The 288,358-nt window shown below is 42.0% G+C and overlaps 6 protein-coding genes and 1 long non-coding RNA gene across 15 annotated transcripts; 3 read left to right on the plus strand and 4 right to left on the minus strand.

Annotated features, from left to right (window-relative positions):
• Positions 1–1,512: 1,512 nt before the first annotated feature.
• LOC104689949 lies at positions 1,513–39,076 on the minus strand. Its single transcript, XR_751896.4, has 4 exons — positions 38,995–39,076; positions 16,299–16,384; positions 15,688–15,795; positions 1,513–4,739 (listed from the first exon to the last, which is right to left on the minus strand). It is a non-coding gene; the product is annotated as an uncharacterized LOC104689949 (long non-coding RNA).
• On the plus strand, positions 13,992–38,998 carry TMEM272 (transmembrane protein 272). Its single transcript, XM_039567209.1, has 5 exons — positions 13,992–14,246; positions 17,761–17,841; positions 25,013–25,072; positions 31,356–31,438; positions 34,612–38,998. The coding sequence occupies exons 2-5, from the start codon at positions 17,784–17,786 to the stop codon at positions 34,972–34,974; spliced, it is 564 nt and encodes a 187-aa protein (XP_039423143.1). The 5' UTR covers positions 13,992–14,246; positions 17,761–17,783; the 3' UTR covers positions 34,975–38,998.
• A 6,345-nt stretch (positions 39,077–45,421) lies between the features above and the next one.
• DHRS12 (dehydrogenase/reductase 12) lies at positions 45,422–75,269 on the plus strand. Of its 4 annotated transcripts, XM_010400389.3 has the most exons (12): positions 45,688–45,920; positions 46,552–46,685; positions 49,235–49,317; positions 50,677–50,724; positions 50,842–50,862; positions 55,684–55,776; positions 56,588–56,669; positions 67,476–67,537; positions 68,253–68,357; positions 68,912–69,002; positions 70,317–70,454; positions 73,001–75,269. In XM_010400389.3, the coding sequence occupies exons 1-12, from the start codon at positions 45,865–45,867 to the stop codon at positions 73,126–73,128; spliced, it is 1,041 nt and encodes a 346-aa protein (XP_010398691.1). In that variant the 5' UTR covers positions 45,688–45,864; the 3' UTR covers positions 73,129–75,269. The 4 variants fall into 4 exon arrangements, with proteins under 4 accessions (XP_019141900.2, XP_010398691.1, XP_010398692.1 ...); XM_019286355.3 differs by lacking the exons at positions 45,688–45,920; positions 50,677–50,724; positions 50,842–50,862 and adding an exon at positions 45,422–45,567; XM_010400390.3 differs by lacking the exons at positions 50,677–50,724; positions 50,842–50,862 and having other exon boundaries at positions 45,698–45,920.
• Positions 75,270–77,952: 2,683 nt separating this feature from the next.
• Positions 77,953–165,001, minus strand: WDFY2 (WD repeat and FYVE domain containing 2). Of its 2 annotated transcripts, none has more exons than XM_039567250.1 (12): positions 164,901–165,001; positions 112,632–112,699; positions 107,392–107,465; positions 100,544–100,598; positions 93,915–94,065; positions 91,518–91,630; positions 90,480–90,606; positions 88,498–88,603; positions 85,750–85,851; positions 84,964–85,094; positions 84,521–84,629; positions 77,953–83,886 (listed from the first exon to the last, which is right to left on the minus strand). In XM_039567250.1, the coding sequence occupies exons 1-12, from the start codon at positions 164,966–164,968 to the stop codon at positions 83,857–83,859; spliced, it is 1,134 nt and encodes a 377-aa protein (XP_039423184.1). In that variant the 5' UTR covers positions 164,969–165,001; the 3' UTR covers positions 77,953–83,856. The 2 variants fall into 2 exon arrangements, with proteins under 2 accessions (XP_039423184.1, XP_039423183.1); XM_039567249.1 differs by lacking the exon at positions 164,901–165,001 and adding an exon at positions 145,354–145,577 and having other exon boundaries at positions 81,494–83,886.
• INTS6 (integrator complex subunit 6) lies at positions 164,134–205,007 on the plus strand. 3 transcript variants are annotated; one of them, XM_039567232.1, is made up of 19 exons: positions 164,134–164,204; positions 164,525–164,684; positions 164,927–165,006; positions 165,726–165,875; positions 181,197–181,286; positions 189,064–189,247; positions 190,212–190,337; positions 191,168–191,322; positions 194,061–194,213; positions 194,353–194,485; positions 194,981–195,075; positions 195,468–195,578; positions 197,162–197,377; positions 197,487–197,613; positions 198,846–198,988; positions 199,635–199,869; positions 200,582–200,953; positions 201,403–201,496; positions 204,419–204,862. In XM_039567232.1, the coding sequence occupies exons 4-19, from the start codon at positions 165,756–165,758 to the stop codon at positions 204,510–204,512; spliced, it is 2,448 nt and encodes an 815-aa protein (XP_039423166.1). In that variant the 5' UTR covers positions 164,134–164,204; positions 164,525–164,684; positions 164,927–165,006; positions 165,726–165,755; the 3' UTR covers positions 204,513–204,862. The 3 variants fall into 3 exon arrangements, with proteins under 3 accessions (XP_039423166.1, XP_039423160.1, XP_039423172.1); XM_039567226.1 differs by lacking the exon at positions 164,134–164,204 and having other exon boundaries at positions 164,257–164,684; positions 204,419–205,007; XM_039567238.1 differs by lacking the exons at positions 164,134–164,204; positions 197,162–197,377 and having other exon boundaries at positions 164,257–164,684; positions 204,419–205,007.
• An 890-nt stretch (positions 205,008–205,897) lies between these two features.
• Positions 205,898–241,396, minus strand: SERPINE3 (serpin family E member 3). 3 transcript variants are annotated; one of them, XM_010400397.4, is made up of 9 exons: positions 225,755–226,033; positions 224,628–224,922; positions 218,832–219,059; positions 218,234–218,431; positions 213,626–213,824; positions 212,480–212,580; positions 210,329–210,415; positions 208,615–208,698; positions 205,898–206,580 (listed from the first exon to the last, which is right to left on the minus strand). In XM_010400397.4, exons 1-9 carry the CDS (start codon positions 225,878–225,880, stop codon positions 206,540–206,542), a joined length of 1,359 nt encoding a protein of 452 aa, XP_010398699.3. In that variant the 5' UTR covers positions 225,881–226,033; the 3' UTR covers positions 205,898–206,539. The 3 variants fall into 3 exon arrangements, 2 of the variants coding, with proteins under 2 accessions (XP_010398699.3, XP_019141915.3); XM_019286370.3 differs by lacking the exon at positions 205,898–206,580 and having other exon boundaries at positions 208,535–208,698; positions 225,755–226,034; XR_751898.4 differs by lacking the exons at positions 205,898–206,580; positions 208,615–208,698; positions 210,329–210,415; ... (4 more) ...; positions 224,628–224,922; positions 225,755–226,033 and adding exons at positions 232,876–233,472; positions 234,033–235,569; positions 239,887–241,396.
• A 6,479-nt stretch (positions 241,397–247,875) lies between these two features.
• Positions 247,876–287,643, minus strand: FAM124A (family with sequence similarity 124 member A). Its single transcript, XM_039567275.1, has 4 exons — positions 287,468–287,643; positions 276,669–276,700; positions 260,718–261,457; positions 247,876–250,727 (listed from the first exon to the last, which is right to left on the minus strand). The coding sequence occupies exons 1-4, from the start codon at positions 287,524–287,526 to the stop codon at positions 249,930–249,932; spliced, it is 1,629 nt and encodes a 542-aa protein (XP_039423209.1). The 5' UTR covers positions 287,527–287,643; the 3' UTR covers positions 247,876–249,929.
• Between the last annotated feature and the right edge of the window lie 715 nt (positions 287,644–288,358).

Consider the following 288,358-nt stretch of genomic DNA (forward strand, 5'->3'; position numbering starts at 1 on the left):
AGAGGCTCCTGTATCAGCACTGGCAATATGAGCTCAGCAGATGAACAATAATCCCAGTCCCTGTGTGCACCCTCTCCTGCTCTCACACACATTATTGTGGTTTGACACTGGCATGACACCAGGCACCCACGAGAGTCACTTGCTCAGCCTCCCCTGCTCGGCAGAGGAGAGAGGGAACAAAAAATTAACGAAGGCTTCATTAGTTGAGATAAGGACAGGGAGAAAAGACTTGAAGGGCAAAACAGGCTTAACTTAAAGCTACAGAGTGCATTTATTGCTAACAGAATCAGAGGAGGATAATGAGAAGTAAAATAAGCCCTTAGAACACCTTCCCACCCCCCAGCCTCTCCCTCCTTCCCACCAAGAGCGCAGGGACACAGGGCATGGGGGTTTGGTCAGTCCATCACCGAGATTTCCTTCCCCTGCTCCGGGAGAGGAGTCTTTCCCTGTGAGGCTGTGGGGTCCCTCCCACGGGAGACAGTTCTCCATGAACTTCCCTGGCGTGGGTCCACTCTCAGGAGCAGCAGCCGCACTGCCCCTGCTGCAGCGTGAGCCCCTCCCACGGGCACACAGCCCTCCCAAACTGCTGCAGAGTGGGGCTCTCTTCCACGGGGTGCAGCCTCCACGGGACAGGCTGCTCCAGCCTGCGAGCAGGGGCCCTCCCCTCCGCTGGGTCTCCCCACTGGATCACAGCCTCCTCCAGGCATCCACCCGCTCCAGCACGGGCCACCTCCGGTGGATCTCTGCATCCCCCCGTGATCCCCGTGGGCTGCAGGGGCCCAGCTGCTGCACCATGCTCTGCACCACGGCCTGCAGAGGCACCTCGGCTCCGGCCCCTGGAGCACCTCCTGCCCCTCCTTCTTTACCGACCTTGGTGGTGGCCGTGTTGTTTTCCCTCACATGTTCTCACCTCCTCCTCTTCTCTGATGAGAAGCAAAACTGTGTGTACTTTGTTTTGATTTTCTTCTTAAATCTGTCATCACAGAGGTACTACCAACCTCTCTCATTGGCCCAGTTTTGGCCAGCAGTATGTCCATCTTTCAGAGCCATCAGAGACTGGCTCTGCTGGACATCGTGGAAGCTTCAGGAGGTTCTCACAGGAGACGCCTCTGTGGCTCCCCCGCTACCAAAAACCAGGCCGTGCCAAACCAATACACACACAAATATACACAAACTGATAAATTTATTTCTCTCTTTGAGGGACTTACTGCCAGCTTTCCCTCCGGCTTTCATCTTTTCCCCCATACTGCTGATTTCTGTCATCCTTCCAACTTCTTCCCTGCCCTCTGTTCATGTCAGCAAGGCTGATGCCAAAACTTCTCTCAGACAGACACCGGATGAGGGAGGCTCACCCAAGAGGGTAAATGTTCCCGTCATGCTCCCGAGAGCAGTGGGAAATTAAATGTTCCACCAAACCTGGTGGAACAGCACAAGTCGTCTCATTAAGACTCAAGTGTTAACTCTGACCCTTGAATATTGGCGATCTGACTGCTACCATTGATCAGTGTCTTATTTAGCTGATATATACTGTACTGAGCCAGGTGAGCTGTTCTGAGCTCCAGAAGATGATCGCAGCTGTGAAGTTCCCACCTTCTTGTGGCTTTACCCACCCACACGTCCTGTTGACAGGCCAGGAAACCAGAGGTGTACCCCATTCCTTAGGCTGCAGAACCTCAAAAGAATGAATAATGTCCTGAAAGCATGAGTGCAATGGCTTTAAAGAAAATCACACCAAAACCCCTCGTCTGATTTATACCAAGGATGACAGATGTTATTTTAGAGCAATGGTTGAAATTCAGCACTACTTAAATAAAGTATCCACTTCAGTGTGCATGGCTTTCCACGTATTTCTGAGCCTAGCAGAAAAATTCATGCTTTTTCCCTGTGGAGATACCCTCTCTCAGGACCAAAGGCCTCCACCTGGATGGACATTTTATAATCCTTAAGGCTGTTTTATATTCCTGGAGGGCCTCTTTATCTTCTCCAGGAGAGCTGTTTTATCTGTCCACAGAGTTTCTTTTTCTTCCCATAGAATGCTGTCCTCCTCCAGAAGGGAGGTCTTTCTCCCAGAGGAGCTGATCTTCTTTCCAGAAATCCTTGTCCTGGGATTTCTCTAAGTCATTTCCCACCATGCTTCCCGGTGCTGCTGGTTTGGAGAGGGGTGAGGAGCTGTGCCAGGACCAGCCTTTTGCGCTGCAGTGCTCCCCGCATCCCAGATGAGCAGGTTCCCAACTGAGGGACAGACACCTCTGCCCTTTTCCCTCTGGTGCTTGAGGTACTCTCATCTCCCTGACCCTTGGCAGTCTCCTGCCCCTTCACAGACCCCAAAATATTTACAGCCTCCAAAATCACATGGAACTTGAACAATGAAGAGAAAACAAAAATCTAATTTTCCATTCACTATTCTACCTCAATTCTACAGCTAGGATTCAAGGGGCTTACTTATTTATCCTGTTTCATAAGATTTATTATGACTTTTTGCACAGTGCCTCCAGCTCCACAGAGGGAGTAGGTTGTGTTATAAATAAAAATCTACCCTTTGCAGCAATTTCAGCCTGGTTTCTTTGCAAGAAAAGACTTGCTCATGGAACCATGGCAGAGGAGCAGCAACCCAAGGCTGGGAGAGTAATTTCTTCTTCCTTCCTGCCCTTTCAGGGTTCAGCTGGAAAATTTCTTAGGAAAACAAATTTGACTCTGACATGGAGGAAGAGACCCAGGTGCCTAAACAGAAGCATCCAGTGCCATTTTTAACACTGAACCCCTCTGCAGGTGGTCTGTTAAAAGATAACACATAGAGACCTATGTCCTTTGGGAGCTGCAGGTGAAAGCTGAGGGAGATATCCCAACACATACTGGGCATGGGACACCCCGGTGTATGAGTGAGTCCCACCTCGGAGTCTGCCTCTAATTCATGTGGCTGAAGTTTCCTTTGGATCAGAGAAAATCAGGAAATAATTTTGCTTTTATGAGGCTTCCATCTCCTGAACATGCATGAAATGATACAAATAAGACTTTGAGAGCCTTTTCTCATGTGGTACAGTAAAAATACTGCCATTTGTTCTTTTACTGTGCTCCTGAGGCAGGCTTATAAAGATGTAATTAGAGTACATTTTTCAATTAAAATGTCATTATTATCTCACAGAAAATGAGTAAATGATATCATTTTGTTCCACAAGTCTGCCAACACTCTTTTGGTTGCTATCAAAATAATTTTTTGCAGACAAATTTAAGAGTGCAGAACTAATGGCTAACAAGTCTGATGCTAGCTTAGGTCTATTCTCTGACTAGAGAGAGGCCTTATGTGAACTGATGTAAAATGAATTTGAAGAAAATTATGTCTTTACTTGTTAAGACTCTTGTTACTCTTCTCTGCTACCATCTCTTACCATCAAAAGAAATAAAGCCCCAAAGCATTGTGTCATGCTGCTGGAAAAAGTAGCATTTTGAAAAGTCTAGAACAGAGACACGCGACACTTAGAGAAGTGCAGTCCTAAAGGCAGCTGGGTCTCTGGTACCCACTGGTGACTGTGATCCATTGTTCACCTACAGTGACAGAATTTCACCAAGTTTGGAACCATTGGTTTAAAGTCTAGGGATGGTGGGTGGAGCTGGAAGGAGTCACTAGGCTCCTGGCAGGCTATGAGCCAAAATGAGTACTTTGCTCCATATTCATGCTGGTTGCTTGTGAAGCATCACTAGCTCCCCTACTTAGGAAAACTGTCTGGAAGACACAAACATACAGTAAAATGTTAGACACATTCTCAGATTGTGTCGTTATGGTTGTATGACTAAATCTGGCAGCCAAGGGAAGTGCTGCTGTATATTGTGTTACTTGAACTAAAACAAACGATGGAGCTAAAGCTGAGCACGGATACAGCCAAGACCAGATGGTTTTCAAAAGAAAACCTGTGATCCTAAATCTACCTGAAAGCATGCTCTAGGAGAGTAGCCTGACTTTTAAATGGGTTGGTTCCACTAAAGTCATTGGGAAGAAGTGGTGGATGAGTGGATTAGAAAAATCAGGTCTGTCTTTAAGGTAGGTATTTTAACCTGGGTTTATGTTTCTAGTTTTTGAAATTTTGGTCATTTGAACACCTTCTCTGTGGAAATGTACAATATTTTAATTACTAATTATGTACATTTTAAATGCATTTAGTGCAGTTCAGCCTCTGATCCTGCAGGATCCTGCACTTTACTGACAGAAGTTGTCTCTATTTTTCTACTGAAATTGTCTTAAAATTTAGACAAGAGTGTTCAGTTTCTATTTGGCTGTAGAATGTTTCGCTGAGTCACAGTGACCTCTTTGTGAGACCTTGAGCCAAATTCACTTCACTAACCCAGATTCTTTGATGATAAAATCAACATCCAGTGAGTAACTGTGGACAGGCAGGAAGAATGAGATGTTTCAAGAGGACTGTAGGAGAAACCAAGATTAAAAACCATCATGACTGCTAGGAGATAACCCCTGGAAATCTGTTCCAGCTTTTTCTGTTTCAAGGTTTTTTCAAATGTCCCAGTACTTCAGTGAAAAGCAGCTTCTAGTAAAATACTTCCTTGTCTGAACTTCCAAACCCACTTTTTTTACATGGGAATAGACACAATTCTGTTCATTAAGAAAGTCTTTCTCTCTGGGACAGCCTCTCAGTCTTCTTCCCAGGTGAGATATTTTCTTCTTTGTAAATGGTAGTAGAAAAGTTTTTCCTTCTTCTCTCAGTTTGCTTCATCCCTTCCTCCAGGAGCTGTTTGATGGAAAGAATACTCTTTAGTCAAATACTTTCTGAATTTTTAGCAAAACATTGTTTTTCTAGACAAGTGGTTCTGGTGATGCAAGCACAGAAAACAGGACACTAAACACTGTGTGCAGTGGTGACATAGTGAATGAAACCTTTGGGTATAAATTTTTGACATTTGAGCACCTGCCATGAATATGTGAAGTTGCAGCAGCAGGATATAATATTTCTTTCTCTTCTGATTTTCTTCCATCCTCCTCACAAAGTAAATTCTGTTACCAAAGAAGACAAATACCCAACATATTTCAGCTTTCAACTCCTCATCCTTTGCCATTTCAACACAAATTTCCTGGTAATATATGGAGATGAATTTCACTCCAAAGTGCTTTCAACATCACTGCTACCAGTAATATCCTTCCTGGGAAGGACTAGATGGATAAAACTTTGCTCTCTGGCACAGTAAAATCTCCATGCTTTTCTTTTCAAGGATGAGGAGTGGGAAACTCTCAACACCTTTTCTTGTGAGGGAAGTGTAACTGGAACTTGGATATTTGGATGGATTCTGTGTATGGAGCATGTCTAGGACCCTTTTCACCTCTTGAATCCCACCACAGACCCCACTGGCTGTGTACAGAGCAGCTCTCCACTGTCCTTAATGTCAGCTGGGACATCCCAACAGCAACATTTCAGTGTTTGAAATTTGGATCTGATTCCCAGAGAGGAGCCCAGTAGCAGTGGACACGAGTGCATGTCATACCTAGATTATTAGATGCCACCCATTAGACGGCAACAGTTAAATTTGTCTTCATTTGCTGCTGTCTCAGAGAGAGCTCTGTGCAGGGAGGAGCTCTTTGGTGACACTGCCACTTCCAGCATGTACCAATGAGCAAGGACCTCAAAGTGGGTGGGTGGCTGCTCTGTCTCAGTGGTCCTTCATCCATCACTAAAACGGCAGCTGTCGCTTTCTGACCAACGTATGGAGCTGTCTGGAAAAACTTCCTCACCTGTCCCAAGGCTTTGATTTCTACCCATGTGGAGGTAAATTGTTCAAGGGAGCATCTGTGTTTCTGGAAAAGTTACTGTGCACAGGAGGGACCTTCTGTTGTTGCTCCAAGTGCTCAGGTATCTTCGGATTTGGGAAGTAGGTATTTTTAGAGAGAAAATGAGATGGCAGGAGTTACAGAATCCCAAAATATCTTCTCTGACTTTAGGCAAAACTCTGTATATGCCATATATGCCATATGTTTTGTGGAAGGAACTTCAGGCAGCTTCCAGTGGTGAATCAAGCCAAGTTTTGGTTACAAATCCATTTTTTAAGACTCAGGTTTAGCAAAAAGACCTCTTGAGTTCTCAGGTTCAGTGTCCTTCTTTCACAGTTGCTCCATCACTTCATCGCCTTACAAAAGCAGTAATATGATGCAGAGAGGCCTTTCCATGGCAGCCTTCTGACCCCTGCACACAACCTCTCCACACACACAGCTCCAGAAATAGTGAGAAATCATCTAAACAAACCTACCCCAAACACATCAATGCCAGAAAAAAAACCCCAACAACCAAACAACAAAAACAAACCAAAAGACAAGCCCCAAAGTAAGATCTTCAGTTGGTTAATTTAATGAATTTAAAGTTAAAGCAACTGTAGATGATCTGAAGTTTCAGACCACTTTGTTTCAGATCAAATAAAGAGCTTTTGCATCTGGTAGCCCTCTCAGCCTAGTAAAAGACATTTTCTATAGGTAATGAGAAGCTTTTTCCTACCCTTGCTTCTCTGATGGTTTAGAAATCAGATTCTATTTAATGGCAAATTTATACTCACTTGATCTAAATTTTTAAAATTATTATTTTGCATAAGCAATTCTTTATCCTTGGTATATTTACATAGATTAAGTCTATGCCCTTAGCCTTTGTTTTAGTAGCCTAAGTTAGCTGAACACTGTAGATTGAGCTGAAAAATCAGATTCACCATACCACTCTTTTTAAAATTTTTTCTTTCTTTCTTTCTTTCTTTCTTTCTTTCTTTCTTTCTTTCTTTCTTTCTTTCTTTCTTTCTTTCTTTCTTTCTTTCTTTCTTTCTTTCTTTCTTTCTTTCTTTCTTTCTTTCTTTCTTTCTTTCTTTCTTTCTTCTTTCTTTCTTTCTTTCTTTCTTTCTTTCTTTCTTTCTTTCTTTCTTTCTTTCTTTCTTTCTTTCTTTTTCTCTTTCTTTCTTTCCTTCTGCTGCCATAATTTTTAACAAAATATGCTAACATTTTTAGCAAATATAAATATTGGCATTTTCCTAATGCTAATTACATTAAAGTCATCAGTGTCAATTAAAATGACTCACCATGTTTTTATTAGTATTATTATTCATGAAATTAATCCACAGTGGTTCCACCAGCCTTGGCACTCAGGCTTCATGTTGCTTGTACAAAACAAGACAGTTATCATGCTGGAGAATTTAGCCAAAACAGAAGTTCAATAGAGGGAAAAAGTGCATCATCACCTCTATTTCACAGTTCAAAACCAAAGATCAGATAAGAAGTGCCTTCACAACTACCAAATTACCAATATGTGCTCATGCAAGGCTGAGCAGCAAAGACTCAGGTGCATTAAGGAAAAGCTGACTATATATTATAATTCATGTGTATCTGATGTTCTTGAATAGTAGATTTGCCAGGTCAGGTAAAGCATGGGCAAGCTTTCCTGGAAATTAAGTATTAAATCTTAGGCTGTAAGTAACCTGAACTAATCAGTGAACTGAGAGAAGAGATCACTAAAATTACCTGACCAGAGGGGACTGTCTTTGTGGAAGTCTTCCAAAGCAGTGGTTTGACTCTTAACCCCTCACAGGGGAACACAGAATGGCAAGATTAAAAAAACTAAACACCAAAAAACTAACATAATTTTTTTCTGTGAGGTCATACATACCTGTTACACAGAGGCACGATTTGAGCCAAGCAGATTCTGAAGAGAACACAGAGCAGCCCGTGGGACACAGCTGTGAGGAGAGCTCTGTGGCAGGCTCTGCTCTGGCAGCACTAATCCATTGCTCCTCATGCTACCCCTGTGAGTCTTACAGCTCGTTTCAGTCGAAGAGGACTTGGGGAAGTGCTGCCCCAAGGAGATAGTATGAAAACAAAAGCCACCTTGTGAACGGTGTTGCTGTCCGGTGTGCTCAATGCACGGGACACGGCGCTTCCCTGCTTCCCCCAAGGGCTGTGCCGGAGGCACTCGGAGCCCACCCAACGTGCAAGGGAACATGACTTAGTTTCAACATTGTCCCCACTTTTAAGTGGAGTTGGGGAATGCTAAGGTTGTGGACCGGGAGCTGCAGCCCCCCAGTCAGGTCTGGGAACTTGCTTGTGCATCTACACGCCACACGAACACCTCCACACCTCCTGCTTGGACACTTGGCCTCCCGGTTCTGTCCCAGCCTGTGAGCACAGTGCCATCTGGTGAGACATGTCTGCAGCCCAGACAGCGTCGCCTCTCATTCGCAAATCCCTTTGGATGGGGAAACCTAAAACTGGGCTTAAATGCCAGCACACCTCTGAGACATAATTTCATCAGGAGAAGCAACGATATGCCTGAATTTCACCAAAAATGGCTCATTTGCACGAGTCTGCTTGCTCAGGTATCAGCCAGAGGCTGAATTTACTATAGGCCCAAGGTGAGTTGGCTCCTAATCCTGCCTTCATCCACTGCAACTAGGTCTAAAATTGAGTCCTTTGGGACCTGAAGCCCAGGATATGAAGAGTCCTTGAACACACCCAAAGGGACCCCAAAACATTGGATGTGCTATGCCGTTGTATTTGTTTTATTGTATCAGCTGCCTGGAGAACTGCTCCCACAAAGCTCTCCTTTGCAGAGGAAGAGCAAAGGGAATCCCCTTTGGCTCTTGCTCAAGTAGAAACTGGCCTGGAGGGAAATGCTGCTGTTGAATAAGGTGACTTCTTCACAAAATGCTTAGGGCCTGCTCCAGATACCCTCTCTTCCAGCCATGAGATGTTCTGCACATGGCAACACATGGCTGTGAGAAGTCATGGACTTGGCTGCCACTAAAAGATCCTTCTCACAAGCATCCCATGAGCACAAACTCCCACCTTGGACCTCTCAGCTGCAGCCTGAGACCAGGCCTTGTGGGCAGGCAATGATGATCAGGAATCAGTGGGGTAATTTCTAGTTTATGGAGCTTGGAGGGGCTGCATAAAGCAATATTTTATCTTTCAAAGCAGAGATTTTAATGCATTACCTAGTTATACACATATAGAGAGGGGAGGATTGTTTCTCCCTTGTGTTAGGGGCAGCACACCCCGCCTCCCACCCCCATCACAACCCTACAGAAGAAAGAAACGCAAACTTAACCAACTCTTGTCATTCCTGTCTACACAGATCACAGGGATTACTTTAGGATCCAAACTGCAGATAACTAAATGAGGCTGTCAGCAATATGGGCATTTACATGCACTGCAGGTGTCCAGCCCCATATCACAGTGCAGATGGAGCCAGTGCAGGAACAAATAAATAAAGACTTCTAGACCTGTTTGAGGTGCCCTCAATTACCCACCTATCCAGGGCGAGCAGATATGAGACAAGACCTACATCCTTCTGTGTAGGCCAGGTGGGATGCACTTAGGGAACTAGATTGGACCATCCCTCTCTGCAGACCCTAATGGGAGCTCCTGGGTAGACACCTCTATTTGACTCTCAGCTGATCCATTAGTGAGAGTGAACAAAATCCTGCTTCTCAGTTCAGCTGCACAGCAAGCAGTTTTTGTTTCTCTTCCAGAAATCACATATTCAGAAAATGGCAGTGAAGGCTCCTCTCTCCTCACACGTCCATACTGCACTGAGCTCCATCCTACCTCATTTGTGGTCACTCGACTGTTCTGTGGCATTCCCGTTTTTTCTCGTTATCATTCACCATAATCACTCTACAACAAACACACAGTTCTGTTTCCCGTGAGTTAAGGCTACAAGTAGGGGTTGTGCTCCTCCCTTTTGGAAGGATTTTTCAGTTCTGTTGAGCAGATACTGTGTTAGGTATGGTTTATTATCCTCCAGCTGAGGAGGACAAACACACTGAAAGGTGGCAAAAGGCGTATTTCACGAGTGAGAAAATGAAATTAAAAAAATGAAAATGCACAATGTTACCTTCTGTTGTCAATGGAACAGCATTTTTTATTATGTCTGTATGCAATGGGAATATTAACTCTGATATGCGGAAGTGCAAATTAAACTGCTGATTTAGATTATCATATTTCAGGAATAGTAACCTTACAGGCTCCTTTTTTTGTTTGTTTGTTTTTCATTCCATGTAAAACCTCTGTGAGTTATAAGCCTTTTTTAACTATATCTTATAAGTGAGAGGTTTATGTTCCTGCTGTTATATTAAAGGAGGCGTTTTGCTGCTAGGAGAGTTCAGCATTTTATTCAGCTGTGGTAACTTCCCCTTATACTCTAGCATGAAGCACAATTAAGACAGAAATGTTCAGTAGCTTTATTATGCCCTTGTGTGAGGAGCTAATCTTCTTTTCCCCCACTTCATTTTTCAGGGATTCCCAAAGGGTTTTGCAAACTCTACACATTTGTCTGTCACACTCTGTAGTAGCATAAACAAAGAATACATGGACCTCAATAGGGGCTTTGGCTTTTACATTTTTAGTAATTCCACTTTCTCTTATTGCACGTTTCAAGAGTACTGGAATTTCTCAGTTAATACTCTGGGCTTGTGGGTAAATTTTGCTCACATTAATTTGGGCAATTCTTTACTTTGGTGGATAAGCAAGGGAACAGAGGACTGGAACTTTTAAAGAAACACATTTATTATTTAAAGGAAAATTTTCTTTACACAGAACAACACACAGGTTCACATCCTGAACTACCAGTGGGGACAGTCTCTGATGAATGCCATTCAATAAAAATGAAATAAAGCGCTTTTTTTTTATTTTGCTTTTTTTTTTTCTTTTTAAATTTTCCCTGTAGGAAACCAGCAAACATTCCTAAGGAACTAATTTCATTACTAACTTTTCAAGCACTGGAGTTTTGGTTTAGCCTGGCTTTCTATGGAAACACACCATGTGCATTCGTTGCCCTGCATTCTGCTGTCTGGTTGTTCCCTCTAAAAACTTGCAAATCTATTTGCCAATTTTGATTGAATTTTATAGAGTAAGTGATGACTCAGTGATAAGTGATACAAGCAAATGAGGTGAGGACAGCTGGCCAATTACCCTGCCTTGGATGGACAATGGCTATGGAGCCAGGGAACATCTCTTGTTACTTTCCTAGAATTATCCCCCAGCATCTAGGTTCACAGGTATCCCAAGCCACAACTGCTACTTGTGTGTCTTGTAATGTTTCCTCCAAACACAAGGCAAATCTCATCCTATTCTGCTTGTGTGATGCATATTTAAAGTAGAAAAAGAGACCCTCTGAATAACCTGACAGTGAAAGCTGCAACACGAGCAGTTACCCCTTACTAGACTTTATATTAAAGTTACATTCCCTGGAGGTTATCCAGCACACTTTGTCTTTTGCCTCTCTGTTCCTTAGCCCTCAATTACATTGTGATAAATGATTCTGAGTAAGGAAAAGTGTGAAGTAGACAGTCTGATATTTTCTCATTTTCTGCCTTACCTCCTGGGCATTGCCAAGTAAACTGCCATGGAGACCGGCACATAAACATCCCTTCCCCAAGACAGTCTTGTGGGAAGAAGCCAAGGAACTGAAACACCCACAGCAGCAGGCTTCACCTGGTGCTGTAATTTATAGTGACAGCCTCACAAAACATTTTCTCAGTGATGCACGTGAGAGGAAAGTGCCTGGTCTGATCTTGTGTGTGTCAGCAGGCTGAAGCATTTCACAGCTTCTGCTCTGCACCGAGCTCTGCACCGAGCTCTGCAGCTTCCAGATCATCCCAGGGGATGGAGATGGTCACCTCCTGGCTCTCAGAGCCCAGGGGACTTTGGGCTAGGCACACAGTGACTCAATGCATTGATAGCACTTCTAGTCTCAGTATCTTCCTAAGGCTGCCTTAAAATTTTCCTTCAAAAACACTGGAATCAAGCAGTTTAATGGCACTACTAAGTGTCACTGTCAACACTGGCTGCACTTGCCATAGGAACTCTTGGTCCCTATTATTTTTTTCTATGATCTTCTTGTGATGATTAATTGTTACAATTCCCAGGATTCCCACAGGTGATCATTAAAATGCTGGTAAGTTGGTATTGATGATTGGTTTCCACTGCAAAAGCAGAGTATTTCTCAGCAGATAAGTACACATTTTTGCCTTGAACAGTGAAAGAAATGTACACTGAATTTCTTTCCCATTGGCTGTTTATATTTCAATACACAAGGATAATTTATACAAGAAAATATAGCATTTGTGATTGCATCCAGCATTTATGAAAACAGTCAGACTCCTCCGATTTGAAAAGAAAAAAATATGTAGGAGATGGAGGACTATTTCCATGTTGATTTTGACTTCTGATTCATCAAGTTAGGAGAAGGCCCTGTGGCAAAAGTGCTCACCCTATATGTAGGGTGAAAATAAACTGAACATGGATACAAGCTGGAAAGGAGAGAGCATCTCTACATGGCCCTTTCCCTCTCCATGTTAACCATTAAGTACCCAGGAAAATTCATGGTGAGGTGCAACCACTTCCAAAAAGGCACCTGGTGAAAAAAACCCAAATGTGTATTATGTGGGGATGTAAAAGTGCCTCCTGGTCCGAGAGGGGGCTGTGTTTGAGGAGAGCATGCTCTCTTGTGCCTTCAGTGGCAGCATTACAGAGTCCCTTTGTTCAGCTCAGCCCAGGACCTCAGCAGTCACAAGGAGAGCAGCACACAAGCTGGAAGGCCCTGGGTTAGGAAGTGTGACCGTGTGGCATCACCTCAGCAGGCACAGGCAACCCACACTTGCCTCAGAACTTCATGGATGGTGAGAAAAAGCACCCCAAAAGTGGGCAGTGATGTTGGACATGACTGAAATCCTTGCTGATATCTCATGCCAGGTGCTGTCCTAGGAATAATTTCTGGAAGAGCAGCATTCTCTGCTGGAATAAGAAGCTTTATTTCATTGAAGGAAAGAAGAACCAGGAGTGCAGAAAGCCAGGCTGTCCAGTTTGGCCACTTGGACAGTGTGTCTCAGTCTCTTCCTGCTGTGCCTCTTCCAGCACAGGTGGAGAGAACCTGAGTCTTCCAGAATTGTCTCCCTGCTCCCTTCCCTGTCTATACAGAGTGCATGGCTGCCTTGTCTAAGTGCTCCAATAAACCCCTGCTCAGTGCTAAGGATAAAGGCCACAGCCTCACTTTCTGCTTCACTGCCAAACTTCCTCCACCAAAATTTTCACCCTGCAAGGCTATGGCAGTCAGGCAGTCACACCCCCATGAAGTCAGGGCTTTTTCCAACATATTGGACCTTGCTGCAGGGAAAAGCACGGAGAGTCTAAGAACCAGCCTGTGGCTGTGTTTGTGCATGTGCTGACCCAGCAGCATGCAAAGTTACCCATCAAACACCATCATTTTCCTTACCTTAGCTGACCCAGTGTGGACATTTTCTTAATGCAAAACATGTAGCAGTGGGAGTTGTGTTGGTGATGAACTGTGCAAACCTGGCAGCTGAAGGCAGGATTGTTCCTTCTGAGCTGGAGCAGGCACTTTGGCAGCTCCCTGCTGATGACTAATGCAGCAGGTAACCTTTTCTTTCTTGTGGGGCCTTTCTGAACGGACTCCAAGTACAAATCAATCTTTATTAATGCTGTCAGTCCTCCTGCAGAGGTGCTCTCCCTCAAACCCACTTTTTCTTGTACAGAAACAAGGGCTTTCCAGAAGATTATCCATACCTATAATTACACCTGATATGCCAGATTGTCACCTGCTGATGGGAAGGTGACCTAGCAAGTAACCACCTAACAAATAGACCTCTGCCAGGGTGTCACAAGACATATAAACGAGCCAGCAGCTAAGGTGATATATGTGGCACTTTGCAAAGAGCTCTATCAGCTGCATTGATGGGAGGGGGGAAATTTCCTGAAGAATGAACCAAGTACTTGCCACTCTCTACTGATTTCTCAATAATTTTTTTTTTCTCTAAAATAAAAGACTTAGTGAAATAAATTTGTCTTTTTTTTTTTTTTTTTTTCCTCCTGTACAGTCACAGTTGTGTGGGGTCCTTTGCTTCCCCCTGCTGTCACCCTGAAACGGCACAGGGTGGGCTGTGGCTCCAGCTAGCCGTGGGAGTGGGGGAACTAATGAGGATGGGCTCCGCCGGCAAGCGCTCCCGCATCCCACAGCTCCCACGGTGCTGCCGTCGAGAGCTGTGAGAGCGGGAGGCCAGGAGGAGTAAAAGCCACCAAGCTCCCCCCGCTCCGTGCCTCGCCGCCCACGGGCAGCGTCCCAGGGAGCCGAGCAGAGCTCTGGGGTCCCAGCGGAGAGAGCTCTCCCAGCTGGTTTCCACTGAAGGCTGGATTTTGCCATTTCTCTGCCCCATCTCCCACACGCGCAGGTGAAAGGATTTGGCACGCACAGCACTCTCAGGTAAGAGGGGTTCGCTGGGAAGTGGACAATGTGCTGGCATAAAAGCCAGTGTGGGGCTTTGTGATTTGTTAGGAGCCGGATCTGGAAGAGGACTTTGCTCTGAATATTTCAGAAAAATAAAAAGAAACCATTCCCTCTAGCAGTCCTTAGCGAAGAGCCCTTGCTCCAGAGGGGTTTGCTGGCCCATGTACACCTCCCGTGTCCCAGCAGGGACCCTCTGGCAGTCAGCAGCCATCGAGTGGGAACTGGGGTCTTAGGAAGCCCCAGCAATTCTGCCTGCTGTGTCCACCAGCGCAGAGTGGGGCACCTGCAGCTGGGAGAGAGAAGGGCTCTGTTTGAAAAGTCTGAGCACCATAGCACAAGTGTGGACATGGCTCTCGTTTGGACTGACACATGGTGGGGCCAGCCTGACCTGTCTTTTGGCTTTGCTGTAGGTCAGGCAAGCACCAGTCAGTCAGTGCTCACCTTCTCTTGACTCCTATTAACCTAAACATTTAGGATGAGAATTAATGACCAGAAAAATAGTTTAAAGCTAAAACTAGATGAAATAACCAGGGAAACAGGGTGGAGGGTCTGTGCTATAGAGACTTATCACTGCTGCTTGTGACAAGGAACTGAGTTACAACAGGAGGCAGCAATGTGGGACACAGCTGTGTTCCGGGTGGGCAAACCTGGCTGCCAACCACCAGCAGTGAGGGCACTCACTGAGGAGTATTGGACAGCCTGGAAGAGGCACAGGGGTGCTGTGGCTCTACTGTGGCTCAGTTGCAACCTGCCGCCCTGAAAAGCAGCTGTATGGAGAGGCTCCAGCTTCCTGCAAGGGGCTCAGAGACTTGTCCCTGCTGCTTGCTGGCCCTCCTAACCCAAGGGCAGGTCCCTTTACACTGGGGAAACAAACTCAGGGAAGGACTGACGGGAGGAGGTCCAGAAGTTGGCTTTGGTCTTTACCTTTTTTTCCTAGTTGTGGCTGAGTTTTATGTTTTGCATGACTTTCCCAACTCACTATCAAACTGGGAGCAGGCACAGTGGGGCAGGACACCTTCCTGCCTTTGTATGCCACCAGTCTTCATGCTGCACCAATTTCAGCTTCCAGTGAGTTTCAGCGACAATTTCCCGGTTTCAGCTGGGAAACAAAACTGTTCTGCAGCTGCCTGGCTGCTGAATTGCACTTTAGCACCCTCATGCATTGGCACAAAAGAAAATAATTCATCCTTAACACCCACAGCGGCTTCTGCAGAATTACCGAAGGTCTGGGGGAAAGGGGAAACACTTCTTTATCTGGCAAATAGAATGACTTCTCTGAGGGATTTGTCAATCCTGAAGAAGTCCAAGCCAACGTCTGAGGAAGGACTGAGACCATTACCTGGTAGTTACGCGTGCTGTGTTCTTGTGTGAACACGCTTTGTGCGCAGCCATCATGAAATTGCTTTCTTTATCTCACCTGTTCGGACTGCACACACAGAGCTCTGACTCAAGGTCACTTCTGGGCTCCGTCACTAGGTGGTGACACACTTCCAGATACCGAGTCCTCCTTCAGTTTGTCTTCTTTCTTTTAGCGTAAAAGAGCAGTAAATAAAGACAAAACGTCTGTTTTCCCCTCTGCTTATGCAAATACAGCATTCTCAGCCACAATAAATTCTGCTTAAGATAATTTGACATTCAAGTGATTTTTAATATGGCATTGGATTGATTAATGTTGTTTCTGTAAGAATTACTGCTATAAAAGTAATTTTAGTCATAAACATTTACATAAAAACTAATATTCCTGATCTCTGCATAATTTAGAACATCTTTGCCAGCAGCCATTGCCATATTCAAAATGAATGCCTGTTTTTGCACTTTCTAGGAATAAACTGGCACTGAAAGTTTTAAAGTTAATATATCATTTGGTTGTGAAAACGACCACTTTCCTTTCCTCCTTTCTATTTTCCCTGAGCATGCAACGGTGCTTATTTTTTTCCTTAAAATTCTCATCAACAGCTGTAGCCCAAAAGTACAATATTTGCTCTGCTGAAGAAGGTTTGGTGGCTGGTATGAGACACATGCACTCACCAGAGGTCTGACACTTATATGTTATTTCCATTCCAGTCCATCGTTCAGTACTGATGGAGATGTCCTCTGGGATATGAAGATGAGGGCTGGAAAAGGAGAGTTAATTTCATGAGATGTCTGATGTGTGAGGCACACTAGAAACTTGGATGTGTATGTTGGTGGCTGGCTGCTACCTTCAAGGGTTACTGACCTGGTGGGATGTCTGTGAATGCCTCGGTCCCTGACTCTTTCTTGGTCACTCACCCACAGGCAAAATCACACCTGCCTCTCTTACTGCCAGGAGATAGAATCTGCAATGCCACTGTGCAAGGAGAAAACCCCATCCCTTTCCCCATGGCAGCAGAGGGTCCTGTCTGGGCTTGGAGACAGCCACCTCTGTTCAGCCATGACTAGTAGGGCTCGGACAGGCTTTGGAGGGGGTTATGGACATGTACCAGCTGGTTGAACAAGTCTGTCTTTATCTTCAACACATGCCTGGGACCCTTTTGTCCCTAGAAGGCTCTGGGCCAAGCTGGACACATCATTGCACAAAAAAGCCCTAGGGTGGATTCCATGTCAACTCAGAACATGATGAGGCTAAGCTTAAAACATTGCTCTTTAACCATTAGGAAATCTAGAGGCTATTTTGAGGTACATGCAGGAATGCAGCTTCCCTTATCCTGGCCTTTTCCACACACACCTTCTTCTGTCACACAGCTGCTGGTGGTGGCACACTTGTAGTGACCCTGGCCAGAAGCTGAGGCTTAGAGCATGTGTGTGTGCGTGTGTGTGTGTGTGTGAGAGAGAGAGAGAGCTTTCCACACTCCCATTGATGCTGGATGCTACTTAACTGTCTGGTGCTGTCTGAGGCCCGACCTTGGATGCTTGCTCATCACTCACCCCACCTCATAAAAATTCTTCTTTGCAAGGAGCTACTTTCTAATCCAGCTGCTTTGCTGTCAAAGGCATGTGTTTCTGGGCTCCCTGTGGTTTGCAGTTTTTATTCTATATCCTTCTTCAGAATCCTTCTTGATCTTAAAACTATTTTCATCCTCTCTCCTCCTTTTCTTCTTTAATTCATTTTTACTCACTAGTTAATTCTTGCTGAGGTTTGTGTAGCGAACCCCACCTGTTTCACTCGGTTTTCTCATAACAGTTAAATACACCTTGGTCTGCCCCAACCCCAATATAGATAAAGATAGAACATTTCATAGTTTTTTCAGGAAAATGGCATTAATACTTCTCCCCCAGCCTCCCTGTGACCCCAGAGCTCGAGCATCATCACCAGCAGGCAAGCCTGGAGCTGTTGGAAGGCATACCTTCCTCTGGGTATGCCACGCTGCTAGCTGCTGGCTGCATTTGTGCATGCTTGGAGTTTTTGAGGGTAGTGAAAGGCTGCCAGCATGTGTAAGTACTCTGAGTCAAGATACTTAGTAAGGTAAAGACACTTCTCACAGCCATATGAATTTCTCTGTCTCCACAGACACTCCCCAAAGGCTCATCACAATGGCTGCCGGCCTGGAGAAAGCCTGCCACCGGTGCATATCTAAAATTGCCAGCAATGGTAAGGCAGTTCTGGTAGCAATCACCTTATGTATTTAAGCAGCCTTGTTGCTAAGCCAGGTATATAAAGGAGTCACAATGGTGCCAAGTCCCACCTGAATCTTCCACTGAAGTTTCCTTTCCTAGACAATTTACAGTGCTGATGGAGTGTGCAATAGTAACTCTACCCGAACAGCAGCTGCCTGCTGCAGTATTTGATGTATAGCAACCAGCACAAAACTTCAAACAAATACAAACACCACCATGTACCTAAATATGGGCTGCAAGACATAGCCTAAGCAAAATAATGTGTTTGCCTCCTCTTTGAAGTGTTACCTTACACATAGTACAGCAGAAGCATCCACAGGGAAAATCACCTGGTAAAGAGCAGCACAGCCAACCTGGGAACAAACTCTCCTAGGAGAAATTCCTGCCAAGAAAAACTGCTGCCAGCCTGTGTGGTGGCACAGGAACACAAGTCTGGGGATGGAATATGGTCAGGAATATCCCCCCTTTCACCCAGTGAGATTTGGGACAGGGTATTCTTCCCTCTGCTTCCCTGCTGCCTGGGACAAGGGCCACTGCAGGCAGGGGTATCCCCCATTAAAAGCCCCTTGCTGTGGGTTGGAAGCACCAGTTCTCTGTACAGAGGTTCTTTTGCATGACAGCCTGGGCTAGCTCAGGTTTTAAAGCAACTGGTTCTTCCCACCCAGGGTGGAGGACACAGAGGGCTGTAATGAGCTGACAGCTGGTTGAACAGGCTGGTTCTTGCTCTCTGAGGAGCAACGCAGCAGAAAGTTGACCTGGGCTGAGGCTGTGCATGCTCCACAGAGGCACAGGAGAAATCCACTTCAGAGGTGGGGTTTTGTAAGATCAGGGAAGTAGTGTCCTCGGCAGGAGGTTAAAATCCATGGATTCTAAAGCAGCTTACTCCCACTGACTGCATCTCCTTTTCCCTCTGAGTTGCAAGTGCCTTTTGCTTTCACTTCTAGGCAGTTGCAATTGCTAATTCCACTCAAACACAAGAAGTGGCAAACCCCTTGGCCACTCATCATAATTGATACTTTACCCACACTAATTCCTGCACTTGCCAGTCTAGGGTGTTGCCTTGGGGTCTTCTATATCCCTGATCTTTGCTTTGCTTGAAAGGTTCTCAAAGTTCAGAATGAACTTTTATTAACGATTAAACCCCTCAAGTCCTTGCTCCCTTATAAGCTAGCAGAGAAAATCAGGCCAAAGAGACAGGAAGCTCAGTCCAGGCCTCCCTGCAGAAACTTGGCACAGGTAGAGAAGGAGAGGACATTTTCTGTCCCACTTTTTCATGCTCATCATTGCTCCAGGAGAAAGGAGGGCTGGGGAGTGATGAAAAACAAAGGGTGAAGAGCATGTGGCAGCCTCATTACATCCTGACAAGTGCCTGGGAGTGGAATTGGGACCCAGCTGGTCCCTGTGGGATCCCTCACATCCTGCAGAAAGGACATGCAGGGGCGATCTAGACCCATTGGTGAATATCGCAATTTAAAAAGTGGTATTTTCTCTGATTTTTGTTCCTAGTCGTTACAAGCAAAACGTCACCATTCCCTGGTATTAAATTACCACTGGAACTTCAATGATGACAGAGAAAAAAATCAATCCTTCTGAAATTTTTTTTGAAAGATTGGGATTAGTTCTGATCTCACCTATGCTCTTCTACAACAGAAGCACCCTCTTGGGTACCTGAAAAGTTACCCATGAGTAAGGCAACTCAGAAATACCATTCCAGAAAAGTATCTTCAAGTTTTCAGCATGCTCAAGTTCAAAATCGGCTCAGCTTTAGTTATGGATCAGCTACTGCATCGAAAATTCATTTTCTGTTCATTAAAATGCAAGACCTCATGAAGTGCAATGATGCTTAATTTCACTTTTTCTCATCATCCTGTATATATTTTTCAAAGAGCTTTTCAGCACAAACCCACACTTGTACCTATGGTCTGCTGGTATTTAAATAACTCCCAAGAGCCAACCCACCTGTGGAGCATGGTTTCATTCTTGGTGTAGCAATTTAAGTTCAGTCTTCAATTAACTGACCAAAATAAAAAAGGCTAATCCCTGGGTCTGCTGCAATGAAAACTGAATGGGTCTATATGTAATGCCTAAATATTGTTTTTTAAGCACTTCTGGAAATCATTCACAAGGGGCGAAATCCCGAATCTAGACCATGGCATAACTGTAGTTTAGTATCCAGAGGCATAATATAAAATTCAGAAAAGACCCTCTGCAATATTGCTCAACCTCCAAAGCACCTACACCTAGGACTTAAATTTTAGGTGATGTGATGCTGATATCTGGGTACCAAACTTCTATTTCACAGTAATTCAACCTTGCCTAAGCAAAGAGTGATGGAACACAGCAAACAGCTGGTGGCCCTGAGCTTGGATTTGGTCAGTTTTCTCACATTTCCCCTGCCTCGTATGGTGGCTTTGCACTGGAACTAGAGACCTCCATGGGAATGGCAGTTCCTTACCCTGAATCCTGCATCTTCTGAGTATCCACTTTGGTCAAGGGATTAAATCACCCCAGGGATGGGATTCCTGCCATTTACTCCCAGAGATTATTCCATCAATATATTTCCTTGCTATGGAATTTAGTCTCATGAACAGACCAGTTTTTGGTTTTGCTCAGGTTCATCTCATGTCTGTACTCTTTGGATGACTCACAGGTCTGTTTTTGAGCGCTCAAACCTTGCTGTTATTTTCTCTCATTTTGTGATGGCTGGCCAAGCTAAACGGATTTAATTCCTTTCCATCATGTTACTTCCTTCAAGTCTTTTCTGCATATCCCACCAGAGACAGTGACATTTTCCTGTGACTCGAAAGCACAGGACAGCCAGTATCCACAGCTGCCAAAACCATGGGCAGACTCATCCCTGGTCTGTAAAACACATGATCTTACTGGGGCTGGTTGCTCAGAAAGATCCATCGAGACTTTCTTTGCCACCATGACACCCTCACAGGCTGCATTCTTTCTTTTCTCCAAGTGCCTATCAGTACTGCAGGGGATGCCTGCAGATACCATGACGGAATAAAACATGGGTGAAAACACCTGCCCCCCATCTGCACTCCAGCCTGTTACACCACCCGGGCTGCAATGCAGCACACTGTGACACTGCTTGCTAAGCTACTGCTCTACCATCTGCATCTGCCTCAGGGCATCAGCAGGCCAGAGGCCCTGCCAACTGAATTTGACCCAAATTTCCTAACACCCAGACTGCTGGGAGTTAGTCCTCTTTAGAGCAGCATTCCCACAGGGTGTCCAAAGGGCATACTGTGAGTTTACACACAGAGTTTTGCTCCTCAGCTTGTTCATGTAGATAAATCCTGGGGTAAGTGCAGAATTTGTTTGGAAGTTGGTAGCATCTCATTTAAAAGAAAAAAAATTCCTTTTTTATCCAGAACCTGACAAGCTACAGAACAAATAGCACTTGGGAGTGATGGTAATGTAACCAACACTTCTTTTATTACTCTATTATCAGAGAGCTTGTCACTCTACTAAGAAGCTTGCACTGTAGCTGTATTAGCACACTACTAAGACAAGTAGGTAGGTTGAGAGTTATATTCATAAATCACTTCTGAAAATTCTGTGAAGACTCTTACCAGAAAAGAAAGACACTTTTCTCTCTCTTTAAAGTAAATAGGGACAGCCTGAGCTGATCTGAAACTTCCAAGTGCTTGGAAAACTCGTGGCAGCAAAATAAAGTCTTTGAGGAGCCCACAGGTGAATTTGTGTCCCTCCAATACTGCCTCCAGATCCCAAGGAAATGCCAGAGGACATCAGGCTGTGTGCCCTGAGGCCAGGCACGTTAGTGGGGACAGTCAACAAGGGAGTGGCAGAGGACTGGGAGGAGGAGAGCTGCAGTGCAGGGGCTGGCTGTGGAGGATGCAAAGGCTCAGGCATCAGACAGAAGAGAGACCATGGCATACAACCAAAATGTCAACAGTGATTTCAAGTGCGTTTACTTCTGTGGGGAGACCCTGGAGAGAGGAACTCAGCTAACCAGCAGATTTGTATCAGCTGACTGTACTGCTGGGCAGGAGACACAAAACCTGCACCCACTGATCTGATTTTTGTGACCACAGATTTCAAGGAATGTGCAAGATACTCAGCCACTTGTTCTCTTCTTCCTCTGTTGTGATCCCAGACATGAGCTCTTCCCTTCATCCATTTCCCGGCACGTTAGGATTCCCACAGCAGGACTTCACCAGTGCCGCAGCAGGGGCTGCCCTGCTGATACAGAGCAGTGACTTCTCCTGCCTGATGCCCTGGCACCAGCTTGACGGAGCAGATATCCTTTCGAGCCCTGTCTGGAAACACTTCCCTCACTGTGTTGTGTTTTTAGAGACTACCGGCCCTTTTTTGCTACTTGTTCCAGGAATGGGGCCAGCGGCTTCTCTGACCAGCCTGTGAGGCGATATCGCCGACATAAAAATACCACAAGCCCCACATGTGGACCTGCCTACACAGCAGCGTCCTCTCTGCTGAGCTGTGCTACCCTGCGGCAAATACCATTTTCTGGAGCAATTTGTCTTCGGACCAGAACGGGGCAGCACAGCCCAGACAAATCCAGGCAGAGAATGCGTGTATCCCAACTGAGCAGCATTTCTGTGAAACCCCCACACATTTAGGGAAAATCAGTCTTTCGTGCTGCTAGCGACACTGAGAGTGGCTGCAGAGCCCTGCCAGTTGTGTAGGCAATTGTTGAAGAGTCTCACTTTGTTAAACATGGATCTGGAAGCCTTCCCAGACTACGCATCTGCCCCTCCAATTCGAGACCTAAGAGGCTGTAGCTGAATGGGGAGATAATGAGTAAATACATTCCCAGCGACTGCCTTGGGAGCAGAATTAATGAACCATTATCTTTTTCTCTTGAGCTCTGAGTGGTCTCTACCTCCCATTTCTCCCCTCCAAAATCGGGCCATTGGGTAGATGTCAGACACAAACAAATACGGACACCTGTGTGCCAGATGTGCAGCCTCACATGCACACGAGTCCCCTGAGCCTTTTCTAGAGCTTACTGCAGCGTCCCTCCCCGGGGTCAGGCAGAGCACGCGCTGCACAATTAACAAATTACATGATGCCTCCTCCTCCTCCCGGGCTCCTGAGCACTTCCCGTGCAGCAAGGGCAGGGACAAGAGACAGCTACGAACCACAGGCAGAGGGGTGACATCGCTCCGAGGGCTGCGCTGCAATGACAGGACTCGTGGCAACACCAGGCAATGCCCGCAGGCCTGAACTGCACCCCTTTGGGCACCAGATAAATGTGTTACCCCGTCTGTGGGCACTGTTTGCCCACAAATGATGTTGGAAGCCCAACTCGGCTATAATACCATCACTTCTTAATATGAAAGAATAGCCTAGATAACATAACAGCAAGAGGAGCTAGCACAAAATGTGACGTGTGGTGAAAAGGGAGGCTCTAGGGTGAGTTGTTCTAATGAGAGGCTGTCAGTGGTTGAAAGAGCTTAGTCAAGTGTAGGACACTATTCAAACAGAGGAAGAATTTCTGTACTGTGCAGCATTCAAGAGATAGGAGTCTGAGCAAAAACGACAGAGAGAGAGAGAGAGAGACCGGCCGACAGGGAAAGGAGGAGGGGGCTACACAAAGGAACAGAAGTGCTTTCTTCAGCTCGAAATAACCTCAGTCTCTCCCAATTCATAGAGATAACAAACATGGTACTTCTGAGAAAGATGTCTCTCAAGCGCTGAAGTGTAAGATCCTGGTCCTTTGCGGAGAAAACGCGAGCAGTCTGTGGGGGATGGTGTGTTCCCATGAAAAGTGTCTGCGAGTCAGAAAGCCTGGTGGATCTGCTCTGAATTTTGATGCTGCTGCTATGTCCTCTCTCTGTTTCTCCTTCTGTAAAGTGGAGGCAATGATGCTGCCCTTTTTCTCTCAGGCAGCCTGAGGGTGATATTTTGGCAGTGCTGCAGAATTTCCCGGAGTGGCACTGTCTGCAGGGTGCTGGCTGTGTCCCTGCTCCTGCACGGCCAGGAGGACACCATGTGCCTTGCAGAGGTTGCAGTTCTCTGGCATGGGGAACTGTGTGACACAGTTTGCCCAGCGAAAGGGCAGCTCCCAAACCAACCCCAAATACTTGCTCCAAGATGTTTTTCACAAGCCTCCATGGAGACATCCTACTCCCTTTCATATCCATGCTCTTCTCAGCCCCTCTGCAATCTATGCCCACCTGCCCTTTGGCATCTTTAGGCACCCACTTGCAGCCTGAGCCATTTCTGGAGGGGCTCTGCAGGGACACTTGCCACAGAATGTCCTCATTATATTTTACTCTCATTTGGCAATGCAGCATTTCACTTTAATGTTGCCAAGGGTTCATGATCAAGCACACAGGTGACAGCTCTTGTAAGACAGGCTGCTCACACTGTTCTTGACACTCACCCTCACTCACCTCTTGACACTTGTCCTTCACCTTCCGTGAAGGTAAGCATTCATCCTCTGCAGCACCAGGCTGTGCTGGGAAAATATCTGGGCTCAGATACACCAGCAGCTCTCTAGGGAGTAAGCAAGCACCTCAGGTCCACTCACCTGCAGGGACAGTCTATGTGCATCCCTAAGAGCATCCTTCCATGCAGTTTAAGCTGATTTATCCCAAAGACAAATCCCATTCCTTGCAGCAGGGCTGCCGCCTTTGTGCTCATGAGCTAAGCTGGGTCAGGGAGTTAGACCAGCCAGAAGCCATTCACATCTGTAATAAAGACAGTTTATTTAGCTATCAGTGAAAACTAAGTGGAATGGCATTAAAACTGCTATTTGCTTAGCAAACAGATATGGCTCATCAGTTGCCATGGATTAGCTGATGCAAAATTACTTGTTACTGCACAGACGCCTGGCAGTGCCTCTGAAGAGGATGCAGGATAAGGCAGCAGTGACTGACTCCTTGCCCTTGCAATAAGACAAGCTGCAAGTAGTAGCTGCAAAAGCAGTTTGTGTCTCTCACTGCACCCTGGAAGTGATAAAATGTGCTGGTCCCATCACCACAAATATTGCACTACAGATGTGATATTCCCACCCCATCAAATGCACTGCATTTCTTCCTACACAATTGTTTGAAAACAGAGCATCTGTAAAGAACTGGATGGAAATGCTGGTCTCTAAATTTAAAGTAGCCCAAATAACTCTGCCTTTCTTTTCTCCTTCACAGCATGCTTTATATTTGGGCTTCTCGCTTTCCTTGCCTTACCACTGTCCATGACTTTTATAGGTAAGTTGACTACTTAAGCAATTTGAAAACAGGAACTTCCTGGCACTGTGTGGCAGGGTAACACATCTGGTGGAAGAAAGGAGCTGTAAAATTCAGAGTTTCCAACTGTTAAACCTCTGACTTGGTACAGAATCCCAGCCCACACTCTATATGAGGGAGGAAGGAGTACTTGAATTCTGACCCTGTTTATCTCAAGAGCCCCTCCAATGTGTTTTACCTCAAAACTCAGCTTAGTCTGGGGGAGGAAGTTCAGAATCTGACACGTGAGAAGATTTCATTAATCAGGATCCCTCTGTATTAAATACACTGCAAAAAATTGTAGAAGCATAATGCTGGAAAGGAAAAAGAGATGCTGTAGGCTGCTATTTCTCCATCTTTTTGAAAGTCAGACCTGGTTTTTGGCTGATCCGTCTCTGTATAACCCCTTGAAAGCTGGATTTGTGAGTAGCATTTCAAGATCAAATATTTAAGAAAGGAAAATCCTTTGAGCTGCAGAATTTTATACATTTTTAAACTGCATAAGGCCCCTCTTTTCTTAAGCATCACCTTTCCCTTTCCATTAACATAGATTTTTATTTTTTCTTTAACATTTCATTGCTCCCTTTGGGTCTTTCAAATCCTCCATATGGGTTGTGAACCCCACTTGAGAAACATCAGTAGAGACACCAGTCCACCTCTGCTTTCAGACAGGCTTGCATGCTCACAGCATCCCTGACAGATGTCTGACTTGCCCTTGCTCAAGGAAATTCCATGGCTTCCCGAGGAGGCTATTTCAACATTTTATTGCTCTCAAAGACAAAGTATTTTTCCCCATATCCAACCTAAATCTTCCCTATGGCAAATTAAACAGATTACAGCCTGTCCTGCCCACTGTGGTCACAAAACAGATTGGTCACTGTCCTACTCAAGAGATCCTTTGAACTGTTTGAAGGCTGCTATTATAACCCTGCTCCATCTTCTCTTTTTTTTCCTCAGAGGTCTTAAAAACCTAATTCTTTCATCCTGACCTCACAGGTCACTGTTTCTGTAGCTTTTTTTTTTTTTTCATTTTTCCTTCCCACCTTTGGCCTCTGGCCAATGTAAGTATTTTTCCTTATAAAAAAAAGAAAGATGTAACACAGGCCTCCAGCTGAGACCTGAGGAATGAGCAGCGCAGAGTAATTAGCTCCTCTGTTTAACATGCAGGATTTCTGCAAACACACCTCAAAATGAAACATGGTCTCCCTGCACCAACCCATTTCCTCCAATTTAGTTTGTGGTGCATTGTAAGCCCAGATGGTTTTTGGCAGTGCTGCTCCCTATCAGACATATCTCATTTCTTACTTACATTGAAGTTTCCTCCCCGACATGCAGTGTTCAGCTCTATGAGTTTTCATCTCGTAGGGTTTGAATGTCTTTTTCCAGTGTATCCAGATCACTTTGAATTCAAAGTCCTCAACAGCCCTTGTCTTTGAGAAGCTGCTTATCTTGTGCCTCATTATTCATGAAAGATGGTCCAAATGAACTCTACATGCAGATGCTGTGGGCAAGATGCGTCCCACTTAGACTTGGACTGTGTGTATCCACAGCCAGGCTGAGCTCCGTGTGTTGTCCTTGCAGGCTGTTAAGGGAAATGGATGTTCCTGACAGTGAAAGTTCCACATCCTCTCTTTGGTGTCTGCCTTGAGATTAGGTGACTTTTAAGGCAGCTGGGACACCTGGCCCGTTGGCATGGATGGTTATCCAAACCCACATAAGTGTTCAGCTAAAGGTTGGTGCTATTCCCTTTATCTGGGGCCTTCAAAGCACCGCTGATGACTATGGTGGGATTCCAATTAGGATGTCCTAATTAGGAATTAGGGGGTTCTAATAAGGGATTAAGGAGCAGTTAGGAAGTAGGGAAATGGACCAAACTGTTACATCTCAACACTTCAGCTCTTATAACTATCCATGACTTAAGATTGCTATTTATCCCTTAAGAAGATCCTAGCTTTAGCTTTTCCCCAGGCTGAAGATGCCTGAACTGTGAAATAGGGATGGGAAAGTATAATTCAAAATGTGGCACGGCTTCCATGCATATTGACATCCTGCCTCCTGGAAATGAATCCAGGGCTGGAATCTGACCACTTATAAATATAATTTCCCAGGAATATATCATAATACCTTTAAGATCAGTAGACAGTGGAAAGTATAGGGTAAGATATTAGCCTGGAGCTCTGGATATCTCCTCCATCAGATACAGAGCCCTTTTTTCCCCCACAATTTACTGAAATTAAGAGATAATGTCACTGTAATATAGTGTTGTCAGAGGATATTGGTTTCCTGCAGCTCCATATCAGCAAAGGCATTTTTAGGAAAATGAAATGTCGAGGAAAATGCTGATATTTATTATCCAAGAAAAACCCTATGATTTTCTGATAATATTCTGTTACCATGATTTCAGAAAAAAAACTTGCTGATGTGCCTCCAGTCATTTTGGCTCTTGCTTCCTGCAGAGGAAAACTGTGAGATATAATACTTGTTAAAACTCAGAGATGAGTAACAGGCAGCCCTGGTAATAATTACACGCTAACATTATACACTCTAAGAATTTGATAATGCTGTAAATTACAGTATAATTCAAGATACATGAAAAGGACTCAGCATATTTTCCAAGCTGCAGACTTGTGACATCATTTAAGCCATAGATTGTTTAGCAGCTTTTTCATTTTTACTGGCAGAGGTGATCCCTTTTTTCACTTAACACTCCAAAGACATAGAGATTTATTTTAATTTTTTTTTTTTTGGTTTCCAGGACAGTGAAGGATTACTCTCAACAATGCATTCTTGTATGTTGTCCAGAGTACCTTTATATACAGAATTCCCCAAGGGCAGCTAAATCACATTTGAAAGCTGATGACATGGTTTTTTCAATAAACAGTCTAAATTGCCCCCTGTTCAAATTTAACCCAGTACTACTTCTTACACTCATAACTACACCAAATATTTCCTCAAATCTCTAATGCTCCTGAGAGTTGTCTGAAGCCTATTCTCCATGCCTTTACATAGGAACCAGTCTCGTGCTTTAGCAGTTGTTCAACACAATCTTTCCTTGTATTTCAGTCCTTCAGCCAGTCCTCTGATTTGCTGATAAGCTTTCTGATAAAATGGTGCCGAAAAGCAATTACTTTGAGATAAATTCTCTGCAGCACCTAGATCCAAGTGTAAGGCCCACAGTCAGGGCTTGACTGAGGTCTGTGCTAAGTGATGATAGCTGCAGCCATCCACAAGGAACACCTGAAAATGGCCTGGCATATTGTGTTCTCCACCTCCCATTAGAATAAAAGTCATGGACAGGGCACCAAACACCAGATCAGCCTTGCTGTACAGCAGCCCTCCTTTCCTATGGGGTGCACTTCAGCTGTTTTCAGCTGAGAAGAATAAAGCAGCTAAAAAGAGGCCAATGATGTACTGATTTTCTTTTGTCCTGGCCTCTCATCTCATGGATAATCGTGTCACAAGGACACTTGGTTGGTAGCAATCCACTGTGGGCCATGCCAGAGCACTGCCCCAAATGGTGCCTGTAGAGATGCTCATGTCCTGTTTGCTCACAAGTGCTCTCTCCACTTGCTGGACTCTGTGTCCTGGATCACGCTGGAGTGTTGTTCTGTGGCAGCCAAGAGGTAAAATGTGCAAGTACCTCTGCTTTCCCAAGCCTCCCACCTCCTTTTTCCCTTTGGACACTGTGCAGGCTGTGTCTGATCTTGCAAAGATCTTTGGTCCATTCATTTGGACTCCTGTGCTGGTCTGTGCTGTGGTCAGGTTCAATTGCTTTTCACTCTGAACCACAGATGGCTCTGGCTTGCAGGCAGTACTACAGTAGAAGCAGAGCTTTGATCTCTCATGGTCCATATATTTCATCTCTAGCAGTGGAAGGAGAACATATCTGTTGCTTATGGGAAAGAAGAGCTAGCACTGATGCTTTCCTACTAGTTTTGGTGTTCCCAGATAAATCAAACACATGCTGTGTGAGAACTGATTGGCACATTCACTGATTTCACTGTAACAAATACCAGTGCCCATCTGTCAACTGTGGGTCCGTATTTTCTATTCACACCTTGGGGTGTATTTTTAAAGTTACTACTGTATCACCCGCTTTGACCTACTCTTTCGCTGTCGTATCTGTCTGCAGTGTTCTTCCAAAACCTACAGAGTGCCACTGTCTGTCATTCAAATCCTTCCCAAGACTGACTGATGTCATGCTATGTATATGAAAGGACTCCATAATAGATTTGTCTGGGAAAGGGAATCATAGCTCCATGAGAAAAAAAAAAAAGGCATTTTTTCCTTAATTTTTTTTTATTCCCTCAAATAGAAATCTCAGTAACACATTGGAAATAGAAATTGACTAGGTTCCTAAACTGAAATATATTCCCAGTGATCCCTGGCCAGCTGCTTTTGTGGCAGGCTATTAGATGGCCAAGGACTCTGGAAGCCCTGGCAGCAGTTTTCTGATGAACATGATGTAATTTGTGACAATTTCCCTGCTGCCCACTCCTGTAAAGCTGGGAGTCTGAGCAGGTCTCAGCATTACATAGTGGCAAAATGGACAACAACTTACAGCTTTGTAATAAGAACGAAACAGGAGAGAGTCGAAATCTGTTTAAGTGCACCTTTTTTCATTTCTATAGAGGTTGGTAATATATACTTCATATAAAAGAGTGCGCTGAACTCCACAGACTTGACACACAGGGGATTACAAAACTGCAGATCACAAAACCCTGCCCCATGTCCTGTGACTGAAGTCAGACCTGTAGCAAGCAACCACAATCCAGAACCCCTGTATTATGCTATGCAAAGAGTGCAGGAGAGGTTCAGGCCATCAGCAAAGTTCTGGACCAGCAATAGCAGTGGACTCGGTGGGCAAATTGATGAGCTGAAGAGGATTACAGCTATAGAAAAGGAAAAACAAAACACCACCCAAAACCCCCCGAAACAACAAAAAACCACCAAACCAAAACCACTGGTACTTCTTTCCTAATTCCTCCTATTCAGTGTAGTTTTGAAAATGGAGGCAAGACATTCCACCTGAGATGTTTAGCACTAAGACCAGCACATTCCTTTCAGTATCCTGCAACTAGGTAACCCAAATTTTTCAGAGAAAAGTCAGAATATCTCCTTGAAAACTATTTATACAGCAAGAAGAAAACAGAAAATCCTTTCTACCCTCTGCAACCGATCAGTCAAAGTTCCATATTCTGAAATATGGGATCAATACCAATAAAATTATAGCATAATGAGCTGTTTAAAATTTCTGAAGATGCCATTGGGTAAGAGCCTTGGGCGGGGGATTCATCCCAGCCAACTTATAGGTACCTACAGCTGGCTGTCTAGATTCCTTGTGTGGCCATGGAGAGACAGAAGCACTTTCAGGGACCAACTCACCCCACCCATTTCAAATGCCTATCTTGGGATAAATGAATTTTACAAGTGCCTATTTCTCCCTATTGACAGAGTCAATACAGAGTCTAGAAAACTAGTTCACATATGGATGCCTGCATTGCAGACATCTATATTTGGACAGATGACTTTCACTGCCACAGACCTGTATCACAAGCTTCAGTCTCTATTACCAGCAACATCCTCACACAGCCATACATTCTCTTCCCTAAAACTTATCCAGCTTTCCCTTTCTTGCAGTAGATTTGAGGGTTGCCAGGATCCCCAGCTCCATAACAACCAATGCTTTTATCCTCCAGCAACCCAAACAGCTTGGAAACTTGAGTTTTGACAGTTCCCTATCAGCTGCCTGGAATGCTAAAATGGTTCCAGGTGCTCCCACGGGTATTGGCTCCCAAGCTTCCAGGCATCTGACTCAGGAACATGCCACATTCATAGGAACTAATGAGCAGGAAAATCCTGGGGAAGCTTACCAGAATTTCTTCTTTTCATAGTTTTGATTTTCAGTGAATTTTCTACCACTGATGAAAATTTCCTGTCCAGCTCAGTCAATGGTTCATTTAACAAAGAGCTGTGGCTGAAGCTAATGACCTCTATATGTGGCTCCAAACAGTAATGCCAGAAAATAGTAATGCTGGTTTTGACTTTGCTCTCTCTCTTCCTTCTCCTGCCTTTTGCTTGTTCATGGCCCTCACTCCTGTAGTGGAAGGTGCAAACCCCTTTTAATTCAGCCCCCATTTCAACAGACACCAGATACAAGTCTTGGGTGTAAGCACTACACTTCACTTACAGCATCTATAGTTTTCACTGTACAGCTTGTTGCAAAATCTGATCACTTGAGATAACATTCATTTTTGCCATTCAGGAATGAAGTTTTTGGAAGATTGCCCAGTTCAGCCACTGATTCCCTTATATCTCTTGGTGGGTGGCGTGATTGGCAGCTTAAAGGTAATGTGCCTTCTGTGGGTGAAAAATATTTTGTGTGACTTGACTTTGACTTGCTAGTTAAGACATAGTGATAGCTCCAGACAGCCACATGCACCCAGTACTGGAGAGCTAGCAGGATTGGACTGTGCTTGTTCCAGCACTAAAAGCACCCATCAGTCAAGTGAGATGCTAATGAGCTCAGCATTGTCCCACACACTGTGGTGTGACTTTCTCCTGCATCACAGCATCTGTGCTACCATCCCTACTGAGGGAAATGACTACTTAACATGAATGCTTGTGGTAAATGGGGTCCTTTTTTCCACAAGAAATCCTCCAAGCATGTAAAATCTTTCTCCATTATTTTCATACAGAGAGGACAAAAAATTATTCTCTGTGCTTTGAGAATACTACAAAACTACTTGTGTTTGTACATAGTCCTTCACAAGTACAATTTACTCCCACTCTGACCTGGCCAGAAGTAAATGACTGCAGCAGAATCACTTCCTTCCAGAGTAAATATATCCCTGCAAAACAGAAGGGCTTATTAATCTAGATGCAGCATTTTCTAACCAAAACTACCTGTCTTCTAGTGGACTGTGCTCACTTGTATCTTTGCTGAGGCAGAGTCTGGCAGCTTGACAAGTAGACACACCCTCATACCTGTGATAAACCCTGGTCACTATAAAGATATAACTCTACATAACTCTAAAGGTTCCCCCTGTTCTGACAGTCCCTTTGCATATGGTGTTAACTCGCTGCTAGGGAGCATGAAGAGCCTTGCCACAACATTTCTAGCCTCTTTTCTTTGCCAGGACCAAAAGAAAGGGGAAAAAATACTCCTCTAAAGGTCTCTGCATCCACTGCACTCTTTCACAGTGGTAACCCAAGCAAACCACAGTACATCACTGGCCTATGAATCATGCCCTCCGAGGACCTTTGGTCAGTGAATAAGAAAATGGGGAAAAAAAGAAAGTCCTTAATCTTGTTACAAGGAATTTGCCATGTTGTGAGTTCTACTGGCAAGTGCTTAGTCATTCGATCACACCAGTGGACTTATCTGTATAATCAAAGGTTCATTTAATAATAGTTTAGAAAAGATTAGAACAGAACTGAAAGGAAATTTTGAGGCTAGTGGATTGAAGCTTTCATTAAAAATGTTGACTGGTTCTTAGCTATTTCTGGTTTAAAGTCAGTTTTTCTCACTATAAATAAAATGGCAAATGGATCAGTTAATATTCATGCTGACATCAAATAATGGTTTGAATTTTACTTCAGTTGACAGCAGGACTGCTTATTTTGCAGTTTGGCAATGCATTTAGTTAGAACTTGATTAGCTTCACTCACGGGTCATCTCAGCCCTTGGTCTGTAGCCATTTTCGAGTCTCTCGCCCATCTGAACTCTGCCCTCTGTTATGCTCACTGGGCTGCACTGACTTCATCAAGCAGTGCACTCACTTGAGCTCTGAAAGTTAAAAGGTCAGAGAATGGGTGCAGGATGAAGTCTGAATGGATGCTGTCCTGTGATGGACATTATCTAATGGCAAGTCATTCTAGCCCATATCTGTGCAGTCTGTAGTCTCCTCATCTATTTCTTTACCATCTCCAGTCTTTTAAAAAGCAGTGGTGACTGTTCACCGAGGCAACTGAACCATTCTAGAGCACCCAGAGAGGCCTGTTGAATTCATGCCATGCTGCTCCATAAATGTCTATTCAGCAGCTCATAACAATGTGAGTGACTGCCAGCAATTTCTTCAATCACAGCTTGGCAAGGCAATATCCATAAGAATTAAATGCACTTTCCGTGAACTACTTAGATGCAGTTGAGATTCATAAATCTCCCAGGGAGGTTTCTCTGACTGCCTCAAACCCAATACTCATCTGCCATTTAACCCCATTCCCATTGCTGAGCTTGATGGAACGTGAGTGAGTACAGGCAGCTGCCTGCGTGCTGAGCTGAAAGCTAAATGGGCTGCAGCAGGCTTCAGGTCCAGCAACAGGTACCCCCATGCAGAAACCTCAGACCCACTGGCCAGGTAGGTTTATCCTTCCTGTGTCCCACGAGTCTGTGTAAAATAAATGTTCATTTGAGAAGGTGGTTTGAGCAAGCCTGTCAGTTTGTGTGCTCAGCTGCATGTGAGACATCAGTGGAAACACCATTTTTTTGCCTATGTTGGTGCTGGAACTTTAAACTGTGTTTCTCAAAAACTGGTAACAACATCTGGGCTAGAAAACCAGTTGGTTTTGTGAATAAATATTTAATCATTTATATATAATCAAGCAGTTTAAGAGGGAAGAGTTAGAGAAAGCTCTGGATTCTCTTGCTGAGCTTTTCCTATTCAAAATGGGGCACATGGACTAAAATCTGAACCAGGCAAAACATGTACCCAAACAGGTTCTCCTTGGCCAGTGTTCTGGAGAAAGAAGAGTGTAAAATGAGGGGTGGTCTCCTTTTTCACTTCAAGCAGAAAAATGAGCCCAGAATATAACTCTGTGAAAGAGAACATGACTGAGAAGCCCAGTCAATCTACCCGTGTTCTTTGTATTGCCAAGACTAAATGAGAAATCCAAGCACCACTGATGAGTCTTTCTGCATTTGCTTGTATACCAGACCTTCCTAACCACCTGGCATCATGGTATTCCACCTATTTCTCTGCTAGTTTTGACTGAAGGCAGGAATGGAGCTATCTTGGAAAATGACACTTAATTGAAGAAAATTTGACAACAGTACACTGCAGGCATCTAAAGCAATTTCTTTAAGGTGTAAGTCATAGTCTATATGCTTCATAATTTGATATAAGCTGATTCAACTTTATAACCATGGAAAAATAGAGTTAGAAGAGACAAATCTACCCACTACAAGGCAGGAACTACACTACTTAAGTCATTTAGCAGTTACTCTAATCTGTTCTTAAAAGTCTCCAGTGTGGGAGCTGCTGCCATCTCCCTACACAATCTGTTCTCAAGCCTTTCCATCAGCAATTTTTTTCCAGAATATGGCCCCACTGGTGAATAAACTATAAGAAAAAATGCATTATTGTCCAGCAGTACCTGCCTCATTTGTGGCTACTTAGCTTTCTCTTACACCATTTTCCCACACCAAATTTTATTTGGCCCAAAGACTGGCCGTGGCCAGAAGGTGCTCGGACTCTCTGCAGCCACTTTACTTACTCCCTTTTCTCCCCCAATGCCTCCAGGTGACTCTCCTGCTGTACGACTCAACCAAGATGAGGCAGCTGCTTTCCAAGTCTGTTGTGATTGATGACGATGATGACGACGAGTATCCCTGGAGGCAGAATGCTCACAAGTACTACATCCATCTAACCCTCAGCCTTTTCCTCTTTCTCTGGTTCATTCTTGGGAACTACTGGGTTTTTTCTGTGTATCTGCCAAATTTCATCCCCCCTTTTCATCAGCCTCAGGATTACTGTGACAAAACCCTGTACATTTTTGCTGTTGGTGTTCTCATTATTAGCCACACCGTTCTGTTTCTCCTTATCTTTTGTAGCTGCTGCATATACTGTTTTTCCAGGCAAAGATTCTCTTCTGAGGAAGACTAAATGCTACATAAAGAAATCCCCAGATGTTTGGGAAAGTGTGTACAACAAAGAACAGGCAATAATTCACCCTTGCGTACATCTTTGTTGTATGATATATATGTGTGATAGCAGTCAACTTCAAGAGGAAATTATAAAATACAGTGCTGTCTGGAAATAGCTATGCTGGAATACAGCATAGTCTACATAAAAATGATGCTGCAGGTGCCAGGGTGTACTCCTGCTAACTTTTACATCCCTTTTTCCACTCTGGATGTTTTATCAGGAGCGAGCTCTTGCAGATGGCAAACTCCTCTAAAACCAGCTCCCCCTTAAGTTGTATATAGCACAGTACATCTTTGCCTATAAAAGTAGCCATGCTGTCCTCTTCACTGGGATCTGAACATCTCCCCATAGTCTTTCTGAGGTTTGTTATTGTCCCTGCATTATAGAGGAGGGAGCTGAGACAAAGGGTTGTATTCAGACCACTTTGCATAGTGCATGGACTCTGACAGTAACTGAGATGCTCACCAGAGAGCTATCCAGGCCACTGTCAGACTGGCCAGTAAGTAGCTATGATAGCAATACAAGCATGTATAAAAGGCAGCCTGAATATGGCCCTTGGGTCTCTTCTGAACTTGGACTAGGAAGCATCTGTATCTAACTTTGTGGCTTAACCAGACAGCGTGAATACATCCGTAGATGTCCAATACATCCAAACTGAGCCAAGGCTGCTTTGCAAGTCTTTGGCAGAACAAGGAACTGAGCTACTGAGTGTCAGATCGGTGCTTCAGCCAGGGCTCAGCATTTCCCAGTCAGGGGACACACTTTTTGTATGGCAGTAATTTGTCAGTACCACACTAACACAAAGATGACTATCAAACCATTGCGATCAACCTCATAGAAAAACTGATGGTGGTACTTTGTTATTTTAAATATAAAACACAACTATAAGACATGGGCAGGGATGTGAGGATTTCAGGTGAAGGTGTTCATTACAGCAGTTCTCTTGTTATGGTGTGAGTGTACATTTGATTTGTTCACCTTGGTGCTGTACCTGTGGAAATCTGTACTTAATGGACAGATGTAATGCAAACAGCTTTTCAGTCAGCAGCAGCAGCAGCTTTAAAAGCAGCAGCATGCACAGAGACAATTTTTTTGTGACATGTAATGGAACAAGCCCAGAAGTGATCCTGGTAGATTGTTTTTTCGTGTGTTGATGAATGCAGTGTAAAAGTGCTCTTTCTGCTTTTGCATTATTATTTTGCATTTCTGTTAATGTGGTCAAAATGGAGGGGCTCCCCTCTAGCTGAGCATGAGGGTGGCCCAAGGCACAGGAAAAAGATGTGTGTTTTGTGTATTTTTTCTGTTAAAACCCATGCAGCTAAATTCTGTGTTTTAGAGAAACCCAAAAGGGTTATAAAATGCCTGTGAAAGGGTGAGATATGTAAAAGAGCTCAACAATATGCCACAGCTGAACAGGGTCTGCTCAACCATCCTTCCTGGGACTGAGGCTGAAAGCAGTGTAACATCTGTGGGAACCACCTGTCTTCAAACACAAACATTTATCTCACCAGCTATTGTATAGACAACTAAGCCTGCATTTGGTGCACGAGGATTTTAATTCAGGCCCCAGATTTAAGAATTGTTTATTTCCAGAAAACTAATCTTAGAAAGAAGGATAGGATAAAGGTAGGACAGTATAGGATAGGATAGGATAGGGGAAAGGTAGGATAAAGGTGAAACAATCTGACATGATGGCAGCATCAGTGTAGCATTCCCCTGCTCTGCGGCATCCATTCAGGAAAGGTCACAGCTAGGCTGCTCCTGTTCAGAAATCCATGGAATAGGTATTACTAACACTGCTGGCTGACTTAGGCCATGCACAGTTGTATGTAGGGAGATGTGACCAGTGGAAATCCTTCCTTTTATTTGTGGGCCTCAGATTGGATCTGGGAGAAATCACTGGCTCTGTTTCCCAAAGAGCTGCTCCACCACGTGCTCTCCACTGCCTCTCTAATGATACCTCACTTTTCTGAAACATAACTGCTGCCAATGGTGAAATACTAGAATTCCTCTTTCCCACCCCAAACACTTCAGTAGCTCAGCCCTTGGGCTCCTGGATTTCAGGGTTCAGTTCTGAACGGATCTATAGGATTTTACATTCAGTGGAGAGCATCTTTCATTTGTTAAGAACCCAAGGTGTTTAAGAAATTGCCTTTCAGAAGGCATAATTCCATCCATCACTCAAATACAACAAAGCAGCTGTTTGTCATTACACAGGAACTTAACCCAGAAGCTTGGAACAGGCATAAAACCAGAAAATTATACTCAGTTGATAATGCAAAAGAAATTTAACAAGAAAGTAGCTCCACCCACAAGACTCCAGTATAAATTTCCCTGTTCTTGCAAAATGCTGCTAAATCATTCTTAATCACCAAGAATTAAGGGCTAATACTCCTGATTTAAGTCTGAATTGATTCCAGTGACCTCACAGCAAGTGATGATGTGCTCCTATCTGAGCACATAGGAGGTGATTTTAGCTCAGAACAGAGGAGAAGAGACATTTCTAAGTGATGTTGCCTTGTGTTTGCTATGTGCTTTCAAGAGTGTGGTTACAGTAGCTCAGCAGATGTGCAATGATTTGCCAAACTTCAGCCACACAACAGTAAACCTGAAGCCTATGCCTCATTCACAGGAGGCTAGGACTGACTGATTCTCTAGTCTGACATGGAGGATTAATTCTTCAAATTTGAGAACCCATTGACATTTTGGGAAAGTGCTGCCCAGTCACTGTGCTAGTATTCAGTACCTGGTTGGTACAAACACAAAATTATAGAGGAGGTATTAACAAGGCAAAAGACATCTGTGAAATATTTTGAAGTTATACAAAGTAAACAAAATACTTTGCTATCACCAAGAAAGAAAAATTCTGCATTGATAGTATTAACCTTTACCTTGTGTACATCAATATGCTATGGCACATGCAAGTGAGAATATCAACACCTCAAAAACTGTTGGAGCCATCCATTCTGTGCCCAGAGGGATCTAAGCATGCCTTCTTTCACTGCTAATGCCTCCTTCAGCAGATGGGACTCTTGCAGGGGTGGAGCAGGGACACCAGGTTTGGGGCATGTGATTAGATACACCAAAGTCACAGTGGCTCTTCTGACCCACCAGCAGCTGCATAGTTCCTCTCAAGTTGCCCCAGTGGCTAAATGAAGCACTCAAACCTAAATTAAAGCAGTTTAATTGAAGGCACTTTATCTCACTTAGGGGTAAGCTAGGAACATGTGCACGGACCACAGCACCTTAACTTGCAAGCAGCAACTGTTTGAACTGCCACAAACTGATGGTGTCCCCAACATATGCTCAGTCTCTGCACAAGTAGGTGTGCCTCCTCAGCAAACAGCTGTGGGGGAATTAAGTCATTACAGCCCAAAGGTCAAGCGGCTGAAAATACAGTCTACACCTTAAAATGTTTAATTTGAATTTTGCCACCAGGCTAAAATTACAAATTGAAAATGTTCATTTTTTTCCCACAGTAATATAAATGTCTTCTGAAAAATTGAACAAAATGCATGCACCTTTAAGCTAATTATTATGAACTCAGAATGTTGACTACAATGCAGGAAACCAGCTCAGTTTCAGTTAAATCATCTCCCCTTCTTGAGAAGGCAAGGTCTAGTTCCAGTATTTAAAGGAAAAAATACACATTATTTCAAAGGATTAGATAGCCTCCTCACTGCTAGTTGTGAGTACTGCAGAAATCAAATAATATGAAGAACCAAAGACAATTCTGTGTGCACACACTGACTCTACACACATACATATAAGTGCACTGACAGCAGCCATGAAATAAGTTACACATTACAGCTTATTGTCCACGGTGCATTTGTCCTCTCACTACTCCACCTTCTTCAGCAATGGGCATAAGATTCCAAAGCTCTAGAGAGTAGCTTTCCACAGCTATTTTAGAAGCAGCAGACAGACAAGCAATGTTTTGTTCCTTCACTCTGAATGTTGAACACAGACAGCTCCTACCTGCTGGCCCAAAGAAGAGAGAAAAAAAGAGCATCAGACATATCACAGACCTCATCTTCTCAGGACTGGAAACCGGAACGCTGTGCTGTCAGAGAAGATGATCTCTCTCACAGAGCACTTGCTCTGAGCTTTATGAGGTCCCAAGACATCAGATTTTAAAACTATAAGGTAACTGTGCAGAAAAAAAATAACCTAGAATAGCTTCTGCTTCTTTATGCCAAGAGCTGTTTCAAATGTCCCAGATCCTGAAATAGGAACAGTTGGTGTAAAAGATCCTAAATGCTTTGACTTTACAGGCAAAGGGCTACAAAGATTAAACTGGTGATAACTCATATAGTTTACAACATTCTAAACTAGACCAGTTTCTGTAAGTTATCTTGAATTTAATCTCAGATAATTAATTTTCTCCAAATTCTAGTTGATAGGACTTTGCATCACAATGAGGACCCTTGCACGTTCTACATATAATACAGAAAGGATTGTTACGTCAGGACTGCAACTTGAAACTGTTACTTCTTGGCATAGGTTTCTTCAGGTTCCCATTCACTACTGGATAGATGAAAGTCCCACAGGTATTAGCTGCAGGAGGAAACAGAAAACATTTTTAGAAAGTATAGTATTGAGGGAAAATAAAAAAGGCTGGCAAGTGCCATCTGATGTTGCACAGTACAAGGAAACTGCTGAAAAGAACAATGTCATATTGCAAGGTTTCTGAACAAATTGTATGAAATTCTGAGAAATCATGTATGTGTTTGTAACACTGAATTTCTACCAAATGTCTCATTTGAATAAAAATGAGTGTAAGTGCACAAGCCTATGTGACTGCAGTCTAAAAATTAAGGTACTTTACATTTAGCAGTCATGCTAATTATAATCAACCCTGCTGCAGTTTCACTGAGATGAATAGTTATATCAGAGACTGATTTCGCCCACAGATTTGAATCTCAGCCATACTGACTCTTCTGTATGATTAGTAATACTCAAGCAAAGGAAGAATCCATTATTCCCTTCCCCATGCTACAGTACAGCAGCTCAAATGTGAGACATGCAAACTGTGGGCCTGTAAATCAACACACAAGAAAGCTTTCCTTTTACAAGGTCCTCTTGATGCCCAGGTGAGTTAGGTACCTGCATGTGGAAGGGAGCCTACAAAAAAGATGGAGAGTGACTTTTTACAAGAACATGTAGTGTCAGGACAACGAGGAATGGCTTCAAACTGAAAGAGAGTAGGTTTAGGCTAGAGATTATGAGAAAATTCCTTACTGTAAGAGTAGTGAGGCACTGGAACAGGTTGCCCAGAGAAGTTGTGGGTGCCCCACCCCTGGAAGTGTTAAGGGCAAGTTGCAAAGAATATTGAACAACCTGGTCTAATGAAATGTGTCCCCGCCCACACCCCAGGGGCACTTGAACTGTATGATCTGTAAGGTCCCTCTCAGTCATATCTTATGGATTTGATTCTCAGTCCTTTGGAAAAAAAATTTAGCCTTTCAGTGCCAATATGAAATAAGTACACAGGATGCAAACAGTAGAGGAAAAAAATCCACTATGCACTCTTATTCACAAGCTGCTGTAGACAACACCTTTTTAACACTGTTTACTTTTGCTCTTTGTATTGCTAATGCAGCTTTGCATTAGCCAACAGGTGAAATAAGACTTTAAGTAAACAGGTCTGATGCTTATTTGCATGGGAAGGTTTGGCTCCATAGCTTTGCATGGATAAGTTTCACGTATCTGTGTAGGTTCTGTTACACAGCACAGAGACTGCTTGAAGACACAAAACTTCAGACTATTCCTTTGGCATGTGAACAAAACAGACAGCAACCATGTAGGCAGGTGTGTTTGTTTCTCTGCTTGGAGGATACATTATATTACATAACATCAGCAATTTGGTAACAACTGGGCTGGAATAAAACGCTAATAAGCAGTAAGATTTGCAGAAGAATAAAAAAAGTCAGACAAAAGAATGGAATGTAGCAGGACTCACCTGAGTCAATAAGCCTGTGAGCATTCCTGCCCAACAGCTGGTAGGAAGAACAGTAAGATCCAGTAGAAGAGCAGTAAGAAGAAAAATAGGTAGCTGAAGAAAATGCTAGTATTGATAGCTGCGTTACTGCCACAGCCTAGCAACAAACATGTATGCATTCAAGTATGTCTTTAGGCATCATAAAGACATAAAGAGTTTTTCAGTCATGGGAATCACAGAATTATCTTTTACTGACTAAAAAATTTATTCTCTAGGATGCCTATCAACTAAAATGTTTTGGTTTTATTATTTTTAAAATATCCTAAGCCATCCTATTATTTTAAAAACAATCATAAACACTTAAGCTTGCATAAGCTATTTGATATATATGACATTAACTAGGTTAGCAGCAGGTTTAGCTGCTGCTCCCAGCCAATTCTTTTCACTTTGGGAGGGCACTCAGCAGCCTCTCTCCTTGCCAGGACATGCCTGACCCTGGGAAGCCCTGCAGGCTACCAGAGCCCAGGGCCCTCAGCTGTTGATAAAGCAAACCTATACTTCTGATAAGGCACAGCACGAGATTCCTTTTACTGGCCCCTGAGCAATGAGTGATAGAGCTGATGACATACTGCCACACTTGTTCCTCAATAATATAAGGCTATTTGGTCTGGGGAAAGCCTGACTCTTCACTGGAAACAACACTGCTGATGACAGCAGTTGGCCAACTTGGTGATGACTTGGGTATACAACAAAGAAAATACCCTACTGTTCACCAAAACACAACACAGACCAGAACTTCAACCCCTCCCTGCATTCAGGATGAGCAGCTTTTGCTTCTCTCACCCTGCTACTACCACGAGCACTTCAGACATGTCCCTGAGACCTCAGAGACTTGATGTTCCCCTTCAACCACTCACCAAATCCTCTGCTTTGTCCACACAAGAGGACAAGTATCAACCACCTCTCCCCAGGCTGCTGACAGCTCTTGATTGCTATTACACTGACTGGGGCAGTGCGAGTTTCCAAAGCAGAGTTTTCAAGTGTTCTGCATCTAGAGCTGAGGCCAGCATGGTAAAAACAGGGTTAGGAGCAGCTCCCAGAGTAGTGGCTTGTACACAGTTGCACTTCCTTTGGAAACCTGGCCCCAATTATAGATGCTGAGCTTTCCTGCAAACCTGGCCATAAAGCCTGTGCCTGTTCCCACTGCAATCAGTGGCGACTGAATCAGTTCTGATTGATTTAAGTCTCTGAGCAGGCACAGAGACTTAATTAGAAAATTAGTAACTGCAAGGAAAGGAGAGAATGCACAACAGCCTGCCAGATCTCTGGAAGGAAGCAAGCAAAGGAGCCAGTTGTCCTTAAGACTGAGATTTTAGCCTCTCATTAAAAAAAAAAAAAAAAAAAAGATAATAAAAGAGATTGGCAAAATAGCCTTGAAGCTGTTTTAAACATCTTGTATAATATATAATTGCTTTTCAGCTCTTGAGTACTCTACTTTTAGATCTGTCCCCTGGGAAGAAAATATGAAACATGCTGAAACACACAGCCCTTAACAGCAATCAGCATTTTCAACTTTTCTTTGTGCTGGAAGTAATTAAAACTTTGTCTAAAACTCCTTGCTATTTGACAGGTACAAAGACAGATCAAGTCTAAGGTGTGTTTTTCATGTTAGTCCAGCTGAGTGCCAGAGAGATATTTTTCACCAGCTCTTGTGTTTTAAGAAAATTGAGATTCTCAACTCATTACTTCATGAAAAATCCTAATGTCTGGAGGCTCACAGCCACAACATTCCAGAATTTTTATGCGCTTGGAGGATTACCTGCAGTCGTGGAGGGCCTGCATAACAGGCTTGGAGGCTATTTGTACTCTGGTAAATGCATGCACCAGAATGCAGGACCACCAGTGCCAAGCCAAGCTGTGAAGTGTTAACCCTGGTGCAGCCTCATCTGCAGTGTTTGGGAATAAATTACCCTTTGAGCAAACTATTCCCCTAATGATATTTGAGCTTGTTTTGGACAGAAGTATCTGCATAATACCTACTGGGAGCCTGGGCATCAACAATTATTTGCCTAGTATGGGCATTAAGAGGATCAGGGCCTGGGAATATGCAATGGAGTATTTGCTAGCATAGATATAGGGTAAGAATTAACTTGGGTATGTTTTAACAGGGATAAACACTGAGATGTGTTTATTAGCCTGGGTGAAGCCATTTTGTTCTGTGCTCAGATGAGGGAAATACTAGGAGCTCAAGAGACTCTGGCTCTCCCACTTTCAGCTATATATGACACAAATATACCAGTTGCTGGCTGTGATAGGGGTCCGAGATGTAGGATGCCAATCCATGAGAAGAATTCTTTGTCTAAAAAAATCCCTCATGCTCAGAGCAGTGTCCTGTTGGAGTTAATTGCTAAGATACTAGCAGTCAAGAAAGAAACCAGAAGCTATAACTTTCCAAATTTCCAAAGCTCCAGAATGGGTTCTAATTCAGCTAACAAGATGCATCAACCTAGAATTCAGAACAAAAGGCAAGATATGCAGTCAGATCTTTTGAAGTGGGAAGAAATTTTGTGTGTGAGAATACTGAGATGCAGGCCCTTCATCAGCACCACCCAGCTCTTGGCAAAAGTACGTCTTGCCCTTCTCTTGCACACAACCCTTCATCACCATGATGGCTGGGCTACCAGAGAGCACTTACACAATCTCTACAGCCTCCTGCCTCTGGAACAACAGTACAAAAGCAAAACACCACAGGGGATGAAACGAGGCAACACGAACATCCAGGTGGTGTTAGGACAGTGTGCAAGTGTCCTGCTTTTGCTGTGACGGTTGGACTTGATGATCTTGGCGGTCTTTCCCAACCTTAATGATTGATTCTATGAAGCTGCTCAGACAGAGTGCTGTGACAGTTCCTTTCTGAATGCAAGCTTAACCCCTCAGTACAGAAAAAAGCAAGTGTTTCTAAGCAGAAATCTCTCAACTGAATGTGCTCAGGGATTGGTGCACTCTGGCAAGGGCATAATTTCTGGGCATTTACAAAATCTCCTTAAAATGCCATTTGTTAGAAGAGTACAGCTAATATCACAGTAGGGGTGTTGCAGTATTTGCATAATATTCTCTGAGAAAATTGTGTATGTACCAGGATGATACTGGTAGCCAACACTACATTCAGATATCTTCTGTAATCTCAACATGAGTAATATGCTGTAATTGCCCATTACTGCTTAACCCCCAAAATATTATGAGCTGGTCCCATTCTCTGCCTGCCAAAGTCTATTTTTGTGTTTGACTCACAGACAGCTTCTGCCAGGCATACTCACACTGGTTAGCACCTCAGGGCTGCACCATGCAGCATCATGCTGATCACAGTCCAAATGGTTGAGCCTGTGAGGAATTCTTTGTCTCTGCATGCACCCCATTTATTTTCAGAGGTTGGCAGACTGCAGGGACAAACTTCCCAATTTATGAGAACACAGGCTGAAACTACAAACAAAACACATCAGACCCATCATCCCATTTTGCCTGTACTAAGCCATAATCTCAGTTCCTAAGAAATAAATAGGGTAAACACAGAAATGACAAGGCAATAAAGCACGATCTGGCTTACTGCATTTACATTTTTTAATAGAGTCTTTCAATTGTTTTAAGAACAAGCATTTTTAAATTTCATGCAAAGGTATAACATGTAGTTGGACGGCCTCTGCATGGAAGAAAATATCACAGTGAAAATGTGTCTCTTTGCCCTCTAAATACTCTTATTTCACACGTAATATACAGTACAAGCAGACAGGGCCGAATTCAGAAGTTGTAACTTCATGGTAGGCAGTGCCTTTTGCATGAGCCTAATACTCACACATCGTGCTGAGAAAGTGGAAGACTTTAGTACAAGGCCTTTGCCAGGGCGAAGAGATTTAGAGATTTAGAAAAGGAAGCATCAGGCTATAATACAGCATCAAAAAAGAGAGAGTATTCCCATTTCTCCCCTATCTGTGCTTTTGAAATCAGGTAACTTAAGCTCTTGAAAACTTACATAGGGTTTGCAAAGGAGCTTCTCTGCATGTGGCCTTGCATACCCCATAAAATGCAGGAATTTATCCAACTTGCACACTGAACTAAGTGCATAGTCCTTTTGTGTACTTAAAAGTATAATTATGCCTATGATGACAACTTCCTTATGGCTAACATGGGCTGTCCAGATGTGCAAGTCTAAGTGCTTCTCTTGGGCTTCACAGGTTCAAAGAACATACCAGAGGAACTGAAAACCTTTTGAATTTCACTCCTCTTACTGCAACAGCCACTCATGTACCCTTTTCCTTACTGGAATACTTCACTCCATCAGTAGGAGCTAGGTATTTAATGGATTTGCTATGCAAAATGATACTTCATGTGGCACATCGTTGTTTATGTTTCTGTGGGAGCATCCCTTTGGCAGCTTTCCAGGGCACAGGATGCAGCCCCAGGTCCTGTAGCACTGCTCCCTGTTCCCAAAAGACAACACCCCGTTTGCAGCGCCAGCTTAGCTGGCAACCGCATCTGTCCCGAGCTGGTGTTCTGGGAAATTCTCCATCCTTCCTCTGCCACCACCTTCGCCAGGCCCAGCCGTCTGCAGCGAGGTAGGGGCTGGTTGCAGCCGTCCTTCATGGCTAATGAAGAAGGGGAGAAAACAGAAGGGATTAAGAAGAACCAGCCCACGAACTGCTGCTAAGCAGGAAGTCGGCACCACTGCTCCCCCTGTGTCACACTCGCCGCGCTGCCTCGCACCCTCCCTTAGCGCGGCCGGTCCACGGCGGTGACCGCGGCCGGGCCGAGCGAGGCCGCCTCTCAGCCCTTACCTAACGCGGGCACGGCCGCCTTATGTAAGGGCAGAGGCGGGGCCGGCACCGCTGCGGGGCGGCGGCGGCGGCAGCGCCATGTCCTGGTACCGTAACACCGTGTGGTTCGTGAAGGGGCTGCGGGAGTACACGAGGTACGGGCGGCGGCCGCCCGGGGCCCGGGAGGCGGCGTGGGGCGGGCGCAGCGCCCGAGCTGAGGCGCTCCTGTCTGTGCGCGGGTTCACCCGCGGCGAGGCCGTGTCCATCTGGTGTTCTATGGACGGCTGCCCGCCCCCGCCAAGGCGGGCAGATTCCCACCCCGCTCGGAGAGGGCTGCCCGGCCGCCCTGGGGCTCTGGCCGGGCCGGTCCCCGAGGGTCGAGGTGTGGGCTGGGTGGCTTGGGGCGGCCAAACGCCACCGCGAGTTGTGGCTTTCATTGCAAAACGTGGGAACAGCCTGCCCAGGGAAGTGATGCAGACGCCATCCCTGGAAGTGTTCAAAAAAACATCTGGATACGACACTTGAGGACATGGGTGTACGTGGTGGTGGTGCTGAGTTCATGGTTGGACTTGATCTTAAAGGCCTTTTTCCAACCTTAATGATTCTATGATACATCGCTGATTGCAGTGTCACTGGTGTTCATGGCCTGTCCCATGGGTACAGAGAGTAAACAGGGCAATTACTGTATGCTGAGCTGTGAGAGGAAAGTGCTTTTCAACCCACACATGTGTTTATTTTGGAAGGTTTCTCTTCTAGTTTCTCACAGGTGTCTTTTGATTTGTTCAGATCTGGCTACGAGTCTGCTTCCAGGCACTTCAACCCAGCTGATGTGGAGGTGGATGTGGCTGGAAGATCCTTCCTGGTCACTGGTGCAAACAGTGGCATTGGCAAGGCCACAGCCAAGGAGATAGCGAGGAGAGGTGAGCCGGGCTGCCCTGGAGCTCCCAGGAGGCTTACAGAGAAGATGGAAGGAAGCGGGTTGGCCTTCCAGCACACACACACCCCCCTGGGATGTGGGGTCATTTTACAGGGCTCTTAGTATGGGTTAGAGGTTTAAGCACAATCAGTGCGGTGAAAACTGGAATAAGGAAACCAAATTAGCAGAGAGGATCTGCAAATCGTTTTTCAAGTGCATGTTTACCAAAACTGTCTGTGTTATAGTGACATCTAAGGATGTTGGTGACGGATCAGTGTCTGTTTAAGGCTAATTCAGTATCAGTAGCAACTGGGCTGAATTTGAACTAAGGGTTTTGCAAATGTATCATATGACGAAAGAAAACAATTGTCTTTGCAAAAATGACATGGGAGAGCATAAAAAAAGCAATGTAGGTGCTCTTGATCTTGATGATAATACCCTGGAGTTTGTGCCCTTTGACTGGTTACGTGTAGTTGGTTTTTTTTATGTTGTTGTCTGTACGCAAGGACATGGTATGAACTGGACCTAGCTGCTGCTGAAGGATAAACTTAATCCCTTACAGAGTTGGCAAAATAATTCCTGTTGTGCAAGAGTGACAGGAGTTTTGGCACGTAGAGAAAGGGAGGAGCTTGTGGCTCTTTGCTCTCTTTGTGTGCTTAGGTTTCATAACTATGTTACGAAGGAAAGTGGCGACTCAGTTAAATTAAACTTGAATTTATTTTATTAAAAATAAAACTGTTAGCATCAAAGACTCTTTGGGTTAAAGATCTACATCAGTGCCAGCACGTGATTGTTTTCAGGTTCCCGCTACTGCTAATGTATATAATCACTTTATGTAAGTAGTGCTTTGTCAGGTGACTGGTTTGCTCACAAATGGATATCTCTACCAGGTTTTGCAAACTGGACAGCTGGCTGGATCTGTATGGGATTTGGTCACCATGTTTAGCAGAACAACCTTGGGCTCAGACTGCATGTCTGGTATGTTGTATGGGCATTGCTGTTCATATGAAGTTAAATGACTTCCTGGTCCCATCCTTGAACATCTCACTTTGAAACTCAGTGTCAGCTGTTGGGGCTCAGACTTCTAGTTGAATCTCTTCAAGGGCACCACAAGAAGAAAATAAGTAATTCAGACTCAGCAGAAGAATAATCAAGCTATGTTGGCTTTACCTCCAAGCACTCAGATCTTTCTAACTAATGATGATCTTTCTGACAATTTCTGTGTTCTGAGTTCAGCTTTTCTCTGAATTGGTGTCTTATGGGTATGCAGATTTGGGATTTCCTCTATGTCTTGTGAACTGCACTTCCAGCTTGATAGAGTCTTCTCCCAACTACTCTGACTATTCCCATGTGTTAAGTTCAAATAGTTTCAATCTTTACCATGTAAAATACATTTAAATTCCTTTCCTAGTGTATCTGTCATACCAAAACTTCCCCCCTGTCCTGGTGCTCAGTGGAAAAACCTCTCTTGTAGACAAAAGATTTTATTGTCAGACCCCAGACTGGGCTGTGCAGTGTGGGACTGTATCACCTCAAAGTAGACTTGGTGTTTTCCATTTGGGTTCTGGGCAGTAGAAGTGTGACCCAACAGAACTGTTTATCAGTGATTAATTATGTTTCTATTAGGGGTTAATTCCTTGAGCTTGCTAGTGGTGAACTGATAGCAATCCCTAGAACACCTTTAAAAACAGGCAAAGGTAAAGAGTATAGGTATTCCTATGACTGAAATTAACACATGACTTGTAACAATCAGAGAATATGAAGCAAAAAAAAAAAAGTTTGCCTAGCTCTACTTTAGTCTTGTTTTTGAAGACATTCTTTAATATGGCTAAGTGATGAGATTGTGTTATGTATCCAGGTCTCTGAGAAGAGCCTTGCCTTGTGTATTGCTTTCATGGAAAAGTTGGTTGACTCTAGAGGTCACCTTGTCCAGCATCTCATTTGGAGCAGGACTGTTGGCAACAGTAGATCAAACCAGTCACTGCTGTGTCTTGCTGCTTGATACCTACAATGATGCAAATTATGCATCCTCTTGGGACAGCCTGGTCTATTCAGAAGAAAACTACTGAAAATTATTTTTCTTAATAGGTGACCTGAGCCTCCCAAGCTGCAATTTGAGGCTATAGTCCTTGTCATATCTTTACTGCTGAGAATTCTGATATCTGGCACTTCTGTTTCCTTTTCACAGAGTGATTCTAGTCACTTGTGTTGTTCAAGCCCTTTACTGAACTTCCTAAGGCATTTATCAAAAAACTATCTATAATACAGATGCCTTAGCTTCAATTTCCAGTGTAGCTCTGGTATGTCACCCACTAAACATGATGTACAGACTTGACAGAAATGGTTTGAGCACAGTACTTAGAGTGCAGTGTCTTTTTCCATACGTGCAGCCTTGCATGATGACCCTGCCTGCCTTCACAGGAACCAGAGCCAAGCAAAAATATTCCATCTTTTTTCTGGTATCTAGTATCTCATCTAATTAAAATGCTGATGTTTCCCCCTAATACGGGTAGTAATTAAGTATCAAGTGCTTTTCTTGTCGCAATCCACCAGGTGGCACGGTTCATCTGGTTTGCCGAAATAAAGAACGGGCTGAAGTTGCCAAAGAGGAAATAGTGACAGAAACGGGCAATCAGGTGAGCTGGTTTTCAGTCTTTTGTTTACTCTTAGAAAGGTTGTTAATATTAAAGGCCCCGGGGGCCTTGAGATACTCTTCCAACATCTTGCTGTTGTGTTTTTAATAATATTTTCATACAGACATGGAAACATCTAGTAGTTTATAATTCAAATGGTTTGAAGTGATTTAACTTCATTAGGTGATGTATCTGTGATTAATAACATCATCAGCAGCATGCTGTTTTATTTAATGTTTGTTGTTGATTTGCTTTCTGATGTTCTACTTACTTACTATTCCTAACTATGTGCTGAGGCTTTTAAAAGTTAATGCATTGCAACACTTGCAACAACATTTATGAGTCTACAGCATTGGAGCTGAAGGTTTTATGTGTCTGAATAACATGCTCTTGATTTGCTAAGGTTGGCTGCTCTGTGAAGTGCTGTGTGTGGTCCTAATTCTGTGCTCTACATGCCTTTTCATCTCCTTTTCTTATATCTCTTCCTTTCCTCTGTTACACATTCTTTTTGTTTCTGTATGTATCACTCTGCAGTACACGCCTGTATCTGTCACTGTTGCTTTTCCTAATTGTTCAGGAGGGTGTGCTTATGGAGAAATTCACTAGTCATTATCTTTCTATCTTGGTGCCCTGGTTTTGGCTGGGATAGAGTTAATTTTCTTCATAGCAGTTCCTCTGGTGCTATGCTTTGGATTTGTGACCAAACCAGTGTTGACAACTCACGTTTTAGTTATTGCTGAATAGTGCTCACACAGCATCAAAGCCTTTTCTCATTCTCACACCGCCCCACCAGTGAGCAGGCTGGGGTGCACAAGAAGATGGGAGGGGTCACACTGGGACAGCTGACCAAAGGGACACCCCAGACCATGTGACATTGTGCTCAGCAGTAAAGGCTGAGAGGAAGAAGGAGTAAAGTGGGACATTCACGGTTATAGTGTTTGGCTTTCCAAATTACTGTTGCATGGGATGAAATCCTGCTTTCCTGGGGATTGCTAGATGCCTGCCTGACAATGGGAACTAGTGAATTAATTCCTTGTTTTACTTTGTTTGCACACACAGTTGTGCTTCACTTATTAATGGCTTTATCTCATCCCACAAGTTGCGCTGGTTTTGTCCTTGTGATTTTCTCCCCATTCCCACTGGAAGTGGAGTGAGTAAATAGGGTTGTATGGGGCTGAACTGCCTACCATGGTTAACCCACAGCTTTTGGATGGAGACCTAATCTTCATTTTAAATAATGACTTGACTCTTGTACACAGTATTTTGATTCCAGTAATGGTTTTTAATGTGGCTCAAAAATTTTGAAGACTTTTTTATGGTTAGAGATGTCATATTGACTAAATTTCTGCTCTTTGATTTCAGCTCCCTAGTGTGGCACAACCAGCATTACTCTTCAGTTCTTTAATGAAGGTGATTTAGATCAGTCCTTATGTAGAAATAAATACTTTCCAGCTGTCTACAGCTGTGTAATCCCATGGCTATAGTAAGACTGGTGATTATCTGTGTTACCTCCATCTCTAACTGCAGTCAGACAGCCTGGGAAGAGAGGTGAGTTTGACCTCTGAAGGTTCCTTCATGTTCTGTTTTCTGTCACCTGGTGAAAAAAACTTGAGGCAAATAATATTCTTCCTCTAAAGGCAGCATAATTACTGCATTCCCACTTTTTGGTGGGCTGCGAACCCATAGTTTCTGTAGTCATGAGAGAGTGTGAGGGCACTGCAGAACTTGTTTGTGACCCAGGGCACTCATGCAGAGAGCAGCTCTCAGTGAAGTGTTAGATGAGCTGTACAAGAGGCCCTGTGGGACACGTGACTGCACTGGGAAGAGCATTTTAATAAGGAGTCCATAAGAACATCCTTCTTTATAAGTGCTCATTCAGAAGCAATCCAGAGGGATAATAAAATGCTTTATCTGCAACTTGACAAGCTGTATCCAGACTGAACTTGCTCTTCCTGATAATTTGGATGGAGATCCTGTTATAGCATACACCAAAGATTTTTTCCATCTTCCACAGTACATGCTGGAGTTCAGTGCTGAAATGGAATTATTTGGCAGTCACCTGCCCCTAGATCTGGGAACTGGAAAGTTCTCCTAATCTGTTGAAATAGATCCAGTCACGGAGATTAGGTTTCACTTTGAAAATGGCTTTGCTACCTTCGAGGACCTTTATAGGTAACAGGCCTGAATATCCTTTTCCGGAGTCAGTGTGACAGTCTTCAGCAGATAAACGTTGATTTGGATCTTTTTCAGTCTCTGAAATCCCGTGTAATAGTGAACATCTGCCCAAAAAACTTTACTTCTTCTGTGCCAGTAGATAATGGTATTAGCTTTAAAAGCAGAAAGTTTTAAAGAGGTATCCAGCTTGAACCAGTAGAGCGGTGTTAAGTTTTTGGTCAGAAATAATTCACAGAGTGGGTATGGTTGGAAGGGACCACGGTGGGTCATCTGGTCCAATCTCCTTGATCAGGCAGAGTTATCCTAGAGCACGTTATTACAGTGAGAAAATTCTGACCCAAACTCAACTAAGGAGCTGAAATCAAATGGCTAGAGAGAAAGTCATGTGCTTTTTATCTTCAGGGAAGCAGAATTACAGGCAGGCAATAATGCCATATCATTTCTTCAGCTTCTTCACTTATCTCATTTGCTTGTATAATGATTATTTAAAGAAACAACTTGGAAAGAGAGGAGGCTCTTTAATGATTGTTTGTTGTTTTGCAAGAGAACACATCCTCTGCATAATTATTTTAAAACTGTCTTTTCCTGGCATACGTCATAAGACAATCTGTGGAGTGTCTTTGAGACTATGCTATCTAGGAGAAGAGTAGGAGTTGACGTGCCTTTGTATGCTGATAAATGCCACTGTGCTTGTACTATGTAGAACACAAATCTGCAGAAAGCAGAAGAATTGTCTGTAGCAAGCAGCAAAAGGTTTTCGATGTTTTGGAGGGAGGAATTATTTCTAGCTTTAGTGGTTTAGAAAATGATAACTTTGCTCAATGTTAAGCCTTATTTTTTTTAATTCTATTGCATCCACATTGCTGGCCATAGTATCGCAAAACATTGCAAGAGTGTTGTGACATGAAGTGACTGACAAGGATGTAGGAGTTAATGCAGCAGTTAGCATGGAAGGGGATGCAAAAGGCACCCAGCACTCTGAGACAGCTGGAGTGGGTGCAGTGATGCTCCTGAAAGCATGCTCTCCCACCCTGGCTGGAGCCACGTGGGAGTGGCACATAGGAGACCTGTCCAGACAGAGCTCCAGTGGGATAATGTGGCAGATGTTGGGTTGCAGGGAGTGACTGGTACTTTTCCCTGACCCTGGGGCAGCGGATGATGGTGGCTTCATCTGTTGGGTTCTGCTGTCCTCAGGGTGCTGAGCTGCCAGGTAAAGTGACAGCAGGAGGTGAGCAGGCTGCAGAACCATAGGGAATAGAAACAGGAGATTGGCAAGGTCTCTACAGAGAGTAGAAGAAAGGAGGGATGGCTGGAAGCTGCATTTGAATAAGTGGTGGATAGAGTCTCCTAAGATGGGGAGGAATGGAAGCTTGTGAACGCTGGCAACAGAAGGCAATTCCTTCTCTGCCTGCAGATGTGCATTTATAGGATAGGTATAGTGCCATGGTAACAGATGAGGAAGAGCAAGCTCTGTCAGGGGAGGTGTTGGAGACAGATGATCCTGAACAGTTGTTGACAGTGGGAGGAAGCTGTGGGTGATGATGGCTGAAGACTCCTTCCTGTGGGGGATGGAGACACCCATCTGCAGTCTTGGCTTGATGACTTGAGAGGTTTGTCACTTGCTGGGGACTCAGATGTAAGGTATTGCAGAGAGTCTGCTGAGGCTGGTCTGGACCTTAGACTAGTACCTCTTGTTGCCCAACCACATAGGCACCCATGACGTTGTGAGGGGTGACCTGGAATTCGCCAAGAGTGTTTACAGAGAGTCAAGGGCAAGTTGTGGTCTCCTAAATCCATACAGTGAAAGGGAAGGGCTTGGGTAGGAGCTTACATGCCCTGCAGGTCAACACCTGAATGTTCAGCTGGTGTCACTTTGGCCTTTGTCACTTTGACCTTTATGTACTTCTTGTACCTTCTCTGTTAGATGAGCTGAGCAGCAATGACAAATTGGAGCAAGAGTGTCTTTGCCAACAGGTTTGCTAAGCTTAGTGAGGAGGCTTTAAAGTGGTTCATTGGTTGGTAGTGACCAAAGCCGGGAGAGTCATGGGAACAGTGAGTATGTGTCATGGGGACTGCAAAATGGAGGAAGCTCTCACAGTTTTCATGAGAAAGCAGCATGTCTGGGAGCCCATTTCAGATGCCTGTTCATGAGTACACATAGCACAGGAAACACGGGAATCCATGCATGACTGCAGAGCTGTGGTCTCACTGGGATTAGAGAGAAATGGTTGGCATGACTCAAGCACTGGAGTGGATCTATACCTTTGCTCGTTGTACTGGTTTTGGCTGGAGTGGGGGTAATTTTCATCACAGTGGCTGGTATGGGACTGTGTTTTGGATTTGTGCTGAATACAGGGTTGATAATACAGAGATGCTTTTGTAGTTGCTGAAGAGGGCTTATATAGAGCCAAGGCCTTTTCTACTTTTTGTACTGCCACACTGGAAAACAAGTTGGGGTTGCACGGGAGGTTGTGAGGAGACACAGCCAGGACAGGTTGACAAACTGACCAGAGGGTTATTTCAGACCATATGACATCACGCTCAGTTTATGAAGCTGGGGGAAAGAAAAAGGAATGGGGAGATGTTTGGGGTGGTGGCTTCCCAAGTAACCATTATGTGTGATGGGGCCTTGCTCTCCAGGAGATGGCTGAACACCTGCCTGTCTGTGGGAAGCAGTCAATTAATTCCTTGTAAAAAGCCTAAAGGACCTGGTATTCCCAGGCAGTTTCCCATCCAAGTACTAACCAGGCCCAACCCTGATTAGTTTCTGAGATCAGACAAGGTTGGGTGTTCTCAGGGGGGTATGGCCATGGGCTTGGGGTTTTTTGCTTTTTTGTGTGGCTTTTGCTTTCCCTATTAATCTGTCTTTATCTCAACCCACATGTTCTCTATCTTTTACCCTTCTGATTCTCTCCCTGATCCCTTTGGTGAAATGACTCTGCCTGTGGACAAGAGGGGAGCAGTTCTCTCCTTAATTTTGACAAGGCCTTTTACATGGTTTGCCATGATATCCTTGTAGCCAGTTTGAAGAGAAGTGGTTTGAACTGGTGGGTGAAAAGGTAGATGGAAAACTCTGGAACATGTGGCTCCAAAAGTAACAATCAACAGTACAAAGCTGATCTGTTAATGATTTTTAGTGGCATCCCCCAGGAGTCAATACAGGGGCAAAACCTGATGGCATCTTTTTAACAGCACGCGTGACAGAATGAAGTGCAGCCTTTGCCTAGCTGGCTGGAAAGCAGATTGCAGAAAGGGACCTGGGAGTGACAAGTTGTCCCTCTGTGAGCAGTGCCCTGGGGCAGGGAAAGCCAATCATACCCCAGGCTGTACGAACATGAATCTAGCCAGCAGGCTGAGGGAAGTGCATCTTCCTCTCTATTAAGCCTTTGTGAAACCACAGCAGGAGTCCTGTGCCTGGATTTGCACTCCCCAGGAGGAGGAAGTCATCCATGTCCTGGAGTGAGTCCAACAGGGGGTGACTAGGGAGATGGGACATGTGATGTGCAAGGTGACTCTGAGAAGGCTGATTTTGCTCAGCGTTGAGAAGGCTGAGATGGGTCTGGCTGTATTCTACAGCCACATGATGGGAGTGTGTAGGGAAGGCACTGCCATGCCTCTCTTGGAGGTCTGCAGTGGGAGGACAAGAGGCAGCTGACACAGATTGGAACAGGGACAAAATTCTGAGTAGATAGTAGGAAAAATGTTTTCACCATGAGGGTGATCAAACACTGGAGGCTCAGACAGGCTGGTGAATCTCCATGTTTGCCAAACAGCCTCCAGAGGTCTCTTTCAATCTAGATTATTCTCTAATGCTGTGACTTGGAGCATTTCCGTGGAAAGTTCAGCCAAAGAGAGAGCTGCTAAATTGTTTAAAGTGAAATTTTGCAAGGTTTGCAGTATTTTTCTAGTTCTCTGCTATGCCTGGTGGTCTGTCACATATATTTATCTAAATAGGACTCTCTCTTAATAACTTTGGCATTAAAAATCTGTGTCTCAGAAGCAGTTGAAGCAATGACTAAGCATGTTTTAAGGACTAGAGTTAAATTTTGCAGTTGTGCATGTTAACCTGTATTAGTTGCGTTCTGGAGACAATATTTTTTTCATACTGCTTAAATACCTTTTCACCTAGACAGGCCTAAACAGGGTCTCTCTTCACTTTCCCTGTTGATTGTGACTTAGTTTCTTTTCCTTTAGAATATCTTCTTGCATATTGTGGATGTATCTAATCCCAAGGAAATATGGAAGTTTGCTGAAAAATTCCAAAATGAACATAAATTAAATGTGTTGGTAAGTTCGTATACTTAAATCATGTGTGTCTGTCTTGGGAGTGTGTAGCCTATGAATTTATCTGACAGGTCATGTAGACCTCACAGCTTGGCCCACAATTCTCCCCTTATTTTTCTCTAGATGTTTTTTTTTCAGGAGTCTCCGTGGTTTGCTTGCTCTTGTCCTTTCTCAGTTCACACAGATGTGCTACAAAAAAAGAGAAAAGCAGTAATTTTATAGCTGCATCTTTGGAGACACCACACATTTTCTCTTTGACTTCCATTACTAATAACATTGTCCTTCTTAAAGCTAGACCTTCTGAAAGACTAAACTTTTGCAAGAAGCCCAAAGACTAAAACTTAGCCAGGGGAGAGGAAACAGTTAATCATCATGGTTGGTAAGGGGCTCAGTACAGTTTCCCCTTTATTTAGCAGTGAAAATTTGCTCGAGGGGCTGTACTACAGCTGGGGCACCTGGAGCAGTTCCTTTGGTGCTTACTAGATGAGGAATGTCTGATAAAAATGGGGAAATAAGTTTTGAGGAGTGGCAGTGAACATGGAGGAAGGTGTGTAGGGGCAGATCTTTTTTTTTTGAAGTGGGAAAGAAAAGCCTGAGCTCCTTCTGGAAGGTAAGGCAGAGAAAGAAATGTGTCAGAGACTATGCTAGCTGCACACAGCTTACAAGCATGTTTTATTGAACAAATAAAAGCTACAGTGTGTAGCTTTGTGTTGCAGTGTCAGGAAACAGCAGATTAACATGGACTGCTCATATGTGTGGATTTCCTTGTAGATATTTGTGTAGATTGTTTTTGTTTAAAGGAGCTGTTTTACAGATCAACAATGCGGGATGTATGGTGAATAGCAGAGAATTAACTGAAGATGGACTTGAAAAAAACTTTGCAACAAACACTTTGGGTGAGTATTGAAGGTTTGGTTCTGGAACATACTTATTTTGCTTACAGAAGTGTGTTTTTATAACTGGGTTTGTGAGGTATGTATTCCTGCTCAAAGAGCGATCATAGCATTGCTATGCTAGGGAAGAAGCTGGAAAGGAAAAGGAGAAATATTACAGCTGTTTGGAGTGCCATTTTTTAATTTCTCTGTTTTTTTCAATTGTTCTGATATCAGCACCTTTATTTATCATAGCAGAAGTGGGCAGTTGCAGGTTGATTCTGAAATCTGCTAGGGAACTTTGTTCCAAGCATTGCTGCTGCTGATGTTCTTTGAAATAATTGTGTTTCTGGGGTTTGGATGGAGCTTGGAGCACATTCAGATGTTTATAGAGACGTTCAAATGTTTGAGTGGGCTTGCACAGCCCTGTTTGATGTGCCAGAGGCACTGTGTAGGAAGCCTGTGCCGTGTATGGTGCCCTGGATGCTCTCAAACATGTAATGTCTAGTCAAGGGATTGAGCAGTAGTGGGCAAGTCTTGGGCACTCCATGTGAAAGGGGCATTTTTTGTGAACTGTGGCAGTGGTGTAAGAGGGACAAATGATGGGAAACAAGTCAAGAGGGAAAGTGGAGATGTGGGAGGGCAGGAAAAATGGTGAGCAAAGTGGAAGGTTCCCCACAGAAGTCGTGGAAAAGAGGTGGGCAAACAGCCAGCCAGCAGAGAGAAGAGCTGAGACTGCTGATATCTGTAAGGCTGGAAGCTGCACCTCTTGCAAAGAGACACATGGTACTTGCATCCACCCAACAGTCCTGCTACTCTTCCCCCTCTGCCTCCCTGCAGGGTAGGTGGATTTCTCAAGAGACTGTCTTTAATGTATTCAAAAGTGACACATTAAGGAAGAACTGTGGTGCTTTGTTTCTGTATTTTCCTCCTGTTCATCAGTATCTGGAATGAGGAAGGGGAAAACCTAGTCTGTAAAGATAAGGCATTTATAGAACTAGCATAATCTAGAAACAATTGTTGGTTTTTATTCTTAGCCTTTTTCCTGTGTTGATTCCTTAAATGCTATTTATGTTTGAAAACTAACATTTTAGTATAAATGTCTTTTGCTTCACTATTACTGTACATACAGCTCATTTTTTCTGCAAGTCTGAATAGATTAAATTGACAATTAAATCAAGTATAAAGGCACAGATTCATTTGCTTCTGACTAATCTTTTGCTAACATACTTCTATTTCTCATGGCCAAAAAATTCAAGAAGAGTTTTATTTTGCCATGACATTTCCCCTGGCTGCACAAGTACAAGAACTTCTACCTTGAGGAATCTATTCACCATAAATTAGTTTAAATCCTCTTTTGGTCCTTCAGACTAAAACCCAGCAATGTGCAAAGGTACAGTTCTTCCAGGGAGAAGCAGAGTGAAACAAACACAACAATCTGAATGCAAATGCATGTTTTGGTTTAGTTTTAGGCATTGAGGATATTAACTGCTGAGGAACTGTACTAGTGCATCACTTGAATTATATTTTATCTCACAAGTAGAAGCAGCAAATTCTGCTTTTCCAGCTGTAAATCAGCCTTACTAGCAGTATACAACTGCACAGAGGAAGCTGAATTATGGTTGTAGCAAACTAGGAAAATGCCTGTATTATCTTTTGTGGATGTTACTTATAGATCTCCTTTATTCATTCGTGTATCACTTGCTACATGATTGCATAAGAAGTTTAGGGAGGTAAATCATCCTCTGTTGTCCGACTTTTTCAGAGTTCAGGCAAGGACTGGGTTGTTTGCTTAGACTGCTTCTCCCTAGATAAAAATAAGGATTAGATTTTGGATCTTTTAGAACAGAGTGGGACTTGGTTGAGCTGGAAGAAGCTGGCAGTGCAACAGGAAGCTTCTGTGCTTGCAGGCCAGACACACATGAAGGACCAAGGCTACAAACCACAGGCTTTTTTCTTCAAAGTCAGGGATAGGGTAATAAATCATAACATCTGGAGTTTTAGTAGGAGAAAGTTGTGTGGAGAAATACCAGTCAGAGTAGATGCTGTGTTATTTCCCTGAGTACTAGGTACCTTTGGGTGTGTTTTACTTGGGAGAAGTTATTTCTGTTTTAGTAACTCTGTGGTTATAGAGAGGAAAGCCTGGCTAAATTAGATATGGCTGGTACATAAGTTGGCTATAAACTGGAATGTGGTCTGAAAGAACAAACTAAGTTCTGTTCTTTGCCCCAGTAATGCTAAAGCCTGAAGGGTGACATGGGCTCAAGGCCCTTGTTTGGAAAATGTGCAGTTGTTCCTCACTTGACTGACAAGATAGAATAATACCAGTATCTTTTGCAGATCTTTACATGTAGGGTGTTCCTTCCATTTTTCTTTCACTATTTTTTTCCTACCCTGGCTCTTAGCTCTGTCTAGTAAAGGAATGTGTAGGTTGTAACTATCTAAGAAAGCAAGACTGAAATATAACATGCTTTAAATGCACAACACAGTTTTTGAATTCTGTACCTGATATCTGATTAACATTTATATAAGCTGTAAAGTTGCTCATTTAGGTGTCTGAAATGCTGTGGAGCTTTTAAATCTAGTCTAGGAATATTTTCCTCTCGACTGATCTCTTACTCCATTTTTGAGCATAATGGATGTCAGTGTTCAGTTCTAATTCATGATCTAACTTGTGGAACGTACTTTATATCCTGAACTTTTCTTGGGCATACGTGGGACAGAAATGACTGCATAAGTCCTCTTGTATGATTATGTACAAAAATAACACTGGTTAGAATAGAAAGAAAAATTCTCTTAATGTAAAACACAGCTGACTGGCTAATTGAGGATAGCAACTGAAATAAGAGGTGCATAGTCCTCTCTGTTGCTGTCAGAATATGCAGGTGGATGAAGTTCATGAAAATGTAAAATGCAGGTTGCTAGTTAAGGCTTTGTGTGGTTTGTTTAATATTCAAGTTCAAACTGTAAAGTGCTTTGAGCAGGTGGTGGCAGCTGCATCTGTGCTGGTGCCTGTAGCACGCTTAAAATGAGTCTGAGGCAAAAACGCTGTATGGCTTGTTGTGGTTCTGTTGTTGCTGTCAAATGAAACACCTTGCCTTTTTTCCCTGCTAGAGCCTCAAGAATTGTTGCCTGATTGCTGGAGCTCAGTGAATGTAGAGAGCAGAATAGCTGTGGAACATTTTGTAATGTGGGAGCACTGGCCAGGTACAAGTCTGAAGTAGCACTTTGCTGATTGAAACACACTTTCAGTACCAAATTGAGTGACTCGCTTGGGATAATGTGGGCAGATTGCCTGCAGACCTGCCGATCCTGATGGGCAGATTTTTTTCTCTGTCTTCTAGTTTGTGTGATGTTGCCCTTATATTTCTTCCTGTGGGCTGACCATGTACTCAGAGTTGTACCCAGGAGCTGGGCAGCAACAAGCAATCATTTCCTCTGATGAGACTTGCAGACTTCTGAGTCAAAACTTTTTAAATTTAATTTTATTTTACTTGTTTTAGTATAACTCCCAGCAAATACTATTAAAGGTGGTGGTATTCAGTCCTTTTGGAAAAAAACTTCAGCATTGATAAGCAAGTGGAGGCAAAAGCATCATGTTCTTATTGAAGCACTAGACACTTAGCTGAAGCAATCCTTTTTCCTCTATTTTATCACCTGCCTCACTTTACTTCACTCAACGTATCTTCCTGCTTAACATGGAAAAATGGCATACATGTTACTTTTTTATTGCTACTTACCAGCCAAGGGGATGCTAAAACACACTGAGAGATAAATAAGTGATGCTCTCAGTATGCATCTTTTCCTCAATCTAATGTGCTCTCATGTTTTAGTAATATATAGACATACACTTCTACTCTCTGTGCAGAAGGGTTAGAGCCAGAGGAAATAGGATGTTTTTCTGTCATAGTAACGCTATAGCCCATCTATGGCAAACTGCCTAACCTGGATAGGTGTTTGTCAATCTCTTCCCTATGTGTGACCTGTATCTAACTGGTGTTTCACAGAAGCCAGTGTAGCCTGGTGTGTTCTGAATTACTTGGAAGTCAAACAACTTGAATATCAGCTGTCAGTTTGCCATAAGTTCAATGCCTGATCTTTGGCAAGACAACCTCATCTGTGAAAAGGAGGCTGTGGTTCCAATTTTCTTTTCTAAAGAGCTTTGAGACTTATGGATGAGAGGTGGTATGTGAAAGGATAAAGCTGAATATAATTGCACATGCAGTAATGGTACTGAAGCCTAGTTCCCAGGAGGCAGAGGAACCCTTATTGAGATGAGCTTTGTCGTTTGAGGGAAATGTAAACCTTTGTTTTGTGTTTCATGTTCATTAACTCTTCCCATACGCTCTCAGTTTTTGCTAGTGCAGTGGAATTGGCCCTCAGAGACAGCACACTAAAATCTTCATTCCTGATCTCTTACTGAGGAAAAGAGACTCAGGGATGTCTCTTACTGGGAACTGCATAAACTCCAGGCTTGAAAAGATAATCAGGCCAAGGAAGAATGTCACTTTGTTTGTTGGGTGGTTTTGTTTGTTTGTTTCTGTGGTTTGTTTTTACTTGGACTCAAGAAAAGCAAGCTAGTTTAACCGATTTCTACCAGATGGATGAGCCATTGAAGTCTGCACAATAAAAGGGTGGTGTTTCGTTTTTTGGGGTTTTTTTTTGTTCCCACTTTTTTCACAGTCGAAATAACACTGTTCCTAATAATACTGCAGAGCTCAGACAGATGAAAAACTTCAGTGAGTATGGTGCTGGCTGCCTGCCCTTATCTGAATGTTAGCAGGGTAAAAACCTCAGCAGCAATGTGCCACTAATTGCCAGATAGAACGTCAAGCAAAAAACTTTCTGGAATCCACCAAGACACTGGGGTCCACAGTAATTGTATCATCAATTAATTTGATGTTATAAGCAGGTAGTGGCTTTACAATGGTACTTCTGCTGAAATCATAATTTTCTTAAAAATTGATTTATAAAATACAGATTTTAGGATCACATTAAATCTTAAAGCAAATCAGAGTATCTGTTTGTGTACTTTTATTTTATATGATACCCTGTTGATTTTCAATCTGAAATATGTGAATCCTAAGGAGTCTTCCAGGTTCTGGCAGACTGATCTATGCCAGTTCGGAAATCTGTGTGCACAGTGTTTCTTTATATTTTCTGTTGGGCTATCCTGTGTTTTGCTCAGTTTCATGTTTTAGTACAGAACGCCTTGCAATGTTCTGTGGGAAAGACCGTGTCTAATACGTGGTAGACTGCTGTCCCTTGCACTAGGACAGCTTTCATTTTGTTCATGTCGTGAGACCCACAGTGGAGTAACTGTTGCAACAACGTTCAGAGCTACCTTTCCACAAGGCCTAGTAATAGTGTCTTCCATGGAGTCCCCTCAGCTTCTGCATCAGGTCATGGGGAAAGGTAGCATAACTTGATTTAGGAGTTTATGAGGCAGACAGGCTGATTTTTGTAGTTCTTGGGCTTTTTTAAAATAAACAACTTACTATATGAATCAAATGTTTATCTCCACAATGGTGCCTTATTTTCTACACTTGTGTCATTAATATTTCACTCTGTGATTTTGAAACCACTGAATTAGTGTTTATCCAGGTTGACAGAGGAGTTCACTATAGGGAGTCAAAAATTGGAGTTGTTAGTTAGAGCACAATATCAGATTACTTGACTAAATTGAGGAGATCTCAGAGCAAGTGGAGCAATTACCAAACAGGGAATGTGCAGTGATTCAATATTTTTGGTGGGTTTTGTTTTTATATTTATCAAGGAAACACGAAACTTAAATATTAATGTGATCCACACTTGGGAGGGAGTATGCATGGACAAAGTGTGTTCTCATTAAATGCCATGTTCGTTACTTTCACTGGAATGACCGTGTTTAATGCATAGATTGGCAACCCACCCTGTCTACTTTACCATATGATACAGTTGGTTTAATGGTGTGTAATGGTGGAGTTGCTCTATATGAAACTTTTAATTACTCTCTATTATATGTGATTGCATATTATGTGAGATCACCTTCAAGATATAAAAGCTACAGAAGTTTTTCCAGAGAAAGCTAATGTTAAGAGACTGTTTATTTTAAAATAAATTGTACATCTATCCCAGGAGCCTTTTTAAGTAGAGAAAACATGGCCAGCCAGTACTGTCAAATGTCATTACACAGAACAGGGCTGTAGCTTGTCCAGTAGGTTTTGCAAGTCAACTCTTCACCTTGGCAGAGTTCAGTGAGGGCAAGATGAAATCCTTTGTATGGGTGTGACAGACTGGACTCACCTTTTTCTGCATTCCTGCTGCTTTTGAGCAAACTCCCAAATTCATCTTGCTGGACTCCTTTGTATCACAGCAAATACTTCTCTTCAAAGGGAAATGTTGTATACCATTTATTTCACTGTTTTTTTCCCCCCGTTACACCAGTGGGAGACAAGCTTTTGGGCCGTGTGGACAATGTACCTTCCAGTGACAGGAAATGGTAATGCACAAATCTGGCCCCTGTCACACAGTCCTACATGAAGGAAGTACCAGCTGTATATCCAGCAGATACCCAATACTTACTGCTTTCAGTGCAAGGCACAGCACTCTTGAACTTTGCCTTTCATGTACTTTTGTGTTAAACTATTAAATAAAAAAAGAAGCCTCAAAAAATCTGTACAGTTTGAACAGTGATAATTAAGCATTAATCACATTTGGTATTGTCGCGGGTTTGGTTTGTAACCGGGCAGAAACACCAATTTAGTGTAGTGGTTTGGTCCAAAATACTCATTACTGTTTATCTGCTGTGAGATAAGAATTAGGAGAAATGCAAAGCAGGCACCAAACTTGAAAGAATATAAAGAAGTTTATTAACAGACCTAAAAGAGGGAAAAAAAAAATTATACCACCTTAAGAACTCTCCTCCTCCCCCCACCTTCCTCCCTTCTCCCACTGACAATGTAAAAAGACAACCCTTAAGATGTTCAGTCTGTTTACCACTTCCATAATAACCTTGTTTAGTCCATTTAGAAAGAGAAGTCTCTTCTTGCTCATGCTATGAAAACATTATCACAACGAGACAGCTGCCCACTTCCAAATATTGTTCAGTCCATTTAGGAAGAGGAGTCTCTGCTCGCATGTGAGTCCCTTCCCCCGACTTGCAGCTTTTCCCGCAACTGCTTTCGAGGGTCCACTCTTGAAGTTTTTTGGGGTACAATTTTAAGGTTGAGCCATTCAGAAACAAAAACAGAGGCCCTTCTCCTTCCCTGGGAGCAAAGGGTCTTCATCATCTTCATCGTTAGGACTATCTCTGGGAGCATCTCTAGGAACTGAGGTTTCTCCTTTCCCATTTGGAGCAAAAGTCCTCATCTGGTCCATCTCTCCCTGTCCAAACTTCTCATGAAATTACAGCTGCGTCAGCATCTGCCTATCTCAGCGCAGGTGCTTCTGCTCACGAGTTGAACACTCCACCCCCCATATCTTCATGAAATTACAACAGGATACTCTGATATATCATAGCTTCACAACAGAATTTCAGCTTTAAGCATCTCCTCTCTCTCTTCCCTCAGGTTTTCAGCTCTTCACAGCAATAAAAGGGTTAATCTCACCTCGGCCTTGCAGCTTCGCAGCTGGAATGTTGAATTTTTCTTATCGCAGTGGAGAGGGGGGAGAGCCGAGCCGCTCCGGCTGCCCACGGCAAGGCAGTGGCAGGGGGGTTCCATGGCTGGAACAGGTCCATCGGCTCCAGGATGGCCGTGGCCCAGCCTGGCCTGGCCCAAGCAGGGCCTGGCCGGGCCCGCTGGCCCCCACACGGGGCCCGCAGCCACCTGTCCCAGTGCCAGAAACGAGAGAGAGCTTGGGGGGGAGTTTGCCTATTCTTAAATGTGGATCACAGAGGTGATCACAACTTTAAGTGGCTTAGAGAGTTGTCCATATTCAAACTGGCCACTGATAGGTTCTATCAGGTCCCAGAGGAAACTGTAAGCACCCCTTAGCAAGGACATCCCTTCCGGGACTATGCTTGCTAACCTATGACAGGTATGTTTTACCTTTTTAAACTAAGCTCCATGGGAGGAAGTTTCTCCTTTAACAGACAAAAATGTTTTTGCGTCAAGTAAATGTGTTAGAATGCTCAAGTACTCGCTTTGGAAAGGCTGATATCCAGTACATTGGTATTAATAATCAAGTATTGGCAAAAGGATATACTCTTTGGATGTAGCCTTGATTTCCTTAAGTAGGGGCAGAGATGAATGTAGTTTCTTCTACCAATTCAGTCTTGGTTTTCCTTGCAAAGTTTTTTTTTTACAAGAACAATTTCCTTCTTTTTTTTTTTTAAGGACTGTGGCAGGCAATGCCTTTATTTCCAGCTTCCCCCTTTTACTCAGAAGTTAATTTTTGTGTTAGTGCCTGCTGCAATACAGCTGTGCTGGACAAGGTACCTGCTGTGAGGTACACGGCTGTGCCAGGCCCTGCAGTGACCACACTGAGCATTCTCCCAAGCTGTTTGACACCATCAAACCACGGGCCAGCTTTCGCACTGATAAAAATGGGGACGTTTCAATTGATGATGATGTATTCTAACCAGCAATAAACCTTGTTAACAAAGTGTATCTGTTCTACAATTACCAATCTAAATTTCTTTTCCAGGCTGTTTTGCCTGACAGACCAGCCCAGGCAAATAAGAATGGATAATATCCAAGTATTTTTGTCAAAGGAATGAGGAGTTTGTGTTCAAACACTTATAATGGGGACAGTAGTTGGTGAAATATTTAGCAGTGGGAGAAATTAAATGCTTCAGCCTTACTGCCTGATGTGTCGTGTCTGTGTATGTTTCCAGATACTGTTGCTTACCATAGGAAGCTGTGATCAGAACTGCTCTGTTTGTGCTCTGTCTCAAAGCAAATGAGCAAGTGGTTTTTCAGGGCAAAAAGGTGGAATGCTCTGGCTTTATGGGATTTACTGAATTCTTAATAAACTTGAGGAAGAAAGGAGATGTGGGCTTTGCAGTTAGTCTGTGGTTCTAAATAAGCACATAAACTTCTGACAAGCTGCAATTGCTCTAAGCAGGATTTTTGGCATTGAACATTTCTCTTTTCCAGCTGGAAGACAAAACAAAACTCGGTTGTTAATGAGGCAACATTAGTGCATTCATCTTTGCAGCTCTTTAGAATTAACAAATCAACATGAAGTCCCTTAAAAGTGTAAATTAATCTGCAGGACGGTAAAATGCAGCATCCTCAGAGCTGGTGCATTGCAGCTCTGCCTTTAGGAGATGCAGCTTATTTAACCAAGACATGATGTTACTTTGCATTTTGAAGAATCCGCAGCCAAACAGCATTTAAACCAGGCTCTCAGCTTGTACTGAAGTGCTTTTTTTTTTTTTGGATTATTTTTTCCCACATCGCAGCAGTCTCCCCTGACAGTCAGCGGGAGTTCTTGTACCGATGATGTCATCGCTCAGTCTCCCCGCCACTACCAGGGGACACAGCCGGGCTCTCGTTATTCACTGGCAACTGCCTTTGCTCGCATTTTCTGCTGGAGACAGGCTGCTTTTACTCATCTGCTGTGCATTTGCTTTGTTTGATTTGCCAAGGTTTTAAATGTATTGTGTGTGTATGGACATAACCTCTGATTATATAGAGAAAGTGAAGACTGCTGTGACTGACAGGGGAACTGAACAGCTTGTTCACCAAGCATGTAACACGTTTGATTTTGGTACCATATTTATAAACATGCTGTATTAACTGGGTGATCTCATTGCCTGTGTGGAAGAGAGGTTGTAAAGACATGCTGAAGTCTTCATGCCTAGTGAAAAACATGGCCTCGGTGTCTAAAGGAAAAAAATGTGTTTATCACCGATAGAATTGTTGAACTAGAGACATTTGTGGAGACATGAGAGGGAAGAGGATGCAGAAACACTAGATTAAGTGGGGCTAGATTCATTTCAAATTAAATGGAATTTTTTAAAAATACATTTTAAGCAGAAAAAAAATCTCTGAAGAGATAAAACCAAAAAAAAATCTCTGTGTTGCACTCGGGTGAAACATCACTAGGTGTGTCTGTGTGTCTGAATCAGATGCACTGACAGTTGAGCAGTGTTTGGAATAACAAACTTTGCTGGTCATGGTAACAGCTGTAATGGAACACATTTGTGTGGTGTGTACCAGTCCTTGCTAAGCGAACCCGATTAAAGCAGGGAAGGACACGATTAAGTTTCCCCAAGTAATCTTAGCTCAGCCTTGGGCAGGCAACATTAATACTTCTTCCTGCAAGGATTCCTTATCTTCCATAATGATCATGCTGGGGATTTAACGGGTAGGTTTTGTGTGCAACACAAATCAAAAGTGTCAGTGTACTCTGAGTGATTTCATAGTGAGAAGGCAAAAACGGTCAAGTCTTAAGTGCATATGCAGTGCCCTAAGAACTGCAAGTATGAGGCACAGTTTCCTTCTCTTGTTCATGACCTGGCTTCTGTGTGTATATGCCTCACTCGGAGGGAAGCGGATTCCTGTTTCTTCACTGGTATCACCGTCCCCCACCCAAGGAATTCCATACCTGAGCCATTTTGCCTTCAGATTCGTGGCTGAAGGTAGTGAGCTGTTTTCTCTATAAGTACAAGAAACATAAAAGTCTGTAAAATAACCTATGCCTTTTGCTAAGTATATGGCAATCTGAACCACTACAAGTTGAGTTGGCACATTGTAGATGAAGCAGCAACAAAAAATCATTGTCAAATTCAGATCAGGTTTCAGAGATAAAGGAACTTAGGGTTTTGGGTTGTTATAGAGGGCGAAGAGAAAAAAAAGCTTTTTTTAAAAGGAAAAGTTAATGTTGGTGCCTGTGTTTTAGGAACATATATCATGACAACTGCCCTGCTGCCCCTCCTGGAAAAAGCAGCTGATGCCAGAGTGGTGAGTCTGTGATGCTGTTTAAAAAGGGTGTTTTACTATTTTTACCTTCAGGTTTGTGGCATTGTGTTAGCAATGCAGGATTACTTATAATGCTGTAAGGATCTCTAGAATCCTCTTGGATTTTGCTAACAACAACTTCCTCCTCTAAGGCAAAGCTCCTGCCTGCTGCTCTCAACCCTTCACTGGAAATCAGAGTAAAACACTTCATTTGGGAACTTACCCTCTTAGTTTCCTTAGGGCAAGTTAGCTCCTGCAGCAGAGTGCAAAATACCTACAACAGGAGTATAGTCTTAAAAGAGCTTTACAGATCTTGGTGTGAAATTAGACAGCAGGTACATTTTTAAAAAGGAAATTTCCCAAGTTTTGTATGGCTTCTGACTAGCTTCTGTAAATGCTAAACATACAAACTGCAAACAGTGCTATACTGCTATTTTCTTTCTCTCCATTACTTTTCAAAAGGAGGAAGCACAAAATTCCTGAAATGAATTAACATCACTTTGAATGAAAATCACTTCTTAAAAAAACTTACGTATCTTCCACCTCATCTCCAGGTATGCTCTACTCACGAGCATAGCATAATGCAAAGAGTATGCAGGGGAATCCTGCTCCATAGGGACTTCCATCTATGGCCTGAAGACTACATTGCATGCATGAGTGCATCTGTGGGGAGTTCCTGGTTTTGCTTTTCATTCGTTTTTCATTCATTTCATTACAGATAACTGTCTCTTCTGGGGGCATGCTAGTTCAAAAATTAAACGTATCTGACTTGCAGTCGGGAAATGGGCCATTTGATGGAACTATGGTGTATGCACAGAACAAGGTACAGTCCATGGGATTGAAAACAAAGCCCGGCTCTTCCTTGCTAGGCAGCTCATACCATCTGCTTTGCAAAAAGCCTGTTGTTCACTGTTGCTTTCTCATTGCATCCAACCCATATGGAGATGCACAGGCAATAATCTTCAGGAGTGTGATGGCATGCCCTTAGGGGTGCATACATCTTGCATGAAGGAGAGCGTGGCTAGACTTTCATTCGATATGAGAGAAGTCCCAAGGGGGAACACTGTCTTTAGCTGATGAACCCTGTCTGTCTCCTTAGTTCTTGCCCACAGTCTGCAGAAAGTAGACGTGGTCAGTAAAAGCACTGCAGCTGCTTAAAAAGTAAACTTGTGGCCAGGGTATGGATGGCAATGACTGTGGAAGTCTCTGCTGAAATTATCCAATAAATCCAGTCAGGATGAGAAGGGTATATTTCTGCTGTACATGAAATACCCTGGTATTTATGGCACATTTGATGTAGTTTATTTCCCTGGGAACTAATTTGGTGGACAGGCTGTTGAACTCGGTGCTAGTGTGGCTCTTACTGCTCTATCCTAGAGACAGCAAGTTGTCCTGACAGAACAGTGGGCAAAGGCTCACAGAAACATCCATTTCTCCGTAATGCACCCTGGCTGGGCAGACACTCCAGGTAACATCTGCCTCACACTCTGACAATATTTTTTTCTTTTCAGGATTAGTTTAAAAGCAAAGAGGAATGAAACTTCCTACTATATTTTTTCAACAGGTGCAGTAATTTCTTTTCTCTAAACTGCTGCTTGAAGTAGTTTTATATCCCCTTGGTGGCTCTATTCTGCGCAGTGTCTGCTAGCTGTGTATATCTAGAGAATAATAATGGGCAGTGAACCCTTCCAGCCCTGCACAAATGCACAGCAGAGACACATAGTTCTTTAAGGTAACCTCCAAGTTACATTTGTAGTGGGACTGTTAAACACACAGATGGAGCTTCTGCCTCTGTAAGTACCAGCATGCAGACATTGGGAATTTGTGAGGGCGTGTAGGAGAATGCACCACTGTGCAAGCCCTGTTCCTGTACTCTCCCCCTAAACGTTTACTGCTGTTGAGCAGCAGTTTGGCCATTCAGCCCTTTGTCAGAGCTGCAGCTGTTCTTCAGTGACTGTGCCTCAGCAGGTGGGCCAGCATCAGTCATGCAGTATGCATGTTGCATTCCCCAGTGTTACCAGCCCCCAGTGCCCAAGCTTGGGATGCAGAATAGCAGTTCCATCTCTAGGTGTCCTATAGGAATGCAGTTTCCAACATTTGCTTCTGACGACAGAAGCATTTACCCTGTCTACTTTATGCTTGAAAATAGCCCTTTCCAACTTAAAATTCTGGTATTTCTTTTTCTTTAAAATACATTTATTTTTGCACTTCCTTTGTGGATTTCAAACCTAATGAACCATAAAGTTATCCCACCTACAAGTTCAAAGACTCTCCAACCCCCAAAAATAAACACCTATAGTAGATGGGCCTACAGTCATCACCTATTGGACAAAATTAAATGAAAACAGAGTTTAGACAGGATGTGTGCAGTTTTTAAATACAGTGCTGAAACTGGTTTCCTAAAACTGGTGAGAAAATAGGAGCTAAATATCCCATTAAATATCTGGTTTTTGGAATTGGTGTTTCCCCTGAGTTTGTCATCTTTACAGTTCAGAATGGAATTGGCACGAGAAGCTCTTACAGATCCTGTCGTCAGTTTTGTCCCTGTAATTTGACCCAAACAAACAAGTGGTGGATCATCTGGCAGCTTAGTGCTATTCTCCCACAAACCATCCTACTCCCAGATAGGGGAAAATACTCATTTTCTTCCATAAGCTCCAGAGATACCTTCTCTCCTTCCTACACACAAAATGGCAATTTGAAGCTGTTCTGTTTTTTGGGGGTTTTTTGTATCAAAAAAGCCTTGCATGGCAGGCCACCATTCCACTGTTATCCTTTCCAGCCGTGAGGTCGTCCATGCCCGATTTCTACGAGAGGATGAGGAACTCGCTGCGCACGGAGGCCCAGGGAGCTGACACCGTCCTGTGGCTGGCAGTGTCAGCTGAAGCAACAAAGCTGCCCAGTGGCTTGTTCTTCCAGGGTAAGGAGGCAGTGTCTCTCACTGGAGATCCCTAGCCTGCCTGAGCTTAGGATCCCTGTCTGGCCTGGAAGGGGATGAAGGCTGCACCAGGCAGCTTGTTCAAAGGATAAAGCATTTCTCAAAGTCGTTTCAAGTCTAAAGGCTCGACTGAACGTTGTGCTTTTGTCCTCTGAAGTGGCTGATAGAGACTTCAAAGCATTTCTTTAGGGAGGGTTGGGGATTTTTGTAATGAAAATGGCTGCATGTGGGACTGTGCCAAGGGAAGGTGAATCACAGCAGTCAAACAGCATCTTTTATGATGCCAGGAAGTGAGCATCTTTCTCACAGAGCGCTGGGAGTTGGCTTTGCTATGACACGTTCTTCTTCCTACTGTTCCATGCTAGCTAAAACTGCCAATTCCCCCTTTCTCTAACACTGGGCAGACACTTGAGCACAGTGGCATTTTTGGCACTGTTAGCTTAGCGGATGGAAAAGTAGGACAGAGCCTTTCTTTTCTCCCAAGCAAATGACAGGCATCTTTGTAGGAGCAGCTGGAAGCAGGGATGCCTCAGTGGTGATGCAGGTCAGTCCAGAAAGAGAAAACTCAGGGTAATTGCTTACAGAAGCTCAGTACTTCTGTTGGATGTGGCACTCAAATCCTGATCCACTGAATTTCTGTATGCAGAATGCAGGAAGCTCAGACTTTTCCACATTTGGGTTGACTTTGTCCCTTCTGTCCCACAGACAGTCACACAGGGTTGGCTGACAGATACTTAAACGGACATTTTTCATGTCAGCATGTGGTCCATGTGGAAACCCCACATCCCAGCTGGTCAGCCGTCTTTGTAGAACCAGGCTTTGCCTTTCTCTTACTCCGATCACTTTCTTCTGGTCCTAAGGCTTCTGCTCAGTCATTCTTTCTGTTTCTTTCATAATTCCACCAGGCTCTTGCCTTTGGCCTTTGTCTACCCCCAGCTTTGGTAAACAGAGAACATGCTCTGGCTCTTTAGCTAAAGCTATTGACTTTTGAGAGCTTTGGTCCTGGCATGACTGCTCTTAAAGCTGCAGGAGAAGTTCTGAGTATGTGTCCTGTGCTTATCAAGTAGTGGTGAGGTAATTTATTTCTTGCTCCTACTGCCTTTTGGAAGCCACAGCTTAACATGGGCACTCTTCAGGCCCTTTCAGTAAAGGGTTTGGGGTGCAGGAGCACTTCACCACAAACCCCATGCTTCTGGTCCTGGACAGCAATTCCAAATCAGTCACAGTTTCCCTCCATTTTCTACATTCTCTTTTACTGTTCCTTCTGAGAACAAACCAAAGCCAGCTTTTTTTTTTCTGAGAAAGAAATAAAGGGAAGTGAGAACATGACTAGTACTACCAGAATTCTCTGCATCTGCTAAAATATATAAAAAATGTTTAACAGAGACCTGCTTTCCAAAGACTAGAAGCATCTTCTCTACGATGCTGAACTTGGCTTTCACACCTAGTTCCCAAACTTTAGCACAGGCTACTGCAAGCACTATGGCTAGGTGGGAAGCAGTTCATAATCAACAATGGAGAAGGGAATGTTCCTCTGCATGTTTCTCTCTCCTCAGTTTTCCATGAGCAGAAGCTATGTGGTGTGTGCAGTCAATTAAACACTTGCTCTTAAGAGAGCAAGTATCTCTGCTCTCCTGGGAAGCCCTGTGGCAGCCTGATAGGTTTTCAGGGAAATCTGCTGCCCAGGGTTGCAACAACTTGCTCTTTTTGTCTCAGCTGGCTGCTGTGGAAGTTGGGCTCACTGAACAGACTTAACAGTGCTGCACCAGTGCTCTGACTGTTGTTCCACACACTTCTGACAGCATTGTCATAAGGCTCCCAGGCTCTAGATACCATGTTTTTGGAGGGGAAAATCCCTTAGAGTGGATGGTGGTAACAGCTGTATTTACAAAGTGAGTGACAGGCATGAGATTTGGAAAACCAAGCAAAGCATCAAACTGAGCAAACTTGGATATGTGTCACTTATGGCGATTGAGCAATAAGCCCAAATTCCTTTGCATTTAGAATTTAACCATTATTTCCAAGGATGAAAGTAAGCATTTTAAGATTGAAAATAATCCTAACTACCAAGTCCCAGTTGGGGATCTGCACAGTACTAGAAACATTATCCAGGAGGCAAGAAAAAATGTTGTTTCAAGTGCAAAAGCATCCTCTGGCTGCAGCAACAAACTCCAGCTATTGCTCTTTGCCTGCAGTTGTTGCACTAGTGACAGGCATAACCTCACAAGGAAGCCTTCCTTTTCCTATACTGTCCCTAGCTGCAAATGGGTGCTTGCTCTACAGGTCATGCTGTGCTACAGTAAAATCACTCTAGTTCCAAAATACAAGTGGAATTAGTTTAATTTTTGGTTTAGAAGATATGCTTAACTAGCCTTATTTACAGGTACCTAGCAGGTAAGTTTCCTGGCTTCAGGACCATGAGGTGTGTTTGAGCAGTATAGAACCCATCAGGAAAACCTCTTTTCTGCTAGAAGAGAGTTAAATGTACCCATAAGGGTTGGTGTTTCTTTTCTTTTCTTTTCTTCCAGACAGGCAACCAGTCCCTACACACCTACCCCTGGCATACACCCACAGTCCCCCAGAGGATGAAGAGAAACTAATGCAGATGCTGGAAGAGTTCTCCCAGAAGTTTAAATCTGTTTCTCCAGGAACTTAGTGTCTCTGCTGACACAGTGTCACCACAAATCTTCTAATTACACAGTAACCTGCTGTTGAGGGGAAATAGGATTCCATAGGCCTGCTAAAAATGAATTGGGTTCACGTGTTTTCATTATGAGGTGGTAGAGTGGCACCTGTGTAATTTTTATTCTGCTGTCGAGTCTCTCCCATTGTGAATATGCAGCTGCTGCCTCAAAACACACTAAGGTTGTATCCTTTGGACTGGAAGAAAAATTGAGAGGCATTAAAATAAACCCCAAGACTTTGTAAAGTTACCTAGAAAAATTTAAAACACTTTGCATAGAGAAATGCAGAGGAGTGTACCTTCAGTAGCCTTTGTGAAGGACTTCAGGAAAGAAGTGGGAATGCTTTAAACAACTTTTAACTGCTGTATTTAACAGGTTGGTGGCTTCTTTCACTGCATGAAGGTGATTTGGCTCACACATGGTAACTGGGAATGCAGAAACTCTCACAGAGCCTGCTTAGTTTAAAGGGAATGATTCCTCACATCCTTCAGTTTCTATAAATTAGTGCTGGTATGCAGAAGTGATCTGCTTCCTCATGTTTAAACAGCAAGAATTTAGGAACACTGCCAAATGCCTTCCACATTACTTTATGGAGCCAGGGCTAAATATTATCCCATTTATGTCAAAATATCATGAAGTAGGAGGTTTCAACACAATACACCCAGACATGGCTGGATCCAGTGGAGAAATGGCTGCATGACTGTAGGCATGAAAAGAAACAACAACATGCTAAGCTGTACCTGCTTGCCATTTCTGTGAGAGATTAAAGGGAGTTTCTTTATCGTTATGAATGGATTAAGAGGGGAAGGGAACACTGGCAGGGCACAGGTTTTAGAGGAGAATCCACCTCCTGATGAGAGGATTTTGTCTGGATCTGTTTACTTCCAGACACAGAGGACAGGATTCATCTTACCTGATCTGTGGACATTTGAATTACTCACTGAGTTTCTCACTGTAAATTGGTAGAGGAAAAAATGGGCTTTTTCACAGCAATTTACTGGATCTAGTTTAAGAAACACCACCTACAGTGCTGCATCTTTCTAATAGTGCTGAAGACAATCAGCTCAGATTAAGATATTTTGGTGGGATTCATTCATCTTAATTATTTCAGATTTACTGCAAAGCCAAGACTATTGTTAACAAAGGTAACACCTTTCCTCCTGAACTGAGTGTGTTTATTAACCAACTGCCTCCAGATCTCGGCCTCGCTGCTGCACTGTTTCACATGTGGCTCACACCAGTGTGGTAGGACAAAGGACCTAAACACAAATATAACACAGATGTTCGTGAGCTCTGCAGTGACTGGGGGCTAAAGGCTGCTGATGGACAGAGGAGAATTCCTTATGTCTGCTTTATGTAATTTAGTTTCCTCCTGGCTGATGCTATTTCCTCATTATTCAAAGGCCTCCTATTAAATATCAGTTTGAGAAAAAACTGCTTTTTTCAGCCTATTGTCAATCTCCTTGGAAATAAAGACTTTGCTGTCAGAGGGGCCCTGAGAAAAATTTTCCTGTGATAAGCAGTGCTGAGTGAGACAAGTCAAGCTGTCACAGCTCCTCCTGAAGAGGCTGGGTCAGCATTCAAACTATTGCCTCATTTATAAACTTAACTCCTTCTTGCACTCCAGTGAAAGAAAACAACAGCAAGGCTTGTACAGAGGTTTATTTCCTGCAAGTCTGTGGTTCCAACTGTTAAATACAGTTACCCAAAACAAGAGCATGGCTGGAAGCCTATATAGTAACTACATTTCTTATAGCAATAGCTGCAAGGCTAATAAAAATATATGCATTATTTAATATTTACGTCAATTTGCTTCTCAGCTCTGCAGTACAGAAGAAAAGTTTGATGACTGGTATTTAAATAGTTCATAAAAGTAAAAAAAGTGCACTATCTATATATATTTAACACATTTTAGTCCACATTCTGCAGTAGTGTATTTGAATAGCCTATAATTTTCATTTTGCTTTAAAATCACAGCTTTAAAATGAAGCCAAAGTTAAGAAAACTGCTTTAATCAAAGTTTGGTCACAGTGTCAAAGAGCAACATGCTATGGTTTAAGAGCACTTGTGATTTAAAAAGAATTAAACCACAGGAGAAGCAATTAGAAACAAAGTCCAGAGTCTCACACACTTTGGTATTATGGTCCTGCTGACGCTTTATTTCAGCCCGATTCCACGACAGCAAACATGGCATGTGGCTGCAAGCCAGTGAGGGGATTTGCGTTAATGCAGTTCAGAATGACTCGTACCTTCATGTAAGGGAATACACTTACAGAATCACAGATTATGCTGAGTCAGAAGGGACCCACAAGGATCATTGAGTCCATCTCCTGGCCCTGCACAGGACACCCCAAGAGTCACACCCTGTGCCTGAGAGCATTGTCCAAACACTTCTTGAACCCTGTCAGGCTTGGTGCTGTGACCACTTCCCTGGGGAGCCTGTTCCAGTGCCCAGCCACCCTCTGGGTGAAGAACTTTTTTGTAGTATCCAACCTAAACCTCCCCTGACACAGCCTCAGGCCATTCCCTTGGGTCCTGTCACTGGTCACCACCTCCTCTTCCCCTCACAAGGAAGTTGTAACTGCAGTGAGGTCTCCCCTCAGTCTCCTTTTCCACTTTTAAAACTTAGAAGCAAAATAAAACCGGTATCCAGTCACAGATGACCAGAAAATGAAGGTGGCACAGGTCCTTGCTAAGCAGTGCATGCTGGAAACTTGAGAGCACACCTGGTTCATGGGAATGGAATGACAAGCATAGCAGCAGCTCTTGCCACCCTTTCCTGTCCATGCCCTGCCCAACACTTCTTGTGGCAGCCTTGAGGCTTCTACGACTCTGACCTCATTCTGATGGCTTCACATTTTTCTTCATTTTGTGAAGTCACCTAGTTGGGAAGGTTTTTTTCTCACGGATTTTGCACAGGAGTGTAGCACCACAGAGCTCATGTGGAGTCGGTCATTTCCCTACATCCTAATGGAAAGGCACAGCCCATCATCAGTGCAGTGGGACTGACTCATTGATGCAGAGGCCACTGCAACTTCTCATCTTGGATGAAAATTTTAGGAGGTCAATGTAACAAGTATCAAACAATTTTGTAAACTGCATTTCCTCTTTTCTGGGTCATCTTTATTCTTTGTTTAAAAAAACTCCAACAAACTAAATCAACCTGCTATTGATTAAAGGTGTAAAAAATTACTTGTTGTTTGCCTTTGAATGGGGGCTTTCCCATACCTCACTATTACCTCACTATTTTGGAGTAAATTACAAATACCAACTTGGCATTTGCAGTAACACATGCTCCAGCTTCTGTGTTCCACTCACTGGGAATAAGGTGTGAGTAGGGCCACTCCTTCCTGTTAAATAAGGCTCAGGTGGGATGTTGAACATGCACTGCCTGGGCTCAAAGAAGGGAGTTCTGCTATATCCTTCATTGAGCCTGGTAAGTCAGTCCTGCAAACCTCAATGTGAATAAATTTATTTGGTGGGGGACAGTCCCAGCCATTTCAATTGTCAGTACAAGTACTAATTTGTGTTTTCGTAATGACAGAGCCTTTCTAAAAGCCATGGCACTTGGAGCAGTACTAGTTTTCATTAAGTAGGGGTGAACTTGGGAAGTGGAGAGTGAACATGGAGTTATTCCTTCAGGGAACAACCTGATGGAACAAAGGAGGAGGGCAGCTATGAAGCAGTTTAATCTGTAAGTTCCTCTGTATGTTATTTTCTCACCCTCCCTGCAAAAATAAAGCACCCCATCTCGTGACACTGGATTATACTTATCTAAAATTAGTGCTGGTCAACATCCACCCGCTGTCATTTTAAACAGGCAGTTTCCACTCCAGCAGCACAAAGGTTCGCATCTTCCCTGGCTCAGCTCACAGTATTTCCCTTTTTCCTCAGGCTTCCATCTCTTGCTTTGTAGGGAGAGGTAGTTCCGGGCACATTCAGGCAGAGCCAGTGACTGATTACAGGAGATAATTTTGAAATGCAACTAAGAGGACTCAAAAACTCTGTATTCCTGCAGTCACCCAAAAAGTGCAGATCTAGACAATGAGAGAAAGAAGCCTTTGAAAAGGCACCGAGTCTGACGGGCAGCAAGTGCAACAAAACCACTTCTGGGACTAAAAGTGATCAAATCCAAGAACTTCAATTTGTGAAGTAGGTCAGTATTTATGTTCCTCTCTCTAGAGGGAGCCATCAGATAAACTTAAGGAAAAATGATGTATTCCTCTGAAGGAAGTTTGTTCTCTCTCAAAACAAAAGCTGATGTTCAGCTTTACGAAGAGACACAGTGTCAGCTTGGCCAAAGGTCTTCAGCAGGACAGGTTTCTACCCTGCTGCCAGGAGAAACAACTCAAACCTTTGCTGTACCAGCACTGCCAGTGCCATTTCACAGATAAAAATATTGTCCAAACAGAGGAAGAGTGGCAAAACTTGCACTTGTGCAAACTTCAGGGAGAGAGGTCCCAGGAGCTACCACTTTCTTAGATGGTTAAAAATCTTGAGCATCTTCTCTTTACTTTTCAGTTCAGAATCCATGATCCACAGGAAGCCTTGGAGTGATGCACAAAATTGTGCAATTCCCCCACTGCTCGGACACCATTTCCTTTGGGCTGCCCACCCATTGCCAAGGCACTCAGGGCAAGAATTTGTCCTGGCAAAGGATGTGTCTATACAATAGTTGTCAGTTTTATGACAATTCACAGAACAGGGAGGTGAATGAGTCCAGTCAAAACTCAATAAACCAAATTCCTCATTACACACATAGAGAAGGAAAAGAAATAGCCAAAAGCTGATAGAAATTAATTTAGTGGGGTTAAGATACCACAATTTATTCAGCTACATCAGAGACACTTATTTACATAATGGAACAGTACTGGGAAGTTTTACAATGAAAGTTAGAAAAGATGGTCAAATTGCTGAGCAGCATTCCTACAAAACACTGACCTGAACAAAAGCCAGTAAGATTATGTTTTTAAATAAAATCCCTCTAATCAAAAAGACAGCAAAGCCAACAAGATACTGGTCAGTATGACGAACTTAACTTACCAAGCAGAGTCAGAAGCAATGCTCAGCCTTTAGAAAGCTAAACCACAGCTAAAACTAGTGCTAATGACAAAGATGTAGCAAGTAAGTTTGGGTACTTGTTTATTTGTGAAAATTTCTCAATTACCTGGCCATGGCAACCCCACAGAATTTTCTTCAGACAGGACAAAATAGGGGTGTTAGCAATGGGTTTTTTGCATCTGAAGAAAGCCCTGACCTGTTATAAAATGTAAGTATAAAGGTGGTAAACCCTTGAATAAATTGAGTATTTAATGTCTAAAGAACCAATAACTGGAGAGAGGCAAAACTATCTTCATAAGGCCTGATACCTCTTCTGCACCATCTCAGTAGTGATGTGTCTCTTCCCCATCCTCTTAATGTCAAAGTGCTGATGCATTTAGTGCAGTTCTGAAAAAACTATTTGAGGTAGATAAATATTATTTGGCAATTAAACCAAAGAACAAGAAATGGAAGTCAAATCTTCATAGACTGGAACAATTATATGTTCCTTGTGGCTTCTGGATCTGGACCATGGCTGCTGGCTGGCTTACAGTGCTGGGATGGGGGATGGTTTGGCTTTATACAGTTCTGATGAATATTCATTTCTGTACTGTAGGTACTTTTTTTTGGGGGGGGGGGTTGGGGTGTTTTTTTGTTTGTTTGTTTATTTTTGTTTGTATGGTGATAACATTCTTTCTAGGTATCCCCTCTTTGCAAAGACTTTGTCAGGACTCTGATCTCTTGTTTTTATTTTGGTTTGAGTTCAATGTCCCTACTTGGCAGCAGTTTCAATTGAACTCAATCTTTCTCTTCTGAACTGTACAATGTGTCCTGCAGCAAACAAAATTTCAGTCATGGCCAAAGACTGGTCACAAGGGAAAATCCCCAAACTGGGAAAATGCAATTCAAAGTCACATTTGATCACATAAAGTTAATCTCAAATCCCAGAACTTCAGGTTATTAGCAAACTATGGACCACTGTTTTTCTTCTGAGGAGCAAAGATTTCCTGCCAACATTCACAAGATGCAATATTGAAGAGAAAAATCTCTGTCTTCCTCAATATTACGTAAGAGGTCATCACTGAAGGGACTCAGCACATCAATGCATCCTGAAAAAAGGATCAAGTTTGTTGTTACTGTTGCATACTTTTGCCACACATAGAAAAAAGTCTTCTAAGTCCTAATTGAAAACATCCCATGTGCTCAATGTGGTCTCCTGGAAAGGACACGGCCTGTAAAACCACACATTGTAGCCCTATTTCCTGTGTGCTACAAAACAGAATTTTGGTCGCTGCTACACAAATCCTGTTTGAAACAGTGAGGACAGATGTAGGTAATATTTGCCAATTTGTTAGTAACTAATTTGGTAGTAGTTTAGATTTTTCCCTCTCTAAGCAATAGAGTAGACACAGACATTAAGTGGATTTTGAATCACAGAATGGCTGCAGTGGCAAAGAACCTCCAAAGGTCATCTGATCCTGCTGAAGCAGGGTCACCTAGAGCTGGTTGCCTGGGGTCATGTCCAGTTGGGTTTTGAATATCTCCAAGGATGGAGAATGCACAAACTACCTGCCTGGCCCTTCTGTGCCCAGGCTCAGTCACCCTCACAGTAAAAACTGTTTCCTGATGTTCAGAGGAAATCTCCTGTGTTTCAGTTTGTGCCCATTGCCTCTGGCCCTGTCACTGGACACCAGTGCATTCTCTGTGGACCGTTCCTTCAGGCATTTACACACACTGATGAGATCCCTCTGAGCCTTCTTTTCTCCAGGGAGAACAGTCCCAGCTCTCCCAGATATGCTCCAGTACCTTCACCATCTCAGCAGCCCTTTGCTGGACTCCCTCCAGCAGTTTCATTTCTCTCTTGTACTGGGAAGCACAGAACCGGACACAGGAAAAAAAAGTTGAATATTCCTTTTTAACAATGATTTCCTCAGCAGGCATAAGGCAATTTTTTTCCCCATACAACTGTTTTGGATCATCCTTTTTGCACATCCGTCTGTCTACCTTCTTATCAGCAACTAACCCCATTCAAAGGGAACACATCCCTCCCTTCCCAGTACTGGAGATACTCATGGCACCCTCTCAGGCAAAGTGCCATAACCACTCCTGATGTACTAAGAGCCCACGTGCTGACATTCAGGTGATGGCCTCAAGTTCAGGAGGACAGAGTAGGGAGGTCACCTGGGCTTGGATGCAAAAAGCAGCTGCAGACAAGGGTGCTCACAGCTGAGCACACCAATGGCACTGTTCTGGATTATCCTCTGCCAGACTGGCTGACTTTTAGCCCTGTCACTACCCTGTTTCAACATCTAACCATGATGTTAAGTCTTCTTGTAGATGGGAGGACCATCAATGCTACATTGCAAGCAGATGCCCACATTCTTTTCCCTTCACTTAAATATTTTCAGCTTTAAAAGACTGAAGTTTGGGGCTCAGATTGCCCCACCCAGGACACAAGTGGCTCTAGCAAGCTGCTCAGGCACTGCGTATGTGACCGGCGCCTGCCCCATCACCTGCCTAAGCTCTGCAGACACTGCTCATTTAAAAGTCAAGAATAGCACCAGATGCTCTGGAGAACACTGCCTCTTCCCACAAGGAAACACCAGCTAAGGGAGAAATGACAGTCACCTTTTCTGATGTAAAGAGCAGAGGGAGGCCAGCACTGTTCGTGTGCCCCTTGTCACAGCAGGAGATATCACTAAAAGCTACTGCCCTTCAGCAGCCCCACGGAAAGTGGGCTGGGCTTTGAGTGTGTGTGTGTGTGGCACTGCAGTTTGCACCAGTATCAAAACACACCCTCCTCCCATCCTCCAATAATGCAATTAATGAAAATAGCTCAAATTTGTTATTCAGTAAGTAAAATGGAAACAAAAAGGACCAGGCAACAGGGATCCCTTTTCGTATAGATCTAGTAGACAGAAGAAACTGAGATTGCTACTCTAACAACAGAAGAGGAAGGCAGGCATTTTAACTCTCCCAGTGTCAAATCTTTCTTGTTTCATTTGGAAGGTAAAAGAATTACTGAATTAGAAACATCTATTTTCCCTTCATATCTCTACATTATGCTCTTAAGGGCATTGAAAAGGGACAAATTTCCCTTCCCCCGCAGCTTCACTTTCAGCTTACATAATTTTCTAAGCCCAGACCAGTTTGTCCTGAGACTGCAAGATAAGGAGATGTTTAGCTTAAATCCAGATAATCCTGCAGGTCGTTCAGTCAGAAAGAACAGCCAGGAAAATTTTGCAAAATGGTTTTGCATACCCCACATCCACACATAAGCAACATTGAAACCATGACTCCTTGCAAGACAATGGGGGAGTGGCCAAGAGTTTATTGCAGAACAGTCCAAACAAGTCATTCTCAAATTTAGCCTCCTTTGGAATCAGTTCTTCACCTGTTTGCACATTACATGTTCAGGACTAGGCGTTGGCCCAGAGGCAGATACTCAGCTTGCTGACTCCACCACTCCATCAGTGTGAGCAGTCCCAGACTTGGTGCCACTGCTGTCTCCTCAGGAACCAAGCACCTAACAGCAATTTAAATTCATTTTGGCGCGCCCGTGTTTCTGTCACCATGAAATGCACTCCCTGCACAGCACAGGTCAGGTCTTTGGCCAAAAGGCCCTGAGCCCAAAGGAACATGGAACACCATAGTCCAGCAAAGCTTTGTACGTATTCTCCAGCTGCAATGAAATACTGGCAGGCCACTTGCTCATCTTGCATAGCTTTGACAGCCAAGAACACTTCAGTCATCAGAAAACATGCACAAGGTGTAATGAAAATCATTCCAAGAGGAAACAAGCATCTAGTTTCCAGGAGAGAAAGTGAGAGGACTAAGAAAACAACTTTCAAGCTGGAAACATAATAGTGCTGTGTGAACTATGTTTGAAAATATGCTTTAAAATATGCTATCTAGAGGGGAACCAATAACAGGCTGTATGACCAGGAAACCCAATGTGGCATCATTTCAGAGAACATGACTGCAAAATGCTTCATCACAGTTTATAGAATGCTTAAAAAGAGAATTTTCCCTGAAAATACATAGCAGTCCTGTGACTTGCACACAGAAGTCCAATCACCCTTTACTGCAGCAGCTCACTGGACCAAAATTAATGCCATGGATTGAGTTAACCTTTTTTTTTTCCCCCCCACTCAAAAGTGAGTTGCTGCTGGGCAGACAAAGGAGAGGCTTTATTTTCTTTTGGCATTCTCACTCAAGAGAGAACACAAGGCTTCTCCAGGTAGCAATGTGTTCTGTAGTGGCAAACATCATGGCCTCCCCACTACAGAGGGAAAAATGTAAGTCCAAAACAGGGCAAGACTGAGCACCACCAGTGTGCTGTGTCACAGCAGCTACAACCACAAGGCCTGCTGAAACAGGAGATACAGGAAAGCCTTTGGTCTGGTCTGCAGTTCGATTCTCTACACCAGTTTCTTTGAAGTGCATGAGTAATACCATGCTAAAATGTAACATGGATTAATGGAATGGAGAGTTGGCTCTTCAGAGAAGGTCCCTTTGGAAAAAAGGGCTTTTTTGTTTATTCACCTTGACAATGTCATTCTAAAAAGGTAATTTTGGTCAATCCAGGTTTTTAAATACTGTTTATTTTTAAGAGAAACTGTGAAATATGACAACAGGACAATGGGCATCATTCAGCAATATCACTTTCGGGTCTATAGCGGAAATTAATAAAAACCATCAGCATTTTAAAAAATAAATATGACTAACAGAAGACAGGAAAAACAAAATTCATCTTCAACAACACAGACAGGTATAAATGCTGAAATGTTGCTGTGCAAGGTAGAGGTAGAGGTAGAGATAAACCAGACTTTTCAGATCTAGGCCAGTTTTAGATCTGCCCCCCTCCATGCACACACTCCCAAAAGTTCCTGTTGCCAATGATTTCATTTGAATCAGCCTGCCAGCCTCATCAAACTCAAACAAGTCTGTGTGCTCCTTGTAATGCTCTGAGCTGGAAAACTATTTCAGTTTTCTGTAGAAATCAGTTGCTGAGTAACCTGACCCCTGGTTCTGTGACTTGTGCAGCAAAGGAAGAGGCAGGAAGATTATACAAACCAATGAATGCTCTCAGGATGATGCCCACTAGGATAAGTAGACAGTAGAGCCCTTTTAGGAATTGCACTAGTCCATCAGCTCCTCAGTGATGCAACCAGAGACCGTGCCTGGAGTTCCTCCTCTGGAGAGAGCATGGTCCGCAGAAATATCCCAAACCAACAGGTACTGGCTGCAGGGAGAGCCGATGGCCTTACACAGTCTGTTGACACTGAAAACTCACAGAGGAGGACACAACCCAAGAACCCTCTGTACAAAGCAGCAAGTATCTGGACATAGTGAAATATAAAAACTAAAAATTGCACTGCACACAGATTTTTCCAAACAAACTCAAGACAACCAAAGTCAGATCGTACAAACCGTTAGTTAAAAAAATACCTTCTTGTATATTTTGAGAAGAAGTGGAAAGAGTCTTCGTGCAAATGTTCAGCCTGGATCAAGCAGAGGACATAAAGCTGTTGTAAACACATTAGTTCCTTTCTCATCTGCTGTATGCCCCCAGTGTTATCTATCTTCTGCAGTATAATTAGGGTTAGGAAATCCATTTCTTCTGTAAGTATCGCCTTTCAAGTTCCACTGATGTAACATCAAGACACTACTGGAGTCATATCCCACAGCTGTTAAATACAATAAAATATAACAACATAATGAATAATGGTAAAAGACAGTAAGATACAGTAAAAATAGAATCTTCAAAAATATTTTGCACCTCTTTTCTTCAGTTAAGAGGGGCTGCATGGTTAGAGGTGGATGCAACAAGTCTGAAGAAGTTTGATTTCATTTTCCAGCAGTGTCAGAGTGGTAGAGGTTGACCAAATGACATTCTGTATGTCACTAGGTTTCACCTGTATGAGCCAGGTTCATAGCTGGCCTTAAACCAAAAAAACTCCCACTCCATTACTAACTTCAGTGATCAGCACAGTCATAACACATTGTGAGGGTTTTGATTTTTTAAGTTACTCAAGCTGTTACAACTTAGTCATTATTTTAGCTATTTCTTTATCTAGCTACACTGAGATTTGGCATGCTGAAAATCAGTTGGTCTTCCTCAAGGGAAAGCTACAGTGAGCACTTGTTGCAGCCCCTTCAGGCAGTAACTTCATAGACCCAGACCTCCTTGCTCCTTACTGGGCTGAAATCCATCAGTGAGAAGTCTCTGGGTGGAAGAAGCCAGGTATGACATCCCTGCAGCCACATGGGAGAGGGAAAGGAAATGAAATACAGGAGCTAGAGCACATTTCTTGCTCTTACCTTAATAACCTTGTCTGTCCCCGAGGTCAGCAGCCACCCCCTGGTGGCATCGAAGTGTACGTGAACAATGTTGTGCTTACTGTCATGGAAAGTAGCTGTAGGCGCCCGCCTGAAGAAAGAAATCCAAAAGTCAGCAAGAATTCTAACTGCAGGATTTTCCCCCAAAATGTTTGCTATTGAGGAAAAAAGTATTTGACTGCTGCTGTAAGCCATTAATTCAGCAACCACTCTGTAAACTGCACTGAGACCTTTCTGGCAAGAAAGGAACAGGGATGGGAGGCTCTCTATCCCTCCTGGCTCCATCTCCTCCTTATCTTGCTGAGAAAGCCCAGGGACCACCATGCCAGGCTGCTCCCTCCTAGAGCCTTGCACCCACCCAGGCCCTTCCAGATACAGGAGTTTCTCCCCATTCCAGTGCAAGCTGGCTCAGTGTCCACACTTACTCCTCATCCGTTATGGAGTCGTGGCAGCTGTCACAGACCCTCACTTCAAACTCAAACCCCATCAGTGGGATGGAGGAGCGCTTGGAGCTGCATTTCCCGCACACGGCTTTCCCACACTTCCGGCAGTGATGCTGTAGGAGACAACATGCAGAAAGACATCTCAGGCTACAAACCCAGACCAGGTCACTGCTCAGGTCCACTGGCTCTACCATCTCACTCCAGCAAGACACGATGCAGCTCAGCTCTGTCCCAGACACCTCCTTTCTCAGGTTCCATGAGCACATGCAGCATTTTTACACCCCTTTAGTAACAGTCTGCAATCTGCAGCCCTCTCCTGATAGGCAGGAAAACACAGCAGCATGTTTCAAGCAGACCAGTAAGCCTTTCCCAGTACAGCCTGAGCAGTTATAGATGTTTATCCAATTTCATTGAAAACAGCTTTGGTTCCAGTACAATCTCCAAAAATCAGCTGTAAATTTCTTTCTGTAACATATTTGACTAACAGTGAGCAAAGTCCCACATGGCTAAAGTCATGAAAGGCCCCAATCTATTCAGCCCAAGGCCTATTCCATGCATTTGCTATTGGGATTGATTGGAAAAAAACCAGTCTGTTCCTTTCAGTCACAAAATCAAGCCTCAGAGGCGAACCCACTGTCCCACCCTGAGCACTTAGTGGAAGAACAAAGTGCAAGTTCTCAAAGCTTTAGGGGGAAAAGGTTGCCAGAATCTGTTATGAGAGAAAAGCCTAATGGCACCATGTTAACACACCAAGGGACATATACAAACCTGCCTGAGGCCTATTTTCTTACTGTCCCACATTTGCTTGAAGTTCCAGAAGAAAGGCTGGTCACATTTTTGACAGGAGTCACTATCCAGCCACTCCGGGGTCTGCAACACACACACATAAACACAAAGTGGAAGTGAGCAACAAGCAGAAAAATTTCCAATGGAGCCTAGAGGCAGGACAAAAAAGATGTGTTGTGGTGTGGCAATATGGCCAGCTAAGTTTGATTTAATATCTCCATTTTCACAAGATGCCCTTTTGACTGTTGTTGATGATGACAAGATGACATTTGTGCCCTGGGATGTCCTTTTTGGCTTAGCTTTGAAGGACATGGGAGGAACAGTTCTCACCCAAATCACGAAGAAGAATTTGATAATAAGACCACAGAAACAACCCAATTCTGGAATGAAACATATAAAAATATTTTGTTCTGTCCTGTCTGGACAGCATTTACCACCTGCTATTGCCTCTGGTGAGAGCTGGGGTCAATTAGTATTTCCAATAGCCAAGCAATTCTTATGAAGGGAAAGGAAAATTATGGGAAATGCTGATGTAGTTGGGGTTTTTCATATTCTTTCTTTCTTTAACACCCTAAGAGGAGTTCCTGCTGTCAGAGGTGCCTGTGCTACAAATCACACACAGGGATGAGAAAGATAGGATTCACCTGAACAACCCAAACCAAACCCAAACTCTTTTCCCTCATCAACCCGTGAGTTTAAATAAACACTAAATATTGTTTAATACTTTGTGAGGAAGTGCTATTAGCAAACTGCAGTTGTCTTCTCAGAGCCACTGGTTTCTCACATGCTGCAAATTAAAATGGCAAGAAACACAGCCAAGATTAAGAACTAAAAACAGTAGAAAAGTCAGGCAAAGGTAAGTTAAGGGCAGATGGAGACCCTCAGCTCCCAGGATAGCTTTGACCCCCAGCAATAAAGCAACCACCTGTTTCATATTCTTCTGCCAGTTATTCTGAAGGCAGTTCATTCTGCTGGGAAAAATCCTTGTCTTTTCTACCCAAAACAGTCTTTCTTTTTAATGCCTACAGATTTACATCTCTGTGTATAACTTTTCATCTCTTGGGCATTTGAACACTATAGACGAAGAAGACATTTTGCTTGTGACAAGTAACCACTTTGTAGTCAAACAGAAACACAGCTTATAGCATCATTCGGATGTCTTCTTACAGCTTTTTAAAAATTGAGTTGAAAATAAAGAATCAAGAGCTAAAATGGCTTAATTGACTCTAACACAATCTCAGTGATGTAGGAAAATCTGATAGCAACAAAATGAGTACTGAGCACACATCACATGGAGAAAATCCTTAAATAAGGGCAAAGATATGAAAGCCAAAATCCAAAAAAAGTAAGCTAGGACCCAAACTCAAGGTTTGATATCTCAAAGATTTGTGTTTTGTGGGTGGTTTAGCACCAAGAACACCCTATTGTGCTGCTGATAACAAGAACAAGCCCACATAGCCATAGTCTGGGAAACCTGTGCACCATTGGCACCTGCTGCTTGGCCTTTATTTAGCTAATAATATTTCTCCTCTGTTTTTCAAACCAGCGTTCTCACAGCATTGCTGCCTATTTTGTGACAAGCCAATCTTAACCCTTACTGTAGCCTTTTGAAGGCAGCAAATAAATAAAGGTTTTCATTTCTGGATGTTCGAGCTGCAGCAAAAAGGAAACATCTCTTGGGAAGGAGGAAACCACTCTGCTTTCGTTTCACTTTAGGAGCTGGTGACATTCTTGGCCCCTGGATTAGCAGTTAAAGAGAATCAACTGAAATGCTAAATCACATTAAAAGGGGAGCTCAGTTTCTTCCTATTTCTACTTCAGTAATTTTTTAAAATCAAGTTTTCCACTTAGCATTTCTCCTTCCTCAAGGGAGACACACTCAACCCATTCAGGCCACAACTCCTGAGAGCCAGCAAAGCTGGTGAAAGCCCATGCTGCCAAAAGCCTTGCTCTGACCTACCCCCTTCCAGGAAGAGGGCAGAGGTTTGCCGTGACTCATGGCACCAGGATTTGCCAGGCTGCTGAGCAGGGCTGGTGCCTGACTCAGCCAGCACAGAGCTCGCTCCCCCTCTCTGAATCAGAAATTGCCAAGCGGGGGCTGCTCCCACAGTGCCAAAGACCGGGGGAGCGTTTTTGCACCCGCTCACATTCGTTGGCCATGAAGCACAAAAGCAATTAGGAACTGTGGGTGAAATCTTACTGTCTGGATCAGCAAAGCCATCATTTACCCCACTTCTACGTGGTTACACCAGAGGGAAGCAAGACTGAGTAGCAAGTGAGATTGAAGCCCTTGTCAAGGGCTTCTTATCAAGGAAGAAAAATGCTAATTGTGTTTTTCCAGAGATGACCAAGAGACTTCTTGTTTTACTTTTTAAAAACCAAAATTAATTAATCAGTCCATCCATTTACATCTGAACTGATATTTCTCATGATATGCTGGGAAACACAGCAGAGCATCTCAATACCCTCCTTACAGGGTATCTTTCAGAGCAGTAATGTAAAGAGCAAGAGCCATTTAGCAGCCTATTTAATACGAATTTTCTGCCAGGCGATTTCCCCTGTACCATATTATCAAAGGCACAGCATAATTGCTGTATAACAACTGGAGCATGTCCAGAAACATTTTTAAAGCTTGGAATGATCTTGTTTAGGTTGAAAGCTGCACAATTTAGACAGGCCCCTTCTTCCCAGGACTGCTTCAGACCAAATTGACAAGAACTAAGCATCTACCTCCTGCCTCTCAACATCCATGTTCCAGACGACGATTCCTCCATCTGCACCACAGGAGATGAGCTGCCGAGTGTGGTGAGCATAGGAGAGAGACTGAACTTTATCACTGAAAAAGAAACAAGACAGTTAGCAATCAACCACCTGTGGCTACTGCACAAGTGAGCACAGAATATCCATACAGCAATACAAACCATTTATTTGCTCATATGTTTCCCTCCCCCACTCATGGCACATGGCATTTATCACATGCAATCAGTCTTTGCTGTCAGGCTGGGACCAGAATGAGAGTGTTGCTCATCTGGGCAGCATCCACAAAAGCAAAGACCTGTTCTGATAACTGGTTTTGCTGCTCCTGGGATAGGAGGTCCCAGCTGCACTGGGAAGCCTCAACAGGGTTGCAGCTTCTGAAGGCACATCTGGATGCATAAATGCAGCCCCTGGTAAGATACCTTCTCGTCAGAATGTCAGCAACAACTTTGTTTTGTAAATCTCTGCAACATCTAGAAGTGAATCACTGAGAAACTACTGAAGACTTTCTTTTGAGACTAACAAGCATAAAGAGTTTCAAAAATAATATAGGAATCACTAAATTGTTCCTAAGCCTTCTCACAGTAAGGTGGAAAGTTTAGGTGCTTCTGTTTCCTCTTTTAATGAAAATCAACATGGGAGAAACAATTCAACTTAAACCCCCAAAGATGGGCTCAGTCCTTCATAAAAGAAAGAAAGTCAGGCCTCATCTCAGGCTATTTACAACCTGGGAAACAAAGACTGTACAACATTGTTACGGAAAAAGCAAGGTTGTGAAGGCACAGTAACTGATCATACTGTGACTGGAAATCATCTACAACATTTGGTTTCCTTTGCTACCACCACTGGTCTTGTCTGCCAAAAGGACTTGCATGCTAACACATTTATTTGTGCCTATGGCTGCACCTGCAGAAGGGAAGGCATTCACGGGAGAGTTTGGGACAGCACTGCCACCCTTCACAGTGCCTGCCTGCCAACACCAGAGGCACCATCAGGATTCGCAGGACACTGTGTTGTACAGTTCCAGCTGACAGCTGTCACACAGATTAAGATCCAGAGGCTAACTTCATAATAGAACTAATTTCCACAGCAGTAAATCAAGCAGTGATGCATTAGCAGGCACCACTGGTAGGGTATGAGGGTGATCTGGGAATTTCAGCTAGAGCTCTGCAGTGCTCTGAAATCCCAGAGGCATCCCAATCACTCAGCAGAGTGCAGCATCACTCAAAAGAAATGCATGAATATGTAAGAAACTGTTAGCCCAAAACCACCACAAGATTTTGTCTCTCCAGGCCTGAGCCTGGCATGCAAGTCCCACACATATGCAGTCCCAGTACTCTGAAACCAACTTGTTGCATTGCCAAAGGTGAGGAGTCACGGCCTCTAGAGCCATTCTGATGTATAATCAGTGCCCAGCACGGGCTTACCCGCCTTCAAAGACGACTCTGGCTATGCAAATGTACTTGCAAAGACGATGCCTCTTTGCACTGAGGAGATGTGAAGGCTCCTATGGTTAAAGGTTAAAGCACATCACTTAGAATCCAGGCTGTAGTGAAGGAGCATGGAGGAAAAAGGGATTAATTGTCCAAGCCCGATGCTCCCTCTAGGGGAAGGAAAGACCTTGACACCTAAAACCCAAGAATTTCCCTGCGGCTGTTCTCATTTGAGGAGCCTCCTCTTTCCAGCAAAGGCACAGGCTCTGGCATAACACATTCAGGACTACAGACGTTGTGCTTTCCTTCACCACCCTCTGCAGACTCTTAAAACAGCCTGTGGCCCCAACACTGAAAAACTTACTATAAGCAAATTATTCCTGTTGTATACGGACCACAGGGTGTCACACATACAAGCTTGAGGCTTGTGAAGACTGTAACCTTTGGGCTGTTTGTTTCCAGATGTGGCTTCTGCCTTTAGCTTTTCTCCCATAAAAGCAGGAGGAAGGGCTTTGAACATACTTATGTCCTTGCAGCTCGATGGCTGTTCCTTTTCTTCCTCCAATATCCCACATTATAATGGAATGATCAGAACTGCCTGAGAATAAAACTCGCTGTATTGGGTCCCAACAGAGAGCAGTGACACCACCTGCAACAGGAGCACACACAACAGTCATTTTATTACAGAAAGTGGAAGACTGGAATGTAGCTAAATATAAAGATACAACAAAAAATATGGAGTGATTAAAATGCAGATCTCTTTAGCAAAGACTATGCAACCATGTACCTTTCATTGGAAAAATAACAGTCTAGAAAAACTACTGAAGCCCCATCCTGATCTTCTGTGGGCAGAGGGCTCCACTGCTGCTTGCATGGATGAATCCACTGAGCAGTAAAGCATGGTAGAACAATGGTCACAGTGGGAGCTACACAACTTTCCATCTCCATCATTTCCGGAAGATTAAAAGAGAAGCAAGTGTGGAATGCTATGGGCACCTTCTCAGTATCCTAGCTCAAGGATTGAACTACCTTGTGCTACCTTGAGCTATTAGCATTTAGTTAGAGAGGAGGGATATGAATAAAAAATGCTGAGGAACGAGAGCATTTCTTCTGTCAGAAGGTAGCATCATATCCAGGGTTGTTCTTTTCAAAGGGTGATGGGGCACAAGTCCCAGCAGTGAAACAAGCATTTAGCACCTCCAAGTTGTGCCTATTCCACTTGGGATAAAGTGTCTACCAATACAGATCTTACCTTTAGCAGCATTCTTTCTCCCTCCCAGAACTACCACAACTTGTTCAAGTCCCACTCTGCTTTAACTAGCAGCTACTGATTGTGGCATTTTCTGCAATAGATGTGTTCTGCTCAGAGCTCTGATCACTCTTGTTTTTACCAATACAGCTTCCCTGAACTGCTGGGACAGTTTAAGGTCTATGTCCCTTCCATGCTATACACTGACACAAGTCATCCTAGTGTATCACAGGACAGTCAAATCATCATGATGCTGAGCACAGATGAAGACCCTCCTGAGCACCTTCCTGGGTCTCCTCCTGAGGCCTTACCTGTGTGTCCCTTAAATGTGGTAACAAGGCTGCAGGACTCTTGCTCTAGTTTGAGTATGGTCACTTGCCCAGAATGGTCACCAACAAACACATGCCGGGTTTCCACATCAAATCTGAAGGATAAATGCTGAGGAAAACATGTTATTTACACAAGCTTTGCATTCCTTTCATGACTCACTAATTCTTTTAACATGAGTATACTGCAATCTTGTGAATAGTGCTCCAGTCTCAAGGAGGTATTCAGAGTGTACTTTTAGGCACCTGTTCATATCAATAAGGCTCATACCTGTTCATACTAATATGCAGTATCCCTGAGTGAGGAAAAGAGACTATTCGCGAGGACGCAATTCATGCTTTTGTTATGAAACACCATTTAAGTAGCTCTTTGCCATGAACATACGAGTTGTCTCCTCAGGCTCTGTAACTTAAGTGCTAGAGTTGGATGGTATCCACTCCCTCCCTTCCCAAAATTACACGAAATATTTATTACTAGTTTTCTGCTTGTACTGGGTTTGTGTGACAAGGCTTTGGTAGTGGAGGGTATATGGGGTGGCTTCTGTGAGAAGCTGCCAGAAGCTTCCCCTATGTCCAACAGAGCCAATGACAGCTGGCTCCAAAATGGACCTCCCAATAGGCTGAGCCCAGCAGTAACAGTGGCAGTGCCTCTGGGAGAGCAGAATTAATAAGGGGGTGAAAAATGCCCCAGCAACTTCACCTGGCAAAAGAGTGAGACTATGTGAGAGAAATGCAGACACCAAGGTCAGTGAAGGAGGAGTGGGAGAAGGTGCTCCAGGTGCTGGAGCTGAGATTCTCTTGCAGCCATGGTGCAGACCATGGTGAGGCAGGTTGTCCCCCTGCAGCCCTTCAAGATCCACAGTGGATCAGGTATCAACCTGCAGCCCATGGAGGAGCCCCACACTGGAGCAGGTTTGGTGGCAGGACTTGTGACCCTGTGGGTACCCATGCTGGAGCCATCTATTCCTAAAGAGCTGCATGCCGTGGAAGGAACCCACACTGGACTAGGGGAAGAGTGTGAGGAGTCCTCCCTCTGAGGAAGAAGGATCAGCAGAGACAACATGCAGTGAAACAGCTGCAACCCCCAGGAGACAGAGCAAATCGGGCACAAAGTTGAGGCCACACAGGAAGAAGAAAGGAGTGGGGGGAAGGTGCTTTTAAGATTTGGTTGTATTTCTCCTTACCCCATTGTGATTTCATTGGCCATTCAACCACCTACAGAAATCACCTAACTGGACAGATTCTGACCTCTTCATCCAATTTAATTCCACATTCAGAATCCATACTGGATGTTTAAGGAGTAACTGTTTTTAGTACTTTGTAAGAGCAGTGCTATTTAAGGAGTACTGATCTTAAGCACACAGGACACTGGAGAACAAAAAAACCTGAACCTGTTCCTCGTTATGCCAAATATTTTTGCAGTATTTGCCAGTGATTCTCCTTCCCACTGCTTCCACTGCCCTCCACCATCATAGTCAGATGACCCAAATTAAATTGTCCTCCAAAAATTTTAATCAGTCAAAATTGGCTGTTCTCTAGAGAGATTTAGGGAACACCGGGCAAATTCTTGCATCATGCTTTCAAAAGTATTTATCAATGAATTAAAAAGTAATTTCAGCCTTTCTGCCATTTAGATTGGCTGAATTACCAGATAATATAAAGCAAGTCCATCTTCAAACAATAATTTTGGGTCAGTATCACTTCTCATGAACTAGCAGAACACGCATCTATACCACATACACTGCAGGGCATTAAAAAGTCTGTTTATGCTAACCCCTGTTTTCAGCCTAAGAGCTCATCCTTTTCCATTTCCTTTTCCATTTCAAGAAACCTGAATTAATTTTTTTTTTATTGTCAGGCAGGTGGGGCAGCTCTAGGTGAATAAGCCACCTGAGTGCCATTTCTGGATCATTTACTCCTTAGTTAACCCAAATTCCCAATACACAGTGAGCAGTTCCAGAGTGAAGGACAAGTGCTTATTATTTTATATTAAAGTAATTTAATTTTTACCATGCTTACACACAGGCACTCTGACCTGATCACTAACCTACTTTTGCTACCATTAATTCTCTGAAGAAAGCATGCACTGCATGTTTAAATGAAGGCCCTATCCATATTTATTACAATAGCAGACCACAATAGGTTGCAGATTGCCCATTGTGGTGCTCAAAAATGCTTAGACCTAAATATGCCACTACGCATTAAGGAGACAAAGCAAGGAGAACTGACAGGTTTTTAAATTGGCTTTAAATAACAGTTTCTCTCACAAAGTACTGAATCCATACAGGGCACAAAATTTGGAGGACAACTAGACAAATAAACGAAAAAGGCTGTTTGAGTGCCAAAGAGCAGAAATAAAACTGAGAGCTCAGCAAAGGATACTGCAGGCCGCAGGCGCCTGCGCTGGTGCGGTACCCCCCCAGCCGCTGGCCACTCTCTGAACAGTGCCACGTGAAGTGTTTGTCTTGTCCGGTGCTCAACACCCACTCCATCTCCAGAACAAACAGAATCATGATGACCCTGCTTTGATGAGCTGAAAGTTAAGCAGACAGACATGTAAGCACATTGCAGAGAAGAACATGGGGGCAGACAACCACTGCAAATATCAACTGCACCCAACTCCTCCACTTGTGCTTCCCTACAGAAGCAGCTGGTGTTTAATAATGCTGTTGACATCAGCTTCCATGGAAGCTTCTAAGGTCCCTGCTCTGCATGTTCAGCGTTTGCATGAGAAAGAGTGGAAGCAAGACTTAATTCCTTCCATGCCTATTGCAGTAATTTATCTTCTACAGCAGCACAAGTCTTCCCTCCATCATTGTATTATCACTAACAAAGCTGCCACTGTGGAATGGACTTGGGGTTCCATTTAAACCTCTTTTGAGCTGTTGGTTTTGATAGCAGTGAAGATGCCTACACTGCTGCTCCTCTCACTGTGACGTTTTGGTGGATAAGGGGTGCGGTACCCCAGGAGAATGATGAGTTACAGCACAGGCACAACGCTGCACCAAAGGGAAGTTTCAGCATTAAAAGGTTACTGGAATAAAATTTAAAAAAAAAGAAAAATATCACAGCTGTGGTAGATGAATAAAACAGCTGAAGGAATAAATTTCTACTGTTACCAAAATAAAGCCATCAAAAGCTTTTCATTAAAACAAGGGAACACATGCTTGTACAGACATTTTTTTGTATGAATGACCAGTGGGCTTGGTGATGAAGTGCTGATTGAGCTGATATTCTAATAAAACAAGTGGCTGGAAAGACATACAGAACTATTCCCAGTTGTAACTTAATGGTGAATGCCACACTCCTCAATCTACCACCCTACTGCTTTATTACAGTTCTAAGACCCAGCAACATGTGTCACATAAAACAGACTGCTTTTATTTGTTTGTGTAAAAACTGACACAAAAAAAAGATTGAATATGTTTAGAAGCTTAAACACCACCCCCAAGGTCCATCTGAAATGCAGAGAAACTCCTCAGAACAGTATAGGAAAATTGCTGTCTGCCCCATACAAATGTACAGCACAGATGAAAGCTGTGTTCAAACTCTACAAGGGGGAATTACCTGTAGGAGAGAAGAGGAGGCTTCCAAGAGCCAACACCGGCCCTGATCCACTTTTTCAGACTGAGATTCCCTGAGCAGAAAAGTCAATAGATGTACTGACACAACTTGCCATAACTGTGACTGGTAGCTAAACCAGTTTACAGTGTCAGGTGTGAACTGTGCTCAGATGCTTTCACTCTTGCCCATAGAAGAGCTCAGATTTTGGCTGTCATTTCCACACACTTTTACATTCCAGATAAAAGGATGGGGACCATCCAGGAGTCACTTGAGCTTTTTCAAGTAGATCCCATTTCCTCTCCACCCTTGCTCTCTCTTTCTGGGAAGAAATTCAGTCACCCCCTGGCTGGCTCATGCTTATCTTTACCAGTCCATTGGTCTCTCTGGGAACATCTCCACTACCTGGTGGAGTGCTGCACTTAGAGTGACACAACTGCTGCCACAAGCATCTCATGGGCTCACATACATGTCCCAGGAGCTTGTGTGAACCATCGAGGCCACAGACACACCCACGCCCTTCCACAGGACGTGTAAAGCTGGCTGAGATCAGACTGCTCAAGACCTATCCAGGAATGTTTTCTCAGCACATGACAAATGCTGCTGCTAGTGACAGCTTCTTATGGTTTCAGCTGGTTTGAGGATAGCTGGCACGACCCAACTTTCCTAAATTGTCTTCTACCTCCTAAAACTTCTAAAAGACAGGGCTTGTAAATTTTGGTAGAAGTAGTGCCTGTGGATGCTGAGGCAGCTCTTTCTGGCAAGTAAGGAGTAGACATTAAAAAAGGGTACTTGCCAAGAGGTGGATGGGGTGTACATGACAGCTTTGCTTATCCTCTCTCCCCAAAAAGAGCTTTCAATTCAGCACTCTGCTGTCCACCTGCACATATCACCTGGTGCCACCACACACACACTGAGGCAGAAATATCTGAAACAAGTGAAAGTATACAGTGTAGATCATCTAAGTAAAGAAGCAAAGAGAAAACAAATGCAAATAGAAAGTCACCTGCTGTTAAGAGGGAATTTGACTCATGTAAGGCTTAAAGAAGCAAAATATCAGAAGATTGGAAGCTGATAGCAGAGCAAGGAAGTGGTCTGGGCCTTAGGATTAACACAGGTTCAGCATCTTGAAGCCTCAAACAAAAAGCTGGTTCTTCATCTACTGAAGATTTGATCACCATTTGTATGCAGAAAAAACGTGGAGCAAACAATTCCAAAGCTGCTCATTTGCAACAGCAGCAGGATGGAGATGGGGGGAGGGAGTGTGATTGTGGTCTCAGCACAGGAAAACTCTCAACAAGCACCCGGCAAGAGCAGATCTGTGTAAGCCAGAATGAGAAGGGAGCCATTTGTGGGGAAAGATCATGCTGTACAGAAGGGAGAGAAGCAGCAGAGAGGAGAAGGGCACAGGTCCATGTGCAGCTGGAGGATGGGAGGGAGCAGGGTGGCTGCTCTGCTCTATGGGAAAGCAGCAACGAGCACTGTGCAAAGAGCAGGCTGGAGAGAGGATGGAAAGGCTGTGTCCAGAGAAAAGAAGCTGCAGCCAGGAGGTGCACAGCAAGATGTCAGCACGGGAAATGGAGGGCCAGTCCTGTGTGTAAAGGCAAAGATCCAAGAAGCACGGCCAGTGCACGGCCACACAGTGCTGGGCAAGAAGCTGTGCTGAGGGGTCACAACAGTAAAAAGTATCAGCAAACACCAAAACAGAGGTAGAAATTGCCAGGAAGAAAAAAAAGCTTAGCATGAGCAAGAAAAGCACAAGTGAAGAGGCTGTGCTTAAGGGAAAGCAGAAGTAAGGGCATGACGTGAGCTGGCCTGAAAGCAGTGGGCCAGGTTGACACCCTTGAAAAAGGCAGGCTGCACAAAGCATGGGGCAGAAGTAGGTCTACAAATCTGGCTAGGCAGAAAAAGCATGTGTCAAATAAATAAATAAATAAATAAAACAAAACTCAAAACCAGGAGCTGTTATCTCATCCCGAGGGAGCACAGCAAGATGGTCCAGGTACAAGAAGCAGGGTGTGGAGAAGGCCATGCGGAATGGGAAGCAGCAACAGCCATATGGCTGGACTGGGCTGCAGGGGGCTGAAAGCCAAGGCTGCTGAGGGGAGGGGAGGGTTTCTTGCAGGAATGTGGGAGGAACTGCCCAGGGAGAGAGCAGAGGTTGTCTACACCATCAGCTGGTGGTAAGACTGAAGAAGAGGGGATGGTGATATGAAAATTAATTACCCAGAGCATCCCAAATGGCACTGTCCAAATGTTGCACTACTCCTCCTTATGCAAGGGAATGAGTCAGTGCCCACAGGAGGCCAATGCCACAAGACCCACCCCAGAGTCCTAACTAATCCTGTGTCACATCCCCCATCTCTGTTTTCAGATCCCTTTCAAGAAATAAGATTCCACAACTCCAGACACAGTGTTGCAGCAAAACCTCCACAGAGCACCTCCAGCCATGTACACTGCCAATGCCAGGCTCCATACACCACCAGACCTGGCAGCACACCCCTACCAAGACCACAGCACAGCCTATCCACGTGCTGTCATTCTCTGTCCTCAGAAGATCATTTGACCAACATATTCATGGCCTTTCAAGGCACAATTAATGTTCTTTAATCACTACAGCAGCCTCAGCTATTTGTAATACCTTGTTGTGGGAAATGATCAATAGCCCACCAGTGGGCAAGAGCACTGCTGACCATTTACGAAGCTAGCACACACAAAACCAGCCAGCATGACTCAGCTAAAGCCCCTTAGTAGGCTAAATAAAATTATTTACTCCCCCTAAAATACTTTAGAAGAACATAAAGGTCTTACTTGAAAACTTTAAGCGCAACCTTTTAAAAGCAAGACTTTTAACAAATGAACCTCTAGAAGGCCACCATACCCAACAAACCCACCTCTTCCTTTTAAATTATATTTTTATATTATATAATATAATTATATTATATAATTACATATTATATTATTATTATTATTATTATTATTATTATTATATTTTTCCTTGCCCAGGGTTTTACCAAGATCCTTATGCCAACCCCAAAACTCAGTATGGCCACTGTGAGGAAGGTGCACTGCAGGGATGAGACTGTGGAGGGAGTCCTACTGGACCATCCGAGGAAGATTCATCTCTGTTGGATTATGATATACCTACCCAAGAGACTACAATGCCCTTCCCTGCATATTCTCCCAGAAAACATGGTGAAAGCACAGCTCTTTCTTCCTTGCTGTGTCCCAGTTGGACTTTGGACCCTGTGAGGCCACCACTAAGCCCAGATCCAGTGCTCTGCTTGGAGGCAAATGTAGCAAGAGGAGCATGAAAGTGCCTAACACTGTGTGGACTGATGGAACCACAGGACCCTGTGACTGACAGCAGCTCACAGAGCACCTCACTTTTGCAATGTTTCCCCAGCACTCCAGACCTCCAGCATGGGTCCAGCCAAGCCCAGGCACCAGGCAGAGGGGGTGCTACATTCCTTCACCAACACCTGGTGTGAAGAATGGAGAATCCAGGAGGATGTCTCTTTGGAGGGGGTGGTGGGAGGCACTGTGCTGTGGAGCAGCAGGCAGCCCCAGGTCATTGGTGCCCTGAAAACAGTGGGAAATCTCTTTGGTTTTCTTTTTTTCTTTTTCCAGCCTTGCACTGTCAGAAAACTGTTCACTGCAACTGTGCAGGTGTGTGCAGTGAGACACTGGCACAAGCTGTCCAGAGAAGCTGTGGATGCCCCATTTCTGGAAGTGTTCAAGGCCAGGTTGGATGGGGCTTTGAAAACCCGGTCTAGTGGAAGGTGTCCCTGCCCAGGGCAGGGAGGTTGGAAGTTAATGATCTTCACGGCCCCTTTCAACACAATACATTCTATGATCCTATGAAAAACCTTCCCATGGTGAGACAGGTAGTCTAGGAAGAAGGTGACTAGTTAGGAGTGTGGTCAGTTGCACCACCTCTCCATTGATGTTAGTGAACACTCATTAGAATCCTTTGCTCTCTAATATTTGGGGAATCTGAGCTCTTGGGTTTCCCCCCAGGACAACCCATGGAGGTTCTCCATGGCATCTTCCTATCCTAAGGCCTCCTCTAATGTTTGCAGCACATCTGGCACATTGCAGGCCATGAGAACAGCTTTCATTTTCCTTTTTTTCTTTTCTTTTTTAATTTTATGAGAGTTTTTCCCCAGACCTTCAGTGGGCTGTCACAGTCAACTGGCTTTTCTGAAATACTGCCAAGAAATCCATTCCACTCATCCAAAATTTTCAGCATTTTCCCTGAAGAACTCATCAAGAAAGTTGTTCTCATGCATATGTTGTTCTGCATATACAGAAGAAAAGACCTCAGCTCACCCTGTTTAGTGCCACAATATTTAAATATGAAACTTGGCTGCATTAAACTTTGGTGACTGCAGAACAATCACAAATTTGGATACTTAACACCTGTACAGTCAGACTTCAGCAATCTTAAGATTCAGATATATATATATATATTATCATCATTGGATATTTTTTATTCCATTTTTACAAGCTAAGAAAAAATGCAGGCATTCTAGCTTAATTTTACAACACACCAGACATTCATGAAACAGCTGAAGTGAAACACTCACGTTAGCCATGCTCTGCAAAAATGAAGATTCTCTTCATACCTTAAAATTTAAATGTTACAAAGTGATCTCCAGAGCCTCCATTTAGAGATTTAAATTACCCTCTCAATCTTTCAAGGTATAAAACTCAAAATACATATATAAGTACATATTTTAAACTGTATGTGAGAAATCTCAAGCTAACATGTCAGAGGCTTCTGTACAGAAACATAATGCTTAGTATATAATATGATACTATATAATATCATACCACCTCTTAGTCTAACAGCAAAAAAGCCCCTATAACAATAAATTGTCACATGTATTTGTTACTTTTATAAGAACACCTGTCCAAAACAGTGTCCTTTAGAGGTCTGAAAAGGATAAATAGCTAGGTTTCTGAAAACATCACATTAGTGATGCCCAGACTCTAATTAGAAAAGGTATGGGCTAGCATTTCTTGACCTTTTCCTAGGGGAGATATTCACTGACAATCTTGTGGTTATTGGAACCGACAGTTACTGAAATATAACCAAACTAACCCCAAAAGTTTCAGCCTTAAAAGATGGGTTAGTTTCCTAAGTTGTTTCAGTAGATACACTGGATTACTGAAGACTGAAAACTAAAACTCCTATTTCCCCGAATGTGGACAGATTGCTGTCTACTGTGATATTCCAAAGGGACAATTAAAAGGATAAACAGAACATGAAACAGCTCTTTTAAAACAAAGCACATTATAGATCTATTGATAAACCAGCATTTATATTAGTTAAAAAAAAAAAAGTCTATCATTGCAAGGGAAACTTTTCCACTCACACTCCTTAAGAGAATATTAACAAAAATTAATGACAGTACAAGCCAATTAACACATATCGTGGTTCTTACCCTGGTAACTTTTCACTAGTGTCATCTTGTTGTAATCTTCTGATAAAATGAATTCCTGAGGGAGGGAAAGAAAAATCAAAAGAAACATGGCTTAGAGATGTAAAGTGTTTGAGACTGTTTACATTTGAATACTTTACCTAGGTAAGCTCTCCCTTCTTCACAATCACAGCCCTATCTATACTTTTAATAACTTTGAGTACCTAAAAACCTAAATTTTTTCACTTTTTAAAGCTGCCTAAGAAACAATATTATGAGTACTTCTGAATGGAATGGATATAAGAGGAACCATTAAAAAAGAAGTCAAAAAAGCTGACAGAAATGACTAGCTGTGAGCTGAGGTGCCACAAAATGAGGAACCTGAGACCTGGCAAACACCTGCTGCTCAGGACTGCCTGGGCAGAAACCCACATGTGTGCACAGCTATGTGTGCACACGTGTACATTTGTGTATACACACGTATCCATGTGTGTGCATACACTACACCCCAACCTGAACACTCAGAAAACTCAATATAAATATGTACGAGACCCTCCCAGTTACTCAGTCCAGGCTAGGTACCAAAAATACGTGATGGGAATGGAATGCATTTCAGGTTTCTGTTAAACAGCCTCTCAGTGCTTCAGGCAAACAGAAACCCAAACTTTTCTGTGTCCAGGCAAGAGCACACCTATGGGACAGGCTCTGCTGCCTTCGTGCTGCTGTTTAATTTCCAGTATGGCTTTTGCATGACGAAATGATGAGAATGGCAGCTAAGGGTCTGCATGGCAGCCTCAGTTCCTGGAAAAATCCCAGGTGGTTAAACTGACTGACCACCCAGGTGTTCCTGCATATTGTTTTGAAGAGGAGAGTTGCTCAAAACTGGGGAATCAGAATGGCCACAAGCAAACTCCTGCAACATCTCTCTGGAGGAAACACCCAAGCAAAGGTTAGGCTCTGTGGCCGCATCACATGAATTAGCTTTCACAGAGCTGTCAGGTATCTATGTGCATACATCACATACTCAGAGAAACAGAAAGTAAAAAATGAAGGAGTGTAAAAACACATCATATTAATAATTTATAGCAAACTACACAGAAACTCCCTGTGCTAATCTGCCTAGAGGACAGAAGAAGTAAAACCTAACTCATTTAACCTGAAATAGGATGGAAAACTAAAATAAACATTACAAATGCAAGATAAGCGAATTTGATAAACATACAATTGTGAAATGTTCTTGTGCACATGCCAAAAGCACTGGAGAAGACTGGACTTCAGGGGCCTACAGACTATGTTTAAGGCAAACCAATGTTTAATGCAAAAGAGCAAAAGACATTCTAACCCCCAACAAGCCAGTATTTCCCCCCAGTTTCCAAACCACAATTAAAAAAGAAGTCACCCTGCATTTTCTGCTGGGTCACTGCAGGTAATCTGCCTGGCCTTCAGCACCATAATTACCCAAACACATCATATCTTCTGCTTGTGGAGAGGTTACAGTACTCATCTGTGGAACATCTACATATCCCAGCTTCCAGAAAAACAACTGTGAGGCAGCTATGTATTCTGCTCTCTCTAGGTTTCTGTTCATAAATTTGTAATAAATATGTTCTCTTAAATTGCTCTACTTCATCTTCCTTTCCTTAATCTGCACCACCTCCCATTAGGTTTCCCTGGCAGCTAAGGACTACAGTGGGGGTGTTACTTAAACAGCAGTAAGAAATAAGTCATCTGGATTTCTATATAAGGGTCACCTTAACTCTACAAACCACAGAAAGTTAAAAATCTGCTATAGCTTTCCAGCTACCTAGAGGGGAACCTGTTTTCATCAACCACTGTCTGAAGAATACTAAATCACCACATGAAATGCTTTACTACAAAGCCTATTTGAAGCAGGACCCTTTGCTAGAATGCTTTCTGCTGTTGTTACCCAAAGAGAAATTGCTTTAATTGCTGCAACACATGATGGGAAGATATGTCTGCCTTTCCCACCAATTTGGCTGTCCTTGTCTTTGACTGCAGTGGCACACAGATGCTGGTGACTTCAGGTGGGATGTAGAGAGAGGATTGCATTCTCACTTCTATTTGCATTTTTCTCTTAACAAATTTCATGCGGTCATTCTGTTCTGAGACCCAAAGAGTCCCACAGTTTCAGTGGAAGACTGAAAAGGCTTTTGAATCTCTCCATTATAATACAATAAATCAAACGTGCAGTTTGTAAGATGTATCCAAATATTGATTACCACTGTATGCTTTAATACAAACCACAACTATGTACTATCAATACTCTGCTCCATCCAAAATAAAAACAAATATATTACAAGATAAACACAGTTTCAGATAACCTGGATATTGGATATAATTTTCTTCCTGAAGACTTCTTGCATATAATTTTCTTCTTTGAAAGTAGCTGATAATTTGTGATGCATTTTCTAATCTTTCTGCAGGTCTCCCCGCTCCCCTTTACACTCTCAGATGTTCTTCCATTGCACTTATTGCCCTCTCCCTCTTCAGGCCGAATGCGTTAGTTGCGTCACTAGACAGGTATGTTAGCACAGGGCACCTTGCTCAAGAAATTCATGCCCTATTGCACATACATTGTGTCATCTGCACTACAAAAACACCGACTACATCTCTTTAACATTGTTCCAGCAGAAGCTGGCTTTTTGTCCTTGCCTACGTAGATGTTTTGCTCCTCTCAGAGCTGCTGACACTCGATTCTCATTAGGCAGTTTCTTGCTCTCCTTAATGAGCTGGAAAAGCTGGGGTCACCTACACAGCTCAGTCAGTGCTTGTTAACAGAACAGAGGAAGATTTCTGAGTCCTCTCTGAGCCCTTTTGCACAGGAAGGACTGGGACATATCAGAGCACTCAAGATGACAAAACCAAACAGGCCTCCTTGTAGGGATTAAAAACAACTCTTCTGGCAAGATCACTCTTTATCCTTCAGAGGTTTTGGAGCTACTTTACTACCTTTTTTATCATACTTAAAATGTTAATGCTCAGTCTTGCCTATTTCAGGTAAGCTTATTATTACAACAGTGACTTGGTACCATGAAAGTCTTCACAAGGCACAAAGGAGAATTCTTGAAGACTGTCAAAATCTAGATGTCCACTGACGTACAAAGACTTGCAACTATTTCTTTGTGTAGCACACCTCCCTCACACTGAAACACATACACCCACCTGGAACTTCTCTTGAGCAAAAGACTTCTCTAAAACCTCATCCTAGAAATAGTATCAGCATCTTGTTCAAATAATTCAGAGTCCTTGGCCATGGGTCTGGGTGACATGGTCCAGGAACTAAGGAAGATCCATGCCTTCCCAGAGCTTCAGGTATATGTCAATGGCTGTATCACAAAATGGAGAACTCTCCTTAAGCAACTGAATCAATTTCTGAGTTAATAATTTTTATATATTAGTTACGCATTACCCATTCACAGCCTAGTTCCCACCCCGGGGAATTTACAGTCTGTTCTTTGATAGATGATGCCATTTTAACAACACACTACAAATCTCCTTATAGGCTTGACTTTATCCTGTTAACACAAGTGACCGACTGCGCTCTCAGGTCTTCCAGAGAACTACAAACATGCTTCAGAAATGGAAGAGAATGAAAACTCTTAAATCTTCTGTCAGACATTACATCTATATCTGTCAGGGGGAAAAAAATGTCATAAATAATGACAGCATTTTCACTTTATTTATTATATAATTTCATTTCATTTCTTGAGGGGAAAAAATACTAAACTCCCCATAACAGCAGAAGGGAAGGTTGTACATCAGCAGGTAGAGCCTGTCTCAGTCCCAGGAATTCAAAGTACTGTTTATGGTCAAACCTGTAGACAGCACTAAGATCAGATGAGGTGGAAGATGAATTTATCTTAGTAAGTACCATCCCCAAGGGAGAATTCTGAAGGGGTTATTCTGGGGCCCTGTTGTCCTCATGGCTCTGCTTAATGTAACAGCTTCATACAGACATAGGCATGGTCAGCAAAAAAAAGATCAATTTAATTCAACTTCAGCTACCTAAAAACTAAATCGCTCATTTCAATCTCCCCAGAAATGAAGAGAGAAATTTATGCCATTTCATAACGGTTTCTAGGAAAAGTAACATGGGCACATCCAAAGGCATCTCTCCTCTACTGGCTGCAGAACCTAATGATTAACTTTATCTAGGCAATGAGTTTTCACATGGCGAAATGAGGTGGAGACTCATCTTGGCAGTGGATTTCTCCTGTTTATTGCAAGTGGAAGACCTTTCTTCTGCTTCCTGTAGTATCTTGAGAGTCTTGCACCCAGAGCATTTTTCTCCACTTCAGAGCAAGGAATTAATGTCCAGGGTAAGGTCTTCTGGCTTCCAAAAGGGACCTCAAGCAGTCCCTAGGATGCCATCTCTTTTCAAAAAAAGGTCTGCAAAGTGTAAAAAAAGCAGATCACAAACTCTTTGTTTTACATTAGGTGCCACCACTCTTCAAGCAAGATGCTTATTCAAGATAATGGTGCTGCACAGATGTTTGTGCAGCCCTCATGTTGAGAAGTGACAAAAGGTTAAAAACAATCTCTTCCTCTCTGTAGAAGCAAAAGTTATCGCCTTGTTTCACAAAGAGAGGTGGCCATACAAGCTCACCTCAGGTGGCTTTGCTGGAACTTCTTTCTGTGCCAGGAGCGTTGCTGCCCATCCTTCTCATAATGCAGCATACACATTCCTGAGGTGCCACACTTATAACCAAAATCCAAACAACTTAAAAAAAATTCACATAGAATTAAAAAAAGGCATTTTCTTATCTCCATTTACACCTGAAAGTACTTCCTTGCACTGCAAAAAAAAATCATGACTATCAGCTCACAGCCCTTAGCAGGAATCCTTTCTTTTTACCCGAAGTGAAGGTGCAGAATAATTTTCAGGGTTTTATTGGTTTGGTTGGTTGGTTTTTTGTTTGGGTTTTTTTTTAGCCCTGCACCTAGCATACACAAGTGTGCTGGGCATTACAGAAGTGCTAATGTGGAGCAGCTGACTAATTCCCAAATATTTCAAGCTGCTCAAGCAAATTGCCTGTACTTTCCCTTTGAGGAAATTAAAATAAGGGTACTAAGGTCACCTTGCTGATTAAATTCTGTTATTTTGTGGCCAATGTGCCCTGCTTATGTATTCCTGTGCTAAACTAATCATCATAGCTGGGCCCAGGAAAGAAATTTTATCCTGTCCTCTAGAGGGTGGTTGTAACTCACGTTCAAGTACTTGGGGATGTTCTCTACACCCCAGTATTGCTGGGATTTGAAAATGGGGCTCCTGTTGCTCTTCCATTCCCACTTCCACCGCTTCTTGCAGCACATTACAATAGTGGCTTCTCTTACAAGTAAGTATTAGGTTTGCTACAGACAAAAACATGTCATCCTTTGTACAAGTTTGTGGCGTGCATTTCCCGCCACCACACAAATGCTTGCAGCTACAGAGGACTAAATCAAGTAACACAGACAAGCACTTCCCCCTTACTATATACTTGTATCCAGAAGACTGGGAAACGAAAAACCCAGCTTAGCAACAAATAGAATCTGCCTTAGAAGTGGCAATATATACCTATAAATACCCGAAGTCATATGTAGATTTATCACCTGCATATCTCATTTACCTTTTTTAGCTTCAGAATGGAAAATATTTGACCCCATTTACTCTGAAGCATCTTCTGACTCTTCAAAATAAAATGCCCCCAAGACAAAGACACATCTCCCATCATGCCAGAGTATTTAAATACCTTATTTACAGTTGCCTTCACATTCCTCAAAGGCCCAGTGAAAACAGTGAAAACAAAAGTGCCTAGTAGGACCGGCAAATTTCAGCTACTTCAGAGAGTGGGAAGGAGAGAATTTCAGAGGTGCAGAGAATTCTCTGGAATCTGTCCCATCTCGTAGATACAAAAGGAAAAATCTCCTACAGGCACACAAAAAAAATCTCTGCTACTAGCCATTAATAGCTTTATAGGTCAAAACCTTCACATCTTTAATGGAGCTTACAGGCAACAGCTAAAAGGGTCACACCCCCTTCCCAAACACCATACTGGCTTTAATGCAGACAGCTGCCCTTATGCCAGCCTGAAAACACTCATTCAGTTATAAGGCCCATAAGGCAGAGACAACAGCAGCAAAATTTGAAGTGAGGTAAAATGATCTTTAACTGGAAGAGGAATCTATTGATGAAGCATGGGTGAAAAATACCTCTGACCCATGACTCTTCCACTCTTCCAAAGTGATACAGCTTTTTATTCATCATCCCACAAGAAAAATCCAATTAATAAAGTCATCTGCTACCCTCTGTCACAGATCCAACAGACACACTCTTCTTTTAATATTCTACTTCCTTTCCACACATCTACCTCAGATGTTAATGAACCAAATCTCTCAGCAACTTCACTGCCAATTAGAAGCAACTCCTCTGAAGGGAGAGGAAAACAAAATGTGAACTCTGAAGTGTGGAAAAGCAGATAGATATGGAGCAGAAATCCACCTTCTGCCTCTAAGAAGATGATTTTTCCTCCTCTTAATTGCTGCTTTCAGAAAACTTTGGTATCATGTAATTAACAAGTCACTTAAATTTAATAAAACAACAGCTGTTTCTCTGTGTTATTTTTTAAGAAATATGCAAATTAAGACAGTTTGTTGACTTGCCTAATAAATACTGTAAACCCCACTCAATCTCTTTGTGGCAGCTGGAATAAAATTTTTAATCATCTAACATTTTCTACACTACAGATTCAGTTCCACTAGCATTAAAAAGTCTGTCTCCCAAACACTAGCAAAAATATTCTCAACACATCATCACACACATACTTCTCAAAAAGGAACCATTTCAACTAGAAATCTTTGGATGTACTTACTGAGATTGTACCATTGTCTAGACCTATGGACAGCCTTCTGGTTTCCGGGTTAAAAGACATGCATGAACATGGAGCTGAAAAAAATGAACATGTTGATGAAGTTAACAAAACTGCGATTCTCGTTTTCTTGAAGTTCTGGAAAGCCTAAAACTAGCTAACATGCTTTGTGATGCTGTGCAGCATTTTGAGCTTTCCAATAGACAAGAATTAAAATAAAACTGTTCTTGCAATTCATTCAACCCTATCCTATTAGGACATGGAACAATAGCTATTTCTTCCTCCAGTTCCTTCATTATGTTTCTTACTAGTTACATATAAACAGACTTTTCATATAAGAGCAATAGTGCTGCTTTGATATAAGAGGCACCTGACATTTCAGTGTAAGTCAGAGATTACTTAGCTGAATAATTTAGTTTTTTACATTTGCCTGAACTGTGCTGACAAAAAAACAAAACACTACATTATGTCAGAGGCTTGCATCCTGTACCTACAGTAAGAAAATTCCCCAGTAGGAATCAACATATCAGCTAATATTAAGGACTGAGTTTAACTGCCCCCTACTCCAATTTCATCACAGGCAGCACTATGACAGTATCACATACTATGACTGAAATAAAACTTTGTATCTAAAACTACCCATTGCTTGATTACATTGACATTACTCTAATAAACATCAGGATTTTTCCTTAAATTGCACACAAGACGGTCACAGTATGCTCCCTCAAGGATCTGGCAGGGTTTATATCAAGGCTAAAACCAGATTTCCTTGCAAGAATTCAAGAGCTATGCTTGGTTTAATTGAAAAATTGTGAAATTACATTCAGAAAGCAGGAATTGTTTTTACTGCCCAACACAGCAGCATGCAGCTGGGAATCCTGCTGTCCCAACAGACACCTTCAGGAATTATTTTTCAGGATCAATTGCCAACTGCAGCTAGGATAACAGTAAGAGTGCTTTATAAACCATATTCTTATGATAAATATAGAGTACAGTCAGATACACTTTTAGTTCAGCTTTTTCCCCCCTCTTGGTTTCTACTCTCCTTTGTGATTGGTCACACGTTTGTGTTACTAACAAGCTTGGAGTCCTCTCTTTTGCAGTACTGTAATCCAGTACATTCTCAATTTGAGTAATGTCTCACTTAGGACTAAACAGCCCATACCTTAGCAAATCTTCCTTGATAGTTTAGTTGGCAGCAAAGGTATATGAAGAAGAAGAGAAGAGTCAATATTGACTGTTTAATAAAACTTGTTCCACCTTCAGTACTGACTCTCTCCTGAAATGTTTCCTGAAGGACAAGTAACCATAAACAGAAAGCCCATCAGATCCACATCGAGGCAGGCACCTCAGTTTATTTCTTTCCTGGCAGGGTTGACTGAATTGAAATAAAGAAAAGGCTTCTGTTCAAGGAAACTGACAGAAAGGAAACAATTAAATCAGGCCTAGTAACAGTGACAAAATTGCTCCTTCCTGTACCTTTCCCTTAGAAAAGGCAAACTGGAATCATCCCTTTCAAAGGTGGTGCATTACTATTATATTGAGACTTCTATGCCTGCAGCAGAATAAGAGCTGTAGAAACAAATGGACAGAACCTCCCCCCCAGTTCTAAGCAGAATAAACATCAAAGAATTTTAAAGGCACTTAATGCCAGAACAGGCATATTCTACACAGAAGCTTTTAAATGCTGGACACTGTGCATACATTGAAAGAGCTACCAGTATCTCTGAAGGCAATGAGCAGCTCACAGAGAAAAAGTCTCAGGTAAATTAACTATTTGAAGTATGCTTTTCCCAAACACTCCTGAAGCAAATGATGCAAGCAATTGCTTGACACAATCTGATATTGTGTCAATATCAGAAAAATACAAAAGAAGTAACTTCTGAATTCCAGACCTGTGTGTACACAATCATAGCAGTGTAAAGATACTTATTGTGCTATAATCATTTTCCCAAGGGAACTCTTCAGTAACATGTGCACTTAGAAAAATCATTATGTCAGCACTAAAACTATGTCCATACCAGCTACACTGATGTAGTCAGTGGTGCCAGTTGTAACAACACTGTAGCAGCTTACTCTGGTAAAATTAAAACAATATTCAGGTAATTAAGCACTTAGGCTCATTAAAAAGAGGGGAAGAAAAAAAAAAAAAGGAAAAATAAAACAAAACAAAAACCTGAAACCTTAAGATTCTAAGATATTTAAGACCCTTTTAAAAACATATCCAGGAAAAATAACAGCACTCTGAAGGCTCTCTACTTCAGTACCTAGCTATGATTTGGATTTCAGACTGGAAAAAGATTGATCTGAACTACTACAGAGGACAAGCAGGATATTCCTGATGCATAAGTCTGGCTGCAGTCTTTGTCTTAAATACAGGGCAAATACACACTGATTTTTGCCTTTAGAAAATGAAATGTGGAGAAAAAAACCCAATTACATACTTCATGCTCTCAAGAGTGTGTTACTTTTATTAGAGGCTGAGAGAATCAGAAGAGAAATACAGACTTTGTACCTGCAGTTTCAGGGACCCCCCCCACTTTGAAGTGCCTACATGTGACACAGTTCAAGACCAAAGGAGCATGTTTTGCTTTGCAGTTTTTTTACCCTCCTGTTCAAAGCAAAGCGCTAGTTATGAAAACCATCATAACACAAGCAGTGTATTATCTGCACCAAAGACTGGATACTCCACTGCTCCCCAGTACAATAAATCCTTTACTCCATTCTACACCTGTAATAGGGGTTTTGGTTGCATTTGGGTCTTTTTGTGTCTTAGTTTTGATGGGTTTTTTAATTGGAAAAGTTTACTTGACTCTTGACCACAATTTCTTTACCTTTCATAAATTTGTGTCTGATAAGTTGTTTTTTTAATTAATTCTGTGCCCAAAGTGACAAATCTAACCATGGTCACACCTGTAACCAAGAGCACACATCTAACCAGGGTTACACATTCACAGAGGTCTGTTCTAATCAGCTGTTGAGACAACACTGGTGTGAAGGAAATGTATTAGCAAGGTTTCAGCTACAGCTCTTTCCATTTTCATGGGCTAGAGATGATGATCAAAAATGTGGCCACTGTGTTGTCCAGAATCTTCTGACCATAGAATCACCCATAGGCAGGATGTAAAACTTCCCCGATTAGGGGAAATCCTACCTCTAAACTCAGAAAATATTTATAATCTTGACCTTTTTTCCAGATATTTAATGATTTTCACATTCAGAATGCACTGATAACCCTGTTTGGGTGCAGAACTTGACCAAAGTACATCACTGAATCAACCCAACTCCTCATCCTTCTCATTTCCCAGAGGACCTAGGCTGCAAACTCAGTTATTAAGGCTACCTGATATCACATCATAAAATAGATTGGGTCACACATCACCACATTTAAAGTCACAAGTCATGTTAATGGGGTATCTATAGGTAGGACTGCCACTCACAGTTTGCTAAGCAGCACAAAGGCACCATTGTGCCTACTACATTTTTACATAGAGAACCTCTCAGCAGTCATTGTTCTTTAAACAACAAAACCCAGTATGAACCTAAAGCAGAGCACCATCAGAATGGTGATCAACACAGAAACAGACAAAACCATCATTTCCAGTTAAGCACAGACTTGTACAGATTCTGACTCAGAGCCCTTTCTATGATTTCCAAGCTTAAAGGCATGGCTGATAATGTAATTCATTAATTACATGTAATGTCATTGCTTCAGTTGTTAATTATACCTGATCATTCTTTAAATTGTTGAATAACACAGAATAATTTTAGTATCTCATGCCTCAAAAGCTTACCAGCCTTCGAAGTGAAGGAGTACTGTCAAGTGTTCAAATTTATGAAGGAGCTTTGAAACAGACCCCCTTCAGTGGAACTGGATCTACTCCATCATTTCCACTGAAGCTGTTATTACTGGCAATAACACAGCTTTGCTAAGACCAGAGAAGAACCTAATGAGATTCAAAAATGCAAATTTATGCAAAAACACCACATGGTAAAAGAGAAGTATCAATGCCAAATAGCTAGAAAAGCCATTTCATAACAGTTTGGCTGGGGAAAGCAAACCTCTTAGGACAGGTTAAGGGAACTCAGGCCACTGCTAGTGATCATGACAGAGCTCCACATACTGCCACATCATTAGCTAGCTCACAATAACTTCTTGTGCAAAATCTTGAGCAGAAAGTACCTTTGGGGACTGACACGTTCTTATGAGCTAGTCCATCACCAAAGGAAGATGAGTGGTCCTCCTCTCTACCAAATAATTGTTTTCTTAAAGCAGGCAAACACCATGGCTGCCCTAGGGTCCTAAATTGATGTTCTTGTACTAAAACTTGCACTGATCAAATGTTTTACATATCATGGGACAGATGTCTCTTCCAAATCTACCTATCTTAGCTTAAAATAATTCTTTCTCCAGACAGTATGAATACCTCCAGGAGACCTGAAATGTGTTCCCCAATCTGGATTTAAGGTCAGCTTTACAAGATTCCCAAAGACAGGCTAACCTAGCACATCTGATTGAAGCTGACTGAAGAGCATTAGTATATGCTTGCCTCTGACGACCTACAAAGTTATATTCCTGCACTCAATACAGGGGTTACAGCAAACAGCAAGGGCTGTCATTTCTTCAACTCTCTCTTGGAAAAATGGACATTGATCTGCAGTTTCTCAAAGAATGAACACTCTCTTTGGGAGAGGAGACATAATGGAGGGATGCATCAGGGAAATTTGGTTTTACACATTTAATTGCAGAGGTAAAATGATTCTGCTTCTAAACTGGAAGAGCTGCCCTCCCTGTCTGGTATCCTCTCTATCATATTAGCTGCCATGGAATATTAAGTTCTTACCAAATAAAACCATTTACCATTGCACTCTAATGTACTGAGCACATACAGTAGGAAGGGCAGAGTGATTTATGCAGGAGATTTACAAAGCTTTATGGACTCCATTAGAGGCAGAATACAAGAATACATATTGAGCTCCCACATTTTAAAATCTATGTTTGCATTAAATGCTCATCCCTTACTAACATGTCTGTATCCTTTTACTGCTGTAATCTCTGATGCCTCTCAGAAGCATTAGCATGTAACTTGGTAAAGCTTCACCAATACCAAGAGGATTGTTCAAGAATAACATCTGAAACAAAGATGTAAGCTTGCAAATGGTCATAAGCATGAAGCTTCATCAAAACCAGAAAAGCCATTTTGCAAATCCACAGTAGATATTGAACATCTCCTTATACTTACATGGCATTGCATGGTATATGCTGGGCCAGTACTGCCCACTGTCTCTCTTCAGCCAGACACGAACTGTTCTGTAAAAGAAAGAACCACAACATACATGTGAGGAAGAATTAAAAAAATAACCATGACTGAACGAAAGCAAAGTGGTCATGATGAATGTACTAGATGTTCTTCAAAATTAAATTATTTTGCTAAGAGGGAAAATAAACCTGTGAACTCCTACACCAGCCTGATACATCTACCTCAGTTCAACCCCTGTAAGGTGATGAGAGTAGACCACTCCTTGGTTCCATGTAGTATTCAACACCTTGGCTGAACATATCTCAACAGTATTTGGGAACAGCTATGGCTGTCCTTTGCCTTTACAAAGACTTGAACATGACTGCTCATTCAACACTTCACATGAGGATTTGGGACACCACAGGTAGCCCAGTAGAGCATTCCTGTATCAGCACTTCCAGTCTCTGCAGAAGCCTTCCCCCTGCTCTCAGGGTAAGCCTTGGCCCACCTGCTGCCTGTTGTTTCATTGCTCTGCTTCAGGAAAACCTCTAAGAAAAAGAAGGAGCTTCTGAGATTTTCAGTTGCTAATTACTGAGATTACGTCCATTTGTGCCAACAATGAGCTCCTCAGCTTCAGGACCTTTCCCTCTCCTCAGTGCATGCAGAGTGCTATCAGAAGAAGCCATGAGCATGAAGAAGCCGAACTTTCATTCTTCTCTGAAAAGGATGACCAAGGTGACAAGCAGCCTTGCAGGTCTCCTCTGCCCCATCAGTTTGGAGTTGTTGTCCTTGAACAGGCACTTAGCACCCCACAGTGCTCCCCACAAACTCATCAGCAGTTTCCTCTCTACTAGAAGATCTTCCCAATGTATCTCAGGATTATTTTTGCTTTCTCATGATCATATCATACTGTCAGATCCCTGTTACTCAATCCATGCCCTTCAGACACTTGAGACATTTGTTGCTTATTTCCAGAGCAGAGGATCTGGACTGATGTACCATCTGGGTCATTAAATATTTATTATGTCACCTTTCATTGCCATTTTCTTGTTTTGGTCCAGTCTGAAGCCTCTTTGTAATTGAAGTTCTCTCTTAACTTCAGTTCATCAGTTAATTTCATCAAAACATGTCTAGTAACAGTGTCAACAGTTAAAGCAGCATTAACGTCTTTCTTGTTCCTGCATAGCCCACTGTCACCTCAATTACGGCCACCTGTTACCTGCCTTATTGTTCCTCTAATCCTTATGACACCCAACGTTAACTAGAAAATTCTCCATATAACACTGTGTTCCACTCTTCATTGATTTACACTGGATGTTTTCTCTAGAAAACATAGTTATCCAAGACAGCACCATGTTAGCATAGCACAATAGATTTCGACCCATCACCCACTTCTATTTAGCCTTTTCCACCAAAGTTACTATGCAACAGCAGATACAGGAGGGATCTAAAAAAGCATTGTTTCCATAACTTGTGCTTGATACTACTAAGGAAAAAGAAACAAGCAAGAATGGCTCTTTCTAGTACATAAAACATGTAGTACATAAAACAGCTTATGGAAAAGACTATATGATCATTTCTACTGTTACCTCATTTTATTAAAAAAGCAGATTGCAGCCCTCTTTAGTTGGTACAAGTTCAGAGCAAAACCATAATATAATAAACATAATATAAATATAATAAATATAATTAATGAATTATTATAATATAATATAAATTGATCTAAGGCATTACATACACAAATATAGTCTGAATTGAGATGCCATGCATAATAAAGCAACTCCAAAACTAGGAATCTGTCCTTCAAACTAAAGGCTGCACCATCATGGCTGCCTGTATTGCATATATCCAAAATCAGGTTCCTGATTATCTTACCCTGCATTCAAACTCCTTTTGCAGCAAGTAATTCAGAGACCTTGGGTATTTGGGCACTACACAAGCTGAATCATTGTAGAAATATCTCAAGCAGACACTTTGACACAGTATGTTGCTCTAAAAACTAACACCTCACTGGGTTAACAAGTCCCAAGGCTAGAAAGCTTTCACAAATTACTGAAAACATGTAACATTCACTATAATTATCTCTTAAGTCTAGTGGCCTTTTTGTGTTGAACACAGCAGCAGCTCTGAAGCAAAGCCACCAAAAATTTTATAAGGCACAATTCAGCAGCCAATAACAATGCTGACGTATCTTTGATCATGAGAGGGACAGACAAATCCTTCTGTCATTTCTCCCCATAGCTGACCATAGCTGTTGACTAGAAGCTCCAGAAGCACATCAACCACTCTGTTTCCCAAATGGATGAGCTCTTACGAATGTGTTTGTCCTTGACAAGTGAGGTTACTGTGGGAATGAATGAGTGTGCACAAAAAAATAATGGGATGAATCACAGGGAGCTGAAATAATTCAATATGAAACTGCCCTGAGGAGGTCCACCTGTGAGAGACCTGTCTTTCTTGACCATCCCAATCTATGTATTTGAGTGCTATCAATTTCAAAATCCTCAGGCTTCAACAATGCCTCTCCTCTCCACTCTGAGGCTCTGGCAAATAATAAATCCAGTATAACATCTTACAGATAATTCAGCTTGCTAGGAAAGGACTATGTAGAAGAACAGATCTTTCAAAAGCTGGAGGAAATAAAAAATGAATTTTATTTCCAAAAATGGCAATAATTTGGATGCTTTGGGTAGGTTTTTTTATTGTTTATTAAACTGTACCCACTGCAGAACTACTAATTAATTTAACAATTACATCAATGTTAAGACTTTCAGATGAATGATAATGAAACAAAACATATTTTCTATGTTTGTAAAAAGAAAAACAAACTGCTGGAGGTTGTGCTAAGAGTGAAACTACTTTTACTAATATATGCCTTTTCTATAGGTACACAGTATGCTCGTTTCTTAGTGTAGTCAAATATATTTTCATTCAAGGGCTAAATCATGGGACTAAATGAGAACTAAATGAGAAAAAAAGCATTCTAAGAATAAAAATACAATGAAAAGATGTCATCTAACTGTAAGGTGTGCAAAAAGGAACATAACCAGCACATCAGTTCATGTAACTCTTTAGAGAAATAACTATCTCCCCACTAAATGATTTTAAATAAAGGAAAATAAAAGATCTTGTAAACAATTTATTTTATAATTAAGGATGATTACTCTGCATGTCTTTAAAGCAAACATTTAAAATTTATATTAAGCATTATAATGGAATTCCAATATCTATGTATAAGCTCATCTAAAAGCATGAAAATTATTCCTTATGTCAGGAAACGACAATTCAGAGTTTTCTTCTCTTAAGATCACTGAAAGAGATAAAACATTTTATTGAAAGAAGGAAAACTGACCTCAGTTCAGTAACCTTTTCTAGCTAACTTTTTCTCAAAGTAGATTTGGGCTAAAGAACAAACCACATCAACTACTCAATCTGGGAGAAGCCAAATGTTCTTGGAAGAGCATGTCCTTTTTCAGCTGCAGTTCTACACGTTTCTGTATACTTCTTTACAGAACACTACCCACTAGATGTAAAACTCAGAGCTTTTGGAGCTTCTAAAGAATACAAAGAAAAAAACCCAAGCATGAATGAAAATAAGCTTTTTTATGGATATCCAGCACAAGGACTACTTGCTGCTTGCACGGTTACTGGACTTAAACAGCACCCACCCAGGTCAGCATTCATTCTTCAGCGGCTCTAAAGTGATTCGGTCAGCATCACCATGGAAATTAGTTGTCCTTTCATTTTGTTGCCAGTGAATTGACTTGGAAAGATTTTTAGAAGCTGTCAAATCGATGGATATTCTTCTAGTCTTTTCATAACAGAGATGATTCATTTTTAAATGAGACAGGCCATACAGAAATAATTTTGCCATACAAAAGACAGGCTATGTCTTCATATATTAAGGGGATGTGAAAATTGCATATTTTAAAAGAAAAATTGCTTCTCTCTGTTATGATGAAGAGAATGTGCCTCAAGTCCAGGTGGCTGTGGACGTACCAGCAGGTCTCAAGCACACTGCCAGGCTGTGCAGGTGTGCAGGAGGTGGGCTTCACCTGAGCACCTACTACTCATGGAGGTGCCCCTGTCAACAGCAGCACGTCCGCCTCAGCATGGCAGCTCTGTACATCACCATCTACAGAAACTTATTCAGGCACTGGTATCTCATTTACGATAAAAACAATTTGTTCATACAAGCTGAACTTTGTGCATCTAGGCTGCACTGTGCCCCATGAAAATCTGTACAATGCCGCCAGGTTGGATGCGAGATTCTCTATCCCTACTCCGGCCTGAGCAATCACCTCACTGCTGGAAAACTCAGTGTCACTTGGAGTGTTGGAGTTGAGTTTCTGTGAGTGACTCATAGGCAGGGCTCCTTTGTGCCTTGCATGAAATTAAGGCAAAAGACAAACTCTGGTGTTGCATACAGTACAGACATATTGATGCATCAAAGCACTGGTCGAAGACATTTGTATGTTGCAATACTGTGAAATCTGTGGTAGGGAGATTCATTACCTCAAGAACCAAGATCCCTATAACACTCCACTTCTCCAGAATATCCATAAACCCACCAGTTCTAGTTCTACAGTTTGAGTGAGGAAATTGAATATATCTGTTTCCCATAACAGATCCTTCCTCTCCTGTTCATTTTTTTTCTTTTTTCCTTTCTCACTCCTGTCTCTTAAAAAGTTTCTCTTTGCTGAGATGCACTTCTCTAATATTATCACCTTCATGCCCCAGACATACACCAGAGTATAACAGAGCAGAGGTAACCCTCAACACATACAATTTACTATATTATTTTTTAGGTATTCTTGGGCTTCAGGAAATTATGTTAAATGGCATTTTAATGTATTCCTTATTGTTTATACCTTGGACCATATACTGCGGCATTATTTTCTCTCATCTTGCTGAGTGACCAAGACCAGTAAGCATCAAATGAGATGTGAAATTATTTTTAAGTTTTTATTTTATTATTTTATCATTTTATTCTTATTTGTAGTGAGGACAGAAATTACAGAGGTATAGAAACTTTCATCTGTCACTTTCTAAAGTCATCAGGCTTATTCAGAGATCCTTTGCACGTTATATCTCCTTGGGAAAGGAGGGTATGTGAACAGTGCAAATGACATAGTTAAAAATAAACATTTCCTACTGTCCGCTGTTCTAACGACAGAACTGATTTAACACAGTTTCAGAACAATTTTGAAAAAGGAAAAACAACACACCAAACAAAAGATATTAGGATAATATTATATAAGGGTTAGTGCAATCTGTGAGGTTTCAGGCATACCTAATGGAGTATTAGCACATATTCTTACCATCAGTACACTGAAGACTTCTTTAGTGTTGAAAAGAAACACCACCTATTCCTAAATATCCAATAACAGATACTTCAGAAGTATTCAAAAGACATGTCTCTCTAGAAACTAAACATCTGCATTTGTGACAGCAAAAGCTCTACCTGACGCCAATAAATAAATGTGACAATAGTAGCATTTGAAGTCCAAGTACACCACTGACGCTTTATTGCCTTTAGCAGAGACACACTGTCATTAGAAGTAGGATAAAGAAAATTATTTAACAACTGCATTAAACTGAATTATACAATACTAAAAATCCCCCACCATCTCCAGGGACTTTTGCAGGCAAGAGATGTGAAGAGATTCTGACTTCCACCAGTTAGTGACATGGAACCCTACTGTGAATAAAGTATCTCTCATGCTTAGTGGCAGCTCATGAACCACTGCCAGTGTACTGGAACCAGTGATGAGGAGTTTCATCTCTCCAATAACTTTTGAAAGAAAGTATATGAAAGCAAAAGTCAAAACCAGAACCAGTTTCTGGGTCAGCTCGTGTTTCAGGGAAAACAAATAGAAATGCAATAGTAAGTGCCAAAGCCTCAGGCAACAAGAGGACTTTATATAACAGTCCTTATCCTATGTCCACTAAATAAAAAGCAAAAGAAAAATCAAGACAAAACCCCAGTACTTCCACACCACCCCCACCAAACCCAACACCAAAGGCCCAGGGAAGTGAATGACTGTCTCTCACTCAGACTCACCCATATTAATTCCCACAAAACCTATCACACAACTGTGATGGAGGATTCTGCATAGACCCTGAAATTTTGGGGCACATTCCAGGTGCTACCTTGTTTTCACCAGTTTTGATGAACAAATGTGTGATTTAAGCTGAACTAATTAAAGATTAACTCACTGGACCTTTTCTGAGACTGTGTACAGCTATACAGCCACAATATATGACTGATATAAAGCTATTTAGAGAGCATGCAATGGAGGTCCATAAGGATAGTGAAGGGTCTGGAGGGGAAGCCATATAAGGAGTGGCTGAGGTCCTGTTCAGCCTGGAGAAGACTGAGTGGGGACCCCAGAGCAGTCTACAGCTTCCTCTCAAGGGGAAGTGGAAGGGCAGGTACTGATGATCTCTTGTCTCAGGTGGCCAGCAATAGAACCTGAGGGAATGGCATGAAGCTGAGTGAGGGGAAGTTGGATATTAGGAAAAGGTTTTTCACTGGAACAGGCTCCCCAGGGAATTGGTCACAGCACCAAGCCTGCTGAAGTTCAAAAAGCATTTAGACAAAGCTCTCAGGCATGTGGTGTGATTCTTGGAGTATCCTGTGCAGGTCCAGGAGCTGGACTTGATGATCCTTGTGGGTCCCTTCCAACCCAGGATACCCTATGATTCTATGATCACTGTAGATCTGGTCTAGGTTCTTTTGTATTACAAAAGAGCAGGTTCAGTTTCTAAAATAAAGTGCAAGAGCTACAAGCTCAGGAAAAGGGGAAAATGTGTGGGGAAAAGATTAGAGAGTTCTGAAGAACGGACTTTATTTCAGGGCTGTTTTAGAGAGGTTCTCTCAGCAGCGATTTCACAAAGGCATTTCTAGAGGATACAATAGCCTCACTGCAACCTTGGTCTGTAACTCACCATTGGGCTTCCTATAAAATAAAAGCCTTTTGAATAATAACTGCACTCCTTACTCTGTATCTCTCAAGCCCTGCTATGAAACCATAGGAACAGTAAGATCTGACTTCAAGAGGAACCTGGGCCAGCTCCCAACAGCCAGCATCTTTGACATCCTGCTGTTGTATCCAAAACACTGCTGCCATTGTCACCAATCCAGCAACCCTCACGCACTAAGCTCAGAAGCACCAGAGAAACAGGATCATGGCAAGGGAGGTGAACCAAGCAAGGCTTGCACACAGTCCTGGATGTGAATAGCACAGGGAGCACACCAAAACACACATGGTGGTTGCTGGATCTGGTAGCAGCACCTCAGGCACCAGCTGTGTGGGAGGGAGGAAGGAGTCTCATGAGCACTTGAACATTCAAGTGCACTGTCAATTCCACCCAGTGATATAAAAAAACATTGCACTAAACAGAGTGCCAAACAAGCACGCAGATGGACTGAAAGGCAGGATTTTTTTCACACAAAGCTTACTAAGCAGTCAAACCACGCTTTATAAGATGCTTCCCCATTTAATTCATGCTGCTAAACTAAATGCAGATGCACATTGCATAATAGGGAAAATGTCAATGTTTTGGTAGGTTTTATGCAGCTAGAGGATTGCATAGGTTTCTCAGGGTGTTATATCCATCAGTTATACTTGGACCTCAGAGAAAGTGACACCAATTTATTTAACACAGTTTTGGTTTACACAGAAGGCTTTTTGAGTATTTCGTGGGAAGTGACTAGAAAACAAAGATTCATAGGAGACAATCTCAGAAGAAATGAATTTTTATGACTCAAAAAAAAAACCATGACAGCTTTACTACGCAGCTGTGAAACAGTTTCCACCCATTTTTCAGTTTTCTGGACAATGAGAAATGCAGTTCAGTGATTTTTCCAGTTACCTGAGTACACATGCCCAGGAGCAGTGCAAGCTCTGCTCTTCAGGCACTGGACGAAAACCGGATTCCGACCAGTTTCCACTTCAGAAACTCTGGTCAAGTAGAGACCCAAAAAATGAACCATAAGTCACAACCACAGAGAAATACTCCGTTATGTTGAGGTTACTAGAACAAGGTTCAGAGAGCTGGGCTGCCTCAGGTCTTCAGCAGCTCCACAAAAGCAGTTGTCATCATGTGTCATAAGAAGCAGTGCAGTGACTACGTCACATTCCAGCAAAAATGCTGTAGGGAAGCTAACTTATTCTGCAAATGCAGGCAAATGCTGGGCTGAAGTTCCCAGTAAGCATCAACCTTCAGCTTTGGAAAGTATTAAACAACAAGTGCTACATCATGCTGGGACTTCTTTCCAAGCAAAGTTTCAAAATTAAATACGTCATTAAAAACTGTGCATCAGTCTTCCTTACAGATCTTTGGGGTAACAAAATGATCTTCATCTCCCTCTTACTCACAGATCTCCTTCACCCATACCCCACCAAAGGATTTTACTTCCAGAACAGATGCAGCTTTGGTGCTGCCTGTACTGATCAATTCCTGTTTGCATTCAGGAAGCATAAACACACAACCTTTTGAAGGTAATTGCATTGGTTAATTTAATTATTGCAATCCAATTACTTTCACCTCCTTCCCACATTCAAATGTTTCAGTAATGGAAGTTATTAGAAAGATCCTCATTAGATTAAAATGCAGGCCTGCTATGCAATAAGTGACTCAGTGGAACCATGCTAAAAATACCTAGTGGATCCAGAATTTGAAAGAAAGAAACCTCCTACGACCCTATAAATTGCCCATATAGCAAAGGTGAAGAACTAGAACCCACCAGGTCACTGTCCTGCTTCCAGCTGCCTGGTAGGAACATCTGTCCAGCAGAACACAACGCTTTTTTTTTTTCTCCAAAGCTCCAACTTAGTGATAATTAAGTTACACATGCTTCACTCTGCATAAAAATGAATGCATTGTTCAACTGATAAAAAAGTGGCTCTGTGAAGTCAAAGCTGAACATCCTCATTTTCAATATACATACTACTAGTATGGCATTTCTAATAAACTATAGTCACGTATAGAGTAATTTACAGGAAAAGATTGATATTTGATCCCAAGCACTAAATTAAGTCATACCCTTAGACCTCAACTTATTTTTCATATAAATGTTTGATTAACTATCCAGTGTAACATCTAGTAAAGTATGCCTTTACTGCAGAGAAAGAAAGCCACATTTCCACACATATAGAATGATGCCCTCTCTCAGCATTTTAATTTCTGGACCTAAGTCATCTACATCACTCATTGCAGGAGACTAAATTAAATCATTAACTACTTCACTGCTTCTTGCAAGGTATTTGACTATTAAACATAGTATAGCCATTCATTGAAGATATTTCAGAATCCTGGTGTAAGGAAAATAGGATCCCAGATGCAAAGAGGGAAGACCATGCACAACCTCTAAAAGCGTTATTTTGCCTTGACAGTTTATTTACCACATTCAGTCAGAAAGTACTCAACATTTAATTCATGTAACATTAAGTTGTAGGGGAAACCCTGTGTTTCGTGGATTTTGAGAAGAGCATCATATGCCAGTGCAAATAAACCATTTTTGAAGCAAGCAGCTATTAAGGCCCAACACCCATAGATTTCCCATAAAGTCATTAACTCTCAATGCAAACACTTCTTTCTGTTACTATATAAACGATTGCTTTAATAAATTGTTTCTCTGATTTTATTCTTTGTGAAAAAAGCCCAAAACAACTGTGCTGGTTTTTGCTGGATAGTGTTAATTTTCTTCACAGCGGTTGGTATGGGACTGTGATTTGATTTGTGCTGAAAACAGTGTTGATAATATAGAGATGTTTTTGTTATTGCTGAGCAGGGCTTACACAGAGCCAAGGCCTTTTCTGCCTCTCATCCAACCCCATCAACGAGTGAGCTGGGAGTGAACAAGAAGACGGGAGGGGACACAGTTGGGACAGCTGACCCCAACTTACCAAAGGGATATTCCATATTATATGGTGGTGTGCTCAGCATGTAAAGCTGGGGAAGGAGGAAGGAAGTGGGGGATGTTTGGAGTGATGACATTTTGTCTTTCCAAGTAATAGTTACATATGATGGAGCCCTACTTTCCTGGAAACGGCTGAACACCTGCCTGCTGATGGGAAGTAGTGACTGAATTCCTTGTTTATCTTTGCTTGTGTGCCTGTCTTTTGCTTTGCCTATTAAACTGTCTTTATCTCAAGCCCTGAGATAAAGACAGGTTTTTTTTACTCTCCTGATTCCCTCCTCTATCCCACCATGAGGGGACTCAGTGTGCAGCTGTCTGGTGCCTAGTTGCTGCCTGAAGTTTAACCTTGACAAAATCCCAAACCAAAATCCAACCCCGTACCTGTACTGCATAGGTAAATTCCTTAGACAGTAAATAGGACAATCAGCTGGTCACACGCAGCTGAAGGTGCTGAAAGCTTATTGAAACACCCTCTATAAGAAGAGATAGGCTTTTGGTTTTTAAATACTGCTGAACAATTACAGCACTGTTTTTTCCGAGACAACAAACATATCTACTTGGAATGCATTTGTGTGCTCTAGGCCACACCAAAGCGCCTCTGGAAATGCTCTCCTTGAGGCATCATCAAGGACTTTCTGCAGAGGAATCGAATTTCCAGTTCCTCCAGCTGAACTTGAACAATTATTCATGAGTGATAAAATGTTCCCTCAGCTTTTCTGCTCATTGCCATTTTCCTCTCAGGGCAGCCTGACTCAGAGATATTTTCCCTGTCCTCACACAAACACAACTCCTGCAGGCTTTGCTCTTCTAGAGGAGGTAAGAAGCCTCTGACCCAGCAGGACAACTTTGGCTGGGGAGTTTCAGTACTCTGGGAAGGAAACCAGAAAGGCCAACAGAAGTAATGCCAGCAAAAAGGGACAAAGAAAGCAGGGCAAAGGTACACAAACACAACCCTGTCCTGAAAGGTTTGTACAAAAGCTGCAAAGGAACTGCAGCCCTGAAGTGCTTTACGGAAGGCTCTCAGGTTTCTTCTTATCATGCATACTGCAGAGTGTGTTGTGAGGTGCCAGCAAAGCCCAAACCTCTGACTCCGTAATTTAGAGATGATCTGGCATTTCAAGGGCTTAAATGACAGTCAGTTTGTCATCTCTGCATTCCTGTGGGGGTTGCATGGGGAGATGGAACAGAGTTGAACAGAAACCATCTTCAAACTGGTACTGTGAGACTGAATATTCCATCCTAAACTTTAGGTTTTATTACTTACAAAATTTATTTTTACAAAAATCTATCTCAAACATGCAGTGCCTCTTTATATCCAGCTACTTCTTTCATGTGGCCTAGTTGTAGCTTTTCAATTTTTCAGCATTCAACTTCATACTGTAGTAATTTTATTCTATCATGTTTACAATAGTTAATAGCAAATTTCAGTGAACATCCTCTTGCTCTCCTGTTACAAGACTAGATTTTCTGTTATCTCTACCTTCTCCACTGGTTAGTTGCTGGGTATACTTGTATCATTTTTTACATGCCTCTTCTTTAAGGTAATCAATCTTTCCAGTCTCTTGGAAGAGCTGTTCTTGTATTTTGTTCCCCTTACCTGCTTTCCAATCCCTCTAATGAGGCAATATCCTGTCTGAACTGGCATCTTCTGTACTAAATGCAGCAATCCAGACACAGACAAACCTGTTAAATTATAAGAGCATTATCTTTCTTTTCTTTATGCATCTTCTTCCCGCATGTACCCTAGCAGCATTTATTTGCAGCAGTTGTATACGGTTTTATTCGTGCTGGCAGGATTTAGAAACTTACAGACTATGGATGAAAGAGAAAAAAATATATTTATCAATATTAGATTCTCTTTGCAATACACTGCTATCCGCTTGGTAAGTTCTCCTGCACTTCACATCTCTCCAGACCCAATCAGCTTATCTGCTAATTTGGGTTAGGCATCTAGTCCAAATCATTAGGGGAGGGAACAAAGGATTTGTCAGCTACAGCCCTCAGGGGCAATCCCAGAACCATGTGTTTCTGGCAAGAGAGGTAGAAAGAAAATTATAAAGGAGAGCAATAGGCAGAGGCTATCAAATACCAGGATAAACCTTGACCATTTGCATCAAACTTTCTCCTTGTGAAGACAGGACAGGAAAGCCATGTCTATTGCAGAAGCATAGGGAGGACAGAAGACCGACTCTCCTCAGGTACAAAAAAATGCATTATTTAAATATGTGAAATGGTGCAACATATTGCAGTGCAGTCCCGATAGGAGACCACTGCTTAGGTGACTGACCAAACCAATAAAGCCTGTAGCAACTTCAGTTCAATTACCTAGTTGTTGTCTCACTGGTAACTTCCTCTTTGCTATAAGGGACAGAGATTCTGGTTCATGGCAAAAGCAGCAAATATTATAAAAACCTCTTTGCTGGCACCTTATTACTACATTACTTTACTGGCATTTTTCTTTAGAGGGTTACAAGAAGAGTCCTTTGCAATTCCTGTCCAGATGCTGTCTCAGCTTGCATCCTCCAGATTTTTACTGCTGCCATTCATAGGGAAAATACCAGTATTATCTTGGAAGAAATAGATTTGAGGTTGTCAGATAAAGTAATCTCTAAAGATCTGCTTCTCTGCTTGGCAGCATCCCACATGTAAATCTTATTTCAAGCTAATAAAAAAGGTAACATCCTCAAGTTCAAAAGTATTAAGTACTTACTAGGTCATGCTACTGAACATGGTGATTACAATAGAGGTAATAAATAGAGTATTTATATATTTACAGGAATCAGGGATTCAAGAGAGAGTATTTTCAAAGCAAGGATTGTCAAAGTCATTGCTGATTTAAATAGTGGGCAACTGTACATGAACACTGGAAAAAGCTTACCAACTTTCCCCATCCTGAATAAAGATGAAGTTCCTTACCAGAGAGCTAAAGACCACCTACTTCCAACCCCCCTGCCAAGGGCAGGGACACTTTTGACTAGATCAGGCTGCTCAGGGCCCCATCCGACCTGGCCTAGAATGCTTTCAGGAATGGGGCATTTGCATCTGTGGATGTTGCCTTCCAACACAAGACTACTAGTTAGCATAGGCATGGGCAGTGCAAAGAAAGGTGCCTGAAGTAATGACTTGGCCTATTCAAGGGCCATTGTAAGCAGAGTGGTAGCAGATTGAAGCAGACCAGATCTATTGCTGACCTTGGCAGAGGACACCAGATTTTAAGTGGTAACACAAGGTAAAAGACAGCTAGAGACAACCCACTGGGCCAGTAAATCCTTGTGCTATTAGTTAAAGCATAAAATCTGCTCACAGCATCTGCTGGGGAAAAAGATGAGCTGAGGTGGGGTAAAGACAGTAAATAAGAGAAGGGTCCTTTTTGATCTTGTGGCCTTGCAGGCTCAGCACTGTCTGAAAAATAAAATCATGTTTGTAATTCTGGCTCAACTTTTTTGCAGGTCAGACAGGATTACTTCTTACACAAGAGGGCAGGGAGGGGAGGAATAGCTTTCCTTACAGACAGTTAAATTACCATGCAAAGACAGGACGTGTCCAGTTACCTCAAGCCATGAAATACATGTCCCACAGACTAAAACCCACTCTGTTGCTTTCACAATCCATGTGTGTTCTGCTGTGCTAAGCAGTTCCTCCTCCCACTCTCCTGTCCTGGTATCTGAGACATGCTGAAAACATCCAGGTGGAATGACCTGACAGTCTACTAAGAATCTTCCACATGTCATACCTAATAGAAGTAAATTGTGTCTTTTTGTCAGGTACACACGGTGAACTTTGGAGGGATGTATGCAGTTTGTGAGCAGTTATCAAGAAATGTAAATTATTACGAGCCTGCAGTAGGTTAAGCAGTTTACTTAATTGAGAGATATCCCAACTACTGAGCATCAGAGGGAGGCAGTGCACGTGAAGGGCATTATTTAGAATCAATTTTTATTCCAGTTGGAGGGGAGGAGGCAGAAAATATTAGACAGAGTTGTTCTGTGGACAGGATCTGACCCTGAAAATAGATCAGATGGACAGTTTGCTCTAAATAACACCAACAAACAGGAACAGCAAGTTTACAAGAAAGACTGAGAACAGTTACAACCTCAAACACTGTAGTGAACAAATGGGTTGCTTTGGAAGTACACACATTTGCATCATCTGCACTGCTCAGTGTAAATAAATACAAGCTAACAAAGGCTGTTGGAAATGCACAACCATATCATTTCACAAATGCATCCTTTCCCCCTAGCACCGTACCTTTAAAATACTCACTTCACACTCTTAAGTCTGAAAGGTCAAGGCTTGTCTTTGCTTTTCCTACTCACTTTTTCTTTTTTTCAGAGTATTTAATGGTTTTGTTTGATCAATTTTTGGAACGAAAATATTTCTGTAGAAGGAAGCAAAGGTTCATGGTATGGCAGCTGCATGCTAATTAAAAAGCCACTGAATGCTGAGGATCTATGTCATACCTTTCCCAGTGGTCAACCATTAATTCTATTTAGGACATAGGAACCACAGAAGACAGTCCAGTAGCCTACTTCCAAGCCACGCACTTAAAAGCTTAGAGACATCTTTCTGTACTCCCAACAGTTCTCCCAGTCATCCCACACTGTCTCTTCCTCTGGCACCCTTTATTTTTACACACATTTCAACCACACTATTTCTCTCCCCAGAGTTTTGGCTCCAGCATCTGGTTCAACAAGCGCTGACAGCGATTTACAAGTCCTGCTAGACTTAGCCTTTTAAAATTACTCATGCTATTGGCAAGAATATAAGCTTGAGATATGTATGTGTTTGTGGGAAAGGTGCATCCCTTTGCATCCCTGTACTTCTGTTTTCAGGAACACCCTTTAACCAGCAGGTACCAGGCTACCAAGGTCACCTCTCCTTGTCAGTAGAAAGCCTTCAGCATTTTCACCCCCCACAAGCAACTGCAGAGGTAGCCCACGTTCCTCCTCAAGCAGCTGATGCTCCCTTCCTCACCAAGCCAGATTTGAAACACCAAGGCAAAGGCAAATATTGCCATTCTCCCCAACCACTGCAAATGAAAGAAACTCTACCCATTTGATTTTCATTTCTCTACTGCTTGTATCTTCCCATCCCACTCCCTCATGCCTAGGAGGCATTACACATTCACTGTCTCTCAATTACTCATAACAATTCAATGCATTTTAATAATATTTCAACAGGTTTAAAAAATCCTAGTAATAAACTGGGAATTATTGTGGACTGCTGCTGGACCACAGAAGGATAGAGTGGGTACTTCAGGTTTTTAGAAGGCAACACCTTGCAGATAAAACCAGCTAAACACAGTAAAGGCTTTTTCACATCACCAATGCACAAGGTGGTTTTTACCAATTTCTGGTGTCAGTGATTTTCCTGATCCAAGCTGCCTCATTTCACTTTCATATAAGGTGACTTGGATATTGATATTTAACAGTATTAGCAAGGATGTGCAGCTGCTCCAAGTTCATGCAGGAAGGAGACAGCCTGCCTTTTTTGAATTCCAAATTGATAAGAGGAGGGTCACTGAGAGAATTAACAAGCAGAAAGGTGAGGAAATGAGAGACTGAGTTGAGAGGAGTTAGAACACAATTGGGAAGAACAAGCAGTAGGGAACAGGATATAAAGTACAAATGATACAAAGCCTGCAGTAAGGATGGCAATGAATGTCTGGTTCAGTAACGCTCAGACAAGGAAACTGAAAGAACACAGTGTTTTGGTAATAACAGGTCTATCCAAATGGAAGTAACAGGCTGAAGACAAACCATTAAACCCCAAGACTCTCCCACCACTCCCATTACAGTGGTATCAGGGCAGCTTTGTGCATGTGCATTGTCCCTCACCAGAAGGAAGGGGAGAAGTCCAGCTCCACATTTTGCATTTACGAAGCAGCCTGGTGACAGACAGGGCAATGAAAACCTTACAGCTGCACTCAACAGCTACCCTCCAAATTTGTAAATTGGAAAGTATTTCCCACATTAAGGCTTCTCCCCAAAGTGCAGTTGCACTTACCTTGATACCTCACAATTACAAAGTTCTTGCTCTGTTACTTGGGACACTAAATCCTTTAGGCTCTGTTTTCTTTTAACAGACAGGAATTGGTTTTGGCATTTAAGACAAACAAAGGTTCATTATCTACTGCTGTGAAATAAGCATAGAGAAAAATATGTTTGAAAAAGGAAGTTATGACCATTGCAGGCTATCTGAATTCAATGTCAGGTGATCTTTTCCCAACTGCATACTGCAAAATTTGTACGTATTTTAAGGAAGAGAAAAAGCTCCACTTCTGTTGTCTTCCTCTTCGGTGTTTATGGAAAGTTTCAAGTCTCAGCTCTGGCTCTTAAATTCCTACTCTCTTTTCTTCCCCAAATTGAGTCAAGTTATTACTGGGTCTCAAGAATGAAATATTTTTTCGTCAAAAGCAGCTTAGTTTTTGAATAAACAAACACACAGAATCAAACTTGGTCCTGTTTAGGAAATATTTACAAAAATGACTACTAGTCAAAGATAAAAAACATTTGTTTGAGATGCTTCTAAATCAGTCCTGGACATATAGAGAAAGCAGCACCACAATCCAGCTGCACAAGAGAACTTAAGGACAGTGGTACCAAACACCAGCAGGTCTAAGGTAAGAACACAGGACTAGGAGTTCTGCTTCCACTGATGCCTTATCCTGGTCTTAAAATCAAGAGTCAAACACGGTTAGAAGGGAAAAAGGGATTTGACCTTGGTATTTATTTTAAGGATCCTTAGGTGCACATGTCCAGGTCAAATGCACCAAAATGCACACTGCAATTCCCCCAGAAGATCTGGTATAACATTATAGGTTTTACTGATTAGCATATCTATCAAAAAATTCCCCAATGAGAGGCTTAGAATGAGCTCCCCTCCCACGGAGCCTTCCCCTGCATGGTTCTATCTTGGGTTTACAGAATGTGTTCTGGAGAGGACCTTGGGGTCTGGGGCACACTGATCCCTACCTTACGAAGCCTTCTAAAACGTTGAGTCTCTCAGCTTGACAAACCAAGTCCCAAGAATGTAGGCAAAAAGCACTAAGAATACAGAAGTTGTAAAAAAGGTATAACAGGGGTATAAAAGAAAAGGCAAAAAATCTTCATGGCGTCACCACTATAGAGGTAGTGACTGAAAAATGGAACTCTCATGAAACACCACAGTGCAAGCCACTCCACACTATACAAGCTAATCAAAAATGTAGCAGCTACATTTTTTCATAGCATCAAGACTGGATATGCACTGACTGAACAAGAACTGAGCTTCTCTGCAAGGCAGGATGGATAATCACACATTCATCCCATTCTTTCTCTCTACATTGAAACCTTTCCATTTCAACTTTCAGCTTTAGCAGATGATTTCTCCTTATTTTTTCAGACAATATGTAACCATATCATCTTGCCAAATAGCAACACCAGTGTCACCCTGATCTGATTTCAGAAAAGAAAATCAATTTAGTTTCATAGGAAGGAGGGAGCTAAGTTAGACATCTTGTTCTGTTTATTTTTGTTACTTCTGCATAATTGATAGCTACTTGTTATTTAATTTTATTTGGCTCAAAATATGCTTCTCTCTCTTAGTCTACGGTTAAAATTGTTGTTTCTACAAGATCTTATGCAATGGAGGCCAAGCAGAATTTCTATTTGTGTCCAAAGTAAGACAGTGCAATCTTGTGGTACAGCAAAAGCAGCAGATTTTGTAGAAAAATACTATAAAGATTGCTGTACAACTCTTACATCCCGGGTATTCCGGGCATACATGATTTAAAGGAAATTTTGTTGCTTTCTTGATCCTCTGATGCTTTGAAAAGGCAATCAATCTTATAACAACTCGGGGCTGGGCCAAAATACTCTGACACCTTTTCCTCAGTATCACAGGACCTGTACCAGAGGATAATTTCAGATCAACCATCCTGAGAACAGCTAAAGTAATATTAAAAATGAAACAAGAAACTTTTCATAGGAAACACAAGAGGCTCCTACAACAAGACACTCCACACAAGAAACAAACTAGAATATATAAATTACCTCACAATCCAAGAGGGAACAACAACATACTGTAGAAGACAAGGCAAGTCCAACAATCCTTGCCACTGGAAAGCCTGGCTCCAAGACACAAAACCCAGCTTAGCAACCTGGGCCAAGCTCAGGAACAGGAGGAGAACACAACTGCCACAGGGCAGCACCATGCCAAAGAGTCTCAGAACAATGATGCTACATCCAACACATTTTCTGACTCCATCGCTGCCCCATCCCAGTTACTGTGGCAGTGACAGCTAAGGGATATCTATCACCCTTGTGCAGCTGTACATGCACTCCTCCAGCAACGCAAATACCACCTGTCCTTTTGAAATGCTCAGCTGGTCCCACTCATGAGGCCAGCAGCAAAACTCTCAAGTGACACTGGAGCAGGATGAAAACAGCCATGACAATTTTGGTGTTTGTTTGCATGTTGAAACAAAAGGAAATTACTATTTCTTCCTGACAGAAGACACATCACTGTCCCCGAAACAATGGGTAAAGGAGCAGAAAAAAGAGAAAGACTGAGATATTGTGTGAATCATCCACCAGATACTCAAATGGAAACATCTTGTACAAAAACTGTAAGATTATGGAAGAGACTCTCTCCACAAGACTTTGCCCAAACAACACCTATTACATTATCAGTGGCAGGTAAACTGAACAAGGCAGAAAGACCTATTTGACAGTTATAGAACAAGCATCTCTAGCTATAAAGTACTTTCTATTGAAAATGTGCTTTGAAGACTAATTTAATTACTGTACCTGAAGTTTCCTTGCTTTTCTTAGGTAGAGGAGCTCACAACCTGTTGAGGCCACCCACTTCCCCTTCATAGTTCTTTGTGGCATCACCAGTTTTACTAGGAAATGGAAGTTTCTTATTTTCTGTCCTCCTTGAAGTTTTAATACAACCTACAAAACCTATTAGAGTTTTCTATAATCATTTGGCAGCAACACCAAATGTATGGGCAGAAAACTGCTTGGGGTAAGGTCTGTGACAACTGTATGTCCAGCTTACTTCAAGTATTTTAGGAATGGAAAGGAGCACGAATGTAATTTTTATGACTGAAGGTCTTTTCGAAGATGAAATATTTCAGTAAAACTTCACAGCAGTTTGTGACTGGACTTCCTTGACCTTCTTCAAGCTATGCTCTTGATTCGGATGAAGAATTCTTTCTTCAGCTGTCTGTGTTTCAGATGCAGATGACTGGTGACTTGTATTTCAAAACTGGTCATTACTACAGCTTAGCACTGTTCTGTGACTTTAAAAATACAGGACCAAAGCTCTCACATGGCCTGAAACAGTGAAGGGACTGTCACACTTATTAGAACAAACCTGGGTACTTTTACTGGCAGGCACAGTGCAGCTGCAATGACACCAAGCCCACTGGAAGGATGCCACCCCAGGATGGTGTAAGCAGGGAAGGAGCTGGCATATAAGGAAGCATTCATGTCCCATCTCCCACACCTACAGGACATGCAATGCTCTGCTCAAACTGGCCAAAGATACATCCCTGGGTGTCAGAAACGAAGGCTCATGGAGAAAACATATCTTGACAGCTATTGAGGAATGCCAGAAGATGTATTTACATCAGTTACAGGTCCAGTGTTTGGGCCTCCTGTGGTGCAGGAAGCGAACAAAGAGGTCTGACTAGAGAATTTGGCCACAGAGGCAATGAATGCAACTTCAGTGCTCCAGCTGGGTTCCAGCCCTGGCTGCAGCCCTGCGGGTCATTGGCCAATGTCACACACAGGAATTTGGCAGGCACACGAGCTTCTGCTCAGTGCAGGGGCCCTGGGAGATCTGTCCTCCTCTAGACGTCTGGTTGAAGTTATCTTAAGAATCTCAAACTATTTTGGTCTCAAAATCAGGGTTATTAAACTTACTGTTACAGATCTCCAACCAACAGAAGTGCTTAGAGGCGTAACAGTTTCAAGGGCTGTGTCTTGTTTAATCCAGTGGCTTAGTTGGTTTGGGGTTTTTTTTTAAATCTCAGAACCAATGTCCTGTAGGCAATCTGATACCCCACCAGGAGGAACGGCCACATGACCTGGGTGCTTCGGAGATGTGAAACACACCTACCTTAATAAGTGACACAGGCCTGGGACCAGCCTCCGGCAGTGAGGCCACCTGGCATAGAAACTAGCAGCTGCATCCAAGCTATGTACTGGGAACAGTCCCTGGTAGAAGCCGACTCCCAAACCCTGTATGGGGACTGCCTGTACAAACTGGCTCATGGCAAGAACAGTGCCTGATACCAACAACCAGACACCACAGCCAGCCAGATCCCCGTGCTTGAAATATACTCTCACACTATTTAATTTATTAGAAATACAGTCCCTATAGCAACTGGCCATGGGTTCAGCTGCCCATATCTCCCAGCTGATTCATGGAGCCATTAAAAAAAGGCTTGATAGTATTGATCCCTGTATACACCAACCATCTTGTGCAATACTGGGCTTGTCTAAAAGAACAGGAAAGTGAGAACAAGGGGTTGGCTGTTCACCCTGACAAGAGCTCTTCTTTCTTGTTACACTGTACACAACAATAATATCTCAAGGTGGTCCATATTTTCCCACTTTCCCTCCCTCATTTTTATTAGCCTGAGGTCGGTGTAATGGCATTGGTCAATAACTGAATAAAAACCATTTTTTGGCTTAGTTATCATACGCAGCAATAAAGGGAAATGAAACTCAAAGCAAAAAGATGACCATTGCCAGGATAATGCTTCAGAATATCACAACAACCAGCTTGCAAGCTAGGACCTTGCCTTCAAACACAGGCAGTACCATTTATTTCTGGAAAAATACCATTGAATCTGAGGTGTCAACACATGCACATGCACCACTTTTTGAAACCACTGTTGGCACTTTTTAATCCACGTGCTAAACATGAACACAGATCACTAAGCAATTACCCATATCATTGCTTTTCCTATCTCCAGAATTTTTGTCAAAGTGGTTATTTATCTACTTCTCCCATATCATTTTGTATACAAAACACTTGCCTACACATTTAATAGTTCAGGTTTTGTGCTTAACAACTGAATAACAGTTACGCTTGTTTCTAAAAGAATTTGACTCTTAAAAATGTCTGTGTCAAAAAGGGCATGTGAACATAAGTTCAGTTTTAGAGCACAGGAAAGACCACAGGAGACTGACTGAGGCAGACCAAGCTGTGGGTGAGGTTTATCCATGCTTCCTGCTGGTGACCTCAATATTAGCAGTCCTCGGGCCTTCTATTCAGGTGTGTTCACTCCTCATAAAAGCCAGACAACAATGTTCATGCCTGCTTCCTCGAAGACAAGGTTTTAGGTCATCAGGTTTTTAGAGAACGAATATAAGCTGTGATCAAAAGGATGCTGTGGATAAAAACCAGTTGGGGATGACAACTTTTTGGCTTGGTTTCCTGGTCACACAAACTTATAAAGGAAATCCTCACCAAGCTTCTCTCTCATCTACTAAAGAATGAAGGAAGGAGGGAAAGTAGGAGTAAAAGCATCTGAAATCACAGAAGAGCTTTCAGAATTCAGATGAAAGTCATGCATTTTTCAGCCACTAGAGCATGTAATTATTTTTTTAAACAATCAGTACATTCATAGCTCCCTTTCCCTACTGCTTTCTCCAGCATAATAATACGGGTTAGCAACAGTATTTGTGGAAAAGCTTACTGCTGGAAACTGAAGGGCTGTGACCAACAGCATTTACAGCATTTCTTGTTTAACAAAAAAACCCCATCTCTTACTTTTAATCCTCCACTCCAAAATCAACACTTGAATTAGTGGTACAAGCTACTGTGGGATTTCTTCCCTTCCCCCTAGTCTTGTGCTCCCCAACTGTATCAGGAACCATGAAGAGCTTGCAAAGGGGAAGATGAAATGGCAAACAACAGAGATCCCAAATGTTCCCCCCAGAGAAAAGCCTGCAGCTGGGCAGCCTGTAGAAATCCTGCCTGCAGCAGGGCTGAGAGGTCTCTGCAACAGCCCATCCAACAGGGCTGTTCATCTGCTGGCACTTCACAGCTCAGACTGCCATGGTACTCCAAGCACCATAGCAGGCTCTCCGAAATTTTATGTGCTTTGGCCTTTTAGCTACAAATAAACTTGGCAGCAACAGGGATCAGAGTGTGAAGCTGGATGTTCAGTGTTTGTATGGGTCTGAGCTGATGTCCCTGCTGGAAATCTGGCAGGATCATTTAGCAGTTGATATTTTCAAAGCATGATGATGGATTCATTTATTCCCACTCATTTACTGGCACTTGCAGAAGGTACCAAGAAGAGATTAGTTTATAAAGTCTGATTCATTTCCTGAAGGGAAGAGACTGAACTCTTTGGAAATGGATTAGTGCCTATATATTGCGTAACCAACCCCTGTATGTAACATACTGTGCCAAACGCAGTGGTCCACCACCCATTACAGCTGACACTCTTAAACGAGCTGCTTTCCCCTCTCGCTCCTGCCTGAGGAAATCCAGCATACATCCATTCTTTGCATTAGCTGGCACTGGCAGTTGTCTCAAAAAATTAAGATGTAACAGAACTTGGAAAACTTGAGGTAGCACCAGACAGGCTTTTGCTCATCAGACAGCACTAAAAGTCTCAGCCGCTAGGGCAGCCCACAGAGCAGCCCAGGCAAGGCTTTGGTAGACCCAAAGAGCTCTTTTTGGGCTTAATTTTAGTTGTTCTGACTGAATGGGACATAGGACTCAGTGGAAGAGAATAAAACACATCACTTGACTGCCACAAAAAATATTAACTTCTTAATTCCAGTAATTACATATCATCAGTCCAGGCCTAGGGGACAATAAAGCCAAAGGTGTCAATTTTGATTTGACAGACACATTATCTTTTCACCCTCTCTCCTCAGCACAATTAATGTTGAGACTTCTTTTGTCCTCTTTTTCCTGTGTTAGTACTACTACACTGCCCTACTTAGATCTCTAGTTTTTATCAGTATTTGTTTCTGCCTATGCTAAAGTAGATTGTTCCCATGGCATAATAAAAGCACAGAGAACATTTATGTCTAGAAGACAAACACAGGACTATTCAGCAAAGACCCTTTCACCTCCCATTAAGCTCCTGGCCAGGAGAAAGCAGACTATGCTGAGGCTCTGCCTGATCAAAGAGTCCTGTGCCACAGGAGTCTGAATCAATAGGACCAACAGGACAAGAACAGACACAAGGGCTGTATGCCTGATGTTGGAGAACAGCACAGGCATGACCCTTCCTGCTGGACTTCCAGTAGCTACAGAAGGGCAATGATCCTTTGACAACTGCTTATTGTTGGTGGAGCTGCTGAAAAAGCCAGTGAAGCCAAGGCATGATTCCTAAATCCAGACAAGACACACATAGAGGACCTCTACTGCCATCAGAATGCTGCAGCTGTCTTTAGCCAACCCTCCATGCAGCAAAAGCTAGGCTGGACCACAGGCTATGCCCTTGCCATCAAAGCTGAAAGCATCTCCTTGGAAATCCTGCTTTCTTTCTATCTGATGGAATGCACATGGTGCTGCAAAACATGAAGCCTTTGAAATGTCCATTTGAACCACTCATTGGATGACTCCACAGCCCACATTTGCTCTAGCAAAACACAGATCTGAGAGGAAGGGCAGAGTTTCTCTGTATTGGATGGGAAAAAAAGAACGGACTATGGGAATGAGAAGATACAGCTTAATAACAGTTAGGATCAAGAAGAAAATATATAAAGTAAGGATAATTCAGCACATAAGCAAAATGAGTGCAAACTAGTTACAAGGAAAATGCAGGCCATCATTTCCAGTTTCACAGCACAGATTCCTAAAGTTTATGTATGTTGGAAATTGGGCAAAATACTTTATGAGGACCTATCTCTTAAAAGGGATTGCATTACAAGTTTTTTTGAGATAAGTGCGATTCTTTAATTGAAAAGGCAATCCCTTCTGTATCTCTGTGTACTAAACTGGCCTAGAAACATACATATAGAGAAATACCTTACAGAAAAGTGAGTTCATCACTTGACCTTGCAGTGCCAGCTGGCACCTGTAAGAAAAGAAACCCCACTGTAAGTGTTCTTGGAAAAGCATCCAAATCGGAGGAGACATCTATAAGATAAGCTTTGCTGTATTGCCACAGAAAGCCTAAACGGTGACAAGAAAAGCAACAGAACAGACTAATTTTCAGTGCTCTCCTACTTCCTCTTGTCCTTGCATCACAATAAACCTACTGGACTTCTTTTTTCAGTCCCTATTTATATGGGGTTTTTTTAATTTCAAGCCACAGATAAGTTAACAGTGTGGAAGACAAAGACTGTTGGTACTTAGATATCTAAATCTTGAAACCATTGCACCAGGATACGTACCACTGCTCTTTACCAACACCAAAAGCCTCTGATCTCCCATCTTCTAGCATGCATTAGCTTGCATAAATGTAATTATGTTTTCACTATAACTTACTGTATTTTAAGCTAAAGCAAAAGCTTTAGCACCAACTCATGACTAGCCCTTATCATAGCTTTAAAGGAGAAAAAAAAAAAAAACTGTTTACTTTAAGGCCTCAAAGTATTCCACAAAGCAGATGCACCTCCTGCTTAAGAATACAATTAAGCCTTTATTTGCTATTATAAGTGAATTTGAAGCCAAAGGTAAATTTACTACATTTGCACTCACTGCTGGAGGTGCAAAATCTCATTATTTGTCACATTCTAAACACGGGCATGGATCTTCTCTCCATATCCCTTCAAGACAAAGAACTGTACTTGTTCTATCACCTGAATTCAGAAAATTCAACCTGTGGCAAAATAGGCCACTTCACATTAGGACAGCCTTTTCTCAGATTTCACTCCACAGGACTCAACGCCTAAGGAAACCATGATTACAGACCTGTAAAGGTCAAAAGCATTGCTTTCTGGGGCTGATCGATCACTACTGTTATTGCAAAAACCTGCTAAGTACATTGATCTTTCACCTCACAGTAGGAGGGAATGGTACAGGACTTGGAGAATAAAAGACAACATTAGACAAAACTTTGCAGTAAACTTGGCAGCAGAACAGCCGTGCTTTTCTACCCAGAACTGTGCTTTGGCATCGCCTTTGATTCAGTGCTCAAAACCTTAAGAGTTCCCTGAAAAACTTAATTTAAGTGGTGAATACACATGGTGTGACAAGCAAAGCCCATATGTTCAAAGTCTGGCCAAGGTTAGTTACACAATGCTATTTCCTGCAGCCTGACTAAGAGAAAAATTAAAACACCATGGTTTTTAGCCCAGCCTACACAACTGTTCTCCCTCTCATGAGGATGAAGCCAGTACTGTCCATCTAAAAAAATCCATTTTGTCCATCTAAAATTTTGGCACAGTCTAATTTGTAAAATTCATTAGTTGTTTTCTGATAGACAAATATCCATTTTGGCCATTATTTATGTGCAGTTTCAAGCCATCAGGCATGCAGACTGACATATGAAGACCCCCAAGAGATGCATATGGCTTTGTGATTATGTAAAGGTCCCTCCCTGGAGGGTTGCCTGGTAAACTTGCCCTCTCCTGCTTCTCCTTTCACGAAACTGTCCCTTTCCTTCTCCAGGCTTGCTCCAGCCACTCGCCCAAACTGCTTGCAGGGGTACTTGCCATTCCTGTGTGGATGTCCGTTTTATAGTTTTCCCATTTACATAATTTCTTTACCTCACAAAAGTAAAAAAAAGGAAGTTTTGTTTTCTCTTTCCTAAAATGCCCCATGCAGGACAAGGCTCTGCTGAACAGGATGTGCCCCGCTGTGTGTGGCTATTCTCAGAACTCCATGGCTGCTGCTCCTATTCCGTCCCATGGTGCCCCATCCCACCCTGCCACAACCAGCAGTGCATGGCTGTATCCATCACTCCTCACACTGCACGCAGAAGGGAAACAGCTGTGTTTTTTCTTGCTTCTGGCCTTGCATTAGGGACTACTGCAATTCTTATCAAATCCCTGGGCAAATACATGCCGATACCAGAAGTTTTGTACAAACCCACTCATATTTGGCCAGTGTGTGATGAAGGAACAAGGGCAAAGCAGTGTTTTTATGCGAATAGTCTTTCAGTGTCTGAGAGGTTACAGTGCACACAACACAGTGATGCACAGAAGACACTTGTGCAAAAGCCAGTTGCTCTCCTCAGGGCATTGCTCATCATTTAAGAAGCTTTTAGAGCTCCTGACCACAGAAGCACCAACGCAGTGCCTGCATTTTGCCCTCCCGCTCTCTCCTTTCCGTTTGATCTCTGAGCTGCCAAGTACTTTCTGACTTCTCTCTGGGCTGTTACAAACACCATTTTACAAAACTCGTGCCACTTTCGAGCAATTCTCTTCCATGTAGTACCACACAGCTAAAAGATGTTGCTAGGAAACCTGTGCACAGATCACGGTTGGCAGACACCATGCAGGCACCAGAGCAGCTGGAGAGAGAGAAAGAAAAGTCTGTCTCAGTAAACAAAATGCTATAAAGTAGCTCAAACAAGCTACTGACATATTTCTATTGTGTTACAATGGTCACATGCTATTTGAGACCTTCAGTTTGCTAAGTGACCCACAATGAAAGGTCAGCCTTGCTTAAATAGCTCAGTAGCTTCAAAACTGTTGCAATTCCTTTAGTTTTAGGTATTGCAGCGATTTCATGTTGCGGCATCACTGCCTCCTCTAGACATCTTTATCTTGAGGAGGAAAACTAACAAGTTTCCTTCAACAGCACATTTTTAGTTATATGCCATCTCTGTACTGCATGTACTCCATAACTGGCACTTGTTTTTCTTTCAGAGTCCACAGGCCACACACAGAGGTGGCATTGTGCAGTCCCCTCTTGGCGAGAAGCACTGCTCAGCTGCAGAACTGGAGAGACTGCAGGGGAAGGTCACCAAGCCTGACAGACATGAGACACACTGATGAGAGATCCAGTCTCTGTGTAAGCAGATGCCAGGGAAATTAAGATGGGGCCAGGGAAGACAAGAAGAGAAATGAGAACTGGTTAGTATGGGAAGCAGATGCATCATCCCAAAACCTGCTGCAACTCAAGAACACTGTTCAGCAACAGGCAGAAAAAAAGGCTACCAGGGGGCAAACAGAAGGTATATTAAGTAGCTCTTCTTATTCCAGCTAAAGCTTGTAAGTTAAGATATATTCACTCACATCTTTTACAAAAGAATAATCTCTAAAACAGAGAGGGGAGTAAAAACCATTGCACCTCTAACTCAGAAGGCTCAAGCACCTAAGGTTCCACTCTATTCTGCTGCCCAACTGTGCTGCTGAAGTTGGGTCTGTACAAGCTGTGGTCCAAGTCAGGTCAGAGCACATTTCTGCAGCTCTTGTCTTGCAGTTAAGACATGAACCTAATGCAACTGCAGGAGTTCCACCAATCTGTGCATTGACCTACATGAGCTAGTAGTTTCAGGATAGCTCAAATCAGAGGGATGAGACTAAATGTTTGTGCTTTAAATCTTTAGCTGACACAGAGGGGGAGAGCATCTTAAGGCAAGGGATACACAAGCTCAGACAAACTTCAACAAGTGGTGGCACAAAGCGGCACAGAGGGTTAAAAAAGCACAACATTGGAAGGTCTCCCACAAGTGACTAAGTGGAGTTTATCTCTCCCAACAAGCACCCAGCAAGACATTTTACATGCTAGTCTCAGATTTTGGCATCTCAACAGGATACATGTTAGTCAAATCAGGAACAGTTACTGTTCAACATCTGCAACAATGTCTGATTCCAAGAGCTTTTGGACCTCCTGTCTTCTCTCTTAAGCCTCTCGCCAGCATCCGCTTCTTCCTCACAAACAGCCAGCACTAACCTCCACCCTGACATTTATTCCAAACACACAGTCATCAAATTACGACATATCCAAAAAATTGAGTTAAAAAAAAATAGCAACCAAATTGCATCTACAGCACTAGGTCTCTTCAATTCCTATCAACAATTTTATTGGTGACTGATGTTTTTATCAAAATTTAAAGAACCTCCAGGCAGGGACAAGTCTTTTTACACCTGTGAAGAGCATCCACACCTTCTGCACTGCTTGAGCTACTGCTCATGCTGCAATCACCTGGATGTGAAACCTCCAGGCTTAGACTGATAAATATACACAAACAGCATCCAAATCAGTTCTCACAGCACCTTCACTTCTGCTGTTAACCAACAGCCACACGCAAGGCAGAGAAGACACTGGTGATGTAACCCTGTGCTTAGACAAGAATTACAGACCTGTACTGCAACCACATTGCTGGGCAAAGCAATCACTTTCTACCACTCCACCACAGGAGAAAGGAAACTCAGAGAGTTTACCAAGCGTCTGTGGTTCCTTGCACCCTGCCTGAACACAGCACTGTGTGAAGAAACCCACTGTTCCATTAGAGCTTTTTCACACACATGAACTATAATGCTACATGCTTAATGTTCTGGATCTGGACAGGAAAACCACAAGGAGAACAAGATTGCTTTTTATGTACTTAAGGGTGGAAAGATCACAGTTCTCTATGTTAGAGGTCATGTCAGCACAAACCCAAAGACAACTCCCACATTTCTTGTCACATATGCATATTCCCACTCCTAGTTCACTGTTAGTTTAGCAAAGAGATTTTCATTTACACAAGATGGACATTAAGTTTTCATGCCCCCTAAAAATCTTGCTAGTTAGCATACCCAGAATACAAGCCTTGGACAACAGCTGAAGTGCATATCTGTATTTAAAATCCTTGAACTGTAAACCAAACCTAGCAATACAAGCTCTGCAGAGTTTTCCCTATGTGAGATGAAGACACTAATAAGATAAGCAGTCTGGGCTCACTGTTTGTACAGTGATCCATAGGAAGAAGCTGAGACATCTGAGTTCAAAAAGAACTTAAGATAATACAAGGTAATGGAGAAGACAAAGGTCTCTACTCCTTTAATAAAAAAAAATTAAATAGAAATTTGAAAGCTGTGGGATAAAGGGATAAATATTTTCCTCCTAAGTCTTGTGACCTTCTAAGAGACTAGAATGCCCATTTTTTAAAAAGAAAAGATTTTGACAATTTTCCGTTGACTGTGAAAATTTTTACTTCTTGTGAATACTTCCAGGAGGACAGTTCTTGACTGGAATACCTACATTTCCAAGGTCCGTAGCATGGAAGTGAGCACAGAACTCCCACCCACAAGAGGGCATAGACCAGAGGTCACAATTACCAGGAAAGCTGCTTACACCAGCCTCTGCGAAAGTTTTCCTCACTTACAATCCAGCTGGTGGTAAAAAGAGGGCTATTGGCAAAGCGCAGGTTTACCACGATGACACCCAGCCCCCTCCTGCCAGTCTCACACGGTTACACATGATCAGCACATCGAAGGCCCAGCTGAATGAGCACTCACATCGCTGGCAGGCTCTTGAGAAACACACAAGTGTGCCAGCACTGAGCAGAACTGCTTGCACTGAAAGCTGGGTGAGTCAGTGCACTTGTCCCACCATATCCCATGCTCAGGTAAGATTAATGACACTGAATCTTCTCCGGAGCACAGAGTTAGATATGTCTGAACTTGACATGCCAGTGACCTACTTTTCAGACATGCCCAACACCCACGTCTCCCTCCAAAGGCAACAAAAGACAAGGATGTTCAGCAATTTTGAAACGGCAGCACATGCTTTTAATACTGAGGAAGCTGATGACAACTTAGAGTCAGCTGTGCATATTAGGAAAATCCCACTTCAGCTTCACATGAGCATACAATGCTATGGATCACTCAAGACTCTCCATGTTTGGCTATATATGTCTGTTGATTTCACATGTTTGCTGGCGGGGAAGAGCATGGATGAAACCTAGTAACCTCTTAGGGTCATCCTGCATTAGATTTATACATTCCTGGATAACAAATGTTGCCACTACCTTAACTCTCACCTGTCTAAACAGGTGCATCCCTTTCCTTAGAAAAAAACCACAAAATATCTTATCCCTCCCATGCACACCAGCTGTATTGTAGAGACACAGGCTCAGTCTGTTTTGCCCAGATAAAGAATCAGAAAACCCGCTAGGATTAGGGCACAATGAACATCACTCAATTAACATGAGTGACCAGGATTCAGAAGAGAAAAATCTGTGTGCATCATCTGTACAAGTGACACACACTAAAAAAGGTACATAAAGTAGGGTACATAAAGTCTTCAGAATCTAGTTAAATACGTAACCCTCCTCCCACCCCCCACCCAAGATTCCTTCTTTCCCCTCCTCTGTCTTTCTTTATGAGGAATAACCACACTCTCTATTATTACATAGTTTTCATTTTATTTCTTAATAAATATGCATGTATGTGCTACAAACATGATTCAGGGCTATATAATGCATGACTATGTCTGCAAGCTATAGCTAAAACCACTTTTGTGTCTTTTAAAACCAGATAACACCATTCGTACCATACTAAATTGAGACCAGAGACCAAGCTAGCTCCTGTTTTTAAAGATTTAGGTGTACAGGGCCACATCATACAGCAAAGAAAACCTCTAAAGTGGTACCTAGCTGTTGCGTTTGCTAAGACTACCAGCAACTTCAATAATGATGTGTTCAGCCATTCACCCACAAAACAATTCCTCCTTCACCTACAGAAGATGTCCCAGCCTGAAGCAAGTGCTGGAGGTGGCAAGTCATTCCAGCTGAAGTTCTCTACAGAAGCTTCAGAACATTTTCCTCATATGAGCAGTGCATATTGCAAGCTGGGAAACATGAACAAAACTCACTTACTTGCTAACAAGTAAAGGGACAGATAACATGTCCATAACCATCCCTAACAGTTTCCAGGAAGCTCTAAAAGCCCTCCACATTCCAAGGCCATTAAACAACCATGTCAACACTAACACGAGAGGGCAGGTCCAAACAGGAAAAGGTGCCATAAGGATCTGCACAAGCCTAATCATAATACACAGGTATTGAAAGTCTGGCAAATTATGCTTTCACCCCAGGTATCCTAAAACCTGCAAGTTAGACTCCCAACCTGCTATTCCTTCCAAGTCAGTTTTAGACTCTTAACCTTTTAACTACAATAAAAATGCTAATGCAAGCACAAAATGAAAGAAAGAGCCATCAAGCAACATCTTCATGCTTAGAGAAGTAAAAGGCAGGATCATAGCTTGTAGCATGTCAAGGATGCTGCAAACAAGCCCCGCAAGCAGGCACATTACCTGGTTAATTCCTTTAAACAGAAAATAGCCTGGGAACCTCCAGACTTTCCTAGTGTGAAACTCCTGGCTTCTTCTTCACTGCTTGTTTCTTGAAGCTGACATCTCAGTTACTAGTGAAAACAAAGATGTCTTATCAATCCCTTTCTCTACACAGAAATATCAACCTGGAGCATCAACTTGCTATCAACAACTAAAGCTACAGGTTTTTTTTCTAAGGTGAGGGAAGATGCAGAGATTGAGAGAGACATCTATATGAGAGGAAATACATTTCAGGAATACCTTCTTACAGGGAAAAAGAATGGGCTGAGTAAGCCTAACAAGCTACTGTGAACCAAAACAAGCTCAAGCTTTATTCAACACCTCATCAAATACATAAAAAATGTAAAGACGATAAAATTGTGAGCACATAGCAATGTAAAACTCTGCTTAAAGTTCCTTTGACAGAGTACTTGTTCCAAGTAGCTCAGCTCCTCTTGCTACCAGGCATATGAGAGTTCACTTGGAGACCTCAGCCTGGGTGAACTTAAATGATCTTAAATCTGTACATATTTGACAGCAGAAAACTAAGTTACACAAAGGACAAAGATGAAAGAAAATACAGTCAGTTTTTCAGAAAGCTTGCAGAGACATAAAAACAGACACTCAACAGAACAGCAGGTATCCATGAGAAACAGTCCACCCAAATACTCTCGAGCATCAAAACATATTGACACACTGGTCAACATGTGTCTTTCAATCTTAGGACACAGGTTACACCATACACCTGAGCTGCAAAGAAACCCTGCCTAGAATAACTATTTATGGACTGCAAGAAAAATAAGCACTTATTTTAAAATAAAAGATCTTCAAGTTAGAATTTTGAAGCTCCAGCTGCAGGGCTGAATTAAGTTTGAGCTCTTTCAAAAGAGACAGAGTTGCCTCTGGGCAGCCTCAGTCACTTCGAAGCCCTGCTAAAGGGCCTGAAAGCATTCTCCTCCTTGGCAACTTTTCAACACGGGATTTAACTCCAAGATCTTATCACTGATATATGGTATTTTTAAACAATTACTAAGAAACGTTTGGAGAGGGGAAACGGGAACCAAAACTACTGTTTCAGCCACTGCCATCACAATCTTCAGGCAAGGTCAAAGATCTCCACAGACTCCCCGGCAATCCCTGTGATGAAGAGAATCTCAGAGCCCATTGTACCTACGCTAAGAAAAGTCACCCTGCAAGTTTCAGCGGCGCCCCAAGACCAGTCACTGCCCTGACCCACACAGCAGTGGAGGAGGACGAGGAGGAGGAGGAGGAGGAGTGGGACACTAAGCTGGAGACCCTTGCTCCAGGCTTCTTCTCCTCCAGAACGTGATGTGTCTGCCTAAAGCAATGTCCCGATGCTGGGCCACCGCCACCTTGACGCTTGCCCGAGCTCCGGGTGGTGGAATCTACAGTCCCACAGGGATGCTGGAGGTCTGCCTCCACCATCCCTCGCCGGCGGGACCCGCCACCTCCCGCCGCCGGTCGCCGGTGATGATGGCGATGGGGCACCAGCACCCAGGACACCGCGCTGCGGGCCCACCACCGCCACCATCACCGGCAGCAGTGGTGGGAGATGACAGACCACCGCCACGGCCCCGCTGAACACCCGCTGCCCGGTACCTGTCTTCGGAGACGCTGATGACCCCGTCCTCCTTGGGCACTATCGCTGCCATGTTCACCACCTCCTGCGAGCCCTCCACTTTGTTGAGCAGGAGGGGCTTGCGAGTCAGCGCCTTGGGCTGGGGCTCCGCCGCCATGGGGCCGGCGAGCACCGCCGCTGCCGCCGGAGGAGGCTACGGCCGGGGGAGGGAGGGAGGCGGCCCGCACTACCGAGGCGGAGGAGGGACTTGCCGGAGCCGGGCGCTCCCTGGGAAGCAGGAACAGGGCGGTGGCGGCGGCGGCACCGCCCCCGAGCGGGCAGGGCCGGGCCGGGCCGGGCGGGGCGGGCTGGGCCGGGGCGCGTTGCTCGGAGGGGTCGGAAATGGCGGCTTCCCGCCGCCATCTCGCTGAGTGGGGTTGTGGTGCTGCGCCTTCGCAAAGGGAAACCTGCGGCCTGGCGGAGGTGTAAGCGCACCTCTCCTGCCAGGGCCGCCCTCCCACGCCGCGGGCTCGCCTCAGGGGCAGCCCGGGGAGTGTGTCCCTCTCCTGACCCGTGCCCAGTTATGGACTGTCGGCACCGTGCGGCTCCGTGCGGTCCGTCCCACGCTGCTGTGGCCGCTGAGCGAAAAAAACCCCCAAAAACAAACGAGTGAAGATTGAACTTTAAGCGGCTGCTTCCCTCTGCTTACATTTCCTTGTCTGAGTTTTTCCTGGGACTGAAGGAAAACATGGGATTGCTGCTGCTGCATTAGACAGGGACGCGGGCAGGCAGGGCTGCAGCGCGGCGCCAGCAGAAATTCTCTTCCAGGAAGTTTCTTCCTAAGAGAAACGCAGCACACTTCCAGCAACTCGTTTTCATCAAGCGGCTTCTTTTCGCTTACTTTTCCTGACAAAGTCATTGAACTCCAAAAAAGTCAGATCACTTGCCCAGAGCTCTGTGCTGAAGCCAGTGAAAAGGCAACTTCCTCCCGAGGCATATGCCAAACTTTCATAATCTGTCTCGAAAGATTCTGGAAAATCATGCTCAATGTCTGAAGTGTTGTCCTACCTTGCAGAAGTTGTCAGCAGATTGGAAAGCGCTATTTCAGCTGCAACTTTAAATTTACCCACCCTAAGCCAATGAGCAGCAGTTCTCCGTAGAAAAGAATCAGGTATGAAAAAATCCAAGATGAGGAGTTTTAATTTTTCTCCAGGAGTAGCACACAGCAGCGTCTGCAACATAACAAATCCTGATTGCCCACTCACACTTCTGTTGCCTATGTAGTAGATAGAGGCAACAGAGGAAAGGTAAAGTCAATTCCTTGTGACAGAAACTTAAATTTCACCATGTTTAGTAATCTCTTTTCTGCCAAACAAGCAAGCAGTGTCTGCAGGAGCACAGTGAGACATTTAAGCCTTCTCAACTAAACATGACAGGTCCGCAAGTGTACTGTAGCAGGAAAGGTCTGGTCAGCAACAGCTGGATTACAGGAAATGAATCTGCAGTCTCAAACAATTTCCCCAAGGATGTGTAACTGGACTAGATAATATCTCTTACTCATAATTCTTAAAAGGGAGCTACTGCTGAAGAGTCAAAGACCCACCTTCTTACCACTATGGATGATCCTGCACTCCTAGGCTAGACCTACAGATAGAAATGCTTGTCTCACTACTTGGTGAGGTCTGAGGTATTCTTTGAAGATTGGTATACTTGATAGTTTTCAGAATATATCTAAAAATGTCTTTTAAACTGAAGTGTGGTAAAGTCTGCCAAGCTTGCAATTGTTTGCACTCAAGATCAGGCACTGTGGATCACTGACAGATAAACAGGTGTTGAGCGTATGCTGGAGATAGCAGGCTGCAGGCTTTTGGGAGACCCAGAATACATTTTCCAAAAAGGCTTTTAAAGAAGAAAGTAGTTGAGAAAATGAGAAATGTCTTGATAGGCAAAGGTGTGGGTCACAGGATTGGAAGGAGGTCCTACATATCTCCCAAATCAGCTGGGGTATCCTCAATTGCCTGTTGAAACATCACTCTCCCTTATTAATCTTCTCTCTCTTATATCCTTAAAGAGTTCCACGTCCAACTACTCCTTCAAGGTTTAAGACACTGTTTGGAGGAAAACATTGAAAGGTGGGCAGACATTTTGGACTGAAGTGAAATAAAAATATTATGAAATCAAATATATGCTTTATATAAACGGTTGATTTTGGAAATAAGTTACCCTTTGTGGAGAAATGAAGGGGAAAAAAAAAAAAAAAGACAACACAATGCAAGAGAGATTCCAGTGGCTATTCAAGATAAAATTCTTAAGGGCATTTTTTTTTGAAGCTTATCTGTAATGGAGATTTCCTCTGCAAGACCAGGAAAGTATGTGAATAATAGAAATGTGTCCTGAAGTCTGGTACATCATTTTGTCAGGTGTGCAAACTTGAGGTCAATGCTCTACTCTCCCTGATGAGATGGGGAAATATGGTTGGGAAACTATTGAACACAAAAACAATTTTGCTATGACTGCAGGGAGAAAAATTAATATGTGGAAACCTGAGGAGAGGAGGAAGGGAGACAGCAAAGAAATAGAAATATTTTGAAGTGAGAATCTGGACCTTCCTCTTGCATTCTCCCCTTACAGGCTTAGAGAGTATTGTGGTGATGGAAAAGACATGGAAATTACCAACAGTACCTGAGTGTTCTCTCAGACCTACCACTGTCACACAAAACAATCAAAAACTTTTTATAAACAATTTTCCTACAATGACAGAAGTCAGGAATCATGCCTTGTGTGACAGTTCAGACAAAGTTAGAATCGCTGTAGACATCAAGTTTAATGAGAACTTACAGAAGCAAAATTAGGGTACTTTAGAAAAGTGTTTCCCCATATAACTGAAAAGAAAAATCAAGGAAATAAATCTCATAAATACTTCCTAGAATATCTTTTTTCATTTTCTGTCACAGCTTTCAGGTCAGATTGCATGGATTAAAAATATTGCTAGGACTGAAAGCAGGACAACTTAGCATCTGAATCTGATGCCAAGAAAAGCAAGCTTATTCAGTTATTTTTCTGCATTAAAAATTTTTGTAGGTTTAAGAATTATAAGATGCTCCTCTAGTATTTGCTTTTTTCAGAAAATTGCAAAATAATGGCATGATGACATCATTTAAAGGTTCTACTTCTTGTCTACAAGGTACACTTGGATTATGTGAACTTTCTTGGAAGAGTGTATCCACCAGTAATACAGAATGAAAAATGCAGCTTACTTTATATCAAATTAGTATTACCTCATCTTTGCTTTTTAGCGTCATTTCTCTTACTCTGTGTTCTGGGCTGACACCTCGGTAAATGAAACATCCATCCCTCTGTTAGTTTTGGCCTTTATATTCTTGAAGCAGGCTGACTTTCCCTCTTTTGGTTGGGGTAGAGCAGAATTAGGCTGCCTGCCTGAAAGCAGCAGTTGTGGCTCACGCTATTCATGTGCAGGGTGAGGACAGAAGACCCCGGGGAAGGAGCTGTGCTGGTTTGGACTGATGCATTCACACAGAGTGGAGCCTTTTTCCATGCTTTCGTACTGCGCCAGAATCTTGAAGGACTTTCTCCAATTCCTTATCTGCAGTCTTGTTTGGAGTTTAGGAGTTGGAGCAAACAGAATTCCCCATCTTCTCTGGCAAATTGCTTTAAAAGCTGCTCTCTGGCTCCATCTTCTGTTTGGCTGGTTGGGTTTGGGATTGGCTTTTTATGTCTTTAGTTTTAGACATACAGGGGTGAGATTCTTCTAAGTTTTACATACTAAATCTGTTTTTAAAAGTAGGTAACCACATCTTGTGTGACAGTCGAGACAAGCAGGAGAGAACCCCGACCTGCAGATGGAAAGAGTGGCCCAGAGAGGAGGGAGCTGAAGGACCCAGCTCTGCTGTCAGCCCTGTGTTTATAGATTCTCCTGTTCTGCACAGTTGTTACTTGACCAAAAAGCACAGCAGCATGTTCTGTTTTGGTGTAATTGTAGTTTTCTGCATAATTATGACCATTACATGATCTGGCAGTGTAAGTGACATCTCTCATACATTTCAGCTAAAACTGTCAAGCACTGGGGCCACTGAGTAGCCATAGGGCAATTTAATAAACAGATTGGTCTTTTTGTGGATGCTAGGAAAACCAGGCCTTTTACAAAGTGCTCAACAGTAGTAAGAATAATAGTAAAAGTCCCCAAAAGAGGCCTCTAATAAAGAAAAACTGGTTTATGGTGATTAATTTTTAGGCCCAAACTCTTCATGCCCTTTTGAGCCATTAAGTAATCTGATTCCAGTTGCTCTCACTCTGCAAGAAGGGAGCTAGTGTGGGAGCAAGACTGCACTTTGACTGATTCAGTGCTTAAATTTAAAACTGCTCTATTGACAGAAAGCCATATTTTGTCTTCTGAGGCCTCCTTCTTAATGACCCATGCAAAATCAAAGAACTTGTATACACAAAAGATAACCACATTAAAAAAAAAGGTAAAAATCACTTGGCAACAAGTAGAGCTGCCTCTCAATAGTCATTGAATATGGTGTTTTACTCTCTCATGCTTTTCTTCTCTGCTTGTTTGTAAACCAAATGTTTTCCAGATTTACAATATATGGGATTTACAATTTCTTCTATACCTGCACTTCTATGCAACTGCAAAAATGCATGTTTAAAATTCTGTCCTTCTCCTATTTTGTCATCAGTGACAGCCTTCATAAGATAGTTACTGAAAAGTATTTTTAATTTCATATGCTACATCATTCTTGGAAGAATGTGGGAAACAAATATAGATGAGCTCTTTATATAGGAAGGCAAACTTCATGAAGTGTCAAAATGTTCTGTGGAAAATTTGCTTGTCCATCTTGCTTAAAATATGAAACCTGTTACAAAAATGCACCCTCAAATTTAATCACTGCTCCTTATTTTGCTCCAGGTATTTATCAGTCACACAATGAATAGTATACCACCTATCATATTTCTATTAATGAGCCCTACATGCTCATTGTGACAGTTTTCTTCTATATTTTATTAGTTTTGATTTATGTGGTCATTAAGAAAATGAGGACCTATCAGAAACAGGGCTTGAATCTGCTCTGGGTCAAAGTTATAGAGAGAAAGATTAGCATTAAAAAATAAACACAGCAGTACCCCTATGTAGTGCCTTATCGAGAAAATATACACTCATTTTTAGCTGCCATGCAAGTGCTGTTGGCTTTGTAACTGACTGAACATGTGAGAACAAAAAAAGTGATGCTGTGTCAGTGTGTGGGCTGCAAATGACAACTCCTGGCTCATACATTTTGCCCCATAAGCAGTTCTGGCATTGTATGCAGTCTTACTGCTGTTTCCTTTGTCCTCATTGATCCTGCTGTAGTATTACTCACATTTTGGGCTCCAACTTTCTGTAAAAAAACCTCTGTAATTTAATGCACTGTCTTTTTTGTAGAACTTTCTGACCACTAATTCATCTAAGCTCATTATTCTCATCTAAGCTCATTATTCTCATATTTTTCTAGGCCTCAGAACTTAAGACCTTCTTCTTCCCTAAATCTTCCCTCTGTGATACTGAAGAATCATAAAATATCATCAGCAAACACAATTTTGTATCTGGAAAATGCATTAACATCACCTATGTAACCTGCATGAAAGGTAAATGAATTTGTGTTATGTAATGCATGAACTATATAAAAGCTTTGAAGTATTGCCTTTTCTTTCATCTAGAGTGTGCAATTAAGAACATATCCAGGGAATATCAAGGAACAAATTATTACAATAACTTTTGTACATTTGGCTTGTTTTTTTTTTTTTCTTCACATGTATTACACATGGGCCTACAGTAGATGTTGTTAGATTGACAAAATGCTTTCAACCATCTGAAACCTCACAAATTCAAGAAGGCCAAGTGCAAGGTCCTGCACCTGGGTCAGTGTATTACCAATACAAGCCAGGGGATGACTGGACTGAGAGCAGCCCTGCAGAGGAGGTCTTGGGAATACTGGTGGATGAAAACTTGGATATGACTCAGAAATGTGCACTCACAGCCCAGAAAACCAGTCACACCCCGGGCTACAAGAGCAGTGTGGCCAGCAGTTTCAGGGAGGTGATTCTGCCCCTCTACTCTCCCCTTGTGAGACCCCACCTGGAGTCCTGCATCCAGCTTTGCCATCCCTAGCAGAGGAAGGACATGGACCTCTTAAAGCTGGTCCAGAGGATAACCACAAAAATGGTCAGAGGGCTTGAACACCTCTCCTATGAGGAAAGGCAGAGAGAGTTGGGGGTTATTCAACCTGGAGAAGAGCAGGTGCCAGGGAAACCTTATTGTAGTCTTTCAATATATAAAGGGAGCCTGTAAGAAAGACAGAGAAACTTTTTACCAAGAGTTGTGGTGACAGAACAAGTGGAAAGGGTTTTGAAATGAAGGAAGGTAGGTTTAGATTAGGCATATGAAGACATTTTTTACAAGGAAGGTGGTGAGACACTAACACATTGTTCAGAGAAGTTGGGGATGCTCCATCCCTGAAAGTGTTGAAGGTCAGGTTGGATGGGGCTCTGAGCAATCTGGTGTAGTGGAAGGTGTCCCTGCCCATGGCAGGGGGGTTGAAACTCAATGATCCTTAAGGTCCCTTCAAATCCAAACCATTCTGTGATGATCTGAGTGCACAGAGAGAAAAATCAAACAAGAAAACTACTATTAAAATATAAACAACTATTAAAAATATAAAAATGTTTATTGCTTGTTAATATTGAAAGAGCCTTTGATGAAAGAATGAAGGAATATTTGAAAATACAAAAAGTCTGATACAACTTACGCCCAAAAGATCTTAGCAGTGCAACTGCTAACAAAGCTCTGGCATCATTTTAATATGCACTTTTCAATAGAAAGTTTTTGGAGCTGGGCAGTTTTCTTGTAGTCAAGCCATTTTTACCCCTTACTGCAATTACATAGAAAGCTCCATATTGTACAAACGAAGCATCTGAGTCCTTAATAGGTGGAACCCTTGCTAAAGCTGCCGGTTTTTGTCAACTCAAACCTGTGACAAAGGATTGCTTGAAAAGCTTGTGGTTCCTGAAGCAGGGCAGCTGAACTCATCCCTCCTGTAGAAAATGATTTCTGCAAAGAAGTCCCAAGAAGCAGCTTGAGAGCAAAATTGCAGAAGTTTCAGTGTATACAGGGACTTATGACTCACTGCCGCAGGACCGTTTGGAGTTAAAAAAGAATCCCAGATTGTCTAATCAAACTTTTGAATGTCTTACTCTGTGCGAATGTTATGTACCACCTTCTCTTTAGCAGGCAAGTCACCATTTCTGATCATCACTGTAGTAAGAGGTTCTTCAGCCTGTGGCCACATATATACACCCCATTAATGCCACATTTAGATGGGCATTATCACAGATGGTGTTATAGAGCATTTGGTTCTGATTACCTCAAGGCCACTCCTGATAATTTTTATTCCAGATAGATTGCAGCCAGAATGTCTGATTGCTTTGAACATCTTGCACAGTAGTAGGCCCATATGTTTATTGTCACAACCTACAGAGCACCCTTTGATTTTGAAGAGAGAACCATATCTGAGTCACGTTTAGCTGCTTTAGGAAGACTTCCTTTGGGACAAGAGTGGGTGTGAAAGCACTGGCCCACTGTAGGACATCCACCAAATGTGAAAATTCATGAAAGCGGGAGAAATAATACTCTTTATTGTAAAATAGGAAGTGCTCTAGAGACAAGAGGCCACATGTTTGGAGGGCAAAACCAATTATTCAGTCATGTCCTCATCTGTAACTCAGTGACCTCCTTGTATAAAAATATAATCTGACAAGATAGTAGAAATACCCCTGTGAAGACTGAGGAACTGACGAGTGTACAGCTTGTACCTCTGAAAGTGCACAAGGAATCTCCAAACAGGAAAACAAAGCAAACCTGTGAGTCAGTCCATCTGGGAGAGAGGAGGAAAAAATTACATTCCCAGTAGTTTTCACCAGCCCCCAAAATTCAAGCTAACTAGCCCCAGAATAGCATCTGTATTGTATGCTTAATATGAGCACAGGACAATTTTCACACAAAGGCTCTAAACCAGGTATCAGTATAAAAAGGCACCTTTAGGTGCTCAAAAGACTCCATAGGAGGCCAAGCGATGCTCTTGAAACCAAAAGAACTTGTCTGGCGTGCTAGATCAGCTCCAGTAACAAGACAGGACTAGGGCAATAGTTATTTGCCATTGAACCATGACAGGAAACACTAAGAATTGGCCATGTCTCCCAAAGTGTTCAAGTGAGAAGACACTGGAGAAGGGGATAGGTAGTAATTAAGAACATGTAAAGACCCTCAAATTGTACTGAATGAGTGTTGGAAACAAGTTTCTCCATCTGAAGAAAACCAAAAGTAGATATGCATGCATACTTAAACACATGAAACAAACAAACTAACTAAATCCTCAATCTCCCTCCCCGCAAAAAAAAAAAACCCAAACAACCCACCCCTCCATCCCCCCACCTAACAGAAAAAGAAACCTTTTGCCAAAGCTAGAGAGGCCAAGACCAAAATTGTAGCAAGAAATTCAGGTACCTGCTCCAGCTCTGCTAGCTCATAAAACAAACCAGAGATTGTTCTTCGGGTTCTGAGGCAAAACAGTGTGTCCTAGCTTGCATTGCAGAACTACATTTTCTTCTTCACCCAAAAGTGATGATGTAAAATTGCTTTTGAGGAAATGGCTCCTGCTCCATGCTGTTCTCCAAGCCATATCCACATACCATCTGAGAGGTTGCCAGGAGTTTCATGCCAAAATTGCCAAGTAATCTGCCTATACCTCAATTGTAAGAGCTCTGCATAGAATGCCAGAGCATTGGCTTCTGAACCTTACCAGTGTAGATCCAGCTGATGAACATTTCTCCAGTGTTTGGGTACCTTCCTATCCAGCAGTTTGGCCACAATGACCCTTCCTCTGCAGAAGCAGGTACCAATGAGACATCTAGCAAACTTCCTGGCTTTCAGGAGCTATGTGGTGAGAGTTCCAGGCAGCTGCTGGGACCTTGACTGCTAGAGGAGCACTTGCATGCAGGCAGCCTAATTTCTCTCCTTCACAGTGGCACACATTGAAGTACAATCCATCCTCTCAAGCACTTCACTGTGCAGATTTATGTTCTGGGAACTTCAGCACCTGGCTTGCAGAATATCTCCACAGGGATGTCTGACTGGACCTGTATCAATCCGCATTCAATTCCTTGACTCTCTCCTCTGGCAGATGAGTGCCAGATGTTAGAGACTCTCTTACCTCCTCTTTAATACAATCCTGCCTGACAATTTTCCTCTCACAAGTGCCGATAACTGAACAGAAAAAAAAAAAAACAGAAGAGAAACTAGGACAACTTTCCTATGCAGGGATGGGCTAGAGCTTGATCTGAATGGGGGGGGGGGGGGGGGGGAGGAAAGGGAATGGTTGTGCAGCTGCAGCATGATTTCATACTGAGAACACATCACTCCAGTGCCTTCAAATCCTCTTCAAATGTAAGACTACATTTGCTATATGTGTAAAAGTGACAGTCAAAGAGGCTTTGCTACCATAGACCATTTTTAGGCATCTACCCTTTCCCCAATTTGAAGACATGCAGTGTGAGTTCTGACTTGTGTTTATGGGAGTAATCTTCCTCTGAAACTGTATTTTGATTAATTTCAGGGGTTTTCATTCATGTCCTTTGGTTTGGGCCAAGGAAAAATATGGAGCTATGTGCATGTGTGCATGGTATGTACACATACATGAACAAAGATTCAGAAGAAAATGAGGGAAAAATACCACTTCTGACTAGGCATAACAATTCTGAAAAGAAAATTTATACAGATTTTATGCTTTTGTTTTATAATAAGAGGTAACATGCTGCTCAAGTGCTGACTTGTAGCAGAATAGATTAAAAATTCTTGGACCATCAGTAGCAAGAAATCACAGGGCTGTACTTACAGAGGTCATTAACTGTCCAGACATCTGTTGGGTAACAAATTCTGCCAAACATAGATCATGAAGCGGTTCTTGAATTATGCAGAGGACAATTTCACAATCCAGAAAACAGAGAATTCAAGCAGAGAAAGAGCTGTGTAAGACCTTCTTATTGCCAGTTGGGAAGGAATTCACTACAGTGTCAGAATTACAGGAAAGTGTGATGCTAGTGGCAGTGGTCTGCTGCACTGCTACCAGTGCAATAAGGAACAGATTTAGATGATGGTCACAGTTATATACTCCACAAAGTAATTGACATTATAGTGAAATTGGCTGTATTAATTAGAGGGACACTGTAACAAAAGTAAAAACTCCAAATGTCTCAGTGAAAACTTCTGTAAAGCATGTTAACACAGAAACAATAGATTTCAGTATAATAAAAAGGAATTAGGAAATAATGAGCAGATGCAGAAATGGAAAAATTGGTGCTAAGGTATAAACAGTCTGGAGAATTCTAAACAATGTATAAATTAAAGCATAATAGACTCTAATTCCCCTTGAAAAAAAGAATACTGTCCCATTTCCCATAAATTAACTGTAGTAGCCAGTTGGTAAAGGATCACAAATGAGTCCAATTATGCCACACTGGACTATAATTGGGTTAAAGGGCTGTCATTTACCTCTGAAATGAGAGCTCAAATGGTATCTGTCAACCTTTGGAATCAGGAGTTACTCTGGCATCAGGAGTTACTAATTAGCTGCTGCAGAAGTCCAGCACACAGCACAACCAATCATCAAAAACACAAAGAGTGAAAGCACTTGTCAGAGCAAATTAGTAGTTTTGGCTTTTTTTTTCCTCAGCCAGCTGAGGAGAGCCATATCTAAGTAGATAAGCCATATCTAAGTAGAAATGTCAAGAAAAACATATTGTAACTTCTTCTGAAAGAGGAGATAAAAAGGACATGAAATGGAAGACATGAAGAAAAATAAGAATTGATCAAGGAAAATAAAATTTTAAAAAACCAACCTGCAATACCCTGAGATGTAATGGAATGCATATAATAGTTAAAAGCCTGGTTTTTGCATTGTTAAGTTTCATCATCCTTTGAGACCCCAGTTATATAAATCACTGCTATCTTTATTCACAACTCACACAAACCAGCAAACAGAAATGCATGTATCGGTGTCAAGTTCCTAGGAAAACAGACTAACAGAAAATAGAAATACCTTAAAAGAGGAAAAGACCAGGAGAAACTCAGAGAAAACGTTACACTCATCACACGACTGGTGTACACACACACTCTGCTAAACCTGGAGAAGCATACACTTACTGTCAATGTGAATTATGGGATGGGCTTTCTTGGACTTTTTATTTTGGCCCCATGTTTGGAAAATAACCATAAATGGTAGGTTGTCTTAAAAATGGCTTACCAACAGGAAAATATTAGAACTGATTCTGAAACATTTAAGGCTTTCCGATTGCAACATCATGAAATTGAAAGCCATCTCCAGCAACAAAGGAACTCATCACTGACAAAAATAGCACTGCTTGGTGAAGTCTTGTTATGAAAAAAGGTTACATTTCTAATTCAGGTTTTGCTGTAAGCTGGTCTCAAGTCAATTTTAAAATTTTCCTAATGAGAAATTTTTTTGTAGTCTTTAAGTCAGTAAGAATTATCCTTTTGTGTGTTCCAAAGCTGTGTTTTAAGTGTCCTTCCTTCTCATTTGAAATATTTAGAAAACAAGACACTATTTTTCTGCAAATTGGTGCAAGAGAGATTTTCCCCCTGTGGCACCCATTTAAGTTTTCTATGACAAATAGGCCTTACATCAGAGCTTCAATGGGTGTGTAAAAATAGAAAAGAAAAAAATCCTCTCACTTCATTTTAATTGCATCTTTTGAATAACATGCTCAGCAAACAGTCCCAAACACCTTGATATAGGTCCTTGAAGGCATGGAATACAGATGACAGATTCCTTCTCTGGATGAGAGGCTTTATCAGGTTAATTGTATTCTGGAAGACCTAAGTCTGTGCTTTATAGATGGCTTTTGTAGAGATTTCCGATTAGCTACTAGTTGAGATTTAAGTTTTCATTAACTGCTAAGTGGAAAAAGATCAACTAGTCCATATTCCATTCAACATCAGTCATCAGCCAGCTGCTTTGTGTAGCAACTGAGTGCATCTTTATTTTAGAGTGTATTTTGATTTTGGGCAAAAGATGACAATGCATAATAATCACACTCAGAGTAAAAGTTGGACAATAAACCTCTACAGTGTGGCAATATTTTAAAGAAAGAACTCCCAGCTCTCAAATATCACATGCAGGTGTGATACCTCAGCGGGAAGCAGCTTAGGGATGGATGAATAATTCTGTCTGTTTACCAAGACTATGCACATTACATATGCCATTAAAAAAACCCAAACAAAACAAACCACAAACAAACCCCCTCCCCCACCTCATTCTTTTGCCTCCCTGGGAGGTGCTTGTAGGCTACCTTTTAGCTGTAAGTGCTTTATAATCCAAGCTGACTATAGCTGAAATTGGTGTCCCTTAGCTGCTTGATTAGTTAGATAAATTCTGCACGCTTGTGTCTGGGATCCATGGTAATGGAGTTACGTTGCTATGCTATGAAATGTGCGGGAGGGTCCAGCACTTCAGGAAGGATACGATTTCCAGGGCTAATGAAACTTGGTAGTGAAGGCAAGAAGGAATGCTTGGAGGAATGAACAAAAGCAATCACTGGAACAGTGACAGGGGATTGCTCAGGTCCGTGGGTACAGGCAAGGCATCCATGCCCCAGGGAGCTTCCCTGGGAGGGCCATAACAACCACCCCAAAGATCATTTAAAAGTGGTGTTGTGGAGGAAGAGTATCATAGTTCTGTTCCTGTCATAGGAAAGCCTGCATGGCAACCCCGAAAACCAGGCAGATTGCTACAAAAGATCTTTTTCAAACTTTCAATGGCCCTAACTATTACCTCTGGCCATTCTGGCAAGAGATGATTTTTTCCTCCCCTGAAATAACAAGCAAAAGTCTCCTCAAACCTGTTGTTTTAGTGAATGCAGAAGACTCCTCCTGTGTTCATGACCTGGGGGACTGCTGGTAAACTGAGAAGTCTGTTCTGATATTTTCTTGGGCATTCTGGTGGTATCAGTAATCAAATGGGCTGCTGCTGCCACCAGCATCTCAAGGATGGAAAATGAGGAGAGGAAGGGAGGGAGGAAGGGAGGAGAAGGAAGAGAGAGGAAGGAGGGAGGAGGAGGGAGGGAGGGAGGGAGGGAGGAAGGAAGGAAGGAAGGAAGGAAGGAAGGAAGGAAGGAAGGAAGGAAGGAAGGAAGGAAGGAAGGAAGGCAGGCCTTATTGTGTGCTAGAGGGTGTTTTCCGTTCCCTTTGGATCTTGATGCACCAGCTTAGACACTCAGGACATGGAATAAATTTAAAGGCCCAGAGATGAGACAGGTTTTTGTTCTTGACCAGAACCCTAACTTAAGTGAAAGGAGCAATATAACACATCAGAAAGGATAAATAAGAACTGTATGTAAATCTATTTGAATTCTTATGTGTACTACCTTATCACAACTGCAATTTTGAAAAGTTTAAGTAGCTTTTTCCATGTTATATTTAATATTCCCCCACAGTACCAAATAGGAGAGGTCTTGCTCTATTAAACAATGTTAAATACACATGAAGACAGGGCATAGTTTAGAAGACCTTTCAATCTATGACCAGTAAGAGTAAAGGAAAAGCATGTATCACAGTTTACTTAATGACAAAATCCTCCTTATCTTCTATTCAGGTGCCTTGCAACCTCCCCATCATTAAGTGACTGAACTCTGCTGTCACAGCCAGAGGACCTTGAAGAGATCAGGTTCTTTCCTCAGAAAATAATCTCACTGTGCACTTCCATCATAACTTGATTTGGAAGTACCTAAGTACTTCACAAATACTCATGAATTCAGTCTCCCAGTACCCACATTCAGGCTGCACAGTTAGAAAACAAGCTATATCAAACTCCTGTTGTACCCATTTCCTTGCATTTCTACATTAACTGTTCTTTCCCTGGATGGTACACTGCTGTTCACTGCGGTTCCAACTCCCAAGCCAGGAAACAGCAAGGGATTTGGATGACTGGAGGGGTGGTGGGGAATACAAAAATCCCTAGGAAACTTCAAAGGCTATCCTCTGGGTTTCCCAATGGATGGACAATGAAAAAGAGGGTGTCTTTGAAGATGGGCCAAGAGAAGCCAGAATGCCACTTCTTTTAGAGGTCATTGTTCTGCAGAGGGATGTAGTTTTGCTGTGTTCTGGTGCTAGGGAACCCAAAGTACATGCTTCTAAAAGATGCTAGTTTCAAAGGAAGGCAGCTGCCTCTGCAAATCTTGGAAAAATAGGCACCCTCATTCGCGTCCTAGAATATACATTAAAAAAGTTTTCTGTTTACCTAGGCTATCTGAATTATAAGATTTAATCAGTTTCTCTTTGGCAAGAATTTTGGGAAGAGGAAAAAAAATAGGCTCCAACCCCACTGCATTGAAACTAGTTAAAAAACCCATCAGGACAAGAACAAAACCCCCCAACAATATAAGCTGCCATGTATGCAAGACAAGTTAAAAAAATTATTTATAGAAAAAAGCAAGTGAGTTGAATACACAGAACGTGGCTAAAGGAAGACTAAAAGAAAGAGGACACAAGTATTAAAAGATAAATTGAAACCCAGAATGCTGTATAAAGAAATATATTTTAATGATATAAGAATAAAATTAGGAAATGGAAAACATAACTGTTAAATAGGCGGGGAAACAATAATGATAATCTAAAAGGCTACAGAATTGTACTTTAAAGGAAGCTCTGAAAAATTTTCCTGTGTCATTAGGACCTGGACTGACTAAGACCTGGAAATTTTCTTTGTGAAAACAATTCCATATTGAGGAGAAAGACAATTACGAAAAAAAAGTTATTCTGTCAATTTTAGTTCTCAGACCTGCTTGAAGGTCATTAACACAGCATCTTCCATTTAAGCCTGCAGTTTAGGACAAAATAAGGCCAACAACAGAAATTTCACAAACATCAACTTGGAGAAGAAGCTTTTTAAGGAAAACACAGTAACAGCAAATGATAGAAAAATGCTCTTCAGCTTTTTTCATATGATGGGGTTTTCTTAGGTATATTTTCATACTTTTGTTTGATTTTTGGTTTACTGACTTAGCATTCAAATGTAAAGTAAATCTGCATTTTCAATACTACCTTATTTGTCCCCAAATGGACAACACCTATTCTATGAAGATGAGAAAACAAATATTCTTAGACATACATATATATTCATGCTTCCTCATGGATGTACAAGAAATACAAACCTGTATGGAAGTAGGTGGAATCTTTTGCATCATCAGGACAGCAAGAGTATTCCTCCAGCCAGAAGCTTGCTGAAATAATTTGTCTTGACTCAGGAGAAAAGGTACAACTGGCTCATTTGGACTGTGCATGGGGTGTCACTTTGCCCACCATACAAAAAAAAGCAAAAGAAAGATGCATCTGTTTTCAGTGACAGCCTCACTCTCTCTCCCTGCTCAGCTGTGTCAGCTCTGCCAGTAATGAGCATAACCACTAATATCACTGGGGTTTGTTCCTTTGCAGCCAATCTCCCACACAGATTTATAAATGTGACTCTGATGGCAGTACCAGCCATTATGACTCTCTCATCAAGAGGCTGATGCACACTTAAGGCTTGGGTTGATTACCTGTCTTTGAAAGAATCTTTCTCAATATTAATCAAATTGGCCTGCTCCCAGCAGTAAAGTACCAATGCCTACCAGAGACAACACACACCCAGCCACGATTCTGCCCTATAGCAGATCTAATACAGATCTAATAGAAGATGCACAGGAGCAGGAAGGACTGAATGCTCCAAATGGCCTCCAAGATAACAGCAAATAGCAAGTGCATACAGAAAAGTACAGTAAATTAGTTTCACTGCATAAATCCCATTGGAACTGTGTACAAGTTTTGTCTGTGGGATGCTTCCATCAGTGTTACCAGGGCTGAGGGAACTAGGGGTAGGGTGGGGCCAGCTGCTTCAGTCTCACCTTCCTCCTGCATTTGCAAGAAAGTTACAGCATGCATACAGCTTGCAATTTTCAAAGTTGATTCAGAATTCATGCTGGTTTATAACTGATTCTATCGCCATGACTTTACATAATTTTTTCCCTGATCTCTCTTCATTTACTGGCAACAAAACATAAACATTCCAAATGACCTTCCAGGATTTATACAAAGTCTTCATGGCCCAGGCTGCCTTTCATCGTGACATTTTCTTGGTATAGCAAGGACTCTAAAATGCCTCTTTTCCAGCACTTCGGAGAAGGAACCATTCCAGAAGTTTCCCATTTTTCAGATGTTCCCCAAGAAGATGCATGATGTTTTACACACAAAAGTGATTCTGGTTTTATTAGAATGGTCAATGGAATATCAGCAACATACAAATAGGAGAGAATATGGCATGTCTGAAGAATGTGCCTATCTCAGAAATTTAAAAGGAAGCCAATTAATGGCCATCATCATACACTCAGTCAACATTACTCCCAGATGACGTTACTAATCCCAAGGTGTGATTTGCTACAGCAGCACTGCAGCCTACAACTTGAATCTCACTTTAGGGAGACAATTACTGCTCTTCCAGCAGCCAGTCTTGCTGACCTTAGGAGCTGCAGAAGATACCTGTAACTTTCTGCGGGGACCTGAGGGGAAGGAAGGTGTCCCAAAATACCTCAGTGGAGAGAAAAATGACTGTGAATCAAGCCCCTCAGACAGTCCAAATGATTTACTGTGTAACAGGGACTGGCATGCAGCTGGATTCCAGGGTAACCCAGTAATGTGGCCTCTGTGGCCCCTGCTGGTTTTCTCCCTCTGACAGGAGGGATTCAGATTATACAGTAGAACCTGTACCAGAACAGCCTTGCTGCAGGTCATGAGACCCAGCACCATTGTTAGAGCTCTAATACTGAACTGCTGGAAAGATACAAGTAGCTGAAGAGCCACTGAGTGCACATGAGCTTGGCCACTCACACCACCAGCAGCACGATCCACAGTGAGAAATAATCACAGTAAAAGATGTTACTTCCAAAGTTGCTGTACTTTAGCCTGCACCAACTCCAAAGATTCCTTCCCAGCTCTCACAGGGTCCTTATGATTGGAGATACTTTAATGGCCTTGAATGGTAAACTGGGCTGAAAGGAAGTGCCCTTGATTTCACCCCAAAGCCTGAGAAAGGATGGCACAGGTCACAGGTGCAGCACCAACAGGAAAACCAAAATAAGCTCCTCGAAGGCATAAGAATGCATACCAATTTGCAATGGAGATGCGATTCTATCCCTCCCTCTTCCTAGAAATGCTAATTTTCCATTAGTCTGAAAAAAAAATTATAATAAAAAAGCCCAAACAAGCTCTTGCCTAACAAGACAGAAATCTTGCCTGGAACACCAAGATGAATCAAGCCAGAACACTGCTAATTTTATCTTGGGAGAAGGAAGGAGCACAGTGGCTTCAAACCTTCTAGAGCAGTAGCTGTGGGAGCACATCAGCTGGATCGGGAAAAAAACCCAAAAAACAGTCAGATAGGAAGCAGAGCATTCTCCTGAACAGATTATGCTAAGAAATGGCTCTGGAGTTACTGCTCCAAGGCTATGAGCAGAAACAGCAGACTGAATTGCTGGGAAAAAAATACCCCAAACCTTAACAAATCGCCAAAAAACTGACAACAGAGATCTTCGTCGTTAATTGGTTAGGAACACTCCATAATTACATGATTTATAAGAAGTAAATCTGGAGTGCCTTAGCGTGGATGAAAGAAACCTTAGTGTTAATCACTGCCCGTATGGAGGGAAAAAGGTCACAGCTAAGGCTAGCCAGTATTTTTTTCCTCAGGATCGAGTGAAAGGCCAGACCATGTCTGTAGGAATTCATCATCAAAATGGTACCGGACCGTTTTCTCCATCCTAAACCCAGTGGATACGACAGGCGACCCCTGTGCTGCCTGCCAGGAGCCGGTTCCCTTGAAGAGCGGTCCCCCCGCTCCCTCGGCACCGGGGCCGGCGGGGGCTCCCTGGACGCCCCCCGGGCCTGAGCGGCTACGCTGGCATCTGGCCGCAGCAACAGGCCACCCAGAGCCCCATAAGCACTCACTCCCTTCCTCCCGGCGAGGGGGCAGGACCCGCTGCGGGGGCAGGTGGGGACCTTCCCGCAGCCTCAAGGAGAGCGGCAGCACCCGGAGACCGGGGCGGGGGGTAGCGCCCGCCCTCTTCCCTCCCTCCTCCCTCCCTCCTCCCTCCCTCCTCCCTTCCCACCCCCGTGACTCACCCGCCGCTCCCGGCGGCGACAAAACCGCCAGCGCCGGGAGTCACCGCCCCGGCCCGACCCGGCCCGGCCCGGCCCGGCCCGGCGCTCCCCAGGGGCCACCCTGCCGCCCTCCCCGCGCGGGCGGGTCGGGCAGGGCGCTGCCCCCGAGGGACGCGTCACCCCGCCAGCTCTCGAAATAGCTCAGCGAGAGGGGCGGCGGCGACAGATCCCTCTCCCCGTCCGTCCCTCCCGTCCCGCCCGCGCTGTCCCTCCACATCCCTGGCTCCTGGAGCGCGTCCCACGGAGCGCATCCCTGCGAGGGCCGGCGCTCCCCGCCCTGCCCCGTGTCCCCGGCCGGCCCGCCCCCCCGCCCGCGGCTGCGCCGGCGCGCCCCCCCGCCGCCCCCGCACCCCGCCGCCCCGCCCCGCCCCGCCGATTTGAATATGCTAATGAGGAGTTCCGGGGTCCTATGGCGGAGCCGGGAGACCATCACGTGGGATGGGGACGTGTCCTTGAGGGGTGGGCCCGACCTACCCAGGCTGCCTTAAAAGCGGGCGGCGAGCGAGGAAGCGCCTCAGTCAGAGCGAGAAAGTGCCGGGGCGGCGGGGCCGCGGCTGCTCCGCCTGAAACTTCTGAGTAACATCAACAGGGGGAGGGGAGGGCGGGCGGCGGTGGAGGAGGAGGAGGAAGGTGGTGGTGGGGGGAAGGTTAGCCAGCAGCGCAGCCCTATCCGCCTCTCCCTCATAAACCAGCCTGTGTTGGGCTGAGCAGGCCCCTCACACAAAGGAGGGCAGGGCAGGCAGGGCTGCCCCCCCTTCCCCCCGCCTCGGCAGAGGGGCAGCGGGGAGGCGCCCTTCCCCGTGCACAGCACTCACAGCCACTTACTCCTCTCCCGTCCCCCGTCTTCTCTCTCTCCCCTCCTTCCCCTCACCTCCCCCCCACGGTTCTCCCTTCAGCCCCCGCCCGCTGTCCATGTAGCCGCCCGGCCGCCGGCCCCTCCGCACTATGCCCATCTTACTCTTCCTGATAGACACGTCCGCCTCCATGAACCAGCGCACCCATCTGGGCACCACCTATCTGGACATAGCCAAAGGCGCTGTAGAGACTTTCATGAAGGTACCGGGCTCTGCCTTGCGAGAGGAGGCGAGAGAGAGCGAGCGAGAGTGACTGCGCGGGGAGGGGGCGGCAGGGAGCGGGGGGCTGCCTGGGCCGGGGGCGCGGGCGAGGGCGGGCGGGAGAGAGCGAGAGAGTGCGTGTATGTGCGGGGAGGGAGGGAGGGGAGGGCCGGGCCGAGCCGGGGGGCTCCGGCGGCGGCGCCGCCTCTCGGCTCACCCTTTGCTTTGTCCCCCGCGCCGCAGCTCCGAGCCCGGGACCCGGCCAGCAGGGGAGGACAGGTACATGCTGGTCACCTTCGAGGAGCCTCCCTACGCTATCCAAGGTAACCCCCGCTCACCCCCCCCTCCTCCCCGGCCTCCTTCCGGCCCGTCCGCCCCCCGCCCGCCTCGCCCCGGCTGCCGGCGGTCCGGGGGAGCGCGGCACACTCGGGCTCCGGCGGCGGCGGCGCTGACATCAACATGGCCGACGCTTTTCCCCTGTGCGGTGTGTGCGAGCAGCAATGAACTGTGGGGGATATTTATTCAAGTTGGGAGAAGTGACAGCAACTCCAAGGAGAGTTCGGCTTGGCAGGGGCGAGCCAGGGGAAGGACCGACTTCAAACCCGGAGAGCCCCGGACTCGGAAGGGGACGGCACTTCCCTGGCCCCGTCGTGGCGGGGGCGGGACGCACCGCGCGGGGGAAGGGGGCGGTGGGTCCACATGACACAGGACGGTGAACCTGTTGGAGGTCGCTTCACAAGCGCAGTTGGCTTCCATCTGGGAGGGTGATGTAAATAGTTCTGAGGTTTGGGCACCGGTGTCCTCAAAGAAATTTGTCCTGGGGGACAAAGCAAAAATGCTCGTTTGATAAATGGGGAGTTCTATGGTTTAAGAGAAGTGCATCATTTCAGGCTCTTTGGAGCAACATCAAATACTACTAACTTCTGAGGTGTTTTGTTAGCATTTCTAGTGAGCTGCATGCAGCAGGGAAGGCTCTTTGTAGCCTAACAGGAAAGCAAAACTCGTATCTGCAGAATAAATCTTCTCATGTTTCTCTTTGCAGGCTGGCTGGAAGGAAAATCATGCAACGTTTATGAATGAACTGAAAAACCTTCAAGCTGAAGGACTTACGACTCTTGGCCAGTCCCTAAGGACAGCTTTTGATTTATTAAACTTAAATAGATTAGTAACTGGCATAGACAACTATGGGCAGGTAGGTTGACTATTACTAGGTGGAAAAATCTTAAGACACAAACTTCCCAGAGACAGCAATTAGCTAGTTGTCCAAAAGTGGCATCTTCACGGAATATTCAATATGGGGCCTTCTTCAAAAGTAAGCAGAGCTCAGCTAGCTTGAAGAAATACAGTCAGTGACTGTAGTTTTGTACCCAACTTACTTTTTTTGTTTTCATTTCAGTTATTCCTCAGTTTTTAAGCTGTGATGTAGCCTCCAAGTTGACCTTCTCAGTTCAATTTTTTTATTTTTGTCAAGTCTATGTTCAGTACCTTAGCTGGCAAGCCTGATAGGGTTATGAAAACTTTGCTTTCTCTATACAGTGCTGAACAATTTGGGAGATGAGCCATTTTTCTAACAACACTGCATATCCAAAAGTACTGGAAGGAGCACAACTTTTTCAAAACACTTTCTTTCCAGTGAGTTTACTGCAACATTTCTCTGCATAAGTGTATTTTTATAAACCTGCCTCTTGTATCAGAACCTTGAGAAACTGTGCTTTTTTAATCTCTATTGCAACTATCCCTTTAAAACAGGACTTTTTTGGTGTGGGTCAGCCTTCTCATGCTCCTTAGTATGAGCTGCTAAAATACAGAAGTTGTAGGTTAAATGTGTGCATTAGGACTCAGTTCTTTCTGGTGCTGGATCAAAGCCTGGATTTGTTTTACTTGAAGGATGGTACTAGTGTTGGTCAAAGTATATAATGTACTTTTCATGTGGGACATACTAACTTGAATCTCCCCTTTTTGTTTGTTATTCTCATGTAATGCTTTGTCCACTATCTGAGGATTAGTACTTAGTACCACTCTGGTATTTAACATGGGAATATGGTTGTGAACATAAGTCCCTGTTCCTCCCCCCAACTCTTTCCAGTCTGAGTTTGTGATAACATGCCCTATTTGTTTGTGAAGGAAGTTTCATGCTGCATTGTATGGCTTTGCCATGAGATGATCAAGTGAGCCTAAACATTTTTAAAATGCCTGTTTAGTGATGAAACTTAAAAAAAGTGCTAGTTCACACATGGGGTTTTTTTTCTATTACCATCTGCTGTCCTCATACATCTGTGTATAAGTCTCCCATTTTTCTGGTGTTTTACAGGAGCTGTATGAATCTTTCTTGAACACTTAAACCCTGTAGGCACATACACAAACTATTTGCTCTTTCCCATTGCTACTGATAATTATTCTAATTAAACCCATGTCAAATAATTTGCTCTAGGTGAACCAGCTGTGCTCAACTACTCAAGTGGGCAGTTGAGTTGTCATGACTATTTTGACTCACTAGTAGTGTTCATTACTGCAATAGCTGCTCTTTTGTCTGTGAAGCAATGACTTTTTCTTTGTCTGATCCGTTTTGGTTGTAAGTCTCTGGGCTTGAACCCATCCTCATTTATGCAGTTTTTGCTCCATCCCACACGTGGAGCTGGCTGTTGAAGAGGTATTTGCATGGGCAGTCAGGTGACTAAACAGAAATTCTAGCCCTTTTTAGCATCTGCAAAAATACATGGATGTATTGCAAGTGGTAGGTCATCTGCTGCTGAAGTCAAAGATTCCCATTTTGTCTATTTTAAAAAATAATTTTTAATTTTTAAATTAATTTTTAAAAATAAATTTTAAAAATAAATTCCACAACACTTAACTGACCCTTTGGCATTTGCAGGATGAGATCTGGGGCACCTAATTGTCCTCAACTTCACACTGGTCTTTAAAACCATGTCTTGTTATCCTCATCTTCCTGTTGTTCTTGTCTACCACCTAAAATATACTCCAGACAAACAGATATTTAACTGTACATGACATGAGAAACTTAAAAAATCAGGAAAATGAAAGTGGTCAGAATGCTCAGTTGCATTTGAAATAGTTTTCACTCAGAACATAAATTGCTGATTAACTTTTTTCTAAAGCAACTGCGAATATTAAGACCATAAAATAGTAGTTAACTGAAATTTAAGGGGCAGATACTTGAAGACTGAGTATCTCAGAGTAAGAGAAGATAATTTTACAAAAAAGCAACCATCTTAGGTGTGGTATTATGTAATAAAATCCAAACTGTTATTAATCTTCTTTTGTGGGAAATTTCTCTGGCTAAAAATCTTTTGACTGTTGTGCTTGTATTTTGATGTATTGACAAGCTTCTAAGATACTTGCTAAGATCCACTTGTTACACAAAAATGACTTGTAAAACAGATTTTGCTCACACATGCAAATGACAAGACATGATACAAGCCTGATGGGATTGTCTGGTTGTGTCTCCACCAGCGTGATATCCTGTGCCCCTGCTGAGTATGAGCTGTTTGGTTAAATGGCAGAGTAACTCACTATACTTGATTTCTTTCAAAGTTAACCAGAGTTCTCCATCAGCTGACCTTCTGAACAAGAATGATGGCTGAATGGTCATTCTGGAGTTGGGGAAAATCTCCAACAAAATCTCGTATTTTATTGCGACTTTAATGTTTGGATTTTTCTTATGAGTGTTTATCATATTACTCTTTAAGCAAATAAGTACTGACTTAGTTACTCATAAAGATTGAGTTACTGTGAGATCAGCTGGCCCCAGGATCTCACATTTAGATCATAAAGGACACTGTCAACATACTTAGATTGTCAAGGGCCTGGAAGATTTCTTCATAAGCTATTTCTGATGTAAATGCTATGGTACGGCTTTGTAAATGCTGTGTCTTACTGAGAGGTTGCTAGATCCAATTGTTTTGAAGGCTTTTGCCAAGAAAAAATGTTTTTGGAAAGTACACGTTTTAAGGTGGCATTTTAAGCAGCACTTTTAGATTGATAAATTCAGTAGTATGCTGCTTGAATCCAATAATAGTTTTTTTCCCCCCTTAGTATGCTTTTTGTGATGATTATGATAGCAGAAGAATAAACCTTCAAATAAGGTGTCAGCTTTTAGCATTCACTAAAAATAGTGATCCTTTTCACCTTCTGCATTTTTATGGAGCGCTTAGGAAAAAATACAGGATTTGGATGTCTCCAGGAACAAAGCAGTTTAAATGCACCAAGTTCAGTAAGGGCTTACTGTCACATCACACAAAATGGTGTACTTCATTAGCCCAGTTTACACTTAGATAATTGACTTTTTATTTTCTCCAGTTCAGCTTCTCCATTGTTTGAGGTAGTCAGAAATACTAAGCCTTTTACTGACAGGTGTTTTGTCTTCTTGAAATACACTCTTAGGTCTTGTAACTGTGGCTTGTTCAGCAGGATGTGAGTAGTCACAATTTAACCAAATAGTTTAGAGTGTAGCAAGTGTGCAGCTTGTTGTAGTTGATACAGGGGTTAAAAACTGATAGATGTGTTTCTGTGGAAACAGAAAACATTGAAAATGTAGCTGCTGTTACAACAGAGTAAAAATGTAAACAAATGGTTGAAATGAACCATCAACCTCAGTTATTTGAAGTTTGTAGTGAGGTTTCTAAGATTTAGCACTGAATCTGAGATAGGTAAAATAACTATCAGTGGTGTTTTGATAGTCACATACAAAGGACCAACGTAGCACCACCAAAACTGGAATCTGATGGATGCTTGAAATTGCTAAAACTCGGATTTATTGATACCCCATGTGTTTCACGTTGCTTGTTATTTGTGTAATGATGGTCTCTTACTGTTTTTTCAGCACTATTGCATAGAATAACGTTTGAGAGGATAAAATACACTTAACTGAGTGGATTTCAAAGTGGTTGAGTTGATAAAGTATTTTTACAAATTTTTTCAGGGTGAAATTGCTTTAATCCTGCATATAGAAACAGCACTTTTCAATATTATAAGCTTTTCATGAGTTAATATCTTGCACATATTTTTCTGCCCCATAATTATTACTGCTATGGTAAAACTGGCTTAGAGATGAGTTTGACTTTTAAACAAATCTGATGTAACAAAAGCACGCTAACTTTGTTGTTTTGAAACAGAAAAGTCAACTATAATTTGTCTAATACGAGCGCACTTAGAATAGGTATTTTTCATTCACAATGATGAATAAGGTGCTGCCTGGATTTAGATTAGTACAAGAAACATTGTTTGGGTGACTTACCAGGCTGTGTGCAGTCTTGCCGAAAGCCTTTTATTCTGTATTGTTTCACATATGAACAGAAGCATAACTAAGAAATTTCAAGGAAAACTAAAATTCAAATTGAATTCAACTGATAAAGAATATGTTGGGAACTTAAAAATACGCTCAGAGCTGGAATGACCGATTTCTGACCTGGAAGTCTGAGGGTATCCTGCATATGATGGCATTGTTTTTAAATAACTTTTTTCTGAGTGATTTTTCATGCTGTGTGTGACCATCAAACAATACAATTTTAGGTTAACTGCCAATTTATAGTTCTCTCTGAATATATGTTTAGACCCATTTATAGCTACAGTAGCAGAATTGCTGATGTGTTCCCACAGTAAAACTTGGCATTGGTCTGTAGAGTTCAATGTGCTTTGCCATAATGGCATAAATACTCTGGTATTCCAAATACAAGTAAATAGCATACCTAGGAGATAATGTCTAATCATACTTGATAGGCACAAGACAGCTTTAAGTCACACATTCTAGGCTGACTACTTGCTTATATGCTTGTCTAGGTTCTCCTGAGCTTATAAAAACCACAACGATCACAGATGTGAAGTACTGTTCCCTGACATGGACTACAGTATGCTTTTGCAGTGATATGTTCTGTTTTCTTTAAATCGTTGAGCAGTTTTATTTTCCCAAGAGGCTTTTGAGGATTGTTACTGGATTTTTTTGCTCTCAAAAGTCAAAATCCTTTGAGTATGGCTTTTGTCTTGGCATTGTGAGATCATAACACACTGCACTGAAATGGCCTGTGCTGCATGTGCCTCCAAATTTGGACCAAAGTTTAGGTTAGCATTTCCTGCTTTGTCATGCTGGCACAGCTGCACATGCAGTTTGCTTCTCATGTTGGTAGAGGCAGAGGTTTGTACTTCTAGAGTAGCTCTCCTGGTCTCTTTTTTTTTTTTTTTTTTTTTTGCCCCCCTTCCCCAAGAAAACCAAATGGGAGAACTTCAGACAGCAGTAAACAACATTACAATTGTAAGCATAATAAAGGCAGAAATATGAGAGGCTTTCTCACAGTCTCCTGTTTTCTGTGAAATAGCAATGGATTTAACATAAACCTATATGCCTGCTAATGTCAAAGATCTGTATGTGAAGTGCTGGTAAAAATGAATCATTCCCATCTGCTGTGTGATGAAATTAAGCATACTGGTTTGAATTTATACCTTTTAGGCCATAACCTTTAAATGTGCCATCTTTTGAAACTTTTAGTTAGTTTTGTTTTAGAATACCCTCTAGTGAGAGCTACAGCAGGCACTGTTGAAGTGGTTTTTTACATTATGAGGTGGAAATGCTTGCCCTTCAGCCTTCCCAGCACAACAAAGTTCAGCAAAAGTCTTAAATGTTTTAAAAATCACTTGTCTAGTTCCATTCCAGTGTATTTTTAAAGAATTTGAAACAACCTTACATGAAGCACTTTATTTTTTCCAATGAAAACAATCTCAGTAGTCTGTTCCAGTAGCAGAAAAAAGATACTTCATCATGTTCTGAACTTGCTTTGACCACTTTGAATCTTGAAGTGCTCAGTATTTAAACAAATCTGATTTGGAAGGGGCAGTGCCATAACATGTTCATTCATAAATTGTCTGAATACACTGCATTTTGTCAAGCTACACTGAAGAAATACAGAATGTCATTGGACTCATAGGGCACTGATATTGTTTTCTGATGCTCAGTATACAGAATGAGTGAAAAGTGGCCATCACTTGCAATGATTCTGCCCTCCCAGCTTTGAATCCCAACCTGATTGTATGCATCTGTATGTAAGGTGTACTCAGCCTAGATCCCTGCTCTGGAACTTGTGGCCTCTTGTGTGTTCATAGTTGTGCCAACCTTGCTTCAGGTTGTGTGACTCCATATAGTAAAATAAATCAGTGATTGGTCAGTGAGATTAATAAACTGGCCTGTGACCTGTAGTGGTTCAAAATTGGTTTAAAACAGCTAACTATTTTATCCTGCTGTTGTGATAAACTCCAGGAGGGAACTGTGGGGGAGTCTTGGGGAAATTATTCTGAGGAATTGCTCTGTGTTCATAGGTCAATCAGCTGATTTTAGTCAGCTTGTCAGTACTCTGGATTATTAACCCCCTAAAAGGTGAGGAGATTTTTGTATACAAGCCTGTCTTTTCTTCTTGATGTTGTGTTTTTTGGTTGGGTTTTTTTCCTCTACTTAGTGTGCTGGAAACTGTAGGATGTTAACCTTCTCCAGCATGTGGAGAGCAGAGGCCTGGCTTAGAACTGTGAATTGCACTGACTGAGCCAGAATCAGCTATGTAAAGTCATTGCTGTGAAGCAGAAAGGCTGCTGTAATTAGGGACTTGATCCAGGGCTTGGCAAGGTCAGTTATTTTTGGAATAAAGCATTCAGAAATTTGAGGAAATATAGCCAAAATAATCTTAAACTCAATCTTTGGACCTGACTTTAAAGTTATGTTTGGTATGGATTGTTACTTTATTTTTCTTAGAAAAAGTTTATAAAGGCTCAAATACAACCTGTTTTTAGCAGCTTGCATGTACTATTGTTCATGCAAATAACTTTGACAACTCCTGTAACTTATTGGCTGATTATACAATTTCAGATTATTCCAATAGTGATTCATTTATTAATCTGCAAGTAACTAATAAGGTGCGTCTTTTTCTATAACTTAAAATTTCCATTAGCTTAAAAACAAGATACAAGTTGCAATCACAGTTGGTTTTGCTGCTTAGGTAGTTAATTTAATTTAAGAAAAAGATTCTTCCCTTTCTGGGATTATAATATATCTCTCACATCAGTACTTAAATGTTTCAAATGTTAGTGGCCTTTTGCTATTCATTTCGATGCAGTTTGTCACTGTTTAGTTACTTGCTGAGTTTTATTATATATTAAATCTCTGTTCTGTGCATGTTTTGCTTTTTTTTTTTAAACTGTCACATAATTGTGAAAGATTGAAGGACTGAATTGTTTTTGAAACTTACCAAGGACCTCACCTAAACTGGAGCACTTACAAGTTAATCAAGAAGTTATCACTTATATAATATGATATTTAAAACTCAATTAAATTTGTTCTTAAGTGAAAGAAACAGGACAAGCCTATATACGAACCTGTGGTTTTTGAAACTGTGACTTACTAATGTTGGGACCTCTCTGATTTAGGCATATGAAGACATGAAAGTATCTTGAGGTTTTAAGTTTGATGTCTTAGTAAATCTGCTATGTATTCATCATTCCTTTAAACTGCTTCCTTGACACATGCCTTCTGTTGTCACATGTGTACTACTCAATATGGAGATTTTGTATTCCAGAATGAACCATTCTTGCATTGAAACTCATTTTCAGGCTGCTTTGAGTTGCCTTTTTTGTTTTCTTGCTGTTAGTTTTGGTTTTGTTCTTGGCACAAACTTTTTGAGAGAATTCCAAAATGACTGAAGTTGCGCAATTAAATAGTCTTTAAGCAGTACATTCAGTGCCAGACTTGGAAACCCAGAATGTGTAAAGTTATGAGCATCTATAAAAATGATACTAAGCACAGTGAATTTTCTTGTGGTATGTTTCAGGATGGATGTGCAATGAAATCACTGCCTATAGAACACAAACTTGCAAGCTTTAGCAAAGCAAGCAGCTGATATGCTTAGATATATCTGTGACTTTGTTTTTGAAAATGGGTTTGATGTCTCTTGTGCAATTCAGATAGCTGTTTTGTCTCTAGCATTTCTAATTATAGAAGTGATATCTAACTGGATCTTTGATTTTTGCTGTACAGGTTTGACTGGACACAGCTAGTTTGTATGTTTGGAGGTTCAGTAGTTAATTGAAGTTGTAAATGGCTCTTTTAAAAAAGATTTTTGGGGATAATACTTAGGTCCAAAATACCAAGGAACAAATTACTTGCTTCCATCCTATTTATTTTCCTCAATACCTTAAATTTCCTTTTCTTAAATGGAACTTAGGTAGCTCATGTTATGGACATAATGGTTGTTTCAAGAATTCTCCCTTAGTTCTGTAACTGATGCGCTGAGGAGTTTGATCTCTGGCTCAGCTTTAGGAAAAGTCTGCTGTTACAATTGTGTTCTGCTTTGAAAGCCTTATGCTAAATGTATTTTGTTTAATTTCTTTTTTTATTTAAGTCTACAACTTAATTTGTTCCAGAAAGCTTCATACCACCAAACCAATGTGTGTACAAATACTGTGTGTGCAAAAATTATTTCATCTATTGCTAATCTCTAGTGCCAGTAAGGAATGAAGCAAAAACCATGTAACTGCCTTGTAATCCTACATAGGTGTTCCAAATAAGAAGTTGTGCCTAGCCCGTGTCTTAGGCATTGTAGTAACTCTTAGGTATTTGTTATGTAGCTAACTAAAGAATTGTCTAGAATATGGGAAATTAATTTGCCTACAATAACCTTGCTGTAGTCTATAGAGGAGGACAGCTGAATTTAGGTTTTGTAATCCTGCCTCATGGAGGAAAGATATTTTTTGGTAGCCATCCTTACTGTAAAATCATTGCCATTATGTTGACTTTCAGAGTGTGAATGAGTGCAGGAGAAATCATTACTGCTTGAACAGCATTTTCCATTTTATGGGGAGGGGGAAAGATGGTGAGTTAATGGAAGCATGGATTCTGACCTTGATAAATTCTAGTGGGCCTTCTTAAAACTCTGTTTTTAAGGTCTTCTCCAAAAGACAACATAATTTGAGATAGAATACTGGAGGGGGGAGAGAGAGAAGTTAACTTCAAAAGCAAAGGGAATGTGTCTGTAATACAGTTTAATGTTTGTGGCTGAGCCTCCCAAAGATGGGCAGTCTCCAGCAAAAAAAGGGAGTAGTGGAATGATAGTATGCGCTTCCATGGTGTCTAGAAACCATGAATCAACTGTTGGATTAAACATGCTTTAAGAGATTAGAGTTCACTGATGGATTACTTCTTATTTGTACTTATACAAGTACATCTAGAGTATTTAGATATATAGTTTTAAAAAGGAGGTATTAACCTGTTCCTGTGTGTTTTCAGGTAGTATGCAACAGAACATGCCTCAGGTTTATCTTGTCACTCAAATCACCTCATATGAGGATAGATTTTATTAACTTTTGCCCCCTCTGCTGGCTGGTGTTCCAATTGCAAAGTAAAGTACAAGTTTACTTAGGTGAGGTACTCTCTGATAGGCTGGTTTGGCCAAATACCGGTTTATAAATGTTGCTTTTATGCAGCTGAAACTACAGCAAAATCCATGGGAGTTGTAATTTGGGAGGATCACTGGTGGTGTTGAGAGTTGGTGTTTTCATAGTACAGTTACTGTCATGGGCTCAGTCAAGACTCATTAAGCATTTGTTAAACTTGTTTCTTTCCCTCATCCCTTGGTTGAAGAGATGTGATGGTTTTACTCACTCTGTTATATATACAGAGGAACTAGATCTTTATAGTTCTTGGGGCCACACTTTGGGCTTCTAAAATGTGCTATTATCACCTGCATTTCTGATAGCAGTTGTTTTCCCCTTAAGACATAGGGTTCTCTTCTTTTGGTTGTAGTAAGGGGATCTCTCAAATTATCTTTAGCAGGTGATTAATTTACCTGTGTTCTTTCTGAAACCTGTCTGTGGGTGAGGTAGTATTCCCAACTGCCTAGTGTGAAGGAAAGACAGAGCACAAGTCCTCCTGGGTACTGGAGGGAGAGCTAAAAGATTATAGTATTATGACACAGGATGCTTGTCCATACTGCCGGTGTGTGTGAACTAGCTCTAATAGTAAGAATCATCCTGCTGTCCTGCAGCCCTTTCAGAAAAACACAGGGCATTTTTCTTGGAGATTAGTGTAATTTCTGGAATGGGGCTTTCATTAGGTTGTTTCATAAGATTTCTCTTTGTGACTGATGTTATCTTTGTCATTAATCAGGCATCAAAGGAGATTTCTGGTTTTTATTAAAATTTCTTTTATGGCTTGAAATCTTATTAACATATTTCAGAACACATCCTGTCTGAAACTCAAACTGGTTGGTGTAGCTCTCACTGAACTTTCTTCTGTGACTTCTGAAAGTGATCTTGAAATACATCTGCTGTACAAATATCTGATCTTCTCCTATTAAGACAGAATTGCTACCACTGCAAAACTGTATTATGTATTGGATAACCAACAGCATCAAGGGAACATATTGAAATCTTTATGGACAGCAAGACAGACGAGTTAGCAACTTTCCTTGTCTGTGAAGTCCATCTTGTCAAATCTTAAGCTTGTACAGAATTCCAGTATGTTCTTCAGCTCTTGCTTATTCAGGCCAAAACCAGAAGTTTCTCTGACACTGAGGTGCTTCCACTTCAAGGAATCAATTTCACTTCTAAAACAGCTATAGTAAATAAATACAATTTCAAAGTTATTTTTATCATGCAGGTACAGTCACTTAGGTAACACTGTGATGGAGTTGAGAGGTGCTGTATTTTTCAGTCTGGCCACGGAATTATGGTGCTCTTGTGGCATATCCTGTGAGAAGTCAGATTTATCAAAGCACATGTTGTAGTAGAATTGGGCTACCCTTCTTGCTCTCCCCCACCCTCAGCATATTCTTCATTGTGTTCTGATAGATCAAAGTTTCATGGTGTGTTTGTGCTAAATATTAATTAGATGATATGCAGAGTAGCTTCATCTGGGAAAACTTCCATTTAAAGACAGTTTGCTTCTTATCAAGTAATAGGAAAGAATTTACTAATCTACCAAAGTTGAAAGCATGTTAATTCCCTAGTCCTATAGTGCATTACATGTATGTGCAGGATCATGGTGTGTGTCTACATTCATTTGAAAATCCTTAAAGGCAAAGTAATTTTTGTAAAGTTTAATTACTAGGTATAAATTGACTAAAATACTGTTGTGATGCCAGTGTATTCAGCTGTGTTTGTGACTTGGGAAACAATTGTGTGAAAGCATGATACAGTTGGTTCTGTAGCACTTGCCAACTATATTGATTAGTTCTGTGGGGGTAATAGAAAATAGTCAAAGCTGCTGAAAATGTGAGTGGGAGAAGTAAGTTGAACAGCATGCTGTAGTTCTTATGTAACTGATGATCAGAATAGTTGTTAAATACCTCTGTGTTCTGCCTTGAGCAATGAAGGGGAAAGTCTCTAATAAATGTTAATGTCTTAGACATTTCCTGATTTTACTAAAGCGTAACTGAAGTTTCTAAGAAACAGAAAGTGAAAACCATGATGGATTTGGACCGTCTGTTTTAGTTTGAAATTCAAGCTCAATATTTCAGTATTTTTTAAAAGCTGTTTATCAGTTTAAAAATAGCTTTAAAGCTAATAATTTTTGTCATTCTTTTAGATTTCATTTTAAGCTGTTGTTTTTGGACAATGGTTGCTCACAGATTCTCACGAGCATTTGTGAGACTCTTGACCTAAATTATAAAAAACAAAGATTGAATTCAAAAATTGATATTGCAGTTTTGTATTTCCTGGTCAGATGTCTAAATTTACTGACAGTTAGGGCTGATACTTCTGAAAATGAAAAGGCTCTGCTGTGATAATGGGAGATAGATGTGCAATACAGCTTGCCAAGTTTTATGATTTACTGAAATGAAAGTGTACCTTTTAGACATTTGTCGTGATCTCAAAATGCTTTTTTTCCAGTTCCTCGTGATATGTTCTGTTAAAAAATATGCACTTCAGTTCATGTCTATTTTCAGCTTCCAGCCTTTCTTGGGCATGAAGTTTCTGTACTACTACATACTTTTGTAGTAGTTGCTTGTTGTGTCATTTATAGTCTCTGATTTGATGTGTTTTGGTCACATTTCTACCTCATCTATTTCTTCAGTTTTTCAACACTTCTGACTCTGAAATTAATATTTAAATGTGTTCTTTGAGATAACAGTAGTATTAAACTAATCTTTTCTTCCTGCATGTGTAATATTGTATACTTGCATATGTAAAGATCACAATAGCTCTTGAACTGCTTTACCTGTACACTTGGAAGAAGGAAAAAAGTCATGCGTGTATTAATTAGCCATGCTGAAACTTGATGCTAAGCTTGCTTGCTAGTGGAAATGAGCTCTTAGTTGTGAGAGCCTTAACCAGGCAATAATGTGTCTTGATAATTTGATACACTCCTGACTTGATGTGAGGCTCCCTCGGAGAGCACAAGCTGAGGACACAAGCTGGGATGGCATGGGATGCCTCTTACTGTAACCTGTTGTGAGTGGTGTGTAGCTTAGTGGTGCTCTGTATTTATGTGTTATTTGAGCACAGAGCTGCTTCAGCTGGAGACTAAGGAAAAGGCAACCAACACAACTGAGTTGCTTTGTGTTTTGGAACAGTCATGAAGCTGTCAAATTGTTCCAATGGAAGTGTTGTGTAACAAGTTAGTTTAAGGCTTTGAATCTCTTGCTTGTTCCTTTTTAGCCAAGCAAGCTTTCCCTGGTATTGATGCTGAGTTTTAAGTAACTTTGTTTCCAAAAGAAGTCTGTGGTTTTTTTTTTTTTTCCCTTGGTGCATATCTGTCCTTGAAAAGGCAGATTGTAGGTGAATGAAAAAATCCTCCTTGGACCTTGTTACAGGGTGGTCAGCCATTAATACCTTAGGTGCTTCTTCCTTTTTTTGCCTCTGCTACAAACTTTCAGAAGGAAAAGAAGTGTGTTGAAAAGATTTTGCTTCTGAAATAAATAAAACCTCATGCTGGTTAGCTAGTTATTGGAGTAAGTTGTAAGCAGGCTTATTATTATTTATACCTTGTTATCCTGAGATGCTTTCCAGTGCATTGCAGTGTACCTGTAAGTTGCCAAAGAGCTGGTAGTGTGCTCTGTCACTCATTGTTTCTCTGCATATCCAAAATAATTGGGCTGGACTGAATTAATTACCTATGCATTTACAGTCAATGGTGTTGCTATGTATTTAGGAGAATATCATATTTCTAAGATGTGTAAATATGAAGTGGATTTTTTGAGAGTGTATTTCTAGGGGAAGATAAATAGAAAGTAATTTGATTACTGTGGAATTAGGTTATTTAGATTGAAATAAAATTCTCAACTGATGTTGACAAAACTGCTGCAGTTTAGTTAAAAGAATTGGTAAGTCTTCTGGAGTTTAATTTTGTCACATCTCACTGTTCAGAGCTTACATAAATAAGCGGGGGTTTTCTTAGAGGAATACTTGACTTAATACTGGTTTTGAATGCCTTTGTATAACTAAGGTGAGGAGCAGGGTCAGAAGAGTCAGTGGTGGTCATTAAAAATTAATGACATGGAAATTTTTAGTCAAAACCAGTAAATCTCAGTAATAGGCATTTTTACTGGAATTCTTCCTTGATACATTTTAATTATGTTTCTGAACACAAGTTGATTCTTAGTACGTCAGTGACTGTCCTTTGTATAGGTAAAATGCTTGTGATATTATAAAAAGTAGACTGAGGATGAAGACATTTCTCCCTCAGACATGTTTTGTAGGGAGCTCAAGCTCAGCAACTCTTGTTTCCTTCCTTGTAATTTCATAATCATTCTGAGACCAAACTGTTTAAGGCTTAAACTTCAGATGGGTAAAATTGAGACAAAGGATAGTTAAGGAATAAAAAAAAGTTTTTCAAGATAATGAGTATATCCAGGTAAAAGGTGTTGCCAGAGATGAAAATTTTAATACTCAAATTGCATCAGAATATTAACTTAAAGAGCATTGCTTATGACATTCTAAAACTAAAATTTTATTTTTATCAGCTGTCAATTCCTTTCTACAATAATTTCTTAGCAATAGGGTTCAAGTATTTTTATGGTCAGTATTCATGAGAATATCTATTTACAAACCCTGCTTTCTGTATTATTTCAGTGCAATGTAATTAGCTTTCAGCTGATGTTTTGCAGTTATGGTAAACTATTAGTTGGCAGAAAAACATACTGTAGCTGTTAAGAATGAAATAAGGCTAAATATTCTTAGGAAATTAGTTTAATTAAAATTGAGTGTTTTGAGAGTCCTTAAATCTTTTGAGTAATTGTTTAAATTAAAATACAAAGTAGCTTGGCTTTTATGGGAGAGATTGATCTTTGTTTTAATGAGTTTTGCTTATTTTTTGTAGTAATAGTATGTAATAGATTGCTATTTGAAAAGAATTTTAAACATTTTTTTCACTAAGGTTTGAGAATATATTGACCACTATAAATGTGGTGTTGCCACAGTAATCAAACTGGATACCCTTCACCAAATATATTTCAGATTAAGTAATAGTTCTGTTTGAAGCACAAAACCAGTAGATGATCTTTTATATTGAATGGGTTCTAAAAATGGGTTTAAAAGATCTTCTAAAACCTATTAATTCTCTCCCCATATTTTTAGAGTAAATCATAAGCATTCATGAGATAGTTTATCTTTATAAGCAGAATTAGACTCTGGGTTTAGTTACATTTTTCTTAGTTTCCTGAAGAAGAAAAAAAGGCCTTGAGATTAGCAAGAGAAGGAAAATAGGACCTACTAAAAAAAAAAAAAAAAAAATCTTTATTTTGGTGACTTTTATTCAGTCCTTTATTAACCCTAGGTAGAGTTAAATGTGGTACCTGAGCTTGGAGTTGACATGTCCATGGAATTCTTTGGAATTCTGTTTCAGGAGGCAGAGAAAGCTCCTAGAATACTGGCAGTAGATAAAGGAAATACCAATAACTGACCTCAAGTTTTTGCTACAGCTAGGCTAGGTGCATGTCTTGGTGGGATCCTAGAATATCTTACCTTGTATATGTTTTTGTCTTAAATGATACATATGGAAAGCTTATTTTTCAGGTATTTGTTTCTGAAGTAGATTTTGCATGCATGTTGAAGCACTTTGATCAGAATGGAACTGCTGCTATTTATATCAGTCTTAATACACAGAGTGTTAATTTTTAACCCAGGGGTCATGATCACAAGATACTATGCAAATACTTTACTTGGAGACACAGTAATTAAATCACACAAAACCTTGGAATAGGGGGAATTGGAAGTATCTTTTGAGGAGATGGTTGTTTCTCTAAACAGCTGCTAGTTAGACTACTTCAGCAAGCATTATTCTTGAAGTCCTGTTAACCATTGTTGCTGTGTTTCTGTATGCATTCATTGAATACAGACATGCTAAATGTCTAGCTTTCCATGTTCTGACTGTAAAAAGGCTCAGAAACCCATTGTGCTGTACTATGTAGTACACGAGAACAAATACCTCAAGCTTTGTTGTTTTGTTGGTGGATATCAGTGGCTATTTAATGACTGAACAGAGTTTGTTACATCATTTTAAGTAAAACTACTTTTTTTCCCTTAGGGACGAAACCCTTTTTTTCTGGAGCCAGCAATAATTATAACAGTTACTGATGGAAGTAAATTAACTACTACCAGTGGGATACAGGAAGAGGTAAGATCTAACCTCTGGTTACAGTGATGTGTACTAAACATTATTTAAACATTGATATTGTTTACAGTACGAGTGTATTCCTCAGAATAATGCTCATCAATAGCTTAAACTTGCTTGTGTTTTGAAGTAATTTTATGCAATAGCATTACAGAAAAACAAAACTTTTTCCTTACCTCATGCAACAGAAACCTGTGGTACAACTGTTGATCTGTTTAGTAGAATGAGTTTGTTATTTCTGTCTAGGGAATTCATGGTTTTTCAAATGTTAGCAGAAGGAATTGATTTCTGTAAAGTACGTATGTCTTTAATTGGTTTTGATAAAAGTTCTTTATGTACAGACCCAAGTTAAAGTAGTGATTTCCCAAAGGATGTGGCCACTAGGGAGTATGTGAAACATGTACTACTCTCACACTGAGTTCTTAAAAAGATTATAATCAAATCAGTAGTCCTTATAATTCAAGATAAGAACTGAAGAAATATATTCCAAATTGAATCTGTAGAGCAGTTTAAAATTGAGATCTGAATATACTGGAGTACCCACTCAGACATCTGGCTAACTTAGAGGTATAGCAAATGCTGAGGCACTGAACTATTTTAACTCACTGGCCGTTTTGAATTCTTTCCTTAAAAAGATGAAAGTGGTCACAAGGGATAGGATTGGTCTGGCCAGCTCAGTGCCCATAGTAAAAAAAAAAAAAAAAAAAAAAAAAAAACCAACCAAAACAAACTACAGCAAATGCCTAAGCTCATTCCCTTTTCAGGGAAAAGGTTAATATCCAAAACTCCATTTTAAAACTTAAGGGGAGAATGTAGACTACTTGTGCCTGTGCTGCACCACATTTGACTGTACAGATTAACTTGTACTTTGCTGTTCATTAGTGACTCAGATTTCTCCTAATAATGTATTATATTGCATTCTTACAGCACTTACAGAATTTGTCTGTATGAAAAGTGGTATTTGAGTAGTTTTTGTAATATATCTGACTTAAAGGAAGAGAATTGCATAATTCTGTGTGGACTCCCAACAAGCATAGCTAGTAACTGAAAGGGAATTCCTGGATCACAGTAACAAGTAGGTTATCTGTATGAAACCTCACTTCCATCATACTTTTTTTTACCCAATAAGCTATTTTCAGATTAATCTGGTGGTTGAATGGGTGCAGTACAAAATACTGAGTAGACTAGAGTAGTGTGACGCTTTTTGAGTCTTTTGCAACATACATGCAACATCTGTTAGCAGCAGAATACTATTTTGGGTAATCTCTTAGCTGTGTAAGTCCTTCCTTGAGGAGAATAATCTCTGTTGTCAGATGATGAGTAAAATCTGACACTGACATACTGGAGTGAAGGACACCAAGGTGCTCAGAGGGTGAAGCAAATAACTTCTGGGTAGAGGCTGAGAACTGGGTTTGTTCAGTCTTCAGAAGAGAGGACTGGGGAGTCCTTTACCACCCTTTGCAACAGCTTAATGGGGCAGGGAGCCTGTCTTTTCCTGGAGGTACCCAGGGCTGAGATGAGAGGCAACAGCTGCAAGTTCTCCAATGGGAAATTCTGATTGGATATCAAGAAAATCTTTAACTGTGTGGGTGATCAAACACTGGGCATGTTGTCCAGTGGTTGTGGAGATGGGAAAAGCTGCATTGGACAAGGTCCTGAGCAGTCAAAAGCATCTGGACTGTATAACTTATGTCATGTGTCCCTTCTAGTGTATGCAGTGCTATGATTCTATGTTACATTTCCTTTCATCTTCATTATTCAAAATGATTTAGGTAAATTAAGCTCTTTCTCTAACAAGAGTCAGGTCTTTTTTATAGCCAGCCAGGGTTTTTTTGTTCCTTTTCCTTTTAATGTGGGTACAACTTTTTCATGTTAGTCTTTGCAAGAAGACATTTTCCTAGAGTCAGGCAACCATTTGGTCATATATTCACATCTTTAAACTGTTGTAACTTAGGTTGAGAAAAAGAGCTTTCTGGTGACTGCATTAATCTACTAAATTTAGACTTGGCTCATGAGCAGTCCTGACTGATAAGTGTGTGCTACACCCAGAGTTTGTGTTGTGATCATGTCAAATTGAGCCCAATGTTACAATTTTGTGATTATTAAATTACATTCTAGAAATGCAGAATTTGCTCTAATAATAGTGAATTAATGTGAGGGTTTTTTGTTATAAATAAGCCAATGTAAAGGTGTTCCATTCCTCCAGAAGGCGGAGTAACCACTTTTCTTCCTGCAAGACAAAATGCAAATTTGTTTGTATGCTTTTTCATATGTATGTACTGGGTATGTTTCACACCCAGCAAAGAATGCGATTTTTTTTTCCCCCCCTTTTTTTTGCCGTAGGTGTATTGGTAGGAACATTCTTAACACTATCAAAGAGGAACAAAGCATTTGAAGGGCGCTAATGTCTTTCAGGGATGATCTTTTGCTGTTGTCAGTGTGTGTCCTATTGATCAGAAATTTTCTTTGTCTCCATTGAGTGTCCTTTGCAGTTACCTCTCAAGTTGGACATGCAGAAATGAACTAGAATTAGTACAGGAACACCACCCTGGAGATACAGAGGTTCATTGCTCCTCTTTGGTTACTAACAAAGCTTTTTCAGTCACTTTCAAATGTCCTGTTCTTTGGGTTTGACTTTGGGGAGGCTTTTCAGAGTTGGTGTTGGAAGTGATCATATCCCACTGGCTATCACAACGTTTTTACATCCTAGCATCGACTGAGGCAGTATATTTTTAGTTCTTTTAAGACATATGTTCAAGAGAACCAACAATGTTGGGCTTTGGTGTTTTGTTGGGGTTTTTTTGGAAAGCCTGTGAAGCCAGCATGGAACCTGGAGGCAAGTTTTCTCAAAGCTTTGTCATTCAGATGAACATTTGCATTCTTACAAATGCAATCAGTTTATCACTATGCGAACACTGTCATTTACCCTAGTGTGAAGCAGTCAAGCTTAAACCCTGTTCCAGAGCTCTTGCTGAATTCTTCAGATGTCCTGTTCCTTTGTGGATTTTAAAATGTTTGTTGCACATAGAGCCTTACCCTTCAGTGAGTGCTTCCTTGTCTCTCATGGGTGTGGTTACTCAGACTGAAGACAGAAATTATATTGTCTATGCAATTTTCTCCACCTGCACAAGTCAGTAACATTTTCGGTTCTGTCCCTTCTGGCACTGCTTTTTAATGCACCGGTGCCAATGTACAGAAAATTACCAGCATCAGTTCTATGTGTTCTGCGTGGCCTGTTGACCAGACCCTTCCCTGGATTCACTAGTTCCAGTCAGAACTTGAGGAGGGGATGGGCTCATACTATTGGCAAACCATCATTAATTAGTAGGTCTCATGTTATGGATTCCTTACGGAGTGGCTTTTGCTTCTGGCCTGATCCTCCAAATTCAGTCTTAGCCCTTTCTTCATCTTTTGTTAAGCAAATGTTTAAATGCTTGAAGGGATTTCTTATTCCTCTTTATATTATGAAATAACATACTTTTCCAGTTTTACAACTGCTGAGCTATATTCCCTTGTCCTCCCTCTACATACCCTCTAAGTAGCATTTAACTTGTCTGCAAGACTGAAATGGAGTTATTAGCATATTGATACATTCTGATGATTATACAAGCAAAAAGCATAAGCAATGCTGCTTGGTTTCTGTTTGTTGCTGTTCTTCGGATCTTCCAGTTATGAGAGACTCTAACAGGAGGAATCTGTGATTTTCATGAGACTTCATCCCGCAGCTGTTTGGCATTGGCACATTGATCCTTCCCAGAGCTGATCACCTTGTATTGCAGTTGTAACAACTGTGACAAGTGTCAAGGTTCTGCTTACTTTGAAGAATAATCAGGAGCTCTAAATGCTCCATTATGTTTTTTATTATAGTTCCTCCAGTTAAAAATTTTGATTTCTAAACAAATTCTGCAAGAAATGTGTAAATAGCATTATATTATTATATTATTGCATATTATTAAGAAATATGCAAATATCATTAAATGTATGTTCCCATTCTTTCTCATCCTTATTATTCCTGGTAGCAGGAGTTTTTGGGTTCACAGCACTTGACACTGAGCTCCAGAGCTCTTGATGTGTAACTATATCAGCTCAGTGAGTACTTGGTTGTGGTTAATGCTGGCTTTGGAATGGCCAAGTACATCATGACATTGACATGGTGTGTCAGTTGACCTTGGTGTCTTTGGGATCTCCTTGAGTTATCTCCCATGGAAGAACAATTTGTGCTTATGTGTTATAACTGCATAGGATTGTATGGAAAAAGATGTGAAAACAATGTTTTTGATAACTAAGTAGAGTTTATCACTCTGTCAAGAGCTGATGTTCTCAGCTGGGCTTGAATAGTTACCTGTCCTTAGTCCTGTAAGCATTTGCTTGGAATGTGGGATGTTTGTCCTTTTTCTGGGTACCAGAAGAGCATGCAAGGAAGGTTACTTGCAGATAGATTTCTTTTTTCTAAGATTTTTCTTTTTTATGATACAAAAAGAGAAGTTGACTGTAGGCATATTTTTTAGTGCCTAGTCTTCTAACAACGTTTTATGAGATTTCCTGAGATGGAGCTGCCTGCTATTACTTGGGTACTAAAGCTTAAGCAATGCTATTGCTGCCCCTTCTAATGGATGAGCCCATATGTGCAGCCATTGCCAGAAGATCATTACTGTCTTTCTCACACTGCCCTGCTGGTGCAGAGTGCTCTAATGCTTATCTAACTTTTTTCATCCTATGGTCTCTAGGATCCCCTTTTTTTTTTCTCTTCAGGATTTTAGACTGTGCTGCTTCTTATGATTGCATTAATGTAGGTAGAAACAAGGACTGAGAATAAACAAACCTGCTCACCAATAGCCTTGTACTGAAGAGATCTTCTAGAACATTCTTATCTTCCACCCCCTCTTAGTTCTGGAATATTTTACTTGTCTTAAAGGCAGGAAGAGTGGCATAAGGCACACGCTGATATCTCATTGTAGCATTGTGGCATTTGGGAATGGTAGGGCTTCTGTGTGCTCCTACAAACAAGTGATGAGACAAAACAGCTGGTTTCTAGTACTAAGCTGGGAGGACACTTGTCTTTCTACAGTCATATGTTGAAGACCATAGCTGATAAATAACCTTCCCTTAATTAGTTCAGTATACCTGTATCTTTCATACTGGTTGTTGAGAAAGAGGAAAATGTGTGCATGCCTTCATATTAAAATATGCGTGGGGAAAGAAATGAAATGCAAGATGTAAAATTCTAGGCTCATCTTAGTTTCTGCTAGGTATGCAGTTGCTATGGTAATACAATACCAGTTAAAAAAAAGTAACTGGAGGTGACAAGACCACATTGCTAATATTGGTGAATGAGGTGGTTTGAATCTATAACTTTGCCAGTATAAGTGTAAAAGGATATTAAACTTAACTGGAATTAAATTGTGGGAAGGTGAGGACATTTGATTTGATGATGATTGCTTTGCATTTTGTCCATACAGTTTGAAAACATTTCTGATAGCAATATGTACGTAATGCAATGGCCAGCTTCTGATTACTCTTTGGTTTTGCAGTTCTCTCCATAAATCCAGCTGAGCCAAAGAAATGTTTTGGAGCTTGAGGTAAACTGAACTCGGGATAGTCTTGGTGCAGGATCCAGTGGGATACTTTATATATAAAAATATATATAGTAAAAACCAAGTATATGTGCTGCCCGAAGAAAAATAATGCTGTTACATAGGTGTGTTTTGCAGATCAAATATACTCTTTGGAGATAGTATATCTTCAGTTAGATCTAAGTAGGCAAGCTTGAATGGCATTCCTTAATAGCCCCAAGTGAAGATGGTGGAGTGCTTGCAATTCAGTCTCCTTATAGTCAGGATTCTGGGCTGTTTACTAAGAATGTGGCTATTCTTTTAACTTCTTTTAACTGAGTTTCCATTGTCAGGCAGTCTTTGTGGCTCTTTGTGTAGAGGAGAAAGACATGCATGTCAATCAGTACTAAACTAGCTGAGTTCCCTTTGACCAATTTCGTGTAAAACATGAAACATCTGGGGAAATAATTCAGTTCTTACTTGTACTACTCTGTGCTTGCATAAGCAAAAAGGAATTCAGGAGGAATCATCGGGTGTGCTGAAAAGTCCAAAATATTCTGATACTTGGCCACATGTTATGAGTAGGCTTGTTGTGCTTGTTCATAGCTTTGAGATTGTATCAATAAATTGATTGCTTTTCAAACATTAAGGCATGTATTTTTCCCAGTATGAGATGCTGTAATTATGTAAATAGAAATAGCTGAGGTATCTGGTTTTGGAAATCAGGTTTTAATACTTTCGATACTTTTAATACTTTATCTCTTCGAAATAAGCAAACAAAAGACCTTTTTTAACAGCTTTCTGTAAATTCTCTAATACTATGAACTAGAAATGAAGGCAATATGTAATGAGCACTTACGTGGATTTGCATCAAGTTTTGGAACAGACTAGTACTTTCTTGCTAGGATTGAGCTGGGCTTGAGAATTTGAATGCTGCATGAGAGAAAATGTTTGAAGATGTGTTGAGTTTGCTTCAGCATGTGGGCTTAACCCCCTTGTATTTGGTGTGGTAATGGAACTGTTTGCACCACTTGAGTCATTGCTTTGGGGATTTTTTTTTCCCCCTCTTTTGTTGCTGCAGTGCTCCAGGTGAAATGAGAATTTTGCTTGTGCTGACAATGGTATCATCAGCCAGGGATGTATAAAATTTTCTGAAACTTGCAATTACTTGTTGCAAAGCTGTCTGCTCAGGGCTTCTGTAGCTGAATGTCTGGATAAGCTTTCTTTTTACCACTAGTCTGTGTGAAGTATCTGCATGCAAAAAGCATCTAGGATCTTGTGAATGCCTTCTGCTGTCCTTTAGAAGCTTTTCTCATTGGGGTTAACTAGGTGTAAAACTGCTGCTATCCCAGGACTTCCAGGTGTTCTGTTAGTGTGTCGGGCTATTGCTGTTAGTGGTTAATAAATGTCCTGACCATTGCTGTATCTCTACTGTGGCATGTTTGAAGCCTGACACTTGAATCTCTTTACTGTCTTTTCTGTGAATTAAAGTAAAAAGAGATGCTTCCATGTGTTTGGTATCTTCAATATTCTGAATTAAAACTTTTGAGTAGTTCTTCCCAGAGGCAATACAACAGCACATGGCAAGCAATTCTTCCTTGTATGTGTAGCTGTGGCTACTGTTAACACCTTCTTTTCACTTAAAGCACAGGCATGAGTTAATTCTGGGATATACCCAAATTATCTAAAATCTTTGATTCTGTAACATAACTACTGCATTAGTTCACTTGAAGCTGTTATTTGGAGTAGGTAATCCTGCCTGATATACACTTAATTTTTTTAGCAGCTATACCCAAGCTATATTTCTTCCATGAGAGTCTTGGATTAACATTGCTTTTTTGTTCAGTGGTGCTTATCTTGAAGAATTGAGGAAAAGTACTAAGCTAAGAGTGGGCCTGTTCTGCAGAAAACTGAACAAAAGAACACAACAGTGAAGCTGTTTTTATTGCTGAAATTCTAAAGAAAATACTGATTCTGAGTTTGGATCAGTTTTTAAAAGTGGTTATCACTTGATTTGAGGTTCTCAGCATGCATTATGTTGCTCTGAAATGGCCAAGTCTTGATTAAATGATGGATGTCTTGGTGGTAATGTACAGTACCTGAATGAAATTATTAAATGTGCGTGGAGAGAGAAGTGTGCTTATATAGAGTGAATTGCCACTGCTATGTAACCTGAATTTTTTTTTCTTTTAAAAGCTGTGTATTCACTGATTTAAATTCCTTTCCAGCTCCATTTACCTCTCAATTCCCCTTTACCTGGAAGTGAGTTGACTAAGGAGCCCTTTCGATGGGATCAGAGGTTATTTGCTTTGGTTCTTCGTTTGCCTGGTATTACAGCCCCAGAATCAGAGCAGATGACAGGCGTACCTGTGGATGACTCTGCAATCACGCCTATGTGTGAAGTCACAGGAGGTGAGCGCCCTTGTTTCCTTTGACAAGTCATTACTTTCCAAAGTGCAAATTAATTCAGTTTAGTTCAATTAATTGTGTGATTCCATGTCATGGGATAAGGATTTCTAAGTTCTTCCAGTACTTGTAAAAAATCTTGAGACTGATATAATGCAGCTAAAGACACTTACAGCATTAAAGCTACAGACAATTTAAATGTAGCCTGTCTTGGAAGAGTGAATCTACTTTCTTCAGAAGTTTTTTGTGAGAGAACTTACTTTTTTTTTTTACTACACCTTGGCGTTGCAATTAGAAATTGTAATAGAGTCTGTTCTGCAGTACAGTTTTGGTAAATTCCTGTCACACTCTCTTCTAAAGAAGCCAGAAGTGAAGGAAATGGGTTGTTTCAGGTTTTTTCCCTCCAGAGCATGCAGAATGCCTTTCAGAATGCATAATTCTGCAGAATTGATACTTGTCTCAGTTATAGATCATATTGTTAATATCTTAGAACATATTCCAGATCAAACTCAGGCACTGAGTTTATTACGTTTTAAAAATGTACTTATTCTTCTGGTGCATCAGAGGGGACCTGATAGAGAGGAAACAAAGGGCTTTGAAAAGTATTCCAAAAGGATTTGATTCCACTGCTTTCTGGCTGTATGTAGGCTGTTCTGGCAAGTTCTTTGACTGAAATTTGTGGGCAGTTTAAGTGTTGATGTCTGTCACAAGGGGGAGCCCATTATCCATGAATGCAACCAAGAATTTGAGCTAGTCATTAAGGGTTGAAAATACAAACATTTCCAATGAGGCGTTTGTCAGTGCTTTACTAGGCTGCCTTGCTGCTTAAAGAGGGAGTGTTCAGGAGAAGCATTAAATCAGTGATCCATACATAAATCAATGTGTATGGTGGTTGAACAGTTTTAAATGATCCAAGTTAACATAAGGGCAGAAGCACTGAAGAGCTTTAACCCTGACTGTTTTGTTCCAGGTCGATCATATTGTGTGTGCTCTCCAAGAATGCTGAATCAATGTCTTGAGTCATTGGTGCAAAAAGTACAAAGTGGAGTGGTAATAAATTTTGAAAAAGCTGGACCAGATCCCTCACCAATTGATGGTACTTGAAATTTTTTACACTATATATCAAATAATAGGGATGACTGTCAATATAACTCAGTGAACTTAATGTAGTAGTTGTCAAGTCAAAAGGGTAACTATTGCAATTTGAAAGACTTTACTACCAAAAGGACCTGCTAATTCTGAAACTTTGTAGTATTTCAAAATAACTGGCTGTAGCTGCTAGACACCTCTGCATTTGGTCATACCACTCAGGTGGTCTTAAATGCATTTGTTCATGTCAGGCATAGTTAAAGGGGTTTATAAGTTTTAAGCAGTTTTCAACCAGCTAGAAATGAAAATAACATGATCTGGAAAGACTTGGTCTTACCCTTTTTTCTTCAATGTAGTAGAGTGGCTGTGTTAAGAGTCAAAATAGCAAATACACGTGTGGCATTAATTTCTCATTCTAAATGGCTTAGCTAGGTCCCTCTCTAGGATGTTACTGAGAAATCTGTGGGATTTTTAAAAAATTTTACTTCACTGCAATAAAAAGTCCAGCAGTATTAGTCGTGTATATCACTTTTTTAATGCTTGGATTTGAAGGTTATCTGTTAATGACAATGGAGGAAAAAGAAACTGATTATTATGAAGGGTTCCAGAAAACTGGCTTTCTGGGCTCTCATCCTGCAAACATTTAATGCTTATTTGGTTTCTCAGTCTGTGTTTTTGCAGAAATGCTTACTGTCAACTATCTGCTATTCTTAGAAATAATATTAACTGCAGGAAGGGCTTCCCTGGGATTATAGTTCCTTAAGTCTTCACGGAAGTTATTTAATCCTCTTCTTGAGTTTTAACATTATTTTGACTCAAAGCCTTTTTCTTCTGTAGATGGGCAGGTGGAGATATCCAGACCCTTTGGACCCCAACCCTGGCACAGCTGTCACAAACTTATCTATGTCAGACCAAACCCTAAAACTGGGGTTCCTATAGGTCATTGGCCTGTTCCTGAATCCTTTTGGCCAGATCAAAATTCTCCAACACTGGTATGTACTGAAGATAAAGTAAAGGGTTTCTGCATGAAGGAATATTCCAGGATTTCCTATTCACAGATTTTTTTAAAGTCTTGAAATATGTATTGCTTTGTAGCAACTGTGGGAGCAGTGTGATCCAAGGAGTCACACATGCAAACCTGTGTTGCAGTTATCCCTATAAATTACTGATGAGCAAATAATATGGGGTTTGCTTTTCAGTAACTTCGAAGCATTAAGAAACTGCCTGTAACAGATTTTTGACCCAGTACATGTGATTGAGTGTTTGTTTGAACCCTGTTAAATATCAAATGGTGGCACTTGGTAAAAGTCTATCAGATTCTATTGCCTCATAGAGGGTATTAATAAAAGATAGTATGATCTTGACAATTTGAATCCTTGTGGTAGTTCTGCTTTCATTCGAGCAAGTGAATATAATTTCATCTGCTGTTGTGCAGTGTAGCTACGCCTTCAATTTATCCAAACTGAGAAAACCTCAGCTTTCTAATTACTGCCCACAGAATTAATTTATTTGTTCTTTTTCACAAAAGAATGTATGCCACTGCTGTTTGGTCTGACATCTAATCATTAGTATAGTATAATGCATTTTTGTTTCTGCTAATATTTTAAATAATTAAAGTAGAAATCCTGCAGTAGTGTAATGGTTATCTAGATTTCATTATGATTTTTATTGAATTTTTGTGGCTTTTTTCATATGAAACAGATGTGCTGACTAACTCACTGAACTTCTAGTAAATTTTATCTCTTGGTTAAAAACAGATGAATCCTTTGAAATACAGGTTGTTGAGGAGTGATGCAAGTATGAAATTTTAGTCATATTTACAGGTTTGATATTTTTTGACATCTGTGGCCACATTCATTAAAGGATGTGGATGTCCTTCTGAACTACAAGCAAGCTAGCATATATGAATAAAAGTGAATTTTCTGTAGTCATTAAAAAGATGTCATTGTGTACTGGATATTTAAAGGTTTTTTTCGTAGAAAAGCTGGTCATGTAGAGTCAGTACAGTTTGCTACTCCAGATCTTAATCAAGATTGGTAAAATAGATCTTACTAAGTGAAGAGTTGTTGAATTAAATCATCTAAAAGCCTGAAGTTGACTTACTCAAATGGCAAAAAGATTTTTTTCTCTTGTAGTGTGTATAGCTCTCATAACTATAAAGCACTGTCATGTACAGCTAAATTCTTGTTGATATCAATTGAAATTTTGCATTGAACCTTCCTCATGCAGTGTTGGGGAGCTAAGTTTGCTGATGGTGTTTCAGGACCTGTATTTCAGTACTGTTAAAACATAGCACATGTTGTAATCAGTGTGTGTGTATGTATGTAGCATATCTTGTCTGCTTAAGAGTTCATAGTTAAATACTTGACTTTTCCTCCCTGTTACCTGATCCACAGTGGAGTTGTCTTAAACAGTTCTGTCCTAAGAACTTAAGTCTGCTGTGGCTAATGACACCATCAAGGCTTTCTTAAATGTATGAAAGTCTGTTGGCAGATCAACATGTAAATGGCTGCTTCAACTGCTCAGAGGTAAAAATAGTTCTTTTATCCAGCAAAGGATTATTGGACTTCTCAAGTCTGAGTAGTCAATTTCTTTTGCAGCCTTTTTATTCCTGGTATAACTTTGCTGGCTTGGTGAAAAACTCCACCACAGCTATTTATTAGTCATATTCTTTGAAGAGAATTGCTCTTCCTCCACTTGGTTGGGCCTCCTATTCGGTTTGCAGTTGGACAGCACACCTTCCTCAGGGTGGAGACACTCAAGGCAAGATCAGTGCTCTTGACAGATAACTTGTTTGGGTGGCTTGTCCTAAAGTGAAGAGCTTAGAGCTTACACATAAAAGAATTGCTTTCAAGGTGAAGTGGTAAGAGAGTCCAAGGAACCTTGTGTTTCTCTACTTCATCTTGTGTATTTGTTAGTTACCTTTTTGTAAGGAGAGCAAATGGAAGAAGGCTTCCCAATTAAGCTCTCCCTCAGATCCTAGTGGCCTTGAGGGGAGGTTCAGGGTAAGTATAAGAGCTTGCATTCCTCCCTTCGGTGGAAAGTGTACAGCTCCAATTTTCATCACACTAATAATTGGCTTTCCCTTCTGGCAAAAGAAATTTCAAGTTGTTAACTTTCAGCTGAAACTTGAGACACAAAGGCCTTTTTCCTATGATTAATGAAAAGATTAAAAAATCCAAACACTGAAATTCCTTGAATTGAAATAACTTTTTTCTCAGGCCTAGTTAAAATGTGAGTTTTTAAAGTTTGGGGTTTTTCTGAATTCATGCTGCTCTTGATCTTTATAATTGCTGAATTTGTAACTGTTGAATTTGCCAAGAAGGAAAAGTGCCTGGGGAAGTCAGCAAATGCAAAAGTACAGCACCTCTTTCTGTTGGGAATGAAAATGGACATGTCCCAGAGAAGCATTGAAGGTGTTTTTTGTCCCCACTAGAACTTACTTCCATTTGCACAGCTTTTGTGTAAATGCAAGAAGTCTTAGTTGCATATTGCTCTAGACTTACTATGTAAAGTAATAGGCATTTATTTAGAAAACAAGATTCCTTCAGAATAAAACAAGTGCTAACATCATACATTGCTTAGGACTCATTAACAATAAATGAATCCTGTGTTGAATAGTTTCCTTAAATACATGTATTTTCCAAGAAGCTGTATTACTTTAGTTGTCATAGCACAAATGCCTTTGAATTGTTGTGTGGCCGTATTAACAGTGGAATACTTTGTTTAGCCACCTCGCACATCTCATCCTGTGGTGAAATTTTCCTGTACTGATTGTGAACCGATGGTCATTGACAAACTGCCTTTTGATAAATATGAATTAGAACCTTCACCACTGACCCAGTTTATCCTGGAAAGAAAATCCCCTCAGACCTGCTGGCAGGCAAGTAGAGTGCATGCTGAATTGAAGTTTTTTATGGAATGCTGTTTTTCATATATCTTATTCTATAATCAAAATAGGATGTACAACTTCAGAACACAATACTTGGCATGTGAATCCACTGTAATGTGTTTTATTGCAGGTGTATGTGAGCAATAGTGCAAAATACAGTGAACTTGGTCATCCTTTTGGTTACTTGAAAGCTAGTACAGCGCTGAATTGTGTGAATTTATTTGTGATGCCTTACAATTACCCGGTCCTGCTTCCACTGCTAGGTAAATAACACTTCATACAAATTTTCTTCTGTGGTACATAATTGAAACATTGATGTCATCTAAATAGATTACTGCAATTAATACCAATATTAATACCTGGAGAATGGTAGAATCAGTGATTTGTTCCACTTGTCTCCAGTTGTCTGGCCTTCATGACTCAGACTCAGTGTGTGAGATGATTTACTTGATCATCATTTCCAGATACATTTTGGTCTCATTTTAATTGTTTTAAGAGCCATTTTTCCTAATCTGTTACCTCAATACCAATCCAATTAGATGATTTATCAGGTTCCATTTTTGGCTGCAGAGTTAATCTTGTGTGTGTACGTTTGGTTTAGTTGTATATATGTTGAATTGCAGATGCTAATTTAATCATTGAGAAACTCGCGTTTCTTCAAGAGTTTATTTTATAGAATCTTCTTTTTTAGAAAAAAAGATGTAATGCTGTCTAGACATGCCTTTCATTTTGTCACTTTGCTTTTTTATAACCTTTAGATGACTTGTTTAAAGTGCACAAAGCAAAGCCTACATTGAAATGGCGTCAGTCGTTTGAAAGCTATTTGAAGACAATGCCTCCTTATTATCTTGGGGTAAGATGACTGTGTTAAAATTTCTGGTTTCTAGTTGTCTTTCCACTGGGGATGTAGTCTCTATTTCAAGTAGAATATATATTAATTTGAGAGAATAGTTCAACTTCATACATAATGATAGTGTTTTCACTGGAGTCCTGTGGAAGGCTTGAGACCTGAATGTTATGAAATTTTCTTAATTTCATGATACACTGGGACTTGTTTATAAATGCTATTTTTGTTAACTGGTTCTGTATGAATGGAACTATTTTAAACCAACAGAAAATGCTGCCCTGAGAGTATTTTTTTTTCTTTTCAAACTTTCAGAACCTCAGGTTCTATTTGAAATGGGTACAGTTAGTTGAAGTATGTATAAAGTTAAATATGACCATGCAATATATTCCATGTTTCAGCCTTTGAAGAAAGCTGTGAGAATGATGGGAGCACCAAACCTTATAGCTGACAATGTGGAATATGGACTTAGTTACAGTGTCATTTCATATCTCAAAAAGTTGAGTCAGCAGGTAATGTTGAAGCAAAAGAGCAGTAAAAACTTACTCTGATAGAAGGATAATCTTTAAATACTCAAGTTCAGTGGCTTTGAAGGAAAAAAGAGCAGAAAGATCAAGTTTATACTTTCCCATAATCAATTAGCAAAAAATAATTTTGTTTTTTGAATTGAAGGAAAATATAACATTTAAATACAGACTGTATAAGCTGAACTATAGAGACAGATACAGAAGTACAAATGGAGGGTTTTTTCTATTTAAGGAGCATATTCACTTGTGCAGAGAGTAACATACTTTTATCCAAAAAAACCCATGTTGTCTTTAAAGATGTTTTAGCATTTTTTCAGAAAATAGGGATTTGTGCTTGATGCATCAGAATCAAAGTGTTCTTTCTTTGGCTTGTGACATGAAGTGGAAAGTGTTTAGTAAATGAGATAACTGACATAATTGAGAATCTCAGATAAGGCTATAGATATAGACGTGACAAGTGACCATTTGAACTTGTTGACCGTGTTCAGAATAGCGCCTGAATCTTTGACTAGGCTCAAGCATTTCTGCCCTGCTACCTCCAGTTTTGAACTGTGCATGTTAAGCTTTCTGTTCAAGATTAAAAAAATGTAGGCTTGAAACTTCAAAAAACAGTAGTGCCAAGGACTTGTAACTTAGCAAATGAGTTTTTATGGACCAGCTTTTTCTTAAAACATTAATATAAATTATTATTTGAGGAAGCAAATATCTTTGTCTAGAGCATATCCTGTTAAATCATAATCGTATTGCTCAGTATTCTGTGAGCTGATGTCTCAACCTAGACATCTTGGACTCCTCTAAGATGTAGTGACATGCACTGCAAATTGTACTTACAGGTTTTCTAACTTCTGAAAGGCTCTGCCAGTAAAGAGTCAGCATTCTCAATACATATTCAAATTTTTGAGTAGTCTATAAATTTATGTGAAATTGCAAAACAAAAACTGGCAGTTGTGTTACTAAATTCCTTTTGGCTCTTTTCACTGTATTCTACCAAAAAGCTGGCATTTATGAACATGGTTAATTTGGGTACAAATCTAGCATAATATTGGGGGTTAGGTCTGTCTGGTCAGCCAGTTGGCTATTATCATATATTTCACATTTATTAATGTTATGACTATTTGTATTGAGCTTTAAAAAAGTTGACACCATTGGGTGACTGGTCACAACTACAGTTGTGGGAGAATCAGTCTTGTGAGAGTTTGACTGTTCTCTACAGTAACAGCTGAACATTATGCAAGTACAGATAGATCTGCAGAGAGTTACTAGTCAAATTATGGCATTTTATGAAAATAAAAGCATTGCATGCATATTGGTGCTTAGATACTGTAACGGGCAGCAGAGGAGAAATATGCAGAAGACCTAGGCAGAAAACTGTTCACTATATTTAAAACTGTAGTAGGCATTAAGTAGTTATGTATTAAGCACTCCTTAAGCGCTCAGCCTGGTTATGGTCATCATAGTGTGTTAGGACATTGTTGAATCTTGTAGGTAGGAATTTAAAATGAATAAGTCTGACTAATCCTTTTAAGAGCATATTGTCAATTTTATTTATTTATTTATTTCAAATTAAGGCCAAAATAGAGTCCGATAGAGTCATTGGCTCTGTAGGCAAAAAGGTAGCGCAAGAGACTGGAATTAAGGTCAGAAGCAGATCACACAACCTGTCTATGGCACATAGGAACGATTTTCAACATCTGCTACAGGGGATTACTGGGGAAATTCCTCATAGACCTCTAGACCTCAATATGAAGGAGTATGCTGGGTTCCAAATAGCTTTGCTGAATAAGGTAAGCACCACTGTGTGTAATGTTGTTATTTTCAATATACTTCCATTGAAATGCTAGATATTGTTTCTTACTTGGCATTAATTGGAATTTCATTTTACTGGAACCATAGGATTTGAAACCTCAGACATTTAGAAATGCTTATGACATACCCAGAAGAAATCTTTTGGATCAGTTAACACGAATGAGATCTAATTTACTGAAGAATACTCGCAAGTTCCTCAAAGGACAAGATGAAGGTTAGATAACAGTTTATATTTTGTCTGCCTGTGATATGATCATTGCTAAAATATAACAAATAATGTAGTTCTTTAAAATTTGGTGGATGCCTGATACTGCCATTCAACTGAATGATTTTTTTTTTTGATGCTTTTTCCTTATCTTATTGGAGGAAAAAATGGTGAGGACAGAGAAGATTGCTAATTCACTGCTCTCTCCTTAACTCCACATGAGGAGACTTGGGCTTTTACACAAGATTCCTTGTTCACTGTTTTTCCTAACTTTCATGGATGTATCTGACAAAAGAACAATCACAGGGCAGTTCTGAACATTATGATCTCTCAGTAGAAGTAGACTGTGAGCAGTAGAAAAGGAAGCTAGCTCCCTGGGTGCTGCCACTGTGATTGTTTTGCCTGTTGAGCCAACAGCAAATGGTTCAGTAGTCTGCTAATTTATTCCTTTACCTTTTTTCCCATGTCTTCTGGCACTGCTTTGTGGCATCTAATTGAAGATGTTGAAATAAGAGTGAGAAGGGCAATGCAAGTGAAAGCTTGTGTTACATTAGTGCTGTGAATACTTAGGTCAGATTAGCATCTGTACATTTCACATTACATTATTGCTTTGTCAGAGTAGTTGTTCTTCAGGGAGGAGGACTAACTCATGTTAGGGGTTTTTTTTCTGCAGTTTCTTCTAGTGTATATTTTTCTGGATCAAAGGCTTGGCAACTCTAAAACTAGAATAAGTTTAAAATCAGCTCCTATGGGTTTTTAAGAATTTGTTAATTTACAGTGGTCAAAAGTTACCCTTGCTCTGGGACAATATTAGTCCTGACAATTAAGTTTTGGGTGGCTACAATTAGGCAAAGTTATGTCAAAGCTGTGTGCAGCATGGCATTACTTTTTTTTTTGTAGTAATGTTTTAGTTCTGATTTGTTCCTAGTGTGTTTTTTCATCCATTGCTCTGTTGTAAATTTGGGACACATTGGAAAACTAACATTCATGCATGACAACTATTGCTTATTTCCTGTCATAATGGTAAATCCACAAGACATGTACTGATTCATTTAAGCAAGTCTCCTGAAGTCAAAAGTGTTATGAATACTAATTTAGGCTAGAAAAATGGTGAGCTTTGCACAGCTGTTTTGTTAATGCATATGATAAAAGTCTGAACACTGCAGATATGAAATGGATATAGACTAAATTCTCATAATGTGAGCAGTCCTGGTTATTAATTAACTCCTCTGTTATGATAGATCAAGTTCACAGTGTACCTATAGCACAAATGGGAAACTACCAGGAGTATCTAAAACAAATACCTTCTCCACTCCGAGAACTTGATCCTGATCAACCACGAAGGCTTCATACATTTGGCAATCCATTCAAATTGGACAAAAAGGTGACTTCTGTAAAGCTTTTCTAAAAACGTGTTGTGTGTGCACTACTGCCTACATTGTTCTTTGAGTAGTCTATTGGAGAAACCCTTTCAAATACTTGTAAAAATAATGGTTATTAGAAAGTGTCTCAGCTGTTCTTCTATCAGTAGTATCCTATGGAGGGCAGTCTTTATTGGAAAAGCAGTGTTATGTCTCTAAATTGTATTATAAATTAAATACTTGTCTCTAGTATAGCTAATACCTAATTGCCTTTACCTTTAGCTAATACCTAAAAATCCTTTACCAATCTTCCATCATAAAAAGCTTCCCATAACTTTGAGAATCTTGACTGTCCCTTTTATCCAAATCTGTCTTAGAATTGACCCAACTGTCAATATCATTTAGAGCTCTTGTATTAAATATGAGTCCCTTTGCAATTACTGAAAAGGAAGTTTGATGGCCCCATTCAGTTAACTTACTTGGCAGACTGCTGGATGAGGGCCTTAAGCACATTTATCTGGTCTTGGTTACAATTTAGAATTCCAAACATAATGGCATGTTATATGTAACTCTTATACATGCTAAACATTATCATAATGCAGAGCATTAATTGTAACTTACGGTACATGGTGTGAAGCTTAAGAATTCTTCCTGTTAAATTAATTACAGGGAATGATGATAGATGAAGCAGACGAATTTGTATCAGGACCTCAAAATAAACATAAAAGACCTGGAGAACCAAATATGCAAGGGATTCCGAAAAGGCGGCGTTGTATGTCCCCCCTGCTCAGAGGGCGACCACAAACTCCTCTGGTTGTGAATAACCACATTGGAGGAAAAGGGCCACCCACACCAATTGCACAAGCACAGCCTGACCTTGTTAAACCCATTGCTATTCACAAAAGTAAGTGAATCTTCAAAATCTTTAAAGTTTATTTTTTAGTTTATGTGAAAAAACTTTTTTGTGTAAAAAAATACTGCTGGCTTATTTGTCAAATATGGCAATTTTTTCCCTCCCCCTTGAAAATGAAGTATTTGTGTGCATCTGGGGTTATTTACAGAGTTCATAGTCGTTCAGATGGAAATCTTCCATATAAATTCCAAGTATAAACGATGTATTTCCTCTCTCCTGAGCAGACAGCGTAGACAGTGAGAAGGGTGTTCTTCCTTTGCCTGGAAATCCACATGCTCTAGAAGTATCACAGCATGAAGTTAATTTGAATTTTGCTCTAGTGCAGTGAAATCACTTCTCTGGGTGTGAAGCTGAGGGGCTGTATAACTCTTGCTCACTGTTTAGTGCTAAAGTAAACTTGGTCAGTTTGATTTAAAGGGGGAAAGACACCATGTCACAAAATCACACTTTAGAGGTATTTTTTCTTTTGTTGGTAGTCCATATAGTAACTTCATTTTTCATAGAATATATCTGTGATTTTTTTTAGAAGTCATTAATTGCCAGGAGATAGTGATGGGCTCAGTGTTACAATCCACAAACAGGTTTTCTTTTGCCTGCCATGTACAGTAGACTGTTTTAAGAGTCTAATACTGATCTGACTCATTGACTTGTATCAGATGATAAAGAATTTGAACCTGGCAAGTGTAATCTCTATTTTTTTCAGCATCAGAAACAAATAACGAAGCTGGAGTTGATGATGTCATTGAGAATCATGTTACAGACCCCCTTTCATCAGATGTTTTTCCAAATACTGTGGATTCAGAGTTTTCACTGTCCTCTTCACCATTCAATTCATTGGATCGACCGACAACTCATACAGAGGATGTAGGCCACGAACATTTAGGGAATAATTTGAATGTTGATGGGTTTTTGGAGAATCATGAGGAATCAGGTAGTAAAGAGCAAAGTACTGAAGAGAACATGACAATGTCTTCACCTAGCAAAGGGAAAAAACCAGTGCATTGCAGAAGTTCCAGAGAGATTAATATAGAGCTAAGAGCACAAATTATGAAAGAGATCCGAAAACCAGGAAGGAGTAAGTATGCCAAATTTGTTTCAGAAAACTGGCATTAGAATTAAACAAAGAATTCATGTTAGATCACTATTTTAGAAATGTACTGGACCATGAGACTGAAGCAAAATGAATTTAAAGCTGAAAAGATTTGTTTTGAAACATCTGCTAAGAACATCACTGTAGGAGTGATTAAAACATTTCTATACCTATCAGTGTTCATGAAAGTAATGTTTTTTATATCTGTACTAGAATTAACTTGCTGGGTGCTAGTAATATCCTAAGCTGCAATATCCTGTGTTTTTTTTTAATGTTTCTTCTCATTAAATAAGATGTTATTGCTACAGTTGATAGGAGGTACAAGTTTACAAAAACTGAATGAAGTCAGTTGCATTTCACTCAAAGCTATTATAACAGATATCTGTATAGGCATCTTTTAAATAACTGATGGTTTTTTTCTCTTGACCTTTAAGAATATGAAAGAATCTTCTTTTTACTGAAGCATGTACAAGGAAGCTTACAAACCCGACTGATATTTTTACAGAATGTTATTAAAGAAGCTTCAAGGTAGGTAACAGAATTGTATTATTCTTACAAAACTGCACCATGTAGTGCCATGTATAACTGCTGGACAATCATGCAGTTGTTTGAAAACAATGCTTTGCACTACAAGTAAATAATTCCCTATGAAAGAGCAGAAATGCATAAGCTTCTTGAGGTGTTGTTTGTAAAAGCTTACCTTTTTCCCTCAGATTTTGGCTTAAAGATGCTAGTAACTGTAACTGCCAAGTCCCTGTAAATGTGATGGACAATGGTATAGAAAGAGAAGGTTATTTTAAAAAAATCATTCCAATTAAAAAGTCCATGTGTGAGTGTACTGTTAATTTGAAAATGTATTGGAGCTGCTGATTACTGGGAATTAGGCTTTCAGAAACAGCATCTGCTCAAAATCTTGTCTTAAAAATAGTTTTTAAATTCAGGTATGCTCATAAAGATATGTCTCTACTCTTCAGCATACTTCATTCAGAGATAGTGTAGTCCTGTCTGAGAGTTTGGAAATGGAGGTAGCTTTTCACTGGAGAAGAGTGAGTTGATAAGGATTTAAACCCTGTGGTTTTGATCCTGGTAGAAACTGTTCTTTACAGTATCTGTAGACTGTCCATACTTAGCTTTCTACATGCTTTCTGAGAGGTAAAAAAGCAGAAATGTATTAGAACCAGTAGTGTTTGAGTTGCAGGGAACTAGTAATTCCAGGATCTTGCATGGGTTGTAAATATAGCCAGAACTTTGAGGCTTACTTCAGAAACCTCAAAGAATAGTTGCTTCTTATTCTCTAATCTGTTTTGTAGTAGTCAGCTCTTTTCCTGTGGCATTAGGCAAATTTCATTATTAAAAAACAAAGTAATTTTAGGAGAAAACCATGCTGAGAGTTTAAGGTATGCTGGATGTTGGACATTCATACAGATCCTCTAGCTTTCTATTGCCAGCTTGGTGGGGCATGTAAATTTATATAGATCATGCTCTTCCTATAGCCACAATTGCTTTATTGTGCTTTTGCTTGTTACATTGCCTGTAAGAATTGTTCTATAGCCTGTGGATTATATACTTCCTCATTCACATACAAAACCATACTGTTGCTCTTGGAGTTTGTGGCAGCCCTTAGTGGGGCTGGAGTTTTTGTGCCTGTAAAATTAGGCTTTTAAGAGCACCTGTAACTCTCATTTCTCTTGCATAATCTCTTTATTCCAGCTATCTTTAGTTGACATTTCTACAAAATTTGGCAGTGGTTGAGTGTTGGTCTTGGATGCATCAGAATTAAATCCCATCTCCTACCATAACTAATAGTTTTCTGTACCTACTGGTGGAAAAAGCTGGCAACTCTATTTGTTGACTGTTGCTAAACTTCAGTTTTTATTGGTTTGAGTATAGGAACAGCTTAATCTTTATCCTTGTCTTCTCTCCTTTGTTAGATTTTTATAGTGTTAATATTTTATCCACCTGGGTAACACTGCCTACAAACACTATGCAGTTCTCTGCCTCTTTCCTTATCCAGGCAAGCTATCACATTTAATCCAGGCTCCCTGCTCCCTGCAGGAAACATCTCTAGGCCCTCCAGAGTTGTCAACATAGTTTTGTTTTGGTAACTGGTAGCTGACTTTGCAATGCCATGGATTGCAATTCAAACTTGGAACGCTTTCTTTCCCTGCTGCAAGGAGTGCCATCTCTGAACATGGGCTTAGGAAAGCTCTTGATCATTTCAGCAACGAAGTTAATGTTTATAAAGAGTTCCCATTTAAATCTGGGGGTTAATCCACTATAGTTGTAAGAGGAGAGGAAGATTTCTGAAAGATCCACAGCTTTCAGCTTCCTTTGGAAGCTGCCTGGCCTGTAGTTTCTCTTTCAATAGCAGAAAAGCTATCATTTTTGAGAGACAATGAGGAAAAATGGAGGGGAAGCAGTACTTTGAAGTGTGGTGTGTCTGTGGGATACTGTGAACCGGGATATGGGTGTGTAAGGGGCCAGAGCATGGGTATTTAATGACAGAGTGGTTGGGAATGGGACCTTGTTTTCCCAATAGTCAAGCTGGGGTTGTGGGGAGGCTTGTGATCTGGAAGTTAGGGCAGGTACTATGTCTCTAAGTCAAAGACATGGACCAGGATGCCTGACTGGAACTAGAGGCTTCTGCTGGGGTTTAGTGAAGTCATAGGACTGAACTTGATATGTAGTTCAAAATATTTTCATTGCTGCCTATCTTTGAGCACATGTATGGCTACCAAAGCATAGGTCAGAAGGTGCAGAAAAGTTGCAAGGGGGAGGGGTTAGCTGGAAATAGCAGGGAGTTGTACTTCCTAAAGTGGGGGGGTAAGCAGAGGTAACATAATGGCCTACTGATCAAATCTATACAATTGATACAGAATAGAACTGCTGAGACTCCAGAGGTATGGAGTATGTATTTTCCTTTAATTTCTGTATTTTCCTTTAATTTCTTTCTTGAAGTTTCAGTTTGTATTGTTTGTCAGGAAATCTGCTTTGCACTGTGTAATGGCTGTTCCTTCACCAGTACGAACTTTGTTAACTTTGGTGAATGCGTCACGAAGGCATGCAAATAATCCCTAAAAGCTGTTTTCCAGCTTCAGGATTGTAGTTCTTTTGATGTATATTTTATTTCTGTACTTCAGAACTTTAGTTCTGGAAGCAACAAACTCTTAATTCTCTTTTTCCTGGATTTCTGAGGGCTGAGTGAAGTTCTGCAATGTGCTATAATAAACTGTAGTAAACATAGTTTTGTATTCAGTAGGTGGAAAGGCAAGTTAGTGGTTTACCAGAATGCTAGGAGACAGTGTATATATACATATGATGTATGTGTAGCCTCATCATGCACTGTTCCTGTAGTAATAACTGAAGTTTCCAGAGTTCAGTAAAAGTTTTGTCAATGATGTTTCATGTATTACTCTGTGCATCCATTATAATGCTTTGTTTTAAACCCAGGTTTAAAAAACGAATGCTGATAGAACAGCTCGAGAGTTTTCTGGAAGAAATCCATCGCAGATCCAATCAGGTCAACCATATCAACAGCAGCTAAGAAACTGCACACAAGAGAGAGCTACAGCAGGGCACTGCTGTTCTTACTTGCATTCATTTTTGACATGCACTCTTATCTCAAGTTCCTGTACCTGAAAGAATGAGAAGCTGCTCAATAAAATGATGAGAAGTATCCATCATCTTTTTTTTTCTTCACTTCTGTTATTTTTGTAATGTGAAAAATACTACGAGAACATTTTTATTTAACTAAATTGAGAACTTCTTGCTTGTCATGGACATAAGTGTCACTTTCCCTCAGGTTCTATTTTTCTTAATCTAACCTTCAAAACTATCACCTCTTAAGGTTGAACTTTGCCAAAAAGTTGCTTTGTAATTTTCAAAAAAAAAAAAGCACATACATTAAACAAGGTAATGTTTTGTATATACAGTTATTTTGGATATATTATTGTAAGTTGTATAAATGTATTTTGAAAAATATTTAAGAAAAGCACTTTTGTTATTCCATCAATAAAATCTCTATTTTAATCTTTGTGTAGGTTTGAGTACAGTTTTTATTGGAATGATTTGTTTTGCCTTCCCTTTCCAGTGCTTCTGTGTTCTGGTATCAATGTTAGAGAATGAAGAGTGGTTTTGTATCACTGGATATTCTGCTCTTAATCAGAGAATGAGTGAAAGAAAGCTAATGCTGAATTGCAGCTGTAGTAGGGTATCTTGTGTACTTTGCACTTTTGGTGACCAGCATAACAAAGTGATGTTCTGTATGCACATCTGCAGCCATGACAAAACTGCAGTTTTATTGAGGGATTCAGCGCAGTAAAGCAGGGGTCAGCAGCCTTTGAGGAAAGCTGTACAGAGGTTTTCTGTGTCAGAAGATTTTACATGTTTACAAGTGCAGGAACAGCCAGAGGGTGCTGCTGCCTGGACACAAAATATCACTGACTGCTTTCCTGGCCATGTCTTTCAGCTGTGCTGGATGCTCTGACTATCTGGAAGGATTTGTTTGATTCAGTGGGAGTTGAATAAAACAGTCCTATTTGATGCTTTTCATAGGAGTCAGTGGTTTGCAGTTGTCACCCAAAATCTTTGTGGGCCTGGGTTTCTGATGCTTGTGTCATGAGTTGCTGAACACTTGCCATTTCCCAACTTTTGTCAGGATGCTGAACAAACTCCCCCATTTTTCTTGATGCCATTAGTTGCATTCAGTGTTCTTCAGGAATGTCCGTGCTATGTTATGTACAATTCAAAGGTAGTAAAGGTAGTACTGCTACCCTTTTTGGCAATAATATTAGTTTGGTTGTTGAGTGGGCATTCCTGCTTCTTACTTTGTCTGGAACAGGCTGCCCTGGGAACTGGTGGAATTGCCATCCCTGGAAGTGTTCAAAAAATGTGTGGATGCAGTGTTTAGAGACTTGGTTTAGTGGTGGACTTGGCAGTGCTGGACTAATGGTTGGACTTGATGATCTGAGAGGTATTTTCCAGCCTTAATGACTATGATTCTGTGTCAGTTTTGAAACAGCCTTTCAACTTCATTTTCTTTTCACAGCATTTTGCTGCTTGCTTGTTACCTTGCTATATCAGCTGGACTATAACTGTCTGAAGTCAGATTGAATTTCAATTTTATTCTTAAGCTTTTGACTTCAGGACAGGGAAATAAAATCATGTTTGAAAAATAACATATTACAAGGCTTTCTTGTGGGCTGCTTTCATTCAGATGACCTACATACTCAGCAACAGTCAAGCTAACTTTAGCCATGATGAAATTGAAGAGAAGCTGTTGGCTCATATTGTTGAACATTTAGGAGGCTAAACCCGTTCCATTTTTTTGCAAATGTTTATTTGGATACTGTCTTTGCTGTAGTTGTGGTGCTGATGATTCCTAGATAGCTGTAACTTTCCACAGTGTCTACAATGGAATAAGGTAGTGGAGGGCTTAGCACTTGCTTTTTCTTAGAAAAGTGAGATGCTTAAAACTGTGTTTTAATAAATACATACAATGTAGCCTTTAATTTCATTGGAGGAAAGCTCATTATAAGAGGAACAGAAGTCAGAGTATGTGTTTAATGCTTATTATGAAGGATTTGTAACTCTTCCTATAAAGAGTACTGAACCTGTAAATGAAAACAACATTAACATTATTTCATTTTGGGGCCACATTTTCAAAGTGTAGTATGGTTTAAATACATAAGTTAGGCATGGAATTAGCAGATCATAGAATCATTGCTTATGTGGAAAAACTGACTGCAATTGCATGCTTGTCTTAAAATAACTTAAACATTTCTGTGTTAAAAAACACCTTTGCTAATAATTGGTAGCCCAAACCAGAAACCTGACACAATCTGAAACTTAACACTGAGCAAAACAGAACCTCAGTTCATTGCTTTGTGTTTATATTTTAGTTACAGAAGAGAATGAAATGACTGCCTCAGATTCATTGGATGTGTGTTTGGTTGTTTGTGTTGCTGTTACCTTGCCTGCCCTCCAAAGGGAATGTGCTCAAACCTGAAGTTCAGATTAAAAAACTCTAAACTTTTTCAATTATTTTGAGCAGGACTATGCTATTTTAAGTCTTAGAAAAGATATTTCTGCTATTACTAGAAAATTCATGCAATGAACGCTTTTGGTCTGCATAAAGATTCATTATGAACTTTACAGGCATAGAAGTTTTAAGCACTTTTAGACAGGTGGATGAAAAATAGATCTTGTTCACCCTTTCAAGTTTTCCATACCTCAATAACTTGAGTCACTAAGTCTGAGCAAACAAAATGATTGAATGTTTTCACTTTTTCCATTAAAAAGCTTGAATTACAGAAATATAGTTGATTTTGGGTTGATTTGAAGGTACATATTTTATGCTTCACATAAAAATCCTATTTTACAATCTGATTTCCTTCCTCTTTATATAAATTATATGTGTATATATATAGTAAACTGACCATTTTATTCACCAAAATAAGTTTGTTCTTAATCCTGAAGAGTCTGTGGCTCAGGTTTCATAGGTGAGATTATTAATGCCTTTTTATTTTAAAATTCTGCATTTGCCAAGTAAAATACTTTTATTCACTGACTGGTAATGATTGCCAAAGCATATTTAAAACAAAGGCCCCACCAAGCTAGTAATTTTCTCTTTAGGTGCTTGCACTGTGGTAAAAATCTAAGATACAGGTTTTTAGAGCAAAATGTTACATATACAGGTATTCACTGACTAAGAGAACAGTGTGTGTTGCTTGGAAGCCGATAAGGAAAATGATTCCTGTCTTTGTGCTAGGCCCCAGTGTTTTACTGAAGCCTATAAATGTCTATATGTTCCCTGAAAATCTAAATGGCTGTGACCCCAGTTATGAGAGAAATTTGGTGGTTTGAACGATTTTTAGGAAAATACTTCAGATGCAAAATTACTGCATTGTTAAGGATGGTAAGAGTTCTTGGAGAGCCTGATGCTTCAGAGTAGCAAGTACCTGCTAAATGGTGCATAATGCAGTTCTTTATTACTGCCAACAAGCTGTGGGGTGTTTTCTTTTGGCAGAGATTCTGCAGTAACTTAATGTGAGTGGACATCTGAAATGAGACATATGATCTGCTACTGAAGCTAAAGGAGCACTGTGATGCTTCACTCTAAGACATGCTCTGCAGTTCTGTTGGGGATTTTTGTGTGGCTTTTGTTTGGGGGCTAGGGAAGGCCATGTGGAAGAAAAGAGTTAACAGTTGCAAAGAAACATGCATATTTTGGCAGAAGTCTGTTTGCTATCAGTATAGGCACAAATAAGTTTCCTTTATAGGGAAATTTCTATTTTAACTACTTCAGATGTTAATCCAGCTGATCCAGCCCATTTGTAATTTGAATTGCCTGTGAAGATCAGTTCCTGATGCTGGAATGTTCAGCATCTCTGAGATCTTTCTATTGCCTATAATTTTGATAGAAATTTTTTGAGCACATACTGCTCGTCCAAAGAAGAGGCTAATCTGGCTTCCTTGACTTCTATGACTGTTACACGTTCTTTTTAAGGAAATTATGCTTTAAAACCCCAAACCCCACTGTTTCCATGGCTGTAGAAGTTTCCTGGACTAAAGAACAGCATGCTGTTTGTATTGATTTCAGTGCTACTTGTGAGGGATTATCCTCCTGAAAGGAAGAGCATGCATACCTGTATTAGCTTGTCTCAGGAAAAACATGAAAGGTCGGTCTGCTTTAAAAATAGGTGTTCGAGATCTTTTTAGTAAGACCATTGCTGTAATGCAACAAAGAAAAAACTCATTCAAATGCATCTGTTTTCTTTCTGTCTTCTGTACAGTGCCCTCAAGGTCTGATGGTTAGTACCTTGACTATTGAGTTGCTCCTCTGCTTTAAGACTGAAAACAACAACTTTATCCAACAGTGAAGTTAGTCTGGCAGAATTAACAAGTCAAGAGTTGTGAGACTACATGCCAGTGATTTGTGCATATTTCAATGCTGAATGGAGTCTGCCTGGAGTTGGATATCAAAAGTAATTTTTGTTGTCATTACATCCCTAACTGCTGAAGTCATACCATGCTATTGCCTCACCTGTTAGCCAATTCCTAGCTATGCTGTTCTGGTGGAAAAGATAAGCAAGGCACAAAGGTAGTTCCTTATCCAAATGGGAGACAAGCAGCAGAGAAATACCTATGTCATCCTGGAATTTCTCTTGTCAGAGCTCTCAAAAAACCCTAAGTATCCTCAACTCAGTTTATGACTGTCTTTCCTCTCTCTGGTTGTGGGTTAATTATTAGACTAAATAAAGAGTTTTTAAGAATTATGATGGTTCAGCTATTACTAAAGTACATTTTGTTTAAATGAATTCTTTGTAGCTATATAGTGTTAAGAATACATTGTCAAACACCCCTCCTCCCCCCGCCCCAAAACGAAATCCACCAGATCTGGATTATTTTTTGAACAGTTAAAACAATGAAATTAGCTTGAATATTCAAGTGAGACAGTAAAACTAGTTTGAGAGGCACTATTTTAGTGCTTGTAAAAAAAACAAATGTGCCTAGTTTCAAGTTGTCATGTCATCTGGACTAGATCCAGAACTTTTAAAGTAAACAATAAATGTAATTATGCTTTTAAAAATCTGCTTGTTAACTTGGTCCGACTGCAGTTAAGGGATGTTTTGGCATTGGTTTCAAGGGGCTAAAGATCTATTCCCCTTAGTCTTTGGTACATAATTGAAGTCACCTAAAAGCTTTTATTTTGTATGAGGCTTTCCACAAAGTAATTAAAAATATTAAAATTGTTACAAAAGTTAAAACTGTACAGCTCTGCAGAAAGGTTGACTTAGTTATGTTAGATGTTCTCTGTACACCTACATATGTAGGTGTATAGACACATATGTGTGTCTTATTCGGAGTTGTTTCTAGAGGAATACTGAATACATCAGTGCAGGTGTGCTCAGGTTCTTTTTGGCATTGCAGCTGTGGGATGTTGGAGTGAGGGGATGTGCAACAGGTTGGGCACCACAGTGAGATGCACTGCTGTGCTCCCTACATGCCTCTTGAATTCCTTCCTGGGAGCAAGGAGAAGTGGTAGAGTGTCCTGGTCCCCAGCCAAGGACCACCAGCATTTGTGATGTGAAGTACATCTATCATTGGTGCAGTGCCAGATTTTCTCTGGACTGGCAAAGTTGGTTTTTCATTTGAGCCATTACACCTTAGTTGGACATAAAAAATTAAAAGTTCTTATGAATAATTAGAAAGGTAAAATGGAAGTATGTTAAATACAAAAGTTTGTTAGTCATACATATAAATGCTACAGTGGTTGGTTCTTTTGTTTTAAATAAAAGACTAGTAGTTGGTTTTGTAGTGATAAACTCCAGAAGTGACAAGTTTGAATATTTGTTTTACCTGTAGCTCCCGATGCCTTTGTACCATCTTCTGTTACTTCAATCTCTGCTTTGTGAATAGCTTCTGAAATATAAAGGCTATCTTGCTCTGCAAAACGCCAAAAATTAATAAGTTATTTTCTGCATTTCATTATGAGCATATTTTTTAAAAATAATCAGAATGCTTTTACCTTTTTGTCCCCTGCAGAATCTAAGGATCATATAACTATTAGGTATTTCAGCCATCTTTGACCATTTTCCTACTATGTGCATAACAGTGGATTAGATGCTGAATGGGAGTTACTAGTTTGAGCGGTCTCCAGGTTGTGGTGGAAGGCAAGGTTACATGGTGAGAATAGAAACTTTGATTAACAGTGTGAGGACAATCAGAGAACCGAAGAACCCTTGGAAAGGAAATTGTAGAAAAACTGCTCTTCAGGAAGAAACCATGGGACTGTGACATAAAATGAATCTTGGAAAAGAATTAATTTCAGAAAGATAGTGAGGAGAGTGTTGCAAGTCTGCTTCTCTCCAGCTGAGTGCAGAGGGCAGAAAATGGGAAGGTTGAGAGTTTTTTCTTTCTTCTCTGAACTCAAGGTTCAAGTCCAACGTGTAAGTGACATCAAAGGAATGCTAAAAGAGTATTTTATCTACTTGCCTTAATTTTGTCCTGTCAGAAAAACTGGGATGGAAGCAAGCAGGACAAAACTACAGAGAGGCAGAATTTAAAAAAGTAGATAAATCTTACACATTTTTGAGAAAAAAAAAATAGATGCTTTCAGGTATAAAAAAGCTATTCCAGGTCTGAAATGAAGTAACACATTTGTTTGCTAAACGTGATCTGAGAGTAAATGTTCTGAAGATTATGCTTCTGCTTCATACAGAAGAGGAAATGAAAACTTACCTATTTTTTTTTTTTTCAACTGTATCTATTGGTTAAGATACATTTTCCTTGTAAACTCTGCCTTACAGAACTCTTAGGCTACCTAGAACTCTACTCCTATGACGCAGAAGAATAGAACTGAGAAGGGTCTCAGCATATCCTTTGTTCCATAACCCTGCCAGGGCAGGATCAAATACTTCTACAAGCTTTATCCTGTATGCCAAAAGCCATGGAGTTGTGAACATAGGAAGGAAGCTGCTAAATGTTATTGTTTATGGAATTAATTTCCCAGAAATATTTATCTTATTTAAATAGATATTAACTTTATAAAATACATCCTTGTGTAGTTTATCAGTATATTAATATTTGTTTGAAATAAGCAAAGCAACAGTGGCCAGTAACAAATTATTTTAATGTGCATCTATGTGCAGTCTGAGATCTATATTGCAACAGAACGTTGCTATGTTCACTTTTAAAAGCAGCATAAAAAACTCCATGAATAATGTGCTTTCTGAGGTTCATCCCAGGAAAGCAACTTTTCTTTAAAAGCAGGTTTGTCTGAATTGGAGCGATTTCATTTATTCACTCACATGCGCAAGAATGTGAGCTGCTTGCTGGGCAGCTACCACTCCAAGTCTTTACTGTGAGCAGAAATTACTAAGTTGATATATTTTGTTGCTGGAAGGAGTCAAAAGAAAAAGAATAGATAATTTGGGTTCTTTTTTTTGTGTTTAATATTAAATGGGGACAAATTTTCCGAGGAGCAGAAGAATTTCAGTGTACCAAACCCAAGAATTTAATCATAAGAGCAGTATTTTAGCAAAGGGAAAGCATAACTTTGTATACTGATTACTGGATTAGCAAGACAATATAGCCTGGGCATAAACCAGTATTCTTTGCAGTGGCAGGAGTTGGAATATAGACTTGTTGGACCAGCATCCCTCGCTGTTAAATAACTATTTAAAAACACAAATAGGAATGCAAGTTTTACTAAAGCATCCTAAATTTCTGAATAAATAGGCATTTTTCCAGGCCTATGCTGTGTTGACAGTTTTAATCTTAAAGAGAAGAAAAAAGTAAGTTCAAGACCAAAATCAAACCTTTTTCAGGTTCCACTTTCCTACAGAACAGCTCAAAATACAATTGCAGTTGAGCGTGAATTGTGCTTTAGAGTTTCACAGATAACGAAGTACAATCACTTCAGAAGACCCAGGTCTAACAAATCATTCAAATGTAAGAGTTTACAACTATTGTGTCAAGGATCATTTTGTATTCAGTCAAGCCTCTTACCTGAAATGCCTTTAAAATTAGCAGTGATAGGATCAAATGCATCTCTAATTCCCAAGGCAGAAAAAGCTGTCTTTAGGTCAAAAAGGCTTCGGATACTAAACCTGAAATTAATATGATAGACTTTATTTAAATGCAGGATTTGTAGAGTTTTGTAGAATTAAAAGGTGTTAACAGACACAATTTATTTCAAGCCTTTGCATTTCATCCATCTCTTCCTGTTTGAGCCCAGTGCATTGTCTGATTAAGTGTACTTGCAGAAAAGCAGCTCACCTACCCCTGAAGACATTAACAGAAGGAATCCCTCTGTTGCAATCAGATTGCTATTAAGTCTTCTTGACGTGTGAATTCTGCATTTTCCCAAAGTGTTCTCTTTTTAATGTTTTTTTTTGCTGTAGCAAATGGCCCTTGGGAACATTTCCCTAAAATTAGCTTAAAGAAAACAAATACTAATGTACAAACTGTTTTTCAGTCCTTTGTTAATGTGATGAATGCATTGTAGGAGAGGTGTAATGAAGCCCTTCCTTGCTGATCTGTATAGTAGATACAGCCACACAAGGCCTTCTGCACCTCATTCCTCCTACTATGCAATGTCATAGGAGTAGATGGAAAATATCTCCAGCATAGGTGTTTGCTAAAACAACTGACTAAAGTGGAAAATGGATGACTGAAACCTGCTTTGTGCATGGAAAGGTGGTTATGGCTGCTGGAGGGAGGCCAAGCTCTTTGTCCAGTGCTTTTTTAGTATTCTGAAAAGTTTAAAAAGATAGAAATAGCATGTACTTACAAGGTTATATATTTATTCTTCCTTAAGCTAAGAAAAAAATGAGTGTGGGAAAGGCCCACCAGCATTTCTCTGTTTTAGATCCTTAAAGGATTTATACCCCAAACAAATTGTAAGTAAAAGCTGTAGGATCAACAGAAATACTTAGGTTTTTTTAAAACAGTACAGGGTATAACTAGAAAGTCTTGTCATTCCTGGCTCACCTCTTTGTGGTTTAAGAAAGGGTTAGAGCATCTCTGATCATGTGATGAATAATGAAACCAAAAGCATGTAATTTGATTTTGCTCACACACTGCTCATGTCAGCACTGTTGCACGGAATTCTGACAGCTGAAGTAGTGAATCCGTTCTGCTAACCTTGCTTACCTAGGCAGAAAAATGTCCATCTTTGTTCTCTTCAAGCTGTTGGCCCAGAGGGTTATGGTTTTGGCAGAAAGGTGAGACTCAATCTGGGACAAAGGTGTTCTTTTGTGGCTGGGAAGCACTAGGAACATGCTGAGTTTCTCCCCCAGGTAGGGTAACTCGACCACGCTGAAAGCCTCCAGAGCTGCAGTCTGGAACTGACCTTTGGGTGGGCAAAGAGAGATTTTATTTCATCATTCAAGTGGGAAAAAAACCCCCTGAACCCACAGTCCTTGCTGTGGTCAGCAGACAGTTCAGAACAGCTGTGGTGGGGTGGAAGGAGTGGTCTCCAGTGCCAGGGCTCCTGTAGCCAGCTCAGGTTGCTGTTAACTCACAGCAGTCTCATCTGAACAGAGCTGAGTGTGTCAGAGACAGATATCTTGGCAGAGCAGTTCTAATGCCACTCATGGTACCTGAAGCACCACCTCAACAGAGCATGGATATTTTATTACTTTTTCATATAACAGCTGTCAACCTTGCTCAGAGTGTGGGGACAAAAACCCCAAAACTACCAAGGCAATGACAGCAACTGTGATGACTCTTCCCACAATGTATGTTCTTTGAATAAACTTACAATTTTATAATATTTTTCAGTAAAATTTTACTACAGTAGACAGGAATTACAAAAATAGAAAGCAGAGTGTCCTACTTAATTAATTGAAACCTACTTTGGCTCATGTTTCCATCTTTACTACCTTTAAAAATCAATTTTAACCTTGTTTCAAGAAACAAATAGTTCTATTACACAAGAGCTAGCATATGCTTATTTAAACATGAACTATTTATTTCTTTTTTATTTAAGCACCAAACTTATAACTTTTGAAAATCCAGGTGCAGAGACCTCTCACAATCAGATGAAGGTTGCAAAAAGTAGTCTCAGAAGTAAAAGTTGGAGAGCTTCCAAACTTGCATTTAGTTTTACAGCAATTTGTAACAGCCATTTAAAAGTACCGTTTTCATCCCACATTCCAAAGAGCAGTTAATCCAGGCATTTCTAATGGTCTCTGTTATACAGTAGAACAGATTCAGCTGTCACAATTTTGCTTCCTTATTTTTCCATCTGAGAATCCAATAGGTAGCATTTCAGGAACACTCAGCAATAGCTAGTGGGCCAGGAGTTAAATGCAACTTAACTACAAGGCGCAGATGAAAGCCTTACTGCCTTTACTGCAGGCCATCCAAAATATTAATTCTACTTCTCCTTCACCCAGGTGTAGCAATTCTATCTTCAAGGGTAGATGCTCACACTCTCTGAGTCAGGGGTTGTAAATAACTGTATATAGACAGCTTGTGTTCATAATATCTGAATATTTGGCAGTAAATGCGTAGCTCCAGGTTGTCTCAAATATTTAGTGTACAGTGTTTGTAAGTTTTGTAGATATGGACTAGATAGGATTCATTATGTGTTGATTGTTCTGCTAGATTACATTTTGGACTCTTAGATGAGCCCTCCTGCCTTGCAACATGGAGAGAGAATTGCTCTGTTAAAACCAACTCCCAGCATGTGGATCATTTGCTGGAAAAAGATGTTCTGGTTTCTAATGGACAAGCAAGGAAGATTTATATTTGCAGTGCACTGGACATGAGTGGTTTAATTTGTAGGCATGCTGATATTTTGAAGTCAGCACATTCTGCACAAAGGTTATACAGTCCTTCTTTATCAATTAGAAAGAAAGCCAAAGACTTTAGATAATTATTGAGTCAGAACATTTAGTGTTCCTTGCTTGAACTGATTTTGAGCATCCCATAAGGATTACACATATGCTAAATTAGAATTCAGACGTTCTTAACAAATTGCTTGGAAAAATGAATATGTAAAATAGTTGTGGTGTTTAAGAAGTGTGTGTGAACAGTAATGTTGACATTTTCTTAGAGCAGTCTTACTTGTCCCCAGGCTGGTTTGTTCTGCATGGCAATGTTAAAAGGATAAACAATGTTGTAAATGGTGCAATTGATAACAGGCCACATCTTATCTTTCTCACTCTGTGTTTTGGATCCTGGTGGGAGACAGCTGCTAGCATTTAATAATGAAGGAAAGTTATCTCAGTCCTCTGTTTAGTTGTACTGAACCAGTCTTTTGCATTAATTTTAAAGTGATTTGTTAGAAATGTTTCTGGATTTTTTAGAGACAGAGATTGAATTGGCCCAATCAAATCTGACAATCAGCAAATTTTAAATAATCCCTCTATTTCGGCTTTCCTCAAAAGTCTCTCCAGCTGCAGAGAGCTCACACATTTCAGGCAGGAGGAAAGGTGATCCAAATATTTTTCTGATTTTCCTCTTCTGTGCAAAAATTTAGTGCTTTAGCTACCTACTTAAGGATGATAGGATGGAGTCTATGTTTAGGCAAGTGGTCAGAAGAGCACAACAAATGATTTCACATCAAGTTTGCAAGGACTCTGGGGCAAATATATGGTCAGACAATGCAGCTCAGCTGTGGAATTCCTGGTCACTGGCTTTACCTGAGCTCTCTACTTGCATAAGCACTGGTAGCCCCCTGCCTTCTCTCATTTAATAATCTGGGGCCTGAATGATCACCACCCCAAGAATATGAGAAGAACTTGGATGTGGAATTGCAAATGAGTCAGCAAAGGTTTTTAATAGCCTGAGGTCTCAGTTGTTTCCCGTGACTAGAAAACAGGAGTACATTTGTAAGAGAAAGAAGGCAATCTGGGAAACTTTAGGTCTGTCTTTGAGAAGTTTTAGGGCTTACTCTGGAGAAAAGAATGATCAGGTTGCAGAGGGAAATAGAAAGTGGGATCAATTGAAATATCACAGACTAGCAAAAAAAACTATAAACTTTTTTGGCTTAATAACTACTTTGATAGAAAGGCATAGATCCAGCCATCTAGTTTTAACTAAAACATTAAACACGGTTTCACTGTGCCACTATTTACAGGTAGAAGTGGTGGCACTTAGAACAAGAAAAGCAAGGCAGCAAGCAGCCACTTGAAGGGAGAACCACAATGAGCAAAGGTAAAAGAGGGGCTCCCAGGTTGAAAAGGGTCACTAGTAGCTTTCCTAAGTGTTGTCAACACTCAAGACTTCTATAAAAGACAAACAGTGAGACTGCCATGAAGATTGGAGTGGTGGACGTCAACTGGTGATTCAAAAACACACAAAAAAAGTTATATACCTCTGGAGATTTCCCTCCCCTTGATTTACCTAGGAAAAAAGTGCCAAAAGGAAAAAGGTCCAGGTGGGGCCAACCTTGAGTAACTGCCCCGAGCTGGTTCTGCAATACACTATGCAAGGTATTTTTAGCAAGGCATAGAAATGGTGAAAACATTTTATCAAGCATGTGTATGCCCTCATTAGAAGTTTTGTGTACATTTCTGGTCATTTATTTTCTAGAAAGACTAATTTAAATTGGAAAAGTGCAAAAAAGAACTAGTAGAGAATTTGGAGCATTTGGTTTTTGAATAGTTTAGAAGAGCCTGGCATCTTCATCTTAGCTAACAGGAAATTGAGAGAAAGCTTGGTGACTTGCAATTAATTTGGGAGTAAATATCAAAACTGAAGAGAAATTATTTAACTTAAAGGATAAAGCAGGCGTGATGTTAAGATACAAATTTGTCTTGAAAAAATTTAGATTTGGAAATGGAAAGATTTTTACCCAAGTGCAGTTCTGAAATTTAGAGCAGGAGGGAAAGGAGCTTTTTATGTTTTGGAAGAGATTGTATAGCTAACTGGCATAACTCCTGGTGGCAGAAAATTAAGCCTGCAACATGAGTCCTTCTGTCAGCAACCCACATACACCAAGCCTTTTCAATGTAGCCTACACTGTATTCATATATTATACAAATAAAAGTTTTACCTATATTTATACTGTTTTAAGCCCATGCTAAGATCATCCACTGATTTAGTACAAGTGACATAAGAATTTCTCCCCTTTTTCTTGCAGAATTTGTCCCTGAAGATCTGCAGTTTTTCCCTAAAGCCTTGGAGACAGGCTATGACCAGTGCTACAGGTCTGCCGTGCTGGTGCTCCTGGTTATACTCTGCTCCCTCTGGTGCTCACACATTCAAGGGACAGTGATTAGGCTGAGGGGCCAGGAAATTTCTTATTCATCCAACAAATCAAATTGGTAGGGGCTTAATATCGTTCTAGTCTTAATTGCCCCTCTGTCATGGGGTCAAATGTGCTTCCTGCAGTACCCCCTTCCTAGCCAGCTTTATTTAACCAGCTCCATGCTATTGTAAAGGACTTTGTATAGTGCAGTACTCTCAGTCTCTCATCTCTCTTTCTCCTGGCACATTACATTGGTGCCTTTTGATATTTTCCTACAGCTTGCAAGTTTGTTATGGAGTACTGGGAGGTGTTGGTCTGTGAGGGATGGGACAAGGACAGTAGCTATTTTAGGAACCATTTTGAACCCAGGATCTGTTTCATGATTGCCTGAGATTATGAGGAGTCAATTTGGTCACCTGGATGGTCTCTTCATTTGATGGGACTTCTTCTGTGACTTCTTCAAGTTGGGAAAATAACGCATCTTAGTGTGGTATCTGTGGAAATTAAATAAATCTGTTCCATGTTGTACAGTCGATCAAATATGGATCAAGGACAGTTACCATAGTTAACTTCAGCTGTGTGGTGCATGGTAGGCACTTTCAGGGTCAAGCCTTCTGCTGTGGTAAAAGGCAACATCTGGGTATCCATAAAGGAAAACTTCTTTTGCCATATGCTTCTGAAGTATAGGGTGCTCACCAGGGTGACCTGGCTGAGTGACGACCCAGCGCTCTCCACTGTCATCCCACGCACATTCCCATCTGCATGGAAAAGAGAAAGGGAGGGGGACACAGGCAGTCCTACATGCCCAGGCCTAAAGGCCAGGCCCATGTGACTAAGTAAAGCAATAAATATGGTCCAAGGGGAATTTGACTGTTCCTCATTAAAACTGAGAACACTGCAAAGGATTGCCTTTTTAAAATAATCAGAACAAGGCCAAGTGGTTTTCCAGCTTGACATTGCTCATGGATTCAGACCTATTCCAGCTCTTTCTTCACATTACAAATGAGTGTTAAGAATTAGGTTTCCTGGCTTTCAGCCTTAGTTTGGACAACACGGATTGTGGCAAAAAACTGTATGCTTGGTTAAATGGAATTTCTCCCATTACTCTTATTTTACATTTCATTCATGTGCAACCATTTTTGTGGGTCCCTATGTTACCTGCAGGGTCAGTGGTGATCCATTCCTGTATGTGGGTTGTGTTGGGGTCAGTGAGGTTGTTTTGCAGCAGGCTGCTGTTGGCCCAGCGTGCAGCGCGCTCAGCGAAGTCGGGCAAGAGCTGCACACCCACGTCCACAAAGAGGGAGCATCCCAGCTGGACCACTGTGCCTTGGATGGAGTCAGCTACTGCTTCATCCACCGTGTGCAGGAAGTCCTGCACGCTTCGATCTGCCAGGCAAGAGAGAGAAACTGCAATAGTTGTGCTGAGGCTAAGGATAGCAGAGATCGCCCCACGGCTCTGCAGCTCTCAGTTCCAGTGCTGACACTGGTGTCCTCTGATTGTTCAAGCCCTGTAACAACTGGAGCACCCTTGACTTTATGGGGTATTACTGTCAAGCGCTGCTGCCAAAGGTGGTGATGCACTGGGCCTTGGCAGCCTCTCTTCATGTGTCTGTAGAAATCACTGCAGTGCAGATGTGTCAAGCGGCTGATCTCACACCAGGCTCACAGCTCTGTGCAGACACAGTTCTTAACAGTGCATAGGTATTTATTCTTTCTTGAGCACTCTCTAAATTCCCGTCAGTGAGGTCTAGTGCCTCTGTCCATGGCTGGCTGAGCTGCCAATGCCACAACACCTCTATCTCCTTCTCCTGATGTTATCCACCTATCCCAGGAAAGGCATTTCCCTGATGGCTCCTCTGCCACCCTTGGCCCTTAGATGTTGTTTGATTTCTTGAAGAATGGTGACCCAAACTGGCCCAGGATTGCTGACGAGCCCTGGCAATCCTGAACCGAGCTGAGAGGTTGCTTCATGTCTTACAATTGACTCTTTTATTTATACAGCCCACAAGAGTGGGCTTTTGTTTTTTGAGTACAATTATATTTTCCATTCAATATTATTATTTTTTTTAATTCTTAAGATTCCTCAGATCCTTTCCTAAAACCTCTACTCTTTGATTCACGGTTCCCCAACTCAAATGACTGGTTATTCCTTCTAAATGTAGAATTTTGCACTTGTCCTTACTGAATTGTATCCTATTCAGTTCACACATTAACCTGATTTTCCAGGATCCTATTAAATACCATTCTGATCTTCCAAAATTCTTGTAGCAGTTACAAGCTTGATGTCATTCCAAAATTCAATAATCTATTCTCTAGTTTGCTGTCTACTAATGAAAAGAATTGAATGGTGCCCTGGTCTCCTGTTTCTGGAAAGCTCATTGTAGTTCAGCAGTGGTGGCTTCTGTGATGGATGTAGGGTTGAGGTGTGGGCCCAGAAGGAACCCAAGTCCTGCAAACTTAGAGAATCTCATGTTTTTAAAATAAAAAAATTTCCCATGGACTCTCTTGAAGGGTGATTTAGCAGCCATTATTCTGCTCATTGCAGTGATTTCTGATGGAATGGCTCATGCCAAAGTGACTTCCTGAGACCTGGGCCTCTCACCCTGTCGGAACAATGTTTATGGACTCTGTGTCAAATATTCTCAAAATTCCTGTGTTTGTGGTTGTCATAGGTTAGCAAGCATAGTCCCGGAAGGGATGTCCTTGTTAAGGGGTGCTTACAGTTTCCTCTGGGAACTGATAGAACCTATCAGCTGGCCAGTTTGAATATGGACAATTCTCTAAGCCATTTAAAGTTGTGACCACCTCTGTGATCCACATTTAAGAATAGGCAAACTCCCCCCCAAGCTCTCTCTCGTTTCCGGCGCTGGGACAGGTGGCTGCAGGCCCCGTGTGGGGGCCCAGTGGGCCCGGCCAGGCCCTGCTTGGGCCAGGCCAGGCTGGGCCACGGCCATCCTGGAGCCATGGACCTGTTCCAGCCATGGAACCCCCCCCACTGCCTTGCCGTGGGCAGCCGGAGCGGCTCGGCTCTCCCCCCTCTCCACTGCGATAAGAAAAATTCAACATTCCAGCTGCAAAGCTGCAAGGCCGAGGTGAGATTAACCCTTTTTATTGCTGTGAAGAGCTGAAAACCTGAGGGAAGAGAGAGAGGAGATGCTTAAAGCTGAAATTCTGTTGTGAAGCTATGATATATCAGAGTATCCCGTTGTAATTTCATGAAGATATGGGGGGTGGAGTGTTCAACTCGTGAGCAGAAGCACCTGCGCTGAGATAGGCAGATGCTGACGCAGCTGTAATTTCATGAGTAGTTTGGACAGGGAGAGATGGACCAGATGAGGACTTTTGCTCCAAATGGGAAAGGAGAAAACCTCAGTTCCTAGAGATGCTCCCAGAGATAGTCCTAACGATGAAGGTGATGAAGACCCTTTGCTCCCAGGGAAGGAGAAGGGCCTCTGTTTTTGTTTCTGAACAGCTCAACCTTAAAATTGTACCCCAAAAAACTTCAAGAGTGGACCCTCGAAAACAGTTGCGGGAAAAGCTGCAAGTCGGGGGAAGGGACTCACACGCAGGCAGAGAGACTCCTCTTCCTAAATGGACTGAACAATATTTGGAAGTGGGCGGCTGTCTCGTTGTGATACTGTTTTCATAGCATGAGCAAGAAGAGACTTCTCTTTCTAAATGGACTGAACAAGGTTATTGTGGAGGTGGTAAACAGACTGAACATCTTAAGGGTTGTCTTTTCACATTGTCAGTGGGAGAAGGGAGGAAGGTGGGGGGAGGAGGAGAGTTCTGAAGGTGGTATAATTTTTTTTTTTTCCTCTTTTAGGTCTGTTAATAAACTTCTTTATATTCTTTCAAGTTTGGTGCCTGTTTTGCATTTCTCCTAATTCTTATCTCACAGCAGATAAACAGTAATGAGTATTTTGGACCAAACCACTACACTAAATTGGTGTTTCCGCCCGGTTACAAACCGAACCCGCGACAGTGGTTCAGCCCCTTTCACGTCTCTCTTGTTGTGTTTTGGAGGAGTCCTTCTTACATCTGCGTAATAAAAGTCTTGTTGAGATTGCTACTTGCCTTTAAAGCATTTTCAACAGGTTCCTCCTTCTATAGCTAAGTTTTCATGAGGACTGGGGAATGGCTGGAGCACTGCTTTTCTTCAGCAAGACATGTCTGTGGGACCACCAGGACCTTTCTGATTTCCGCACCTGGTGCCCCGGTTTCTGTGTGAAACCTCAGTAGCTCACTGCTATATATGAATTGCTGGCCTCCATCTCAAAGGGAGGGTCAGTATGGTGTCCCTTGCTTCTCTACTTGGCTCAGGTGCTCCTCTGCCTCAGCTGGAAGCCCTGGGTTGCCCTGGGCAGCTCACAGGTGTCTGTTGCCCCATGCTCACAGCTGAGCTCACCATTATGGGCTGGTTGGCAATCTCTGTTTTAAGAGTGGCAATGAGAGTGACCATTCAGTTTCTCTTGTCACCTGTGGGTGTAGGCAGAGATGGAGGGTGGTCAGACAGGACTGTCACCTGGGACAGGGGGGTTTTGGGGCTGAAAATCAGGGAAGTCAATGCCACCTGGACCAACCTGTCCCAGGTTGATCAAGTCAAGAGGCTCAAGTCAAGGGCAGGATTGCCATGAGCTCCCAGCTGCCAGACAGGTCATCAGGAGACTTTCACTGCATTGGTTCATATTCTTCATGGGGTAAATGAGAGTTTCAGTTTATCAATTTCCGCCACCTGAGAATCCAGTGTGTGTTTTCTGACCTAATAGTGCTGCTTTAATAAGCTGCAGGAAGACTCATCACCTTTTGGAAGTTTGATATTAAAATTTAGTTTTGTTCCTCTTCAAGGGATAAAATATGGAACTCTTTGAATGGTTGTCTAGAAAAGTGGCGTGGTCTGAGGTGTAAAGTATTATTCTTGTGTGTTTTGCACTAGTATGGGAGCACTTGGCGAGCTCTCTGGAAGATGTGAGAAGTCAAAGATGGCAAATTTGAAGCAGATGTGAATGTGAGGAGTGATATCCCAAGCTTGTAAATTCACCAAAGGGCTTAGCTCACCAAAGTCCCAAATTCTTACCTGGACAACAGCTCAAAATTTCTCTAAAATACTCTATTGTTAATTAAATAAAACAGCAAGAAGAAAGAATTATAAAGCATGTAATTTTGCCTGGGCTGTCTACAGATACATCCCATTATACATTGTTATACTGTTTTTGTTAGTACTAGAATAAAGGTGAACAAATTTTCCAAACATTGAAAGAAGATTACAAGTGCAAGTAAGAGCAGATTCTCTGTGAACAGTGAATGAGCCATCAATCTTTTCATTGTTTTCAGCCTGCTAAGGTTTTAACCATATCCTTTTTAGGGCAGACCAACAGAAACATTAATGCAAACATCTATTGGAAGAAAGAAAACTTATGACATATGCCTACGTATACAATTTGGGTTTATTCATCTTATAGGAAATTTCATCTAAGTATTTAATGTATTTATTTGATTTAGACTATTTGAGGAAGGAAGTGGTTTCCTTCCCCATTACTGGAAATACACTGTTATAACCAATAACAATAGATCCCATACTACTTTATTATCACATTCATGCATTAATATTACTGAAAGCCAAAGCTCATGTGGTTTGTGCCACAGACAGCTAAAATGGAGAAAATTGTCTGCTTGCCATGATGTGCCACATGAGAAGAAGAGAGCATAAAAGTGCTAGCAGGTCATTAACAAGCCCTGCACTTCTCTTTGTTATATTTTCTGTGGAGATCTGTGCTTGAATTTCACTATGAAATGTTACTCTGTAAGGTCCTTTCATAACAACTGAACCCCTAATGACCAGAAGTGTCAAGCAAGCTATAATCCTTGCATGAATTAATGTTGTTTACGAACTGAATTTGTAGAAATAGGAGTCCAATAGGCAAGACTTCATTTTATCAGCTGCTCACAATTTAGATGCACTGTCCTTGTGTCAGTACATGCAGCTGTATCTGTATGGATCAGCCAGAGTTAGCTCTTACTGCTGTGGTGGTGTTGAATATCAATGCTGTACAGAACTGTGTGGTGGCTGAGGCAGGTTACACCACAGGACGATGAAATTACTGTGGGTTTCAGTCTTCATACCCTGAACGTAAATTTTGTGCTGAGAAACAGCAGTGTTATCTCTATACGTAAGTATTGAATGTAAGCTGCAAATTCTGAGGATGAGGCAGTCATCTGCTTTTCATAAACATTCTGCCCATAATGTAAAATAGTTTTTGACATGTGATTCGAGATGGTAGGATAATCCAGAGTTAAAATGAAAACAGCATCCTTAAATTCAACTGACTTAATGCTGGCTTTAAAGACATCTGTCTTTCCCATATCCCTTCCAAATTCCCAGTGAGTTTTATATTTTAGCCTGCTTTCAGAGAAAGATGCAATTGCACTATCCATCTGTCAATGTAAATATCTGTCTACCAGTCTCCTTCTGATAACTTTTCATCTTTTTGGCCAGTTGTAATAACATTAGAAAAGTCTTAAAGATAATTCAGCTTCTACAGGTTTCATAAAATTCATTAGTGGGATAGGAGAGAAAACGACTGTTCTTTGCCTGGCACCTCTTTTCAGAACACACAAAGGAGACCAGGACACAGTGGACACGATGGACTTCTGGGAAACCTGGAGCAATTCTGCTATTCATGGAAGTAGCTTTTCTAGATGTAGCTGTATTTTGTGTCATAAGAGAGTAAGTACTGATTCAGAAAAAAAGAGGAATAATAACCTGTGTATCAACTACCCCCTTGAGTTTCCTTTGTCCATCTGATACCTGGCTATCAAAGATGGAGAAAACTACATCTTGCAGTGAGACAGAAAGTAGAAGTTTAGTATGATGTGTACAATTCCTGTCACCTTAGTAAAGCTGTGAATTTGTTGCAAAATGCAAAACAATAAGTATTTTTTTAAGTACATTACCATGAATGCTGTATCCTAGGGCATCTTGCAGCTCCATAAAGGTATTTCCTTGAGCTCCAAACTGCAGCAGCTCCAAAGAAACAGCCACACTTGCTGGGGAGACTACCAGATTGGTTCTGTTCTCTGCTTCAGACACGTGCTGGTAGAGACTGATGGCAAATTCAGTCTTCAGCTCTTTCAGCTCATCATAGGAGATGCAGTTCCCTTTGGTTAAGCAGCAAGCAGACAGGATAAATGCAGAGAATAAAATCGGCAACATGAAGATGAGCTGGGAACAGTCTCCACCAGTTAATACCTGCAATTAATGACACAGATGTATTTAGAAAAGCAATAGTCTGAGCTGGCAGAGGAACTCTCCATCAGTGTTGAGATATCACTTGCAATAGTAATGATCACTGTCAAAGTACTTGTCCAGGTCTACTCAGTATCTATTGTCTTTAAAAAAAAAAAGAAAGAAAATAAATATGTATGGTCATGCTGATGACTCGTTGACTGAAAAGAATTGGATTTTCCAGAATGCTGTGGTTTATAAGATGGTTTGCCATTACAGAGCATGGAGACACACAGCCCCTTGGTTAAAAACTAGCTACCTGCACACATGATGGGACACCTCAGTGCAGTCTCCATGCTGCTGAGCACCCACAGCTTTCTGTCCCTAGCAGAAAGGGGGTCACACTCAGCACTCCGAGAAGGAAGGCCACCCCTTGTGAGGTACAGAAATCTAATTGGAGTCTCCAAGCTGGGCTTTAGATCCAAGTTTACAAAAGGCTGGCTTCAAATTCCCCCCTCTGCCCCCCACCGATATTCCTTCCATGAAATTTACCCCAGCGAAAGAAAAGGTTGTATTTGCAAAAGGCTCCAGTGCTTGCAGCACAAAATCACGGCATCGGATTTTTATGGGAAATCAAGCATTGGTCAACGTTATATTAAGAGACACTTAGATTCATATTTAAAGGAATAATGCTAAAATGACAGAATAGTTTTCCTTACAGAATTTCACCTTTTGAAGATTGTATGCAAGTGTATTTTAAAAATTACTGCACCTTCTTTCACCTCAGGATTTCCTACAAATCTTTCTCCATGCCCTTTGCTCTAGAGAGCACCTCTAATGCTTTGTATTTACTCACAGTTAGCTCTGTTAAATTGTCTTGCCTTTCTGTGTCCTTCTGGGTGCCTGAATGGAAGCTGCCTATGAGCGTCTTGTCTCCTTCTTTAATAGGTAGTGGAGCAAAGACTAAGTCATGAGACTGCATTTAAAGGGATAGTCAGTGATCAGAGTCTCTGTCGGCGATGTCTGTACCACTCTGTCCAAATTCCTGTAGGCTACAAGCTCTATGGAGAGCCAGGCAAAGCAGCATGCCACTGACCAGCAAATCCAAGGCAAGGAACAAAAAGGTACACATGGAGATAGGGTCAGCAACTTCCTTGCAAGCCCTGCTCGAGCCTCATGAGACTTGTGACCTGCTGGTACCGAGCAAGGCATCTCCTATCTCTCTTCCCACCCCCCTCCTCCTTTTATATGAATTCCATTGATTCCTCTGCCACAAAGGGGAAGAGAAAGGGCTCTCTGTGTACCAGGCACACAGCTACTTTTTACCCCCACTTTGAAACCTTATTCAGAAATCCCATGCAATTAAAATGTCTTTATTTCCTTTTTTTTTAATTAATGCCATCCAAAATAGCAAGGTTTTCTCTCACTCTTTAGTTTCCAGAAGGAAAGAAACCAAGTGCTGTGCTTGAAGGAGAGTGAATGAGGAAGGAGCTGCTTTGAATGGACCAGAAGCAGAAGAGCTGTGGTTGTGACTGCTTTAAAAGCAGCTGCAGCTGTTCATGGCTTTCTTCATGTGATGGGATCAAATTCTGCCCATCATATTCACAGGTTCAGCCTCACAGCTTCACAATGCCACCTAACGCAAGGAGGATTGGGCTTAAAAATTGGTGTAAAACTGCAGCTTATTGATTTTCCCAGAGTTTGATGTTATGTATACACTTGGCTATTTCACAACATACATTCTTGCTTCAAGTGGGAAAGAAGACATTGGGGAAAAGGTCATTACAATCAAGCAATAGTTTAGGTGCTACTGTTTTACTCTTAGCAGGGAAGGAACAGCCACACAATGGAATTAGGGCCCAAGTGAGAATGAAGCCATGGGCCTCTTCTTGTGCTGTTTGTCTCTTCCTGCTGTTTGGAGAATATGCCAGAATAGATGCAGATATTGGGGTCTGTTTCAGCATCTTGGGATTTAGACCTCATTCCTGCCAGGACTGACGAAACGCAAGAGCTTGGTCAGTCACAGTGTGGTACAACAGGCAGAGACGTAGTTTTGACACAGATTTCAATGGCAGTGTTTTCATGCTGAAAATGGCATTTGGGCTTAGGGGTTTGGCTGAATTAGGACCTCTCTGCTGAAGTTATCACTAAAAGTTTCCACTGGAGTGGAGATGTATTCAGAGGGAATGGAACAGAGCCCACCAAGTGATTTCTCGAAGGGCTCAGAGCTGTCAACAGATAAATTAACTCTGGTCACTGGTGAGGACTGTACAGCTGGATTTAATGTGGTGCTCCCGGAGGCTCTGGACCTGAAAAGACAGTTCCCCTGTGTCCTGCTTGATACTCTCCTGTGGATTTATTAAGATTTAAAAGAAAGATGGGAAGTCCCTGAAGGTTTTAGGCATTACTGTCAAAAAATAACATTCAATTCCCACTTTGCAAAAATGTTGTTATTCAGATTTGGGATATGTATTTACGGAAGACATAATTGAAAATTAGACCTAGTAAAAATGTTGTGGAAGACAGTGTAGTTTCAGCAGGAAAGGGAAAAAAGTGTTCTGGGTGTTGTCTCATAGCAAAGGAGACTTAGAAATTAGAGTGTTTGTTTCAAATCTTCTCTCTCTGCAAATGTTTTAGGAAAGGAAAGCTGTGGAGGAATCTTAGCAGCCAAAACAATGTTTGCAGACAAGCAGAAAGGACTTACGAAAACTAAAACTGGATCAACACTGTTCAAAGCATGGGAAATAAGAAATGCGCTTCACATATAATGAATAGAAAATAAATCCACTGGTGAATGATGATAAAGATAGGAGGCAGTGAAGTAAGAAAGAAGTAAGAATCAGTGAAACTAGCTGTGGCTAAAAAATAAGTGTAGAATCCTGGGGGAAGGTTATGAACATTTATCACAGTCAAGGTCAGAACCAAAATTCTCATGCCTATTCAGTTTAGCAGCCTAAGTTTAAAGTTTTTACATGTCAGACTGGGATCCACAATTGAGAACTGGGTGCCCAAGAAGCCAGTGCCACATCAGGGTGAGTCTGAAAACTGAGGTTGCTAAGTGAGTCCAGGAAGCCAGGACCTGAGCTGTCCAAGTGAGGGTAGTTGGGGGGGCTGCAAATCAAATAGGCCAATTACAGAAATTCCATGTCAGAAATAGAGGGGTGTTGGACCTACTGAAGTGTTAGAGTTGGGCTGCTGTGAAAAAAAGGAGTTTCCGTCTCCTTTAAGGAGATTTTTTTTAGAGCCTTCATACCTGCCTGTGTCCTAGTTTAGGCATCACAGCCTTCTTTGAGTCTTAATCTGGCTCTGCATCACAAGGTACTGAGGAAAGTACTGATAAACTTCCTGGCAATCATTTTGTTTTTAAGATGCTGAAAATGCATTTTAAAAGGCTTGCAATTGACTGGTCCCCAAGATAACACTTCAAAGTCAGGAAGGGGCAGAGGTAGCATCTGTATTTTGAGAAGTGCTTCTTCACATTGAGATAACTTAGACTGGCTGTGAGGGAAGTGAGGAAAGACACAAACCGAGGATGTCTGGAGAAAACACAGCACAGGAGTGCGTGGGTAGCATTCTGGAGTGCTGTGTCTCTGTGGAGCTCCTCTGAGCTTCTACAGGAGCAGCTCTGAGAGCTTCACAGGGAGCCCAACCTCTCTGTTCCATCACCGAGCAGAGAAAATCACCACTCTTTGAGAAGGAAGGCAGCAAAGAGCTTCCTGATGTGTGAACACCTCCCCAAACAGGGACCCAAGCTGGTGGAAAGCACTGGAAAGAAGCCATAAGTGGTGACTGCTTTCCATGATGGATTAGATCATGTCTGTGCCTGCTGTGTGCCAGTGCTGTTACTGCACAGCCCCTCAGTGCCCCCCTGTGTGACCATGGTGGTGGGCAAGGGGACAGAGTGCTGAAGCATCCCCCGCTGCTCAGCACTGACAGGTGCCATCACAGGTGGCTCTGCAACGTCTGGTGTGAAAAATGTGCAGAAGTGGAAAAGAAAAATGAGGGGAAAATAAACAGAGACAGCTGTCCTCCAGAATTTCATCTTCAAGGTCTTCATGGGCCAGATTCTGCTCTGAGGTATAGGAGTGTAAGTGCATGCTCTCAAGGCATCAAAACCATCGACACAAACTTTGGTCCTTGAGCAAATGAAGAGCTGCTGGGGGACTATGAACTGGAAAACTTCTCTGGGGGACAGGGTGCTCCACGACTGTGGAAAGCAGACTCAGGGTCGAGCCTCCGTGGTGGTGGCAATAGTGAGGAAGGTCAGGAACTTTTAGCCCTGGAAGCAGCCAGAAGTCACAGGGCTGAAGTGAGAAACCAGAGGGAAAGGCACAGCCTGCACAGGTACTATGTGCAAAGAAAGATCTCTTTGGAAATCTTACCCCACAACCATTTTTTTCTCACAGGAGACTGGAGTTTTCTCTGATTTTTCAGTGTTCTAAGAAAACGGAGCCCTAGTTTGGTGTGCTGCTGAGAGGAAAGGGAGAGCTTCTCTGCTTTAGTTCTGGCCAGTTGGTACTTCTGCTGCATGCACTTTACACAGTGATCTGGAGCAGAATTTGGCCCAGGGAAAGGCTGGAAGAGAAAAAGATGAGAGAACCAGTAGGAAGCAGGTTTTCCTCTTCAGAATCCTCCTGTTTGCTTTTCTATGTCAGGTCAGTCTCCTGCAGTCTTCCTTCCACTCTAGCACAACCCTGTTATCAGCAGGGCTACTGTACATTTACCCCTTCACAAAAGAGAACAGAATTTAACCTTCTATCTGCATCTGACTTTTGTGTGCTAGCTCTCTTTAACACATAGAATAACCCTGGGGAAATTAAATTGGATCCAAACCAGCTTCCTTCCTGCTTACATCTCTCCTCCAGGAATGAGCCTGTGCTACAAGACTCCAGCACATTTGCTCAGTCAGGAAGGTGGTTCTGCTGAATCTCAGGATAAGAAAAATTGGCATCATCATTTCATACAGAGCTTATTCTGCGGGGAGGCAGATGGCTGTGGAGCCACAAAACACCCAGCTGAGCAAATTCAAGTGAATTTTTTTACTGGTATCCACATGCCATGTAAAAACCAACACTGCCTCTGCCTTCCACTGGGGTGTGAGGACAAAATCTGACTCTTCAAAGCGTGACCACTTTAGAGGCTTGCTCCCAAAGAAGAAATGCATATGCTCAGCACAGTGTCGTGGTTTGAGCAGATGAGCTTGGTGCCAACCTGGACCTGCTGGCCCATGCAGAATCCTACAATGGAGCTCCATTCTGCTGGAGCCCCCAGACCGCTTCCCTCACACCTTCCTGGCCAGCTCCAGGTGGAAAGAAGCGCTGCTAGCAGCAATGAAGGCTTTTTGGCAGCTCAGCAGCAGGAAGTAGTCTCCCTGCCCATGGCTGCAGGCTGGGTAGCAGAGGAGCAGTGGCACAGGCTGGCTGTGACCAAACGGTGCAGCACTTGGTTCCCAGTCCTCTTCAGTCCTGTGGATCTAAAACACTAATATAACACTTCGGTGGGTTCGTTTTCCTCTATCTCTAATACTCCAAGTGGAATAACAGAGCAGTGGTTCTACAGTGCCACTGGGAATCAGTGTTTCCCGCCCTGAGAGATGCCCCAAGGGCACCCTCGGAGGATGGGTTGGCAATGGAGGACTGTGTGGGATCCAGGCTTGGGCCAGGCTCTGCCATGGGGGCTTTTGAGTTGTGTCCGGGAATAAACGAGACCTGGACTTTTCCCAGGGGCAGTTTTGAAGACATCTAGTGATAGCAACCAAAAACTGAGCCAGGCAGTAGGTTAATAAGTGGTGTGAGAAATTGGTGCTGGGGGTTAAGTTCAAGTTTGCAGGGTAGGTGTTTCCCACATGTTATGCGATGTCTTCTGCAGTGGGAAGAATGGTGCTTTCCTCTGGTGTGAAGCAAAGCAAAGCAAACAGGAGTTCCACTTCCACTGGATGAGCTTAATGTCATAACACTGATGAAGTGACAGGTGTTTCCACATGCAGGAGTGTAGGCTAAATAAGAGCCCAAATCAAGTAGTTTTCTAAGTGACAGTGACTGTTCTCACATATTTTTAATGGACAAAATTCAAAAGGGCTGAGAAACTACAAGAATGAGATAATTTCTTTTTTTTCAAGTTGATGAAATTTATTTCAATTAAAAAAAAAACAAAAGAAAGAAAAAAGGAAGAAAAGCTGATTGAGGAAAGACTAAAGATTTTGCACATCCTTGTTGTAATGCAACAGTTGTCCTATGCATGTCTCATAGGGAAGACAGCTTAAGGAACATCAGGAAAATGATGCATGAGGCTCAAAGAGGTAATCTCACTGTGTACATATTTTCTGCAGTGTTATATGAAGATCTTAGCAGTAAAGCCTCTTCCCTGTGGACTCTGAATGTATTACAAGAGCTGACCTATGAGGGCTGCTGTCACAGATCAGCTGCTTAGCTGATTGCTGTGGCTCAGAGGTGCTGCATCAGCACACTCAGAGTTGACTTGTCAGTCTGTGAAATCACCCCTGCCCCCAAATGTCACCCTTTTGGTATCTGTGGATTTAAAATGCTTCTGAGACAGAGTCAGTGCCCTGCATGGGGCCTGGTGGAGACTCAGGCTCAGACCAGACACGCCACTGAGCCAAAGCAGGAGTGGGGAGTAGCGCTGCGGAAGCATATTTTCTTCCCAGACAACTCCATGAACTGACAAATTAAATGCATTTGCTGTTGACATGGAATACAAAGTAAGTTAAAAGCTGATACCCCCAAATGCTTGTCTAACTGTCTATCACAGTCTCTTACAGTGCCAAGTGAATGATGCCAAGTAAATGACATAGGAAGAGGTCCTCATATGAGCACATTGCCAGCTGAAGTTTCTGCTGCTGATCTGACTGAAATGACAGGGAACCAAACAAAAGATGAAAACATAAAGATGTTTATGAAGCTGCAATGCTGACTTCCTATAAGAAGTCCAGTTTTCTAAAAGAGGGGTTTGGTTGACTAGGCAAGACAGTTGAGATCAAATGGGAACTTACAGAGTGAATAACACGGAAGAACATGGTTTTACTTAGGCCACCCCAGCTTGTGACGTGCCCCTGAACTGGGCAGAGAAGCACGGCTGTGTTTGTACATGTTGCACATACTTTCTCCTGCATGCACTTCACTGCACGCAAGTTCACCCAAACTAAGCACACCCTCCTACCCAGGCAGCCCCAGTCTTGCATTACCAGCCTGTGTGGTGAAATGGCCCCGCTCCACCATGACAGGTGGGGGAGAAAGGGTGGGTGGGTGTTTCCATGTCCCTCTGCTAGCAGGGCAAAACAAAAAACCTTTATTCTTTGGGAGCTGATCTGCTCTCACAGCTTACTCCCCACTTCAGGTTATAATCCCTTTTGGTGACATCACAGGTACTGCTGAGGCCGCCAAGGTGATGTCACAATGAGAAGCTTATGACTGTAAATGGGGAGTAAGTCACAAGAACAGACGACCTCAAAATAAGCTCATATCCTGTTATTACATAAGTGTCCCTAATAATTATATGAATGTGCCAATAACAAAAAATACGAAACAAAAAAGGCCCAATGGTCTGTCAGGACATGTGAAGGTGTGTGTAAATTTGACATTTCTCACAGGCCTGGAGATCCTTTATTACTATGTCTTGCGTTTAAAACTCTTTCTACTATCAGATCAGTTTTTTAAATCAACCTCAGGATCCTTCCTTATTAAAAGAGAAAAGCACAAATGTTCTCCATATTTTGACATGTCCTATAACCACACACACACCTAGGCATAGCAAAGCATCTCAACCAAATACAAATCTACATTTTAGTGTCACTAGTGTGTTAAGTAAATTGATCATATAAGAACATGGAAATGTGTCTTTCCTGTGAAGCCCTCTGGGCTCCATGGGAAGTACCATAGAATGGGTGTATATATGAAACTATCTAATTATTACTTGCTGTATTCTTATGATAAATAGGAACTAATAAAATTGAAAACTACGTACAACTGTATAACAGAAAACTTTATTGCAGCTATAAAAATGATACTTTATATGCTGAACTAAATTCTTTGAAGTTGGAAATAATATTCAGAATCTCTAGGGCACTTTTTTGTAGATGTCTTGTCTCCACTGTTGTACAGGTTTATTATTTTCCATGGTCAAGTATTTATTAGATTTTCTCCTGGAAAATTTTTAATGGATTCTTTTGCTTTGATAGGATAAGAAGCACGTTTAAATGGCTCTAGGGGTAAATTATTTCACATCAACACTTTCAAACACAAAGTCTGGATCTTCAGTAGGTTTTTACATTATGCAAGTAGACATTTAAGGTACTTAATACTTTCTAACCTCTAGTGCCCTTTTTACACAGAGACAGGCAGTCAGCAGGGATTAATCTGATCCTAATTAACCACAAACTCTTCTGATATTTGGTCAGTGCACAGTAGCGTGCTGCCAGGTACACAGAGGTAAACTGATCTGGATTATCTGCCGGTGTATGTGCTTCACAGAGGGAGGTCTGTGCTCCCTGTTGCTGGTGAGCTGCAGGCAGATACAGCTTCAAACATGCAGTGGGGAGACTTCTGTGCAAAGCTGCAGCTGCAAGAAAAGGGGAAAGCACTAATTAGAAGGCCTCTTCTCAATGGCTTTCTATCAAGATTCCATTCTCAGAGAAGCCTTTTCTTGGTGTGGCACCCCCCAGACCAGATCCCTGCTCTCCGCCCTCTCCTGATGCAGGTGTCAGAAGCTCCAGACGAAGTTTATTAGAGAAGAGCTCTCCTTGAGCCATGAGGTGCATAAAGGACCCCCTTGCTTTCTAAACTCCTCCTCAGAGAGGAATCTGGGTGCAGATGTATCCAATTTTTGCCCCAGACTTTATGTTTAAAGGATTATATATGTGAAATTGAATCTTTGTGTGACTTTGGACCACAGGATTAAGAAAGGAAAATGAAATATATTTATATGAATAAAACAAATTATTTATTTTATTGATGGTGATAATTATAATGATTAGACTAAAAGACCTTAATCAGAATGATTTTCTACACAGTACAGATAGTTATAACTACTAGTGTAGTGCACTATTTATGGAAGCAATATTGAAACAGCAATATTAAAGCTAGCAAAACAATCATTAAGCAGAGATTGATGTTACTCACCCATACCAACAACTGTGGGCAAATCTCTTCTGCTCAGCCTTGAAGATTAACCTTGAGGGGAGTCCCCAGACAAGGGACTCCTAGAAGGGGCATATTAGAAGTGCCTGCCATTAAAAAGTGGGATTTCGGTCCCATGGGAACAGTTGCACCCTCTGAGTTGCTGGTGTTGGGAGGTGATGATGCTCCACTCTGCCAGGGTTGATCCATACTCTCCTAAGGCAACAGAGAAAACTGGGGACATGAGGTGGCAGGGAAACCTTGCTGCAGAGCCAAAAGAATTCCTACCCAGTGTTAGTGCTGGGGGCTAACAGCTCTGGCTCTCGATCTCTCTAACAGTGGCATGGCCAGTCCAGCACTTGAACACGGATCCAAGACACTAAAATAAATTTTTTCTGGAAGGACAAAACAGGACTTGCTGTCTGCAGGCTCTTCACAGACCCTCAGCTCTACGAGACCATGGCTTTTGAAATGTCACAAATTATTCGTGATGGTCATCCGGGCCTTAAGCATCAGATCAAGGCAGGCTGATAGGATCACCCCGATGGTTCAGGAAACAACTTTAAAATTGAATTTTTTATTCTGTATTGTTACAAATATCCATACAGATGGAAAAAAGGAGGAAACAGCAGAACAAAAATCAGGGGAGAAGAATGTCCCAAAAATGGGATCCTGAAGTTAACTTGCTGATCTTGAAGTAACTAACACAAGACAAATTCACAAAGTAACTACATAGAATTTCTTTAGATAAAGTGGTGACCAGGGCACCTGGAGTCCTCTGAGCACATTGGGATTCACTGTTTGGGGTTTACCTTTGTTCAGACTGCTCCAAAGAGTGGAGCTGAAAGCCAGCTCAGGCCATGGGAGTAGGCAAGCATGTACTCACATGAGCAAGTGCTGGTTTCCAGTGTAGTTTGTTTGCTTTCTAAGTTCATTCTTCTCTTTTCCCCCTCAACTCTGAAGCACTCCTCTCTGAGCCATTGCAGTTCTTGGAGATCAAGAGAGTTGAAATAATCCCCAGAGAGGCAGTAATTTTGGGAAGCTGCCCTCTCTTGTATCAGTGTGCAGGTTGCCTGATATCCAGCCATTAGCTCTTTCTGACGCAGCTGGAGACTGGCAGGAAAAGAGAGCTGACTCCAAGATGAGCTTTCAGGGCTGTAATGCAGAGCCAGTTCCTACAGAAAAAAGCACTGCCTTCTCCTCCTTTAATCAGAAGTATGCTGGAATAGGCATCTAATAAAATAACATAGTTTTGTTTACATTTCTCTGTAGTAAGTGGGACTATATTAGAGCTATGCTTGGTGACACAAGGTTATTCTCAATTTTTCCTTGGGAAGACTGGGACACCACATGGTTGAGGGTCTTGTGTGAAGCCACACAGAAGGCATGTGCCATTTACTACAGGATGGCTGCTGATCTTTCATCTGGAGCTGTTCTCTGTGCACGTTTGTCCTGAGATGCCTTCCAAAGCTGGGACCCCTCGGCACTGTTGCATTCCCAGCCCCTGAGGCTGTGTGTTTGGAAACAGTAAATCTGTTTTCTGGAATAAAACAAAATTAAACTGTTAAACTATCTTGTTTCATCAGACACATTACTAGTAACAGAAAAGAAAAAGTGTTAAAAAGCTAAATGCTCTGGTGAAGGTCGCTTCTTCAAGGGCATGACAACGCACTGATTCTGCCTGAGATGTGGCACAGCACATATGATCTCTGCATGACTGTTGTAATTAAATGTAAAACATTTATTTCTCAATGCTTTTATTTTCCCATGCTTAATGTCTATTTGTTGCTGCTTGGTCTCATAACAACTCTATTAATTAGGAAAAAGTGTCAAGGGACCAGATAATGAATGAATGAATCCTCAATTATGAAGTTTTTCTTTTTCAATGTTTCCTTTCTTTTAGAAATAGAACAGCTACAGCTTTCTTTAAGTGCTCTTGTCAAATATGGGGACATTTAATGTTGCAGTTCCTTGGAAAATAATACTCTTCAGCATTTCAAGAAGAGAAAAAATATTCATAGATTGTTTGAGGGAAAAAAGAAACCGCTAGCAGTTGTCACAGTGTCAAAATTAATTATTTTGGATTGATCCATTTGCCTTGATCTTTATGACCCTCAAGAATTTCAAATACTTCTCAGTCAATCATTTAAATTCCTCAGCTAAACCCCATACCTCATTAAATAAAGAAATAAGGGGGGGTCTTGATATGCTTTTCTTTAGGCCTGTCACTGCACAGTCTGAAAATACAGATCATGGCATCTTAAAGTATTCTCAGGAGTTTTCAAATAGCAAAAAAATGTTTCTCTGTACAGTTCATCACATCCTCATCAGTGACACTTTCTTGCTGGAACCTCTTAGGGCTAACTTTAAGTATCACCTTCAGTGGTGGAAAGAGACCCTGAGACACTAAATTTACTGGTGACCATGCTAATGTCACCAAACAACAAAGGATTGCTTGGTGAAAGGCAAAGGGAAAAAAAGGAAGGATACACTTAGAAGACATACATGGAAAGATTTAAGATGTGTGTGAACTTTTTTGGGTGCATACTGACTTCTTAAAGATATTGAAGTCTAATGGAAATATTGCAGAATGGAAAGAGGACTCAAAATATCAGGCTATGGGAGAGTGTGCAGTATATATAGTGCACAGACACTGTAATTTTTCAATGCCCAAACTATGCAAACAGATGCATTTCATAGGCATCATCTACTTGATCCCATCATATGTCCCCATGGATACATGAAAGTCGACTCTTGCCCTGATCTGTGTTTTCCCATGGTAGATCATTTCTCCTCTGAGAATTCAGCCTCCTTTAGCTCCTGCTTCTTTAAGATGGCATAGCTGGTTAGTTTTCCATTTTCAGTTTTTCACCTTTCATCTGCTTTTCCCATTCTCTCATGATGTGACAAGCAATACAAACCAGTATCTGGACCTTGAATACTGCCACAGAGGAAGCTGAAATCAGAAGCAAATCAGAGCCATTTATAGATCAAACCTGAAAAGTATTTTGCTGCAATTTGTGTTTTGTGCACTGTGATAACTTAAAGGGGAAAGGCATCAAACACCCAGGCTGTAAAAAGGCTCAGACTGCTGGCATTTAAACTTAGTCCCCAGAGAGAGCCCAGACCTCTCAAGTTTCTCTCCTTGTAGCGGGTTAAGACCTCAGGCAGCATGGTGGCCCTTGCCCAGATCTGATGAGTTGCCCCTGCCAATAGCCCTGGTTCCCCGAGACAGCAGGGCAGCACTAACTCCTCTGGTGTGTGTCACATCAGGCACTTCCATGTGGGCCACAGGGATGTCCCTGCCACATGCATGTATAGCTTGTGTGGAGATGTGCTACACCAAAGCTACAAAATTTGCCAATTTGCTTTCTTGTCATCCTACTCACCTCTCAGGCAGCACTTCCCAAGCTCTGGGATAAAAGTGTCCCCTTGGTGAACATCAGGGGAGACACTTTGCACTACCACAGCAATTCCCAACCTCAGCCAGAGCGCTGATGCCCTTCAGCAGGACCTGCACTACCTGTGGTTTTTGTCCTGTGTAAAATCCAGATTGCATGTGGCATCTCCAGTGAAGCTTCCCAGAAAAACAATGACTATTTCAGTGGAAAGCTGTTGCTCAATCCCTGAGACTGCTGTTCCCCAGAGCCTAGTTCTGAAAACCAGCAATAAGAAATAGGATTGAGTGTTACTCCTATTACATTTGGGAGAATTCTCTTAAGTAATTTAATTTAATTTGATATAATTTATATTAATTTTTTCTAGGTAAATTTTTTTCATGTACCCAGAATCTTAATTCCTGTATCACAGATTGCAGTCCCCTGTCTGTACTTCTCATCCATCCATATCTTGTCCTCTTTTCTTTTTTTTTATGCCAGTCCTCACATGATTGCACATCATTTTCAGAAGATTTCACACTTCTGAAAGTCCATATGGTTGTCAAAATCTTTTCTGATGCCACTTGTTTATGGCTTCAAAATAATCAACATAGATTCACACATCCTGGGTTTTTTTTCCCCCGTTCCTTCCCCCAGTCTCTTTTGTACACAACTCCAATAAGATTAATTCACTTTTTCTCCAAATGATGATGCCAAAGTTAACACATCAGTGGAGAAGGCTTGGAGCAAAAATCTGTTCCATCTTGCTATGCTCTTCATTCATGTCAGGCTGCAAGCTAGCTGTCATTCCAGAGAGCAGCCAGTTTTTCTTTGGGCCATGTACCAAAAATGGCATCATCAGAAAATGTCCTGGTGACCTGGTATGTCTAAGAGACAACAAGCCTCCATTGCAGAGAACAGAGCACACCAGTAGTTGCATCCCTGTGGTGTCACTGAATGATGCTGAAAGCAGAGTTTTGTCCCCTACAGTCTGCTAGAGACAAGGTAAGTACCAAATCCAATGGATTTAGTAAGGAGATGCTAAAGAGAGGAGAGGGCAGGAAAAGAGAAGAGCCCTGGGTCCTTTCCTGCTTCGTTTCTGGACATGGAGCTGCAAGTGCAGCCTCAGGCTTGAGACCTGTCCAAAGCAGTGAGACGAGGCCTGTATAGGAAGCTGGTGGGGCCGGCAGAGTGGGAGCATCTCCAGCCTCATGTCAAACAAGGAGATAGTGCCGTACTGAGTGGGATTTTTATGGGCCTGGAGTTTTGTGATGGAGTGGGATGAGCTGAAGGGGAAGAGAAATAAAAGAAAGGGGAAGATAAAGGGAAGGAAGGAAGGAAGGAAGGAAGGAAGGAAGGAAGGAAGGAAGGAAGGAAGGAGCGAGCATCTGTGGGGACAGGCAGCATGAATCCAAAAGAACTCATCTGCAATGAAAGCGGTTGGAAAAGCAAACCAGCCCATCAGCTCAGAGCAAAGATTATCCTGGAAACCTGGAAAACACTGCACTTGGGCCCTGCTGGCAACCTGAGAGCTTCAGGATCTTATCCCCCAGGGCTGATGGCTTCCCTCCACATTCCCTATCCCATCCTAATTCCTCAAGAGCGGGCTATTGCACAGCCCCACATGCCTGAAGCTGGTACACCATCTGGGGCTAGAAAACAGGAGGAGGGTCACAGATGGTTCCCATCTTTCTGCTCCTCTCCTGCCCTCTGGCTTGTCCCAGCACTACCCTGACCTCACAGCCAGCTCTCCTACCCAGGTAGGTGGCAGTGGCAGACCTGGCAGTGGTTGTTTCTGTTGCTGCCTCAGACAGCCCCGAAAGTCCTTTCTTCAAAACTTCTGCAGAGTCTTTACACAAGTGGCAGGATGGCAAAGAGCATCCTCACCCATCCTGTGGGAAAACCACAGGGCCATCAGCTCTTGAAAGAAAGCAAGGCAGCAAAGTGTCAGGGAGAGAAACTTGAAGAGCAGAGGCTGCATTTCTGTGGCTTTACATGGAACAATAGGGGAACACTGGCATCTAGCCAAATTCCATAAGCAGAGGCACAGAGTAATTAGCTGAAGCTTTGCTTTCTTGTGACAAAAAAAACCCCTCCAAAAGTAGGAAAAAGTGGGACACAACCATATCATGGTAAGCTATGTGAAAAAAAACCCCCTTACTCCTAATCACAGCCCAGCTTAAATAAAAATATGTCTATGCAACAGTACACGTGAGCTGCAAAAAATGGCTGTTAATTCATAGAAGCAGGAAGAATTATAAAATTGGTCTTATGTGTTGCATTCTTAAAGAGCAATGGGCAGCCCTGTCCCCAGGTACATTACACCTAAGGAGCAGGAGCTCTCCAGTAGCACTGCTAACCTCACAAGAAGCATTGTCTTGGCAGGAGTTGGGTCATACTTAGAAGATTATCTTCGTACCAGGAGGGCTAAAATTTTCATCAAAGTAAACAGAGGAATTCGTGACAGGCAGCCGGCTTACCGTGCCGTGCTCGGGGGGCTCGTTCTCAGCGGATGCTCGGCTCCATCCCAAGAGCAGCCCCGTGGGCTGCGGCTGCTTCCTCGCCCTTGGCTCCGGCGCAGGGAAAGGACACGGCAGAGCCCTTCGAGTCACGGAGTCACTGGGTTATCCTGTTCCCCAGCTTCGCGGTGGAAGGGAGGGAGGAGAAGCAGAGCAGGGGGGCGGGAGAGCAGCACGGACGCTGCCAGCAGCTTAGGCTGAAATACAGGGCACGGAGGCTGCGAGGGCAGCAGGGCACTGAGCCAGAGCCTGAGGGTCCCCCCCGTGCCCCGTGGGTGTCACCGCCTGGGCTGGCAGCTCCGTGCGCTGCCATTCGTGTGCGCGGGGACCACGAGATGGCACTAGCAACTTGTGCAGGCTGGTGGCTTCCCGACGTGGCACACAAAGCCAGCACGCTGCATCGCTGTGATCCCCTCACACGGCACAGGCACTCCGCAGTCACGCAGCTGGGAACGGGGTAGTTCTCCTACCAACCGGTCAGCTTTGGCTAAATCCATTTTCCATCGCCATTTCAGTATGTGCCATTAAGTCGGCAGTTTTCACTTATGACAGGCAGATTGGATTAATGGCCTCCGCCTACCAAGCTATTTTCCATTTTATGCCCCATATATTCAGGAGGAAAGTGATTAAAAGGGACAACTGATTCAGACGTCAGCCATGCTTTAACACAGGAGGCTGAGCCACAGCAGGGGCAGGATGCACCTGCACAGCTGTGAAGCCCTCTAAGACTCCCTTTCTGCAGCCAAGTTGAAGCAACACTGCCTATCTGTAAATTGCTAAAAAATGAGCAGCAGTTTGAATACTGTTCTCGATCTCCAAGGCCAGCCCAGCACTGTTTGGGTTGTACCCACACCCTTCAGAGATGCCCCACAGGTCACTAGACACACCACAGAGCAGCTGGCCTGGCTTCCCTCCTGCACTGCTGCAGGATCTGTATGGGTCTTGAACACAACCAGCCCGCGGTGCCCGGGGGTTGTTATCTGAACTCAAGTGAGGACTGCACTGCAGCCCAACTGAGAGGTGTTTTTTTACAGCATGACCCTGAGAGGCTGGGTTTCATGCTGTGGGACGTCCAAGGAAACATGGGAGGACAGGAAGATGCAAAGTCTGGTGGGAGAGTGTCGGAGACAGAGGGGCCGAAGCTTGATGTAGCGTCTTCCGTAATGGTAACAGTCCTAGGGGTGAAGGGCACCACCAGGAAGTGTCTTGGTGAAAGCCGCTTGAAGTGGTCCAAAACAGAGACAACAAGCAATCAAACAATCCAGTGTCTGAACCTGCTCCCTGTCCTACTTCCATTTACCACTGAAGATACATTCTGCCACAGGATTTATGCCTTGGAAGGCTGCAAGACTTTCCAAAACAAGCACTTGTATTCCTCCCCAGTTACCTCACAACCCGTTGGTTCCTGAGCTCAGGAGGACACAATCCTTCCCAGCTACTGAGGCAACATTGCCCAGAAGTCTGCATTGACTTCTGGAACAGAAAGTGCTCAGTGAAACTATCTGGGTGAAGGCTGCAAATAAATGCGTCCATCTTCTCATGCAGGGAATGAATTCAGTGCTGCTTATTGCCCTGAGCTGCTGTGGAAACCCGAGGAATAAAGAGAGATTCAACAAGAAATCTGACAAATTGAGGGAGGATAAATCCATCGGTAGCACAATGTAGCAGTTGGTCACACAGTGATCTGAGCAGTTTTTGGCTCAGGCTGTCTGGACTCTATGTAAATTTAGCAATTTGCACTATGCTGAATCCTGGAAGCTGGGAAAGAATGCCACAGGGAGGATTGCTCTGTACTCAAATGACACTTGGGCTCAGATGAGAGACAAGTCATTATCCAAACAGAGGTAAGTTTGAGGATTTTTTTGGGGCGATTCAACATGGTTTTATAAAAGGAAATCACACCTCATAAACCTGTTTGGGGCTTCAGAAGGCATCAACAAATAAGTGTACAGCTAAGAACAGTTTTCCAAAGCCCTTCATCAAAGCCTTTACAGGAAACCCTACTGTAATGGTTTAAGAGGTAAGGTTATGTGAATAAAGGGCTGATTAAAAGGTGGTAAACAGAAGGTAGAAATAAATAGCCAGTTCTGACACTGGAAGGAGGTTGGCAGTGGAGTCATGCAGGGATTTGTACTCAAGCTTACATTGCTCAGCATGACTTAAATCTGGAAAAAGGGGGGCTTCGTGAGATGGGAGTTTGTTGAGGTTATTAAGCATCCAAGATAGTAAAAATGATGAATAACTGGGGAAGCTGAAGAAAAGTCTCCCAATAGACAGCAACTGGGCAATAAAAAGGCAGATAAAATTCAATGTGGCTAATTTTAAAATTAATTACATATGAAAAATATCTAATTTTACATACATGATAGTAGGGTCTCAGCTGAGCTTTTCTGCTTAGGAATTGGACCTTAGGGCTATGTAGATATCTATGAAAAGGGTAGCTCAGTGCTCGGCTTCAGCCAAAGCAGCAACTTCCATTACTAGGAGAGAAACAGAGAATAAAATGCAAAACACCTTCAGGCTGTTCTGTACATTCATACAGTGCATCTAAATCTCTAAAACTATGCATATTTATGGACCCTCTAGCTCAAAAAGCACACAAAAGAAAGGTAACAAGAACGAACAAAAGCATGGAATGGTTTTCCTATGAAGAATGAGTAACTGGATTAAGACTTCTCAGCTTGATAGGACAAACAATATTCTGATTTCTGCAGTAGTTAACACATGCACAGTTTGAAACTGCTTCCTAAGCCCTTTGTGAGGTGGTACTGTCTTCCCAACACCTGGGTAGCTCCATTCTGGTGGGCAGATGGGATGGCCAGTGCCAAAGCTCAGGCTGTTGAACCTGAAAATCACTCTTGGAAGACCTCAGCACTCTCAGGATGTAAACCCAGATGATTTAGAGATCTGATGGGGCAGCTGGGTCCAGAGCTGTCATGGTTGGATACAGGCTCTTTAGTGAAGGGTGGAACATGGTGATGAAGTTTGTGCTCTAAGCAACTGAGTGGCACGAATTCATGCATGTTTGTGAGGGAACAGAGGGTGAGAAACTCAAGAGCTCATGGGTCAGGAGAAGCTAACAAAAGGGATATTGTTGTGGGCATCTCCTACAACCCAATCAATCAAGAAGGGAAGACAGATAGAACCTTCTTTAAACAACTCGGGAGTTATTCAGGACAGACTAGAAAAACGCCCGTCTTCCACAACTGGAAAACTCTGCCAGTTGGAAAACCCTCTGTCTTCAGTCACAAGACAGTCACTCACAAGATGTCAGGCCTGCCATGTGTCTGTATGCAGCAGCAAAGTTTTGAGGGGAAAATTACTAATCACACTAGAAGACTGAGTCAGGGATGCAGAAAGCTGGACACACCAAGTCCATGGGGCTGGATGGGCTACCACTGACAGTGCAACAGAAACTGGCCAATGTGATGGCCATGACTGATACACTGAAGGCCAGGGCTGCCACTCAGAGACCTCCACTGGCTGGAGAAAGGTGCCAGGGAGAATCCCACCAAGTTCAATACAAGCAAATGTGAGTCTTGCACGTGGCACAGACTAACCTGGTATGACGGCACAGGGGAATGCACCTCCTGGCTAGGGAGCAGCTCTGAAGAAAGAGACCTTGGGGTCCCAAGAACAGCAAGCTGAACATGATTTAGCATCCTTGCAGTGATAAGGCCAAGTGGTATAAACAAGGGAGCTGCCGTCAGGTTGACAGAAATTATTTTTCCTGCCTACTGAGCACTCGTCATCCACATCCACAAATCTGTGCAGTTTTGGGATTGTCAGTACAAGAGCGATATTGACAAGCCTGAGAGGGATCAGATGATCAGGGAATGAGAGTGTATGATGTGGAAGGCCCTGGCTGTAGGAGCAACTGCAGTGTTCCAGCACCTAAAGTGGGGATTACAGAGAAGACAGAGCTGGGATTTCTCACAGGTGCTCAGTGAAACAAGAGGGAAAGATCACAGTTTTGGACATGGGAAATTCTGACTGCAGATTAGGAAGCAATTCTTCACCATTACAGTGGGTAAGCACTGGCAAACATTGCCCAGAGACACTGTGAAATTGCTACCTTTAGATACTTTCAAATCTGACCAGACAAGGTCCTGAACAACTTGATTTAACTCCAAAGCTTGAAGCTTGAGCAGCTTTGTGCCTGCTTTCAGCAGATGCTTTGGACTAAACAACCTCCAGAGGCCTCTTCCAACTCCTGATGTTTCTACAGCTCTAAAAGTGCCATAAAATATATATATTAACCCCACAGTGTTAAACCATAAAACCATAAAAATCAAACAAAGCCAAACCTACACAGCTTTGCATATACAATGTAATGCTGACATGCAGACATGTCCCATGGGGGCATAAAGAAATGCATAATAGGTACCACCACCCACTGATGAAAATAAGAGGAGAGGATGATTATGAAAACCAATGTACATCAAACAAACCAAGATGGGATTTATGCATGCAAGATTACCAATATGTGTCACATATTTTCTCATTCCGCTTTACTAGAGAAAATTATTTACAACACCACAGTGAGAATCTAAAGACCCAGCCTGCAGAGGCAAAACTGAGCCCAACATAAAAATATTTTTGCTGTGATTATTTTGCAATTATCCCACCAACACACACTGGAAAAAGCTGTAGAGTTTGTGGAACTGCAGTCATTTTGGAAGCCTAGTTAAAGTACTCTGTAAGTCTGCAATACTTCATAAATGAATACGCAGAGGGTTAAGTACAACTGACTTTTCATCTCTATTTTATTTCATGGAAGCAGTGCATTCTGGGGTGAGAAGGAGAGAGAATTCAGGAAAAACCTGCAGTTCTCAAAACACATTGTTCATAATTTAACCAAAACAATAAGTAAATGCCATGGAACTTGTGCATATTCAACTCTCTGAAAAGATAAGCCCCTTCTTAAATAATGGGAAGAGAATTAATGAAGCCTACCTTAGTGAAACACACTTCATAATCTGGCTTTCTTTTTACAGACAAGAAGTTTTCTGTACACCATCACCTCTGTTTTTCCTGACAGTAGGATACTCAGTATTTTACAAGATTTGGTTACAAGCACCATCAATGTAAACAATCAAAACTTCAATCTCTAGTCACGTATCAGTAAACAGAACAGAAATACTTGGGAGACAGAATCAGTGGGGACAGTACAAATTCAGAGTCTGTGGACACTCATTTGGTTCTCTTCCCATTAGGATTAATGTGGCAAAATCTGGAGCTGTTTGTGGAGCTGCTGGTTAATAACACACCTGAACCTCACGATTGACGCTTGAGCTGTCCTGTGCCTCCCTGTGGATCTCCATTACCAGTGCTTCCTGCAGCATCAGGTGACAGCCCCCAGATGTGATGGACTCCTTCTAGAAGCATGCCTTAGGTGGAAAGATGGTTCAGAGCCTCCTCTTCATTAAAAACCCCAATCAGCTTTTGTCAGGAGTTTCACTGTTGGCATGATGCCAGGATGAGACAGCTACATCAGCTCAAACAAGTTTTTTATTTCATGTTCAGATCAAATGTTATCTGTATCACTAAAATATTGTGAAAATACCGTGATTATGGACAGAAAATAAGGAAGCATAAATTTAAACCTGTGGATGCTGACTGTCCTAGGCATCACTGTTGTGTGATGAAATGCAAAAAACAGATGGAAAAAGGGGTAGTCTGACTTCACAGTGCTTTATATATACTTTGGCAGGGTATAAACAGTAACATGGGAGGACAACTTTAGATAAATCAGGTTCACGTGTTCCAGGGGGGGGATTTGATCTAAAGGTCATGACAGTCAGAGGAAAGACTGCATGGGGTCTGAAGGAGCATAGAGCAGGTAAACACATGCCCACCATGACAAATCCTTCATTAGTGCTATTTTTGGTCCCAGAAAGAGAACAGTTTACCCAAAACTGCAGTAAGCCTAAACAGTTTTAGAGGGCAGGAAAAGGCTGAGAATCTTCTGTGCTCTTTACCTTGAATAGATTTTCCAATTTATTCATTGTGTTTAGCACAAAAGACGAAGTCTACCCCTGATAAATACTATGACAGCATCTCACAGAGAGGAGACTTGGACTTCAGTTTGATGCCTTTTTTCCTGTGTGGAGAAAACAATAGCAAAAGGAAAAAGCCTTGACTATCCCTCTGGCCTCTTCTGGACTTGGGCTGAAGGCTCCTCCCCTATAAACCTGTACTCATTTTCCCCTGGACTTTCTTCCAGAATAGTTTGTAAAAACCATGCACTTACCTAAATGGGCCAGGGGAGCTGTTCCACTTTTTGTAACTATTATTTACAGTATGTGTGTGCTTTTTCACCTTTTTTTTTTCCCTCCAAAGCAGCAGTTCTTTTGATTAAAATTACCTGGTAATACAGCAAATATTTTTCTCCAAAAATGAGTTTTTATTCCATACACCACAATGCCATCATGGCAGGTCTTCAGCATCTACACCTGTATATAGCTTACATCCAGCATTATACATACACCTTTTAACATGGTCATTTCCCCAGTGGCTTGACCAGAGTTGTAATCAGTGACACTTGTCAGCCAAAAATTTTAGAACATGCATTATAAAATCTGTTTATATGACTCCTGGTGAAGGTACTTAGCTGTCATATTAGCAGCTTTTCACTTACTTTTTTTTTAACACCAAATGAATTAGAGCAAAACAGGTTACCAAGAATGCATATTTTAAAAACACCTTCTGAAAGCCAGTAACATTTGACTTGTTTTCCCTTTGGATAGAGGTATTCAAGAAGAAATATGTTTTACCCAGAAAGAAGTATGTTTGCACTGGAAATATGAAGAATAAATTTCTGCATTAATTATTTCTAACAGAAAAATAACAACCCTTTAAAAAACAGGGAGCTGTGTTTTATTTGAATCTTATGGTGTAGCGATACATAAAAATGCTGGGTTATCTTTCTTGGTTTGTATTCCAAAAAGGTAAGCTGTATTGCCTGAGTTAGAAACAGCAAACATGGTTTACTTGGGTTATCACTGTCTGAACAAGTGGTTCAGACAACAGTCCAGATGGCTCCCTCTAGCTGGAAGGGATGGGCTTTCTGGGTGGGGGGGCTGAAAATGTTCTCTAAGGTTTCCCTTTTGGCACTTTCTGCATCCTGGTCTGTCAAAGTAAAAGATACAGAGGAACTTCCTCTTCCCTGGGGAAGGAGTAAAACTTCTTCCAAAGAAGTTTCTATAAATACATTGGCAGCAAAAAGAGGGCTAAAGAGTCTCCATTCTCTGCTGGATGCAGAGGGCAGCACAGTGTCAAGGGGTGAGGAAAAGGCTGAGGTACTTAATGCCTTTTTTGCCTCAGTTTTTAACACCAAAACCAGTTGCCCCCAGGATACCCAGCAATGACAGCTGGAAGCTAGAGATGGGGAGCTGAGTGAAATCACTATAATCCATGAGGAAAGGGTTAATGACCTTCGGTCCCAATTAGACACAGCCTATGTGCCCTGATGTGATGCACCTGAGAGTATTGAGGGAGCTGGCAAAAGATCTTGCCAAACTGGTTTCAACTCTTTTCCAGCAGTTCTCGTTTACTGGAGAAGTCCTGGTTGACTGTAAATTAGCAAATGTAATGCCCATCTACGAGAAGGGTTGGAAGGACAATCCAGGGAACTACAAGGCCTCTCAGCCTGACCTCGGTACTGGGGAAAGTCATGGAGCAGATCATCCTGAGTGTCATCATGTGGCATGTGCAGGACAACCAAGGGCTCAGGCCCAGCCAGAGATGCCATGAAGATTTTTTGCCTTTTCTTTTATATCCCTGTTATACCTTTTTTACAACTTCTGTATTCCTAGTGCTTTTTGCCTACATTCTTGGACTTGTTTGTCAAGCTGAGAGACTCAACATTGTAGAAGCTCTGTAGGTAGGGATCAGTGTGCCCCAGACTCCAAGGTCCTCTCCAGAACACATTCTGTTAACCAAGATAGAACCATGCAGGGGAAGGCTCCTTGGGGAGGGGGGCTCATTCAAGCCTCTCATTGGGGAATTTTTGATAGATATGCTAATCAGTAAAACCTATAATGCTATACCAGATCTTCTGGGGGAATTGCGGGGTGCATTTTGGTGCATTTGACCTGGACGTGTGCACCTAAGGATCCTTAAAATAAATATCAAGGTCAAATCCCTTTTCCCCTTCTAACCGTGTTTGACTCTTGATTTTAAGACCAGGATAAGGCATCACCAGCATGGGTTTATGAAAAGCAGGTCCTGCTTGACCAACCTGATCTCCTTTTATGACAATGTGATCCACTTAGTAGATGAGGGAAAATCTGGGGATGTTGTCTATCCAGACTTCAGGAGAGCATTTGAAACTGTCTCCTGCATCACTGTCCTGGAGAAACTGGCTGCTCATAGCTTGGATGGGTGGACTCTTCACTGAATAAAACTGGCTGGATGGCCAGGCCCAGAGAGTGTTGGTAAATAGAAATAAATCCAGCTGGTTGCTGGTGACTACTGGTGTTCCCCAGGGCTCAGTACTGGTGCCAGTTCTGTTTCACATCTTCATTGATGATTTGGATGAGCAGATTGAGTGCATCCTCAGTAAGCTCACAGATGACACCAAGCTAGGTGGGAGTGTTGATCTGCTGGAAGGCAGGAAGGCCCTGTAGAGGGACTGTGACAGACTGGATTGATAGGCTGAGAACAGTCTTGTGGGGTCAAGTAAAGGTGAACCAAGTGCTGGGTCCTTCACTTGGGTCAAAACAATCCCATGCATTGCTACAGGCTGGGGGAAGAGTGGCTGGAAAAGGATCTGGAGGGGCTGTTCCACAGCCAGCTGAACACGATCCAGCAATGTGCCCAGGTGGCCAAGAAGGCCAATGGCATCCTGGTTTGTATCAGCAGCAGTGTGGCCAGCAGGACCAGGGCAGTGATTGATCCCTGTACTTGGCACTGGTGATAGCTGCACCTTGAGTCCTGTGTCTGGTTCCAGGCCCCACAATTCAGGAAGGACAATGAGGTGCTGGAGCATGTCCAGAGAAGGGCAACAGAGCTGGTGAAGGGTTTGGAGCAAATGTCTGATAAGGAACAGCTGAGGGAACTGGGATTGTTTAGTTTGGAGCAAAGGAGGCTCAAGGGTTACCTCACTGATCTCTACAACTACCAGAAAGGAGGCTGCAGTGAAGAGGGGGGTCGGTCTCTTCTGACATGTCTTGAGTGATAGGACGAGAGGAAACAGCCTTAACTTGCACCAGGGGAGGGTCAGATTAGATATTAGAAAAAATTTATTCACTGAAAGGGTGGTCAGACCTTAGAATAAATTGTCCAGTGAGGTGGTGGGGTCAGTCTCTGGAAGTGTTCAAGAGGTGTCTGGATGTGGCACTTGGGGATATGGTTTAGGGGTGATTATGGTAGTGCTAGGTTGACACCTGGACTCAGATGATCAGACCTCTTCCAACCTTGACGATTGTGTGATTCTGCCCCACCTCACCACTGCCAGCTCTCAAAGGTTGGAAGGATAGTGTTTCCTCACAAGAAACTTCTTGCCAGACCCTACTGGAGCTGTGCTGCTGGGCCCTGCTGTGCTTAGAGCTGCCTTTAGAACCTGTGAAAAGGAAGTAAGACCCTTTTCTTCTCCCATCTTTCTTAAAGGAATTTCTCAGAGAAGTTAAAGCAGTTTGGTGTCACAAATTCTTCATTTTCTGCCAAATTAAAATGGAATATTATGTGCCTCTTCCAGCATTTCCTTCACCACCAGTCCAAGGGCTGGTCAGAAAACCAACTTCTGCACTGCTGTGCAAAAGCCTCTGTGCTGATCCTATCCTCCCGTACAAAGGTACAGGGTGCAATCTCAGACTGCTTTACTGTCCCCCATTTGAGAATGCCAGTCTCAGAGGGTGCTGAGTATTTTCTTCAAATACTTAACACACTCTTCTGCATCACCTTCTCCTCAAAAAGGAACCTTCTGTAAGCTCAAGGTGGACCCACTGCTGTCATTCACAAGTAGAACATGTTTGCTCTGGAAGGTCTAAGATAGAGAAACCTCAGATGTAAAATTCTTCTTCATTAACTGGTGAAGCTGGGCAAACACTATTATCCAGAGAATATGAAGCTGCTCTCAGCGCCTGTTTGTGCTGCTTGGAGGGAGATGCTGAGATGAAAGAGTAGGAAGACCATTCTGAAAGAGAAGGCAGTGAACCATCAACCGACTCAAAGGTATTGCACATGGCTGATACAGGCCTTCCACTGGTGGCTGCCTGTTTAGCTCTACTGACAGTTTGTTTCTGTGATGGAAGAGAGTCTTCCAACTCACTGCAAAATCCATTAAGGGCAGAGTATGCAGACACCACAGACAGGTCTGAGAAGGACAACTTCATCCCTGTGTCCACATCAGTCTCTTGGGCACCCTCCAAGTCATCAATGTTCAGCTTGGGGCTGCATTTCCATGTTTTTAACCTGGTTGCAGGTGACCCAGTATTTAAAAACTGAAATGGTTCACTGAAATGAAATGTCTCTGATGCTGAAGAGGAGTTCACTGTGGGCAAGCAGAACAGAGACTTGCTTCGTTGAAATGACCAAGAAATGCTGGAGGCACTCCTGGATCTGCGTGTGAAGTCTCCTTGATCACTGTGTCTCAAGTCCTGCTGGGAGAAACCAAGATAATGACCAAGGCCATTTGTGTGATGTACCTTTTTTTCACCCATTTCTTGTGGCTGTTCAGAGACAGATCGGTGGCTCTGAGGAAGAAAGGCTGGCAGAGTGGTGAAGTGGGAATCTGTTGACACAGATGGATACGGTTGCTTCTTCTGCTTTGCAGACTTCCTACACCAACTGTGCGCTTGCTGCAGCGGGGAGAGGGAGAAAAGAAGATCACATTAATACAGAATTGGCAGTTTTACAACCCTAAGTCTCCATTGCTGAGTTGTTACTGCAAATAATTACGAAGCAGACTTCAGTCAGTATGCCTGCAGCAAATGTTTCACTGCAATAACAAAGACAAACCACCCTGCCAAAATCCCAAATATTTACATAAGGAGCCTTGAAGACAACAAGAATAAATGGTAGAGAAGCCTTGCCTTGTGGGCTGAATTACACTAGCTTGAATTTCTCACTTCCTATTGACTTGTTGAGATTCATTCATATTCTGTCTTCCAACATACTACCTTAGTGGATAGCTTAAGAACAAAAATAAAGAAATAGAAGAAATATATAATTATAATTTCTCATTTCTTCCTTACTTTTTTTGTTTTGTCCTCTTTTGAAACATCAGAAAGCCTTCAGCAAGCAAGCTCATTCTGTCTTCTCAATGGGAATTTACTACTTCTTTCAACTCTTTCACACTTTCTTTCTTACCTAGTTAGCTCTATTAACTATCTCACAGTGACACTACAGACGCACATTCAATTTGCTTGTAGACACCTAGACTGAAGACCTAAACTGATGATTATGATCCAAATCTGGACCTGAATCTCAGTCCTAGGGCAGGATTCAGTTGCCTACCCATCAGATACTCAAGTATTTGAACAGGGAAAGCAGCTGTGACAAATGGTGAGCCAACATCCTTCTCAAGAAGGAGCTGGAGCCAGGTGGCTTTCCTATGGAATTAGACACTGATGGCTGGGTAACCAAAACTGTGCTTGAGAAATCATAAAGTTTTTCACCTTCCCACTTATTTCAGTGAGGCTTTTAGAAATTCCTCTTTCAAAAAGTTTAATTAAAAGTCTTCTTACAGGAGTTTCTCACATAATACAAAGCGCTTGATCTCTGCCCCAAAAGGGACAGGAACTAATGGGGAAAAGTGCAAGATCATAGTCTTGAGAATAAACAATTATCTCAGCTATGGGACTTGTCAGTTAGAAACAAGAGAGGAGAAAGAACTGGATATCCTGATCTCTTTCTGCTATTAAAGCAACAAGGCTGTGACAACATGGTACTGGGCAGTCTAAAGTGAGTTATAAAAGCACTGTGGACAACTCTGCTACAGCCTCATCCAGAATGCTGCACATGATTCCAATCACACCTATGTGAAAAAGAATAATTGTGAAGTGAAAAAGATGGAGCCACAGGAAAAAAAAAAAAAAAAAAGATGAACTATCTATTAAAAAAACTCAACCACAAACTAATAAAAGGTTTCTAATAACAACAGAAGAAGAGTCTTCTGGGGCAAGTAATGGATAAAGACAGAGCTTGTTCATTTTACCAAAGAGATTATATGACATGACAGAAAGAGCTGAGACTTGGCAACCAAGGAGGTTCTTTGTATCCAGTCTCATACATTGATGCTTCTAACATCTTGCTAGTGCACATCACATTGTCTTAGTGACCCAGATCTGTCATAGCCATCTTCTGGTTTTTATTGAAGTGATTTTATGGGCAAAAAAAGGATTTTCACATCTGTAAAAAATGCTTTGCTCATTCATGATCTCTTACTAGAGATTATAGGACAGCCAAACCATAGAAGTTCATTTAGATGCTGTAGATGAGTAAATATACATATGTATACTATATATATATAATGAGGTGTGGTAATTCATAACCTATTTCTGTGTAATATAGTAAGCTGTTTCCCTTAATGTCATAAAGAATTATATGAATGAAGAAACTGAGGACAAAAGAGTCAAATGTAATGAGTCAGCTGTCAACAAATCAATATTGCCAGAAATCACATTGGACCTCTACACATAACTTTATTTTATTAGTGCAATATGTGAGCCAGTTTGTTTAAAAATTACTCTGCAAGATAAAAGGCTTGTCCATGAAGAAAATACCAGCTGTTCCTTAACAAAAGACTTTTTTGGATAATGCAGATAAAAGAATTTGACATGCTGAAAGTCCACAAACAGGTCACTGCACTCTTTTGATGTTTTTGACCAAGAAAACACTCCTCATTATATTTTGTCAGCATTAACCAAAGGTACAATATTTTTTCTCAGCAGTAGCTCTGAGATACACTACATGAACTCAACCACCATGCTCAGTGAATCAACCAAAGCACCTTCAGAACATTTCTACTTCTCAGAAAGAAAACAAAGGATTGCCTCACCATATCTTATTTTTATGTTATACTTGTGTTTTTGGAGATTTAAGTTGACAATCTGGCAGATCAAGCATCCACAGAAACCAAGGATCCAAGCAAGTGCAGTCTCCCTGTTTGTGAAAAGGATGGGACCACTGGTAGCAACTTAGACAAAACTGCAGCTGAAAACATAAGGCTTTTGGGAATAGATCTGTCCTTGCACTGCAGAGAGTTCTGGGGCCAGTACAAAAGCCTTGCCTTTACCTCGTGCAGGCCGTACCACCTGTCTACCACACCTTTGTCAGGCAGAGCCCAAAGACATCGTGAATAGGATTTAGCTGTCCAGTTAATACAGCCAGTGGGGTCTGGAGAACAATTCAACTTTCCCTGAAAAAATTCTTGTGTCTGGTTGGTTAGCTGAATAGCTTTCTATGTCCTTGGGCTGTACTGAGTAGACACCCATCAACTACAGTCAGAACACAGACTGTAGCTGACAATCTACTTTAGGTATGACATTACTTTTAGGGTTTTGCTATTTTAAACTTTTTTTTCCTAGTTCTTTTAATGTTCCTGCAGACAGACAGAGGCATTTCATTTTATACAAGGTATTTGCTGTTAATCTTGCTCCTGGGTCAAAGCTCCTGGTCAAGTCCAGTTGGCCTGGCAGGAGGTAACGGTGGATGGTGAGGAGAAGGGAGCAAGCACAGCCTGCCCCCAGAATGCCTGCCTGCAGGGCAGGTCAAGTGACATCTCTAATACAGCTTATTTCTGAACAGCTCTGTTTATAGGAGGAACTGCTCACTTTGATAATTTTTTTTTAGATGAGCTAAGATTTAGAAGACCTATTTTCCAATGCTGCTCTTCATTATATGGGCAGAAATGGGGAATAATGGGGAGATATTATTTTAATACTTTCATCTTAAAGCAATGTAACCGACGACTTTCCTGGCTGTGAGAACACCAGACAGTACAAGCAGCAGTAGTGTACTACAGGTAGAACACTGTACTACAGGGACCATGTCAGAAGCTCCATCCCATGAAATACTAGTGAATAAAGATTACAGGCTAATCCTGCATTGTAGAGAACTGGATTATGTGGACTAATAAGACTTTTCTATATCTGCATTCTCTAACTTGCCAGAGATCACAGAGAGGATTCAATTATTTAGCCAGGATTAAAAGTCAGGCAAAACTAGCTCCTAGTTCCAGCCAAGGCCATTGACTGTGCTCTCCTGTGCCACCCTGGCACAGCACACCAAGTGCTGCACACAGCCTGTGCGCTCATGTGACCGCTCCTCTTCACTTTTCTGAGGAGGCTTCTCTGCCTCCTTAATCCTGCCATTGCCTTTAAAAACAGTTGCATCTTTTCTGAATTCTTTTCTCCAAGTCCTCATCATCAGCCTTCTCAGAGCTTGCTAACGCTCTCGGCATTGCCTGTTGCCTCCCTGCTGCCTGGCAGAGCCCTGCCTGGTACAGCCATGCTGCCTGTAACAGGCACAAGCACCAGAGAGATGCCAGAGAGGGCGTCAGTCATCTGAGAGGACAAAAACACGATCCAAAGTCACACGTTAATTTTGATCCAAACTCCAAACGCAGGGAGGTAGATTTGTCAGACCTTGCCACAAAGATGCGCAGCAAACCCGGCCACTGACTGAACAGATTAGCTCTCTCACAGAACACATTTTTTCATCTGGCGCTAATCTGCTGCTCATTTATAATCTCTGCACAAATCTTTGTGAAGCCTGGAGGGATTTAGAGTCTTTGTGTTTTACAATGGGCTGCAGAAGAATTTCATGATGAATATCCGGGAATGCCATAAACAACTTGGGGCAAACCTTTCAGAAGTGCACTTTCAATTTGGGCTGTTGAGACCAAACAGAAAAAATCCATGAGTGCTGCTGCAGTCTATTTTAAGTTATATGCTTTTTAAGAAAGCAGATAGAGATCTCCTTAAGCATTATCTGCATTAAGAACTGCCAGCAAGGCTTTGCTGAGGTCAGGACCCAGCCAGCACAGCAATGACATCACCATCTCGAGCCCAGATTTTGCCTGCCTTGCTCAACAGGAGTGCGATGGTGTTTGTTTAATTGTATTAAAACCAGAGGAATTGATCCAGGAAAAAAAAAAATCAACACAAGAAAAAGTCGCAGTGATTAGTCCTCAGTAGCATCATAATAACTCTTACTTGAAAGGCAAAATGTAGTCAGAAGCACAGCATACCAAAAAGGCAAAATGCACACATTTGATTTAAAATGGAATCTCTTTGAAAAAAGTGGCTTGTAGTGTGTTTACAAAACTAGAAAATTTGAGTGCTTTGTAGCACAAAACCTATTTATTCTCAAGAATTTTTGCTGGGTGTAAAGAGTCACAGGAGATCCTAGAATGCCATGGAACTTAACTGGACTAACAGAAAAGATACCTTAGGTTGAAGAAAAACAAGTTAAAAATCTCTCATATGAGTTAGTGACTGATTCTCTGTGCTCCCCCAAAACCCAGCCATTAGCATTAAGAACAACCAAACATCTATGTCACAAAAAGGAAAGGAAGAATAGACAAAAATACTTTGAAAAAAAGGAGACTAGTATTAGATTTACAGATTAATTATATCAGCTTAAGGTACCTCCCTTGACTGAGCTGATTTTTGCTCCAAAAGTGTGTCCTTTCCACCAGTTTCATAGGAAATTAATATAATTTTTGTAAAGGTGCCCTGTATGCATCCTTGCTTGTTGTAAGATATAGAATGGTTTAGATTGGAAGAGGCTTTAAAGACTGTATAGCTCCAAACCCCTGCCATGGGCTGGGACACCTTCTACTAGACCAGGCTGCTCAAAGCCCAATCCAGCCTGGCCTTGCACACTTCCAGGGATGGGACATTCACAATTTCTCTGGGCAACCTGAGCCAGTGGATGCTTTTATTTCCTTTCTTCCTCTTTGTACTCAATTCTGCTCTATCTGCACTATTAATTCAGCAAGCTTAAAGGTTTTTCTTACCTCCATTTTCCTTCCTGCAGACGAAAGAGTTCTCCACAAAAGTACCCTTTCTTTGCCTGTTTTTGTCCTTTTGCCTTCTCTGACTCTGCTTCAGTTGCCTTTCTTTCTCTTTTCCACTTGTATCTAACTGTAGGTACTCCAGTCTGTGGGAGTGGGACTGCATTTTCTTTCCTTTATCTCCCAGAGTCTGTTCTTTGTGATGCTTTGAGTAACAGGGGTGAGATGATTTCACTGCATTTAAGACTACAGGTGTACATTGTATCACCCAGTCTGACCTTTGTTAAACATTTTACAAATCATTTAAGCCATTTCTTTACAGAGCATGTTGACACTTTGGGCAGACTAAAGCATTTCCGTTTTCAGGATACTAAATAACTCTATGCTTCCATCAGGGACATGACAGAGGTGCCACAAAGTCCAGGCCCCATACCTAAAATGATGGCAGATTGACTAAGGCTTCTAGAATATTTACACACTTGATCAAGGTCATATGAATGCTAGACAGCCATCAAGCATTGATGGCCAACTGGAAAACAGGGGAAGGAGAAGCAACACTGCCTTGTGGTGGACAGGAAAGGCAGAGCTAGGTGAAGTCTGGAATGGTTTGGTGGGTCAGCTGAAGTACGTGCAACCATGACCACACCGATCCACATCCTAAAGCTCTCAATGGAAAAACAACTAGACCCTGAGACTCCAAGATTTGCCTCTCCTTGGCCAAGATAAATTTGAGGGCAAACCATTCTTCATGCTGCACAGGAGAGTAAAATGTTTCTTTTAGTCTCAGCTGGGGCTGGGGAAGAAAAGCTTTCTCCAATCCTCATATCTTGTATTTATTTTGACCTCATCAGCTCAGTAACATCCACCCATGCCCATATATCTAAGACAAGGTATTTTCTGCATTGTCTAAGTCCTCTTGTGGCAGCTCCTTGCTTCAGCTGTGCCACTACCTCTGCTCCTAAAACACGATACCACTTCTCAACTCAAGATTACAGTTGCCCTGTACAGATAAGAACATTGGCCGATTAATTCAGCAAATCAGCTAAAAAAAGAATCCCTCTACCTCCTCATAAGCTGTGATCTGCTAACATTTACAGTGTTATTTCAAGGATGCCTTATAAAGCAACACTAGGCAGAAAACAGCCACCTCATAAACTGCACAGAACCTCTCTGGCATGTAAAACAGCAGCAGGTCCTATGCTTAAGTGCTGAGTCTCTACCTAGGCAAGATACTAATTTTGCTGCTGTCCATCTTCCTCCTGGGTATGTCTGCATGTTCCATCTCAGGCAGAGTGGCTAGGAAATCCTGCCAAAATATTATTTTACTTTTCCTACCCAATCCAGAGATGTTCTCATAATTTAAAGAAGCCATCTGTGCACTTTGTACTCTCTGCTCACTATCCTTGCTTCAAAAACGTGCATGGCCAAGCCAGTCCAATCAGTAATTAACCTTTCCTGCTTCCCACATTGCACTGCCAGGAGTGCAAGTTCATTAGCACTTCATCTGTCTCTGTGTGGATTACGCCCAGAGGCAGCCAAGAATCTGGACAAGACCTACAAATCCGGCGGTATATTCAGTATACCAGTACATGGTAAATTCTTAGCTACATTATTTACATATTCTTCCCACTGCTCTGGTAAGCGCTCCCCAGAGCTCCTGCTTCCGGGCTTAGCTCTGGTGAAGCACTGTGGGTGTCTTCCCACAGGATGCAATCATGTTCCTAAGCCTTGCTCCTGCTCCAGTGAACCCTTTGCCTCAGCTGTTACATAGCTGCACCCTCGGACCAATTTGCCAACGTGTAAAAGCTACTGTGACAAAATAATTCTGAAGGGCTTGCCTGCAAATGAAGGAATAGTTTCTTGGCATTAAACAGATTTATCTTACCCATGAATAACTTTGTTTTCTCTTGAACTGACTTTATCTAAGCCCCTTGATAATTGCATTTGCAAAATGGATTAAGAACATGGATCAATCTGTCTGGCAAGTATCCAAGTCCCTGTCAAGAAAAGCAAGAGGTCACATCTCGTTAGCCTAAACATGGAAGAATACTCAAACCTCAAGCTCTGCCTGCAATTTAATAGGGATATCAATCTACCATTTTTGGTACAAGTATAATTTTTAAAAGGTGCAATATCTGTATAAAGTAAACAAAAACATTCTGATGATTAGTAAGTACCAACTGATATGATATGCAGGCTGAAAAATACTGAGAGGTCATTGTTTAAGCTTATATAACTGGAAAGACATGAAAGTTACTGTCAATGCTGTGGCATGGATAATACTGCTAATAGCAATTCTCTGTGAGAAGTCAAAATGTAGTCCTGTTACTTTCAGGGGTTAGATACTATAATTGTTTTGAAATTAGAATGAATGAAAAGAATACGAGGAGTCTGTGGATCACCAAATCTGGTGTTTCCTATAACCCATGCTCTATCATCTCCTCTCCCTAAGTGACCATCCTGCCTTTAATTAAGGTATTAACCTGCTTGCACCTGCTGGGTGGCTGTTCTGTAATTAGCTATCAATATGTACTAAAATCTATTTATTGGTAAGTTCTTGTTCCTGTGTCAGAACAGTCATTTAGTGAAACAGCCTTCTCCTGTTCCTGCTGTTTACCTTGTGGTCTGTCTTCCAGTCAGAGCTCCCTTCAGACTTACTTTGGTTGGGCTCAGGTGACCCTACTCTACCAGCTTCCCATTGTAAGACAGTCTCTTCATTCCTCTGCACAGGGTGAGAGCCCTCCCCTGTCCTTGCACCTTTCTGAGGTCACCCTTCTGGAGTCCAGAGCTGAAGACAGGTGAGGCCCTTGGGACCCTGTGCAATGGCACAAACACTTCCCTTGCTTCCTACAGAATAGTAACTCTGACACACCAGAGATGGCAATTTTCTTTTCATCATCATGTTGCACTGGTGGCTGTAGGTATCTGAGTAACAAGGTATATTCCCTGTGATTTAGCTGTACAGCTCCACTTCTGATTGTACAGACTTGCTTAAAACCTATATACCAGGACCTAGTTTTATGACTTTACAATGGCATAAGTTAGATCCAAAGTTTCTCTTTCCCTCCACTTTGCACATACTAAACTTCTTTTGCTTCACCACATTTCCAAAGTGATGAATTCCGTTTCTGTAACTTCATTCTCATTTGCCATTTTGTCCTCCTGTTCAGAATCATCATCCTCACAGAAAACAGAAATGAAGATCAATTGTACTTGCAGGCCATACTTAGGCAGTTTCTGCTCTTCTCTTTTTGTACATATAGCTAAAATCTTATTCTGATTTCCTTTGCTCAGCAAGTCTCACTTTACCTCTGTACTGCCTAGCACTTGTTACTTCTGAAAATTTGCTGGGTTTAAACCAGAAGCCCTATTTAAAAGCCCTATTTTTTGTTTTTACCCTTCCCTTCAATTTACTTGAAAACGGTGTAAGGTCCTATAAACCAAAGTTATACCACATAGCGAAACCTTCTGAGAAAGAACAGGGAAAAGAGGACATAAGTGACAGTGGTTGCTGTGTATAAGTTTGGTGATGACTCCCGTCAGCTTCATTTTGTAACTTATCTCAGGCTAACACAGAAATTATTGAAGCACAATCTGTAACCCTGACAAATTGGTGTCTTGCCAGATGGGCAAGGAAGCTGCCCTTCTCAGCTCTTTACATGTGTTATTTAGCTCTGGCATGTGATTTCTCTGAGGGTGGCATCTGCAAAGCAGCATCAAAAGGTTCCATTACCTCCTGGATGTGACTCACCAGAGCACAGATGTCCTGTGTACCTGGATTTTCAGTCTGAGGAACTACAAACCCAGGGGCACTGTGCTACAGAGGGTTGTACACACCCCTCTGCATGCTGGGAAGTCTGTACAGTGGAAGGATGGCACCCACAATGCTTCTTCCACAGCAACAAGGTCAGACAACTGGACAAGCCACATGAATGAAATCCACTCCAAAAGAAAACCCTTTGAATTCTGAACAATAGCCTCGTAAAGGTGAGGGACTGTGTTCCTTGATTTGAATGTAAGCAGCAATAAACAACTCTGCAGTGCAAAAATGCACATTAACCTGGCTCTGGATTGCCACAGATACCCCTATGCAGGGCAGGCAGCTATTAAGAGCTTGCTGCTTATCCTTTAATCTCCCTTGGATGTGGTGTGGTGGAGCAGAGCATGCTGATATATTGCCCAGATATGGTGCCTACAGATGTCCTAACAAACAAACTCTCAGCATTCGGATATGAGCACTTGAGATTAGTTCAAAAAGAGAGTCTGTGGGAATGTCTCTCAGTCTGCTCTTCAGGGCACATTTCTTTTCCTTCATCACCTCTCTCTTCATCCTGATAATCACTGTGCGAAAGAGAGATGCAGTTTGTCACCCAGTGATGCTAGAAAATAATGAGTACCATCAGGAGTTTTGCTTGTCTTCCATGAAAGCCTCATAACTGAGGGCTATTTTAAAACTCCCTGTCAGTTCTGTGCCCATACTTCTTATAAAACTACACTCACCAGCCATGATTTCTCCACTTGGGCTCGTAATTCCTTCTGTCCTCATTTTTTTAAACAGCTATCTCATCTCATCTCATCTCACATCACTCTTAGCATAAACTGAGGTTGAACTGATATCTGCATAACACTGCTTTTGTGATCAGTTACATAACACAGCAAGGGGTTTCAAGTTCTTTCTTCAGCTGTATTGTCCTTTCCCTTTCTCCAAGGACAGAACAAAAAAACAAACCAACCAACCAACAAAAAAAAAGGCAACTGTCAATGCAGGTTAAGCTTTCCTGAACAAAACCAAGAAATGTGCTTCTATTTCCCTGTGTACTGAGCTTACCTGCAAAAGGATCCTATTTCCATCGTGGTCTTCTGTCTGCCACCTGCCTTCGCTGATGGGGCTGCAAGGGTTGGGCAAGAGAGGCACAAGCTGCCCCACATCTTTTACTCTGAACTCCAGCACGGCTGACTCTGTCCTCACTGGCACCTGGCCCTTTGGGAGTTTTTTTAAAGAAAACTGAATGTCTATTTCCATGTTAGAATAGACAGGAAAAACACAGAAGTCTGCTTTTTTCTGACACATTGGTCTTTTCAATATTAACTCATACAATTTCAAGATGTCCACAAAATTTTCATTCCTACAGTATATGGTGAAGCGGATCATTTCCTTCCCGTAGTGCACTGGGCGAATGGCCCAGAGAGGAGTCTCTGGAGCCAAAGTGTAGAAGTCTTGGCTGCATGGCATGTAAGGGAGGAATTTCCCATGCATTAGCTCTGTGTGGTGGTAATGCCATGGTGGCCGCTGAAAAGTTTCATGGAGCTGCAAGATCGGTTCTTCTCCATACTCCTCCTGCAGGAACAGAATGACAGCAAGGGCTGGCTGAGAAACACCAGCCTTCACCGGCTTCCTGCGCTTCCTGGGCGCTCGTCTTTCTGAGACCCGAAACAGCTGCAGGTCTGGATGGATCCAGGCTAGAAGCTTATCGATGGCCTGCTGAAGTGTCTTGGATTCACCTGGGTCTGTGATAATATGTACACTAACAAGGAATGGGTCTTGTATGCCTTCCACAGAAAGTTCACCTGAAATATTAAAAAAAGTCCTTTAAGATTTGCAACCAAGTTGACAACACTTAGGTGATCCTTAAAGGAGAAACAGTCTACTCAGCCACAGTGGGCTTTTTTGTTTTCCATCTCTCTGAAGCTCCCTTGTAGTAAACGAACAAAGTACAGCGATATCGCATCCAGGAAAATAATCAGAAGCCAGAGAAAAGTTTCATCAAGCATGCCGTAAGAGCTGCTGTTTCTCTGAGATAGCATCCAAAAGATGCTACTTGACGTGCATTTCTGTGTAAGAAAGAGCTGTTCCATACAGTTGAGAGGTAGGAAAAACAAAAATACTGACCAACAGTGGGGTTATAAGGGACATTAATGATGTGCAGAATGATAAGGGTGGAGAGTCTTCATCCCACCTTGTTTCCATTTTTGCCAGTTGGCTCAGGGCATGGAAATCACACCACTGAACTCCACTCTATCACCCTGACACTGGAGTTTTACACACAGTTAAGTGTTTTGTATCCTGGAGGCAACTGTTCTAATAAGTAAGGCAATGTTTGTAGGGAAAGGAAATATCTTTTATTAGACCAACTGATCCAGCAGGTAAAAAATAAAGCAGACAAGCCTCCAGGCACACAGGTCCTTCTTTAGGAAAATATATTACTTGTCCCTACAAATCCTGCACTGGTTGTATCTTCAGACTATCAAGACTGTAATACTACTGCTTCAAGGTTTTCTTAAGATTAAGGAAGACTTTTAAAGGGAGGAGGCACAAAAAAATTACACTTACTCAGGGGGAAAAAAGAAACCTTTACTTAGCCTTGGCAATGTTCACAGGGGCTCTATCTGTGTCCCTGAAACTTCTCTGATAGCCCAGCAGAGCAATGGCTGGTTGGAGGTCTGGGGAGAAATTGTTACTTCTGTTCTGCTGGAGTTACATGCCAATAAAGAGGCACGGTGATCCCAGACAGTTTAATAAATTAATCATGTAACCTTGATATTTTTGCTGAAATGGTTCCCCTTGTGTGGTATTCTGAAACCACCTCCATGTCTGAGACCCTGAACTTGGGCACAAAGCCTAAATGTGAGAAGCCTTAGAAAGGCTTCCCAAGCTTTTCATTGTGCAGATCACATTTAATAAGGGGATTGTCTCAAAGGCTATTTCCCCTCCTATTAGCAATCAGTACAAACCTCTCCCTTCTCCCTCCTGGCATTGGAACAACATTCTTGTGATACTTCACCAATTGCTTTAATGGAAAAGCAGCTTTATACGAGTAGTGTGTTTTAGTTGTCTTTCAATACAGAATAACTGCAAGACCCAGAGAAAATTTAGATGCAGCTGCATAGCTCTGCAGACAGAGATGACTGGTAAACATAACATCGGCCTCAATTTAGAAGCTGCAGAAAGACACGGTATGCAGAACAAATAGCAAGAGTGCATCTTGCCTAGGGGAGATAAAGAAAAATCAAGTAAGTAATCAAAAATACAATTACAGCAGAGTTCTTGTATCTCTGCATGAAATGGGTGATGTGGAGTGACTTTGTCAGATGGCTAATGGAAGGAAAAAAAATTGAAGCAAAAAGAAAAACAGTGCCTCGTGGCAAGAGGCATTGCTGTGGCAATCATTACTGGCAGGTAATTCTTTGAGATACCCCCTGCGGGTAGTCACAGTGTGGGAGAAAGAAAAAGGGGTGTGGGGGGAGGTCCTCTCGTGGTCCTCTACATTGGACAGCAGAACAGGAAAGAAAACAAATTGCAGAGGACAGTGACCTAATAAAACCTGAAAGAAAGTAATCACCATAACTACACAGTCATTCTTTTTCTAAGACTGGAATAGAAGATGTTCAGCTTTTTTCTCTCTCTGATTCCTTTGTTACACAAATACTATCAAAGCCTGCAACAAGTGACAGGCTTGATATTTATGCATATAAATGACTGCAGCTCTGAAAGAAGCCTGGGCACAACAATGTGAAGCAGAGAGCCATCGTTGCTGTCGGCTTCTTGCTCTGCATTAAAAAAAGAAAAATCCCCGAGCACGGCTTTTTTACCCTCTTGTTGCTCAGCATGGTGCATGGACACTCAACAGCTAAAGCATTTTTCAGAAGTGGAGCCTTGTGGGAGCCAGTGGCAGCATTAGTATTCTGCAGCCATCGCTGCCTGTGCCCATCAGCACCAGATGCTCGCAGAACCAGCCTCAGAGGCAGAGCACAAAGCCATCCTAGGAGCCAGAGTTATACAGAGCAGAGCAAATTATCTCTTCTTTTTGAGCTAGCAGCAACTGAGTGTAACAGATCAGTACAGAAAGAGCTTCAGTTCTATTTTATGTTAGCAAAGATGCTTTTACTGCACCACTTTTACATATTTTGTTATGTGGCTTCTGTGCTTCTAAAATGGCAGCCCTTTCTGTCTGGGGAAGAAAAAGAGAAACTTAAGCAGAAGTATGAGGCAAGGAGAAACTTTCCCTGAAATGACAATAAGTTGCAAATTGTTTCTATGTTGGTAACAAGTCTTTTTCCTTCATCTGACAAAGAAGGAGGGGAAACAACACCATTTCTCATGACACAGAACAATTTGCCCCAGGGGAAATTGTTACAGAAGCAAATGAAAGCTCTGCATATGTATTAGCCTTCCTGTGTTACTAGTTAATCCCACAGAAAATATCAAAATGCTGAGGCATCTATTTGAAAATAAGCTTCACAGCTCTCACAGCTATTACATTTTTTCTCTTCCTATGACAGAAGAGGATTAGGTCTCTTTGAGTTGGCAAAGCACTAACTTTGCTAAGAGGTAATTACTACCAGGACTGAAAGAGTATTTTACAATTCTAAACTTTTTACTCCTCTGCTAGGTAGTATTAACCACCCATGAGAGGTTAAAGCAGCCAGCCCAAATGCTGTGGAGCTGCTACACTTGACCTCTTAAAGCTGGGAGTGGAAGGTGGCCCTGATATTTTAGGATTGTATGGGTCCTTCTCTACATACTATTTTTATTTTGTTGCTGATGTAGTATTGCTGAGCAGAGATAAAAGAAAGTCCTGCAAAGCAGAATGGCAGTCCAGCCCTGTAGTTCTTCCTGCCCTCCTTTCCCTGCCCAGAAACCAGGACATTTTCATCAGCAAAACAATATGAAAGAAAGCAGTGGGTCCTGTCAAGTCTGCCTGTGCCAGCTACCTCATTTTGGTATGACTTCTCTGAAACTGAAGCTGCCTGGGCCTGGGGACAGACAGGACAGGTACCTACCTGTCTATCCCAGTTGTCCACATCCCCTGCTGTGTGCATGGAGAGATGCAGCCACCTCTGAAAAACCTGTGGAGGATGATCTTGCCTTCCTCATTCTTTTCCTCCACTCTCACTCTGTAGGGAACAGCAGCACCTGCACAAGACAACCCTCTTGGCATCCAGAGCTGCCTGGCTGGATAGCTATGAGCTGGTGAAACGTGTAGAGGAGATCTGATGAGGAGCAGCTGATGGAGCTGGTGTTGTTCAGCCTAGAGAAAAGGAGGCTCATGGGAAACCTTATTACTCTCTACAGCTGCCTGAATGAGGGTGTAGCCAGGTGGGGGTCAGTCCCTCCAAAAGGGCCTCAAGTTGATCCAGTGGAGGCTTAGACTGGATAGTAGGAACAATCTTTTCACCAAAAGGGTTGTCAAGCTTTGTAACAGGTTGCCCATGGAAGTGGTGGAGTTCCCATCCCTGGAGGTAATTAAAGGACATGTAGATGCGGCACACGGGGACAAGGTTTAGTGGTGGACTTGACAGTGCTGGGTTAATGGCTGGACTCGATGATCTTAAGAGGGCTTTTCCAACCTAAATGACTTCATGATTCTCTGATCTAGTGACACAAATATCCATGGGTGAAGTGAGAAGCAATGGGTTAAGTGGCTGGGGGGGCAGCCACCACCCCTGAGAGGTGCCAAAAGGACTCAGGTATCTGGTAACACCATTCTTGCTGCCTGGGAAGGCAGGGCTCTGGCCCAAGGCAGCTTCCTCTTTTACACCGTGACATACCCAGGCTGCATTCTCTCTGGAGGTGCCTTGAGCAAAGACCTATTCCTTCTCATGGCAGTGTTCCAACCACTTTTTTATTTCAGGAGGTCACCACCTTCAGCAGTCTTGATGAGATCTGATTTTTCAGGCTTCTCCAGTGGACTAAACTCATCCCATAATAAAGCTTAGGAAGGATATAGGTACCTGTCTCCCTGAAATGTCTCTCCTAAGCCTGTGTTGGTGAAACAAACCTAAAGACCTCTCAGACTTACCAGGAGATATTTAATGAAGAGTTACCTACAGAGTTAAGTAAACCTGGTAAGTATTGTAAGATAGGATTGAATTTGTAACAAAGTGAGATTTTAGGCAGACTGGTTTCTGGTTCCAGTTTGTGCATGTGAAAGAGCATTTCCAAACTGTGGCAGATATTTTCAATTTTCTAGCCACATACATTTGCAATCTTCTATCCAGGAAACTCAGAGGAAATATCAAACCAAAAATACTTGACCATACTTTTTTTTTTTTTCTGACCAGCAATATTTCATTAAGAATCTGAACACTGGAACACTGGAATCTGAACACTGGAACAAAATTTCCATTTTTACCGCTGCAGCATGCTGCTTCATGGGAACCAACACCTGAACCTGTCTTATGCCATACAGACCAGATTCCTCTATTGCTACATTAGGCAGTAAGACTTCAAATTTCATTTGACCAAATTGCATGATGCAGTACCAGAGATGTAAACTGGGCAATGGGAGAGGTTCACAGTGAATTTGCCAAGCCTCTGAACTGCAACTCCCATCAAGCAGTACTTCATTATCAAGAAATAACTGCTATTAGGAAGTAATGAAATAATTCAAAACCAAATGCTACAAAGCAGCATATTTTTTCACTGTTAATCAATCAAAATATTTCAATTGCGGGAATGTAAAATAATCCCAAACACTGTATAAATAATGTAAAAAAAAAAGGCACTATAATATTTCCAACCAAAATTTCCCAGGATTTCTGTTGCACAGAAAGTATGAGTATTTCCCTACTTCAATCACACTGCAAAACACAATGAAATGTCAAAACGATAGCATTGCTCAGTGAACGAGACCTTCAGATTTTATCTGAGTCCAAGGCCAGAGTGATCCTTTCAGGTGTACTAATTGAAAGGCTCATGGGCCGACTTAAAATCAGAGGCTATTTTCATAAACAAGGAGCATCACTTTATGGGCAGCTGCAACAGAAGCAGTAACTGGAGACCTCTGGCAGCAGAACCCACCGGGTCGGTCATGCTTTGATGAATTATGCAGCATCAATAATCTTTTGAACAAGCAGGATGTGACAGATTCACCAGCTCCTCCATTCTCTTTCCCTGCTGTTTAATAGCATCTGACAAATGCAGGGCTGCTGGATAATGTGCTTCTCAGCCTGCCCTGCTTTGCACACCACCTTGAACTCAGAAACGATGCTCAGAAACAAGAAGAAAGGGGATATTCTGCACAGCACAGTGCCAAGAGGAGAAACCTCTTTCATGCTCCTCTCAGAGCAGCATTTTCTTGAGGAGCTGCAGTTGAATGTTCTACAATGCTCACTCCTCCATCCATGCTAAGAAAGTACAGACAATGCACAGAAGACCAGCATACAGACAAGCACAGCAAAATGGTCAATCTGCTCCTCCAGTCGCTGTAGAATAACAACAACAAAAAAAACCTGAGCAAAAATAAAGCTCAAAATTAAGCCCATCATCTGTCTGATGGAGATAAAAAGCCTCCTCTGGTACATTAATATGAACAGTCTTAGGAGGAGTCATTGCTCTTAGTGTACAGCACTGCAGCCAATCCTGAGGGAACCAATCTTGTCAACAACTGACACTTAATGCCCACAGAGGCCCTGCATGATCAAGCAAAGGCAATGGCAGATCTAAACGTGGTACCTTTGCTTCTGCAAATGCTCTGGTCTTCTCCATGAGCTCTTTATTTTGGCTGCCTGGTGTTCTCCTCCCTCAAAATACGCTGCTCGAACATTACATTACACGGCTAAAAATAATCCAAATTTCAATTAAAAAACCCAATGACCTTATCATCTACTTAACCTCTGGAGAGCACTGAAGTCTTCAATACTCTCCTCAACCACAGATAAAGCCACTAATTTGCTGAAAAGCAAGAACCCCGGAATGCTGGTGTACTCATGCACCTTTATGGATATTCTTCTGGATGTAAACTGCTATAACTTCCCCTCTTCCCTCCCACACAGATCACCACAATTTGAGAGCTGTCTTGGTGTTTAAATCTGCACATGTATACATGCTGCAAAACAGATTCACATGATTTGGCATCTCCAGGCTGCCTTTACTGTTACAGCTGTCTCCTCTCAAAAGCTACAATCTACCTCCTTTTGCCCATGTGGGGCCTAGGTGGCTTCATCACACAGATATTAACTCCCACAGGAGACCCAAAACCAAGCAGAGAAACAGCAAGGTAATTTTATTTTGATATCCTCAGAAGCATTCCTGATCTGGGGCAAACAGCTGGCGATTGCCATTCTGTGCCTTTCACAACAAGAAACAGCAATCCCTGAGTGGGGAACTGGAGCACGACAATGAGCTGCTGCTCGCAGAGAGTGCCACAGTGAGTTTGGTGGTGTTGGCACCCATGGGCCACCAGGGCAAGATGTGGGACCTCATGTAAACAGCCCATATTGATGCTAAATTCAGCCCAGTGGAGAAATACAGGGAAGGTGCGTTAATTATAAATGCCCAAGTATTACACTGATTTGTTTTATTGCTATTTTATATTGTACGTAGAATTTAAAAAAAAAAAGGTTGCCTTGCTTTTTAGGAGGGGGAGGGAAAGGAAGAGGGCCTGACATGCAAACAGAGAAAGCAGTATTCAGAATGGCTGCAGATTTGCTCTTCAGAAGAGTTAAGTTCTGCGAAGATAGACATCCTTCCCAATCATAAAATCTTCCTACAGAAAGATAAGGATCGTAGTTCTTGGCAAGAACCCAGACACTGATATTTGGTATAAATACCAGATTCTGTAGAGAGTTGCAATGTGTAATTCAGTTACAAGTTGTGTGTATAATTCAATTACTAGGTAAAGAAATTACTACACAATAAAACTCCCATCAGCAACCACTAGTAAATCAAAAGCTGTAAAAACTGCATCCAACACCATACTTTCTGAAGTCCTCTGATTACAGGCATTGTGTTTTCTTAAAATTCAACTCCTGTGAAAAGCTGAGATTCTCAAAAACATGGTTTTTATAAAAGGGCAGAAAGAACATTGCCTTAAGGAAAAAAAACCAACCAAGAAATGCTGCACACTTGAGCAGCTAACAAATTCAGCCCAACAATAAGCTGAATGCCGCACACAATGTACTCTAGTTAACTGAAAGTGTGATTTTATGATGGGCTTAAGACAATTTAAGTCTTTACTGCTGGCACTCTTCCCTCTACTATTCTCAGCTAAGTGTTTCCAGTGCTTCCCATGTGTCAGGTCTAGATGCAAGTTGCAAGAGCTTGCTGAACATACTGAAAAGAAGCTCTCAGACTTCAGGAATAATAAGGACTGTGTCTTCTGGTGGCAGTCAGAAAACTAGTTTGGCTAAAAATGTTATTTTTCAGACAGGCCTCTTTTAATCAGTCTGTGCTGTTGCACAAATCCTCCTGGTATCACAAAGATGTGGCAGGGAAAGCCAGCCAGAGAGGAGGCAGAAGTCACACCAAAATATCTACACTCAAGACACAACCAAAGACATTATGGGATCAAACCCTGAGGCATGGCCGAGCATTGCCATGTTTGTGTCTCTGTAGACAATGAACAATATCAGCATTACAGCAAAGGACCCATTTGGACTTGGCAGTAGTGGAAAATTAGTTTGAATCTCATAATCCTTTCAGCTGACAGCAGCCTGTGGCTCAAAAGATCTACCCCTACCAGCTGATGGAAAGGGGAAGCAGGAATAGAAAGCATGCTTTGCTGTCCGTGCTCCATCCTGGTCCCCTACGATGGCAGCCAGGAGTCACCTAGTAAAAACTTCATGAACGTTTTATAAACTATAGATACAATTTTTTTTCCTAAACTACTAACCAACAAATGTTGTACCAACAAAAACAAGGCAGGCAGAGGACATCTGCTGCTCTAGAATGTGGCACGCACTATTACCAAATGCCCCAGTTTCCACTGAGCGTGCATAAAAAAATGGTATTTATTTATTTTTAAAAGTTCCGATTAAAGAAAGTACCCCACGATAATGTACTATGGCCATGAGGAAACTAACTGTTGGCACTGGCAACATTTAGTAGAAACTGCCTTAATAGCTTCAGCCTTCACAAGTGTTTTGTTATCTGACTCGGTGACTCAGATGGCTTTTCCTGTTCTACCCCAACTAGTGCCTCTGAGTCAAGAGTTGCCATGGGACAGATTTATTTTTTTAGCTTCCCTCTTTGGGCTTTAACAATTCAGACAGACATAGCAACAATTTACAGATCATTCTCATCACTGTACCAGCTGAACTTACAGGGCCAAGATCTTTCCTGCAACCCATTTCTCAGGGTTAAAACACCCACTAAATGGCTGCCTAGCTCCTTGTGGTTTTCTGGGACAGCAGTAGTAACACTTCCACAGGGGGAGATTTAACCCACATCACCAAATAATCCAATTTAACTTTCTCTGACATATTTCCTGTAAGTTTTTACTAGAACTATATGGCACTCGATAGCTCAGTGTCTAGCAAAGATTTCCTATGCTTCTGAAATATGCTTGGATTATTAAAAATGAGGATGTATTTTGTTACATGGTTTTGGTTATGACTATGTGGGCTTAAAAAAAAGGAGCTAGAAAAACATTTACATTGTCATCCATACACATTACTCTTTCTTAATAACTAGTCCTGTTTTCATCCGCTGTATCTGTATGACAAGAAAAAAAACCCTGGATATGGTCAGAAAAGAGTATAGAAAACAACTACAAACAAGGTTTGGTAACTCTGGTCCAGTAACTGTTTAGGGTACACCTGCTCACCCTCAATACAGAGATCCCAAGCTAGTACTAAGCCAGTAGAAAGTAATTTAGCCATGGGACACACAGCTTGGTGCATGCTAAATGATCCCAAAGAGTGAAACACTGAATCTTACAAAAAACAGAGATACACATGCTACTCCAAGCCAGACAAATTTGAACAGGAACTTCAGTCTTTACAAGGTCAATGCCACTTGGAAAGCAAAAATCAAATCTAGGTTTGATTTCAAGTTACACATCATTTTCTGCATGTCCTTACACATGACTGTGCCTCATCTCTAGAGCTGCTTTCCAACCTCAACTCCCTGTGGATCAGTACTGTACTTTTCTATTCTGTATGCAAGCATTTGGTCCTTCATCACGGTGGAATCTGACAACAAGCAGCTACAGAAACGTTTTGCACAGCCAAAGGCTTCTAGGTGGCACACAACAGTGACATTTTCCTTCTTCACTCTGCCACAGTAGAAAGTAGCATTGCATTTTATCCCTGGCATCCTAACATGAGCCAGGCAAGATATGTAGAAGATGTATTATATTTTCCACAGCTTTATTTTCCACAGGAGCTGACACTTCAGATTTCATTACTCTATAAAACACCTGAATTTGCAACACTGACAGATGCTGCAAGCTAAGACTCTACATGATTTGGGTCCAATTTCCTCTTGCATTTTTCCTCATACTTTAATTAGTCTGCTTTTTATAATAACACCTTCTGGAAATGCAGTATGATGCTAGCAAGCCTGCTGTAGATTGTTTTTATAATTGTATTTAATACAGCTCATTGCCAGCCATTGTAAAAGCATCTCTGTTCTCTATGGAAATAAGAAACAATGTACTACAGTGTATCTTCGTATAGCAATAAAAGAATATAATTATATCCTCACACTCATTAAATTATGTTGTTTGGAGAAACAGAAGATACCCAGTTCAGCAGTGCCTGGGTCAGAATCAGTCAGAACTAACCTAAAGTAGGCAACTATATTATGAAATTCAAGCTTTTTGTGACAGATGTTTCAAAGCCAAAATCAGACCCACTCCCCTTCCTGCAGCTGGTTAGTTTTCATTGCCTTTAACAGTTCATTGAAGACAGATTTTGAAATGACACAAGTAACAGGAAGTCATTTCCCCATGTGCTTTTGTTACAAGGCATCTTGTGATGGGTTGGCCCTGGCTGGACACCAGGTGCCCACTAAAGCCACTCTGTTGCTCCCCTCCTCAGCTGGGCAGGGGAGAGAAAATTTAATGAAAGGTTCATGAGTTAAAGACAGGGAGAGATCAGTCACCAATTACTGTCATGAGGAAAACAGACTTGATTTTGGGAAATTAGTTGAATTTATTATCAGTTAGAATCAAAGTAGGATAATGAGAAGTAAAACAAATCTTGAAAACCCCTTCCCCCCCACCTGTCCCTCCTTTCTGGGCTTATGTTTACTCCCAATACTCCAGCTCCTTCCCTGCAGTGGCATAGGGATGGGAAATGGGGGTTGCAATCAGTTCATCACATTGTTTCTGGTGCTTCCTCCTCAGGGAGAGGAGTCCTTCCCCGGCTCCAGGGGGGGGTCCCTCCCATGGGAGAGAGTCCTCCACGAACTTCTCCAACAGGAGTCCTTCCCACAGGCTGCAGTTCTTCACAAACTGCTCCAGTGTGGGTTCCTTTTCTGGGGTGCAGGCTTTCAGGAATGGGCTCCAGCGTGAGCCCCCCATGGGGTCACAAGTCCTGCCAGCAAACCTGCTCCAGAGTGGGCTCCTCTCTTCAAGGGTCTGCAGGTTCTGGCAGGAGCCTGCTCCAGTGTGGACTTCCCACAAGGTCACAAGCCTGGGGAGCTGATGCAGATGATGCTGACTAAACATTGACCAAACATTGACTAAATCCCCAAACAAAGATCTGAATTTATACCAGCATAGGAACAGAATATCAAACAGAAAATTTATTAAAAAGAAACATCTGCAGTAACCCTCATATTTTGTATCTGCCAAAACAAACTTTCTTGTGTTCAATTTCTAGAACCAGAAAGTGGGTGAAATTCCATGGGCTAGGAACATGGGTATGTGCAACATGGAAATAAAACTTTAATATCCCAGCTCTCAGGTTTACCACAAAAGAATACGAACACCCTACAAGGACTCGATTGTTTCCTAGCTGCTAAAGGAAAGGCAGAGGAGCAGGGGAAGGTGAATTACCAGCTTTCCAACTGCAAAGCAGGTGAGTGACAAGCCCTTTACCTCACTGAGAAGCACAACATGAACTACTGCATGCTACAGGGTCCTACAATTTCAAATGCTCTAAACTCTTCCACGAACTTGCATCTTATCCCATAGGACCATTTTAATGTTTCATTTACCAACTTAGCTGGACCAGTACAAATGTGTATCCAAGCAGTTACCATTTTACCAAGCTAAAAATGGTTAAGGGAAAAAAAAAAATCATTCACTTCCACAGTTATTTCTAAGACAACCTAGTTATACTGGCTCCGGGGCAAACTATGTATGGAACATTTCAAATCACAGAATCACTAAGGTTGGAAAATACCCCTAAGATCATCTAATCCAACTGTTAACCCAGCACTGCCCTGTTCACCACTAAACCACACCCTCAAGTACCACATCCACACAGTTCCAGGGATGATGACCCCACCACTCCCCACCACTCCACTGGGCAGCCTGTTCCAATACCTGACCACACTTTCAGTGAAGAAATTTTTCCTAATATCTAATATAAACTTCCCCTGGTGCAATTTAAGGCCAGTTCCTCTCATCCTTTGTGAATTTTACAAATGACAAAAGTCTTGTTTCAAAACATCCATTTCTGGTTTGGGTCTTTCTGAAGAGCCATTATCATCAATGCAAAGATTAAGCAGAGGAGGCAATAAGCAGCCCCCATCAGAACTCCTCCTCCCTAGTTGAAAATCATCCCTGAAACACATAGCTCAAAGCAATCTGAAGATAATTAAAATTATGATGTACAGAGACTGTTGCTTATTGTGCCAACCAACACTAATTAATTACTTCTTTGTGATTCCAACTGTCTGGATCCATATGCCACTTATGGTCTTTATATTTTGGCATTATGTACCTTGGGTAAAGGTCTCCTCTGTCGGCATTAAGTGCCTAGCACAATTCTCTCTCATATAGAATTAGGGATCCCTAATGGTAATTAAAAACCATAATTCAAAAGGTAATTGAAAATATGAGGAAAAAGAAGGTTAATACACTTCCTAAATTACTGAAGAGTACACCAACAGGCAAAACATCCCAACAAGACAAAGCACTCTTCCTCCTAAAGAACAAAGGAAAAAGTAACTACACACACCAGCATTCAGGTTAAAAAACAAAACAAAACAAAACATTTCTCTTCACTGAAATCACACTGCTGAACCTTTGAAAGCTGTAATACCTCCAAATGCATCATCCAGCAGACAGGTTTGCATGACCCTTTTACTCAATTCAGTAAGACAAGACAAAGGGGCACACAGTCACCCTGACAACAGCCAGAGCCCGCACGGCAGACACCTGCTGCATTTTCTTGCAGAAACACACACACTCTGCAAACTTTGGTACTCTTTCCCACATTACTTGCTGTACAAAACCAGAAACATTAGATGAACGGTGCCAGTAAAAAGCATTTCTGGTTATCTGAACCTGGGACACAAGGGCAAAGAGGAAAAGAAGTGAGAGGCTGCCTAAAACCCAAGGTCCAACCAATCCAGCAGGCAGGGCTTTGAACTGCTGAAGCAGTACACTGACCACAACAGCTGCTGCCATGTGCTCTGGGAAAAAAAGTACTAGAAATAAACACATGCACAGAATGAGCCTGCCACTGCCATTTAACAGCCAGTGAGGTTTTACTCCCGATTTGAGGGCTCTGGAATTCCTGTACAACTTTGCGTTGGGGCAAAGTCCTGCAGTTTGCTCGGTTGCTGCAAGAGAAGAAGCTGTAGCTGATTCACCTGCTAAGTCTTTTTTAACCTTTTCTTGGCGTGTCTGTGCAAAACCGTTGGCCAGTGGAGTTCATCCAGAAAGTGAAAAGATTATTCATTTGTTAAACACTGAAATCGGAGCCTCACTGGTACCACCAAATAGGACCCCTGTAAAACAAATTAGCCTGTAATCCTTCTGATTTAGATAAACTCCATTAGAACAGGAGCTTCAGGTGAAGCAGCTGCAGGTAATGGAGATTCTTTCCTTCTTAATTTACAACAGCTTATTTTGTGTTACACTAGGGCCTAACAGCATCATTACCTACACTGCTTTCTGTACCGTGAAAGATACCACTTATTGAATCTTTTCCCCAAAGAAATTAAAAGGTCCAGATCAATCTGTCTTTTCCAATAACCTTTTTTTTCAAATGCATTATGTACCCACTGACTACCAGCCTCTGACACAAAAGTATTTCTATTTTATCAAAACTCTTTTATGTAACTGTTTCTGTTACTATTGCACTGTCTGACCAAACCAGCCACACAAACCTCTCAAAAGGCAAAGTTAAATACTGCTACTTGTGAAGCTGTATCACTATAATTTGCCTTGGAAGAAGAAAAGAGAAAGAAGGAGACTGTTCTGTCTCCTGAACTTGTGTGTCTTTGCTGGAATGATAATACCTCCTTGTACTGACAAATTATTGGTGTTGAAACCCAACTGCAGTTGCCACATACACGGGACAGCAGTGGCCAGCAAGACACTGAGGAGACCACAGTTAACATGACACACTGTAGCTGCCACGTAACAAAAGATTCATTCCCCGTAGAAACCCTCATGTAATAAAAACCAAGACTTACAAATGTAATTTGTTACCTTTATTTGTAACATGTGCAGCAGTCATGCAAAGTTTTTAAGGGATTGAAACCAAATTTTAAAAGGAGAAATACTCTACTTGCACCCTATCTTTTGAACTATTCTGCCTCCTTTAAGCAAGTAAGTATGAGTCACCATCCAAAAAGTGGAGGAAGTTGGCAGCATATTCCCCAAGCCATCATCCAAAATTGTGAGCTGAGAAGGCGGTGTGCCACACAGCTGGTGTAACCAGGCAAATCCAATATGCTTTCACTATCACAGAGAAGCTGATTGCCTGGGTTTTGCCTCCCAATCATCTCAAAAATTATGCCTGACAGTGAGAATCCAGAAATCTATTTAAACAACGGAATTTAGGAAAAACCTGCACTAAAGTCTCTCTTTCTCAGACACACACACACACACACACACTGAGCAGATGGAGGAAAGACAGCAAGTTCCTTGCTAGTCACATCAGCTCACGAGTCAGACATTACGAATGCTGTCTCATCCAGCTCCTGTTGAAATCAATAAAAGCCCTTCAGTGAAGACCATGGGAGATGGAAAATAACCCTCTCCACACTTCAGCCAGAATGTGTGAATGAGAAAAACTGACAGCTTTCTTCCCCTCTGATTTTCATGGTGCTTAAAGATCCAGATTATAAAACACAACTTGTCATCTAGGAATTTTTGATGTGCTTGCTTGGCATAAATAAAGCTCATGTCAATGTGTGAATGAGGGAGACAGACATCACTTTGCACTTGGACAAGGAGAGATACTAGCAATCATGCATGAATAAGCATTATTGCATTTCAAAGTGCTGCAGATGCAGTGTGTTCTACAAATAAGCAAGTGGTTGGAGTGACGAAGTGTTCCATGTTGCTTAAAAAAATCATCATTTTGCATTGCTGAAAAATAAAGAAAAAAATAATCCAAACATAGGAATCTGTCTGTCGTCAGTTGGATAACCTAAAAATCAACTGGCATTGTAAATATCTAGAATGACTGTGGCACTTACTAGAGCATCTACCATCTCTGAGATAAAAAAAACTTCACCAGAGTTGCTCTGAAGGGCTTTGTTGGCATCAGCTTACAATAAACATTCAATTATTCCTGTACTCCCCAGCTCTAATGACATTCATCACTGCAAACTCCTTTGGCCTGAGGGTCCATTCACACTGGCCCACATAGTGTCTACAGATTTTGTTCTAATTTTGCCTTGCATCCTTGTGAGCGCCAATATTTAGGACTTTACACATGGTTGGTATTTTGGTCATATATATTCAAACAGTTAAATTTTCTATACTGTTTCTAGACATAGATCCAAGAAGAGAAGGAATGGGGGCTTTACTGTGTCAAAGCGAACACTGTCAATAACACCAGGTTGATGTTAATAAATATTAGCAAGCTGAAAAAAAGAAAATATAAGAATCCATTTAAAAAAAAAAAATCTCAAAGTTATACTCACTGCTGGTAGAGGACATGCGGCTGTACTCAGACCTGTAAGACAAAAATTTTAATTAGAATGTATTAAATCTAAAAGAGATAATGAAAAAATTACCAAAACTGACACACACTGTTTATTGAAATAGTTTAATGCCCATTTAGCACTATTTTTGTGCTACGAGAATAACTGGAACAGGTTTTGAACACTGCTTCAGAAACACTGGCATCTCACATGAATTTTGAAAATATGTAAGTATAATGAGTAAAGCAACTATGGTTTTATCTAGGAGTTATTCATGCTGCCTAACTCTAGGTGTGAAAACTAAAGCTCAGAAGGCTCTCCATAAGGAAGAAACAATCTGCTTCAGACACAGGTTAGAAGTTTACTAGACTTCGACTCAGCTCCTCTCCTTCCTCGCTTTATGTCCTCTAAATGCAGCTCTGCAGATTTTTTTGGAGTTCTTCTTAAGAGAACTCTATTTGAAGATCAGAATTTTTATAGTTCTATGGTCAAAACTGGCAGTGAAGGAAAAGAAAAAAGAATGCCAAGATGTAAACATTTAGATGAAAAAGCTTTTTGCTTTAGTAGACCATTTTCCTCTTGAAGACATCTCAGTAAAACTGTACAGACATTGGTTCTAGTTCAGTGCATACTGGATTATCTGTGAGAAAGTCAGAGCAGTTAAGTATTTTGAGCAACAGTGTAATTAATTTTTCAGCTGCATACAACCCCAAACTCCTGAAAACCCCATTCTGAGCTGATTAAAACATAGCCCATTTATGTCCTGAAGACTCAGAAATAATAAGGTAAAAAAAATATGCCATCGCATAATATTTAAGGAAAAAAAAAATCATTTCCACTGCTGAGGCCCTGCCTATGATGTTTGAATGTTTGGGTTTGGAGTTCATAGTCACACAGCCTCCTCTACCCTCACACTTGCTGGGTCCCCAAAACAGACCTCATGCACCAGAGCACCCTGCCACCATAAACATATGGCACGTGTGCCCTGCAGTGCCCTGAACACAACAGTTCAAAGTGTTCAGGGAGCCCTGACACAGCTCTTGGATTCAAACCTAAATGCTTGTTTTATATAATAGCTGCAGCAAGTTTGCAACATTGCTTTAAATTAAAGGAACCACATGAGCCTTGACTCCTGAGAGATGTGTGTGGAAGTAGATACCATCTAAGCATGTTCTCAGGATACCCTCATACTCCAGGCTCTCAAGCATCCCAGGGAACAAAGGACATCAATCCCACTTATCTATAGTACCTGCTTTTGATTTTAATATGGACATATCTCTGCAGAAGAAACAAAGCAATTACAGTTGTCCCCACATTTCACAGCCCTGTGCTTTACACGCACTACTCTGCAGATCAGATGCTAAAACTACTGGTTTAGGTGAGAAGACCATGAGGAACTACCCCAAACTCTTCTTGCCAATCCCACTGGACCAGTGAAAGATGACACAACCTGAATTTTTCACAAAACTCATGAAAAAAGATCCAACAATGCCATCAAGTGCCATGAGGTTTTCTTTGTTTTTGGAAAAGATCTGGGCAATGCTCGGGGAAGAGTTGCTGATGGGGGCTTGTAGCTCTCCCTTGCTTGCTCTCCTTTGCTAACCCTGTACCTCCAGCCATTTTAATAAGGCCAAGGAGCAAGGAAACATCTTTATCCCACTGGCAGAGACCACAGGATTAGGTCATTAGCAGCTGCTCTCAGTCACCCGATACAGAGCTGCTCCACAGCACTTCCTCCATGAATCAAGTGCTACCCCTCAACCAAACTCCCCCAGGACCCTTAGGAAGCTGGGAAGGGCAGAGGCAGCAATGACACTGTTCTCCCGAATGTGGGCTCACTGCCCCGTGTGCAGCACCAATTTACACACCAAGACGAGGTATTCCCATTTCTTTCATCTAGTTTGTGCAAAGCAGGGAGCTGGTGTGGCCCACAACAGGCTGGCTCCCCAATCTTGACACCACTCATATATTTTAGCAAGCAAAGAAGTCAGGGTTCATTGGCTACCAGTCATACAGCTCTCTTATTGATCAATATTCTGCCTTTGACTGGCTACATGATTCTCTCACTTCCCATGCCAATGATCAGTCTGTCTCTTGAGTCAGTGGGTTTCTTTAGTCAGTGGGCTGTGAGCTGATGGTCATGATCTCCCCCGACGAAATTGCTTTCTACCCAGTTAGAGCCAACTTCAGCACAGTTGCTGAAATTAGCTGGCTTTGTTAGTTTCTTCCTTATCTTGTCAGTTCTGCCAAATGTCCTTGTGGCCTGTGAATTCTTCGTTCTTTGCGCCCACTATCAGCAGCACATCCCTCTCCCCAAGCTTTGCTAACCTCCCCCTAGGTCTGAGACCACTGAAGCATGTCAAGCCCTAAAATTTAACCAGGCAATTCTACTGACTGATAAATTCTAATTTATCTTTCTAACACCTTGACATCAACAGCAGCAGAGAAGGAGACCTTCTTGTTCCTACTGCTGTACACATCACCGGTCTGGCTCTGGGCAGGGACCAAGGGGAAGTGATGCCAGCAGCTGGCTAAGGTGCTATGCAGGCCATAAAACCACATAGTATTTTCAGCAGCAAGTCACATCAGTGTCACTTGGCACCATGTATATTTGAAAGGGTGTGAAAACGGTGTAACATGTCACTCTTCATAAGGCTAGAGGCAAGCAATATACATCCAGCTGCCTCCAAGCACCCCAAGCAAGGATTCATTTAGTCTGCACTTCTGTTTGAAAACAGCCTGGGGCTGTCCTTCAATGTATCTGTGTTCAGCAGTTGGCAGCTAATTCAAAATGAATCTGCACTGCTTGTATTTCGGATGGCAGCGAGACAACATTTTGCCTTTTGCTTACTGCAAGTTGGAACAGCATTCTATTACTTCACACTGTTATTTTATTATCCCAAAGTGCCACAGGCACATTATAGGACATGGAGAATTAATGAGTCCTGAACTGAGGGAGTAGCAGTCTATGTACATGCAGGACTTGAAAAATGAAACAAGAGGAAAAATAAAAAGATGGAGAATGAGAAAGGAGGAGACAAAAGTGTGCTTGGAGACTAATTGCACAGACACATTTTAATAGGCTTTAAAATTGTATCGCAGGAGATCTTTTGTAGTTGTAATATGCTTCAAGCTAATATTTAGTTCATGTTTGTTGCATAACTGACATCCACATAATTAAAAAAAAAGGGTAATTAAGCTCAAAGGCTTATGTCAACCTCAGATACCGAAATGAGGGCTGTACCCTCCCTAAGCTCCCTCTATTGTCAATAAAAAGAGAGGTCTGAAGTATCTCTCCCTAGCTGTTGTGTAGACAAGAAGCCTACAGAAACCACAGTTCTAATGTGGAACCCTAGACCACGTGTATAAAACCAAATGGGATGAATACGAGTCTCTCTGTGTGCTCTCAGGGACAACCTGAATCACCTTTTGTCCTCCCTCCAGCTCCTTTCTTTGTCTTGAATCTCATCCTTGAGAACAAAAAACCCAGTGCTAGTAAAATCGTTCATATTCTCAAAATATTAGAAGAAACCATTCAGATTCCAAGCAAGCATTGGTAAGTGGCTTATAAATTAATTTTCTTTTTCTTACGGTCAGCTATTTAGGACACTAAATTCTGAAGTTAGTATAACTCTTAAGCTTTTTAGACTAGCACACACAACATACCCTTTGACAAAATCATGCATTAGAAGAACCAAGAACTGAAATAAACATCTCTTGGGGCATATAGGCTCTCTGGACATCAAGTAACTGTGGTCCTTTCTGTTCTTTTGATTCCTATTTTAAACATTCTGAGTATTGGCTTCTATCATTTCCCTTGGAAGAGGATTTTCCCAGTAGGATAACTCAAGAGTAAAACACTCATGTGCTTTAATGGTGACACCTGGGACCACACTGGGGCTCAGAGGTTCCAGGCCTATTACATGGTCTTGCAGCAAGCCATTTCCTCTGACAGATGTTAGATTGTAGATAAAAGGAATAAAACATCCACTAGAGAAAGTGAACAAATAGAAGACTGTTCCCTTTATAGGCACATAATGAGAAAAAAATTATCAAAAAGTGTATTGAAACAGTGTGAGGTACTGAAAAGGAAGGCTTATAGCTCAGTCAAAAGACACATCAGTCTGCAAAGAATGTGTGCTCAATGGGCAGCATAAAAGCAAAGAGGAGCTGTGAAGATGTCAAGAGACATTAAAATAGGAATGTAGAAGCTTGTGATAAAGATGGGACCTCAGTTCCCACTGAAGGACCAGACTTGTGCATTATCAGAGATGGTAAGAGCATCAGGAGCACAAAAGATACTGAACAATCCTCTGAGATCTGTGTGCACCACCCACTGCTGATTAGTGATATGGAGCCTCAATATATCCGAGATGGAAGTATTCCACTGAACACCAGTAAGCAACTGCTAGTGCAACTTGCACTTGCTGAGTGTGGTACATAAAAACTCTCTAAGCCTGTTTCTTTAGGTAAGAACACGGCTATTTCCCAGCTCTGGCTCACACAAGCAATGCAGCTACTCCAGCACCACAGTGTGCTTGGGTTCCTTGGGCACACTGATCAGCTGTGGCACAGCACCACGTTAACATAGCTACAGCACCAACAGCTACAGCCATAAACAAACACTCCCAAGGGAACTGCCTGGGACTGAGGCCAAGTGCTATGAAACAGTCTGCACCTGTACCAGTAAAACTTCTCACCTTCCAACCCATACTGGCAAGTGGTCTGCTGGGAATGATCCCTGAACCATGGCAACGTGCCAAAACAAGTCTCTGGCCCATGGTAAAACATACCCAGGAAAGACATGAGAGAGAGCTAGATGGCCCCATTCAAACTGATGCCATCAACCATTTTAAGTATTCAACAATATGGGCAACTCAGTCCTGTGCTCAGGGGCACCCCTATGTGCTGTTTAATGCACTGGCATTGCTGGAACCAAGGTCTCTGAGCTGTGCAGCATCTCCAGAGGCAGCCTGCTGTGTAAAACAAACACATCTCAAGTAATTCTAACATAATACTACACCCCAATATGCTCATGGTCTCCATTGACAGGGCTCCTTAACCCCACCCCTCAAAATGAAGTAGGGGAAAGTTTACAATCTCTTCTGCTCTCTGCATCCTTGGCTTGCCTAGGACAGATGGAATGCCACCTGCTGGATTCACGTTGCCCACGCCTTCTCTATCTAGAGTTGTGGCCCATTTTACTGTTTCATATTAAGAACTGTATTCAACAGCTTCTTTGCCTTCCCTCCCTCAGAAAATGCTCCACAGGGCACATGGGAATATTTTATAGCAGTTAAAGCCCCATGCATGAATGAGAAGATTTGGCTTTATAGCTCTGCCTTGGGTTTCTTCTCACCAAATTCCTGCAGGTCAGATTACAGTCTCCTTCCCTAATACCAGCCCAAATCTGTTACCCTCATTGTAGTTCTACTAGTGCAATCAAGATGACTGAAATGGAATTACTCAGAGCAACTTGTATCTAAACTCCTTGCTCTGGATTTCTAGTAGAGTGACAAAGTCAGATGAGGGATTTCCATTATGCAGCTCTAACCACTACCCTCAGGAGCTTATTACCTACAGCAGTGTTTGAGACCCCACATGAGAGACACCATCCTTGTATAAAGATGAAAGTCGTTTGTCATCTTCCAGAAAGCACCTGATGAGGCAGGACCGCCCTGTGCTTTAGTGAGCACACCTGGCTGCACAGCCTGCTCACCACTCCCTCACAGAGCACTCCCAGAGGGACATATCAGGTGGCATGTATCTACCCATCCAAGGCCAGGGCCTAACTTATCCCCCGAGATCCCAGTTCTCTTAATTAACAACACAAGAAGCCTAAGTCATACCAAACATCAAACCTTCACACAGTCACACTTAGATGAGGTGAACCTCGCTGTGTGCTGGGACCTAAACATTACGGGTATCAGCACAGAGCTCATGGCCTCCAGAATGTGATCTAAAGTCTGTTTCAACCTTGCCTTCTGTGCCTCGCTCCAGCGCCTGGCACTCGCAGGTCTGCCTGCCCCGAGATTCAACCAAACAGCTTCACTTCACTGGGTAAATCTGGTTAGAAATGGTACCTCAACCCCAATTTGTGACAAATAGCTCAACTTTACATTATTCGAATGTCAAATCAGAGACGACTTGAATACCGTGACATATCTGGACTGATGGGTCTATATATGAAGTGAAAGCATCAGCAAAAAACCCACAACAAAACAACCCCCAAAACCCCAAACCGAAACAAAAGAAGCCCCAAGGTAAAAATAAGCCTTATGATAGCTTTCAACATCAGTGGTTCAGGTTCCCGAGAGTTTCTCATAGATGGATGAAACATGTGAGAGTTTGACAGAGACTGACACATCATTTTGAAGGACCACCATACAAAGTTGGAAGTGTTGAATCCTTTAAAGCCAGAAACACGAGATACGAAAGCAACCTCACCCCAATAAACCATTCAACTATCCATTTGATATTTTAAGTGACCCATTCTGACTGAGGACACACATAGATTACAGTATTCCTTATATTTTACCTCTAAGTGGGGTACAACTTTATATATATATATATATATATATATATATTTATATTTATAGGCTGCCTTGTCTTCTATTAACAAGTATATTTTCTACTTAGAACTTCACACCTTTCACAAAAAGGCTTTTTTGGTCTGTTTAAGAGAGAAGTTAACAGAAGCTCAAATAATTTGTGATTTGGCCAGGATCACACAAGCAGCTAGGGAGAGCCATAAGGGAAACCAACAAACAAGCATAGCACAGTCAAAAAATAACATAATCTCTGCAAAATTAATGTGAGGAATGAGAGACAGGAGAAAATGTAAAGGAGGGAACAAGCACTGTGAAAATTAACTGTAACCAAACAGCAATGGACTTTGCTAAATATATGTAACAAATAGCTGCTGCATGGTACAGTGTCATAAACTTCAAACATCTCATTTCTCTCTTTTGCAGTGGATTTCTCTAGATCTTGTTTCTTTGCTGTTACCTACTACCAAAAAAACAGTAAAACCTTCCTTCCTAAAATTCATCAAATACTCAAGAATTAACTGCTGTTTAATTCAGTTTGCATCATCAATATTCACATTCTAAACTTACTATACAAAAAACCTCCCCACCCGGTACTTCAGCAATGTCTGCCCACTTTCTCTAAAAAGATTAAAAATTTATTTGAAATACAAGTGGATAAATTGCAAATTCAAGTAAATTAAAAGTCATAACTTCTCAAAACTTCAAATGACTTTAAAGTGAGGAAAAAACCTATGTGTTTAGGCAAACTTTGAGACAATCAGTAAGCTAATGATTAAAGTGTGCACCTTTTAAGACGTGGGCTCTTACAGCTGTTGAAGTGAAAAAGTAAACTTCTGCTAGGAACTGTCATGTATTTGAAATCTTCATTAATGCCAGCTATCTCATTGAAGTGTTATGCTCAGTTAATGCCTGCATGCTTGATAAACAAGAGAGAGCATTCCTTGAGAATGACTCTAATAACATGACCGAATAAAAGTTCAGGAATAAAAAAGACTTTACAACTGAGAAACTACCTGTTTTTCCACATTCACTTGGGATATCGGTCCTGGATGCAGTGAATTAATCTGATGCTTTGTCCTTGATACCAGTGGTAGCCAATCTGTCTCATTGCCTCAAAATTAGTCATGCCTAACAACTTCCAAAATTGTCTTAGTTTGTCATTTTTGCTCTGCTATTCAAAGACAGTAAAATAACAGCATTTGCATGGCTTGTAAAATGAAGAAAACTTTAAAATTTATATTCCTAATTAATTTTAAGTAACTTAATATTGGTTTTCCTGCTTTTTTTTCTCTACCATTTAACTACCGTTCTGTAAACTTCTACATTTCTCCTCCCTTCAATATCTTTCTTCCACTTGTTTTTCCTCTCTGTTTGCTTTCTAATAAAAGGCCAAAGAAAGACTATTTTATTCTTCCTAAAATGACAGGTTTTAAAGTACAAATCAACTACTAAAACCATTACCAGGGAAAGCTCTGTGTCTCATACTTCTGGGCTAAAAATTTTCAGTAGCACATGAAATCAGGTTTTTATACTAACAACTCCCAAAATATGTTTCCTGAGAAGATACAACTTGTATAGGCAAAGTCTCTCAGATCAAGGATGGTCAAATTATTTCAAATCTCATTAAAAAACAGCCAATATAAACTAATTGGCTTATATGTTCTACACCCTTTATTTAGGTTCTTGACAACACCAGCTCAATCCATTCTTATTGGATTCAGGAACTCCAAATATGCTATTTTTCTTCAGCAAACTCTTTGCCAACCCTATTTACCAAGGCAAATGCAGTAAGAGGAACATATTTTCCAAAGGATTAGGAAAATGAAGGCTTTGAATTGTAATTGATCTTGCCTTTAGCACAGAGTTTTGCCTGCTTTTGTAGCTGGCAGCCACAACAAAACCTTAAGGAACATATGCCCTGTGGAGTACTTGATGTGTTCAATTTGTTAGCTGCTCTAAGCAGCTTCAGCAGCTCAGGCTCTGTGTAAGAGCTCACACATCATTACGTACAATCATTGAGATGACAAGGGCGTGCAGCGCCTGGATTTACTACAGTCACTATCCACTATTGTTCCCTGAGTGACAGAAAGGGACCACTCCATGCAAAACTGTTACTGAATTACTCTGACAGTTGTTCCTCCTTATTCTTTCAGAGGATGATGGCTGAAGCTCAAAATAGTTAATTAATTTTTTCTTTTTTTTTTTTCCATTGAGTAATTGGAGTAGAAGGAATACAGTTCAATTTAGCAATAGCTGTGATGGGACTGAGACAAAGCAAATAGTGGATCTTCTGGTAACAGGGAAAAGCAAGTGCTGGGAACAGGTGGTTTGGTGAGAAAGCTGAAATGTAAACATTGTGAAAGAGACATACGCAACATGTTTATCAGAATTAAATAGCTGCTAAACAAAACTTTAAATAATAATTGAAATGCAGAGACCCATTGCTTTTCAAAATAAACTTCAGTGCAAAGCACTGCAGTTATTAATTGCCATATGTCATTGTTCAAATTCCTCAGATGGACTCTTCCACCAACCTATACTTTCCATTGCCACTCATGGGACAGAGATGCTTCATAAAATCATCAGCTTTAGCACCTCATCAACACCAGACACAAGCAGCTGTCACGCTGGTCACTGAGGTCTAAAGGCTAATGTCACCAGCTGGGTAAAATCTTTCCAAGTGCCCGTCCCAAGGAAACCCAGGTCTTTCCATTCCAGATAAACACAGCAAATTAAGAGTGACTTGACCAATCAAGGGGTTTTTGAGCTTTGAACCAGTCATGAGTTCACTGATTACTTTGTCTTCCCGTTACCCACATTCCCTAATGGGGACTAACCTATATCTAGAAAAGAGGCCTGGATTTTTTCCTTTGAGCTTATGTCATATAAAATATTTTAAAGCTTTCACTGTTGGGGGGGATAGGAAAAGTCCTTAACCTCTCAGACTACAGAAAAGATAAAAAATTGTATGAATTACTAGCTGGATGTATGAAAAAGATTACCACGTGCCATTTTCACCTTTTAGGTTTTTATTTTGTAATACTGCTACTTGAGTTGTGATGTTGTGCACCTGACACCACTGTGCAAAGAATTAGCTTTACAATTGTGCAAGTGTCAGACTAGAGGCCAAAGGAGATTCACCAGGCAAGGAGCTTGGAGAGAAACAGCTGGAGGAGCAAGGAGGGAGGAGAAGGAAGTCTCAGGAAAGAACAGCCTTAACAGGAGCATGTAACCTCCTTTTGCCCTTCCAGCGCCAGAGAAGGAGCAAAGGCTCACTGCCATTCCTGACAAGATGCCATGGCAGCAGCATGTAGGACGGGCTGGAAAGCACTTCCCTTTTTCTCCCGCAGAGATGGGCTGAAGGTGTGAGCTGAATAGGAAATCCCATGGATCATCCTTGCAGCTTCATTAGCTTAGGAGAAACCAATCATACAGCTAACAAACACAGCACACCTCTGGCAGTAGGGTCATGAAGTCAGGGGAAAAAAAAAGTTTTTCTCCTTGACTCTGATATAACACTATCAGCAAAGTTTATTGCAGTTCACAGGCTAGCACGATGAATATCATGACAACAGCAACCCAATTTCAGGGTGCCTACAAATCTAACTTGCTTTTGTAGATGGCTCTTAATGGTCCTTCTGAGGAGTCAACTCTCTCTGCCTGATGCTGCCTGGGTGTCACTGCCAGAAGGCGAGGACAGTCCTGCTGGACATGCTTCCGGACTATCCTCGGCCGTACTATCCCTGAGATACGGGGCTGGCGCGGCACCAAGCCCTGACCAGCGCACCTACAGCCCGCGGAGCTGAGCGCGGCCCGCACCGCCGAGCCATCACAACGTGCTTTGGAGCTCAAACTTAAAGCCCACAACCACGATCTCTCCGCGTCTTCCTCCCGTGTGTAGCAGAGGACGGTGGGGACCTTTCCGCTGCTTCACAGAAGGGGAGCGCGAACTCCACGGGACAGCCGGAGCAGGGTGGTGCCTCCCGCCTCCCCGGGGGTCACCCCGGACCGAGCCCCAGGACGGCAGGAGGGAAGGCAAGGCAAGGAGACCCGGCGCTGAGCGGGACGCTTGCCGGGACGCCGGCCCCCTCTGTAGGGGAGAGGCTCTGCCCGGGACACGAACCCGCCCGCCCCAGCGCAGCCCCAGCCCCAGCGCAGCCCGGACGCGCTCGGCGGCGGCCGCCGGCAACAAGTGCAGCCCGGCGGGAGCTGCGCCGCGCCCCAGCCCGGGAGCCGCCCGCCACTCACCCGCCCGTCTCCGCTCCCGAGTCCACGCACTCGTCCTCGCCGCCGGGCTGCTTCTCCATGGCGGCGGCGGGGACGCTCCGCGCCCGCTCTGCCCCCGCTGGGAGCGGCGCTGCCGCCTCTGCCGCCCGCCGTGTGCGACAGCGAAGGCAGCGAGAGCGGGAGCAGCGCCCGCTCCGCCGGCCCGGCCCGGCCCCCGCCCCGCGCCGGGGGAGGCACCGCCCGCCTCGCCCGCTCCCGCCCGGCCCGCCGGGAAAACCTGCCAGCCGCGCCGGGACACCGTGTGCCAGGGCTGCTGCCTCGGGAACGGCTTCAGCGCCTTCACCGTGGCACTTCGGTGTTTCCAGGGCTAAAGGTGCAGCGCCCCGTGTCCAGTGGAAGTTAAGAGAGACTGTTGGATGTATGGACGTCCTCACTATCCATGTGGTCTTGGAGCATCCGCTGTTACAGCCTTTTATTTGAAGTCTTTCACTGCGCTGAGCTTTCTCTAGGCTCCCGCAGTGCTGCCTGGCACTTGTTCGTTACATCGAATACAATAATTTTAAAATTACACACAGAAACGGGCAAGGGGTGGTTTTCCAACGCGATGAGAATTTCTGTAATGATGTAAAGGGAGCATTAGAGGCTTTTTGAATGCTGCCTGTGAGGAAATCCTGATGTAGGAAAGCTGAGTGGCAGTGTCTATACCGAGAGAGTGAAGGGAAAAGTTGTGAGTGCGCTCCTGTGTCATGTCATGCATGTTTACTTACTTTATATTTGGACGTGAACACCTCTCTCGTTCTCCATCATCTACAGAAATACAAATATCCACCCATGTAGGTGTGACCCAAGATCTCGCTCAACCGAAGAAAAAGGAAAAAAAAAAAAAAAAAGAAAAATAGTCTTCCCTTAATC

The sequence above is a fragment of the Corvus cornix genome, chromosome 1 (genome assembly GCF_000738735.6).
Source record: "Corvus cornix cornix isolate S_Up_H32 chromosome 1, ASM73873v5, whole genome shotgun sequence".
Taxonomy (NCBI): Eukaryota; Metazoa; Chordata; class Aves; order Passeriformes; family Corvidae; genus Corvus; species Corvus cornix.

What these genes read in the sequence shown, in the direction of transcription:
- TMEM272 (XM_039567209.1), top strand. Translation starts at nt 17,784, where the DNA reads ATGGCTGCCGGCCTGGAGAAAGCCTGCCACCGGTGCATATCTAAAATT. An exon ending in ATCTAAAATTGCCAGCAATG is followed by an intron (nt 17,842 to 25,012) that starts GTAAGGCAGTTC and finishes TCTCCTTCACAG; the next exon opens with CATGCTTTATATTTGGGCTT. An exon ending in ACTGTCCATGACTTTTATAG is followed by an intron (nt 25,073 to 31,355) that starts GTAAGTTGACTA and finishes TTTGCCATTCAG; the next exon opens with GAATGAAGTTTTTGGAAGAT.
- DHRS12 (XM_010400389.3), top strand. Translation starts at nt 45,865, where the DNA reads ATGTCCTGGTACCGTAACACCGTGTGGTTCGTGAAGGGGCTGCGGGAG. An exon ending in GGGCTGCGGGAGTACACGAG is followed by an intron (nt 45,921 to 46,551) that starts GTACGGGCGGCG and finishes TGATTTGTTCAG; the next exon opens with ATCTGGCTACGAGTCTGCTT. An exon ending in CAAGGAGATAGCGAGGAGAG is followed by an intron (nt 46,686 to 49,234) that starts GTGAGCCGGGCT and finishes GCAATCCACCAG; the next exon opens with GTGGCACGGTTCATCTGGTT.
- WDFY2 (XM_039567249.1), bottom strand. Translation starts at nt 145,490, where the DNA reads ATGGCGGCGGAGCCCCAGCCCAAGGCGCTGACTCGCAAGCCCCTCCTG. An exon ending in TGGATGTTGAGAGGCAGGAG is followed by an intron (nt 85,852 to 88,497) that starts GTAGATGCTTAG and finishes TGTGTGTTGCAG; the next exon opens with ACCCCGGAGTGGCTGGATAG. An exon ending in AGAAAATAGGCCTCAGGCAG is followed by an intron (nt 85,095 to 85,749) that starts GTTTGTATATGT and finishes TGTCTCCTACAG; the next exon opens with CATCACTGCCGGAAGTGTGG.
- INTS6 (XM_039567232.1), top strand. Translation starts at nt 165,756, where the DNA reads ATGAATGAACTGAAAAACCTTCAAGCTGAAGGACTTACGACTCTTGGC. An exon ending in ATCAAAATTCTCCAACACTG is followed by an intron (nt 191,323 to 194,060) that starts GTATGTACTGAA and finishes TACTTTGTTTAG; the next exon opens with CCACCTCGCACATCTCATCC. An exon ending in CCCCTCAGACCTGCTGGCAG is followed by an intron (nt 194,214 to 194,352) that starts GCAAGTAGAGTG and finishes GTTTTATTGCAG; the next exon opens with GTGTATGTGAGCAATAGTGC.
- SERPINE3 (XM_019286370.3), bottom strand. Translation starts at nt 225,880, where the DNA reads ATGCAGTCTCATGACTTAGTCTTTGCTCCACTACCTATTAAAGAAGGA. An exon ending in CCTAGGATACAGCATTCATG is followed by an intron (nt 219,060 to 224,627) that starts GTAATGTACTTA and finishes CTTGCCTGGCAG; the next exon opens with ATCGAAGCGTGCAGGACTTC. An exon ending in CACAGCTGAAGTTAACTATG is followed by an intron (nt 213,825 to 218,233) that starts GTAACTGTCCTT and finishes GCCCACCCAAAG; the next exon opens with GTCAGTTCCAGACTGCAGCT.
- FAM124A (XM_039567275.1), bottom strand. Translation starts at nt 287,526, where the DNA reads ATGGAGAAGCAGCCCGGCGGCGAGGACGAGTGCGTGGACTCGGGAGCG. An exon ending in TCGGGAGCGGAGACGGGCGG is followed by an intron (nt 276,701 to 287,467) that starts GTGAGTGGCGGG and finishes TTTGTCTTACAG; the next exon opens with GTCTGAGTACAGCCGCATGT. An exon ending in CCGCATGTCCTCTACCAGCA is followed by an intron (nt 261,458 to 276,668) that starts GTGAGTATAACT and finishes TTAATATTTCAG; the next exon opens with GTGAACTTTCTGTGGAAGGC.